Source organism: Xiphophorus hellerii, chromosome 6, assembly GCF_003331165.1.
Source record: "Xiphophorus hellerii strain 12219 chromosome 6, Xiphophorus_hellerii-4.1, whole genome shotgun sequence".
In the NCBI taxonomy this organism is placed as follows: domain Eukaryota; kingdom Metazoa; phylum Chordata; class Actinopteri; order Cyprinodontiformes; family Poeciliidae; genus Xiphophorus; species Xiphophorus hellerii.
This window is the reverse complement of record NC_045677.1, coordinates 15,026,981-15,247,782: the sequence shown is the minus strand read 5'-3', so window position 1 is coordinate 15,247,782 and position 220,802 is coordinate 15,026,981. Positions and strand designations below refer to the sequence as shown.

The 220,802-nt window shown below is 38.3% G+C and overlaps 16 protein-coding genes, 1 long non-coding RNA gene and 2 other non-coding genes across 32 annotated transcripts; 8 read left to right on the top strand and 11 right to left on the bottom strand.

The window, feature by feature from the left end:
* The first annotated feature begins 6,535 nt into the window (after positions 1 to 6,535).
* On the top strand, positions 6,536 to 58,909 carry LOC116721429 (chloride channel protein 2-like). Its single transcript, XM_032565142.1, is given in 26 exon segments — positions 6,536 to 6,786; positions 28,605 to 28,773; positions 34,310 to 34,441; positions 35,207 to 35,335; positions 35,689 to 35,822; positions 36,003 to 36,083; positions 37,624 to 37,647; positions 38,098 to 38,176; positions 41,974 to 42,099; positions 42,310 to 42,394; positions 42,727 to 42,828; positions 44,022 to 44,106; positions 45,016 to 45,063; positions 45,065 to 45,172; positions 45,420 to 45,489; positions 45,573 to 45,677; positions 46,026 to 46,239; positions 46,368 to 46,501; positions 47,509 to 47,753; positions 48,127 to 48,238; positions 48,706 to 48,752; positions 50,710 to 50,778; positions 51,963 to 52,001; positions 52,092 to 52,196; positions 52,630 to 52,716; positions 52,863 to 58,909. Coding segments are annotated over 26 exon segments (2,817 nt in total). The 5' UTR covers positions 6,536 to 6,735; the 3' UTR covers positions 53,100 to 58,909.
* Positions 24,633 to 27,347, bottom strand: LOC116721430 (zona pellucida sperm-binding protein 4-like). Its single transcript, XM_032565143.1, has 8 exons — positions 26,845 to 27,347; positions 26,567 to 26,754; positions 26,289 to 26,389; positions 25,813 to 25,970; positions 25,544 to 25,744; positions 25,330 to 25,478; positions 25,174 to 25,249; positions 24,633 to 24,781 (listed from the first exon to the last, which is right to left on the bottom strand). The coding sequence occupies exons 1-8, from the start codon at positions 27,134 to 27,136 to the stop codon at positions 24,681 to 24,683; spliced, it is 1,266 nt and encodes a 421-aa protein (XP_032421034.1). The 5' UTR covers positions 27,137 to 27,347; the 3' UTR covers positions 24,633 to 24,680.
* A 250-nt stretch (positions 58,910 to 59,159) lies between the features above and the next one.
* Positions 59,160 to 63,236, bottom strand: fam131aa (family with sequence similarity 131 member Aa). The gene is made up of 5 exons (XM_032565144.1): positions 62,215 to 63,236; positions 61,923 to 62,034; positions 61,657 to 61,839; positions 60,273 to 60,416; positions 59,160 to 60,131 (listed from the first exon to the last, which is right to left on the bottom strand). Exons 1-5 carry the CDS (start codon positions 62,287 to 62,289, stop codon positions 59,575 to 59,577), a joined length of 1,071 nt encoding a protein of 356 aa, XP_032421035.1. The 5' UTR covers positions 62,290 to 63,236; the 3' UTR covers positions 59,160 to 59,574.
* A 5,825-nt stretch (positions 63,237 to 69,061) lies between these two features.
* eif4g1a (eukaryotic translation initiation factor 4 gamma, 1a) lies at positions 69,062 to 90,574 on the bottom strand. 7 transcript variants are annotated; one of them, XM_032565234.1, is made up of 33 exons: positions 90,143 to 90,574; positions 88,312 to 88,434; positions 88,140 to 88,220; positions 87,930 to 87,962; positions 85,360 to 85,380; positions 84,866 to 85,045; positions 83,769 to 83,865; positions 82,857 to 82,967; positions 82,443 to 82,585; positions 82,141 to 82,233; positions 81,224 to 81,299; positions 80,284 to 81,126; positions 79,945 to 80,030; positions 79,648 to 79,834; positions 78,417 to 78,550; positions 77,683 to 77,796; positions 77,198 to 77,581; positions 76,844 to 76,990; positions 76,507 to 76,743; positions 75,456 to 75,560; positions 75,120 to 75,368; positions 74,879 to 74,996; positions 73,903 to 74,005; positions 73,337 to 73,728; positions 73,118 to 73,230; positions 72,866 to 73,038; positions 72,642 to 72,767; positions 72,036 to 72,117; positions 71,826 to 71,924; positions 71,423 to 71,566; positions 71,128 to 71,209; positions 70,756 to 70,896; positions 69,062 to 70,473 (listed from the first exon to the last, which is right to left on the bottom strand). In XM_032565234.1, exons 2-33 carry the CDS (start codon positions 88,384 to 88,386, stop codon positions 70,292 to 70,294), a joined length of 5,151 nt encoding a protein of 1,716 aa, XP_032421125.1. In that variant the 5' UTR covers positions 88,387 to 88,434; positions 90,143 to 90,574; the 3' UTR covers positions 69,062 to 70,291. The 7 variants fall into 7 exon arrangements, with proteins under 7 accessions (XP_032421125.1, XP_032421126.1, XP_032421127.1 ...); XM_032565235.1 differs by having other exon boundaries at positions 79,648 to 79,831; XM_032565236.1 differs by lacking the exon at positions 85,360 to 85,380.
* LOC116722366 (small nucleolar RNA SNORD66) lies at positions 76,382 to 76,456 on the bottom strand. Its single transcript, XR_004339753.1, has one exon. It is a non-coding gene; the product is annotated as a small nucleolar RNA SNORD66 (small nucleolar RNA).
* LOC116722365 (small nucleolar RNA SNORD66) lies at positions 77,091 to 77,167 on the bottom strand. Its single transcript, XR_004339752.1, has one exon. It is a non-coding gene; the product is annotated as a small nucleolar RNA SNORD66 (small nucleolar RNA).
* Positions 90,575 to 91,701: 1,127 nt separating the features above from the next.
* On the bottom strand, positions 91,702 to 101,322 carry tfa (transferrin-a). Its single transcript, XM_032566348.1, has 17 exons — positions 101,166 to 101,322; positions 100,937 to 101,085; positions 99,285 to 99,387; positions 98,996 to 99,187; positions 98,356 to 98,485; positions 98,158 to 98,213; positions 95,665 to 95,828; positions 95,375 to 95,528; positions 95,107 to 95,270; positions 94,919 to 95,015; positions 94,795 to 94,815; positions 93,701 to 93,865; positions 93,362 to 93,512; positions 93,162 to 93,229; positions 92,871 to 93,052; positions 92,128 to 92,320; positions 91,702 to 92,009 (listed from the first exon to the last, which is right to left on the bottom strand). The coding sequence occupies exons 1-17, from the start codon at positions 101,203 to 101,205 to the stop codon at positions 91,966 to 91,968; spliced, it is 2,073 nt and encodes a 690-aa protein (XP_032422239.1). The 5' UTR covers positions 101,206 to 101,322; the 3' UTR covers positions 91,702 to 91,965.
* Positions 101,323 to 109,905: 8,583 nt separating this feature from the next.
* On the bottom strand, positions 109,906 to 117,224 carry ubxn7 (UBX domain protein 7). The gene is made up of 11 exons (XM_032566399.1): positions 117,120 to 117,224; positions 115,238 to 115,391; positions 114,999 to 115,063; positions 114,844 to 114,909; positions 114,589 to 114,701; positions 114,082 to 114,228; positions 113,680 to 113,770; positions 112,935 to 113,065; positions 112,198 to 112,699; positions 111,239 to 111,318; positions 109,906 to 110,785 (listed from the first exon to the last, which is right to left on the bottom strand). The coding sequence occupies exons 1-11, from the start codon at positions 117,187 to 117,189 to the stop codon at positions 110,624 to 110,626; spliced, it is 1,581 nt and encodes a 526-aa protein (XP_032422290.1). The 5' UTR covers positions 117,190 to 117,224; the 3' UTR covers positions 109,906 to 110,623.
* Positions 117,225 to 117,657: 433 nt separating this feature from the next.
* Positions 117,658 to 123,953, bottom strand: ppp1r7 (protein phosphatase 1, regulatory (inhibitor) subunit 7). Its single transcript, XM_032566115.1, is given in 11 exon segments — positions 117,658 to 119,798; positions 121,039 to 121,068; positions 121,070 to 121,126; positions 121,259 to 121,363; positions 121,446 to 121,562; positions 121,670 to 121,832; positions 121,928 to 122,058; positions 122,248 to 122,313; positions 122,432 to 122,487; positions 122,658 to 122,753; positions 123,847 to 123,953. Coding segments are annotated over 11 exon segments (1,038 nt in total). The 5' UTR covers positions 123,887 to 123,953; the 3' UTR covers positions 117,658 to 119,621.
* A 6,671-nt stretch (positions 123,954 to 130,624) lies between these two features.
* Positions 130,625 to 134,343, top strand: LOC116721551 (uncharacterized). The gene is made up of 6 exons (XR_004339623.1): positions 130,625 to 130,871; positions 131,922 to 132,104; positions 132,189 to 132,447; positions 133,295 to 133,393; positions 133,645 to 133,662; positions 134,026 to 134,343. It is a non-coding gene; the product is annotated as an uncharacterized LOC116721551 (long non-coding RNA).
* A 1,808-nt stretch (positions 134,344 to 136,151) lies between these two features.
* cdc20 (cell division cycle 20 homolog) lies at positions 136,152 to 139,909 on the top strand. Its single transcript, XM_032565338.1, is given in 12 exon segments — positions 136,152 to 136,272; positions 136,623 to 136,843; positions 136,938 to 137,074; positions 137,155 to 137,251; positions 137,329 to 137,374; positions 137,376 to 137,455; positions 137,541 to 137,737; positions 137,816 to 137,910; positions 138,011 to 138,248; positions 138,681 to 138,806; positions 138,891 to 139,008; positions 139,399 to 139,909. Coding segments are annotated over 11 exon segments (1,503 nt in total). The 5' UTR covers positions 136,152 to 136,272; positions 136,623 to 136,653; the 3' UTR covers positions 139,578 to 139,909.
* A 2,208-nt stretch (positions 139,910 to 142,117) lies between these two features.
* On the bottom strand, positions 142,118 to 152,614 carry elovl1a (ELOVL fatty acid elongase 1a). 2 transcript variants are annotated; one of them, XM_032565340.1, is made up of 10 exons: positions 152,502 to 152,614; positions 146,842 to 146,944; positions 146,088 to 146,247; positions 145,422 to 145,514; positions 145,033 to 145,223; positions 144,831 to 144,911; positions 143,934 to 143,990; positions 143,714 to 143,819; positions 143,406 to 143,545; positions 143,003 to 143,305 (listed from the first exon to the last, which is right to left on the bottom strand). In XM_032565340.1, the coding sequence occupies exons 4-10, from the start codon at positions 145,480 to 145,482 to the stop codon at positions 143,003 to 143,005; spliced, it is 939 nt and encodes a 312-aa protein (XP_032421231.1). In that variant the 5' UTR covers positions 145,483 to 145,514; positions 146,088 to 146,247; positions 146,842 to 146,944; positions 152,502 to 152,614. The 2 variants fall into 2 exon arrangements, with proteins under 2 accessions (XP_032421232.1, XP_032421231.1); XM_032565341.1 differs by lacking the exons at positions 146,842 to 146,944; positions 152,502 to 152,614 and having other exon boundaries at positions 142,118 to 143,305; positions 146,088 to 146,798.
* A 96-nt stretch (positions 152,615 to 152,710) lies between these two features.
* bokb (BCL2 family apoptosis regulator BOK b) lies at positions 152,711 to 161,626 on the top strand. Its single transcript, XM_032565342.1, has 5 exons — positions 152,711 to 153,029; positions 153,433 to 153,780; positions 154,789 to 154,917; positions 159,515 to 159,678; positions 160,532 to 161,626. The coding sequence occupies exons 2-5, from the start codon at positions 153,558 to 153,560 to the stop codon at positions 160,655 to 160,657; spliced, it is 642 nt and encodes a 213-aa protein (XP_032421233.1). The 5' UTR covers positions 152,711 to 153,029; positions 153,433 to 153,557; the 3' UTR covers positions 160,658 to 161,626.
* A 1,047-nt stretch (positions 161,627 to 162,673) lies between these two features.
* On the bottom strand, positions 162,674 to 165,665 carry thap4 (THAP domain containing 4). Its single transcript, XM_032565344.1, is given in 6 exon segments — positions 162,674 to 162,980; positions 163,138 to 163,241; positions 163,640 to 163,749; positions 163,855 to 163,883; positions 163,885 to 164,015; positions 165,095 to 165,665. Coding segments are annotated over 6 exon segments (516 nt in total). The 5' UTR covers positions 165,120 to 165,665; the 3' UTR covers positions 162,674 to 162,863.
* A 102-nt stretch (positions 165,666 to 165,767) lies between these two features.
* Positions 165,768 to 169,706, bottom strand: agxtb (alanine--glyoxylate and serine--pyruvate aminotransferase b). The gene is made up of 11 exons (XM_032565339.1): positions 169,359 to 169,706; positions 168,781 to 168,973; positions 168,553 to 168,617; positions 168,316 to 168,416; positions 168,159 to 168,229; positions 167,992 to 168,076; positions 167,787 to 167,885; positions 167,225 to 167,294; positions 166,792 to 166,887; positions 166,492 to 166,620; positions 165,768 to 166,091 (listed from the first exon to the last, which is right to left on the bottom strand). The coding sequence occupies exons 1-11, from the start codon at positions 169,629 to 169,631 to the stop codon at positions 165,984 to 165,986; spliced, it is 1,290 nt and encodes a 429-aa protein (XP_032421230.1). The 5' UTR covers positions 169,632 to 169,706; the 3' UTR covers positions 165,768 to 165,983.
* Positions 169,707 to 173,717: 4,011 nt separating this feature from the next.
* On the top strand, positions 173,718 to 198,819 carry kif1ab (kinesin family member 1Ab). 7 transcript variants are annotated; one of them, XM_032565386.1, is made up of 49 exons: positions 173,718 to 174,109; positions 175,048 to 175,269; positions 178,077 to 178,150; positions 178,288 to 178,467; positions 178,616 to 178,684; positions 178,963 to 179,141; positions 179,251 to 179,362; positions 179,960 to 180,037; positions 180,148 to 180,213; positions 180,308 to 180,325; positions 180,425 to 180,503; positions 180,593 to 180,671; positions 180,872 to 181,014; positions 181,185 to 181,223; positions 182,646 to 182,776; positions 182,869 to 182,948; positions 183,071 to 183,146; positions 183,740 to 183,819; positions 183,907 to 184,013; positions 184,110 to 184,193; positions 184,403 to 184,583; positions 184,695 to 184,767; positions 184,875 to 184,965; positions 185,069 to 185,217; positions 185,440 to 185,618; positions 185,809 to 185,946; positions 186,515 to 186,633; positions 186,716 to 186,801; positions 186,904 to 187,039; positions 187,309 to 187,492; positions 187,624 to 187,714; positions 187,822 to 187,940; positions 188,049 to 188,104; positions 188,771 to 188,879; positions 189,017 to 189,083; positions 189,200 to 189,284; positions 189,392 to 189,497; positions 189,763 to 189,786; positions 189,912 to 190,026; positions 190,977 to 191,110; positions 191,206 to 191,267; positions 191,391 to 191,536; positions 192,080 to 192,268; positions 192,363 to 192,434; positions 193,540 to 193,649; positions 193,863 to 193,982; positions 194,129 to 194,321; positions 194,437 to 194,555; positions 195,606 to 198,819. In XM_032565386.1, the coding sequence occupies exons 2-49, from the start codon at positions 175,164 to 175,166 to the stop codon at positions 195,661 to 195,663; spliced, it is 5,091 nt and encodes a 1,696-aa protein (XP_032421277.1). In that variant the 5' UTR covers positions 173,718 to 174,109; positions 175,048 to 175,163; the 3' UTR covers positions 195,664 to 198,819. The 7 variants fall into 7 exon arrangements, with proteins under 7 accessions (XP_032421277.1, XP_032421275.1, XP_032421273.1 ...); XM_032565384.1 differs by having other exon boundaries at positions 182,577 to 182,776; positions 192,363 to 192,407; XM_032565382.1 differs by having other exon boundaries at positions 182,577 to 182,776.
* Positions 198,820 to 199,957: 1,138 nt separating this feature from the next.
* Positions 199,958 to 206,692, top strand: espnlb (espin like b). The gene is made up of 5 exons (XM_032565935.1): positions 199,958 to 201,603; positions 201,837 to 201,969; positions 202,367 to 202,485; positions 202,950 to 203,141; positions 203,835 to 206,692. The coding sequence occupies exons 1-5, from the start codon at positions 201,589 to 201,591 to the stop codon at positions 205,419 to 205,421; spliced, it is 2,046 nt and encodes a 681-aa protein (XP_032421826.1). The 5' UTR covers positions 199,958 to 201,588; the 3' UTR covers positions 205,422 to 206,692.
* rab6bb (RAB6B, member RAS oncogene family b) lies at positions 206,578 to 213,740 on the top strand. The gene is made up of 8 exons (XM_032566235.1): positions 206,578 to 206,798; positions 210,075 to 210,133; positions 210,540 to 210,593; positions 211,013 to 211,118; positions 211,240 to 211,351; positions 211,478 to 211,571; positions 212,106 to 212,172; positions 212,605 to 213,740. Exons 1-8 carry the CDS (start codon positions 206,729 to 206,731, stop codon positions 212,667 to 212,669), a joined length of 627 nt encoding a protein of 208 aa, XP_032422126.1. The 5' UTR covers positions 206,578 to 206,728; the 3' UTR covers positions 212,670 to 213,740.
* A 1,923-nt stretch (positions 213,741 to 215,663) lies between these two features.
* aire (autoimmune regulator) lies at positions 215,664 to 220,522 on the top strand. The gene is made up of 13 exons (XM_032566236.1): positions 215,664 to 216,182; positions 216,377 to 216,551; positions 216,660 to 216,800; positions 216,908 to 216,973; positions 217,054 to 217,191; positions 217,374 to 217,501; positions 217,595 to 217,716; positions 217,810 to 217,879; positions 218,086 to 218,220; positions 218,315 to 218,433; positions 219,496 to 219,574; positions 219,669 to 219,767; positions 220,059 to 220,522. Exons 1-13 carry the CDS (start codon positions 216,036 to 216,038, stop codon positions 220,140 to 220,142), a joined length of 1,503 nt encoding a protein of 500 aa, XP_032422127.1. The 5' UTR covers positions 215,664 to 216,035; the 3' UTR covers positions 220,143 to 220,522.
* Positions 220,523 to 220,802: the final 280 nt, after the last annotated feature.

Here is a 220,802-nt window from a genome sequence, read left to right as displayed (position 1 = left end):
GATCCAAAAGTCAGCCTTATTACCAGTTCATTAAAATACTCAAAGTGCACTCAATGCTTAAAAGCCATGCCCCTGCTTGGCTGCTTCCGATAAGCTCACATTAGCTTCATTAAGTGATTTATCAGGTAAAAAATTGCTGTGAGTCAACTGTGATGTCTCATAAAAAGGAGCTGTGTGTCCCTTTTGTCCTCCCACCACTTGATTTCCCACCTTCTCATTTGGTAGTGGGAAGTGCGAGTGTTGTCTGGACTAAGAGGACAACGCTCTCCAACTTCCACTGACTGAATGTTGCGGACTGTGAAATGGCATTTAGCTTTGAATATTTTCCTGTTTGATCTTCAGGAAACAGAATAGTTACTAACATTCACATAGCTGCCACAAGATCTTCTCAGAACAGCTGGGAAATAGTTAGTGGTTTGTCAAGATCCTGCCTGCCCTAAAAAAAGAAATCACTTGTTTGTGTAAAATACACCCATCTGCAACAATGAGCATGTGGTTGTGTGACATATTTTTTTATATGGCTTATTTACCTGACTACACAGTGTAAGCAATTTTGACATAAAATTTTATACAAGAAAGCTTGTAACATATTGCATTCAAACTGGACTTTTTGAACTTTGTGCGGGTGTTAGTTTTTTCTCAAACTACAAATCACCCAGAATGCTCTGTCCTGATGGTGAAACATGGTGAGGGCAGCATCGTTATGTGGGGGAGCATTTCTACAGCAGTGACACTTAACTATCTACCTGAAAGGAAAGGTAGTTAAATGTTGGTGGGAGCATCAATTTTATGGAGATGTTCTGCATCTGAATGAGTTGCAGGACAGGTGAAAAAATATTTGAGTTTCTATTTACTGAAGCCACAATTTAGAGAGGTTAATTAACCTAACAACCATGTTTTTGAACTCTGGGAGGAGGCCAGGCTACCCGGAGAGAACCCGCACAAGGGGAGGGAGAACATGAAAACTCCATGTAGAAAGCCCCCAGGCCGGGATTCGAACCAACGACCAGAAACCTGCGTGACTCATTAACTTTCCATTAAAAACACAATTAAAAGTCCTGTGTCATTTTCCAGCTATGTCTTTGCAGATCGGACAAGGTGACATCACTGTCCTCCAAAACTCGTTTAGTATCCAGCCTCGCAGCATTGATCGTCTAGAATGTGAATCTTCACCCGACCGGAAACATGCAATCATACTGTGGGTGTTAAAGCCTTAAGGTCGCAGGTGGAAGATGCAGAGACTCCAATTCAATTGCCATGTAGAGGATGGGGGGTATAAAGGCTGTCAATGACATGAATATAATAATAATTTTAAAAAAAATATGATGCACATCTATCCTAATCTCCAGACACACTTATTCATCCGCTTCCTGGACAGTAACTGAGCCCATGCTTCTTGCCCCTTTCGTTTCTTTCTTTTTTTTTTTTTTTTTGGCGTGTGCCCTTATTAAGACGCATGACGCCCAATTCGGACCATTAATAGTGCATATGCGCTGTGACACGCAGGGAAAAGCACACCATGAGCCAAATACAGATGTTCTCTTCCTCTCACTCATATTTCTGCAGACAATCCCGGCTGCTGTTAATTAAGACGAATGTGCGCCGCGCCTCCGCAGATAACGAGCGGAGCGAAAGGATCTCTGCACACACAGGGAGAAGAAGACTGCGGGCCAAAGCTCTGACTGTACCCGCATTGCATCACGGACACGACACCCGGTACCCCGCTGTCTTTCTCCCACCTCAACAGGCGCAGATGAGGAGACTGTAGCATCTTATCGCATAGTTTTGAGGACTCATGCCGCCGCGCTCTCAGTCACAGCCAGCCAACAGATGTGCGCCGCTCCGGAGGCGCAAAGCCGGTGATTTTTACGCGCCTTTCTGATAACTTTGGCGCGGCAGTATTTATGGATTGCGCACCAGTGACAGGGCAGCCTCTGGGATCTGCTAATATTTCTCCCTCAGTGGAGTTTTGTGTCACCGCCGGGGGCCACAAGCTGCCGGATCGCGTTATATTTTGTAAGTGAGCGCTGCAACCTGTAGCTGTGCGCCTCTTTTTATTCCAGTCAACATTCCGCTGAGGCGCAATGGAGGGACGCAGCTGACGCTTTTGAATCCCCAAACTCGAGGAGGAGACGGGAAAAAAAGAGCAAAAAGCAGCCCAGAGGAAACAGTGAGTACACAGCGTCCTGACTGGCTCTTGTATTTAGAAGTATAAAATCCATCCAAATGTCTCCTTAACTTTGTCCGCATCTGGCTCAAGGACAAATGATAATTAAAGGTCGGTTAATTCGTAATGTTCCGATTTTATTTAATGATTTTCCCCCCTCACAGTTTGTGCATCATGCAGACCACAGACTGACCTAAAATTGAGTAACTTGACATTAAAAATAGACAGACGGTGGTAGATGGGGTACATAGGTGATGATGCGCAAAATGGATCAAAAGGTCTTTGTAATACAGCAAAACATAGGGATAAAATAACAAATTAATACCATTCTCTTGTCTTAAATGATAAGACAAGAACATGTCATCATTTTCACAAAGCATTCCCGTTTTCCAGCGTCATTTTATACACTGACTTTGTTTTCATAATATTTGACTATGTAAGTTCTCTTAAACATTTCGGCTGTCTAGGGGCCCTGAAGATGGTTCTCTGTCTGCTTTAGTAGGAATCTAGTAAAGTTTATTAACCTCAGCTTGGAGATGTGCCTGAGTTTTTGCCCAATCTCATTCAGAAAGGGTGATGAATAATCCTTATAGTGTATGTCCTTCCACTTGTTGCCCTGCCAAGAACCAGCTGCAGCTGAGCAACTGTTTAATCTGTTAACCAACCAAATGTCTTCTTTCCTGGAGGAGTCCTTTATAAGATTATAGACTTTGAAGCTAAACAATGCCCTGTGTGACCAGATAGACTAATTAAGTACGTGAATCCATATTTCCAACTGACAGAACAGGGATAAAATGCCTTGTAAAAGTATTCGTTCATTCAAATTTTCTTTACATTTGGTCAGCTATGAACATGTTAGCACAAAAAATCTACATGAACCTATTTCTTGGTGTTTGTGCAGTCAAAATAAGTAGCTTAAATACACTGGCTAAAAAGACACATGGAACTTTTTTCTCACTGTCTGAAGTTAAATCAGACCAAACTTCTCTTGTTTTAGGTCAGTTAGAATTAGATTTATTTCTCTCTGCCTAAATGCCACAATACTGAGAGCAATGACAGGTCAGAGATTTAGTTATAAATGTCTTCAAAATCAGAAGTTTTCAACTACATGTAGTAAATCAACACAAAATGCATTCGAACAAAAACAACACATGGCTTTTGAACATTTTTACAAATAAAAGTATCTGCAGGTGGACCTTCCTTTTGTATTCTGCCTTTTATATGTGAAACTACTAAAATAAATCTGGTGCTACCAATTACTCTAAATAGTACATAGAGTCCACCTGTTAGTAAAGTCTTTGTGTAAATCCAGCTGTCTTGTGAAGGCCCCAGAGGTTTGTGAGGGAAAATTACGGAATCAACATCAGAATCAGGAAGGCAAAGGAGCACACCAGACAGGCGAGATATCAAGTTGTGGTGAAATTTAAAGTGGGATTAGTTCATAAACAATGTCCCCAAGAAGAACTGCTGACATCCACAGCTCAGAGGAAAGGGCCTGCCTGGAGGAAATCTATTAAACATGACTAAATGAGTGGCAAGAATAAGACTTTCCTTGTTGAAAGAAAGCCATAAAAAGTCAATTTTGCTGTTTACTATTATCTATGTGGGTGTAACATCAAATCTGTTTTGAAGTTAATTTAATAAAATAACTTTCTAAACTGTACACAAAATTATTCATGTACAAGAAATGCAGCTTTAATGTACATTAATTACCCTAAGCATAACATGCATTTGTAGTGAAAGTTTGCATTGACTTGAGTTTTTAGGTTTTTTGTAAGAAAATGTAAAAAAGTGATGGATAATGTTTCTTCGCTTTTACAAATAAACACAATGTTGTGTTGATTGACCACATAAACTCCTATATAAATACATTGAAGTTTTGTCTGTAACATGACAAAATGTAAAAAAAAAAAAAAAATTTAAATCAAGTGTTAGAAATACTTTAACTCTGTCTGTCTTACTACAACATAAATGAAGCTGGTAAAACTCATTATTGTCACAGAACGTGGGCCCAAAATAATCACACAAAATAGGAATGAAATAGAGTTTCTGATAGCATACTCAGGTCTAAGAGGTTTCTCAGCTCCAGCTGTCCTCTGGTCCCTGGTCTGGCTCTCCCTACTTGTTGCTTTTCTAAGAGCTAATCAACTGCAGCCCATCCTGACAAACTGTTTAATCTCTTCACCACTAATATGCCTTTGGTCTTCAAGGAATATGATCTTTCATCCATTAAGATTCAACAGTGTAGTAAGACTTCATTTGTGAGCTTCGAGGTTTCTGGAAAGGGCTTCTGCGGGAATGCATGCACCCGTTCATTCAAAATAGCTTTTTTGGCAAGTAAGCTAAGTGGTTTTAAGATTACTTTTTTGAAGTGCCTGCAAGCAGAAAGTCTCTCAATATGAGGACTGAATGTCACTTTTCTAAAGTATTGAATGCAAAGATATATATATATATATATATATATATATATATATCTTTATTTAAATTGTGTTTAATTGTTGTTAATGCTGCACAGTCTGCATATGATTCAGGAGAGCTCTATTCAACAAATATATAATATATGCATGAATTAACAAGATCCTGAACACCAATATATACCACATTTTATCTGGGCTCTGTGCCTTTATTTATAGATAGTTTTATATTTTTTTCATTGTTTATCTCTCTTCAGCTGATTTATGACACTTTTTAATCTGGAAACAACTCTACTCTGCAGTAATCATAACGTCGCTTTTTCATAACATGTTCATTGCGTTCCTCTGTCGGTAATATCTGAAATGAGCTCAAGAGTATTCAGCATCTCTAAAGCTGTTTTTTAACAGACAGAACGAGTGTGGAGGGCCTTTCTGAGAATGAAGAGAACCCCTTTCTTCCATTTTTATTAATGGAAGAAAATATTCCGATTTTTACATCACTTAAATTCAGCCAGTTTAATTTACTCCAACTTGATTGTACAAAATACTGAAACAACTTCTCCCAGTGATGATGGTGAAGTGCAGGAGGGACATTCAGACTTTTCTAGTGTCCTAAATTTAAGCAGTGTTATATGAATCAACCACACCAAAACAATTTTTGTTAATAATGATAAATTTTCAATTGGTTTTGTTAATAAAAATCTGAAAAGTGTGGTGTACATCTGAAGTCGGGCACTTTAAATCTGGTATGCCTAAATAACATCTAACGAAAACAATTTCTTTCAGTAGTCGCCAAACTGATGAATTGAGTCATCTTCAATCTCAGTATATTTAACGCTCTTTGAAGACCTCAGAAATTGTGTTAGTTATGTAAAATATTTTCAAGAAAAAGCAGTTTGAGAAGTAGAAATACCGAGGCGTAATGCTAGTTGACACATTATTAGCTGTTGACACTCTATTGCAGCTCCTTGATTAGCAAAGCAGCTAATCATCCAGGGGCTGCACTCGTTTTCCTTGGCACTTAATGGCTGTACTACCAAAAGATGACAATAGCTTGAGAGGTAATGCTAAAATGGTTTTGACTGTGAGTATTAAAGCATATTAAGGTGTATTTAGTATGTACACTACTGTAATAGGTAGGTATAAGTGGATATAGATTTGTATAGGGGATCCCATGTTGGTGGATTTTAGCTACTACAGCGATTAGTCATGCACTGCATTAATCTGGCTGTTAAGGTGGAGCAGCAAGAACAAAGGTGTTGTTAAAAGAAAGTTGTAGGTCTAGTTAGCAATTTCCCACAAGCCATTTAGAGGACTCAGCAACCATGTGGAAAAAATAGGTGCTCTGGTAAGACGGGGCCAAATAATCTCTTTGGCTTTTTCCAGTTGATTTTGTAGAAGGATATAAATAACTTTCATTCATCTTGATTCACATTTGTAATAAAATATAAATAATTTATATTAATTTATTTATATATTTTTTCAGAACTGGTTAAATTTTTATATTGTTTAACTATATTGTGAAATGTCTGTCTCATCTATACCAGAAACATACTTGGATGACAATAATTTTAGATATAAATCTGTGTATGAGTCATTTTCATCTTAAACACAGGCGTTGATATATGACTCCCAATTACAGGCTAGCCACAACCCTTATGAATTAATCATTCTCTTTGTTATCATTCATGGAGTGACTGAAGTAGGGAGCAAAATACAGCCGTGCTGCTCAGAAATACCACTCTGGGGTGTACTGTAAAGTGTTTTAGCAGTGATGTACTGTATGTCACCTGGATGCTACCTCTGCATGCCCAGGTCCAGGAAGCATTAGTGTAAAAGTCCTCTAACAGCTGTTCCAGAGAGAGAGAGAGCAGGGGAGAAAAGTGGAGGAGGGAGGCGGTGTTTCGCAGTTAAACTGCAACGCAGCTGCGAGCCAGCAGCCGGCTGTGCCTCTCATCTGGCTCACACACTCACACGTCGAGGCAGCGGTCCTCTGCACCATGCAGGCGGGCCGGTGGTAGCAAACCTGTTACACACCGCTCACGCGATGGCAGCGAGTCACACTGAGTCCTCCCTCCTCTCCTCCGCTGAAGATTAATTAGAGGAAAACGGATTTATTTATTTTTTTTGCCTCTCAATGAGGATTTTGCAGCGATGGTGAAGGGCAAAGCAGAGGAGCGGACGCTCCAGTACCAGCAAACTTTGGTGAGTTTGGGATGATGTCATGGATGATGCAGTTGCGGGTCGGACATGCTTGGCTTACATGGAGGATGGAGGCGCAGCTGCTGCCTGCTCTGCTCTGCCCTGCAGGAGCACGGGGACTGTGCTGCTGTGTGTAATCTCACCTCTAGAACATAAAACGTGGAATGCTTCTGGTGGTCTCGTAAAGCAGATGCAGGAGTCCTGTCTGCTCGCCCTCCGTTCATTCACCTTGATCCACAGGTGTTGCATCAGTCTGCGTCTGCCTGCACCAACATTATTAACTCTTATCAGTTTTCACCAAACCATGTCAGACACATTATTCAGCCTGCAGGAATGCATGTATTGCTCTCCACAATCACCTTATGTAAGCCCTAATGAGGAATTAATAAGATGTTAATATGCCTCCTCCTGTATCTTCCTCATACGTCTCCTGTAGATCTCCTACTCCCCCCCTTCATCTTGTCCCGCTGTCATCATCCTCAGTCCTTCCTGTTTGCTGGTTTGGCCCAATCCATGAACTAAAAGTGGAATGTTTCTGTCTGTTAATTGCTTCATGCACTAGTTTCCCCATCCATGTCACTACAGGACTGACAGTGATACCCTGGAGCTCTTTATCTATATTCAGATAAAGGGACAGTCTGACAGACAGGCAGTGAGGCATAAAAACCTGTGGATTTGTGTCATCCCTCATTGATTTATGTGTCTGTGACAATCTATCTGTGCCATCTTCTGTGTATCTTTGTTATTTGTTTCTGCATGCACACATTTACACAGATGAATGCACAATTTTAAGACATTAGATCTATTCGTCGCTTTCTCACAGCCATGCCGGGCCGCTGATGAATGCGAAGATGTTATTCCCTTTTTGGCGGTGTGAAGATCGATGTCATGCTGTGTTTCTCAGTAAAAAGATCAATAGCAATGTAAAAAGACAGTCTGTGAAGATTGGAACGTGCTGTCTGTACACCCCACCTCTGACTCTGACCATCTTACTCTGATCAGTTGATTTATCAGTTAACTCTTTACGGTCCTGTTGCCAAAAATAGCCTGCCATGTGTGTGTGTGTGTGTATACATGTGTTTCTGTAGCTGAATGCTGGTGCAGTAACAGTGCTATTTATCACATTTCTTTCCTCAGGTGAAGCAAAGCATCTGGGCTTTTTTTCCCTCTGCAAACCCAATGAGATTTAGAGGCTGATAATCACCCACTGCAAAAGCCACTGAAAAAAAAGGAAAACATTTATAATCTGATGAGTGATGATTTTCTTGGAGGCTTAGCTGCAGCCCAAAAATTGGATTCTGATGTTGACAAAAGGATCTTTTTGTGTTTTATTGTATGCCCCCTGAAAGACTCAGCCGATTTTCAGTCTTTGTTGTTTGCTTGGAGTTCAGAAGAATGGTGCTGCAGGCCTGATGAGCAGGTGTCACAAAACCCCTTAGTGGAAAAAAAAGAGAGATTTATCTGCTAAACCTTTCAACAAGGGAGTTACAGAAACACAATTTGTCTTTTTATAGCTTGTATGCTTTCTAATTATTTACTACATATGCAGCAATAATTCTTTTAGAGACCGAGAACCAGCAATGGTGTAAACTTTGAAAACATTTGAAACAAAAATTAATTTTATCAGCGTTTTTATGTTGCCGGAGTTTGACAACTACTGCTGTGATCAGCGCAGACTCAAGGTTTGAGGGAAGCAGAGAATACAATACTGCTGTGGTGGCTTGCACTGCATGGTGTCCTCAAAATAAGGTGTTAAAGTAACTGTGTCACCCTATGTTGTTTTTTTTGTCCCCATAATAGTCTGAATTACTTAGACAAATGTCTGTAAAGACATTGTTTAGACATTGTTGTTCCTCTGACTTACTTATCGGTCTGGAAGTCATTTAGAGTGTACAACTCTTTAAAAAGGTCTTTAAGGATTGGTCAAGTTTAACTAGTCAATGATATTTGACACAAATGACTCTAATTAGTTGTGCTTGCTAGAGAACCACAGACAGTTGTACATAAGTAGAAGACTTATCTGTTTGTATCTGTTATGGAGAGATACAAATCACAAAGGTGATATTTGTAATGGCATAAAGTTATGATTGTAACATAACCATCAAATTAAAAGAACAACCTTTTGAAAATTCAAATCTCAATTGAGCAGAAATCGAAAACTACGTTTGCTTTAACTCTCTGATCGGTGATCGTTTGTGAGGAAAAACTGAAAGATCTGCTTTATTTTTATCCTTCTCATTAAATGCATTGAAACTAAGAACTCCCACTGTTTTCAGTATGTAAATATATCAGACAACAGCGTGACCTTAGATGCATATTTTGAGTTTGTTTTGGAAAAGAAATAAGACATAGTGTATTGGGAAGTGGTTTATGAGATCCGTCTCTTTCACGAGTCTTGTAATTCTTTTGTTTTCTGTTGGATTTAAAGCAAATTCTGCTAACAAAAAATAACAACTTTATTTCTCTTAGTTCTTAGAAAAAAAGTCTGAATTTGTCAAAATCAAAATTGTAAATTTGTGCGATCCAGAAGATGCCTCATTGGTAAATTTGTGTTATCAACTGTATGATTGCAATTACTGCATAGCTGACCTTTGCAGATATCTTAATGCTTCTCAAGTTATAATTTACAAGAATTCAAAATCTTTCAGTTTTGATATTATTAAGGAACATTCAGATTAGGTTGATTTTTTTTAAAACTATAAATCTGAATCTGATATTTTGACACCCATAGTGTGTGAGAGAAGTTAATTCCTCTTGGGAGGATCCTGTTGACCTTTTGAGTCTCAAGCAGCTTTAGCTTAGCTTGCTTACATCTTGGACTGGCTCTGACTTTGAAAATAAATGGCATATCATTTGCATAAATATCTTCTCTAAATGCAACACTTCTATGAGTTCTGGATAACTGACTGGAAAGCTATTCATTGTCTCTCTTGATGTCTTTTATATATATATTTAAAAAAAAAAAAAAAAAAAAAAAAAAGAAGGCTGAACCAGAAAAAAGTAACGAAAAGACTTCTTTGAGTTAAATAAGGCTTTCTCTTTAGGCTGCATCTGCTGTGTTTAGTCAGGTCAAGGGCAGAGCATGCTGGGACATCAGTCAGTGGTTGTCTGCTTCATGTCTCCTGGGATGAAGGACTGGAAGTGGAAAATTAAAGAAGCAGCAGGTCAGATGCTGACAAGAAAGGAGACAAACGGCTTGTGTTATGGCAGTTTTGTTTCCAACTGTTTGATTTTTTTATTTTATTTATTTTTTATCGTTTAGTTTTTCGTAGAAGCTTCTCTCAAAGATGTGGGTGGTCGGGATGTGTCATAGGATTCGCCCGAGTAGCTACATGTGTTTTCTCTTTTCAGGAGAAAACCTGAACCTTGCGTGGGCAAGGTTGTCCACGGGCATTTGTGTGAGTAAACGTGCGTGCGTGTGTGTGCGTGTGTTGGAGTGGGAGGGTACGTTTTGCACCCCTACATATCCACCTGCCTACACACGCAACCTCGTACAGGATATCAGTGACATCAGGTCCATCCAGCAGCGGGAGGCGGGAGGATTTAGCTGCTGCAAGCATCAAAGTCATCATCCACCTGAGAGGGAGAAGCCACTCCCTCCTCAGCACAGGGCACTGCAGCACTGCAGAAATGTACAGCACATTCAGCACACGCTGCTGTCTTTGTAGACTCACATGTGAGAATGTTTTTCTCCGAGCAATCTGCTTCAGTTAAAAGTCATACAGGGCTTCTAAGATCAAGTTCCTCTTTTAAATCTATTTCAGTCTTATTTTGCGCATGTAGGGATGAAATTAGAAAAGATATACAACGTAAATGGACCTAAAGATTTGTATTGCTTTACGCTCAACACTTGCAGATGTATATCAGCATGCAGTGACTGTGTATACAGATATTAACACACTGCTTAAAGTGCATTATACTGAAACTAGACACAGATTGTCTCCGGAGTAGAGAGCCAGCCCTGTGTCCACAGAAAACTAGACTCAGCAGTGTGAGATCTGTTCCTTCTCTTTGGTTTGTTTGAAATGTGTCACAGACCAGTTGGGTTGGTAAATATCAGCAGGCTGTTTGCAGTTTACTTTGGTCTCTTTTAAAGAATTTGGTCTCCTAAATTAACCAGCGTTGCTTTACTTGTCAGCTCCATAATTCAGGCAGGAGACGACTATTTTCCCCGGAAGGAAAGTTAAACATTGGAATAGGGTTTAAGTTGCACATCGTGTGTATGCATTTTTAGCGTCTCTGTTGCTGTCGCACAAAAATTGCTGTCTCTTCAGGGAGGTCTAGTTTCTCCCTGTCAGCACTCTGCACACTTCTTCCACACACACACACACACACCCCCCCGCACGTAAACACACACAAAGAGTTTGGCTCGAGCCCAGTCCAGACCTTGTCACTTCCCAATTGTGCTGTTACCTGCACACGCTGCTGAATGAGCTACTGCAGAGACTGCAGAACAAAAAAATCCTGAATTGACCTAAATTGGATAATTTCCATTCAATTCAGAACCTAAATGTTTTAATGTAGTGTTTCTTAGTCCTGGTCTACAGGGTCCACTGTTCTGCATGTTTGAGATGTGGCTCTGCTTCAGAATACCTAATTGGAGTGATCACACTCCTCAGCACGCCATCAAGTGCTGCAGAAGTCTGCTACATCAGATGTGTGGCAACAAGAAAAACCTCGAAACATGTAGGGTATTGGATCCAAGAAACACTGTTTCCATCCATCTACACACCTATTTATTTTCTTTGTTTAGTTCCTGTGGAGACGCTGGGCAGGCTCTGGTGCTTATCTCTTGCAGTCAATAGGTGAAAGGTAGAGAGCACTTTGGACAGTTCACTAATACCTCATTTCCACTGAGCTGTACGGCATGGTTTGGTCCAGTTTGGTATGTTAGTTTGTGCACCATTTCTCTTCTCTTCAGTTGTAGGACAGTGGCACAGGTGAAGCTACTAGTGTCACACAACGTAATCCATTGATTGGGAGACAGAAAAACTAATGTGTCACGGTTTCATCATTTCATTGATGTTTGATACTTTGTCCAATTCCTTTCACATAATATACAAACTAATTTGGGTTGCATTTTTTTTGTACATTTGAATTAATTGGCTAGTTACTGATATCTGGTGTAAATTTCATGTCAAGTGCCCCATTAACAATATATTTACAAAGAAGAACACTGACTTTTAGAATACTTATTTTCTCTGCTTCATCACATTTTAACTCACATTGTTGCAAGAGAGATGAAAAATCCAGTCAGAAAAGGTGGACAAATATTTAAAATTGCTTAGAGGAACAGGTTAAGATTGACAAAATTTTGTAACCAGATGTGTCCAAGCAACATTTTATGTTATTTACTTACATTTACCTGACTTTAATTTATTTTTCTCCTCATATTTTAGAATTTTTTAAGCTGTCTGCACAAATGTGAGTTTCATTGTTTCTCTGAAAATAAGTTCTTAAGTCACTGTTGCAAGTCAAATAACAAGTGAAGTATCTCAAGGTGAATGTGGCTCAGATTGTGCAGTTATCATAAGGATTGGCAGTTCAATGTCAGTGTGTCCTAGAGAAATGGACTGCTGACCTGATGTGCTTTTGATGGGCGGTGATAACATCCTGTGTGTGCAGAGCATAAATGAAATGCAGCGATGTGTGAAAATATTGAACAGTGTAACAGTGCAGCACTTGCACTTCAGATTTCAGTTGTTAAAACTGCACCACTTTTAGACTGATTGCATTTTAGATCTCTGAGTCCCAAACTGGCATGTCAATTTGTTTTACCAACCTGCTACTGCTTTGGCACTTTAAGCCTGATGCAAGCATAATCCCCGGGTTGATGTGGGTTAAAAATCTAGTTCTGTACTTAAGTATTTTTCGACACGGTGTCACTATCTCTGCTTGATGGTTCTCTCTTCCTCGCATTGGATCCCTCTCTCCTCTTCAGCCTCTGTGCCTCTCTAATGTTATTACCGTGTGCTGCTGACGCTTTTCTCTTGTCTTGGTTCCACACTCATGCACATCTCTGCCTGAATACGTCGAGACTGTGCACGTTTATTTCACTGCATGTGTGAGAGAGACAGCTCTGACTCATGGGGACCCATTCTGAAAGTGGCCTCCACTACCTATATTAATTCAAATGTGGAAGGCAGGATGACTCACATTGTCACTTCCTCCTCTTAATTCAATTTTCTGTCTTGTCCCTGGAGGCTATATGGTTCAGATTAAACAGTGTTTTTAGTAGTTTTTGTAACTCTACTAGCCTCATCAATGCATTCTCAGCACGAGTTTGAGTAATCAGACAACCATAATCATATCGGATCTGGAACATCCATCAGTCTACCTGCAGAGATGAGGCAGAAAAAGGAAGATTAAAATCATCTGATGAATATTTATTATTAAAATCAACAGGGATGAAAGCGTTGGATGTTTTTCATATAGTAGATGTTTGTGTCAGTAATTGCCCTTTTTGAATACATTACTTTGTAGTGACTTGGAAATTGCTGAAAAACTGAAAACGTTCTGCTCAACCTGTATGAAGAGTCTTGCAAAATGATTTGTTATTTTGAACTTTTTCAGAATTGTATTAAGTGTTTGAAATGTGTCTTGCCTGGAGTTATGTAATATGGCAACACAAAGTAGGAATCATTGATACATGCTGTTCAGATCTTTAACAAATACAAATTTTAAATAAAATATCTAGTTTATATATACCCTCCTGGATGGTATTTATATATTAAATTTCCATTCTGCAGCTCAAAAATTTCAATATTGGTCTCACCTGACAAGAGGCAGCCTTTTCCACATGTTCTACAGGCATTCTTTCAACTGTTCAAGTGGTTGGAAAATCATTTGAGTTTCTCATCTGAGCTGCAGATCTTTGTATTGCCTCCGTAGATTGACTTATTTTGTGGCTCTCTGATTGATGCTCAATTTGTTGGATCCTGTCAATTTAAGTGGCAACGGTGCATCATAGTCTTTCTATTCTTATATGAGATATTTATATATGCTTTAAATGTCTGTGCAACTTTACATCTGATCTATTTGCTGGTTTTTGTGATGCTTTGTGTTCACTAATGTTTTCTAACAAACCTCTGAGTCCTTCATAGAACAGCTGGATTCATACTGAGATTAAACTGCTGAGCCTCTGTTTGCTAACCAGTTACTTCTAAAGGCAATTAATTGTACAGGATTTATTTTGGGGTATCAGAGGAAAAGGCCTAACTAGATATGTGTAAATTACACTTCAGATTTTTATTTGTGAAATATTTTTTAAAAAACTAAAGCTCTCCTTTTCCTAATCAACTCTACAGTCATGGCCAAATGTTTTGAGAATGATTCAAATGTTAATATTTACAAAGTCTACTGCTTCAGTTTTTATAACGGCAATTTGCATATACTCCAGCATGTTATAAAGAGTGATCAGCGTAACAGCAATTAATTGCAAAGTCAATATTTGCCTAGAAAATGAACTTTATCCCCCAAAACACATTTCAACTTCATTGCAGCCCTGCCTTAAAAGGACCAGCTAACTTTGTTTCAGTGATTGCTCCATTAACACAGGTGTGGGTGGTAATGAGGACAGGGCTAGAGATCAATCTGTCATGATTAAGTAAGAATGACACCACTGGACACTTTAAAAAGAGGCTGGTGCTTGGCATCATTGTTTCTCTTCTGTGAACCATGGTTACCTCAAAAGAAACACGTGCAGTCATCATTGCACTGCACAAAAATGGCCTAACAGGAAAGAGAATCGCAGCTAGAAAGATTGCACCTCAGTCAACAATCTATCGCATCATCAAGAACTTCAAGGAGAGAGGTTCCATTGTTGCCAAAAAGGCTCCAGGGCGCCCAAGAAAGACCAGCAAGCGCCAGGACCGTCTCTTAAAAGTGTTTCAGCTGCGGGATCGGGCTACCAGCAGTGCAGAGCTTGCTCAGGAATGGCAGCAGGCAGGTGTGAGTGCATCTGCACGCACTGTGAGGCGGAGACTCTTGGAGCAAGGCCTGGTCTCAAGGAGGGCAGCAAAGAAGCCACTTCTCTCCAGGGACAAAACATCAGGGACAGACTGATATTCTGCAAAAGGTACAGGGAGTGGACAGCTGAGGACTGGAGTAAAGTCATTTTCTCTGATGAATCCCCTTTCCGATTGTTTGGGACATCTGGAAAACAGCTTGTTCGGAGAAGACAAGGTGAGCGCTACCACCAGTCTTGTCTCATGCCAACTGTAAAGCATCCTGAAACCATTCATGTGTGGGGTTGCTTCTCAGCCAAGGGAGTCGGCTCTCTCACAGTCTTACCTAAAAACACAGCCATGAATAAAGAATGGTACCAGAATGTCCTCCGAGAGCAACTTCTCCCAACCGTCCAAGAGCAGTTTGGTGATGAACAATGCCTTTTCCAGCATGATGGAGCACCTTGCCATAAAGCAAAGGTGATATCTAACTGGCTCAGGGAACAAAACATAGAGATTTTCGGTCCATGGCCTGGAAACTCCCCTGATCTTAATCCCATTGAAAACTTGTGGTCAATCATCAAGAGACGGGTGGACAAACGAAAACCTAGGAATTCTGACAAAATGCAAGCATTGATTGTGCAAGAATGGACTGCTATCAGTCAGGATTTGGTCCAGAAATTGCTTGAGAGCATGCCAGGGAGAATTGCAGAGGTCCTGAAGAAGAGGGGTCAACACTGCAAATATTGACTTGCTGCATTAACTCATTCTAACTGTCATTAAAAGCTTTTCTTACTCATAATATGATTGCAATTGTATTTCTGTATGTGATGACATCTGACATACACACATGAAAACCAGAGGGCAGCAGATCATGTGAAAATATAATATTTGTGTCATTCTCAATACTTTTGGCCATGACTGTATATTTGTGTAGGTTTAGCAGAAACTATTCCCAATAAAACATACTGAACTATGTTATTGTAATGCGACAAAAGGAGTGTATTAGTTTTTTAAAATGTCAACTCAGGCAGAGTTCAAACAGTGTGTTCTTCACTTTATTTGTTTGGAATGGAAATAGATTTTTTGAAACAAAGAGAGCAATATATGACACTGAATACTGGAAACCTCAAAATAAAAGATAACATTGTAAAAAGCCAACAGAGCAAATGGCAAGGAGATTAAAGCAACCAGTTGAACACACTAATTAGTCCAAAAATATTACAAATCCATAGTCTCAGAAAGCAGATTGTCTGACTTAGCAAATGTGACACATTGTGAGATGTGGCACTGGAGTGTGGGGCGGGTATTGCTTTCTTGGAGCTTGGTGGACATGCAGTACAGTCTTCCTGTTAAAACCCAGCAGGCCATCCAGAACAGTGCTGCTGCACTGAGAGGCTTTTTGGAAATTTGTCCAGGAAAGATAAATCAAATAATAATGTGAAGATATTTCCTGCTCATGAAGAGGTTTTTCCAGATATTACACACAGGCCCATTAAAAGTAATAAAAACATACAAGTTTGAGGTTTAAATCCATTTAGGGCCTCTGTGGCCCATTTGATTTGTCTGAAATGTGGAATTGTATTCTTTGTTGGACAAGACGAGACTCTGAAACACCTTTTCACCTGAGCAAAGTCCATCTAAATCCTCCTTTGTTTATACAAATGAAAGTGCATTTAAAACTGACACTACTCTGTTTGAATGTACAGACTTTACATTTGAGAAATAAAGCAAGTAAAGCAACACTAATTGAACAAAATGAAATCTAGTTGCATTCCTACTGACATGCCCTTTTACTCTCATGATCGCAAAGGGCTTACAGAAACAAATACAATGGATTAAATATAAGTGAACCAAAACATTTTGCTAAACATGCCTTAAGACCTCTAAAAGCCAGCGATAATGTTTGAAACATTATTGCTATCATGGAGAAAATACAGTAAAAATGACAAATTTACAATTGAAATTTCTATATGGTATCTCGTAGAAAACTGTCAAGAGAATGTTTCTTTTTATGGATATTGGTTTAAATATGATCATTTCTGTTTTTCACATAACTTAAGTAGTTGACTTTGTTAAATTAAATTAAGTGTGCAGCACCATTGACCAAAAGGCAGCCAAATACAATCCATAAATAACCACAGTAGAGGGGCCATTTTCACAGTCATGAAAAACACTCCGCAAAACTGTCAGACTATCTCCTAAATGAAACGACCCACATCTATCAGTGTCTGCAGATCACAAGCTATGTAGTGATTTGCAGATGTATCATGCATTGATTGGTGACTAAACCTTGGAAAAAGCAAAAGGATTTTATTTTCATGTGGATTTTCTTTTCTTTTGGCTCTTGAGCAAACTATATTTCAGTGATCTACATGCTACAATACAGACACAGAAGCAAGCATCAGCAAACTTCCCCTAGAAGTACAGGGCTTGTGTCTTACATGGGCCTGTGTGAAAGAAGTCACAGGCCATCTGCAGCACGGCCCCAGCAGGTGGGACTCTGTCTGTGGGTTAAATGAGCTGTTATCTGAAAACAGTCAACCTCCCGTATGACCAACTCCTGCAGCTACAGCTGTCAGTTTGCCTGACAACACAACAAGTACTAATTTATGGAAACATTTATTTATTGGCTTAAAGAGTGAGAACACAGGCACAAAGACACACTGTAAGGAACAAAGAAACTGTCAAAACAAATTGGTAAAGGGTTTGGTCTGGAAACAGGTAAATTGCTTTAGTTTTACCAGCAAAAAGCACCAGTTGTGGCAGACAAGGCAGGTAACCAAGGAGAGCCCAGACCTTTAGCCTTTTACAACAGTATCATGTTTTTTTCTAGTCAACTTCATTTTATTTCTTATCACTTTGCTTGGAAAAAGGATAATTTCTTTTACATGTTGTCACCTCAAACTCTTTTGTGATAGACCAAAGCAAAAGAAAACTTGCATTTGAAATAGAAGAAAAAATATTAATGTTTTTATCAATCAATCAATCAATCAAATTTTATTTATATAGCACATTTCAGCAGCAAGACATTTCAAAGTGCTTTTTAAATACCGTAAAGTGTGAAATGTAATTGTATTCAGTCCCTTCTACTCTGATATGGCTAAATAAAGCTAATGGAGCTTAATGGACATTACTTAGTCAATGATCTGATCTGAAAACAGGTAGCACACCTGCAATTTAACCTGATACATGGCCATCCATCAGACAGACCGATCAGGTGAGAAAAATATTAATTAGAGAAGAAGCCAAGAGCCACATGGTAACATCAGAAGAGCTACAGAGACCCACAGCTCAGATGGGAGAAAATGTTCAGATGTCAACTATTAGTTATGCAATTTATTAATCTGGCAGATTAGCAAGAATAAAATCAATGTACTAAGAAAACTTCATTTAAAGGTCACCCAAAAGAAACTTAGCCTGAAAACAAGCACACCTTACAGGTCCCTCCCTCTTCCTCTCTGCTGCACTACAGCCCTCCCTCCAGGTCTCCTCCCCCACAGCAGAGCCTGCTGGGAACTCAAGAAATGATCAATTATCTTGTAACGGTTGTTTCTCCGCTATTAGAAGAGCTTCAGCACTACCGACGATCTTGAGGTTGAACAATGAACTGAACGGAGGACGTGTGTGAGCTGATCTTTACAGTGAAATCTCAATAAAATGCATTGAGGCATGTGGTATGTGACAAAATGTGAAAATGTATAGACATAAGTTCTTAATTTTCTAAACACCCAAATATTAAATATTTTTGGAATGCTTATGTGAGAAAAATTTGAAGGTTTGAAAAATTCTCAAAAGAAGTTTAAAAAGTACAAAAGTATTTGTGTTGTTTCCAATTTACATTGTAAGGCATCATTAAACAATCTGAAATTTATTTTGGAGAATTTAGCCAAAGGTGCAAACCTGTACTGGTAACAATAGTTGATATATTAACATGAACAAGGAAATATCCTTGAGAATACTAAATAACCCGAGTCTATTTTCTAGACTGGTTCATCACACAATTGAAATATTGACTTTTGTTCAGAGAAGTCAGTATCCAAAATGACTTTTGGCAAAGACATGATGCAACGTGCTACAGACCAAAGATGAAAAGAGACCTGACTGTTCAGCAACAGGTTTTTAGATCCACACTCTTTGATGAAAACCCGACCCTTTGGTTGATTTACACTGCTTTGAACAGCAGACGAAGGGCGGAAAAGCTACAAAGAGATATTAAGTCGATAACTTTTTCAAGGTCGCCTATGACATCAGCAGGACATGGCAAACAACTTTCTGCTGTAGATGATGAAAGTATAACAGGAAAACAAGAGCTAATCCAAAATATTGGAGATTGTGTCCTAAATTGGTGGGTTTGATGTTTTGATGATTAATTCAATATTGCTGAAAACAATCAAGAAATATATTGGACTTGTACAGTATGCAGTGAGAACAGTAAAAGTAAACGCAGTACAAGAATCAAGTGAAACTGTAAAACGCGTTTGGTTTCTGTGTTTTGAGTCAGAGCTGTGTGGTGTATCAGATGTTATTGTTGTTGCTTTGCAAAAAGAAGTTTGAATCGTCTTTCCACCTGGAGTTTGCATGTTCTCCCTGTACATCTCTGGGTTCTCTCTGCAGCTTCTACCACAGACTGACAACATGACTGTTAGGTTAAATGGTCTCTTTAGATTTCCCTTGGGAGCAATTGTGCATGTGCACAGTTGTTTGTTCTGTCTCTTAAGTGACTCTGTGATTGACTGGCAACCTGTCCGGTGTGAGCCCCAACTCTTTGATCCTGTGATATGAACTGTTTGTCTCCTATCTGACTGCTGTGTGATACAAGACCCATGAGAGTATGAAGATCTAAAAGTGGATTCTTCCTATAGCAATCTGTAAATCATTATATTTCTTCTGCTTCATTCACACAATTTGTGTGACTTTTGTACAGTGAGACTGAAAAATGTATCCCGTGTCAAAGCATGCCGTTGTAAACATACCCATCACTGTAACCTGTGTTTAATTGGTACCTAGGGCATCATTCCAGGGACCAATTACACACATTCAAGCAGAGCGTGTGGCCTATTATAATTCATTTAGATTGACGTTTCTGCCTTCTAAATGTGAATCCAATATCAACTCTCATTTAACCCTGCTTTTGTTGATGCCTCTCCTGCAGAGAGAGCTATGCAGCTCTGTAGCCGCTCAGTGTCTGAAGACACTTTGACATAAGTGAGGAGGCGAGAAGTGAGCAGCTAACCTTTCAGCTGGCAGAAGACTGGTGTTCCTCCCGAGCCAAAGGCAACTGTTGATTCTTTGATAAACCAAAAACAGCCACTCTCTCATCTGGTTATTTTAGATGTATGAAGTATGACTTTCAGAACGACTAAAGGGCACACAGGCTGACCTTTAGAGGCTGACTTGGCTCTCCATTATAAGAGAGCTAATAGAATATTGGCTCTGGATTCTGTGTTGGATGATTGATGACTGAGACTGAGGAAGTAAAACTGGAAAGTTGTTGTTTTGGCTCCACGCTCAACAAAACACTCACGGGGAGCATGACTGTTTCTTTGTTAAGAAAACCTTTAGTGTATTTTATCAAGGCAAGTGCCCGGAAACTAGGATACTGTAACTCATTGCAGATATATTACTGGCTCTCCATAATGTGTCTTGATTCAGATTTCAGATTAAAACCCTGGGTAACAATTACCAGAGTCAAAATTTCAAAGAATACATTCTTTCCTTAAACAGCACAATTTTCATGCAATCTTTTAAAGCTGTCTTGATCAACTGTTCTTAAAGTCTTTCTTGGGCTTTAGCTGCTCTTTCACACACTTTCAGAAAATCATCAGGTTTTCTTTAAAGCAGTTCTGTTTACTTGTTAAACCATTTAACCAATGAATCATTCAGCCATACAGTGCACAAAAAAATGTCACAATATATCAGCTACTACAATGGACAGAGGAACTAACAAGTTCATGTCATCATCTGGGAGGAGGTTACTGGTTTCTCAGTCACAAGCTGGTTGCAAACCTGAGGCCAGCAGGTGTCGGTCAGTTATGGTAGATCTGAAATTTGGTTTGATGACGTCAATATGAGAAGCTACAGACTGATAGGAGGAACCAAAGAGCTCTGTAAAGGTAAAGGCAAATCTTCTGAAGTTGGGATATAATTACTTTAATTTCACATAATTACCACGGTAGAAGCCATTTGTTTGCTAAAATTTTATGAAATATATTTGTTCTATTTGATGTTTGTTGTGAATGACGTAAACTCACAAACGAACGAGGTAATTAGTCCACCGTTTAGAAACTACAGCGGCTGTAATGCGTCACAGCAAAGGTAAACAAAGGTAAAATAACCCGAACAGGTGATCAACTCAAAACCGCTCTTACCTTTTTACTCTCTCTCTCTCTTTGTAGTTTGCCTGCGCCCCGCAAGACGAGCAAAGATTAGGTTAAAAACATAACATTCAGTCCGTTACGATATCAAGTTTCCAGGCTTGATATTTATTTCTCGATTATTAATCAGCGCTTCCCTGAACACAGCGATGGTTGATTGACTAGCTGTACTTGGTGCTAACGTGGCTAACACAAGTAACAGTTTAGTCCAAAGCCTTTTCTGCTCAAATAAAATCTTTAGTGTATGTCAGATACAGACACATTGCATATTGATCTGTTTAGCTAACGTAAGACTGTGTAGCAGACAGGCTTCAAGGTGTAGAAGTTGTATCAGTTCTGCCATTATGCTGTACTTAGCTAACGGGAAGCTAAGTGTGTTTGTGAGACGGCCAGGCACGTGACCACGTAGAATGGGCATCAACCAATGAAAATATCGTAAGGTCCATGAGTCGCTGGTTGCGCATTTTGGGCTTGGAAATAAGCAGACATAAACCCCCAGATGTCGTAAACGACATCCAGGTCGTTTACTACATTCTCGCCCTGTCCATCATTTCCGGGATGATCCGTCCCACTACTTGCGCTGACACCAAACACAGGGCCGTAACGCACAACCTGGACGCTGGAGGGGGGACCTGAGTGAAGTTGGCCCCCCCACCTTCTTCAAATCAGACAAAATTGGTGTCAAACGTTTGTGCTACGTTTGTGCTGGTTTGTGCAGCAAAGATTTTCGTTTGTGCTGCTTCGGTTTTGAAGATATTAAGGAAAAGGTCAACCAGCCCCCCCCACTTTTATTAAATCAGACAAAATTGGTGTCAAACGTTTGTGCTACATTTGTGCTGGTTTGTGCAGCAAAAATTTTCGTTTGTGCTGCTATCATTTTAAAGATATAAAGAAATGTTTTTAGAGGTCATCAAAGGTCAACCAGCCCCCCCACCTTCTTCAAATCAGACGAAATGGGTGTACCTAGGTTTGTGCAGCAAAGATTTTCATTTGTGCAGCTATCATTTTAAAGATATTAAGAAAAAAGTTCTAGGGTTCATCAGAGGTCAGCCAGCCCCCCGACCTTCTTCAAATGAGACGAAATGGAGTTATGTTGGTTGATAAAGGTCTTTCAACATGGATAACACCAAAAATAACATTTCATGCACCAGAAGGGCAACTTTGAGTGCATGATGACACACAAAAAATACACCAATTTTGTCTGATTTGAAGAAGGTGGGGGGGCCAACTTCACTCAGGTGGAGGGGGGTACTAAAATCCTAGAGTTTTCCAGACAATAGGGGAACACAAAAACACCACAAATTACTAAAGTTTCTTTTGTACTGTTGTAACCTTTAAACAATCTACCCTTCAGTTCAACCTTATAAGTGGAGACACATTGTTGATATTACCATTATAAAATAACTTGCAATTAAGTTTTGGCAAAGATCAATATGATTTTCACAGGTGGTGGAGCGTTGTTGGCAGCTGCTGAACGTATTAAAAAAGTTATTTTCTGCAACTTAGTTACATTCCGAATCAAGTAATTAGTAATCTAACTAAATTACTTTTTCAAGGAGTAATCAGTAATCCGATTAAAGTTACTTTTTCAAATGCTACAGTCACTGATAATAGGTCACTGTGAATAAGAAAGCAACCAGATAGGCATTGTTTCTCATCTCTTATTTTTACATCTTGATTTTCAAGATCCTTTAGTCTACTTCAAGTCATCAGAAGGGTTTTGTTTACATGACTTCTTTATTCTAGAAATCTGTCAATAAGTAATCCTGGTTGTAACATCGTTCATATTGTCCATCCAATCACAAACACTTTCTTCCCATTTTAGCAGTTTATGCCCTCTTAAAAAAACAAAACAAAAAAAAAACAGTTTGAATTATTTTGGGGTCCCTAACAGTTTCCGGAAAGCTTGAAGCACCATAAATGTTTTACTTGATGTTTCTGCCTTCTAAATGTGAAGGCAGAAACATTAAAAAGATAGTTTAAAAACTATCTTTTTGTGAATAACTGCTTTAGCGTATTTATTCCCTGTCAAACTCTGTTTCTTTGGCATTTTTGCTAATAAAATGTGAACACATTCAATATTTTAGCCAAAGGCAACTTAGTGCGTGAACATAGCAGCTTAAAGCATTCATGGCAATTATTCTCACTGTTCACATTACAAAAGGAAATTTTTATCCCCTTAAACTGTGTTCAGATTTTCATTTGAGCTTTATGTAAACTCAATAACCATAGGAATCATAACATTGGATTTTAAAGTTGAAACTAGTGGTTTAAATATTCTGGCCTTTACCTCTCTGCCTGTCTGACATTAAATCTGTGTTTGAACAGATTAACATGGAACCTTGAGGCATCCAGAAACTGAAGATGAACCAAAGTTTGGAAATGCACATGTTTGGTTGTGGAGGACTTAGTTCATTTATTAACACATAGGTTCTGCCTTAAATTACATTTAAGGCAGTTTAGCTCAGATGTTAACCTGCACAAAGCCATGACATCATCTTGGCTTTCCAAAGTTCTTCAAAAACAGAGCAACCTCAAAAGCACCAACTTCTTTTGATGTGACTAAAATATATGGTATAATTTTGATCTCAGACATTAAATAGAAACATTTAATATCAGGCAGTGAGGCAGAAATTGTTTAGCGTACCATGTGTATAAAAGTCTGATTTCAACTGTAACATGTGAACACAAGCAAGTGGAAATGTCTTAAAACCCTGTGACAGCACTACATCTCTGCCCTGGAGTGATTAATTTTAGCTTTGGTAAAGGATTAATGATTTTCATATGAATAATATAGAAAAATGCATAGATCTGACTTTAAGATAAAGCCCTAATCTATAACCAAAGTCTTTTGACTTGTCCAATAATTTAACCATAAAAGCTTCGCAATTTTACTCCATATGCTTGTTCACTCAGAATCTGTTATTCACATCTTGTGGTAGGCTCCAGAGATTGTGAACTTGAGACAAGGCGTCGTTACCTCAATACCTTCCAGCAGGACAGGAGTTGCAAGAGGAAGGCAATCAGTATCCTGATATCCTTTGCTGCTCTGCTTTCCCCTCCTGCACCTCTGTTCATGGAAGCAGGGAGAGTTAGGCTGGTGGAGTCGTGATGCCCATCTCAATGAGGCAGGGAAAACAAAGGGAGGTGGAGCACAGCAGTAAAAACAGAAGGTTACAACAAGAGTCAGAGGAGCCAGATCCTCCCCTTACTCCTGTGGGTACATGTTAAATTCAGTGGAGTCCCTAGATTAAGCTGCCTACTGAGTTCCTTGGCAGGTTAGAAAGTTTCCTCACTTGGCATTTGAAGTTCTACCTTAGAAACCTTGTGGGTTTGTGTGACATTGACAACAGGTAGCAACTAATGCAAGTTTGTATAATGAATTTTTGCTTTTGGCAGACTCGATGGGGGCTTTCTGGATTTATAGGGAGTCATCCCAGTGCTAGTGAGCAAATGTGTACATTACCATAGCAGCCCACTTTGAGTCAAAGAACAATTCAGGAATTAAAAATGCAAAAGCAATCAATGACTTTCAGCCAGCTTTATTAAAACAGTTCATATGGCACTGAATGGATCATTGCTTCTGATGAGATGTGGACTTTTCAAACAGGATCACTTTACCACTTGACACCAGGAGCCTCTGGCTGGAGGGGACCTTCTCCACTGTGGCTCTTCCTGCAAGAGCAAACGCTGAGATTTCTGCAGCATTTGACTTTTAGACAATGACTGTTGCAGCTGCCATATCAGCAACTGTATTTATAAGACTGGCGTTCAAGTTACAATTTTATTTATATATATTTTTAAAAGAGGCCACAAAGCCAATTTTTCCCCATAAAAGAAGTCCTTCTTTAAAGCAAATCAGCCTTTCCTCTGAGCTGCAATGTGGCCAAGTTAGCATCCCAACTCAAAGGGCATTTAAGTCATCCCAAAAATTAATTACTTCTGGTTTGTAAGTTACAAGGTTTTAGTTTTAAGACCTCCATTATGTGCAGAACCTGTAAATTGAACTAGGTTCCCATCACACTTCTACAACATCACCCAGCAGCTAAAGTTCAGAGGATACTCACTTTGCCGGTGGCATTGCTGTTCGCAGGAGTTTTCACTGCTTGGATAGCATACAGCTGTTGCACAGTGAATAAACACCTGGAAGTAGGGAGCACATAGTCAACCTTTGACAAGTGGGTATGGTAATGCCATTTAGCCATGAAAGCAGACATAGGTACCGTATCTTTCTGAGGAGTGTAGGCATCAGAATTCACAAAGGTGAACATCCGGCTGATGAAACGTTTGTAGTGAGTTGGATACTTGAGGCCAGAAGAGCCATCCAGAGGAATCACTGTGGTGTGATACCTGTCATCATGGTACGGGACAGCTGCATACAAGCAAAGCATACTTTGTAAGTACAATTAGCATGAGGCCAATTGCTGTCGTGAACACTTTCATACCCATCCACTAGAAGGTCCCACTGTGGTACACTTTGAGGGTTTGGGGTTGAAGTGGCCCAGCAGTGTTCCAGGTTCAGGACAATGTTTGGGTCAGATCTCCCCAAGAGACGGACCTCAACATAAACTGGTTCTCTCAGAACTTTAGAGATCGGGTAGTCAGAAGATCTGTAGAAGGAACTATATGCCGCCACATCTGCAATCATATCAGTTTGATTAGGTTTACCTTGCCAAACTTTGTGTGGTGAATTTAATGCCACATACCATTAAGACATCCTTTGGAAATACACTGGCCATTGCCCAGTCTGAGCTCCACTCTCAGGGGTCCTGCAGCAGCAACAGACAGTGGCGGAGGAACAGGGTTCACTTCCATGACAAGAGCCTCCACAGTTGTGCCTGAGTACAGACACTGGAACAGCAATCTGCAGGAAGACGAGCCTTCATGTTCTGTTAAAGTGTTTGCATCTTACAAGACAATTCAAAAGGCCAACAAATTGACATGCTCTCAGAATATAGTTAGAGGCTTCACATGTCAATTTTATCCTAAAATTTACTGTAGACCACATTTAAATGTGCTAGTAAACATGTCATGCAACTAGTGCAAGTCTAAAACAATTTTCAGTTTAGGACAAGTCCTTGGCAAAGTTCATGCAAGCAGCAATAACCAATAATTGACTTGCATACACATTACTACCAGCTGACCTCATGCTTTGGGGGTGTAATTGAAGAAAAGTACTTACTCAAAATGGCTGTCCCTGGTGATTGAGCCTTTGGGTCCAATTCCCACCTCATACGAAGACACCATATGGTTCTCATATACAACATAACCTTCATCATTCTGCTGTAAATTGCAATACATTAAAGCTTGAGTCATACCATCCAGTCTATTTAAACCTCTCTGTAGTTGGCAACAGTACTCCACAACTAAACAGCAAATACCAGTCCATGCTTTGATATTCAGTTAGACTGTTTACAAGGGATTAATGGCAGGTTTTAAATTGGGGACCACAAAAACTACCTTAAGTGTTGTTCCACATGCAGTCACAGGAAACTGAAAGATGGCAAAGGCAGAGGTGCCATCAACTGGTCCACAGAAAGCTTCATTTGGCTCAAGCAAACTGACCGAGTTGACATCCAGGGGTGGCCGAGTGGCTTCTCTGGCCACAACCACCACAAACTGGCCATCCCTGGTACACTGTACAGTTACTGGGCAAGAAAAAGTGCAATACATGGGTGTTTATATCACAAAAATTAAGATAGGAGAAAAAAAAAGTGAAGTTGTTGACATATACATACCCGCTTTCCCATAGTAGCACAGGTGCCCATCAAAACAGCAGTTAATGTCTTGACACTGATCAACAGTGATCCCTGGATTCCCACACTGGATCTTCTCAGCCTCTTCCAGGACACATTTATGAAATGGAACAGCAGGTGGGGGCACGTTTGACTGCTGCTGAGGCTTCTGGAAAGTAGGCAAGAGCAGGTGTTTCTGTGGCAGTGGTGACTGCATCCAGTACTGCTGAGCAGAAACGCCACAAACCAAAACAACCCCAAGCAGACACTTGAACAGCTCCATCATGGTGTACATTAAACAAAACTGGAGATGTAGGACACACTGTTCCGTCACAGCTTTTGTACACAGCTGATCCTGGCGCCGTCTTGCTCGGAGCTCCGCCTCTCATCGGGAGTTAATGTGTGACAGGCCTGTAGAGTTAATGAGCGAGGATGTGACAGGTAGAGCTTGTTGTCTGGGAACTCGTTTCATGACTGAGGAGCGAAAACTCTGTGGATTATCTTTTGAGATGAATGTGCCAATTAGACTTTGCGTTGAGGGAATTTGCTTCTGTGTTAAGATGGGCTAGAAATCCTGCAATGCAATAAATTTTTTTAAAAAAGTTTAAATAAAATGTATATATGTGAGCAAATAAAGAAAATGTGAATGAACGTATAAAACATTGATTTATAAATTATTTAAATATGTCATTAAGTTATTGAATACAGAGATCATTTGTTGTAAAAGTTATCAAATAAAATTTAAATTCATCATGCATCAAGTCATATATAAGTATTAAACTTTTATTAATATATTTCATATTTCCTAAGCTACAGTCCATTAAGAATTATTTAAAGACACTTTGCCTCAACATACAGCCCTGACATTAATCTGAACAGCAGCTTAACTGGTCAACATCACAATACTTTGTGTCTATAAGATTGTTGTGTCTGGCCACTGATTTTAAAGGATAAAGCTGACATATAAAATGAATTCATATCATTTTATGTAATACATAAATGCTAAATAATAAATGAAATATGAAACCTATGTATTTATATATTGTTTTGACTTGTATTGAATACAAATTCTATAGAATTTTTGTTGTTGTTGTTGTAGGTGTTTTTATAATTATTAATATACATATATAAAATTATGGGGTTTTTTTCTATTTTAATTCAATGATCCAGTCGTTCTGGGGTGGAATAGCTGCTCACAGTTTCCAGATGCTGTTCTACTTTATGCAACACAGATGTGATGCAGTTCCTTGAAACAGTGCTTCTAAAACTCAATGTTAATCTAGTAAAACACAGGAACACTGAATATTCAAAAAAACAATCCTGGTTATAGAGTGAATCTTTAAGTTTGTATAGAGAATTGCAGACACTGCCATTTTTTAATCACCCATCACTGCTTTTTCTTCACTGTCTGCAGAAAGACAAGAAACCTGATATAGTTTTCACCATATTTTGATTCAGGATAGCTAGTGTTTCCAATGTACTTGCGTATATTGAAAGAAAATCCTGACTGTCACTTTTTTTAAGCTTGCTGTTGAACAATGCAGTCTAAATATGAATTCAACAACTTTTCAATTGTATAACTTTCCTCACCCTCTCTATTATTTAGTCTCAGTTTGGGCTTAAGTTTCTCAGTGTTTATGTAAGCCTGCTGTCCCGCTGTGAGGTGTCAGTTTTTAAATACAAACCCTGCTGAGTCATATTTGCCTCCCACCTCTATTACCTGCACTAAGGTGTTCATTTTTCTCTGCATTACGTAAATACAGATGTATGGGCGCTACACCCAGGAGCTGGGGGTGTATGCCAAGGAGGAGGCGGCCCGGCTGCGAGATGGAGGTGTGCGGGACGGCAGTGGCCTGAGGAGGAACACCAGCGTTCGAAGCCGCACCGCAGACCTGCTGGAGTACGAGAAAGATCCCTGTGCAAAGTGCCAGGGTAAGTGATGGTCATTCAACAAGCCTCAGACCTGACACAGGGAAAACCCTCCTGAAGGTCAGTCCAGCACAGCGCTGGCTGTGCAGTGTGTGTGAAACAGCCTTTTATGGCAGATTGCAGAGCTCCAGTAGACATGCAAGCAGCGTGAAAACACTGGCTCCTTGAAGTTACAGCGGCGCAGCTACCTGACACCTGGGAGCAGGGGTGGATGTGAGCAAGATTAAAAGTGACTGATCTGAGCAACAACCTGCAGCTAACAAGGGCTGCCTCAATGTGTGCACCCTCTGCTGGCTGCCAGTGGCCCACAGTGTATTTGTCAGGCCCTGTTTGTGTGGGGAGATACTTGCTTTACTGTATGTGTTTTTGCTTTTGTGAGTTGAACTCTGATCTGAACTGTCAGATTATTTTTTTGTCTCGTGTTCCCAGCTGAAGGCAGATAAGGGAGTGGCACTGCCAGAGAGAGCTCCACTTCAGACTGATGGATTCAACAGTAACGGAGTGGCAGGAGACAACAGGAGGGCCTGTAACAAAGATATTGTTGTTGTTTTTTCTCCCCAAAGAAACCCCTTATAGACTTTAGTTCATAGGTAGGAGTAGTAACTCTCCTTATTTGCATTATTTTAGGCTACATATGTTGACCACCTTAAGCTTCAGTATACCGTCTGAATAAATGCATTATTTTGCAGGTAGCTTACTTAGAAGGATTCACTGTGAATCTATTGATGTTTTATGAACATAAAATAAGACAGTTTAAAATCGACAGTTTGTGGATTAATTTTGCCTACAGTGTATCTTGCTAAACGTAGACATAATTGATTGTGAACTACAAAGGATGCTTCCTATTTTATGCAGTACAGCACCGCCACAGTTCCTTGACTATAGAAAAATATTCTATATGAGAGAGGAATCTCAAATATCAAAGTCCTTGGGGACTTACCGGGTTACAGCCACTGCATACTAAAATAAAAAGTGCACAGACTTTATCTGCAGTATTTTCGTCTGTTTGGAAAAATCTTTGGATCTAGTTTCACATACACACATAGAAAGCAACGTGAAAAGATGCTTTCTGTAGCACTTTCCAATCTTTACAAATTACTATGTTGCTTTGACATTTCATTGATTTAAAAATAAATACAAGTTGCTTTTAAGATCAACCTACTAACCGGACTGGTGATATTGTTGTTAAAACTTATTGTTAATGTTTGTTTATCTAAAACTATACAACCTTTGCTTAACTCAGTTTTGACGTTTTTAACGTTTTTCCCTGTTAAACCAAAAAAGGCTGAAATTTGACAGTTTATGGTAAAGCTTGAAAGTGGCAATAGAAATATTGTTAACCTTGTGGTGTTTAAATAACACAAAGCTTTTAGTTTTAATATATTAGAGATTCCCATGATGTACTCATGGGAAATGTGCATGTTTCATGTTTGACGTCGTAAGGGATGTGGGGAACTGCAGTTTTAGGAAATACGTCCATGTCTTCCCCTTCTGTCCCTGAACTCAAGGGAAATTAGTTAGAGTTTAATTGTTTTCTGTTTGAACTTTGCGAGATTCAGTAAAACTTGTCTAAGTAGGAAAAAGGTGTTTATGACTAAACCAAGTCCACTAATCTCCAGGATCAATTTATGCTTCCATCCCCTGTGACTTTAGTGGTCTGATTAAAGTGTGATTGATTGCACCAGGGGTGCAAACTACACTACATCAGCCCAACCTCTCTTGTTCTCTGTGAAGCCGACCTCTTGAAACCTCCATTCCCGGATCAGCAGCCGCTGATTTGTGTGCGCTCTCTGTCTGCAGTGTGCGCCCATAGATCAAGTGGTGTTTGTATTTTTAGATCCATCTTCGGAGAGACTGCCCAGCCACTGTCTTCTTAGGTAATGCACACGGAGAGGCTTCCTTCTGGTTTAGAGGAAGTGGGCGTTTCAGTGTTCTCCTCTCATGCATCTGTGTGGGAGCGGCATCTCTGTGGGTGATGGACTTCAAGTGTAAGAGCCTCTTTTCAGATCAGTGGCTGCGGCTTCTGAACGAGGCGGCCTACACACACAGCTACAGGCCTGTCAGAGAGCTAAAACCACGCACCTCGTTGAATTTATTTTGACTCACAAAGGGAATTTTTTTGAGTTATTTATGGTTGATGTGACTCAAAACTCAAGTTTTTGTACTTTGTGTACAGGTGTATTATGTTTCACAGTACATTCAGTGCCTCTTACGCTGTAAGAATTCAAAATAAGTTTAATTCTTTATTATTCCAATGTTGGTGTCTGTTCATGCAGTGCAGGGCAGGGGAAGATTAACGTTTTTTTCTGGTTATGCGGACTATCTTTATTAGGGGTAGAAGACATCTGCGAATGCCATGAGTCTGCGGATATGAGAGCGAGCCAACATGAACACGGAAGCATGAGGCTTTGCAGGTGCCAGACGCTGTGTTTATGTGAACAACTATTTTTATGAGGACTGGAGGGAGGATTTTTATTTTATTTTTTAAATTAAGTGGGGAAATTCTTGCCATTTTCTTTTGTTTGTTTTTTTAAAAAACAATTTCAATCCTCTTTTATACATTCGGTTGAGGACAGATCATGTATGTTTAAGGTGGTGTAAGGTGATTTATAGTTTTGCTTGATGGTTTCCATTTACAGTGTTGTGCCAAGAACCATATGAGAGAGAAAAAAAACAGTTTTGCAGCTTTCCCAAAATGAAATTAATGTTTAACTCTGAAAACATGACAGCAGACTATGACGATAATCCTTTATCTTTTTACCCATTAGGTTAGTGTTTGGTTTGTCCATGTCTGCTGGTCTAGCTGATTAAGAGTGTTTGCATGTTTACTCTGCTTGCTTGTGCATTCTCTGCTGGCAGCTGTCCATTCAGCAGGTGGCCTGACTGCTGGGCAACTTGGCATGTCAAACACACAGTTGTGTTATTTTCCCTCAGAGATTTAGCAACCTCCATTGTGTTCTGACTGCTGCATACACCAAAAGGGGGCTGAAATGTTTGCTTCTTTTTTTTTAATGTCCTTCAGACACTTTTTGTTTTCTGAACATTTTAAAGAGATTTGCTGGTGAGGTGAGCATTTGTTACAAATTCTCTTAGGTACATTTCCAAACAATGGGGGGATTTCATTCATTTGATCACAAACTGGTGCACAACTGTGGAGTGGAAGAAAAAGGATGCATGGTGTTCCACATTTTTTCTACAACTAGATATGTTTTTCATTGCTCTTTTTAAAATAGTTCCAGCCTTGTTAAGAGTGTCTGAGGACAAACTTTTTAAATTCTTGCAACAGATTCAAAATTAGATAGAAACTATCTTGAGACCGACTGTTTGCTCATAGTTGTTAGCAGGCTGTGAATGGGCCAAGGTCAGATGCAGAGCGTCATGAACATCAACATTAACTTTTGCAGAGACTCTCATTGGATGATTTAGATACACTTGAAACCAGAAGTTTACAAACACTATATAAAAAGACATGTATGCTTTTTTTTCTCACATTGTCTGATGGGAAATCAGAATAAACTTTTACTGTTTTAGGTCAGTTTGGATTACCAGCATTTTTTCTATTTGCTAAATTCTAGCGTAATGAGAGAATGATTTTAAGGTAATTTTTTATCACTGTCTTCAAAGGCAAACATGTAAATACACACTAATTTAGTCCAATTAGCCTGTTTTATACAATAAAGTTCCTTGAGAAGACTCGTGGTGTGTACTGAGGTTATAAAATTAAGTTGAACTGAATCGTACTGAACTGAACTGAAAATTGCATGACATTGTGCAGCACAAACCTCTAAACATTCAGGGTTATACAATTTATTCAACCACCATTTTGACAAAGAACCATTTTAAAAGTGGATCTGTGAGGAGGACTTTGTTTCTATCAGATTGTCACAATTTCTTTCCCCTTCCTCTCCTAAAAAACACATTTTGACAATGAAATATTAATTTAGCAACATTAAATTGGCATATACTGGCGTATAATATTTATAGATTTTATGTGTAATAAAATCATTTCTGAGGAAGTTATAGAACTCACATTGACAACTTGATGCATATTTAATGCATCTGTTTGATAGCTACTTTATCTGTGTTATTCTGATCCACACGTGTGTTGTTCATACCTTCTTCTGTGTTTTATGTCGTCAGCTTTCTACTTAGCAAAAGTAAAACAGGGCATATTAGCTAAAGAGAAAAGTTCAAGGTAACTCGACTGAAGCGGTTTTAGGAAATATGGATCTTTCTGTGAGTTAGTGGCACATTTTTATCTCCTCTAGGGATGACAACATCGATGAATGCTCTGGATACTGAAGTGAATTCCAGGCTTTGGCTGTTTAACAGACCAGAGTGAGAAAATGAGACCAGTGATGCTTCTTTTAGTTGACCTAGCTCAGATTTATAGATTGTATTGTAGTAAAGTTTATAACTATGACCTAGCTTTTATTGCCACATTTTGAAATAGATTAAATGATGCTCTATCGTTCATTAAGCGCTTTGTCTCGTGATCTTTATTTTTAGCTGAATAATAAGCTGATCTAAGAGAGTTGGTCTTAAATTTTACTGGGTTATTTTTTTTCACAGAATGTGAATTATAGTATAAAATATTTTACACAAATTTCAAATCTGAATTTAGTTTCTTCACTTTATTTGAGAACTGTAAACATATTTAAAGATCATGTTGGACAGTTTTGTTTCATGGAGGTTTTGGTCCTGTTGATGCCTTAATTTTAGCAAATAATTTTTGTTAATGTGTACAGTAGTTAATAAAAGAGACTAAATCCATATTCACACTTTCAGCCTCTAAGCACACCAGCTTATTCACAGAAAACCGGATAGTGAGTATCCAGGATTTCACAACATGAAACTGTAAGAAAGAGAAAAAAAAGAAAAGAAAAGTGTTAGGATTTCACAGCCTTTTGGGAATTTATTAGCTTGGTTTGTTTCCTCTGTTTTTCTTTTTCTTTTTTTTTTACAACACCTATAAACAGCGGGTATAAAAAGGTACCAAATATGCCAACATTTTTCTGAGTTTAAGCACTTCTATTCACTTTAAATTCACACCAGTTGTCAAAAACAATTCACACCTACAATTAGTTTAAAAGTGACAAACTTTAAAAATGAGCAGATATTATTAAAACAGGTGACACTGATGAACAGACAGTGGCAATAAAGCTTTCTAAATACTGACAGATTTTAGCAGATTTTTTGTGTTTCTATTCCTTTTTGTACACCCTTTTTTCAATAGTTCACTACTTATTGACTATTTCTCTTTATTTGTTTTAATGTGTAGATTAATTTGGTTGTTATCAACATTTGCTGCAAATGCCGTGTGAGTAGAATTATTAGAAATAATTAAAATGAGAAAAATGATGGCTTGTCCAGTACTTTTTTACCTGTGTAAAAGAGCAGCTCTGTGTTCGCCCATTTCATTTACATACCAGGGACTCCCTGTTTTCTGAATCTTATCCCAATAGCAAACTCTGCTGAAGTAATTTGGGCAGTGATTTATTTTTACATTCCCTCTCTCTTTCTTGTTTGGTGTCATCAGTGTGTGCATCTCGCTGTCAGAAGTTCCTGATCTCACGGGTGGGAGAGGACTGGATCTTCCTCATTTTGCTGGGGCTGCTCATGGCTCTGGTCAGCTGGGTCATGGACTACGCCATCGCCTTTTGCCAAGAAGGTAGGAAAGAGACATAGAGCCAGAAGAGGAGATGAGTTTGATGTCTGAATGATGCGCTGTTCTCCTGGACGCTGTCATTATGTATTAAGCATTCAATCTGGAGATGTCAGTCCTCATAATAAAATCAGTCATGGTGACACTGGTCAGTTTCCTGTTCACAACTGTGTCCGTTCCAAAATCAGTTTTGCTGCTTGTTGACTTGTTACTATTGAGATTGTTTGTGACATTTTTCAGACATTTTTAAAACGTATTTACTTCAGATTTGCTGTTTACTTATTTACAAGCTTTTTCATTTTTGTTAAAACTCGTCTTACATAGCCACATGTCTCACACCTTTGGGTCTCCAGTAATGTATGTGTCAAGACTTCTTTCAAAAAAGAAATGGTAGTGCAGTGAGGAACAGTAAAATTATCATAAAACTGAACTTTTTAAGGCTCACTCCATAAAAAGGTAAACAATTTTATTCTTAACTTTAAACTCTTAATAACATGCACATTAGATTAACATAAATTTTTTCTAGACCTTTAATGACTTTCTGTTTTTATTTAGTTTCAGCCTAATCTGGCTTTTCCTTCCTTGTGTGTGTGGGGGTGTGTAGGCGTGTGCGTGCAGGCGTGGGCGTGTGTGTGTGTGTTTTGTGAAGAAAACATCAAAGTCATGCAGTTAATAGAGATAGAGAAAAAAGTAAAACTGAGAAACAGAGATGCCTGTTGCCTAGTTTTCTGCTGTTTCATAAGATGAAGTGACTTTTGTGTGTCTGTGCAGCACAGAAATGGATGCATGGTGGTCTGGACAGCAACATGCTTCTGCAGTACATTGCCTGGGTCTCCTACCCAGTGGTGCTCATCACTTTCTCTGCAGGATTCACTCAGATACTAGCGCCTCAGGCTGTTGGTAAGACAGATACCATTTATGCCCAAACATGTATTCATCTCTCTAATTCACAGTTGTTTTTTTATGTGTTTGACTAATGTGATTGGCTCTGAAGTGCACAGTGAGGGCTCCAAGGACATGTCCTGCGAGTCACTACAGGCAGGACAGTCATAAAATGTACCGCTGATGAGATGTGCATACACAAAACTGTATGAATATCAATCAGCTCCCCTCCCTCCCATTCCCGTGCTCTTCATTTCTTCATCTTATCCCTCCTCTCTGTAATTGCTTTCTTTCAACTCATATTTTCTCTGCACTCCATCATCCCACCTGGCATTTCTTTCTCTCTTTCTCTTTCTCTCTTCCCACCTCAGGTTCAGGCATTCCTGAGATGAAAACAATACTAAGAGGAGTTGTTCTCAAGGAGTATCTGACTTTTAAGACCTTTGTGGCTAAAGTCATCGGTCTGACCTGCGCTCTGGGAAGCGGAATGCCTCTGGGGAAAGAGGTAGAGGACCCTTTTCTTCGTCACTCCACATAGCAGCATGTCATTCTGAGTAGGGTTTGTTTGTCTAAAGGGCTTTTAATGATTTTCCCGCAGGAGGTAAATGCATCATTCCGCTCTCACAGTTGCATTGCTTTCATTAGTATCTTGTTTGGTGACATTTGTCTTCACCCTCCCTCACAGGGACCCTTCGTTCACGTGGCCAGTCTATGTGCTGCTCTCCTAAGCAAATTCATGGCGGCAGTTTTCGGAGGGATTTACATGGTGAGCACTACAGACATTTTACATTGTAAATTTAAAAAAAAAAAACTAAAACTTTATTCACTTTCTTAGTGAGGAAAATAAAGATAGCACAGTTGGAGATGCTCTCTGGATTATCAATTCTGTGGGTAATGTTTAACAAGTGTTCTGTTATGCATCAAGAAATGTTATTTCACAACATTACAGGTGCCACACGTATTGTCACCCAATGTACTTAATCCCTTTAAAACAGATGTAAATTGGTCAGTTTTTTTGCACTTTTTTTTTTAAGTGGAACTAGATGAACAGAAATTTTAGTCAAGTCAAGTTATTTATATAGCATAGTAGCATAGCTGACCAGGGTTTTACATAGTAAAAGTTCAACAATTAAACAATAAAAACTATCAAATTAGCCAATAAATGCAGCAAAACAAACATCCAGATGTCCTGCTTAGGTAGAGTTAAAACTTAATGAAAAGAAATGTGTTTTAATTTGGATTGACACTTGCTTAAAAGCTGTTTTTAAAAGGAACACTTCACCTCAGATACAAGCTTCATATAATTAATTGAATAAAAATATATGTTGACGGAAGCATCATGCTGTGGGGTTACCTTTCTTCAGGTGGAAACAGATTTTTTTGTGAAGGTGGATGAAGTCAAACAAACATGTTATTCTTGACTTTGTAATTTTTGAAAATTATTTTTCTCCTTTCAGATGTGATTTATTTTTTTCAGTTGAACCATAGAAAGCTTGATTCAATTTACAAAAGCATGCCATTTCAAGAGGTAACTGGAGACTATTTACATGTTTTTGCAGAAAATTACGTTAAATTAATGGTTATTAGATCAGGTAAAAAGCATCCCGAAGTCAAATTTGAATTGATGCGTGGTTGATATGGAAAGTCCCACAGCAGATGGCATTATTTTAGGTATGAAGCGATCCAAACTGAAAATTATAAAACAGCAAAGGAAGAGAAATGACCAATATCCAGGAAACTGATTTATTTGATCAATAAAACTTTAAATTTGGGATTTCATGTCACAGACGCAGAGCCCTTCAGTTAGCATAGAAAAACAGGATAATTCAGATTTTTCTCAGCAGATAAAGAAAAACAAACCTGCAGGTCATATTTCTTTTTAACAAAAAAATAAATGTTTTGTTTATGACAGAAGAAAAGAAACAGAAACTATTGATACTTCTATATGATACTTCTTCGACCTTCTGCCATTCCCCAGGACACACTCTCACCTCCATGCACATGAAAGCTCAACCGGGACCTCAGTCTTTTTTCTGCACTGGATCCTTGGCTGGGATTCTCCTCGCTGCACACAGCCTTGACAGTATGGAGGAAGATACACAGCTGAGATGCCCAAAGGGGAAAAAGAAAAAAAAAAAACAGACAACGCAGTTATAAAAGATTCAGATTGTTTCAGCTACAGTATTCCACATCAGTCAGGGAAATGTTGAATGAACAATAAGCCTGCTGACGTACATTCACTCCTTGTTTGATTTAGTGAATAAGAAAGTCACATCTGCACCTTTGTTTTGTTCGTACTGCTGAAGGAAGAGCCCTTTGAGGGAAGCAAGGTATGAACACACAAGTCAAACAGTTTCTCCGTTTCCGATTCCGTCAACATCGATGGTCCATGTTGTCCGTTTCAGAAACTGGGGCAAATTGATGTCTTCCCATTCGTTTTTGCTGTGTGTGATTCTGTCCAGTGATCAGTCTCAGAGAGGCGTCATCAATATGTGTCGCCTTTACTTTGGTCCAAACATTTCATAATGCCATTTTTAAAACTCAATTCTGTGTTTTCAATGGACCTCCTGTACACCTACACTTCTAGAAACAACTCAAAATGAGCAGATTTCAGAAGTTTGACACTTGATACTTTTGAGTGTTTTGTGTTTCTTGAGTTAAATTTTACTGTTTTGTGGCATTTGCATGCACGCATGCACTGACTTGGATCTGCAGGTTTGAATGTCTTGAATGCGTTGCTCTGTTTGTTTTTGTATATGTGCATATCTTTCTTTAATCAGAATGAGCTGAGGAACACGGAGATGCTGTCGGCTGCCTGTGCTGTGGGTGTTGGCTGCTGTTTTGCTGCACCTATTGGAGGTAAGACTCAGCCGCTGTGGCCTCTGACTGAACTTGATCCAGGAATGGTAGTTAATTGCAAAAGCTAATTGGATGAAGAGACTGTTTTGCCCTTTTAGTTGTAGGAGTTGTAAGCTAGGCCAGCATATTGTTGTAATTCTTTTAGTCAGTGCAGAATCCTATATCTCCACAACTATCAGCCTGACTGCCATGCAAGCTTACATGTATATTTATGTTTCCCATTGTTCCTTGTGGGACATCCCATGTCAACTCAACCAGGAGTTCCATCTGTCCATCCATTCATCCGTCCATCCATTTTCCTCCCCTCATCCGAGGTTTGGTCTTGGTGGCAACAGGCTAAGCAGGGTGTTCCCGACGTCCTTCCCTCCTGAGAGGCTTTCCAGCTCCTCCCGGCGTTCCAAGCTCCGGTGACACATGTAACCACTCCAGCGATGACTGACTACTCTGCAAGCTATCAGTCTGCCCAGAAAAGCTGCAAAGAAAATCTATTATTTACGTACTGAGCCCCCTCAGAGCTCCTCCTGGATATCTGAGTGTAGAATGCCAGGTGTTTAGTCACTCTACAAGGAAATTCAATTTAGCTATTGTGTTTTAATCTCATTTTATGGGTCGCATTGAAAAAAGCTCAATATGACAGACAGAATGGTTCTGTTTGGACCTCCAGCTCCCAGCTAACAGTGAACTACAATACCTGCAAACTTTTTAGACTCAACAACAGCCCAGAGATCCCAGGGTACCTCAACCCTCTGGCTTGCTGATGCTCTCCTCTCCACACTGAAGAGTGCACTTAGATTTTCAGGTGCTTACTCTCCTCCAGGCCACAATATAAAGCCCAGTTCAGAAGGAGACAAAAGAACTGCAAACAAATGGGAGTCAGCAAGGAATGTATGCCTATAAAAACCAGTTAGTTAGTTAGTTAGTTAGTTAGTTAGTTAGTTAGTTAGTTAGTTAGTTAGTTAGTTAGTTAGTTAGTTAGTTAGTTAGTTAGTTAGTTAGTTAGTTAGTTAGTTAGTAAGGAAAAGACTGGAGTATTTTTTACGTGATTTATTATATCATATTATATTATAGAGATACAGACAGAGATGCTTGAAGTTGAATTTGTAGATGTTACTGCAATGGTCTAGACACAGCTGTTTCAAAATTTGTTCTTTTTTTTATGTGTTTCTACTTGTGTGTGTAAGGCTGTGTGCGGGTGGGTGGGTGGGTGTGTGTGCGGGCGTGGGGGTGTGTGTGTGCGTGTGTGTGTGTGGGGGTGTGTGTGTGTGTGCGTGTGGGTGTGTGTGTGTGTGTGTTGAAAACAATATATATGTTTATTTTACACTTTGCACAAAAATATACACAAATTACACTTGAAAAAAGCATTATTTTGAAAGAAATAGAAACAAGTAATTTTAACCAATTATGATGCCTTCATAAAGCATTTTTAATGCATTTACATAATCTTACATAAATATTTTAAAGTAAAAATCGGAATGTGTTTTTTTTTTGTCATCATACTAGTCAGCAGATTAGCTTAAAAATATACTGTAAATATGTATAGAAAGTTTTCAAAGGAAAAGTGAAAAACTAAAAAAGCTAACAATGTAACCTCTGAAGTTGTTTTATTTTATTTCCGTATTACTTCAGAAAGTTTGAAATAAAATCAAACGCTATTTCCCGCTTTTTCTAGTCATTGTAAAGGCTTCTTTGAAAGAAAAATATTCAACTTCTAAAGAGTTTATCCAAAACAAAAATGGTCTGAAGTTGTATGGGTCCTTGCAGAAAGTTGTTTCACATTTCATCCATGCTCAGATTATAGGGTGTTCTGGTTTAAGTAAAGAATCAAAAGAAATATGTTTGAAGCTAAATGTCCATTATAGTTTGAGCTGCAGTGTGCGTGCGGGGGCGTGCGCGCCTGTGTGTGTGGACAATCATCTTACCAGTGTGTCCCTGTGTTTTCTGTCCTGTGTGGACACATCCACACAATAACTGCAGGGATAAACTTCAACATCCCTGCAAAGTGTGAACTGGACTGACTGGGTGCAGACAATTCACAGATGGGTTGCACATCTGGTTTTCCGTCTGTAGAATTTTGAAAGGATCAAATTTTACACAGAAGGTCCTGATTTCCTATTTCTGACTGGTTGAAAATTTTTGATTCTTAGTCGACTAAATCCACATTAAAGCCTAAATAGCTCTAAAGTGGATTTTGTTTCAAAGTGTCATGAGCTTGTTTACTTCGTTAGACATGTTGACGAAAGCTATAAAAAGGTAAATGGTGAAAGACAAAGTGGTAAGATCAACATTTCAACCAGAAAAGGACATGATGAGTAAAAACATCACAGCAACATAAAAGTCAGTTTAGAGATTTATCAGCTGGGTCATTTGTTATGTTTTTATTTGTTGATGGACCTTGAACTTTCTTCTTACTTCTAGGTCAAAATGCACACTTCGCCCACTCTTTGATTAATGTCAAGACTTTCTAAACTTGAAAAATCTGGTGGATAAAATGTTAAAGTGATGAATCATGTTTGGTTTCAGCAGCTGCTCTTCTTTCGACGGAGTGTTTTCAGAAACAGATGGACTCGCCCACTCAGGGAAATGTTTGAACTTTGATTTTTTTCTAAGCCACGACAGAAGTTCAGGAGCCGTCCTCTGACATCATTTCTAAAACTGATTTTAAATATTGGAAATTACTTTATCTGGCTACGGTCTCTTTTGATTTATTTAAATTAATATAATGCTTATTTATCTTGAGATACGTAAAACTGCACGATCAATTGAAATAACACTTTTTTTGTCAGCATGTTCCCTTACCACAAAGCTGAATTATTTTAATCAAAACCTCTTGATAGCTGTTTTGTTAGAGCTGATGGTTCCAGACAGAGAAAGACAGACGGGGCTTGTTGGGTTTTTTTGGGACATGATTGACGCGTTGTCTCAGTTCATTTACAGATCTGAAATAAATTCACAGTGACATCAGAACAGTTTGTACCGTATAACTACTGGGAGATTTACAGCATTTATCTAATAACCAGTTAGAATTTAAACAACCTGAAATTGGTTGTTTATTGTTTGGTAATTGATTAGATAGACAAATGTTTTGTTGTATTGGCTGAATGAACAGCTAAGGAATAAGAAAATGTAAATACTTGCACCACATGATTGAAACATTTTGGATTCATGAGGGTGATTTGTCAAGCTGTAGTGCCTTGCGAAAGTATTTGTAACACTTGTACCTTCTCACTTTTAATTGCTTTCTTTAATCTACTGACTTCAATTTTATTGGTGTTTTATGTATGAACAAAAATGTTTTATCAGTTACTAGAGTAATGCCCTTTTTCTGAAATTGTTGGTGTCTGCAACCCCTCTCTAGTATCATTCTCATTGTTATTTTGCACAAAAAAATTAATAATTTGAGTAAAAAATAAAATGATCAGGATGATGATTTGAGAAGTGATAGGGAAAGGACAGTTTTAAAAATTGTACACAATTATATTCAGCCTTCCCCATGTCAACACTTTGTAGAACCAAATTATGCAGCAGTTCAGTTCAAATGCACGTCATACTTTTCCTAATTTTTATTTATTTTATTTTTTTTAAAAAGAAGCCTTATTTTACTCTGACTTCCAAACTATATATTTACTATCCTTGTGTTTTTTATCACATAAAACCCCAATAGAAAAAAAATAAAGGTTTGTAGTTTTAACATGGCAAAATTTAATATCTGTAGGAGTTTGAATACTTTTGCAAGGCCCTGTAGTCATTTCTCTGTGCTAAAATGTGCGATTTTCTCAGTGTATATTTGTGCGTTGCAGGCGTGCTGTTCAGTATCGAAGTCACGTCAACGTTTTTTGCAGTCAGGAACTACTGGAGGGGCTTCTTTGCTGCCACCTTCAGTGCTTTCGTATTCAGATTGCTGACTGTCTCGAACCAGGAGGAAGGTACAAGAGACTTAAGTATTACTTTGCTTACAAATGTCTGAATATTTGTAGTGACTTCACCTGTGCCGTAGAGCAGATATGTTGCACAAACAATGGCTTTTATATGCATTTTGTCATTCAGTCATCTTAATACAAAAGTCAAGCTGACAGATTGTCATTCATGGCTGCATGCTGTCTGCAGTAGAGTGAGAACAATCTTCTTTTCCCCAGAGACCATCACTGCTCTCTTTAAGACACGCTTCCGTCTGGATTTCCCTTTCGACCTTCAGGAGCTGCCGGCGTTCGCCATCCTCGGGTGGGTGTGTTTCTCGGGAGTGACTCTGCATTAAACAGTATGCAGTTTCAGAGAATATTTTGAATTTTATCGAGCTTTGCTCTCCTACAGAGGCCATTGTGCGGCTTAGAATTTGAAGGTTGATTTTTATTCAAGGAATGTGGCATAAAAGAAACTTTGAGAATAATGGATCTGGATCAGCCTGTACCACTTTAGTTGGAAGCTAAAATGTTCCTAAAATCAGGAAATTGGAATAATGTCCTCCCGTGAGAGAGTATCCAACAATAATTGACTTAACTGAAGTCTGTGGTTGTTTCTGCTTTAGGAAACCAGTCATGTCTTTCTGTTTGCAGCATTGCTTGTGGGTTTGGGGGAGCTCTGTTTGTGTACCTGAATCGACACATTGTGGAGTGCATGAGGAAGCAAAAGACCATTAACAAGTTCCTGCTGAGGAAGTGAGTATCGGATGTATCTGGTCCTGGTTTCTTTACTTTATGAGCACCAATTAGGCACAATATGCTGCTGCTGAAGGGGCTATTAGTACTTCTCTGTCACAAATCCTTGAAGGAGAACATCAGGAGGTGGATCAAGTACAAAGACAAAGCAGACAGCAGTTACATCCTAAAACCAATGACGACACACACATTGTCTTTGAAAAACAGACAGACTGAAAAGATTACCTTTAGTCAAAATGGCAAAAATTCACAAAAGATATGTTTATATGTTTCAATGCTCATAGGTCAAACTTAAGGACCTGGAGGCCAAATATGACTCATCATAGCTTTTTATGTGTCCCTTTTAGAGGGACACACAGGAACCTTCAAAACAACAGTAATGTCCTTAAATATTATTTTATCTATCACATAAAATTAGTTTTTGTCTGTACACTGCCTAAATTACATCAGTATGAAAAGATGTTCAACATTATTTGATTTTAAGAAGTACTCATTGAATGCAGACAGCTGTTTATTAATATTTTAATGTTTTGCCAATTGAGTTTTATCAATACATTTTGCCACAACTGGCCCTTTGAGGACATTCATGACCTTGATATGGCCCAAAATGGCAATGAGTTTGACAACTCTGTTTTAATGTAAGTAATGTAATAAGATTGCTTTAATGTAATAGGATTATATGACTCAATATATATGGGTACATAAACCAGTAGAGTGTTGCTCAGGAGTCTTCCCCTCCCATGTTTTATAAAAGTAACTCAAACCAGGCTTAGACATACTTCAAAGAAATCAAACACCTAAAGAAAGAACAACAAGATATAAATAAGCAGAACTAAAATAGAGTTAGAAAACAATAAGCCTGAAACTATAAAAGAATAAATCACCCTAAGCACAATGTGTTGTGTTAATCGTTGTTTTCTGAAATGCCACATTACTGTTGTTTTTTCGTACCTTTCCACCCTCTGACCGTAAGCCCCCAGGCCCTTTTTCACTTATGTTTACCATCCTCCTCCTCCTCCTCACACTGTGTGTCACGGTGATGGCGTTGTTCTGGAGAAAAGTAGGTGTGTGAATTAGGCTAGTTCGACAAGTGTCATCGTCAAAAGTCATACACAGAGCGGTGAATCAACTGCTTACACACGGCGTGAAGAGCGCCCCCATTAATGACCCCACAGTCCGTCTCTTCCTGTCAGGCGGCTGGTGTACCCCGCCCTCGTCACCCTGCTGGTGTCCACGCTCACGTTTCCTCCTGGCTTCGGGCAGTTCATGGCTGGACAGGTGAGAAAATGCGTTTACACCATTCTGACAGGAGGAAAGCGCGTCTTGTTTGTTGTGAGATAATTGATGGACATTTTAAATGAAGTGAGAGTTGGTGTCAAGCTGAGTTCCCTCGCTTAATAAGCTGTTTAGCAGCTGATATGTTTGCCCAGATGGTAGATGTTTCAAAAATATTTTTGTTGACACGTACACTTTTCCTGAGCTCTTGATGTGCCATTGGGTCTAAAAGGTATTTTTGTTCAATAAAACCAACATGTAGAACTCTAGTTTTCTTACACTTGTAATCATATATACTGCATAAAAAGACAAGTAACTCTTTTTTTGTCCCTCACTAATGTTAACTTTTTCTGTCTTAGATCAGTTAGGATGAATAAAATATTTGTATTTAAGAATTAGATGTTTTTCAGAGGTTTACACATTTTTTCAGTGTTTGGAAACATCTGGAACTTGTACCCTAGGAATACAGTAGCTTGTTGGCATCTTAACTTATTTATTGTGTTCATCTCAGGATGTCACACAAAGAAGCTGTGTGTTCAATTTTTAAGTAATAAAACAAAACATTTTTTTTTAAATTCCTTTTTATTATCTGTCCTTTAAGCAAATAGAAATTATTTAGTTAAACTTATCAGAAAGGGACAAAGAAGGAAAGAGAGAAAGAAAAAAGAAAGGAAGCAAACAAAGAATAAAAGAAAGGATGAAAGGAAAGAAAGTTAAGTTTTGTGTTCAGAAAGTTGTCCTTGCTTATTGAAACGTTGTTCTTGTTTAAACACAAAATTGCAAAAAAAAAAAAAAAAAAAACAGCAATTGAAAAAAAGTTTTTAGAAATGTTCGCAGGCGCCACATGTATGTTGCAGTGAGGGTTTGTTTCTGTCACACTCTGACCTGACAGACAGTTTTCCTGTTTGTCAGTTGACGCAGCACGAGTCTCTGGTTGCTCTGTTCGACAACCGCACCTGGTGTCCGCCAGGGTGTAGCTGAGGAGTTTGACTACATCAGCCACCATCATGCCTGGAAACACCCCCAGGTCAACATCTTCATCACGCTCATCCTCTTCATCGTCATGAAGGTGAACACTGACTACTTTTGCCTGCTTCCATCATATAACTTTGGGCCCTCAACATGAATCCCTCTGTAGATTCATGTAATTGAATAGGCATATTTTCATGAAGTCACAAAGTTTGCATAGCACGATATTTGTCTTCCTCTGTAACTACTGACCATATCTGGTCACAAGGAATTCACAGCAAACTATAGCCTAAAACTCTGCTCTGAATAATTTTATTTTTTCACCCAAGCGTTTCTCTGTATTTCAGTTCTGGATGTCTGCTGTTGCCACCACCATGCCAGTCCCGTGTGGAGCCTTCATGCCCGTCTTTCTTATTGGTGAATGAACAGTCAGCATCCTTCCTTTTTTCCAGGGAGCTCTTTGGGATGAAAGGCATTCTGTGTGTGTTGTTGACTGACAGGTGCAGCATTTGGCAGATTAGTTGGTGAAGTCATGGCAACCATGTTTCCTGATGGCATCCACGGAGATGTGTATCCTATAGTTCCCGGTGGTTATGCTGTTGTTGGTGAGTTGCTATGAATCAGCTTTTATACTCCTCCTAGGTCCTTCTACTTTGGATTTTATACTCATTCTATGTAGCTTAGGTGACTTTATTTGCTGTGGCCTTAACCTTCAGCACATTTTAATCACTTTGCAGGGAGCAAATGCTACATAGCAAAACATCAAAACAAGATTAGTGCAATGATTACTGTTAGAATCCCCCCCAAAAAACAGTAAAATTTTGAATGACAAAAATAACACATAAAAATAGCTTTAAATGAGAATTGTTCAAAGAGTAATAAAAGCCTGTTTTTCATGTAACTGAAGATTTAAGAAGGCAAATATTTATCTGCTTTTCCTTTTCTCTGTGCAGGGGCTGCAGCGCTCTCTGGTGCGGTCACTCACACTGTTTCCACAGCGGTCATTGTGTTTGAGCTGACCGGTCAGATCTCCCATATCTTGCCTGTGATGATCGCAGTCATCCTGGCCAACGCCGTGGCACAAGCGCTCCAACCGTCCCTCTACGACTCCATCATTCGCATCAAGAAGCTCCCATATCTACCAGAGCTGGGGATGGGACATCACGAGTGAGTTTGGTCTTTTTCTTTTCTTTTTTTTTGCTCTCATCTAAAGTGATTATTTGTTTCGACTTCATTTATATTTTTGACCTCTCTCTTTCCATCACCAAACTAGTAACGTCTCTTCCATCGTTTAGGAAGTATAACATCCGTGTAGAGGATATCATGGTCCGAGATGTTCGCTTCATCACCTTGAATTCTTCATACAGAGACCTGCAGGAGATGCTGCTGACTGGGCATCTAAAAACCCTCGCCCTGGTTGAATGTAGAGGTTTGTTTTCATTGTTTATTTTTTTATTGTTGTTTTTTCTTGTTTGGAACACTGGGGGGCTCAGCCAGGGACGGGGTCTTTAGATTTTGTTAGAACATTTGTATCGTTCTCAGGTTAAGAGGGAAATTTCTATTATAAATTTGGACAGCATCAGAGGTATTTTCCTTTCTGATGATCTTTTTTATTATTAGTTGTTATAAATACACCCTAAGCATTTTGAACTCAGACTTTCTAATTTGTTTCTTTTGAACTTCTTCACTTATCCATGTCATTTCTTCTTTCCTTACCTCCTCCAGATCAATTTTTTTCTTTTTTCCGTTCTGTTCACAAATAGATTGACTATGAAATTACAATATACAGTATAACCCATTGTATGTTTTGTTTATTCTCCAAATGCTGCTGAAAATAAATTTAGAGGGTGTTTTTTTTCTCCTTTTTCCACAGCTTTTTCTAGTTCTAGTAAATGCACATTGTGTTTTTCCGTTATCCTTTTTACATTAGAGCATATTAAAAATGGTCTGATCTCTGTCAGATTTTAAATTGCTTTAAATGACTATAGACATAATTTTAAATCGCTTAATTTATTTGTAAACATATGCTTTGAAAAGCTTGTTGCAGAACTGTGTCAAGTCCAGCGAGGATGACAGTTCCTCCTGTTTGCCGAAGCTGAGCTTGTAGATAAAGCAACATGACCTTCCTGCTGCTGCAGCAGCCACAGACAGCTTTCTGTCCTCCAGCCTGACCTGAACCTGAACCCTGAACCCTTTTAACATTTGCTGCACCATTGAGCGACTGCTTGGTGCCGACAATTATTAGCTCGGTGTGTGGTCTCCTGTCTCACTCACTCCTTCTGTCCCTGCAAAAGAAATATCTGTAATGCCAGGTAATAGGAAGTAGATGCACAAAAACAGAGAAAGAATTGCATTTTATGAGCCAGTACGGAAGGATTTCACTTTTTCCTGGTGATTTAATGCATGACGGATTGAACTGGTCTTCATCTCCCTCAGACTCCATGATCCTGCTGGGCTCCATAGAGCGACTGCAGCTCCAGTCCCTCCTGTCTCTTCAGCTGAGCCGCCAGCGGAGGCTCGAGTACCTTCGTCAGCTGGCCCAGGACAACGGTGCTCACGATCCCCTGCCCAGTCTGACCTCTGACAGCACCCCCAGCTCCCCTTGCGCCCACGTTCACCTCAACTCTCCCACCAACACCAGTGCTCGCCAAGTTGTCCGCTTCCTGGTGAGCACCCAGCAGGTGTGAGGCGTCGGGGGGCGCCGGGGCAGGGTTGGGATGAACTCAGGCTTGGGGTGGGATGCAGCAGTAGACTAGAAGTAGATCAGAAACAGCATGAGTGAAGCACAGAGCAGTAGGTAAAGGCACAGCTGCAGCTTTTGGATGTTTTATTTTTATATTTTTTTTGTGGTGGTAAGTGTTTTGAAAAATATACAAATGTGAAAAATTAAAACCTTTCTATTAACATCTCTCTTTTGTGTCTCTGTTGTCTGTGCCTTTACCCGTGCTGTCCTGTTTGTTTCTGTGCATGTGCTTGGCCGATCTGTGTGCGTTTGTGAATTTGTGTGCATGTATCTGTGTCCGGTCTCTCCCTGTTAATGTGTTGTCCATGCAGATCTCCACAGAGGAGTCTTCTTCCTTCAGCCCGGTGGCTTCCAATGCTCAACTTCCTCTGAAATCTGCCTTGAAAACCGTGTCGGCCATCAGTGACGCAGAGACGCCAAACAGTAAGTGACTTAAACAAGAAACAAGAACTGGAACATGTAATTTTATGCCTGGCAAAAGTATTGACACTTTTTAGACGTTTAACAGTTTATCATATTATATGCACAAATGTTTGTTATGTTTATTGTATTTATGTGTTGACCTAACCTTAGCTGTAAATGGAGCAAAAGGTGGTTGATAAAAGTTTTGACTCGGGTAAATGCATTCATGCTTTTCAGAATTTTACTCATAAGAAAAACTTGAAATCCTTGAATCCTTTGCCTTCCTCTTCAAAGTTATGTGCCACTTTGTGTTATTCTGTCTCATATCTCAAACATACGTTTCAGTTTGTGGTTGTAATGTGACAAAATGTGAAGACGTTTAAGGGCTATGAACACTTTTCAAGGCACTGTTTAACATTTTTAAGTCTCAAAAGCAGATTTAATAAAATCTGTTCTAATTTTTTATTTATTTTTTTTTTCCCCGTCAGGCTCACAGACCCTCTCCTGTGCGGATCCAGACAACGAGCTGCTGGAGGTGAGAAAAACCGAGTTTACTTAGGTGTGAGCTTTCTGTGGAAGGACGAGTGTGACATGTGCTGTGTGGGAGGATGCGCTCTCTCTGAGTCCATGGCTTGTTGCTGTCCTGTTGCTGTCGGATAGGACTCACCCAAAGGCACCAGAGCTTTGCAGTGTGATGTCATTCAGTTCTCGTTGTGCACAGCTCCTTCCCCAGTTGGTGACTGCACAGCGCTCTCACTGCCAGTCTTCCGATATCCCACATTTCACTTCACTTTAGTTAGAGTTCAGCCAGAGGTGGAGCCATTCGTCGAGGCAACTATCGGTCTGTCTTTGACTTCTTCGCACATAAACACAGCATAATTTGACAATGAACAGCTTGGAAAAACCCAGAAGTTAATCTGACGACATTTACTCAGCAGGGTAAAAAAAAATGCTCTCTACATTGTTCTAAGAGAAACAGACCCAAAGCATCACAAGGACACGAGACGCTTTTCAATATGGGCATCCTTTGTTTGACACCACACCTTGTGAGCTTGTTGCAGAAAAATTTAATCTTAGATCATTCTGACCAAAGCATACAGGCCCAGTTGAATTCCTTGTAGCACTAAAAGCATTATTATCTCCACATGGTTTTGTGACGGTAGATATTTTTTCTTGGGCTGCCTCAGCAAACAACTGATTACCATGGAGATAAAATCTAAAACCTTTTCCGACTCCAACTTCTCTTTGCTATGACTTTCTAACAGTAAGGTTGTTTTTTTTTAACCTCACTCACCAGCCTCCTCGTTCCATGGAGACAAGATCACCTTGGGTCCTTATCCACCTGAGTGGACAATAGCTAAGAAAAATGGGCTTGTGCTTCATGCTCATAAATTTATTCCAGGGACACCGAAAGTCACGAAGTAATTACTAGAAGTTTATACAAACTCTGATCAACCTATAAAACTAAAGTAAAAATGGCAAAATTACTCCTATGACATTAATTTTAGATGAACTGTTGGAGTTGACAATAATTGTGCCACTAATAATGCTTTAAAAAAAACTTATTTCTTAAAGTGGGATTTCTTTCCCCCATCTGACTAAGATCTACTGAAATAAAGGTTGGAAACTGAAATTGAGAGGAAGCCACTGCAACTGCAGTGAGGTGTTTATTTTTGTGAAGGTAGTGCATCAGTAAAAGCATCTTTAATAATTTTAAACTTTTACTACCAAAAGAATGTTTTTATTCAATTTTTACCATCAGAAACATTTAGATTATCCTTTCATTTATCATTAATATCATTATTCGTTTGTTATAATAATAATATATAGTAGCAAGATCATGCACAATAATACTAACAATAAAACAAATCAAAATGATTATTTTCTGATTACTATTTGGTTCAAAATAAAAACACGTCATCATGTAAATGTAGAACAGCCACTACTGCTGTACCATAATATGTTGAGTTTCCTAAATTAAACACTGAAACAAAGAGACAAAATGAGACATATTTTTACATTTTATGAGCTTAATTATAAATTGCACTGAGTTTTTCCAAAGAATAGAGAAAAGGTTTGCTTCTAGTTTGACGACTCAAACGTGTGGATTTAGTCTTATTCTCCTCTTTGGCCTTCATTTGTAATGGGAGTCCATTCTTCTGAAATAAGTAAATATAGTTAACACAGTTTCTTCTATAATAGATGTTCAAATAGGATTTAAAAACAAAATGTAGAATGAGCAGTACATTTATCCTGGCTGTACATAAAACATTAAGAGCTGCAATAAAATCGTGTGTCTCGTAAAGACCACGTTCCCTCGTCTTCATCTGTGGTGCAGTAATTACAGCCTTTCAGTAAAACTGTGCTTACATCACAGAGACTTCTTCCCTGCAGAAGTCTGGCTGCCATGTTCACAGGGTTAGAAACTGTCCGCTTCATGTGAACCTTGTGTTAATCTTGTGCTGTGATGCCTTCTCTCCCCGGGCTGGAAGAGTCCGGCCGGGCCGGCGTCTCCTGACAAAACAAAGCCCAAGCCCAAAGGAGTGAGGATCTCCATGGCGGTAAGACTGTCTGCCGCCTAGAGACTGTTGCTAAGTAACTGTTGCCTTGCGACGTGCGCATAGTAAGTGCTGGAGCAAAAATATTTGTGGTGCTCAAACCGAAAGCATCAGAGTGGCTTTTTGCAGAGAGAGAGAGTGTGTGTGAGATTGGTCAAGATGCTCTTGCTTTCAGATGTTTTCACTCTAAACTTGTTCAGTGTGACTGTGCATTTTTTAACATATTTCTTCTCTTGCATTAATAAAACTGTAGAGTGGTTCTCACACCCCTGGATGTTTTCCATATCTTGTCATTTTAAAACCACAAACACAGCGTGTTTTATTTGGGATTTAAACTTATACAATGTAGTGTATGCAAATAAATGTCTGAAAGAAACATGAAGCCTCTCTTACAAAGATAAAATGCAATGCAACAGAGTGCATTTAGAAGTTGATTGAATGGTAAAAAGTGTTCCTTTGCTCACCTTGCCTTGTCGCCGCTAATGGTAGTGGCAGCTTTGTGTCGTGTGGATTTTTTTTCTTCTGTAGAGGCAGGGAACTTTACCAAAGTTGATGAGATAATGCATGGGAGTAAACCTTAAAGAACACTTGTTACAGGCTGCAAAAGCCTTGACACTGGGGCGGTAGCTCTCTTCCAGCAGGATAACAATCCTGAATTTACAGCCAGAGCTACAATTAAATAGTTTGTAAATAGAGTATTAAAGTGTTTGAGAGACCCAGTCACAGAGACTCTCCATCCAAGCAGCCTGATCTGGAGATATCATGCAAAAAAAAAAGAATGGCCAAACAATCTAGTCTCTTGACCTGGAATAATGATAGACAAACCATAAAAGATTTGGGATGCAGCTGCAGTGAAAGGTGTCTCTACAAAGTACTTACTCAGCAGGGTTGACTATTTTGAAATTATTTGATTCTTTGAGTTTGCTTCATAAAATCCCAACAAAATACTTTGAAGTTTGCTGTTGTTTTTGACAAAATATGAAAACGTTATTATGGTGTGACTATATCTGGAAAGGCACAGTAAAACACATTACATATTTTTTTCATCTGAAACTCTGAAACTTATACAAAATTGAAACTAAAACCAGCTGCTGCCTTGTAATGTGTTTTGATGTGTTTTTCCAAGTTATGCAGTTTTAAAGACATGAAAATAAAACACTGACTGTCTCACTTTTTTGTATTTTTAGGAGTCTTCTGAGGTGGAAGATTGCATGACTCCCTCAGAGGTGAGACAAGTCAGGATGACTTCTGTAATTCAGATATTTAAAACCCTTTTTCTTTTCTTTTTTTTAACTCTGGTTTCTATCCCTCTGCAGATAGCCGAGTGGGAGGATCAGCAGCTTGATCAGCTGGTGGATTTCAAGAACTGCAAGATTGATCCCGCCCCCTTCCAGCTGGTGGAGCAAACGTCTCTGCACAAGGTACAGAAATAGCCAACAACCTTTAATACCATTTGATTTAAATTTAACTGGCAGAACTGTAATTTAAATAAACAGAAGAGGGTTTGCATTTGATACGAAGCCTGTAGAAACGGGTGCCCTTATTTCACCGAATGTTCATAACTTGAGCATGTCTAGTTTAAATTTAGATATAAACAGTTAATCATCCTAAAAAATTTATTCTGTGATAAATTATTCTAAACTATCCTCTCTCTGTAAATAAAATCTGTGAAAAATCTCTTAATCAGTGGAAGTCTACGACCGCCTGATCTGACTCTGTGACCATCTTGAAAGCCAAGAATACAATGTTGTCCCGTCCCTGCATGACAGTTCACACAGACCAGATGCAAAATGCAAATGAGCCCCTTTCAAGTCTGTATTCAGGCCATGACCCACCTCTCCTCCTCGCCCACAGACTCACACTATCTTCTCTCTGCTGGGCCTGGGTCACGCCTACGTGACCAGCATGGGACGGCTAGTTGGAGTGGTTTCTCTCAAAGAGGTGAGCATATGATTTCTTAAATTTTTTCATCTTTATGTGTTTGTTTTAAAGATATTTAATTGACAATTTTCTCTCTTTTTTTTCTGTGCTCCCACTGGCTGTGCTTGCTTCCTATTTTCCTGCTGCCTGCTTCTCGGTATTTGCAGCTGCGTAAGGCCATTGAGGGCTCGGTCACAGTGACTGGAGTGAAAGTACGCCCTCCTCTGGCCAGTTTCCGTGACAGTGGGAACACCACAAGCGTATCTGAGGTAACAGAACTACACAAGCTGTGCATGCGTCACAGAGGGCTGTCCTTGCCACGGGAACCTAAGCCTCCGAACGCTGCGAAAAAGCTGGACCTTTCGTTCAAAGACGTCCCCTGTCAGCTTTTCAGACAAGACTGATTTGCAATTTGAAAACAGTGATAACCAGTTGTCAGACCTCGTCCTTCAAGAAAGCCCCTCATTCACCGAGGACCAATCAGAGTTTACTTTTGACTGTAGCCCCTCTCACACTGAGGAGTCAGAGCTGGGCTGTGACCATGACCCCGCCGACCCCGCGCCAGCGCCGGACGAGGTGGAACAAGAGCACAGGAGTCCGACTCTAAACACGGACCAATCAGAACCTGGGGGAGAGGGTAGCACTGACCACATGAAGGACCAATCAGAATGCTAATCTAAAGCTTATCTATACTGTCGCCTCATAAATGTATCTGTTTCTTAAATTTGCATCAGTCCAGCCTAGACACTTGTGTTTATAACCCAGTGAAGTGAGCGAATGTCTGTTGATAGGGGAGGGTTGGTTTTATTTATTTATTTTTTTTTAGCCATCAACAGATTATTTATGAAAGACCAAATATTTCTGTATTTTCAAAAATGTCCACATCAAGGTTTGTTTATCGTTGGAAAACCAGGATGGTCCCAGACATATGTTGCAGAAAGCCTCCTTTCCCCTCGTGTGCTGCTGATAAAGTTTGTTAATGAGAAAGTGTGAAGTCAGAAAGCTTAAAGCACAAGGCTCACAAATCACAGCTGAACAGCTAAACTGAATTTGCTGACCATGTCACATTGTAGGGGGAAAAAACCCAGCAAGTTGGCCTCAACAGGGAAGAAGACTGCTCTGACTAAAAATAGGTGTGAAGTGTCTATTTAGGAGTATTTGCATTGTTGCAGGGGAGCAATGTTGAGTTTGTCGGGAAACTCAACAACGACTAGTTAGTGCCTAGATTGGCTCTTGATATTAATCAGAGTTCTTTCTGAAGTAGCTGGTTACTCGTGAGATTAACAAACCCCTGACCACAAAAAGATCCTCTATATCACAGTTGTGGATTAAACGAATAGCTTTTTTATGATTGTACTAAAGATTTCAGGTGAAATCTTTTGCCGAAATAATTGGCTCGAGTCATGTGATTGGTTAAAGTCCTATTGATTGAGAGTTAGCAAAGGGATGTCTGCTAATGCAGTTGAGTGACTCGTTTTCAAGTGGCAATATGTAATCAATGCACAGTTCCTGGCACAAACATTACCCTCTAAACTTATTCTTACAATACTATTTGTCACATCACATCTACACACTTCAATGTATTTTATTGGGATTTTAAGAGGAAAGAGAAAAAATACTTTAAGAAATTAATTTATGAATGAAATGTTTAAATGTGACATCTGCCCATTATGGTGCTATACGCTATACAACACTAGTTTTGCATATAAACCAGAAAGATAAGTTTTGCTCTAATCTGACCAGAGGCCCTTATTGCCTCCTATGGTGGCAATTCAAAACTGCAAACAGAACATTTGTTGGATTTTTTTTTTTTTTCTACTAATAATTGCTTTTTCCCTGAGGCGTTTGCAGCATGGCTGTATACTCAGTGTTTAAAATAAATGAAACACACCTGGACTCTATTTTCTAACCAGGAGGCAATTGGTCACACATGATTTTATTTAGAGAAATGGGTTGATTAGACCACACACATTCTCATATTTTTGTGTCTTTTCCCTTTCAGTTCACAATGATGTGTTACTCTATGCTGGTGTCTTAAAATCCCTTTAAAATCTATTAATGTTTGTGGTTGTAACAAACAAAAAGTGTTAATAGTGACTGATCAGAGTGCATGCGTCCTATTTTATGAAGACATAAATAAAAAATGTGTTTGCTCCTTTTCTGGTCTAAAAATCCGGTAAATACAACATCAGGTGAGAAACGGCTCATAGCACATTACATATTGTCAGAACTCAGAACCGCTGTGTGAATAATATATCCACCATTATTCAGTGAGCACTAATTTAACAGCAGTACCTTACAGTAATTGTCTTTTCTGTGACCCTCATTATAATTTGCAGGCAGTAGTTCATGCTCAGAGCATTTTGTTCAGGTTGAGGTCTGAAATTACTGAGTACTATTTTACATTTTACACAGTGTGCTAAGATTTTGGTGCAGCTTTCTGATGTAGATTTTCAAGAATCAGTGTTCTATTAGGTGAAATATTAACTCTGTGACAGATAGTATCATATACTTTAACTTCGTGTATGGTTGCATTATGGTTCTCCGCCCAGGGTGGTATTCTCTGGGGCGTGTCATATGCCTACTGTTCTGGGCTAAACAAGCCCACTCATCCTCTAACACCGTGCCTCATAGTTGCAGTGAGATGTTTGCTGAGTTTGATTGATTTTACTAAAAATGGTTTTTGCATTATAACAAAACATTGGTGGCCTTATTAATGCATTGTTCCATAAGTCTTGTGGTTTGTTTAAATGTAGTAATCACAAGAGGTTGTCTCATTCTGTATTGTTTAAGCAACATTTATTTATTTATTTGACAAAATGTATTTGTCAATTTGTTTATGTTGATATTCAACACAAGAATACTCACAACCAGCAACTTCCCCAAACTTCTGCTTTAATCGGACGGTCGACTTTACTATTTTTCAGGTAATCTGGCACGTTTGATAAGACGCAACATGCTGTTACTCATCATTTGCATTTATATAAAGCAGCAATATTTCCCCTGGTTTCTCACACAGTGTTTCTGCATTTAAGCTTTGTAGATATTAATTTATGATACTATAAGATGTTATGAGCCGTTACATTTGAGCCGAGGCTATTCACCGAATTTTAAGACCTGTTAAAGACTAATGCTTTATTATGTCCTCCTAACACAAAAAATTTGATAATGTCCACACCATTTTTAAGAAATGTCACTTAATTGATAATATGTGGTAAATGTGCAGACAGAATTGTGCATATTTAGATCTAAGCATCCATGGCGACTATAGTTGCGACTGTTCCAGGAGCACATGAAGCCCCATTGTCTAATTTTAGAGTACTTTGTTGTTTAAGTCTTTCAAAGGGGATTTGTTGACAATAAGATATAACAACACCAGCTTTACAGTTTTATATTTGTGTGGGCGTGTGCGTGTGTGTGTTTTAGACGTCTGCATGTGTGAGCAACCAAAAACTTTCCATAATTAAATCTGGTCCAGTCTCCTACGTTTAATTAGCCAAAACAAGGTCCTGTTGAATTGAAGCCAACAAAAAGTACATGAAATTATTGGCTCCTGTGCAAATAATGTTGGCTAAAAACTGAAAAGAGCAAATAATACTGAAAGCACAGAATGATAAGGGAATTACTGACATAAGCACATGATGGTATTGATCCAAACTACCTATGTAAGAGCAATGCACAAATCTGAGAGCCTCTGTCGGTGACTAATAATAAGATGTGTTGTTGGTTTATGTGTCAAATGAAATGCAATACATTCATGTTATTAATAAAGCAAAGGGAAATTGCAGACTGTATTATTTAAGGTATATTGTCATCAGTATTGGTCTTTCTTTTGATATCAGATACTGGTCTATGGATCAGCCCCCAAAAATGTATTTCTGGGATCTGTTCAAACGATGACAAAGGCAGCTTCCAGAGATCCCTGCAGCTGGACACAGGGCTCCAACTTAGCAGTAAAGCACATTGTAATTATCATCTTACACCAGTCGCTGTTAGAGCCTTGTTCGGCTTTACAGCGGCTGACTCCGTAAGGACGACATAGAGAGTCCGTTTCATCATCCGAACATCTTCTGCTGCTGTATGTGAGTTTAAAGTGCATGACTAATGAGGGGGCCTAGCTGCAAAATTTACAGGCTGTTGTACACACACACACACACACACACCCAAACACAGACAAACGCTCCTCTGTGTGTGGTCTGTGGGTATTTACCGTCTCTTTATAACAGAGTACATTCAATCCAGCCTGAGCTCTAAAGGAGCAGTTTAACCGCTGTACAAAGCCTGAAAAGCTGTGTGAATACTGCTGATGGATTTCTTTTAGCTTCAACTCATTTTTTTTTTTAAAATCATTTGTGAATTGGCTGCAGGAGGCATGGGCCAGTATGAGATTTTCCTTCTTTTTTTTTTGCCCTGAGTAAAAAATACATTGGTTTTAACAATGTGAACAGAAACATTTTCACACAGTAACATTGTCTAAATGTGATTACGACCATTAACCCTGCTGCTGCTACCCATACAGACAGCTCACTGAGGATATAAAAGTCACTGTTGTTTAGATGTTTATGCATAAACTGAAGAATAAACCCCTGCTGAATTTAATAACAGTTTTCATGAATTATTATGGAAACCAAGTCTTGACATCTATTTTTATTTTTTTTTAACGTCAGACCAGCACTGAAAAACTAACAAACTGATTAATTATTCAGGCTGTCTGCCCAGGTAGCCATTCTGCTTTACTGCTGGCTAACAAAAATACGGCTCTTTGTTTGTCAGCTGTAGATTCAAAAGAGCATTACCTTAATGGAAGTGACAGATATTAATTAAATGACCACCTAAAGACTTTTTAAGTTTATCACAACTGAAAAAAAATTCAGCTGAATTTGTCTTTTATTAGTAATTCGACAAATTAGAATGTGCGAATGATATTTTCTTATTCTTAAATGATTTTTGACTTACTGCTAATGCAAACTTTAAATTAATTCTCAGAAAACGAGAGTATTATATAGGACAAAGAAAGAGTAACATTTTCAATTGTAGAAATGTCACAATAATAAAAAGTAAGTCCATACAGTACATGCACTCAATATTTCCGTGTTTTCTCCTTTTGCATGGAAAACTGCAGTCAATGGAGGCAATTAGCCTGTGCTACTGCTGTGGTGTTAAGACACCCAGGTTGCTTTAATAGCAGACTTCAGGTCATCTACGTCGAGTCTGGTGTCTCTCATCTTCCTTCTGACAATTCCTTAAGGGGTTTTGTTTGCTGGCCAATCAAGCACAATAACACAATGATCACTAAGGCAGCTATTGGTACTTTTGGCATTGTGGGCAGGTGCCAAGTCCTGTTGGAAAGTAAACATCAGTATCTTTATAAAGCTCATCAGCAGTGTGAAGCATGAAGTGCTTTAGGATTCCCTGATATCTGAACTGCACACAGGCAAAGATTTTCCTTACACTCTTGTTTCCATTAACATGTTTGGATACTGTAAGCGAGCAGAAATGGCATTTGGTGACTTACCTTTCTTCTTGTTACAGAGGCTGTCAGTGACTGTCTATTCACTGGATACCGTTCAGCAATCTCCCCTGTAGTTGTGGAGGCCAAAACAACATTTCAGTATAAGTCTTAACTGTAACATTTAAATCATTTCATTAGCTGTAAGTGATATCTGTTAAAATTCACACCAAGTTGTATTTCCTGGATCTAAAGGAGATATTAAGTTATACTTTTTGAATGGATTTGGGGAAATTGACTTTTTAATACCATTTTATCTTATTGCGATAAATGTTTAGTAGCCTTCTACTGAGCAGCTGAACATAAGTGTGCAGCAACAGGTGGGGTTGGAGGTGCATTACTCTATAAGCCATAGAGCTGGAGAAAAACAAGCATTCCTTCATTTTATCTGACGTCTTATTAAAAATAATTGAAATCTTGAGAATGATCAGATGGGAAATTATCACAGTTTTGTAACATTTTAAAGTCTTGATTTACCTTGATACCAGTTACTGGCCCATGCCTAACCTGCAGCAAATCAGATTTGTTTTTTTTCTGTTTGTGCAATAAATGTCTATCACTTTTTGGGTGCATATGGAACATTCAGTAATGCTTGCATTATAAGGTAATGTATAAGGAATTAATAGTAGAGAGCATCTGAGATAATTTGCAGCGTATCTAGTTAAGCAATAAGTCTGTAGTATCTCCCTTTATATGACACTGGCCTGTATATGCTTTGTACATACAGAAATACACAGATGAGGAAAATCTACATGCTGATGTACATAGGAGGATTGTGCATTTTGAACTCAACTACCATTGTTATTTTTCAGAGAACATGAAATTGTTTTTGTACATGAATGAATAAATTTAAAGAAAAAGAAATGTGCAAAACAAAACTGAGAATTTGATTCCTTTTTTTATTCCCCAATATTTTGCTTTCGCTATGACTGAAAAAGAAAGAACCACCAGTGAATCTTGTTTCAAAAATCATATTTATATACTGTATGCAGGACACTCGTGCTTTCCATATCAAACCCATGTGACACAGGATGAGCTGGAAAATACACCACACTACAAAACATCCATAGAAAAAAAACAACAAATGAACAGCACATGACTCTTCACAAAAATATACAAAACTCAGTTTGAACAACAGCTTTACATCCTGATTAAACTCTCCAACACGTGCACTGTTTACAGCAGCAATAACCTGTGGGAGGAGATCAGTAAAAGGCCTGGAAGGCTGACGGATGAAAAGCTTCCAGAGGAGGAGAGATGGCGGGAAGAGGGGAGGAGGAGATGAGAGGAGGTTCACAATGTCATCGGACTAGATCTATGTCGTATCGGAATCAACATCGACTCAGAAAGACATAAACATGGACGATACATCACATCAAATACTCCTTCTCCTCCTTCTTCTCCTCCTCCTCCTCCTCTACCTCTTCCACCTCCTCCCTCTCCTCCTCTTCGTCGAAAGACGCCACTCCAGAAGACCCCCGGTCGGAGAAGAAGCCTCTGGGGCTGCAGTGCCACACCCGCACCTCGTGAAACACGCTGCCTTCCTCCTCCTCGTCCTCCTCTCCGGGGGACTCGGAGTGAGAGGTGGAGTAGCAGGAGTCGAACCTGCTGCTCCGGTTCCGGGGCCGCCACTCCGGCTTGCTGTGGACGCAGTCCTCGCCACGCTGCTCCTGCAAGGGAGTCAGCTGCTCCACCAGCCCGTGCAGCCGCTCTTCCTCTTCCTCTTCTTCTTCCTCCAGGAATGGACACATGCAGTCGCTGCGTGAAGACGGCGAGCCGCTCTGTAGGTCATGATCAGTCGGAGGCCTGTCTTGGAAAGGGCCGCCGCTGCTGACGGAGCCTATGGGACGAACAGACTGTGGCACCTCGACGTCTTGGCTCTCAGGCTGGCATGGCACTCCGCCGATTGGTTTGGACATGGCGGCGCCTGAGAGAGGAGCAGACAGTCAGAACCTCTGGACATGGGTGAAATGAATTATGGGGGAAGAAAACCAGAAGGTGAGCGCCTTGTCAGAGGTGATGAATGAAAACAGCAAGGGTTATGGAAGAAGAGGATGAAGATGGATACCTGGATTCTCTGTGGATATGTTGCAACTCTGTCCGTTGGTGTGGGATTCTTCATCATTGAAGTCTTCCTCGTCCTCCTCATCATCATCTAGCGACGCCCAGGCACGCAGCTTGGCCTCGGCAATTGCAAACTGCTCAGCCACTCCTAGCAGGAAAACAGGTTTAGCTTAGTTAGACATTGTGAGCACTACACCACCGAGGATCATCAGGTCACGGCTCCTCTGGGTTCAAATCTAATTAAAGCTTCCTGCATTTCCAGGAGGATTATGAAATCTGTTGATGTCTGACAAAGAGTCTTTTACATCAGCTTGGAGGAATGTTAACCCACTTCTCTTTGTGAAATTGGTTAAATAGTTTAAAGTTGTGCGATTGAGTAAAGTTTAAGTTATAAGATTCATTCATTCGCAAACCAAGTGACGTTACTTTTAACTTTATAACAATCCAGATTGCTCCATAAAACAAGTAGTCTAACATGCAGGATTGTGGTTGAACGAGAAAACAGAATAACCTGAAAAATTATTTCTGCTTTTTTTTTTCCTGGTAATGTTTTGCTTCTACATGTAGGTCCTAGATCTAATAAAGAGGGTAGAAAATGTATTTTTAAAAATGCTTAAAGTCTGATATCAATAAGGAATAGCAAAGGTACCCTTTTATTTATCTTTACACATTTTTTGTTTGAATCAAAGGCAAGATCAACATTTATCACTTTTATACATTTAATCAGAGGAGTTCATGGTTATGGCTTCAAAAATATCAATACATTCTGTTTGAAATTCCCCTCAGATACCTCGGAAGTGGCTCAGACGCAATCAGCTGCCTGTAAGAGGGAAAACAATAGCTCTCCTGGCTTTCTGTTTGAAAAGCTCATGGTGAGGCAACCTTTTGGCATTTTGCTGCGTTAATTAGGCTATCAAGACGAAGAGACTTCATAATGCGCGTGATGTACGCCGGGCTTCGTCTGCTCCCTGCTTTCCTCCCCCACACATTATCTCTTCATCAAGCTGCAGCGATGTCACCAGCGCCAGGAAGGATGAGTCACGGCAAAAACAACAAGCGCTGCTGTACCGTCGGTGAGCATCGAAGTGTTCTGAGAGTGCGTCTAAAAGGGCCACCATCTGCTGTCAAGACAAACCCGTGGCCGGGGTAGCCGGCGACTGGGCGGGGCCTTTCGCGTGGAGACAGAGGAGTTTTGAAGGGATTAGTCTCATGACAGCAGGTGGACGCAGGTCACGAGATGATGCTGCAGTTAAACCATGCTAAGTAAAGTATGCACATGTTTACCCAAACAGACATGTGACTGTAACTAGCAGTAATCCTAACTGTGAAAACTGGATTTAAATTGTAAAAGTTCCTGCGGGGGCGAGAAAGGAGAAAGGGGTGAATACCTGCAGCAAACCGAGCCTCCTTCTCCCCTTCGGTCAGACGGCAGTAAGAGTTGAACTGGGAGTGAGTGCCTGGCGGAGGACCTGTAGGCTTCGGCCAGCCTTTCCACTCTATGAGGTGGGCGACCCGGCCCTGGGCCAGGGAGGTGGGCTTCGTCACATGGTCCCTCACCGCCTGAGAGATGCCTGGATCCAACGGAGGTGTAAAGGTCAGCGGCTGATCTTTAAATTTACCATTTCAGAAAAAGCTTTTGCAAGATTTAGCTTACCATTCAATGAAGATCTGGCGAGCGCTGCAAATTCATGGATGCCGACTGTTTTCCTGGAGTCTGCCGGAGATTTTCCCGACTTTGGAATCATTTCACTCTCTTCAAATTTCACCTGCAAAAAAAGAAACATGACATTTCATCAAAGTGTGCCTCGAGTTCTTCGCATTTGTGCATGAAATTCAGCAGCTGTTTCATCTTCCTACAAACAGCTTACATTCCCCAGCATACCCACTACTGCAGATTTTATGATCCAGCATATGAATAATATAAACACCTGGAAAAAAAAACTAACTTCAGTGTGAAGTTCTCCTTCCTCTTCCACACTTTGCCTCTCCATTCTTTCGCTACTCCTGATGCTTGGCGTCATTGCGGACACGCAGAGATGGTTTCAGGGCGTCATAAACCCACACAACTAAACATCACCGCTCCGCTTTGCTGGTTTAAACCACCAGTCAGACAAGCAGACAGCAATGCCCTAAATTTGCTGCACAGATGCTGCTAAAGCCACAGTAAGCCGGTGAAACCCGGTCCGAGTGGTCAGAGGGCTGGGGCAGCAGTCTCCATTTGACTGAGGAGACATATGGCGTGTGGGTAAAGCAGTTCCAGCTGAACGCGCTTACCGCAGAGCTGCTGATTGAAACCGATACTGCTACCTAATGAACTCCGTGCCCTCAAAAGGTAAACTCACATGACCAACTGGGTCAGTTGGACAAGGCGGATTCAAAACATGTCCCGTTTCTGTTTCTGGGACTTTTAACAAGCAAGAGACGCATAGCCCGAGCAAACATGCATGACTTAACAGATATTGTTAAGCAGATTGGCTCCTAAAGCAGCTAAGAAGGAAAATCTTCCCGGCGGTGGTAAAAGGCTTACACTGAAGTCAAGCATGACAGGAAATGCGAGCAAACAGGCAGGCGGGGAACTCAGGGAGGAAGTGATATGAAGGTGGAAACTGTTTCTGCAGCTCAGGTGACAGTCAACGCTCCCCAGAGGAGAGAGCTTCAGCCTGGAAAACACACCCGTGAGATGACACTCATGCTGAACGCTGACAAACACAGGGGGGCGTGGAGCTCCGAAAGGCTCCCTCCTGAGATTCAGACGCACAGATTTCAGCACAGTGGACAGAGCGACACTTCAGTGGGGATTGTTATAGGTCACATGAAATTAAGCTGCATTTGCATCGCATTTGTATGGTTCCTACATATTTCGTTACATTTACTTATTTCAGTTATTTGCCAATAATAAAACAAGAAGCAACCCCGTCAACCAAATCGGAAACATAGACTGTGGAAGTGTTAATTTCAACTTCACCCTTTTTTCTAAGCAGATACTGTCTCCTACGTCTTGACAGAACAAAGAAAATGTACTTTTCCCAGCTTAACATGTATATAGTTTCCTTTTAACACATTCAAATAATGATAAATAAACAACAGAACTAAACATTAAAAACTATGGATCAGGCTTTTCTTGGTTTTATCAAAGCATGGTTTGGTTTTCAAGAAAGTTGAATTCTTTTGGTTTGGCATAAATGGAATAGACACGTAAATAAGAAAAAAACATCCAAATTTTTTAATATTTGTTCTGACCACAATAAGAGTCGATGGTCAATCTCAGATTGACATCTGTACACAAAAACATATTCATAGAACATAGTTTAATTTTTATACCTAAATTTAAATTTGTCAAATGAATCACATAAAAAATGAACCCCTTTAGGTAGTAAATATTTCTTTTCTACATTATTGAGATGTGTGTGCTTTTATGAACGTACAATTGCCTTTCAGCTCATATTTATTGTGCCTGATTTGGATTCTGTTTCAGTCCTTTTCGTCAACAAAATAAAAACATATTCATTTTTTACCCCAGGGTAATTTGGGCCAATAAGGAAGGTTTTTGTAAAAAAAAAATAAAAAAATTTAAAGAAATTAAAGCAATTTCAGAAGGGCAGTCTGAAATGTTCAGAAAATTCTGTCATATTTTCTAGCAGTTAAGTGTTTTTATTGGTTTTATTTATACATTTTTGCCATGTTTGATTGACGATTGTTTTATTTTATTTAAAGTCTTATCAATTTAATTTGCTACATTTTCACTTGTTGAGGAAATCTTTCCAACTAGAACATGAAAGTGAGTGTTTTATTATAAAAAATGTGAAATAAAAGAACCATTAGGGTCTGCTTTATCTATCTCCTAATTCTAAAAACCTAGAACTCCCTGCTTTCTAATCATTACCTTTAAATCACAAATAACAAACAGAAGAAAGATTGGTAAACAGCTACTTGTGTACTTGAGATTTGAATACAAGGTCCTTTTGCTGTTTGGTTTTAGAGCAACCTGTATGTGTGACTTGCTTTAATCCTTTAATCCCACCGGGCCAGCAGACCAATCAGGTCTTCTGAGAAACGTTTCTGTTGGTACCCAAAGTTAAAACTAATCATGTTATTATTGTCACCTGAGAGCTGTCCAGACCTGCAACAATGCCCCTTCATGGTTTAGGATTTAACACCAAAAAACATTCAAGAATTTTGCCCACCAAACAGAACATTCAGTTTGTTGCAGTAGTATGTTTTAGGCTGAATGTTTTATTAATAAATGATTGCTGTGGTAGATCAGCTAACGCTTCTACTTTGCTGAATTCGTTAGAAATACAAACTGTAGCCCACAAAAGGCACATTTCATTAAAAAAAAAAAAAAAAACGTTATTGCCGTCTGACCTTTACTTATAAATTAAATCCATGCACCGAAAATTCTGCACAGAAATATCCGTTCATCCAAAGCCAAGTCTATCCTCGGCATGTCTTTTCTTGTATACTATTCCGTTTGAGAATCATCAAACTGTCTCGAAGGAAACCTTTCAGCTCCAGTGTTGGTCTTCCTTTAGTTATTATCTCCTGCTTCAACTGAAAGTCCACTTTAGAAAACTGTTTAAGTATAGAAATGTAGCCTTCCATGTTGACGTCGGAAGAGAGGAGAAAACAAATATATCGCTGTACTTTACATTTTTTTTTTTTTTTTAACTTGACTTATTTACTGTATTGCTAGCTTGCTGTCACTCTGCAGGTATGGAGTCACAAAACCGATGTCTGGGATCATGAGCGCCCCCTGCCATGAGGCAAGAGAACTGCCTGCCTCACCTCCAATCTGTTCTCTGTCGTTTATGATCGCTCCTCAGCACACGAAACAAACAGTTGGTGACAAATAACACAGTACTTTGTATATATAGATATATATAAGCTAAATTATGGAAAATCAGTTCATATGTTAAATGTTTTTTTTACTATTTTATTAGCGACGAACAGACAGGAGGAACATGCTCCCATAGGGTGGCAGCCAGTGCAGTTAGCGAGAGGTTGCGCAATCCCAGGTGAGGCTCAGCTCGCTGCTGCCTCACCTGCTGCGCTACCAAGCATTTGAATGGGAAATTGCAAAAATTCAGCAATTTTGAGGGAAAAAATAAGCAAAATTGGTTAAGCTAAATGAAAAATAAATACTTTATAGTACAAACCACAGGGTGAAAATAGCAATATAAATTATTTTATCATTACATATTATTTTTCCATGATGACAGGGGAGGCTCTGCCTCACTTGCCTCCCCTGACCGCACGTCACTGTGTCTGGGCATCACTCTGTTCTGTTCTGTCCTCCAGAAAGGCAGTTAGTTAGCTGATCGACTATTGCAACCATCAAATTGTACTGTGTCTGTTTGGGTCCAAGGAACCATACATGAGGGGCCCATCATCTTCTTAAATCCGGCCCTGCACTTGATGTTAATTAAACGTTATTGAATGATGACAAAAAAGTATGTGAAAATCAATGTTATTTTTTTTGGTGGGGAGAAATAAAATAAAACATTTCACACCTGCATAATATATTCATGCTGTGGAGTCTCTTTTGAATCCTCCCACTGCAGGTAGCCAGCTCTTTGCGTCTGATAAATGGAGCTAATTAAAGCCAAACAAACCAGATTTGTGGCAGTGACTGCAGCTAGGAGGCTTAGGTGTTCTGGATTATTTCTCCCTACCAAACACGCGTACAGGATCTCTAAAACAACAGCTGTCTCGCCTGGCACCTCTGGACACTGTGATCTTGACTTATATGACCAACAAGTGGAAGGGTGAAGTCGCTCTGCCCGCAGCTCTGTGTGAATGAAGCGAGGCTGCAGTGCAGAAGCCACACTTGTTGGGGTGTTTGTGTTTTTTTTTTTGTTTGGTTGGTTTTTTTTTCCTCTGGAAATGGTGCATTCAAGCAGGAGAAGCGATACACTCATGGCTGAATTACGCACCAAAACGCCATTGATGAGCGCAAGTCTGCAGCCTTCAATTATGACCGAGTGGGAATTTAAAAAAAAAAAAAAAAAGAGAGAGAGAGAGAGAGAATGGCGCCAATGGAAATAGCAGCCTATGTGTTGAAGCCTCTGAAGTCTCAATCTGCATACCAATAGCTTTGTACCTGCACCAGATAAACAACCCCTGCTTCTTAACGACGCTGCTTCTCATTCCCATCACAGTCGCTCTCCTTATGTCCTTCTCGGCCACCTACCTGGAAGTCGGACCGCGGCTCATGGCTTTTGCGCTTAATTGTCTCCCAATCCGATCAACAGATGATACCGCGGGGGTTTGTCCTCCACGCTGCGGGGCTCTGCGGCTGAGCGGCGACGCTACAGTGACGGCCGAAACATCCCCGTAACTCCAGGTTCACGAGCTGCACTACATCTCCTACTCACGCGCACCATTTGTCGGCGTGTATATGGGTTACATATAGGCTGAAGGCTGTCCAAATGTCTCCCGACGGCGAGCGTCATCAAAGCAAGGCGGCGTCGTCTCTTCACCGCCCCCCCATCTCCTCTCCTCTCTGTGCTGCCAAGAAGATCCAGCAACCTGCAGATTCAGTCCAAGAATCACTGCAACGCACTGCTGGTTAGTTGTTTCATCAGAGGGCTTCAGGCATTTGCAGTCGCACAGTAAACAACTACAAAAAATAAAAATAAAAGGCATGCAGGATGTAGCATTTCTATGGAAAATTACTGACACCAGAAAGGTCAATAAGTTATCAACATTGGCTCTTTTTGAATGAGCATTTGTGCAAAGACTTCCAAAAAGGAAAAAAAGAAATGTAACAGCTGTCACTGACAGTTTCCACAGAGCATATGGAAACATTTGATCTTTCTTGCTCACCAGAGCTTATCTAGTAATGCCTGATAAACTTAAAATAAACGATGATTCATGCTTGGAGGTGGGATCCTTGAAAGGGTCATTTGAGACACATGGGTCAATATACAAAAAAAAAAAAAAAAAAACAAGAGGTGGAAACCCGTGAACTTTTCTTTTCCAAGCTTACAAATTTCACGTAATGGTGTTATTCTACATGTTGGGTATAATGACGCAGAAGTCTTTTTCTTATTGCAATAACTTAAAAGATGTGCTGCACTCTTTTAATTTCTCCAATTGTTCAAAAATAAACTGCACATCAGTCCCTTTATCGCTTTGTTCATAGTAGAAATTATTATTTTATATATTTATATACATTTTGTCATTTCAGTTTATCTTTATAATTATATGGAATAAACCAAACAAAGTCCAAAAAAAAAAATATCTATGAGGAACCAACTCTGGAGCCATTCAGCTTTCCCTCCCCTGACTTCAAATGGCCTGTTAGATTTAATTAGATATTTTCAAAGCACTGAGCTGGTCTCTCAACGTTCATAGATGCTGTCCTGCTGTTTGGTTGGATTGTTCCAAGGTTGCAGATGCACTGATCACATTTTCAGTCATGGAGAAGCAGAGTATATGACACAGATGAATGGTTTTGGTATGCGTGTAATGTGCTTCACAAATGTGAGGATGTACATAGAGTTTGATCATATTAATAACATCTTGTGGCTTAATTGAGGTTGTTTCTGAGTATGGAACAGGTTGTGGGGATTGCAGATTTGGTGAAGATGCAGATTACATATTATGGTTGATTAAAACAACCATAAAGCAGGGGTGCTGTGGCGGCGCAGGGGTAACACACTACCCATGTATGGAGGCCTTAGTCCTCGATGCCGACGTCACAGGTTCATATCCCGGCCTGTTGACCTTTGACTCAAGTCTTCTCATTACCCACTTTCCTGTCTACCAGTCCATAGCAGGTGTTCAGAAAATCAGCATATATGGATTTAAAAAATAAATTGGCAAGAGGAAAACCCAAAAAAATAAGAACGAAATTAATTTAAATGGACCAGAGAATAGTTAAAATGGCAAAGACTTGGTAAGTGATCAGCTCCCCAGTGACAGGTCTATATTTACCAGTGATACTTCAATAAATGCCTTTGTGAAGCCAAGTTATCAGCAAGGTCTGATTTAAAAAAGAAAATGTACTGAAGAGGTTACAATTTGCCACCCAACTCATTAACTAGTTAAAATAAAAACTATAAAATATTTAATAGGCTGATGAGAGCAAGATTTTTTTTTGGAGTTTGTTGGGGTTGAGTGTGACATCACCCCAAACGTTGAATTTAATCGACAAAGCACAAACAATGAAAATGTCCCTAATATTTTTTCCCCTTTTCCCATCAAGACGCCTTCGAACCTAAACACACATGTGACATGGAGGCACTTGGGTTTAAGACCAACAAGATTAACGTCCAGATTACTGGACATTATTCGGAAAACTAGTTCCAGTGAGATCAACCCACTAGAAACCCTCCCCCCAAAAAACAGGAAGTGTAGAACAATTGTGGATTCGACCTATGGGTGGACAGCTAGTTCTGTTGGCAATAGCTGGTCAGGCTGATGCTAAACAAACGTGAAGCAGCTTTCATAAGTACTTCCAATAATGGGATTAGCTGTACCCATAAGATTATATAAGTCCTTACATTGCAACAGTAATTCAAAATATGACTGCATTATGAATATTTAGTTAAAAATATAAACTTTTAAAGATGTTATTGGAGGAGATGAAAGAAGCAGTTAACCAGACCCTGGACAAGTGGTCAAGGTTTCACAGCCACATCAGATTTAGGTGATGTGGCTGATCACCGCTTCCTACTTCTGTAGTTTAATGTCGCCTGGTAAAGAAAAAAAAACAAAAAAACACAACCCTCCCAGTCAAACGGTAAACATTCAGACACATTCAACACATTTCAAGACAAACTCTGCACAGCAACTTAATAAGTCATTTATTGTAATGTTTGTCACCTCATCTTTCCAGTTTCCGATGCAAAAAGAAGCAATCATTTCTTAAATAAAGAAAGCAAAACAAAAATATTTACAAAATTCAAATAAAACTAATAATCATTGAATTATCTAAAGCACCTCTCTGCATCTGGACAACTGTGGTTTCTGCTGGAAAAGGAGACACTGCAATTACATCAGAAATTCAAAGGTTCTGAAAAATAAAACAGGAAAAAAAGTTCATCATCATCATCATTATATATTTACAGAAAGGTCCTGAAATGAGTTTCCACTTAAAGTAGAAAAGGCTTTCGGATCACTTCTGTGTTTTTTATTTATTTATTTTTCTTATTTCCCCTCCGTCTTTGTATACATTTAATTTCATCAAGTCGTTTTTTTTTTTCTTCTTTTTTTTCTGCAGATTTCAAGTTTCTAACGGTGATTGGGTCAAAAGGTGTCAGGTTAAAGTACAGAAGAGGTAAAGATGAAGAGTCAGTCAGTGTGGTTCACTACCGGGGATGGGAAAGGATGGCTTAGAGGAAGCATTAAGACCAACCCCCTGTAGTCAAAGTCGACATCGGTTCTCTGAAAGCTCATGATAGGAAACAGGAAGAGAGAAAATAGACAACCTTTGCATTAAAAACTCCCCATCTGCCTAATTCAGTTTCAAGTCCTCAATGTCAAACATTTTGTCCACTGAATTCTTAATTGAAGCACACTTCAGTCATGCTGCACACTCCGGTAAAGGACAGAGAGAGGACCTGTGAGTTAGGTCCGTCCATGAGTCAGGGAACCCACCGCACCACACACCCTGCGGTTGCTTCCTGCAGGTCAGAGGATATTTAGGCATAATCGTCTAGGAGAATGAAAAAGCAGCCAGTTGGTTTGTGTTATTGTGACAAAAAAAGAGAAAAAAAAACAGTTTTGTAGTGATGTGTGGATTCTCACACGTCATTAACAAGCAGTCCTGCTGAGTGTGTTTTCAAGTTTATTTTATGAGGACACTTGCTGTGTAAAGCAGGAGAGGAGGGAAGGGAGAAATGATTGTTTTCTGAGTTCATCTCTCAAACAAAAAAAAGAAAAATAAAGATTTATCCTCATTGAGGATTGATTCGAGTCTGCCACTCTGGGCTAAATATATTGTCTACTACTCGCCGCAGTTTCCTGCTGAACCCTCCCTGCCGCCCCACGTCTTGATGAAAGCAGGATTTCGATTCCTCAGTCCTTGTCGGACTCCTCTTCGGCGTTGCGGAGGAAGGTGAAGAAGCCGGTGACGGATTTCAAGGCTACGCCTTTGCCCGTTTGCTCTGCCGGATCTTTGCAGGACTCCCACTTGTAGAAGACCTCCTCGTCGATCACATCCTCGTCGTAAAGACTGTTGAAGAACATCAGCAGGAGGCCTGAAGAAACGGAGCGCAGAGGTCAGCGTCAACACTCGCATGGCAAAACAGTTAGCACTTTCTCACCAGACTGCTGCAGGTGGATTGAAAAGCAAACATTACAAGTAACAGCCACTTTTTTTTTTGACTTTCATTGTTAGAGACAAAAATGGAGAAAATATGCTCGTCTTTCTGCGGAATGTCGAGTTAAAACGGTCAAAATAACCTAAATGACCATTTTTAATCGTCTGTACTCTTAAAGATGCTTCACTGCAAATTCAAAGAAATGAAATAAAAACGTACTTGCAGGCTGCTCCATGTGCACCATGAGAGCCTGGAGGGCATAAAGGGCCTGAAGGGCTTTCTCCTCGTCACAGAGGTATCTCTGCAGCAGACTGGCTCTCTCTTTGATCTGCTCCTCATCCACCTTGTACGGGTTGTCGCCTAAATTGTGATGTTTGAAAAAAATACAAAAAAACAACACAAACATGTATCTTCTCACAACTGCTGGCTCTCTAGAGTGTCTTCGCTAAGAAGGCCAATATTGGACTGACAGAAATGTGCTCAAATGCCACCTTTGGGTATATGTGCGAATCAGTCAATCACAAGGCAGCGACTCAGTGCATTTAGACGTCTAGATGTGATGAAAACTAGTTTTGCATCAGATCCACTTACATATGATGGCAGACTGGCACACCGATGTCATCAATGATCGTAGAAACTGGCTGGAAGCACACTGCTGTTCATCGAGATTGGCCTAAAGAAGAATCAAAATATATTGTTAAAAAACATAATCACAACTAGTACAGAGATGAAGCAGTGGTCGCCATTTTTACATGATGAACAACATTGTTTGCCTTTATCTTCCTTTACTATTATTCTAGCACCTATTAATGAAAAATTAAAAAGATATAACTTTTTTTTTTTCCTCCAGAGTTCCTGAACTATCGCTATATTCTAAACCACACACCTCAATCCAGTCTCTGATTCGCTGGTTGTTGGCTTTCTCTTGAAGGAGTCGGTCCAGCTCTTTGCTGATTTCATCTCCACTGAGAATCTGCTTCCTTCCAGCTTCCTCCGACTCTGTCTCTTCTCCTGTGGTAAACTCTACTTTCTGAAATACACAACATGTGTAAACAAGCCTGAAAAATGATGTTCAGCAACTTGGTGCTGGTTGTTTTCATCTTAGTTTGTTTACATTTTCTCCAAATGCAAATAGATCAACAGCTAAGTTGGTAATTGAACAAACAGAAGATATTAGCACCATCGAAGATGTAGCAGACACTTGGCTACACAGAAACTACACATATTGGAGAATCAGACAAGATATGGCTTGTCATATCATAATAAGATGTCTAAAATCTCATGCATACCTGATCTGTGACAAACTTGTTGACATCTTCATCCTTGGACAAGAACTCATTCCAATTTAGTCCGGCTTCTCTCCACAAAGACCCAACCTTTTCATGAGTCTGGCAAGAAAACCAAATTGAAAAATGTTTTAGTCGAGTTTGGAAATATTTCAAAATACAAAGCCAGACTGCTTAACTGCAAGTCTCCCCTTTTAAGACTTGTGTACGTACCATTCCTTTGCAGAGCAACTTGATAATCTGTGCCAGCAGCAAGCCAGCCTTCTCCAGAGGCACAAGAGGCTTCGAGATCTCCCTATAGACAGTTGCAATGTATCAATATTTCAGCTTTCATAAGCTTATAGACTGCAACAACATTTAATTACTCTGTGGGTTTGCTAATAATGCAACAGAAGGAAACTCAAGTGGGGGAAAAAAAAACAAAACTTAAGTTTAATATGTTATGTTTTGATTTTAGATGTGTGATGAGGCCTCGGGCTGGAAAGATGTGACCTAGATTTCCATCTGATTAATCCTCCTTTATTCCAGGTGGAAAATTATTCTTAAAATCTAATTGTCTTTTGGTTATAATTAGAAATCTACAATTTATGTTAAAATATGCTAAGCAACAACCAGACAATAGCTAGTATTTATAAATATAGTTCTACTGCACTTACATCTCAAGCCCATTAAAGCCTTTGGAAAGAAAGACTTCAATACATTCTGTATTTATGATAGCTTGGACATTTAATGTTTTAATTTTGATTAATTACAGAAAAATGTAGGTGCAGATGATGCATATGACATCCCATGGCAAGTGAATGCTACCATTATTCGTACCTAAAGAGCTGTCCCATAGGGATGCCCCGGTCATGGAGCATGGGAGTAATGAGTTCTGCCAGGTAGAGCCAGATGTGAGGTATATCTATGGCCATGTCCTCTGCCACTTCCAGGATCTCTAGTAGCCTAAAGGAGAAGAGAAACTCTTTACTTCCGGATCCCTAATTCTACTTCAATTCTAAAAGTTCCTGTTGAGACACAGGACCTCAGTGACCTCTTCTTACCCTTGATAGTACTGCTGTACGGGCAAAGTCCCTGCCTCTACAAGTCGGTGTAACAACAAACCCATGCGCTCCCTAGCAAGGGTGCTGCGTTCAAGTGTCGACTCGAGGCCACAGCTCACGAACACGTAGAGCAGAGAGGCACTATTTAACTCTGCAACACACTGCAGCGCCTCCTACAGGGCAAGAAGAAGGTGAAAATCAGAGATGGAAGTACTACTAACAAGAAGTGCGCCTGGCGGAACATTTTAGTACCTTTATGTCGTTGATGTGGAGGTATTCTTCAATAATGGCATTGGTCTTTTTCCTCACCTCCTCTTCTGTCATGGCAGGTTTGGGAAGAGAAGCAGGAACACTTTCCCGCTTAACTAGACAAAAAACAAGAGGTGAGAATAAGCCGACGTTCACTTTGTTTTGTCAAACGGACTACTAATGTTAATTTTAAATCTTGTTCTAGTTCCTTAACCCAGATACCTGGAAGGTCATTGCTCGGACCAGTGTCCCGACCACTTTGGCTCCTGCTTCCTCTGTCATGGCTTCCCCTGTCCCGACTGCCTTGGTCCCTGCTTCCTCGGTCCCGACCACCTTGATCTCGGCTTCCTCTGTCATGGCTTCCTCTGTCCCGACTGCCTCGGTCTCTGCTTCCTCTGTCCCGATTGTCAGTCATGCTGGCAACGCGGCGCACAGATTCTGCTGTGGCCCGGCTGTCTCCACCCCTTCCACCACGCTCCTGTGATTCCCTGCTGAAACTTCTCTTGGAGAACTGGTTCCCGTCCTGTCGCTCGCTGCGAGCAAATCTGTCGTAGCGATCCCTGTCATGGTCATTCCGGTCTCTGTCACCACCACGTTCCCGGCTGCCGCTCGACCTAGAAGGAATGGATTAATATACTTTAAACATTTCCAACATGTTAAAAGGATTAAATAATACTACTGTACATTTATCCTGAGGGCTAATTGCTTGAAGCAGAAAACTAGCTGAGAAGAAAACCGCAGCGAGGCAATGAGGGAAATTTATGGAGGAATGTGCTGCTTCTAATTACCTCTGAGGAACTCTGCGATCGGTGTCTGTTGATGAGGACATCGCCCCGGATTGCTGCAGTGCTGAGAATCGGTTCAGAGTGCTGGTGGCTGGACGTCCAGAGTCTGTAAGAAAAGGAAAAACATACATCAAAAGGCCAAAATCTGAAGATAAAAAAGAATGACCTCAAATCCAAGGTTCTTATAGCATGGTTCATATATTTTTCCCCACAGTAAAACTTAAGCTCTTTTTAAGCATTTTCAAGGTTAGTTTTTCAACTTTTCCAGCACAACCATTTGGACATAAAAACAATACAAATTAACTAAAGACCATTTAAATTCACCATTATATGATATAATTTATTATCATTATTAATAATGTCTTGTGTTAGTACCTTACATTGCAGGGACAAAGTAAACTAAAATAAACCAACATTTTATGTTTTGAATTTTCTCTCACACCCTATGGACTTGATTGGTCTGAGAATAAAATACAAATTTGACAAAAGTCCCCCAATTTCAGTAACATAATATAAGACCACCTTTATTTCAATTACACAAATCGAATCATTTGACTTTAATCAAAAGTCAAGTGATTATTTTAATTTTGCTAAACCATTTAATTTGAGCAGTACCTATACACAGATTTGTGTGTGTATAAATATATATATATATATATATATATATATATATATATGGAAGGAATGTTTTTTTTAATTCATTTATTTTTACATTGAACAAATCTGTGTAAAGGTATATCACATTCCTTCTCAAATTAAATGCTTAAGCAAAATTTAAATAATCATTTGACTTTCTGTACCGAGTCTATTCACCTAAATGATTATTGCAACTTTATTAGAAACTGTGTAGATAGAACATCATAGGCTTTATACAGGAATCAAGCACTTTCCGAACCTTGAAAACACCTTATTGAAATTCAACTCTTCTCCAGGATTTCAAGCCCCCTTATCAACCCTGTTACAGAGACAAGCGGCTTACCTTGATCTCCACTTGCTGGTTTAGCTCCACTTCCTCCACTGCTGCCTTTTCCCCAGCTTCCCCACATGCCTTTCCCATCCGGAGCCAGCCGCTGATTGTTGAAGTCCAGGGCCCCAGGCTGCAGGAACACAACCAAACCACAGTCATGAAAAGAAGCTTCTCAACACTTATTTATACAAAATTGCAACATTCCAATGTGTAACGCAGCAGAGAGTGACGCTCGGGGCTCTAGAGGTTTTACCTTTGTGATCTTGCTAAGGCGGGTGATGTCGATGGGTCGATTCTTGGAGATGGGCACTGTGTTCCAGCCCTCGTCTTGAGACTGGGCCGCCCGGCCCCTCGCTGGCGTGTGCGGACCCCGGCTGTCCTTCTTTGACAGCAGCTGCTGCTGGACTTTGATCTGTTCTCGGTGCTCCTCCAGCTCTGCCTCTTTGTGGATTTGGTCAATTGTTTTGGGACCCTGGTCTCCTCTACGAGGAACCCAGTTATTCTAAGAATCACAAAAGGAAAATAAATAAATAATCAGCACTAACACTTACTTATGAGCCGCTTTGCTGCAACTTCAATTATCATTTACCTTTCGTAGGTCCAAAACATCTTGCAGCATGAAGCGGATTCTGGACGAGGTTTTCCTCTCTTTGATGATCTTGTCCATCTGGTTGAAATACTGATCCATACGAGGCTGAGAAAGACAACATTTATGGCTTTTATGTATCTTTGTTATGATACAGGAAGTAAAATAATATTTTCACATACAGTGCTTTAAAGTATTCATACCCTTTGAGGGTATGAATACTCAAGGGGTATTCATACCCTCAGCATTCATCATCACAATCATAATGCTAACTAATTTAGTAATCAATTTATCCTTACCTAGAGCACACAGACTCAAAAAAGGTCAATTGCTCAAAGAACAAGAAACTCAGAGCACACATTTTGCATTTAAGATAAACGGGGGGAAAAAAAATAAAAGTGCTCTATCCAGAACTCCTCAAATGGTCTGGTTTTCTTCTTCATCTGGTTCAAATGTTGTAAAAAAACATCTCCTTTTAGCTACCTTTTGCTATTCAATTATAATTAATTGGATAGCAACGTAATCATATGCATTTCTAATATAGTATAACAAAGGCTTAAATGAAAAATCAGCAGAATGTGCCTATTTTTCTTTATCTGATTAATCATTGGAATAATTGATGGATTAATCGATAACTAAAATTGTTGTCCTTTTATAACCACAAACTTCAATGTACTTTATCAGGCTTTTATGTGATGGAACGACTAAGTAGCGCACTTCAACTCGGACTTCTGTTCAACAATTACTTCATTACCACTTTTCCATAAAAGGCCAAGTTTGGTAAGGGCACAACTAATAGTTTTCCTGCTGATACATTATCCCATCCAAGTTATTCTGAAGGCCATTAGTTTGTATTTAGTGCTCTGAGGTTAAAGGGGGGTGACTACAAATGCACATCAATATCAAGGGGTAAAGATACTTTTGAAAGTCTTCTCAGTTCCTCAACCCATCATAAATAATCAGTGGCCCAGACACGTGGCACAAAGAAACAGTCATCACAGAAGACTATTTGAGGTCACCCACTTCCTTCGGTACATGTTGATAACCAACTAACCTTGGCCTTCTCAAAGTCCAGGTCTTTGCCGATGGTGGACAGCAGTCTGCAGAGACACTCCAGAGATTCTTCATCGTGGTTCTTCAGTAGTTTGACCACACAGTCATGCATGATGGCCTCTGTCAGCATTTTCAGCTTGAAGAGTTCACCGATGAATTTTATGTTACCCAGCGAGCGCCTTCGAGCTTTGTCTCGGGCCTCTTCCAGTTCCACCCTTAAACGCTCACGCTCCTCGTCCTGCAGAGAAATAAGCAGGAGGTTCGTTTGTGCTTTCATAGCCACAAGATCAATTTTGTGCAAACAAATTAAGAAAAAAAAACAAAAAAAAAAAACATACATTCTTGGAGGCTTCCATCTCTTTCTGCTTTTTCTCAAAAATCTCATCATCGTCCTGGTCCTTTTCAAACTCTTTCTGGCAGCGGTTGAGTAGAAGTTTGCGGAAGTTCACAAAGTTTCCAGGTTTATCCGGGGCGGGCACTTTCAGCTGGGGAGGGACAACAACGACCAACAAACCAGAGGTTGACTAAATTTTAAATCAGCAGGTAATTTGGGGATAAACACAGACAGAAAATATATAATTTCTGCTCTTTCAGTTCCTCAATACCATCATGTGAATTCAGTGGCCCAGACACGTGGCACAAAACTTGAGTCATCATTAGAGCAGTGACAGTGTGTACGGCACACTACTCACCCCTATAAGGCAGCGGCACATGTTGGCGTAGGCTACAGAGAAGTTGGGCTCTGAGATGGCCTTCTCGAAGATGAGGTCAATGGTTCCCTTCAGCCTTTCTTCTGTGTCTATTTTCAGCTCCATCACCTGCTTCATCAGCTCCTGGAACTTCTGCGGGGTGAGCTTGTTCAGGATGCTGCGCAGACGCTTGAACACCTCATGAGTCTTCCCCTGTTCAGCGTCAGCCTCTTCGGGGTTGCTGTCTTCGGGCTTTATGGTCGAGGGCTTCCAGGCGTTCGCAGCTTTGTTGAGCTGTACGTTGTCCGTAAGAGACCTGCTGTTGAAGATGATGATCTTCTTGGGCTCTTTTCGCAAGCTCTGCTGGGAGCGATGTGACCCAGAGGGCTGAAAGTACAAAACAGATATTTATAAAGTAAGTTAGTTTTTTGAAATACGACGTGAAGTTGTAATAAATCTGAACAGAGAAAGCTCTGATTTTAAATAACCTGGGGTCGTCCTGCAGATTTGCCTCCAAGACCCCCCAAAAATGTAGGAGTGAAATCTGAACCCGCACTCATCAGCCGACTTGGATCAACAGGCCGCAGCGGAGTCTTGTTTACCTGGTAAAGTAAAGTAGGCTGTAACATACTGGTTGTAAACCTGCAAAGATGAGTCACCTCTCACTATTCTGACATGAAGAGAGGAGAAGCAGAGGGATCAACACATTCTATGCACTGTAGTTCTAGGTTCACAGGATTTAATAATTACCATGGTTGTAGTGTAGTTGCTTCACAATAAAATTACACTTGCTAAAATTTCTTCTGACTTTATTGTCTGCCGATTAGGGTTGAATGAATAATCAAATTAATTGTGATTACTACAAGAATGCTGTGATTGCATTTTAGGCAATAAAAATTTATTTTCTTATTTAAAAAAGAATTAATTATTCATATATTTAATTTATTTCTAACATTGCATTAAAAAAAGCCTTAAATTAAAAATCTACAGAATGTGCCAAATTTTTATCTGATTAATCATCAGGATAATCAATAGACTAACTGATGACTAAAATAATTCCTAGTTGCAGCCCTATAACTGATTGTTTATCAAACTCAACAGAGCAGTCAAAACAACAACACAATGATCTAGGCCTCCGTTTATAGAGGCCTAGAAACCTTTGCAGTAAAAGCCTTTTCCTGGAATAAAGCCATGACGTGTCTCCAGAGAAGCTGCCACATACCTCGTCTAGGACCACGTCACTGATGACAGGCAGACCCTCTGGTTTGTGCATACTGGCGCTGCTAAACTGGAAGCCCAGAAGAAACTCTCTGTCATACCGCTTCTTTGCTTCTGGGTTTATTGGCTCCCCCAGGTCTGAGTAGCACATATTCAAGATGCGTCAGTAAACTTGATTCACATGCATGCTTAAAGTTTTAAACTGGATACAACGGTAAGTAATATGAGGAAGAAAAGTGCTGCTTGAAAGAAGGGAAAGAAAATCACTACCAATTTTAATTTCTTCTAGACTTGAGTGGTTTATGTTTTACTGCAACTAAAAATTACTGAACTTGTAATTTCAGTAATTTATAATTATACTTAATAGATGTCTATTTTCAGTTATATCCATAACATGTCTGTTGGAAATGACAGAACCCCCCCCCAGAAATGCCTATTTTTGAAACACTCTGAATGTGCTGTAAGCCTGCTGTTAGCTTTGTAAATTTAGCTAGCAACAGAGTTTTCAATATTTTACAGTGTCATAACTTGTTTCTGACTAATTTCTTTGTCAAAGGCTTTTGTGCAGTGTCATACCACAAACATGAGTAGTACATATGCACTCTGACGTAAACATTACGAGCAACTCATCTAGGTTATTTAACTTAAAATGTTCACACTGTACTACAATAAACCCAAGCGACTGAGCACTGAAAAATGCTGCAAACACAAAAAATTGAAGCAAAAACCTACAAAAAACAAAACAAATGCAAATGAAAATGCTGCAGCAGGAAGGAAGTAGATATAGAAGCCGTCTGGTCCAATATGATTTGCTTGTCAGCTCCCTCTAGTGGTCTGGAGCACTTTTGTTTTGTGGAGTGTTTGTAACATTTCACAATTGCAATTGCTTTTGCTTTTTTAAGCATTTTTCCTTTGCTCCCATTTCCTGTGATGCCAATATTTATGGCTTACAGCGACTTTTTGTTGATTTTGTTTGTTTTATGTGTTTTGGATTTTGCATTATTCATGTGTTTGGAGCTTGCTTCACTGTTTGCTGCGTTTGTACAACAGTGAGCAACTGTAGTTTTACCCATTTAAAGAGCTATTTCACCATAGATCTTTTAACAATTTCTTTTTATAAAACGTTTGAATCTTTTCGGAAACATAATATAAGTCCCCATGATTATTTTAACATTATATGAATTACTGAACCAAGTAACTTTGACAAAATGTTTCCTTTAGTGATCATAACCAACCTTCTTTGTACTGGTATTTCTGCTCAGTTGGATCAAGTGTGGATTCGAGTTTGTCCGGCTCAGCATTCTGCTTGTCCTCTTTTTCCTCTGAGGTCTCATCTACTGTTTCAGCGGGAGGCTTAGCTGGCGCTGGAGGGCTGACCTGGACTGCTGAGGGTTCAGGAACAGGCGTGGCATCTGGCTCCTGCTAAAACATATTGATGTTTAAGTTATCTTACAATAGTGATTGCCACAAAGACTGACTTGTTCTTAAAGTTGTGTTACTGTCAGTAACATAGCTGCTGAAGAGAGTCTCACCTCTTTGAAGGCATCCAGAAGGCCCCCAATGGCTTTTTTGTTGAGCTCTTTCATGCTCTTCTTCTTCTTTGGCACAGACGTAGCAGCTACAGACAGAGGACAAGTTATAGAACAAAACAGAAGAAAAGAAGAACATAACAGAATAACCCGTTTGATTTATTCTGTATGTAATAAGCTTTTTCTCGCAATTTCCTCGACATTTATTGGACGTCAGCATGTATAATGGAGAGCAGTAAAAATTAGTATTTTATTATAACTCATGTCTTCATTGCCAACAGCTTGCCAATAATTCTTTTACTACCAACAAGATGAAACAAGTGAGAATCACGTCAATCTCACCTTGCATAGTAGTTTCCTCTGGGCAGCTGGCAGAGGCAAGAGGAGCATCTTCAGTTTTCTTCTGCGGCCGCTCTTCCTCCCTCGTCTCCTCCTCTTCGTCTTCTTCTTCTTCTTTCTGTGCTGGTGTCGCTGATTCCTGAGATTGAGAAGGGTCGGGTTTGTCCTGGGGCGTAGTGTCAGACACCGGGACATCTTCAGAGAGTTCTTCAGTCTCCTGAGGAAGGCCGTTGGAAAGAGGAGACTCTGCTGGATGAACCTCTACCGGTTCTGGTTCTGAGCTCTGGTCCGCATCCTCTGCCTGTGAAGCAGCAGGTTCTGGTACAGCGAGGGGCTGAGAGACGTTGCTTGATGGTTTTGCAGAAGCATCCTCTTTCACAGTCTCCACAGGGGTAACTGCAACTTCAACGGGGGGTTCTGACTTGGCGCTAGCTGTCGGTTCCTCTTTTTCCAGTTGAACTCCTTCTGGCTTCACCTCTTTCTCCACAGACGGAGCAGCCTGTGGCTCCTCTGTTTTCAACGGCGTCTCTTGTGCTACCGGTGATGCAGAAGGTCTGACCGGAGCATCCACTGTGTCACCGGCTTTTGAGCTGACCATAGTTACTGCTTCAGCAACACTACTGATACCTGCTGCTGCTGATGGGAGGGAAGGCGGAGACTGCCGCTCCTTTAGGGACGGGGAAAGTCTCTCAGCTGAGGCTGTAGTGGCCACAGATTGAGTTGCTAATTCAACAGGCGGAGTAAATGGTCTGTTTATTTCCTGTTTGGCCTCCACCACAAGATCCGTGTTTGCCGGAGCAGCAGGTGGAGGACTTTCAGGGGAGGCAGAAGGCTCCACAGGCTCATCTGTCGAGTGTAAAAATAGAAAATTTAAAAAATAAAGCGTGCCGACAGGCTGACAGATTAGCATTTGTTTGCTAATCAAACTCAAATGTTTCCTCACCTCTTCTTGCCACTACAGCAACAGTCTGTACGACTTCACCATTGGTCTGGGCAACACTTACTTCTGCTACAGATGCCTACGATCAGAGACAAACAGGTTTTTAAAGCAATGTGCAAAATAATGCAGTTAATTTACAGTGACAATTTTTATTCTTTTATTAATCTATGAATAAAAAAAATCTTTCAACTTGTGTGAATGTAAACTCTTCACACCTGCTAATGTAGTTTAAACCATTTTCTATTCCACACTTTCAGTATCATAATGCTCAAGAGCTTAATCAAAAAATAATCCCAAAACTCATTATCTGATCAAAAAGGAGCATCGTTAAGAGACACTCTTTGCATTAAGCAACATAGTTTCTCAATATGTCACAATGCAGAATGGAGACAAACTAATTAATGATGAGAATTGACCATTTATAAATTTAACTGGGTCTGATTGGTTCTTTAGGAACTGCCATGACCCACTTATCTTTAAAGCTGTAGTTTTACAAACCAGTCATAGCTACAGCAAACAAGATTTATGACTGCTGAGCTGGAAACTGGAAAAATTTGAAAATGTGACAATTTAAAAGATGAGCTAAGCGCATATTTTATGTATTTTACCAACAACTTTCCTTCTTCTAATTAGGGTGCAGGTCCCAGATAAACACTAATGGAAGTTAAACATGGTACACCAAAATAAAACTGGAAATTATTATGAAAGTGAATATGAAATGTAAAAATAACTTAAGAAAATATATGTGGTAAAAGAGAGACAGCACATGTGACCAACGTCTGTTGGTCTCTTATGAAGGAGATATGCTATAATTGATTTAAGTGAGTGTCATTAATAGTGATGTTATCACTGCCTAATAACTAAATTCTCTTTATAATGCACCTGTAATACAGAGTTGACTTTCTAAGCGAATAACTGACCAGTGGGGGGGTTGCTGTTGTGGTAGATCTTCCACCTGACATGATCTCCTTTGTAATGTCACGCCCACCTTGGTTGGGGTCTCGTATTGTTATCTGGCAGGAAGAAAATCAGCAATGTTACTTCCTAATATATGCTGGCAGTGTGTAATGATCCAGTCTCTTTAGCACAATTGTTGCCACACAACACAACACCACTGTCATTTTCAGGTAAAGAGAGAAAGTTCCACGCAGACAGTACAATACAATTTCTCTCCATTCACTTTTTTCACAGAATGTGTTGGCCTTTTGTTGGGAGACGCTACCTGTTTGCGTTCCCTCTTTGGCGGGGCTTGCGGCTGTGTGGGTGCTTGCTGGGGAGGTGGAGCTTGTTGTTGTGGGTTAATCATCACCGGCGCTGGCTGGACTGACGCAGAGTACTGCGGCTGAGCAGGATAGTACGCTCCTGCTGCTTGGAGAAACAGATACACAGTTGGTTGGCAAGGAGATTTCAAAGTGGAGCTTCTCAGTAGTTTTGCGCACAGAACTCATTTAATAAATTTTGTACGACTAAGAAATAATACACATGCATTACACCTCAATGGTCCTTCTTAACACCTGGTATTTCTAAAACAGTAGCGAGTCTAAAAGAAAACATGTAGGACGTAATTAGAGACAGGAAGTGCCACAGATTATTGCCACTGAAGCTCGCTGACCACAAGCGCGCGCACACTACTCACCGGGGTAACGCTGGGAGGTGAGAGGAGCACCGTGGAGAGAGAGACGGCCGTTCTCTCGCCCGCCCCCTCTCCCCCCACCACCCCGCCTCTCCCTCGCAGCAAGAGAGGGCTCTGAACCAACGCAGCAAGGAAAAGGGAAAGGGAAGTGAGGGGGCAGGAGGAGGAGAAGAGAGGGCAGGAAGAGACAGATGCAGTATGAGTTAATGAGAGGATCCAGAGGAAGCAGGGTGTTAAGAAGGTCCCAGGAAATGACCAACAGTTTGATCCTTCCCGCTCATAGGAAATTTCCTACTTACTTTTGGAAATGATTGACAACGTGGCAGTAGAATTTTGACACAGCGGGAAATAAAATCTATTATTTGAATAAGTAGAAAGAATACTTTAAGAACAGTTTCTGATATATTTGGATGATGGTTTGAAAATTTTGCACCTAAGAAAAGTTTAGTTAATTGTCCAACCAAATCTGAGTATTATTCAGATTTGGTCCCTTACAACATTAGATGCCAATTAACCATCTAAGTATATGCAGACTCATCTGAAACATGAGCTTTAAAGTCATTTCATGGGACCTACAAGGAAGTGTCAGGTGACTGCAGATAGAGAAAACGGACCAAAGCAGAATCAAGCTAGACCACGTGCAACTGGCACTATAACACTTACAGCAGTATTGTAAAACAGAGAAGCACCAGGAATATACTGTACATATATAAAAAATAAAAATGTATTTAAAAAAAACAACCAAGCAAAACCATAACAAAAGCAGTGACAATTTCCAGACAAAGGGTAGAGATTAGAATATATATATTGCAGATAATTTGGGGGGGATTTAGTAACTGTGATTACATCTCCTTCAATGGTAAAACTGAAGGCTGTGCTTGGTTGTTGTTGTTGGTGTCAGGGTCAAATCCATACCGTAAGCAGAGTATTCTGCAGGACTAGTCCCAGGATAGAAACCTGTGCCACTGGTCACAGGATACTGTTGGGTAGGAGGCATGTATGGAGTACGGTACTGCAGAAACAACATTAAGAACAGGTAAAAAGCCGTATCCTCAGAAACAAACTGAACACTGTATAATAACAACAAATGAAATGTTATAAATCTTTTTCAGACACTCAAAGACACTTTGTGTGTTAATAAATGACAATGTTCTCTTTTAAGAGTTTATTTGATTAAAGAGTTATATAATCAAACTATTAAATCTCATGTGAAAAATCAGTGATTTGATACAGTTACTGAATATAACAAAAATAAAGAACATGCACTAAAAGCTTGCTATTATTAAATTTGACATGTTTGGTACTGAGTTATTGACACTACCAACTAATTAATGAATTTTGCTTTAAGGACTTACTCTTCATTCAAAAACTTAGAGAGCCTGATATGTTGAATTTAAATTAAAAAATGGGAAATTATCAATTTGAGTATTTGGCCACTAGGTTTTATAGAGCTCATGTCTGTGGTTTTGTGGTTAACAGGAATTAAAAAAACAAAAAAATAGTGAAAGAGTGTACATCTTAAGAGCCTCGATCTCTTTGATAACAGCGTACTTGTGTGTTAACCAAAGAGAACCCACCAGAAGGTCCCATGGAGGAAATTATATTTAAATATGATTCTCATAGCATAAAGATTTGACAATCAAAACCATGTTTGCAAAACTTTAATTCAACAAAATCGTGTTCAAAATTTAGATACCCTTTTAAAATTTTAACTCCTATGATATTGTCACATATTGATTCGCTACTCGAATCTATATTAGTTTATTTTACAGCATGTTTAATTGTTTTCTTTAGTTTTAGATGCTAGATTATAAATATCTTAAATTTTTAGCATTGTTAAGATTAGTTTTAATATTAATTGAAGGGTGTTTTGTTAAATCTGTAGATAGAATATCTCATTTTCATACACCAGAGTGGGAGTAGATGATTAAAGATGACTTTAAAAAGACAGTCAAAGCCGGTCAAAAAAACAAAACCCAGCTGATGGCTGATAATTAACTCGATTAACCAACCTGTCCAGGTGGGATAAAATAGCTCTGAGGAGAGCCACCGAAAGAAATCTGCTGCTGGGGGATCATCATCATCTGGGAGCTGGTAGGGTACACATGCGCAGGTGCAACAGGTCGAGGGCCACTGCTTGTCTGCACCCTAGGACCGCTGGCGGCCATAGTGGCTCGACTTGGATAGTAACTCTGGAGTAAAGATGGAAATTAGAAAACATTAGAAACAAAGCAAAAGAATTGAGAAAAATGTCAAAAATCTGCTCAGTGTGCATTTAATTTCCCCAACTATGCTATGCTTCGCCCATTTATTCACATATGGTGAGGATGTTTTAGTTGGTGCATTGGTCCTATTGCAGATATAGGGAAGCAACGCACTCACAGCATCTGCTAATTTCTGCATCAATCTGAGAGTTTCAATATGGAATCTGCACTGCTTATTCAGTCTTGTTTCCCTGAGAGGTTATCGAAGTTAGGAGAGGAGGGGGGAAAAGAAAAGCGGTTACCTGCAATGCTCTGTATCCACCCTTCAGCCGCACAACACATGAGCAGAGAGCAAGAGAGGGAGTGAGATTAAGGAGAAAATGAGGACTAGAGACAATGAGGAAAGTTGATATTGCAAAAACATTTAAAAAAGCGAAGGCTGTGACAGGAAGCAGTGTGTCCCAAAATCATGGTGACAATGAACATGCAGCTCTGTGGAAAGGTCCCATATCAAGGTGGATAAATAATTTTTAAGGTGTTTGCAGAAACTGGTGTGAAATTACAGCAAGTAATTAACAATGTTTCAAAATGTGTTTTTTTTACCCACCGTTAAATCAGCTTTTGTATCTTTGTGGTTTCATTTGCAACAGTGTTCTCAATGTCAATTCCAAACTTATCTGTTTTTGTTAAATACTTCCTTGACAGCAAAACAGCTACACTCGAGCTCCTAGTAGGTATTCTACACTGTAAATGTAGAACTGAAATTTCTTTTAAGCGTATCTCAGCATCATTACAATGTAACATATTTACCTTTCTAAGGTTGTTAAAAATCTTTACAGATGCTCAGAGCCAGGTTAATCCAACTGTGAAGTGCATTGTTACAGCTCATTACATCCGGTCTCCGGTTTGTTTATGATTGTGAATGATCCATCTGCCTGTGACTCCAACTTCAGATTATGAATGCGAGGCAAGCCGTTTAGGGGCTTCTACACCGACTGAGTCACCAGCTCCGTTGCACCCTAAAACCTATTTGTTTGTTCTGCATTTCTCACGCAGAGCAAACCACAGGCAGCGTGCAGCTCCACATTTACCTCTGAATCATGGAGTCTCATTATTTTCTTTAAATGTTTGCTCCACCCCCTGGAGTCTGTCTGCACCCACGACACATTCCCTTTTGGACGATAAAGTTAATCTTATCCTTATGCGAAGTTGTAATCGATATTACGCCGTTATGCCAAGTTAACTTTTAAAATGGACCAAAGTTCCTAACAGTCTGAGGTCTTTTTTCCTGGTTTTCTGCTCATCATCTCCCGACTTTCTCGATCACACGTAACCTACACAAAAGCATGCTGTGCAAAAACAAAACCCATCACCTGTTACACAGACTGTGTGAGGAGAAATATGTGGTTGAACAATGTGAAGCTAAGTAAAATAAACAAAAAATCGAGGTTGAAGATTTTTCCTCAGGCATTTCCCCCCCCCATTCTGATCATTCCAGTTATATTTGCAGCTCTAATTCTAACGAATAATCCAACAAGTATTAAACTTGGCTACCAGGGCAGCTTTAATATGTTGGAAAGACAAGCACCTCTGTGTCATGATAGAGAGAGCATGAACTGGGATAGCAAAGCAGTAATTTTACTTAATAAAAGACGAATGATTGACATTACCAGACAGTCAGCCAATAGGGCTGGATAAGACTTCCTGGATCAAAAGCTTCTGTCGCAGTGGAGTGAATAACCAAACACCTGACACTGTTTAATTGCATGCACTGAAAGTAGGTTATTATATACATATCAAAATGTTCACAGTATGACCCCCAAGTTTTTTATTTTAAGTGATTTGGATACATTTATCTGTAAAAATGAACAGAAAGTTAATAAAATCCTCCTGCAGAGGTACTTTTCCATTACGAATGAATGATAAATATTACATTAAAAAAAAGTCTAAAACAAATCCACTCAGATCATGCATAAGCTACAGAAACGCCAGCAGTCGCTTTGAGTGATGATCTATGCTCCATGAGCCATGAATATGGCTTATTTTAGTATTCCTGGCAGCTACTTTAAATATTAAACACTCACAGTGAGATGACATTATGACTAATCATCCAGGCAAAGATGCACTGATCTTGTGGTTTGCTTGCAGCATTTTAAAGAGAGATATACTAACTCCCCTTGAGAAGACACCAGGATGACAAGTCAATAAATTAAATTGCAAGGTAAAGAAGGAAATCACAATTACTAAGATTAGGTGAACTAGATTTGAGATAATGGACAAAAATATAAGCTATTATACCGTAAGGGATTTTTCCCTCAATCTATAAGCAGTTAAAGTGGAATCCAAAACTATTTTTTATCTTGCATATTTTGGTAATGTAACAAAAACTCACATAGATATCAAACTGATGAAGACAATACAAAATCCGTGGATTCATAAATCTTATTTTATTCTTTGCTAGTTCTAGCAAAGAAAACATCATAAAAACGTAATAAAAACTGCCTTAAAAAAAATCTCTCATTTTGGCATTTAGCAAATCGAAAAAAATGTTGGTAATCTAATTTACCTAAAAGTTAAGCTAGTTTTAGGAGAATTTAATGGACAGAGGAAGTTGACAAAAAAAAAAAAGAGTTTTATGGATGGTGAATAAAATAATTGATGAGTCTGCTTCTGCTTTTTAAACATTGTGTTACCCTACTGAAAAACTATCAACTGAGGTGTGAAGAAATGCATCTCAAGAATGAAATGTCAGCCTAAGAAAAAAAGAAACTGAAGAAGTTTTTGGTGTAATTTCTGAAAATGTAGTCGTGAGAACATGCATTACACTAAAGGCAAAGAAGGGATATAAGGACAAAGTGAGGAGAGTTAGTACCTGTTGGTGTAAAGTACGAGGACCTGTAGCAAACTGGGAGGACAGCAGAAAAGAGTAAAGAGGTCACAACAGACATTGAAGGCTTTTACACAAACACTAAGCCAAAGCAATGCAGCAAAAGAAGCCATGTCAGAAGTCCAGGTGAAAGAGCGGGAAAGACTTCTGGAAAAGAACATCAAATCCGAAAACCTAAACAACATGAAGAAATACCTGTCTCGGCTGCTGTGCGGAGTTCATTTGCGGAGGGGTGGCAAAAACAAGAGAAGGTGGTTGTCCGGGGCCGTATGCAGCCTGGAGAGAAAGAAAAAAAAAAACAGAATAACTTTATTGCAGAACTTCAATTTACTCAATCAATATATTCCACCCAGAAGGTAGGTCTCACCTGGTTTAATACAGGGGATGGGGAGGGATTTGGGACAGAGGTGGGTCCCGTTATAGGTTGTGGTGGTTTGTTCATTTCACGTTCTTTTATTCGTCTGCATTAGGGTGGCTGTGTGTTGCCAGCCTTTGAGAGAAAAAAAAAAAACCAAACAGACAAGTATTTCAACATCTAAATAATGTGTTTAAAAAGGTTTCAATTAAATCACAGTTATTACAAAAATAAACTGTCTATAACTGAATAATTCAAGGCATGGATGCAACATGTTGCCCAATTATATTTGCAGCAATGATGGGTAAGAACACCACTGTATGGACACATCTCTAGTGTGGCACCACCACTAAGCAAAGAGGGTGTGGTCTGTGGGTTTTGCCCAAGATAAAACCACCACTACCACCTCCCTACACTTGCATATTGCGTATCCAAAGCATTAAGCATAAACACCAGTTAAAGTCAAAGAAACATTAATAATGTTTAGGTTTTGTCCATCCAAATCTTTACAAAAGACAAGAAGGGGCAAACGGGCAAGCTACTAATTGCTGGTGCTACCGGTTTAAAAACATATTTAGCTGACAGAGTAGCCGTCAGCCAGAATATGTCTTTAGCTGATAGCTAAAGACATATTCTAATTCCCAGTAAGTTTAAGAAAATGGATACCTCAGGTCAAAGGGCATTTACTGTGTTAACAGTGTTGTGCTAGGTCCATGTGAGCAAATAAGCTGTACAAGTACCATAAGTTTATGTTAAGATCAAAGAATTTTCAATGTAACACAAAAGAAAAGCTTATTAACATTTTAAAGATTGTACATAACAACATGAAGGAAATGCAGTGGAAAAACTGATGTTTCGAACAGACATGACATTCTCACACAGGAACCACCGTTAGCTGCTAGCTAGTGCCATGCTTTAAGGCTTTAAGCCACAACGCTGCCATATGGTTGTGAAGCGTGCAGTGTTGGATAGCCGGCGTGCGAACCCTCATTAAAGATGACAAGTGTTCAACGAAAAGATTATTATGTCTTAGCAAAGATGTGGGTTAACATGAATTTTACCGACCCTCTAGCGTGGCAGGCGCTCGTAAATCGTAGCTACCAGCCTGCGTGCTAACGTTACGTGTCCCGCTACCACAGACATTTTCTGTAGTTACGCTACGTGGCTCAGTCCGCATTTAACCCCGGAGTACATGGTGTTCAATTTGGTACGTACTAATAATGGGCGACACGTTTTGTCGGAAAACGCGAGAACGAGGAAACAAAGTGTTCCCGAGTAAAGGGGCTGACACGTTCTGGTTACTGTGGAGCTATTGTTGGTGAACGTCAGCTAGCCGTTTAGCGCTGCCAGTGATATGAGCAAATTAAACAGGCCCAAAAAGGCTCCACGATCAAATCAACCCATCCAATCTGTCATTCAATCATGTCCTTAGCAGATAATAATTTCACTGGTAACTTCGTATAAAACAAAGCTTTGCAACAAAGGCGCTGTCTGCACACATGATATAACAGGGTTAACACCAAAACGAGGTAAGAAGTAACTGATGAAAATAACCGGTGAAGATTAGCCACCAACTGTCATTTCAGCGAACCTCAAGATAACTTCAGTCAAACGCCGCAAACAGCAGCTCAAAGTATAAGCACTCAATTAATAAATGTTAAACTGAACTGACTGCAAAAGTTTTTCTCTGGGAAAAAAAAGCAGAATTCATCTGCTTGCTATCCAAGCGTATGGACTGACAGCCGGCAGGGCCTGTTCAACCTGCATGCCTTTGACAAAACTAATACCTAGCTCGAGTGAACGTAAAGCTAGCATCAACAAGGCTAACCGGCCTAATTCTTACCAGGTACCAACAGTGTCAGGGTTGTAAACTGGGAACTTGGGGTATCAGCCTCTGGTCAGTCTTCTGTTGGTGAAAGTTTGTTTGCTTGTCCTTGCTGCAAACAGACGAGTGAAGCCCTTCTTGGCTATTGACTTTAGCGAACTAGTTGGCTAACCGGCAGATGGGGTGAGTGCTACTGATGTCACTTCGGTTTAAATCCCAGGATGTTCAAAAGTGACAGTGGTTTAAAAAATATATAATAATATCGCTCTTCGGGAGTGCTATTGATAATTGCGATAACTCCCAAATAAGCCTCTGGACTGGAGGTCCATGATCAAGGCGTCGATGGTGACGGATTGCCGGTTAGATTTGTACTCTCTCGTACGCAAGGCTTAGAGAGAGGCCATAGTGCGATGTTTCTGCTGTACGGAGCCGGTGCGTCTCCAAGTCGCATGGGTGAGTTCCGGGGAAATTACAATTTGATGCCGGTTCCTTGGTCATGTGACACTGGAGAATGAATCATTTGAGGAAGCGTACAAGAAATATCTTTACTGAATAAAATGAAATAGAAGAGATACTACAGTAGATGTCTGAAAAATAAATAAATAATAGCTTACAGTAAAAATGTTTTAGTCTCAGTAATGGAGGGTTCAAAGAATATTGAGTTTGGTTCTCTTTTCTGCTATTATTTATTCTTTTTTCCTCTTTTTGAAAACCTAATTTGTTTTCAAGCAACAAATAACCACTGGAATATACAAAATGCTGCACCATTATAGATGCTAAATTATATTTAAAAACAGAATCAAAACAAAATTTACATGAGACACAAACAAATCCACACTAAAAATGTTGATAGTGAGTAAACTTGAAATTATGCTTAAGAAGTAATCAAAGCAAAATTTATTCAGTTATCATCCCAAAAGTTAGATCAACAATAATTATTTTATTACATGGCATACATAGAGAAAATAAAAAAAAAATCCCACAAGGAGTTATTAAATTACTTGTTTCACTTGTCCAACCAATTAACTGAACTGCAGAGAACTGTAACTCCAAAAGTAAGTGAACACATAAATAACAAAAAGCCCAATATGCTTCAGAATTGAACTAAACTATTTGATTTACCTTTAATATTGTACCTATTTGTGGATTCAGCTATTTGCATTTTCCCTCTGTAAATTATACAATTACAGATTTGTTTCTCAAATTATTCCCCAAAATTTTGTTTTGTATTTCATAATAATTTGCAGTTGAATAAAGCAATAATAACAGTAAAAATTTTTAAATATATATTAATTTATGTCTTATTTCAGTGTGCATCACTGTTTTATTATACATAAATAATATGTATAATTTATGTATACATATATACTGCCTTGTAACTTTTGGAGGACTGCCATGTTTTCTTCAACTTCACATAAACTCAGTAGCAAAATGGTTGAAACTTGGACAAAATGCCTGTGATCAAAGTGACGCTTGCTTTAGAAAATGTAACCAAATATTAAAAATAGAAGCTTATCTGAGTGAATAATGATATATAACTTAGAAGTGTTAAACAGAAATCACACTATCCACAAAGAAAAGGTTTGAGAAATTTTATTTGGGAAAAGTCATGCACTGAACAAAGCAAAGTTGATCCGTTAAAGTTGGAAGTTACAACGGCTAAAACGACTTGGTAACATGAAGATTGATCTGAAGTTTGTAATATTTCTGTGCTGATTGTACATAGAAAAACAGGCAGCAAGATCAGTTAGAACAAGGTGATGTGATTTGGGAGGTTGAGTGTAGGAAGTGTAGTTGAATCACTGATGCCCAACTTCGGTGGAAAACTGCCTGTGACACTTTTAAGGTTGCTGGCAGGTATGGAAAGTGCAAGATTTCTCCAGATCTGTTGAGAGGAAAGAAATCAGTATATATTCAAATGCTGAACAGAGAAGGATTCAACAAGCATTACATTTTTGTTAATAAATTGTAGTCTACTTAGTGCAACTGAGAGTAGCACAAACCTGACGCAGTATCACTGCATTGTCTGAGTGAGGACATGGCGTTCATGTACTCTGGTCCCAAAAACTGCTCATAACTTTTTCCTTGAGAAACTTCCTGGAGACATTTGGTGGAGTCCTTGAAGAGGAGGTTCTTTCCATTGGCGGACTGGAACATTCTGAACGTAGGATCACTGCCACTGGCTCCAAACTTGGTCTGTAAACACAATGCAAAATTAGGTTTTCATAATTGCTGTGTTTTGCTGTACTGCTTCATTAAGTTTGTGTTGCTACTGACTTTGAGACCTGTAAGGTTTTCTAATATATACTGTGCTTTAAACAAAGTCAAACAGCCTTCCACTGCATAGAAGTGGAAGGCTGCATTAAACGTGAAGGAAAACTGGTTAACATACCCATATGACCTCATAGTATCTAAATACATCAGAATAAAATGTTTAGTTTTTGCAAACTGACCGAAAATTCACAGTTAAGTATTTTAAAAACGAATGAAATTTTCATTGTGCTTTGAATTAATTAGTCAGTACGATTCCTGCACAAGCAAAATGCAGGATGCATTTTATTGTAAAAAATTAGAACGAAAACTACAACAAAAAGTAAGTGCTATTTTCATTTTTTGAAACAAGTGTCAACTATCCCGTGAATATTCAACTCTTTTTTGCTTATTGTGTGTGGAAAAAAATTCCAACAAAATTCAGTCCTATACATTTGAAACCTACATTTGAAAGCCTTTAATGTTAATCACTGACCTGTTGGTCTTGTAGGATGCGGACAACTTTGTCACGAACATCAGGCCGAGTTACCACAGCGTGTGCTGGGACAACAGCCAAGTGACAAGAAGCAAAGCCCCCGACTGGCACTGGATCCTTTCCAGGGCAGATCAGCTGGTAGTCGTCAGAATTCACACCACGAGCCCAATCAGGACCATTACCTTTGATGAGAGAAAAGATCAAACATAAACGGATGCAGAGGGATGCTGAAATTTTCCAGTTAGCAATTCAGCAAAGAGATGCATAATCAGGTCAGTTAATGTTTCTTACCATCACTGTTTTCTGAAACGATTGAGTGTTTAATGAAGGCAACATCACCAGCACCCTCTACCAGACATCTGCAACAATGAGCCATAAATGATTTTATACTAAATGAATTGTTTTTGAAATAGATCTCAAAACATTAGCATGATCAAAAAAATCCCAAAGGCATACAAAGCTTTACAGGATCACTGCTGAGTCTTTGGTACCTGAAAGCTCCAGCATAGCCGTAGTACTGCTCTTCAGCACTGGCTTTGCACTTGGCTTCATCTCCCACGGCTTTGCCGCTGCCTTTACACTCACGGCAGAATGGAGAGTTGGCTTCGGCTCCGGGGGCACAACCGCTGGAGAAGAAATTAGCTGTGGAGAATCAGAGGATCATACATCAATTGGACTAAAAACCTCCTTTTCAACAAGGATTCTTATTAAGTCCACAAAGAATCCTTCCACTGAGTTTTCTTTTTATTAGAACAAATTGTGTACCTTGTATTTAAATGTTGTATAATCACTTTGTATTGTACTTTTCCCCAGTTGACTTTTTCACTTACCAAAATTACAGTCCTTAGTCTGGGCATAGATATGACCCATCGGGATGTTCCAGCCAGCTGTCCTGCCAACGCCTGTGTGGCAGGATTTCTTTCCCGCCAGATTTGCCCAGGTCACCCCTGAAGACTTCTTTACCACAGCAACAGCATAATAAGAGGAGGCTGTGTCTGTGAAATCAAAGGAGATTGGTTCAAGCAAAAAAAATCGGAAAATATTGCTTCAAAAGAGAAGACAATGACTTAGTTTGTGGGAGACCAGTATGAGTAGAGAGGATTTAGATAAGTTTAGTGACCTCCTGAAATAAAATCAGCCAGTAAAAAAACTTTTAATGCTCACAGTTTTTCTAGTCTTACACAAGTTTTTACATGTTTAACATTTGCTATGTAGCAAAAAAATATATTTTGTTTGGACATTATGTGATAAATCAGTACAAATTTGAATGGTAAGAAAGTAGAAGAAAATTATTATTTAGATATTTTTTTTTACAAATGAAAATGTGCAAACTGTGATAACCATATTCAGCCTAATTCACATTAATAGCCCTGAATGTCTTTTTTGTTTTTTTACAACTAATTAGTAACTATAGTCCACAGTTGTATATTTGAATCTCAGTATAAATACATCTAAACACATAAATTAAGAAAGAAAGACTATTAAAGGCACAAGACCGGTCTACCTATTGGGGGTTTTCCTACATCAGGACAACCAAAGGTGTTCACTGATCTCTTTATTCACTTGAAAGAGCTTGAACTACTTTGCTAGTAAAGACATATTTGAAAGATTTAACTGCTGTGAAAAGTGGTTCTACAAAATTCAGACTCCAAGGTCCTGAATACATACTGTAAGAATGCGGTGCTTTTCGGATTTTCATGTAGGAAATAAATTCGAATAAATATAAATCCTTTATCTTCTACTTCGCAATTGTGTTGGCTTAACACATAATATTGAAATTAAAGACATTGAAATTTATGATTATATCTTGACAAAGTACGGAAAACTTTCATTATTTTTTTAAAACTCACTAAACTACCAGCCAGGCTTAACTACATACTGAAACAGCTGTAAAAGTAAAAAAAAAAACAAAGAGTTTTAGTACCTGGAGAAGAGCCACACAGTTCTGTGGAGAGACAGACAAAGGTGAAAACATTACCAGTTTACCATACACAACACAAAAGTTTTTACAATCTGTCAGTCTTCATGTATATCCGTAGGCATCATACCTTGCTGGTACTGCTCCACCATGGCAGGAACCAGACCACACTTTCCAGCGGTGTACACCTGTCCACCGTCCACTGCCACTGCATCTGCCTCTTTGCGCTGCGGGACATTTCAAACAAAACGCACTTAAAAACATAACGAAAACATTCTCCTTTAAAATAACGTGGAACATATTTCTTTCTGGTTGTACCATAATCTTCTTGAAGCAGTCCTCAACGGTTGGGGCGTTCTGACATTCAACAGAGGCGGTGTCATCAGTCACGCTGTTGATACTCCACGTGTCGCACTTTGCAGTCTCAGAATGGCCCACAGCGCACCATCTGATGCTAGAGGATTCAGGTCCTGTGCTCTGCTCTGGAGAAGGAAGTAAGCAAAGACCGTGTGTCAGACATGGCTGACAGAGCTGATAGAAGTGTGGATCTTATTATTTCTATCACTATGTTTTTTCCCCCTTTTACCTTTCCTGAGGGAGTGGATGATGCTCACGTAGTCAGCACCCAGATACAGGAAGGAGTCTGTGTTTGGAGGAACTGGCACCAATCTCTGTGCTGAATCCTTGAACATCAGATCCTTGGCAGGGGCGTACGCCTCAGAGGAAAATAGGTTGAAGTTCTGAAAAGCAAGCAAGTCGAATCACAATGAAAATACGGAGCAGCTTGAGTCAGCTGATTCACATACAGCAATTCCTTTGTTCCTACCTCCTACAGGAGGGATTCTCTACTCTTTCCTTAAGCTGTGTTAACTTTACCTGTACTCCGCTGAGGCTGTTCCGGATTAATTCAGCCAGTTCTGGATCCTTGCGAGTGATGACAGCGTGAGCAGGCACTCTGGCCAGATGGCAGGTTTTATAGCTATCAATGGGGGCTCTTGAGTTATCCAGGCAAAGCAGCTCATATTTGGACTTCTCAGAATCTAAACAAGGAAAATTAAAAAAAATCTTACTTGCGTTTATCTAAATACATTTTGGATTACAATTGTGATACCACATTTGCATTTTAAACGTTAGAAAACTTGTGTTGATTATTTCTTCTTGTAAAAATGTCTTTTGGTGATAAAAAGTATCCCCTTTGAAAACTTTGTATTGTATTATTTCTCTTCAAATGTTAATACATTTGTAAGGAAACTTCATTTGCGTGTTGTGTAGAAGAGTTAAGTTTGTATCCATGACAAGCTTGCTAAATCCTCTCTGCCAATGGCAAAATGTTTGTTTTGCTATTGACTTTTGTTTTGTGTCTTTAATCGGATTGGATGTTTGAACTTTGAATAGACAAGCTACATTGGCAATTTAACAATTTGTTCTTTCAAATCAGCAAGGGCCTCGCAAGCACGTATAGAAGAAACCAGAGGTGTGACCAAGTCACTGTGTTGCAAGTCTCAAGTAAGTCTCAAGTCTCTGTCCTCAAGTCCGAGTCAAGTCTCAAGTAAAGACAGGCAAAAGTCGAGTCAAGTCTCAAGTCAGGAACCTTTAATTTCAAGTCATTTCGAGTCGTTTTTATTTTTTATTTTTTTAAATAATTTGCAATTATACATAAAATTCAAATAATAGACCATTTGTTCTTTTTAAAATATGTATTTGAGGTTCATTTGTGATCCTCTTATTCATCTGGTATTCTTCAAATCTGTCAGAAGTAAACAGATGTCAGAAAATAAATTACAGCCTTTCATGAATTACATTTGACTTCAGTTTACTCCTTCTATTCATAAATAAACATCAACACTACAACAATCATAGTTTTCAAAAAATGAAATAAGTATAAATGAAGTTATCACAAGTAAACTCAGGAAGGTCTGGTGCATTTATTTTTCTGCTTTTATTTCTAAGTATGTTAGTTTCAGTCCTCCGTAAATATGGGACAGATATTCTAAACACAACATTTATTTGGGACAGTCACTGTATTTGGTCTTTTTTTTTTTTTTTTTCCCAGCAAAGCTATACTACTTGGAAATGGGTTCTGTGCGACATGTGACAGTCACGCCGGTCAGTGCATTAAGTCAAAAACAGTTGACTTAATGCACTGACTGCAGTAAATAATATATTGTCAATATAATTTCCCAACGTAGATGTCTTCAAATACACCAACCATCCTTAGATGATACTAGACCCGGCTCATCATCATGATGGGACAGAGAGACTCTGTTCCCTGTGTTCAGGTCCAGAATCTGCTTTCTGTTCCGGAGCCCCGCTCACTATCCACCGGCTTCCTGAGCTAACACGGTGCACATTATTTGTGGAGGCATTTGAAGGACCGGATTTATGGTAAATCATCACCAATTTAACCCGGAGTACACATGCTAACACGAAGTTAGCTAAAGTCAACTATCTTACAGCAAAAGAAAAGTGCCACCTACCGATCTCTGTGAAGCTTCAAATGCCGGACAAAGTTGGACGTCGTGGCATCTCCATCCGATATTCTCTTCTTGCATGTTTTACAAGTTGCAGTTCGTTTTTTAGTCGAAAGTTCATAACCTACGTAGCCAAAAGAAATTACTCGCGGAAGCATATTCGAGCGGTTATTTCGTATTTCGTTCCCTGAGCTCTGTAGCTTTGCCGCGTTTTTTTAAACGTCCAAATCCTGTTAATTTGATTGGTTGTGCTGCAGCTACGTACACATACATACATAAGGAGAGAGGAAAACCATAGTGACGGTCTGCGCATATTGATACGGAGTGAGTGAAATTAATTAATGACGCCACTTTATAAATAATGTGTTTTAAATGTTAAGACTTTGAGTAAAAAATATCAAGTCTTTTCAAGTAAACAGCTTCAAGTCGAGTCAAGTCCCAAGTCAATGGCATGAAAGTCAAAGTCAAGTCCGAGTCTTTGACCATTTTTTCAAGTCAAGTCTCAAGTCGTGATTTTAACGACTCGAGTCTGACTCGAGTCCAAGTCATGTGACTCGAGTCCCCACCTCTGGAAGAAACTACAGAATAGCCTAGCACCTCCTCATGTCGGTCACCAGTGTGGTCACACACTGGTGTGGGATGAAATACCAGAACAGCACGCACAAGCTGATCCAACTAGTGTTCAATGGGGTTGAGTTATGGACTCCAGGCATTTTTGTCCAAAATATATTATGCATGTGGTGCAGATATGCTTGGCAATTTCTGCTTTGTATTTGATTTTACAGGCAAAATATGTAAAAAAAAAACAACAACAAAAAAACAATATATAAACTGAAACAAAATTGGATCATCAGTTGATATTGAACTTATTAGAGCTAAGCAATATATAGACACTGACCAGGTACAGTGAGGTGCTTGACGAAAGCTACTTCGCCTGCATCTTCTGCCAGACACCTAAAACGATAAACAAGTGAAAAACAGAAAAGCAAGTGGGAACGACAATGTAACCACCTGATGTGAGACGAGAATTCATAGTGCATGTCAGCGATTGATAATGGGGCATTAGGAATATGTGAAGATACTATCAAATACTAACTGGAAGGCTCCGGAGTAATCGTAGTAAGGCTCCCTTTGGGACCTGGAGCAGTCACCCTTGCACAATTCGCACAGCTTGGAGCCCCTTGTAGCCCCTGGGGCACAGCTTGCTTGGAAGAAGGTGCTCACCGCTGAAGAAAAAAAACAACACATAAATTAGTTAACTAATACAAACAAAAACCATCATCTTTTCAATTCTTTCTAAACATTTTTGAAAACTGAAAAGTCACATGTAAAGCCATTACAAGGTCGAACTTTTTCAGCGGCATTCATCCTTACATAGCCTTTCATGCCTTAAAGTCCAAAGAAACTAAACTTTACATAAGTGTAACTTTTCATTAAATTTTCACATATTAACTTTCACTTAGTCATGCCCTCTCAGCCTTAAAAATTATAAGTCAATGTGTCTGTATCAACTGTCTTGGTGCTGTATTAATTCAGATTAGTTGGTCCCTTTTCGGCTATTCTCATACAACTCTTCTTTTTTTTTTCTAGCTAACACCTAAATCTTCTCAAAAATTGGTCTCAAAGTTTGTTACATTTCCTCAAATTGTAACCTAAAGCACACAAATATATTCAGAAGGTGTTTGCTAACTTTTACTTCAGGGCTAAATTTACAGAAAAAAAAATGAAGCCCTCACCCTCCTCAACGGGTTTGTCCTCAATGCCAGCCCACTGAATGACATTCATTGAAATCAGAGTTCCAATGGGAATGTTCCAGCCGGCAGATTTTCCCAAACCGGTGTGGCAGGATTTCTTCCCTCCAAGGTCCCTAATGCCAAAGTTGGTTCCCTTCTTCACCACAGCCACAGCGTAGTAGCAGGTGTCGGAAGCTGAATGTGTTAGATTAAAAACAAGGATTGATTAAAGCGGTCACTCATTAAAACTGCCCAATTATGGCTAGCAAAGACAGCCGGTAAATATACGTACTCTCGCCGTAGTCTTCGGCAAGGATAGGGTGGAGATCATAGTTGTTCAGTCCTGCTGTGTAAACATCTCCTCCATCTACTGTGATTGCATCTGCTTCACTTGCCTGTCAGAAAAGAGCAACTCAGTATCAATGTTCTAACTGGATATAGTTTGTGTATTTTATCCGACTAGCAATGAAATTCTGAATTTGACCACAAAATAGAGAATTATTATTTTAACAGTAAAAAGAATGTATTTGCAACCGTTTTGCCCTCGAAAGTTAGTGTTTCCCCACAGTGAAACGATTTTAGGAAAACAATTTCCCATTTGTTTTGTGACCGTCATTAACTTTCTTTTTATGTTTTGCTAAACTCGGATTGTATAGGTTGGGAATACCTTCTTTGTAATAAGCTCCACTTTTAACATGGTGCCACAACAGTTAGTCAACATTGGTGTTTCTTTTTTTTTTATTGAAATAATAGAACTGGTAGAAATTGAGAAAATGGGACAAGGTGATGTGTTATTTAAAAAAAAAAGTCTTTGCAGGTCTCTTCATGGAAGAATGTATGCAGCCATTTGTTTATTGTCATTCTTGTCATTCATTTCATTCAGCAATAACAGTGTACTGTTGTTATTTGTAGGGGATGGATGCCCAACTGGACCTTAGTTTAACACAGATTTGGGAGTAAAATTGAAATAGGCTACAGAGCAAACTAGATAATTGTTTCCATAAAGTATCTGTTATTGTAATAATAACTACCTTGTAATAATTGTAATAATAACAGCATGGGGCGTGCTGTGGTGGCGCAGGGGATTAGCACGCCCCACGTTTGGAGGCCTTAGTCCTCGACGCGGACGTCGCGGGTTCGACTCCCGGTCCTGACAACCTTTGCCGCATGTCTTCCCCCTCTCCTCACCCTCCTACCTGTCTGCCTACTGTAGAAAAAATACGAGCCACTAGTGCCGCAAAAACTCTTCGGAGAAAAAAATAATAATAACAGCATGTCACTGTTTACTCAGTGACGTGCTGTGATTTTAATGAGTGTTTTTATTTTTTGTAAATTATTTTATGTATTTAGCAAACTGGATATTTTACATTTTATTTGTAATGATTGTCATGTTGTATTTCGATGTTTATTCTGTGATTTGGATTTTAAGACTTTAGTTTTAATTTCAAGTGATTCCTCACAACATATTTTAATTTTCTTAGGTCCTAAATTCCTATAATTGTTTATGTATGCTTTAAAAAATAAAGATATTTTTCACTTATTTTTAATCATCTTATTCCTGATTTTAGCTCTTGGATAGTTTTGTTTGTATTATAACATTTATAGTAGGTTTTAAATGTACACATCCAAGCCTTGCATGACTGTTTGGTTACTTGTCTTCCCTTTTCTATGTCAACACTCCTCAGGAGCCTATGGATGATGCACAGCTATTGCCATTTTAATAAATATTTCTCAGTATCAAAACCACAGCAATAACTGTTCAACAAGAGTCAGATTCTTATCTAGAAGCAAGTAAAAACAATCAGGGGTTGTAGATGGGAGCACAGAAGTGATGTTTGGGTTCTAAAGAGAGTATTTCTCACTTTAATGAGCAGTCTGGATCATTTTGAACTGCTGATGGTAATTATGAATTAACATGACATAAAATGAGTGTTATATCCTCACCTTGATTGCTATAATGCACTCAAGGGTGCTTTCCTTTTTCACACAGGAGAACTCAGGAGCTGCAGCTGCAAGATCCGTGCACTTCCTTAATTCTTGGTCCGACTTTACACACCATCGCACCTTCGCAGCCGGGGCCGCGAATACGGCAGCTGTAAGTAACGAAATACTTCTGTAAGGATTAGTCAACCTCAAAATAAAACAACATTTTTTAATTGTAAAGGTCTTTTACCAAGGCATCCAAGCAGCACCACAAGGAGGAGAGTCTTCATGCTGGTGGACTGTGGGGTCTCCTGACCTATCGGACAGAGCAGACTTTCTGTAACGGGGTTGTGGCTTTTATAGCAGAGCCGACCGGAGCTGGCCAAGAGATAAAATACCACAGTTTGCTCAGGTTTCCTAATGTGAGGGCGCCTGTGTACTTTGGTGTGCTGATACACGAGAAAACAGAGGTCTGACCTAAGTTTCCACATAATGGAATTTCACATCGCTACAAACCAGTTGAGATAACAAAAGTAGCCATGTTTTCCACACATCTGGAGAAGTGGCTGTTTTTTCTTTTTTTTTTTTTTTTTCCCAAAGTTCAGTTCACAAGATTTTGATTTTTATGTTATGTTGATGCTTTAATTCTAATCCACCCTTCAGATGGCCTTTGTGGTCAAAACGGTGAATAAGCTGATTAATTGACTTGGTCATCACCTTTGCTCATCGGGCAAAAGTTTATTTGTTAGAAACAAAACAAGCAGCAAACTGTAATCAAGCAAAAAAACAACAAAAAAACCAAATAAAAAAACAACTGGACACTTTCATCACAGATTTAATATATAGAGATGGGTTTTTTTTCTGTTTTGTTATCTTGCTATTTAACAATTTTGTGATAAGTTCTAGGTTCATTTAGTCACTTTTACATTTTCCTGAAACAGTTTTACAAATACGTCAAATGTTTTTTGCAACATCAAACAAAGCTTTAGAGCACTGTTTATTTATTGCAAAAAAAAAAAAAATGTTTGCATATGCTTAACTCCCCTTTGAGCACATTTTATGTTGCAAACACATTTCTTTGGTCGAATCAAGAAAGACTTCACAAAGAAAAGCAAAAAAAGAAAAAATGTATTTAAAACCACTTTACATGTTTATTTAAAGTTGTGATTTGTACCACCCAGCATCATGTTTATAAAGTCAATATTACCTAATGAGCCACATAAAATATTGCAAAATCTCTTTTGCAATGTATTTCGTGCAATGGTGCAAATCAAGGATCTTATACTGCACATGTGGATTGATCATTTTCACCATTATTTCAGCAACTTCACATCAGATAAGAAGGATCTGTGGTATGAGACAATAATCCAATTTATCTTATTAACCAGTATAGCTAGCTGCTTTAGTGCTTTTAGTGTTTGTTGCTTTGTGCATCTTACTCTTACTCTCTTACTTTCATACCATACTTGAGTTTTTATGCTAATGGGACAATAAGTGTTATGTCTATTTGTCAGTTATAGTTTTTGCAAAATCACAAAATGAATGCAGAAAGAAGATTACGAAATAATAATTTTACCTTTGCTTATTTTAACACTTTCATTAAAATTACAAAGTCTAATTCTGAATGTGATACTTCCACAACAGTGGAGCAAAAAAACCCAAAAACCTTTCATTAGTATTGTGATAAAGTCCAGACACAAATAACGGTGGACCAGTAAAACATTTCTAATAAAAACTAGAAAAAAATTGTCAAAAAGAAAACTATCTGTGAACACAAACAGGTTTTTGTCAACTTGTACTGAGCGTGAAGGACTAATAAGTACCACAACGAGGAGAAACTACAGAACAAAAACGTAATACTGCAAATTTTTTTCATTATGCACTAACAAGATATGTGAAAACAGACATCCAGACAGTAATCTATAATCCAAACATTATATAACACTTTATTTGGATAGCTTTGTGAAGATAAGTAGTTCTTTTATTTTGCTGACTAAGCAAAGCCTAATTTTACCCTGAACTTCATCCTGTCATGACTGCATCCTCAAAAGGGACAGCATTTCATTTCACTTTAGTGGCACAAAGTGCAACAATCATATCAGAATTTTAGACATTCAGATTTTTCCTCTGAAATCAAATGATCAGTTGATGTAGCTGCTAAACTCAATAAAACTCACAATTAGGCTCTTGGAAACTAAACAGCTTTCAACAAAAAAAAGAAAAAAAGTGCCATAGATATATATATATGCCCATACATATTTCTATATTTTATTTTAAATATTAAATTGTTAAAGTAGCTTATCGATATAACATTTTGTTTATTTTTTAAATTATTTTACATTTTTTATACAGTCAGCCACTTTTCAGTTTTAAAAAGAAAAAAACAGAAAACATTATTTGTGTATTTGTGAAGGGCAAAGTGGAATGTGTGGTGTTGCAATAATATGTTTTATATTTCCAATACAACAAGGCAATACCAGTCTATACTCGTGAATTGACTCTACTGCCAACTAGTGGTTACTTGCTTCATTTAGTGAAAAATGAAATCAAATTTGAACTCAGAGTGAGAACTGAAAGGAAGTGATGGCAAAATTAAAATATATCCAAAAACTTGTGCTTGAGCCACCATCAAATGGGACCTATGCGTTCAGTGAACTTGTAATGTTTTAATGATGGTTTGATGAGAAAGGAGATGACTGAATTTAAAATCTTTAGCCTTTGGAAAATCTCCAAAGGTATTTGCATGACCACAAGCAAAACGCTGAAATTTAAAAAGTGGCCAAAGGAATCCAAACGAGCTCTAGGATGGTTTAATTACAAAGAGAAATTGAAACTAGCAAATTTTGTATCACTTCGCTAAAATATATAATATGGGGTAAGTAAATGTGTCATAGCATCTTGCAGTTTTTCTGCAAGACACTAATAAAAACCACTTCTAACTTGTGCATACAATTATATTTTTGAGCTGATTATATTCTGTCCTTTCTGTCATAGTGGCAAAAACTGGTTGGTGATCATTTCATTTGTTTAGAAAAATACAAAAATGAGGTCTTCAAACATAACCTCCTGTCTATATCGGTACATCGTTGTGAGGGAAAAGTAATTTCATTTAGAAACTAACTGACTACCTCATGTCTCAATATGCAATAAAATGCTGTGTATGTATGACATGGGTTTGAGAGTCGCGTCATAACTAAAATTAAGGCATTAAAGCCTTAATTTTAGATGTAGCAAAGGTAGTCTGAGTTTTTTTTTTTTACTTTACAAAACTGTCTGAAGACTAAAGTTGTATTAGGATGTCAAAATTCTATTTTGTTTTCCATCAGAAATTTTGTAAGTTATAGGATTAAAATACAATCAGAATTTGGACTTTTGAGGGATTGACAAGTTTTCTGAAGCTCTTTACTTAGTGAGCTAGCTTTTATCTGCAGAAGGTCAGACTTGTTTGGCCAGATACAGTCTAAAGTGCAGCAGCCAATCACTGCCAAGTGACTCTCAGTTGATCCAATCTGAAGCCACCAACCAATCAGAAAGGACTGTGATGTTAACCTTTGATACTGACAAATCAGGGGTGTCCTTAATGCTTTGTCTGGGATACTTTGTATCACCAATCTTTTCTTTTGTTGTGTCATGGCTGTGTGTCATTAAGCAAAAATGTAGCAAAAGTAAGTTGATTTTTTTTTAAATCTGTGTTGAAAGTCACATATTAAGTTGTGTCATTTTTAATATGTGTGGTTGCTTTGGCCCTTTCTAATCATATTTTCCTCTCTGTAGCTACTCAAACATCTTCAGAGGATATTGTTTCCATATTTTGTCACATAGTATATCATTTAATCGTAAAATTATTTTGTTTTCTTTGCCTGTACAAGAACACATCCCTCAGTCCTGATCTGTCTTCTGCAGATGAGTTTCTATAGCGACCTCACAGATGGCTCTTACTTGGTCAATCTGTGTTGACACTTCATTCAGCAGTGTAATGATGGCTCATGATAACACAGTCAGTAACATCAATGTGTTGTGAGAGGTGAGAGATTGACATTTACCACAAAATAACCTCCTTCACAACCTACATACCTTATAATTTTAGCTACACTAATGTTCAACAATGATTTTCTCATGAATTCATTACCACATGCTGTCACAACACATTATTTTATTACTTATAAATAAGAATGTTTTTTTTTTTTTTTGTCTCATTCACAGCAGCCAATAGGACTAAAGCTGGTTTTCTGAATTTGGGGGAGTCCAGTATATTCATATTTTTGCAGTCATGCTTCTGCTTTTAAAAGTACTTTATTAAAAGTTTTGAAATCAAATGTGTAATTTTTTAATGATGAAAATTCCTGACTAAACACTAGGTGTTCTATTCTGTCTCTATGGACCAAATGTGAGTAGATAAGATTATAAGATATGATTATTTTCTTCTGGACTCTAGGACATTGAAACACATGATTGTGCTTGAATCTAAACCATTCCTTTGTTGCCTTGGGTGTAAGGCAAATGTCCACGCTAGATTCAAGTGTTTTATAGCCACTAACAGGTTTTCTTCATAAATATTCCCAGGAAATCCCTTCAACAAGGACAAGCTTATCACTGCTTCTCATTAGAAAAAGAAAACAAAAAACATTGCACTTTTGAGAAGTAAAAAATAAGTTTTCAGTCCTTTTAGCCAGGTATTTGTTTAAACTGTCAGATGTTTTGTGTTTTAAATAGTGCAGTTTAATGAGTCAGATTGAACTGTCACAGACTGATCATCCTAAGGTCCACCCACGACAACAGCTCAGGAAAACACTCCTGTGTTTTCACTCAGAAATCACAGATCGAAGCTGCACATAAAGTTGAGAACAAGCACATACTCTCACCTCTTATTGAAAGAGTTGAAGCTGAGTGTAAATCTGTGGATTAAAAAACATAATTTTATTCAAAGACCATTCCCCCCCCCCACTTGAGGACTGTTATGTGTATCTAATTCTCTCCAGAAAGAGTTTTTGTCATGATTGATGTTATCTCATGATCCCTGTACTGATTTTCAAGTATAAAATGAGTAACAGATTACTTTGAACTCAGATCCGAGATCAACTGCTGGTCGGACATTAACTTCTATTGATTCTTTCTCAGAACCAGCTGAAAGACTGAAATATGATCAAGGGCAATGGCTTGTTACACAACCAGACAACCCCCTTACACACACCGGCTCTGCTTGCTGCTGTCCCAGTTACCTCATAAAACCTCAACCCTTCAAAGATATTTAAAACTGTATCTTTACTGTAGTGACATAGCACTAATTAAGGCCTCTGAATAATTTGTATTTCAAATATAATGAATGCATACCATAGTGCATTCTTTATATACTATAGTGCTATAGCATACTATAGCATGCTTCACTAACACTATAGTGTTAGTAAAGCACTATAGTTTTAAAAAATTCTTCATGGAATAAAAAAATGTAATCATTTTCTATTATCTAAATTATTCCTTTTGAAGGTGCCATTTTGTTCCACTTTCCACAAAGAGCAGGAGGTGAATAAAGGCATGTCTCAAACTGTAAGATCCACACAGAGAGGGCAGTGAAGCAAAGCACTCATCTGTTTGTGCAGCTGAAGGACTTTTTTTTTCTGTTAACTCTGACCTTTGCCCCAATCTGACTGATTGTTGATAATATAGGTTCTGGCTTTTATTAAATGGCCATGTGTTAACAAAACAAGTGAATAATGATGACCGAGGATGACCTGACCAGCGACAAAGAGAGACTATAAACAAACCTGACCTTGTTATTAAGCTATTATTCATGTTCTGCAGATTGCAGAGTTAAAACGGCAAGGGGAAAAGAGCAGCTTAAGAAAGAAGATGAATTAATTAGATACCTAAAGGAATAGTTTCTGCCAATTAATGGCTCTTGTAAGCAATCACCTTTATCATCACCTTAGGATAGTTTCTTTTTATCCTTTTCTGCAGAGGTACGTCTGGAACTTTTTGGTCAATCTACAACCTTTGACTTTAATGTGAAATGAAAAAAAGAGTGAAACATGCTTAATTTAAATAAACATTCTCCACAAATAAAAATATCAAAAGTGTGGCGTCCAGCTAACAGCAGCGTCCACTTAAATTACAGGTCCGAGTCTTTTGGGGTAAGTACACTATTTAGCCACTCAAACAGCTCAGTCTCATTAATATTGGATGCAGCGTCTCTGTGAATATTAGTTCTAAAGTCTGATTCCCAATCAAACGCAGATCTGGGCCATTTTAACACATGACTACGCTTTGATTGAACCCATTCTGCTTTACATCTGACTGTTTGGGGTTACCATCTTGCATGAAGGTGAACAAGCCTCTTCCAATTTTGTCCACACATAAAACCCAAATGAAATAAACTTGGTGGTGGTGTGACAAAATGTGAAAAAGGTCAAGGGATGTGGATACTATGAAACATCCAGAGAGTACAGAAAAAGAAGGATACAGTTTAAGGGCTATACATCAACAACCTAGATGATTAGGCATGCAATTTTAGGAGGATCAGTCTGAGAGATGAAGGGGACATTTCTTTACAGAAATCTTAGGCATGCAGAGCAATTAAGAAGAGCATGATTTACTTAGACAATGATACAAAAGAGGTGAGCTTAAGATGAATGATACCATGTATGTAGTTAAATTTTAGAAAGCGCAAGTTGAAAAACATCTGGTATTCGTTTGACTAACACCCCTCCTCTCCCACTCGCCCTTATCTATCTGTAGAGAAAGGAGAGTAGAAGTGAGAGTTTCTGTACGGTAAGCTCAAAGAATGCATACCGAGTTACTTTGATGTGTTCTTCCCTCTTGCAACTGGAAATAAATCACGTTGAATTGGACTGCTTCTCTCATCATTTATAAAGTCTCACAAGAAAATCCACAACAGAGAGTTAATGTTTCCCATTAAGTCAGTCTTATATAACACAGTAATGGAGGTTTATTCATACTCAAGAACAGAGCAATTTGTTCTCTCCAAGGGCTACAATAATAAAAGACATCATTCTGTTCTTGCACATGTCCTAGCACATTACCTGGGCAGAACCTCCGTATTTGATGTCTGAGACCAAACCCGTACAACTTCTGCAGTTGGAAGAACCCAAGAGTACCTCCCAGGAGTTCTTCTTAAGTATGACAAGTCCTGATCTGTTTTTGACACTCAAAAAAAAAAAAAAAGTATTGTAGAGTATGTATTCAGCTTTAACCTCAATCTTATTTTTATATCTCTGGAAGCCCCAAACAGATTGGCATTAATAGTTTCCATGGATTTAGCTCCCTTCCATCAATTGCTTCTTTAATTTGGAATTTCCCAGTTCCTGCAAATAGAAAAGAAGGAAAGAAAGCAAAGATTTAATCAGGACAATGTGTTCATCAAAATGGTTTGGTGGAAATGATCAAAGTGTTTTGGTTTACACATTTAATTTCATGGTCACACAAAAACTACTACTACTCTAATGAATACGTTACTTTAACTATTGTGTTTAAGTTCTTAAAGTGTTTTATAAAGAGATCCGTTCTGACTTTATTTTTTCTTTTAAATCACATCTCCAATTTTATCTCTGGTGAGACCAGCTTTGTAATGCAGTTCACGCTTTATAACAACTGTCCAGATTTCAGAGTGCCCTACATAAATTTGAAGTTGCCTTCACTGGAACAATTATTCCTATGTTTTAAACTTACCTCCTTACATCAGAGCAGGCACAACCCTGTATGGGGATCCTAAGAAAATATGATTTGAGGGGTCAGATCTTCCTATTATTTCCCACTACGATGCTAATGTCTTATTTATATAACCTCTACTTCAATATTTGTGCCACATATATTCACTTTTAAAGAACCTTTCAGATTCTGAGCTTCTATGAATTCAGCTTGAAACAGACTTTACAAGCAAGAACATCCTCAAACATCTCACAGCTGAAAGTGTGAGAAACATCACAGGTGATGTTGAATAGTGTTCAACATCTATAACTATCTAGTCATTTTAGATAAGACATCTAAAATAACTAGATGTCTAGTTAGCCGTGGGGAAAGCTAACTACTGTAGACATGTAGTCTAGTTAGCTAGACGTGGAGTGGAATATTCACTCCACGACCGGTGGAGTGAATATTTTTTCAACAAAGGTTCTCCAATGAAACGCTTGAAAGAGCTGAGTTTAAGCAATCTTCTTTGTGAAATGACTCAGGATTGTTATCAGAAACTGCAGGTCACACCAAGCAGTACCAGCAGGAAGTAGCCGGTCAGAAACTAAGGGAACGTTTTTTCCTTAACGTAGGCTGATCTGAAACTAAGTGCATGTGTGAGCTTATTTAATACTAAAAAACTGCCTGATTAAATGTTTCTGGCATATTTCCAAACAGATACTAAAAGTATTGGTGAAAGCTTGTGACGGATAGACATTCAAGATTGAACCCAGTACCTGCAGTGCTGCTTCAGATATTACTGCTGTAAAGTGGACAATCAGCCACATTCCAGTCTTCGGTGATCGCTAGGGAGGAGAGCTTCTGATCAGAAAAAAACTGCTACAGCTTTGAACTTAAATGTGAAGGTTGTCTGTAAATCCACTCCTACCTCTGTTTATGGATTAAATTATGCAAATCTTCTACAGACTCCCTGCACTCTCCACAAGATAAAAAACATAGCAGGATATTATTACACAATTTAAAACCTGCAGTTTTATCCTCATTAGCGGTTTCCACATTTGTTGTTGATATTTAGATTTACACATTTTTCGTAGCAAATCTTAAAAATTTAATTGTTTTGTTTAAAGTGCCAAAATATTTGATTCCTTATACAACCATCTTGGCATTGGCAAAATGATCAATACTCAATCAATCAAGCAGTGTCCAAAAGAAGAATAGATTTTTGTTAGCTGGATATTGAGTCTCCCTAAAACTTTTCTTGAAACATTAAGCATCTCTTTAGAGTTACATTTTAACCTTTTGTTTAAAATATTAAAATATTTAGGAAAAGATCAAGCAGAATGTCGTGGATTTTGGTGGTTATATTTCAATATGAGCATGTTTTGTTGGCAGCATATAAAAAAGAAACATCGGCTTCGGCTAAATGTCAGTCTCACTAAGCTGTCTCTGCTCGTCGTAGGTCCGACCACCTTCTTTTTTATTCCCTTCTGCGATAAAAAAAAGGACATCTTTATTTTACTTGCAATTTTTGGATCTATTCTTCAAACACTTCTGCTTTCCAAGTTCCAAAATTCGAAACAATGATGGAGAAAAAAAGAAGAATGAACCTTCCTTTACTCGTCCATGTACAGAAAAAAAAGAAAACAAGGAAGAGCTAGAAAATAAACTCTGACATTTAATCTACATTTTGGGAAGTAAAAGTATTTTTGTACAAGTCTCTGGTGGCCCACAGTCAATTAGTGATCTGTTATCCGAGGTTTTATGAACAGGTGAAAACAATGTGTTTTCTGCTCTAATGTGCTGCATTAGTCCAGAATAAACATTGTTTAGAAAAGAAACCGAGTGCTGATATCTGAAGCACCTTACTGGCCAAACTGTTGAGCATTACAAAGGCATTAGACTGTCAGCGGAAATGAACAGTCAAGGCGGTCCATCCTTAAACATCAGCCCTGTCAAAACAAGCAGAGTCTCCTTCAGAACTGAAGGCTGGCCCAGGTTGTTGATGTGTGAATTGGTGAAGTCTGTTAGAGATACAGAAGCAGAAAGTAGATGTTTATGGGATGGCTAGTTCCTTTCCTGAACAAAAACAGTCTCCTGTGGACAAAGCCCCGCCTCCTGTAACGTGATGTCATAGTCCAAGTGGGCGAGCTTTCTCCTGGGGAAGTTGGTGACGAGTTCAAAGCGTTCGTTAGGGTAACCCTTGGACTGGACGTGTCTTACCAGGGCCTTGAAAGAAAGAGAGGAACAATGTTAGCTAGTTACAAATTATAGTTTCACCTGTATTAAAATTTCTTGAATTTTCTTCTACAACCACAAATTTCAATGTCAATCTGAAAGACGAGAATCTTAGAACATCAATTTTTAAGACAGAATCTCAACTGAACTCAGGTCTGGATACTAAACCTACGTTGTTTCAAGTCTTTGCAGCCTCTGACAAGTTTTCTTTTCAAAACGATGTGCACTGTTAGGTTTTCACCACACAAGGTGTTTTTCATCATGACCAAAAAAATTCATCTTTAGTCTCTCGTGTTTAATGTGTCCCCTACACTTCAAACATCCTTATGCTAAAAAGCGAAATACATTGAAATCTGTGGCTTTAATATGACCAAACATTGAACAATTTTTGGGAATAGATACATTTATACGTTATTAATATAATTGATTGTGGATTGAACTCACCAAAAGTTTAGCTTTTGAAGACAAGGAGATCTGTTCTCTCTGCCCGTCTGGGTAACGAAGCATTAGCCTGGCTTTGGGGCCTTTGCAAAAACAAAAAAATAAAATGTTACATTTATTTCTGCAACACTGGAGTTGGATTTCTGCAGCTGCAAGTATAAACAACGGTTTAATCCAGGGTTAAACTAATATAATGTAAAGCTTAATCACAATATTATTAACTTGGGGGGGGAGATAAACAAGAAAATAAAAAAAGGACAGAAGGGCAGGAGACAAAAAAAAAAACAAGGACCGGACAGAGAGAATGAAAGAAAGAAACAAAGGTGATAAGCGGGTATACAAAAGTTATAAGAAAAATACATATAAGAAATGACCAAATTTAAAAGATTGACTAGACAAAGTCTGGAAGTACTATTTTCTACATGCTATACACTTTAGTTTTTAAATAATCTTCCAGATCAGAAACAAATTTGAAATTAATTCTGCTCGTTTGGTCTTGGAAGTCAAAATTGGATCTGATAATTAAACCAGAACTGAGTACAGGATCTTGATACAAATCAGAAAACCATTGTGGCTTCTTAAGTGTTGGGCTAAGTAGTTAATAATTCAAGTTGATAAGGACATATCTGAATCCACTCGAGGTAGCCTAAATATGAAGAAACATGTCTACATATAAAGAATGTCTTATTATGTTTGCTGCTAAGGAGGTACAAACTATCAGAACTACAAATAAGCTGGATTCCTCTTCCACACAAATTTCAGTATGTTTTATATGACCAGCATCCATGCTGAATCTGACCTCAAAGTTGGAAACAGACCTCCAACTTTTCAAAACAAGATTCTGACTTAATGCATTCAATTAATTTTTTGATTTCTTTACTTGGAGCTAAATTCAAACTTCTGACAGTGATATCATACACAATCATTCTGGAACAAGCCTTAAAGTTAGTATTTCTTCATACCATTGTCATCAGGACAGTCCACATCACAAGTTGTGGTGCTGATGCTGGAGGTTGCAGCAGCTTTGGCTTGAGAGGCGCAATGATTCCCTCCAGAGTCAGCTTCAGGCGGAGAATGAAGCGGACTTGGAGCTGAGGGCTCCAGGTGGTTCTTTTTGCTCTCCTCTTTTTTGTGGCTGTGATTGTTCTCTTTGTATGGAGATTTTCTGTGGGAGGAAGTGGAACTATCGGGATGTAGACGCTGGTGGGCGGTGGTGACCATAGCGCTTGGTGTGTATTTGCTTGTAGAACTTTTCTCTTCGTGTGGTGCTGGTGTTTCACTGTCTGAGCCGTCAACAGAAATGGGTCCCTCGCTGTCCGAGAAAGGCTCTGCGTCGGATTCGTCCTCTGATCGGGGGGAGTCGGGTGCTTGATGGACATTTGACGAGTCATAGTGGGTCTCCTGTAGCGACGCTCGGATCGCCGCCTCCAGCTGGCTGTCTTCGCTGGCGTCAATCAGACTCTCCTGGAGGAGAAAAGGCAGTGAGCGGCTGGAGAAGACGGATCAAAAGGCAGTAAAAATTGTTTTTGTTGTGTTTTTTATTTTGAGAAATGACTGACATTAAATCAAGTTGATTCTTTTCAAAGCAACGAGGAAGCTCCTAAAGTGGTTGCAAGCCAAAAATACGAAATATACAGAAAAGAGAAGAAGATTGAACTGAATGGGTAGCGTGGTGCTGAGGGTGAGATCACACACTCACTGAGCGTGCCCGTTTGGCAGGAGGAGCGTTGCAGGTGGGCCCGTCGAGCTGCCCGTGCTCTGCCAGGAAGCCGGTTGCCTGCTCCATGAACGACGCCACATCCAGCTGGTTCCACTCCACCATTTTTTGCCCTGAATTTGAGAAGGTTGAAATTGCACCCTAATAACAATATTTTATATTTAAAATAAAGAGAGTCCTAATTACATACGTTACGCCTTTTAAGCGACTGGATATCAGACTATGTTAAAACTGTATGTGTTAATGGCCAATTGAGATGTTTTGCTATTCAGTACTTTTTTATGTGGGGGTTCAAAGGACATCCGACTCCTGTGAGAACACTCTACAGCCCCGAAGAAGATGTGGCCTTATTTACGCCTGTATTTACAAATGGAAGTAAATTTGGATGCTGTACATGTCACCATGTGTGCATCAACTCTGAAGTTGTTTTGCATTCAGAGCGAATAAAATTATAGCTGGCTTCATTTTTGCAGTAATCTTCATAAAAACTGTTGTTTATTTTGAAAAATCTGAACTCTGGCCAAAACTGCTAGCAAGTTAATGTGAAAAGTGGGATTAAAGACAGAGCTGAAACCTGCAACTCGGAACAACGGTAAAAAGGTACAGGTGTTCAATACAGCAGCCATCACAACATCTGCCATGCTTGTTTTGCTCACTGTTACATTTCAAGAAAATCAGAATATTAAATCATTTAAACGTTCAATAAATATTCATCAAAGCTTCTCACCTGTGCGTGGATCAAGAATTGAAATGTAGGGAAACTTGTTGAGCTTATAGAACTGGATGTACCGTTGTCCCTCTTCACTATCATGATAAACCTGCCAAGATAAAAACTGTACTGTAATGTGCAAACACATTTGAAAGAAAAAAAAACAAATGAACTCAGTAAGATGTGCATGAAAAACAAGAAAGGAACAAGATTCCTCTCCTGCTGCTGAGAAGCTACAAAAAACATGTTTATATATTTCATTACAAGAATATAAGCATGATTAGTTTTCTCTTGATTTCTGTTAAAACATGTAAATCATCCCCTAATGATAACAGCATTGAAACTGACCCTTCCATGCTGAAACTGTATTAAGCTCTTACTGTGCACTGGTCAGTAATGAAGTTCCCATAACCTGCGTACCTGCCAAAATATAAAGTGTTCTCGAATGATATTCTTCACGGCATCGTTGCTCCACACATCTCTGTTGAGGCACTGGCACGCAAAGTCCTGAACATTTTGTATGTTGATCATTAGCCACTTATTTTCAAGCTGTCCACAGTCTTTAGCCTAAAAGACACAGAAAACAGTCAAATGCCATCAAATATGTTTCAACAATTTATCAAATCAATTTTTAAATATGAAATTGGCAAAAAAAAAAAGATGCACTTGAAAATTACTTGAGCCCCATAATAACTGACCCATAAAACAACTGTTGCAGTGTAAAACCGCTCAATGTTTTTGCTAGAGGGTTCATATATAACATAGATGTCCAGTTCCACTTCACTGATAATTTTATGAATAAACTAGAATAAAATGACATTCTGCCGGTTTCTACTTTCCCACCTGTGATCTGAACAGCCATTGTTAGAAATTACACAAAAAGTCCAGTTAAACTGAAGAAAGGTGAGGTGTAGAGTGACTCCTCACCGTCTCAAAGCTCCCTTTGTGCATGAGCTCAATGGGAGGACGGAAAAGGTCTGCCAGAGTGCTCAGTTTCTTGTCCACTGTTCCACCGTTACGCAGCTCCTGTTCCTGACGAACTTTTAGAGGAAAACATCCCAAATTCTTATAGCAAGTTAACACAATACAATTGAAAGCTTAAGAAACTTTATAGTCAATTCCTGCCAAGAAGAATTAAATATTACTATATATTACTATATATTAAATATATAAAGTACACACTCGTTTCTGTTTGAAAGTCTCGGAAACCGTCAAATATAGACCGAGCTGGCCGTCTTCGCTTTGGTACTGAAAACATGAAAATATACAAAAAAATATATATATTTCAATAGCTGTAAGGGACAACATTCTGGTCAAAATTAGAACCTTTCCAGTACCTCCAAACAGAGGTTCAGGCTCCACCAAAATGTCCTGCTTCTGAGGAATGGGTGCTCGTACTTCACTGAAATATTACATAGCACATAGACAAAAGCAAAACGTTATTGTTAATTGACACATTTCATTGAGAGCTTTGTTCTACCATCTCAATAAAAATCAGTTCCATTCTGATGGTAAAGATGACACCATCAGTTTTACTTCAGTCTGTGGAGCTTGTGGAGTTAAAACATAAGCTCACTCTGTAGGGGGCGCTCTGCTGCTCGATGCTGCTGAACTGGAGCTGGTGCTGGGCTCCTCTGCCATCCCACCTCCATCCAGGAACATGGTCACCGCCATCTCCAGGTTATTGTTGCAGGCTTCCAGCATGTGTTTTCCAACACTCTCTGTGGCCCCTGACACAACGACAACAGCCAATCAAATTTAACATAATGCTGTAGAGAGTGTGAAACATTTCACTGTTCAGAAAATCTATTGAGAATTAATCAACAGCTAATTTAACTTTCTTACATTATTTTAATACATTTCCAGAAGGGCAAATGTTCATTTTAAAAACATTGATAAAAGCAAGTGAACAGAAAATGTATGATAGAAAAGCCACTAAAATTGTAAATTTTTACAATTTTAATGAAACACGTTGCGGCTGCCCAAATAATTGATTCGATAATGGATGTTATGGCACTCTGAGGTTTATTACACACACACCCACACACACGCACGCACACACACACAATACTGCTTCACAATTACACATGCTTTTTTTCCCTCAATATTGTACATATCTAGTCCAAGGATATCCTATTATTACCTGTAGAATAAACTATTGGACGTTCTTTCCCCTTATTTAAGTCAATGCTAAAAACAAATAAACAAAGATAAACAATTAGATTATAAAATACTAATTGAATTACATAAGTGTTATTGAAAACACTTATGTATGGGCTTTGTTTATTCTTAATCTGTACTGCTGTCAGTCTTTACTAAACACTCTTGGAAATATAAACAACTTTTTGTTATGACATATTTTTTACATATGAAAATCTTGTTGGTATGTGGAGGATTACCTGGAGAAAAATCATTTACATATTGCCATGTAACTCTAACGTAAACCTCACGAATTGTTTTAGGCAATAGGGTTCTGTGACAATTGAAGTTGCCAAAGTCGCATTTGGGGTTATTTGTTTCTGGAAGGACAGCAGGAGCAACAACGAGTTTTTTTTTTTAAGTCTGAAGTTTAAATTTTATTGCGAATTTATAAGCCAGTTACTGCCTTAAAGTTCGTGTAAAATATGCACCCGGTTTCAAAAAATCTGAAGGAAATCATAAAACCGAAAAACTATATTTCATGCAAGTCACTCGAAAAAAACCTGAAAAGTATTTAAATCATCCATGTCGAAAAATATGTTGTAAGTGGACATATACAACACATTGATCGTTTCAATAATTGTTAAAGCGTCAAAAACCCAACAGCCAGTCGAAGTCTTCCGCCTGTACTGCGCATGACCGTTTCACTTTTCAAGTCTGATGGCCCCTGTTCTCACTCTACTCTCCTCTTCTTCAATAAATAACTTAAAACTGAAACACTGTACATCATCTCAAAGCACTTAAAAACTATTTCGTATGATTGTGCTGACTGTCTAAGGCAGAAGCGGTATCTGTCCAGGTACTTTAAGTGACGGCGACGGTTAATATGACAGTAACCCGACATGAGGCCGGAGATGAAGAAGGGGAATGTTCTACAGCCGACGTCCATTCCACACTCACGGAAAAGAAGCCATCCAAAAAGCAAAAAAAAAAAAAAAAATACTGTCGAGACTAGCAATGTGTTGAGTGATATCACTTTAACAGGGAAACAAATTGTCTGTTGAATGAATAAGAAATGCAATTTTCAAAGCAAGTAGCTGTGTAAACCTTTTACATGTAATTTTATCATAGTTTAGCTAAAACTGCCTCTGCTTCTCCACTCTGCAAAGCATTGACAACGAAGGAGCCACAGCGACACTAAAGCGTCCATTTTCCTTATCTGCGCGCTGCTCCGTATATTTTGTGGAAAGATAACTAGAGCCTTATGACCCCCCAAAGCAACCTATTATTTATAAAGCTTAATGTAAGCTTATTTTTACCTGTTATTGCTGTGAATTGTTGTATTAACCCGTTCACCCCCGGAGCTGAAGTGTCTCCGAGCGCCGCCATCTTACCGCCACAAACAACAACATACAATGCAGCGCATGCGCTTTGTGGTCTTTTTCGCCTCTACGTCTTGTGCGGCGCGAACCGGCTACAAGCTGGTGCTGCATTCTGGATCATGTAGTCATAATAATATATGTGTTTAAGGCATACAACGGACTTCAAAATGAATAACCGTCACTAAGAGTATCTTTATGTAGTTTCTTGTGGTTCTTATTGTTTCTTCTGGATTCATATAATAGTTAAACAGATTGTACTGCCCATAAAATACAAACTGAAATGTTCATGTAAACTAAATACATGAATAACCTTAAGTAAACTGGTTTACAACTGCAGTTATTTCCTGATTCTATAGCTATATGGTCTGAAGTGTAGCGTAGGGGTGGATAGCAATAGCTGAATGCAATCACATAATTTCATATCAAACTTTGAAAAGGTGCTGGGCATGACAAGCACAATGAATGAAACTACACATTTTCTTCTTAAGTAGTGTAACTTTATTCTTATTTGCATATTACATTCATTTTGCAAAGAGCATCAATTCATCAGTTCTGACAAGGAGCTGAAAGCAGTTTGTTTTAATGCTCCTACTTGACCAGTGAGGTTTTGTTTTGTTCCTTTTCAGAATCTCACACAAATCTGTTGTGCTGCCTGGCACAAACACAATAAAACATCATTTTACAAAGGGAGGGTGACGATGGCACAGGCCACCTACATTATGAGATGTCCAGTATTTACAAACAAACATTGTGGCACTTCCAATTCAGTTTGCTATTTCTTTTTATTTAGGTAAACTGAAATTAAATTAACAATCATATTAGTAATGCATAACGTTCTTGTAGACAGTTTTAATAGGCTCTCAAATTTTTAACATTAGGTTTTAAAAAGGCAATTGCTTCCTTTGACAACTTGTTGCCATTTAAATGACTTACGCTATGGTATAAACTAGTTTTATCCTGACATTTTTATGTTTACAAAAAATTGGGCCCATTTGTCAATTAAAGCCCAGTGACATAGACATTAGATGAGAAGAAAAAAAGCAAACTTAGTTTAGCACTTTATTTAATATTTGCTTTCTGATAAGTTATTCTGTGATCTTTAATCCCTGAGGTGTGACATCTTTTTATTTTAAAGATGCATCACTAGTCAGTTGGACCAGGGAGTTATTAATGAGCACCTAAGACTTATAGACAACAAACTTGCCAGATAATGTTAGATTTGACTAGTCTTGTCATTATTTGATCTAAACATTCCTAAAACAAGTTTGATTTGTTAATATTTATAAATTCTAATAGTAGACTATTCATATCTAAATGTATTTGAATGTTTTTGTACCATCGCTGAGTTTATTTTGCATTTGTAAACACTTTTTGATCGGTCCAGCCATTAGAATATACATTTAACTCTGATTCAATCTACATTTTATTGTCAGGTGTTTAAATAAAATGAATGAACCACCTGGTGAAAGTAAATGTGACCAAAGGGTGTAATCAGAGGCTGTTTCAAGCTTTAACGCCTAACAAAAAATGAGATGGTACCATGGATGCCATCTGTATGGAACGTTTTTGACATTATCATGAGTTTTACTGTACTGCAGGAGTCTTTAATCAGCTGTTAAACCTATTTCATAAAATATTTGAAGGAATAGACAAGGCTGCCAAGCAACAAAAGATTTCCCTTTGTTACAATGTCAGTTTATTTATAATAAGACAGAAGTAAAGAATGTCGTTCTTTAAAAGACTGCATGAGATACTTTTCTAGCCTGCTTTTATCAGATGTTTTAAGGCTTCAGTTTCTATGTTTTTTTATTCTCTAGGTCAAGATATTAAGCAAGCTGAAGCAGAAATAAAAAAAAACACTTGTTGATTATATTGTTTTCATCTTGTTACAATTTCCCTTTAAATGTTTGATCTTGAACTGGTCTTTTCTTCAGGTTCAGTTGTTACCAGCATCAAAGTGGCAAAACATACAAAAAAAATCCCCAAAACGGTAATATCTGTCTCCCTTTCCACTAATACAAGAACAGCGCAACTTCATTGATGTGTTTGGTAAGAACGATTCCTTATTTTCCTGATGGCCACAGCAAGTCTGGGGCGCCTAACTGTATCCCACATGCAAACAAATTTGAAACAAAAAGGGAAAGAGAAAACAAACAAACTACAAAGTGCAGAAGAAACAAGAGGAAATGAGCATAGGGTAGTTTTCCATTTTCACCAGTTCCGCCTTAATAAATAAAAGCTTGAAAACAAAAGCATTGATTGAGGTTTGCATGAGTGCATACATGCATGTTGAGTGAGTTCTGTGCTGGAATGTATATCCTTTTTGGAGTGACTTTATGATATTGTGAAGCCAATATGTTTGAGGAGGTGTTTTAGTGTGCAGGGCAGGCAGGGAGGTGAAACACTGAGAGGTTTGGCAGGTGGGTCGTACACTACAGCTTAGAAGCGAATAAAGGTAGCGTCAATCTGGCGCACAGTGGGTAGTGCCAGCATGATCTTTCTTCTGTACTGAGGATCTTTCTGTAGAGGGTTCCTCTCCAGATACACCGTCTCCAGGGACTTGGCATTCTTCAGCTCGTCAAGATCCGACCAGTTGTCTATCTGATTATCGTTCATCTGAGGAGAGATTCAAATGCAACACAAGCGTAAGTTAAGAAGTTTGACTTTTAGTTACTTTCTCAATTTGTATCATAAGTGTAGCAGTTTGGAGCCTTTATTTTAGATAATCAAGTCAGTGTGTTCACATCAAAGATGGCTTCTGTTAAAATATGTTCAGGTGGAGTTTTGGATTGACAGGATCAGGGTGGATGGAGGTGTTGGGTTGAGTAGACAAGACATGAAATGTAAGGGTAAGATGAGATTGGAGAGGAAGTGTAATCTACAAAGCAAGAACAGCAGCAGCATCAGAGTCTAAGTGAAAGAAGAGATCTTCCAGTGACTGTCTAATCTGAAAAGTGCACTGATCAGCAGAATCTGATAAGATATTGAGGACAAAGCACAAATTGCCTCGTATTTAAAGCGCTGAGTGAATTTTGACTGCTAGCCCCAGATTCAAGACCGAGTTCAACCAGATATTCCTTTGGTATAGGAGTATCTGGCCATGAGACATTCAAGCATGTGCTCCTGTCAGAGCTCTCAAGATTTACTCCACCCGCCTTCTTTACTGTCACCAGCTGTATGTTCTGAAATGGACGTCTGATAATGCTACAGAGGCCTTGCTTTCACTAGGACCATGCACACAAAGTTTTCCCTTCCATTTTCTGAGAATATTTCTGTATTTCTATATAGCCTTCCTCTTGTTTTGAAAACAGCAGTTGGTTTATTTGTTGGTAATATCCTATGATTGTTAGGTCGTCTGAGATTAAAACAATCCAAGAAACTTTGTAGAGTAAATTTACCATCACAGGCTGTTATTGTTCAAAGGTAAAACTCTTGTCCAAAAATGTTCTACAGTAATAACCGTCATTTGCAGTATTAATTAAGGGAAAATGCAAAAGAAAATACAGGTTTCAGCTGCCCAAATATGTTAATTTTATGTTTCAACAAGCAGCAGTAAGTCATAATCTATTTACAGAGGACACACAACTCGGTTAAGGCATATCATGTTGATTTTCCAACACTTGTTTCTTGAAGTCTCGGTTAACTATATATTCAGTCATATTCAGTAAATTAGAATATGAGGTACGATAAGGCCGTTTTTAGAAAAGAAACAGACGACATAATGCACCGAACCTGTCATATAAATTCCTGTCACTGAGTGCTTTACCACTCAGTGAAAACAAGAGGCTAAAGTCATATAAATGTTATCTGAAAGCTAAATTGTAAATAATATTCTTAAACTCAAAGTAATCCATACCCAGAACTCCTGCAGCTCTGTCAGATGGCCTGACGTTCTCAATTTTCTTTACTCGATTGGCAGCAACATCCAGCGTGCTGAGTTTTTTCTGTAGAAAAGAAAAAAAAAAATACATTAATGAACATTTACAAAATGCTAACCAAACTGTTAGGACATTTGTGCGCCATTAAACAGTCTGTCATGTAGCTCTTATTGGTAAACAGAAGCTTGAATAACTCACGTTGTTCTCCAGGCCCTCTATGACCTCAATGCCATTGTGGCTCAGATAGAGCTCTTTCAGGTTGATCAGGTTCTGTAGTCCCTCGATTTTAGTAATCCGGTTGCTCTGCAAAGGAATATGCAGGAAAGTAGTGATCACTCTTCTTTTAACATTGTTAAGGTGGTGAAAATACTTTGTTTGCAGGTACCTGAATGCTTAAAACAGTCAGGTTGTGTAAACTGTCCAGATTCTGAAGCTTTGTTATTTTATTGGTTCCAAGAAACAAACTTTGCAATGAGGAAAGAGCGTCTAGGTTCTCGATGACCTGCAAATACAAGTCAACAAGATAGAGACATGGTCAAATTAAGATCACATCGTGTTATTTTATGGATGGTTTAAGAATGTAACTTAAACAGACTCTCTTTGACTTACCCTAATACGATTCGAGCCCAGCTCCAACATTTCCAGACTTGTGAGGTGGTCCATGTTGGAGATGGCGGTGACTTTGTTGTGAACCAGGAAGAGTTTTTTAATTTTGGTCAACTCCTCCAAATTCTCCATTTTCCTCAGAATGTTAAAGGAAACATCAAGCAACCTGTGGGTAGATTGTAACCAAAAAAATTATTTTAGTCAACATCAGGTAGGTATTTTCAGGCTTAAATATACATATTTTCCTCTAACCACACTTACTCTAATTCTTTGAGGTTGCTCAGGTTCTCTAGTTTGCGGATCTGATTGTCATAGAGATCTAGTTCTCGTAGCAAGCTCAAGCTCTCAAGGTTTTCTATCTTTTTGATGAGGTTCTGTCTTAAGGATAGTGTCTGGACAAGCAGAGAGACAAAGAATAGAAAAAAAACCCATAAAGTCATTTTGAAGAAAAAAAAAACCCCTCCCAGAATATGATCCTATTTTTATAGATCAAAAGAGTACAAAAATAAACTCAGTTTTGCATACTGCACTCACATCTCTACTTCCAAAATCAATAAAACCTAAATATCCAGGTTGCTTACTTTAGCCTTCTGTAGAACTTCCAATCCTTCGATTTTTCCAATACGACAATGAACAAGATCAACGTCCTAGAAAGAATAGGAGAACATCAGCTGACAATGTTTACACAAGACATTAAAGGTATGAGTTTATATGACAATAATAAAACAAGAGGCAAAAAATACTTTAATGAAAACATCTTCTAACCTCTTCTTCTGGGTCCAAGGTTATGGTGTCCATGTCAACAGGGGACTCTTCTTTACCTTCATAGAGAACAAAATTACACTTAGGAAAAAATGGAAAGGCGATGTAATTTAGCAGAGAAAAATTCAACCTACAGGAGCTGCCTGGCCCGCTTTTAATCAACTATGTGATTCGGAAACATAAATAAATCAGTTCCTGGCTGTTTATGTGGGAGCAAAGAGTGACTCACTTGTGCCTGCGGGCTGATTTGGGTCCACTTCGCCGTTGATACTCCTTCTTCTGGTGTCATCATCACCAGACTCTTCAGATTCACCTCGTCGGTCCACTGACATAAAGAACAAGATTTATTTTATTACAAAGCAGCAGAGCTTTTGTATAGTCACACATAATGAACTGTAGGACAATTTTCATGTCATTCAATGCCAATCTCCATTTCAATTACTGAGCGTATAGGTGAACCTGTGACTGCTGTCATTGCTCCAGTTGGCTGCAGTAACAGCTTTTTATTTACTTTGGATTACAGTTTTGAGAATAGTCAAAGGTGATGTAACTATGCCCAAAATATCATTCGTTGTCTATTTTTAGCGACAGAGCTGAAGCAGTCAGAAAATTTAAATACTTTAAATTTAACAAGTTTCAGTGCAACCTGAGTCAGCGCAGAATTTATACTTTCAAAAGGCTGTAGCTCTCTTAATATGTAGCCCTCACAGATGAACCTAGTATCAGTTCAGGGCGCTACTGGTGATATTTAAGAAGAAATATAATGTTTTGCCTTACAACTCTGGTGAAAATGTTGTCAACATACCTACTGAGAAATCAGAGGATGGCTCGAGAGGCATCCAGAGCTGGCTTTAAGTTACTCATGACATTTATTATGAGAATACACGGTGTGCCCTTTGTAGCATGCACTGGATAAGTGTGCGAAAAAGTTAACACTTCACCCCCACAGACTTAAATTAGTGGCGTAAGGATCACTTGAGGAAATGTCTCGGCAACATTTCATTCTTACCAATTCGTTAGCGAAGATAAGCAGTTTCAAATTTGCAGACTCAACAGACTGCTAAACATGCTAGGTAGCGCGGCAATTGACTGGACTACAGCTAATGAGCGAAAATCGAAGCATATTAAAGGGAAATACGGTCCGAATAATACAGGTATTCGTGTTTCCTACAACACTGCACTAGCATATACACCAACAACCGTGCATAAACACAAACTGACCAGATGTTAAATAAATAACGTCAGCTAACGCTTTGTGTTAGCTAACAAAACCAGGATGAAGGTCTGGGTCTTACAAGAATAACGGCCCACCCAGACCGCCAAAATTAAACAACACACAACCTGTTTTAAATAGTTTATACTCTCCCCAAACCGTACAGCCAGATCACGTTGACTTCTTTGAACATTTTTATACTCACCTTCCATTTCTTGATGCTCTCCAACAGACAGAGAAGCCATGTTTTCTGTAAACACTCCTGACAACCGCTTGGCCAATCCTGTGGAAGTAGTTGCTACCCTCGAACAGAAGAGGGAAGGCAAGGCAACTTTATTTATATAGCACCTTTCAGCCGAAGGTACAAGTGCTTGTACAAAGAAGTTAAAAACAACATACAACAGAATAAAAATAAACAAAATAAACATTACAAAATTTGAATATAGTTAAAAAAATAAATAAATAAATAAAAATAAAAATAAAATAAAAATTATTCAAATAAGAAGGTTTATAACCTTGTTTTAAATAAACTCAAGGTAGGGGCAGTCTTACAGAGAGCAGGAAGCTTATTCCAGAGTGTTGGAGCATAAAAGCTAAAAGCTGCTTCACCGTGTTTAGTTCTGACTCTCGGAATGGTTAGAAGGTTTGATTCTGATGATCTTAAAGGTCTGAGTGGTATATATGGTTGAAGAAGATCAGAAATGTAGTCTGGGTTTCTATTATGAAGTGCTTTGTAAACCATTAAGGAGATTTTAAATTCTACTCTTCGAGCAACAGGCAGCCAGTGAAGAGATTTTAGAACTGGACTGATATGTTGATCTCTTTTTGTTTTAGTTAGGACTCTTGCAGCAGCATTCTGGAGAAGCTGGAGCTGTCTTATTGCTTTTTTTGATAATCCAGTAAAAATTCCATTGCAGTAATCGAGTCTACTAAAAACAAAGGCATGAACTAATTTTTCAGAGTCTTGTGGGGACATGAGTCGTGTAATTTTAGCAATATTTTTTAGATGGTAGTATGATGTTTTTATGATAGATTTGATGTGGTTATTAAAGTTCAGATCAGGATCCATGATCACCCCCAGATTCTTAGCTTCGTCAGAACATTTTAATCCAATGGACTGAAGGTGGGTGATTATATTTAATCTATGCTCTTTTGGTCCAAACACTAATATTTCAGTTTTATTTTTATTTAGTTGGAGGAAATTTTGGCCCATCCAGACATTAATCTGCTCAATACATTCAGTGAGTATTTGAACCTGACTGTAATCTCCTGGTGAAAGACTGATGCATAGCTGTGTTGTGGTAGTTTATGTTATTATTTCGTATAATTTGAATTAATGGAAGCATATAGATATTGAAAAGAAGCGGCCATAGGATGGAACCTTGGGGAACTCCATATGTAATATCATTCAGTTTGGATTTAAAATTGCCTATGGACACACAAAAGATTCTATTGGACAGGTAAGATTTAAGCCAGCTGAGTACTATACCAGAAATGCCAATCCAATTTTCTAATCGGGATAATAAAATATCATGATCGACTGTGTCGAATGCAGCACTCAAGTCAAGTAAAACTAATATTGACATTTTATTATGGTCAGTGTTTAGACGGAGGTCATTGAAAATTTTGACAAGAGCCGTTTCAGTGCTGTGATGCTGACGGAAGCCTGACTGATGGACATCAAAACAGTTGTTCAAGGCCAGAAAGCCATTTATCTGCTGAAAAACAATTTTTTCTAGTATTTTAGACAAAAAAGGTAAGTTTGATATTGGTCGATAATTGCTTAAAATTGATGAGTCTAGATTACGCTTTTTGAGAAGTGGTTTAACTACCGCAGTCTTTAGAGCCTGAGGAAAGACTCCAGAGGAGAGTGACTTGTTAATTATTTGTAAAAGATCCGGAGCCAAAACATCTGAGACCTTTAAGAATAAATTGGTGGGTATGATGTCAAGGGAACAGGTGGATGATTTCATACGATGTAAAGTGTAACTCAAATCCTTTTGAGTGATCAGGTTAAAGTGGGTCATCAAAGGTAAGTTCTGTTTAGGGGAAAACATAGTTAATTGTTTCCCAACAGCAGACACAGAGGAGTTTATTGTTTCCCTTATTTTCACAGTTTTATTTATAAAAAAAGTGGCAAATTTGTCACAGGCCTCAGAGGAGAAAAATTCACGGTTAACAGAGGAAGGTGGATTTGTCAATCTGTCAACAATCGAGAACAGAGCACGAGAGTTGTTGATAGAGGTAGAAATAATATTTGAAAAAAAACTCTCTCTTGCATTTCCTAGTTCAGAATTAAACATTTTGAGTTTGTTTTTGTAGATATCTAGATGAGTTTGTAGTTTAGTTTTACGCCACTGACGTTCTGCTCTCCGGCACACTTTTTTCCCTATTCTAACCGACTCAAAATTTCTCCAAGGTGGTTTACGTTTCCCGGAGATTACTTTTGTAGTAACAGGAGCAATGGTGTCAATAACCTTCTCAATTTTAAAAATAAAATTGTCTATTAGATCACTCAGAGAAGTGCAGGAGTGTATAGCAGTTGAAGAAAAAGCCTGAATAAATTGATCCACAGTAGTTTCCGTAATGCATCTTTTTGAAATTACTTGTGTATAGTTATCTTTTTGTGCAGGGAGAAAGCTGTCCCAAAAAATACAAAAGTGATCTGAAAATACTACATCAAGCACTACAATTTTAGATATAATGAGTCCTTTAGAAATAATAAGGTCCAAAGTGTGTCCATGATTATGCGTGGGTTCCAAGACATGTTGGATCAGTCCGTAGTTATTCAGGATCTGGCGTAGCTCTTTACTGCCGCGATCCAATGGATTGTCGATATGAAAATTAAAATCACCAACAATAAGAACAAAATCAAAATCCACCAAAATTAGGGACAATAGTTCAGTGAAATCATCAAAGAAATTTGCACTGAGTTTCAGAGGACGCTGTTGCTAAAAAAAAACAAACCACGATGAGTAAACACAACAGTAGTCCAATGCTTTTTATTCAGTATACTTTTATATTTTAATTATTACATGTAAATGTGGGAGATAATTTAAATAATAATTACATTGCAGTTTAAAGATATTTCTACACTTTGTCACATTAAAACCTCAGAATTTAATGTATATAGGAATGTTTTGATAGAAACCAGAACAAAGTACTTCAAAATTGCAAAGTGGACTGAAAATGATAAAATATTTTGTTTCTTTTTTTGTCACTTTGTCAAATGAAAAGCTTAACATATGCAGCTATTTTAGCTTGCTTGAGTCAATACTGTATTTCTTTTTGTGTATCAACCTTACACATATTTACAGATTCAAATATCTGCCCATTCATCTTTGCAAAATAGCTCAAGTTCAATCTGAGTCTCAGAGGTTTTCTTCACGCCCTGTTTGTAGCTCCAACAACTTTGGTCAGTTTTGCTGTCTCTTTTGGATAAAAAATATCCCCACAGCACAGCATGATACCACTACCACCATGTTACACAGTTGAATAGTGTTTTCTCATTGATATGCAGCAAAGCATTGGATGGATGGCCATCAAAAGATGAATGCCATATTTAGGTAAATTTCCAGTTCTTCAATAACTCTTCCTGCCACAATGACCAAAATACTACAATTTGAGTTGTTCAAAGCTTCCAATATTTTTTAAAACCCAATTTTATTACCAACCTTTCCGTAGCTTTACTGCTGACCTTTGAGGGATGTCCCTTGAACTCAATGATCCTGTTTGCAATCTTTCACAAACCTCTGATGCCTTCTCTGAACAGTTGGCCATATTATGAGATGCATTACAAACATGCATTTAGAAAGTAGGTGGTTTACTGCTTTGTCCTTGTTTTAATCAGGGTGAGGCAAATTTGCTAACCATAGCAACAACCATAGTTACATCAGTAAAGTATCAGTCCACTTGTAATCATTTTAGAAACTCTTTCATAATGATCAGGATTAAAGGATTAAAGGATCAGGATTAAAGGAATGTTAAAGTTTGTGTTGAAGGAAGGATGAAAAAGCTTCCCAGTATTAACTCTTCCTGTTATTCATTACTACCCAACATGCATGCCGTTTTGTTGCAAAACTTTTCTTTCAAAGTTCGGCCAACACATTCATAACTTTTCAGTATTCCGTAGTGCTCCCTTTTATCACATTGCCTTAACAAAATGCCAGATTTCTCCTTGACACAAAAGCTTTATCTTTATTACAGAACATGACGTTTGCTCCACAAACCTGTTGGAAAAATTTTCACCGAACCTTTTAGAAACTCTAAAAGCAAGGTTTAATTAGTAACGGGTCGTTTAGTTATTCTGTAAAACGTAAAACACTTCAGAGTAGAGTAACGGCTAAATCGTAAGTTAAGGAATATTGGTTATGTGAATATATCAGTACTAATTTTACAACAACAGCTTGAAAAGGATAAGTTTATGCAGTAGGTAACAATATAACAAACGCCCTACAGAATTACATGAAGCATAACTGGTTGCCTCCTAAAAACCATTATTCTCCCACAGCCCTTTGTTTATACAAGCACTTCCCATCTGCATACCTTCCCCTTTTAGAGCACGCCTGCACAAGATCGAGGCTCTTACAGTTGTCCAAGGCCTAATGAAGACATTAGGATGCAAACAATTCTTCCTTATCAGAACCTTGCCTAAATACCACTTTAAAGGTAATAATAATATTTTCAAAGCATAAATGGGCTTTGCATATGAAGTTAAAATTTTTTCCCCCTGTTTTTACATGTTTTTTCTGTGGGTTCTCATGTTTCCTTCAGAAATCTTGTGACAGGTATGCTGGGCATTTCTAAACAAACTTTACATCAATAAATGAGATTGTGCGTTATTAGTTTTTGATTCTTTGATGGGTTTTGATGGCTCTCACCTCTAGCCAACACCTGGTTCAGGGTTGGCACGAGCACCAGAAATGGAAACGAACAAGCGTGTCATGCACTTAATGTGGAAAACATCATGTTTTACATGTTCTGTGTATACACACAAACAGAAAAGCACTTCAATCCATAAGATAGGAATATATACAATTATTGCTGCAATGTTCTCTTACAAAAGGTATATGTGTCAGAGTGAAAAGATCTTTTCGGCGTACACATTTGTAAGTAGCTAGTTTTATTTGTCGCAGACAAAAAACCTTGAAGCAAGAAAAAAGAACAAAACGAACAGTCTCATTTATTTTTATTGATAATTCATCTCTCTCAAATAATTTTGGAGAGCAACTACACGGAACCCGGGGACGAATAACATTAAGGTTTCTTCACATGGTTTTGGGAAGCAAAAACTTTCCACTCCTCTTCTGTGTTTCTTTCAAATATTTCAGAAAAAAAACTCCTCCAAGCAATTAACCTTTAGTTCTCTCCTAGCTCCTCCTTTCTGCTCAGGGCTTTACCCATATTTCTTTGAAAAACCTGAAAGAGCTAAGAACAAGTTTGTGTTGTTATGGGAACTTACATGTTTTTGCTGTAGCATTAAGATGAGAGTTACAATCATCACATAAGCTTAGAAAGCAGAAAAATAAAAGATAAAGCCATGTATTTGCATGAGAAATAATAGTTTTGTTTATAAAGGAGAAAGCACCTCCATTCTTTTTCATCAACAAAATGTTATACATATTATTCAAATGTATAAAAAAATTAAAGGTGTCTAGGATTCATCTCAACACAGAATACATGGAGGTTGTATTAACTTTAACTTTTTCATTTCTCACAAAAATATGCACGATTAATACTTGAAGGCAATTTATTCTACTTGGCTTTCACTTTCACCCACCACTATCTACAAATATCCATGGGAGGTTAATATCGGATTCCACATTGAAGGTAGGACAAACCAGAACAGCTAAGGAATACATGACCACTTCTGAAAAACTGTAAAGTTCTAAAGACAGAACAAAAGAGATATTTAAAAAAGAAGCTCAGGATTTCATTTTTTTTGTGTTATTTTTTTTCATGAACAAATACACAAAAAAGCAAAACAGCAATTTTCATACACAATGCACAACATCCTGAGGTGGATGATGATGTTTAATAGTGGATACAATTTTTGTCAGCAGTCATATTTTTTAATTGTTATGTTAGTAAACAAAACAGAAACGTTCCCTCAATTTAGTGTAAGAAAAGCTGAAGTTTCTCACCAACCCCAATTTTAAAATGGATCCAATATGGCTGCCACTTGATATGTTTTTAATTTATTTATGACCAAAGAAGGCTAATATGTTTTTAAATTGTACTTTTGACATCTCAGTAACATTAAGTCTTTCTGACTTTCTGACTGTAAATGAAATTCAGCCACCATCAAATTAGCTCAGACGATATATTTGAAGCTGTACGTGGCATCACATGACAGCCTCATGCCTTTACAGCGGCAACACAGGTCTTTACGATGAATGCATTAGAAAGACTTAATGTCTTTCATTATAATGAATATTTTTCTGCATATTGGACTATCAGACACTGTAGGAACAAATCTTTTGAAGGAGGTTGCATAGTCGTGTATGTTTGATCTATGTAGGAGAAACAAATTGCCAGAAGTGCACATTTTAACAAATATGTGCAACCTCTGATATATGGTGGCCTGGAAATAGCTCCAGAGCCAATAAAATGTTTTGCAGGGTGCCATAAACAAAGCACAGGAGATAACCCACGACTACTAGCACTGATAAATTCACCTCTCACTGCACTTCAGGAAAGAAATATTGTGAAGGTCAGCTCACTCTGCCGGACTGCAGGACTACACAGACTTCGTATTTTCAAAGACAGAGAAAGTTAGTGGACCACTCTAAATAGATTTTATTTTGTGCAGAGTCATTGCTCACTTTTAGCTAAGCTTTCACACTTGGTCTGTGTGACCCATCTTTCGTTTCATCACCTCTTCGGTATTCAGAGGAATAAGTGAACCTGGAGAATCCTGAGAGCCAATAAGAGCCGCGCGTAGGGCTGTATTAACACAATATCTGCGTTGCTGAGAAAAGGGGCGGGGAGTGTTCTATGCTGTCAAGCAGCGTCTTTTAAATGTTGGAGTTGATGTGCTGGACTAATTCTTTGCGCTCTTCTTAAATGGCTTAAAAATAACCCTGGCAATCTTTAACCTGTTAGACGCTTCTAAGCGCCGAAACTGTTAAAACCGCAACGGACAAAAAGCAGTCGCCACAGAAATGCGTTTCTTTACCTTTGTTCTCATTTTTTTCAATCATTTATCGAGCGCCCTTCCTCTTCACGTAGGTAAGAAACTTGACATCGCTTTTCATTCGGTTAAGAGGATAAACTAGAAACCTGTGCTAAATCTTTAAACTGTTTAGAAAATATTTTTTTTTACCTTAGACATGACTGTGTGGGGCGGATCTCCAGATATTCCAACGACACTTTTTAAAAAATGACTACGGCAACAATTGTTGCGATTTTGTGCAAGATGTGCGGTGGTGTTTAATGTGTTTACATCAGACTGAGCGTTCAGTCCCAGTGTCATCCTTCATGAAACAAACAAACAAAACAGTACCAGATTAACGTCAACAAGGCGAAGTAATCTGCATTGATGGTCAAAACCTCATCTGTTCCGTTGGACTCACTGGACTAATATGATAGAGATGCAGTTCATTTTAAATGTTGCTTTCCTTAGAAAAAAAAGAAGCAACAAAGAAGTGCTGTAGGAAGAGTATTAGGAGCTATTTGTAAGATTCCTTAATCAGTGCTTTTGCTTTTGCTTTTACTTTTTGTTTTTGCTCAGACAGAGCAGCATACATACGGGAGACACTGAGTTCAGTAGGTTTTATGTTATCTATTGGAAAAGGACCTCCACCTGTGCCAAAACTGCAAAGGCACAAAATCGCAAACTCACTACCTCGCTGAGGTGATACAAGCTGCATAGATGGCCAATAGTTCATCTGATTTTCCCCCACTGTGCCATCATTCCATGTTAGACTGGAATAACATGATACAAATTCAGCTATTTTTAAATCTTGCATTCCTTAGGATAAAAAAAAAAATACAACTGTTAAAGCTACAGTAGGAGGAGCTTATAGCTTAGGAACTATTATTCAGAATGCCCTTATGGTTTTGCTTTTACTTTTTGTTTTGACTCAATGTTGAAACTAAAAATGAAATCTATTTGTTAGATCACAATAGAACACCTGAAAAACTGCACCTTTCCCATTTGCCAATACTGATCAGTAAAAATATACATTTTTAACTTGGTTATTTTTAATCAAGAGTTTGTTTTAATGCTTGTATCTGATTTCCTACTATTTTTTTTATCCCTTTCCTATGTCCTTTCAGATGCCATCATAGTTCAGATCCAGCAGTGGGGGGTGGTAGGAGCTCAGCATGTCGCAGAGCAAGTTTTGCTCAATGGAATTTCTCTCTCAAGCCCAAGCTGGGAGGTCCAGAGCATAATTAAAAGCATGTCCGCTAGTGACCTCCTACCTGATGGAATCAGCAATAACCAGACTTCAGTTCTAAGTAAGATGATCCCGATTTTGTGCAAACCAGATAATTATGACCTTATTTCATAATTATCAGTGTATGTTGATACTCTCCCTTCAGGAAATCATACTGTCCTTCGCTCTCGGGAATGCATCATAGAGGGCTCTCGGCTCCACTGGTCTGATCGGGTGTTTTGTGACGGCAAAGGTCTTCCTGACCCTGGAGCACAACAACACATGGACAGCCCATGTGCCGGAAGCGAAGGCCCTCAAAAACCTGTGGGACCAGGAGGTGGAGCATTCAAAGATTGAGAGAAGTCGTCTACAGGAAGGATGCATTCAGCTGATGAAGGAGCTGAAGCTTTCAGAGGAAGAGTCAGGTATTGTTTGTTTTTTTTGTCTTTTTCAGACATTTTTTTTTAGAGAACTTTAGCAGATCTTTTTTTATTTATCTCCTGCCTTATTATTAAGAAGCTACGTTAAGATGCAGGTCATGTAGTCAGTTTGCCTTTTTGTGCACCTGGAGCTTTACCACCTGTCTTTTTCAGGAATAGAAAGATCCCTTTAACAACCAATATCATAAAACCTACTCAAAGTCTCGTCTAAAGACATACTGTATGTAGTGGAGCATTAGCATTTGTGCTAATGGGGCATTTGTGCTAATTCTCCACTCCACCCAAAAGCCCTGATGATCGGAATGTGAATAATAGTTTCTAAACTACAGGCTCCTCTTACTATATCTTTAGCTGTAGTAACACTTTTGAAGTTGCACTTTTTATTCTAAGACATTCAACATCTAAAATGAGCTGCATTTCTATCATATTATTCCAGTCCAACAGAATAAACGAGTTATTCACTACCTATGAAACTTGCATCATCTTGGTTGCTGACATTAATCTGGTACCTTTTTGCTGGTTTCATAGAAACCAACAAAAAGGTTTAACTGTTAAGGTTAAGATAACTGCATGCAGTTAAACGATGTGGTGCTGTTGTGACTGAACTTTGAGTATGAAGCAAACAAAGGAAACAACAACACACATCTGATTTTATGTCAGAAGGTCACGGTATTTGGGTGTACATGGATACAAAAGGGTTTGTTGAAAATTTACAAAATGGAAGTAGAAAAGTAGTGACATAAGAGTTCAAACTGGCATAGTCTACCATTATGCTGTTGTTGACAGTCATAGTCATTTGAAATGTCATTTGTTTTTCTTCTTCTCTATTTAGTTCATGGAATTGATCTGCCCAGATTTCTGATCCCTATCTTGGCTGTGATGGCATTTTTAATGCTAATTATAGTGACCATTCTTATCTCAAGAGGCTCTGGTGAGTGAACAACCATTTTCTCTTTCATTTTTTAAAACTTAGCATTGCTTATCGTGATACAGAGAAGTACAATTGAGGTTCCCATATTGTCAGCCAATGTCTGCGTTCTTCCGTCTTGACTTCATTTTTGAGTCTGATGACTGCTAGGGTCACAAAATACACCGCAATTTGAGATGTCTCATCAGTATGATCTTCCATAGTTCAAGGAAATGTAATGTCATGTGCTTTGTCTTTGTTCACAATCTGTTTAGGTCTAATTCACCCTGGAGGTAAGAAAAACAAAACTCCTACTGTTTCTGGATGCTTCAGCTGACATTCTTAAAAGATTGATAAAAAATAGTTAAATATTAAATGTACTAAAAAAAAAAAAAAGAACACATAGCCTTTGGACGAGTATGTTCTACTTGATGTTTGTGGGTAGGTCATGTGGTTTTTCTTCTCCATCCTAATTATATATGTGCAATGTGACCTCAGTTGCCCATGTGTTTTGCTTGATCAGCAAGTTACATAAATCTAATTAGGTACAGTGGTGACAGCTCTTTGAACAGGTCCCCTGTTAAGTATTTACATTTCTTGCTTGCTAATGAAGAAATAAAATGGGATTGATGTTCTATTTTTTTTTTTAATTGCAGGGGTGATCGGCTCCATTATCCATTACCCCAAAGATATAACTCACACTGCTGATGAGAAGAAATCCTGTTACAGAGCACTGTGACTCAAAAGGCTCATGAATACAAAGTTGCTTGTGAATTGATGTCTTTGTCATATGTTATGTTTTTCTTATTCTCTTTATTGCTTATGCTTATTTTTTAAAAAAAAGTAAATTACTTAAAGAAAAATGAACACAAGTGTTTGATGCAGTAAGTTGTTCACATTCTTGTCCACACGAATAAACTCTCCACACAAAACTTGACATGTTCCTGAACACCCAATAAAACAGTGCAAACTAATCCGAGCTCTCTCACTGTTCATCAAGGATGTTTCAAAAACTAATGGTATATTTTTGCTTTTAAAAAAAGTGTATTTTAAATAACACGTACTGTTTTTGTATAAAACTTGACATGATTTTCCTATAACACTGTATTAAACTTTATGAAAAGATCTTATATTTAGTTAAAGCAGAATATTTATGCACAGTCAAAACAACAAAACTCTCCAATCACTCTATCAGTGAGAATATATAAAAGATTTATGAGTAAGGAAGACATTTTCAGAGTCCAAATGTAAAAGTTAATCATTTATGCAGTATTTCTTACTTATGAGTGCCTTTTAGTCGAATGTTGGTTTTCTTGGACAATGGCTGACAGTGCTAACACACACAATGGTACTCTGTGAAAATGCATGGAGGCAGTATAAAGAATTTAAAAAGCGCTTTTGTGGGGTTCCAAGATAATTCATGTTTATTAGGAAAAGTTGGATATTAGCAACACCTAAGATGTCAAATGTTAAAAGTTTCTTCATGGCAAATTGTTTTCTTTTGTTTCTGCACTGTCACTCAAAAAGCAGTCTTTTGTGATAAGTAACAATACATTAGAATATAATTTGGAAGTTAGTTTCAGCTATTCAATAGACCACATAGATTTGTTGCAGAGAGAAAAATATGAAACCTTATTTCTTCCAATGTTGATGACCATGGCTTATGGCAATTAAAACTCTAAATTTAGTTATTGAAACATAGAATACCGTTAAAATGCAGAATTTATAAAACAGAAATGTTAAACTTTTTTATAGTAGTGTGAAGCAACTCCTATTAAAATTTGTCAGGGGTTTATTAAAAGGCATAATCTTTAGCTGGAATTGATGTTTCAAGAGGGACCACACACAGATATCCAGGATCATATGGGCTTACTGTCAAATTCTTTGTCCCTCCTCACCCAGAGAAAATGTCAGAATTGTTTTAGCTAGGCTAAGAAAAAAAAAGGAATGCTGTTATTTGGTTTGGGGAGGTGGGGGTTCAGTATCTCAGAGGTCGGTATGAGGTGATTGTGGGAACCATGCCATCTGCTGGTGTTTGTCCGCTATGTTATTTTAGCACACTTGAGGCTACCCTCTGCTGTAAAGCTTTCTGGAAATACTGATTTCATTTTCAGCTAGACTTAACACCATTCACTGCCTGTACTATGACCACAGTATAACTGCGCTTGATTGTCCTAAACCAATTAATAAATATGTAAAAATAAATACATAGAATCTATGGAGTACCATTCAAAGAAATAAAAAGTCACCAGACATCAATTAGTTGAATTATAAAGAAGACATAGACATTTGTTTATGTTTTTGGAACAAACATTTTATATGTATAAATACTTTAGGTTATTCTATTCTAATACATTATTTAATTATGTGCAGTTATAATCTAATCCACATGTCAAACTCCAGTCTTGGAGGACCACTGCCCTGCAACTTTTAGATGTGCCTCTGCTGCACCACACCTGAATAGAATAATTTCGTCATTAAGCAAGGCTCTGGAGAACTTATCCACACAAGAAGGAGGCAATTAAGCCATTTCACGCCAGTGTTTTGTACCTGTGGCACATCTAAAAACTGCAGGACAGTGGCCCTTGAGGACTGGAGTTTGACACCCCTGATCTAATCAAGAGAAATAAATAAAAAGCAAACAATAGGTGGCGATAGAGTTCAAGAGATTTGGTTTGTTTTGTAGACGTCAGCGTCGCAGGAAACAGCAACTGCCAATCAGAACTCCGCATTTGTTCTCGATACCGTGGCAACGGCCACATATTAACGGCAGCGTCTTGAATGAGCCAATCACAGAAGCGCGGCGTGGGATTTAAAACGTGTGGCGTCTTCTGCACGAAATTCAAATTTCAGACGGAGACGAGGCGAAGCGACAAATCCTCATTTTTCTGCAAGCACAGTTTGTATGTTTGTTTTTAATCTATAAATCCGATAATGGATACGTTTTCTTTGTGTTTTCGATCATACGGTGATTCTGTTTGGACATGTTTGTTTTGAACAGGCTAATTACGTTAAATTCCTTTTGTATTTTTATGTGTGTCCACAAATGTATCAAAACTGGATTTAGCCTGGGAGGGGTGGGTGTGGGGAATAAATATTTGTTTCTTTGTTCAAGTGTCCTCTTGAATAAAGCTGATCCAGCCTTGAAATTGTTGGCTAGCATTAGCATGGAATCGCCAAGTATCAAATGTAAAACGAAGATCTGGTTACTAATATACATAAAATCGACACTTTTTTTTTGGTTCACGCTCAGGAATTTGGTTTCAGTCAGGAACCTGACTGAAATGGCGCAGTTTGGATTTGAGAACGACGTCCACAGCATCCTGAAGCTCGACATGCCGATTACAAACGCTCCCATGGCGAGGTGGCAGAGAAAGGCCAGGTCATCCAACACGTCCGGCCTGAACACCTTGTCGCCTGGAAAATCTGCTAATGTTTCGCAAAGTTCATCTAAAACTCCAAACAAAACACCAGGTAATTGAAGCATTATTTTTGTACAGAGTTTAAAAAAAAAAAAAAAAAAAAGTGCTAATGAGGGCGTTTGTAAACGTGTGTGTAATTTCCTCAGGTAAAAACAAGAAAACCCCGTCAAAGATAGGAGGCGATCGCTTCATACCCACAAGAAATAATAAACAGATGGACGTGGCAAATTTTCTGCTTACAAAAGAGAATGAACCAGCTGATGCAAACCCTGCTTTGTCAATAGTAAGTAGTCTGACGGACTTCCTTTTAAAACTTGATGTGGAGTCTAGGATTTAATTGTTCACGTCTTTCCGTATTTATAGGAAAGCCAGAAAGCCTGGTCGGTGACACTGAACGGATACAACATTGAAGATGCAAAGATTCTGCACCTAGGAGGGAAGCCACTGAATGCACCAGAAGGTAATTGGATGCAAGCCTGGATTTTTAAAGCAATTAAGTTTTACTTGGGTTAATTTCTATTTTTATTTTTTATTAAGGCTATCAAAACAACTTGAAAGTCCTCTACAGTCAAGTTTCAACACCCTGCCTCTCTCAAAAAGACCAGATACATATCTTCTACTCCTGACAAAATCTTAGATGCTCCAGGTCTTCGAAATGATTTCTGTAAGAATGCCTATTGCATCTTTCCACAAAACATAAATCATCCTTTTATGTCTGGCATATGTTAGTCTCCCCCTCTCTGTTCCAGATTTAAATCTGCTTGACTGGAGCAGTCGAAATGTCCTCGCTGTGGCACTTGACAATAGTGTGTACCTCTGGGATGCCTCACAAGGAGACATCACTCTACTTTTGAAGATGGAGCGTGAGGAGGACTATATCTGCTCGCTGTCCTGGACTAAAGAGGGAAGCTACCTGGCTGTTGGAACCAGTGATTGCAAAGTTCAGGTAAGGGTTGCCATGGATGTGCATTCTAGGCAACGTGCTTGTCGGTACGTGGATCAATGTATGCATTTTTCTTTTCAGCTGTGGGATGTTGAAAATCAGAAACTCCTGCGCAGCATGACTAGCCACACAGCAAGAATTAGTTCTCTGAGTTGGAATGATTATATTCTTTCCAGGTATAGTTGCTCTGACACTTAAATTAAATTGACCAATTATCTAGAAAAGTACCTGAAGTAACTCTATTTCCTTCTGTATATTTTTTCTGTCTTTTCTCAGTGGCTCCAGGTCAGGGCACATTCACCACCATGATGTGAGGGTGGCGGACCACCTCATCTCTACACTTGCTGGTCATTCACAAGAAGTGTGTGGCCTCAAGTGGTCACCTGATGGGCGATACTTGGCTAGTGGCGGCAATGACAACTTGGTGTGTTTATGGCCCCGCGTGCAGGAGGGAAGTTCCAATAGTGAGGGACAGTTAATCTGTCGCTTGAGTGAACATCAGGGAGCTGTCAAGGTGAGGCTCTTCTCTGCACATGTATACTCTAAGCATTCTTCAAACATCACTGGTATGTAACTTCCATACAAGTAACACCTTGTATGACTATTATCCCTTAGACTCTAAGATTTTGTCATGTATCAAAATTTTATGTTGACATGATATTGCATAATTGCTACATTTTTCAAGAGCTGTATAGCTCCATATTGCTCTGGAGCTGTACAATCCACATCTCCGGTGGTAGAAACTGAACTTTTAGCCATCACATGACCCAAACGGAAGAGTGGAAAGAGAGCTCTTTTAATTCACGTTCTTCCATTGCAGTCTTAAAGTTTTAGAGACGCTAAATCAAAGCAGCACTTGTCTAACAGCATCATGTTGTTGCTCTGGTTCTCATGTCTTGAGCTGTTGACTTCTTTACTAAAGTATTGTCATGCATTTCCATTAAAGGCTTTGGCCTGGTGCCCATGGCAGTCGAATATTCTTGCCTCTGGTGGCGGCACCAGTGACCGCCACATTCGCATCTGGAATGTCAACTCAGGCTCTTGTGTCAGTTCTCTTGACACTCAGTCGCAGGTAATTGAGTCTCTAAACTCTGACTTCATTGTGCTGTTTAAATTGTGCTTTTCCTAAGTGTACTATCTGTTTCCTAAAATGCAGGTCTCGTCACTTGTGTTTGCACCCAACTACAAAGAATTGGTCTCTGCACATGGCTTTGCCCATCACAATGTTGTCATTTGGAAGTATCCCTCACTCTCCAAGGTTTCAGAACTTAATGGTAAGTGAGAAATTTGACTTTACTTGTGTCTGACAACAGGTGGACAACCCTAAATACATAAACTCTAAAATTGTACTCGATCCCAGTTAGTCCATTTATAACGGGTGCTGCGGTTTTGGTATTCTCTTAATTTCTGTCCTGGCATTTAATAAAAGCAATCTGGTCTGGAGCTCTTGAAGCCTAAGCAACTTACTGCAACATGCTTCATTTGAAAAGGGACATGACTGTTTCTATACAAATTTGCTGATACTTTGAGTTGTACACTTGTGATCATATTATCCAAGGAGCATTTCTGGCACTTTCTATTGGAGCAGTATTTGAAAGAAATGTTGACTGACCATGAAGAAATTTGCTCACAATCTTCTTGCATAACTTGGTTTTTTTTTTTAGGCCATGACGGCAGAGTTCTCAGTTTGGTTTTGAGCCCAGACAACGCAACTGTAGCAACTGTTGCTGGAGATGAAACTATTCGTTTGTGGAAGTCCTTCGAAATGGATCCTGTAAAGAAGAAGGCTAAGGAGAGGCTATTCAGTTCAGCTAGCAGTGTCATTCATCAGTCCATCAGATAATATCCCTTGTTTTTTCTTTTATATCAAAGATATTTTTGATTATACAAATGTGTATGCAATTGTTTAAACTGAAATAAAGCTTTTCACCCAGTTGCTGTTATTGGGGGCTTTATAGGTGTTTACTATGTGTAGTTCAAGGAATTGATAAAGTGTGTGGGAGAAGGGAATTGTTTAGCTTTTACTTGAGTTTTATTGGCATGTGCCTTGTAATTACTGAACTAAGATTTTAATGAACCATATTTATCAAATGTGTATAATGCATATTTTTCTGGATTCACTTCTGATTGTGCTTATGATCTTGACTTGGGTTTAATAAATTGCATATTGCCATCTGTTTGTATAAATCTGAGGACCCATATTCATCTTAAGTGAGCACACGGAAAGGGAACTGAATCTTTTATTTTGTCCCCTGTGTTTAAAATGTAAGTGGAGTTTTTGCTGAAGTGAGATACTTTGAGATTAGACTAATTTCTTAAACACTCCAAATGCATCTGATGGTTTTTTGAAGTTTATGGTTGCATATTCTTTTTAAACTGAAGGGAAGAAACTGGGACCTAAAGTCCCTGGCACCATCAAGGGGCATATTAATCTATTTTCTTTCAGTTGATGTCTATGTAAATTTTGGCCTTATAAACTGCCTCTAGATGGCTCTATATATCTATGTGAGATTCTGAGGTAGACCACTGAAAGTAAGAGTTTGAAGGTTTAGACTGGGGGATATTTTAACATTTACTCATTTTAGAATAAAATTAGTTTACATTATATTGACAATGACTTAACATGTGGTACACATTGACTCAACATTGTCCATTAGGTTAATATTTAACAAATTTTGCTATAAATAAATGTGGCATTTATAGGCAACTGATACTATGATGACAATTCAAACTTGTTGGAACAGGACAATAAAATGGAAAATGGACTGGAAAATTTAGGCGTCAATTTATGATATCCATTTACCTAATCAAAACTAATTTCTTGTATTTCAGTTCCCAAAGTGACATTTCTTTCCAATTTAAAAAATGACCATCTTCAGAGATGCATTGGATTGAGCTAACTACAGTAATTGCAAAAGTAATTGGTTTAATTTCAACTTGCTGTGCAGGATAACAAATTATTTCATGGAGCACACCAGGATAGAAACTTAAACTTCAATAAAGAAATATTTTATTTAACAAAGTCTGCAGTTTTCCACAATAAAATTAAAATGGTGTATTTGCAGACAAACTTTCAATGTATCAGTTTTAATAAAATCTTTTTTAGCAGGAAGATACTGCCGATAAAGCTAGTGTAGAGAGCACATTCTCGTCTGGATAGCAACATCAGAGCCAGTGGCTTAAGAGTTCAAGCCGATCAAAAAACTAGTTGTGTTCTAGAAACACAACTAATGTTTACTACTTTTATTGAATGTCAATATCTATCAGAATAAGTTAATTCTATAAAATCCTTCCAGAACCCCCTTACTCTATTTTTTGTTTACATTTCTTCCTTTGATTGTAAGGTATTTAGAACAAAAGATAATTTCTGTACACTTAACACTCTGTCCCATTTTGGTCCCAGTGACTTCCGTTATAACCACATACAGCTTCTGCCTTCAAAAGAATTTTTTTTGGAGTCTGTTGATGCTGCATGTCTCCACTTTGAGATAAATTTATATATATAATGGAATGAGTTGATTTTATATCTGCTTTCTTCTTTTCTTGTCAGGTTGTCACTTATGTGGAAGGTTTTGACCGATCATGAACACTAACTTTTGTCAACATGAGATTCTGTGGCGTGTACTTATCTTACTGAAGTTGGTTTGACTCACTACTCAAAGCTGAAAAGTTTAAACGTCTTGGTAGAAAATGTTTGAGTTGATACAAATGAGAGAGTAAAATTAGTTATGTAATACTAAAGCCCCTTTCAGTGAGTGTTATTTCCCTTCTTTTATTAATTTCAAATCAAGTGTAGACACTCAAGACTTCCGGCTTCAAGAATTTATTCATTGATGAAATTTGCAGTGTGCTCGATATACATCTGGCCAGTTTCTCATCCAGTTTAAAAGACTTAATTTTTCCAAAAAAAGAAAATGTGTGTCATACTGTAGTTTAAAAGTTTTGTTATGAAACCACATTTAAGCAGCTATGATTAGTGAGGTTTCTAGGATTCCAAAACTGCAAGAGTTATTTCGTTTTCCCCTGGAAATTCTGCTTAAAATAGTTTTGTCTCAGAAATATACATTTGTTTTTGTTTAGAAATCTTTTCATAGTGTGTGTGTTTGTCAAACACATTACTCTAATGTGGAGCTGCAGTACAGCCTATGTAATGGTTTGAATTTTGTTTTAAATCATTTTGTCACTCACCAGTTTTCATTTAGATTTTAATTTCAAAACAAGACAGGTCTGTATGTTTTATGTTTAGCCGTATTTTGATTATAGATAGAATCTTTGCTGATTTTATGTGATTTGGAAAAAAATTCTGGAAAAGTAATTACGTCTGTGAGATATAGGTTAAGCAATAATACACTGGGTAAAGTTTGAGTCTCAAGGATAGAAACAGACTTTTTCCCACTTTTGGGATATTTTATTTCCATTTAAGTCAAAAGGTTAGATGTAGAACTTTGTATTTTTATGACAGTAACAGCTGCAATGAAAATAAAAATAAACACAAACATCAGTAGGTTTATTTTTACAGCTGCTTGGACTAATCATTAAAGCCTAAAAAGACTTAATTGATGTCATGCCCTGTGTGCCAAGAGATTGATCAATACACGGTCTCAAAAAAGTCTATGGAAGGACATATATAACAATGTATGTGTCAGTATTAAAAGGCAAAAAAAGCATCAATACTGTAATATACAGTATAATATTTTCATAGTTCTTCATAATAAAAGAGATGTGGCCTGTTGCTCACTGAGTGCACATAACCACTGCTTTCTAAATGAAATAGACCTTTATCTAAATATTGTTTTATTTCAAAAGATAAATAAAAAAAGGAGAAAAAACTAAATATATGACATTTACAATGAAACACTTTTGCATAAAGGTCATAGTAATATTTACATGTGTTTAGTGGAAACATTGCCATACTCCCAAGCAACAAAAGGCCACGTTAACCGAACAGTGCTGCAGGTCAAGCCTGAGTTAAAGAATACTATCAGTGACAAAATGAGCACCAATTTCCTATTCAGTGTTCATCACAGTAAACAGCTTCCGCAACAACTTACAAGGTGTTGCATTCAGAGATCAGTGGCAAAAACAGTCTGCCAATCATATCCCACAGGGGTAAACATTTAATAAAATTAGACTATATACAAATTACATAGTATAGAGGTAGCATATTGAACTCTTGTACTCAAATATGCTACTAAATATAGATATGTGGCATATTTGAGGTGCTAATATCTACAAACGGTCTATGCCTCCCCTCCCCCCCAGAGTCATTTAAATTTTCTTCACTTTCCCCATGACTATATTTCCATTTTCATAGGGGTGAGCATGCCCATTTGTATGGGCATTGCCATTCATCACAATGTGTCCGTTGGTGGAGCCGTTCTGGTTCGGCTTGTGGTCTGCAACTGGAAGACGGTTGCCCTTTATGTAAGCCTGCACCCAGAAGTTGGAGAAGAGGAGGAAGAAGAAGATCCCGTACATCCAGATCAGATGGATCCACAGTGGCATCTGATAGTCGCACTTCTCCATGAAGTAATACTGGCTAATGTGAATAGAGATCAGAATAAACTGGGTCTGGAAAGCAAAGAGGGAAACACGTGTCAAAAATGGGCTGAACGTACGACATGCATCGAGCTCAGTTGAATTAATTAAGCTGTGTAAAGCTAAAACATACCAGCTGGATGGCTGTCATGTGCTTCTTCCACCACAGATACTTCTGAAAGCGAGGCCCTGCAGCCGAGAGTCCGTAGTAGGTATACATGATGACATGGACCGTTGAATTCACCATAGCATGGAACGATCCCATTCCTCCAGCTTGGGAAGGGAAAAGCATCCATTTGACTTGGTTAATTTTATGAAAAACGTTTTTGTTCTTCCACAAAGAATTTCATTGTTTTTGGGAATTGACTTGTACAACAATGGAAGCCAATGTTTCCGACTGGTCAGTGTGTAAAATGTGTGTCCTGGGCCTGCAGCACTCACCAGGCGTTAGAGCAACACCCCACCACCAAGACCAGGGCATGAAGGAGTGATGGAAGACGTGGAGGAACGTAATCTGGGTTTGCTTTTTTCTCAGCACAAAAAATACCTTGGGGGAAGAAAAAGGGAGTATACTCCATCAGACACAAATTATATTGCACATATGGATTTTCTGTGCAGGCTAAAAGTGAGATAGAGGAAATGGGTGAGGGGATGTCCTTACTGTGTCGAAGAGTTCCACGAACTTTGAAAAGTAAAACAGCCAAGCGACTCGGATCATCTGCAGGAAAGAAGGTCGTTGCTGGGTCAAATATCTGTGATATGTTGCTAATCAAACATAATATTACTATGGCACATGAGTATTTTTGAACAATATAAAAACCTGATTTAGCAATTTTTTGGTTGTTAAATGAGAATGAACAAAAAATAAAAAACAGAAAATGCTTTTGTTCCTTTAGGCGTTAGTTGCTTTGAATTTGAAATCAAAATTATCCGAGTCTTAGGGTTCGTTCGTTCTGTCTGGAATAATTTGCTTCTAAACTGGGAAACCATTTTATCTTAGTGTCTCATAAATCTGACCCTCTAGACTAATTCAGGTTATACTGGCATACTAGTTAAGTGTGTTTTTAGGGAATACAGAGTATGAAATGTAGTAGAAATGCAAGCAGATCTGATTGTTTTTTTATTTTTATTTTTTTTACCAAAATCATAAAAATACAATTGCGACTTTTTTATTGATGTTCAGGGCTAATAAAGCCAAACCTTCTATTCCAAAACTTCACAGTTTAGGTCTTCTACATTTTCTAAACTCTTTATGGGGCATATTAATTTTAACACTGATTTATTTTTTCCCCCTAATTTGTTTAGATTCCTCTGTTAGACTCCAGTAAATAATAAAAACAGCTCGTTGTCCTTTAGTTCACTTTTTAACGTGTCCATATAAAAAAAAAAGAAGCAATTTCAATTAAATTCTACTGATATTAAAAATCTCTTCATATGATTGTCACATGGTACAACAGCAATTTTTTGTCACTTTTGTACTCTTCTACACTTTCATGGATAGCTAAGGCTAGCCATGATTTTACATTGTTAAGAGTACAACAGCAATGTAGTGACTTACCCTGAGAGCTTGTGGGCTGGTGGTGACATCAATAAGATCACATTTCCATGTGAAGGTGGTGGCCCATCCAGACATCATGAACTGAATTTGCAAGAAAACATCAGCAGACAGTCATTAACCAACTGATTCCTTTCATTTGAGACAGCAGATCATTATTTTCTTCTCTCTCTTTTTCAGCTGTATTTTTTATTTTTATTTTTACCTCATACACTATGTAGGCATTCAGCAAAACCATGCTGAGGTTGTAGATGATCATGGCTCGGTTGAGGCCGAACGGCTTGCGGTTGGCCATCATGCGTGGGCCGATGTACACAGAGAAAACGACATAGGCCAGGAGGATGCTGGTCATCTGCAACGGGCTCTGCATCAGAGGGTAATCCTTCACTCTGGTATCTGGAGAAAAAAAACAAACATGCCCTTGTCACTTTTTCATTTGACCACATTCAGGCAAATGTGGATAGATTTGTGGGAAATCTTTAATACTAAAAATATGTTTTAGTATTAAAGATTTTCAAGTTTTCACCTATAAGTGAAGATGCTATTTAGAGGTAGGAATCAATTAAAAACAGAATTAGGAAAGCACACACTTACCAATTCTGGATATTATGTAACCATGGAGTTTTGTCACGCTTGAAAAAGCTTCCCGGAGCATGGTGACGGCTTGCCTTTTGCTCAGTCAAATTTCTAAGAAACACATCAAAAATAGAGAAGATTCTATCCTAAGAACGGGAAATTGAGGTTGTCAGGAAACATGGATCTATACGCCTGCTTCCCTATTGACTGAACAAACAGAAGGCAGCTGCTCAGGCTCACCATCTGCCCTGGAGTGACTCTGACTACAGTGCCTTTTTAAACAAATACACAAGCAGAATGTGTAGAAAGAGGTTCTTATGCAGTTACAGCTGCTACTTCAAAATATAGGGAGGTTTTAGGAAGGATTGTGACACATCTAAACATTTGCTGTAAAGACAATGAAATAGTCATAGCTGACAGAGCAGGTAAAACAGGTGAGGTGAAGGACTTGCCCCATGTGGTTACCAACGAACTGAGGCATAAGGCGGGAGCCTGAGAGATGTTTTAATCTAGATCAGGTTCCTTTCAACAAACTGTTAAACTGTTACACACACACAAGTACAGACAGTGTGTTGAAGTAAAACTAAGATCATGTTCTGATTTATTAAAACACAAACATTTCTACCAGCAAAACAGAGATGGTGAGAATGATACACAAGTTTAGATTTTGTCTTTGTAGCTCACCTAAAAACAAGTCTTCAGCAGTTCAGAGAGGACCCGGACTAGTCCAGAGGGTCCAGCAGATCAGAGGTGAGAGGGATCGGGTGAAAACAACAGGCACACACAGAGCTGAGTTGTGAGTGGGTGTCAGTCTCCTGCCTCCTTCAGTGGTGAAGTTTTTTCTCTAAAAAAATTAAAGACAAAAAAAAAATCCAACAGTAGCTGCAAGTGCCGATCGGTGAGAACCAGAAAAGAGTGAGTGAACGTGGCTGATCTGCTGTGATGACTGTGGAGCTTGGCTCATTCAACTCAATTTAAAGCCCCATGGCTCTACTACAGACCTTGCAAGTTTCAGAACCACACCCTGTTTCAGTGCCATGCTCCACCCTCCTGTCCTGACTGAGCCTGGCTGTGATTGGGCTGCTTCATGAATGGTGATGAAGGGGATGGGGTCACAGAGGTCGGAAGCCTTGGCTTGAGAAACAAATGCCCACAGGGAGATATTCTCTTTATCAATAAATAATCAGATTAGGATTTAAAGGGCCCCTTTCTGGATGGTGAAAATATATGTGCTGAAATTTTAACAAGACACAGTTATCACCAAAGTAAATCTATTTTTCCAAATCTGTCTCTCTGAAATGAATCGGGTTAAAGGTCAAATCAAAGTGAGCCATTCAACAGACCAACGTGACTTTTTGGAGTTGCCCATCCCCTCTTGTGCTGTAGCCTCAGAGGTGGGGTTGCTACCGGACAGGTTCTCCGGTGACTCTGGTTTTACCTGTTTCCCAGGCAGGCGATATAGGCGTCAGCTCTGGATGTTGCTCGAAATATCCTGTGCAGCATGTACCCTTGACGCGGAGGTGGACTGGAATGACAGGCATCTGTAAGCGAGAGAGAAGGAGGGAGGGATGGAAGGAAGGAAGTTTGGAGAATTAGAGGAATGCTTGCCGGCTTTTGACATGTTCTGAAGCACGTGAAGTCCGTGTCACTGACAGCAGGCATGAAAGGCCTTAATTCACTTAGTGTGAGGCGACCATTTTGTATGAACATAGATGTTTACATACACCGCATGAAACGACTTTATTTTTTACCTCCTTAGGTCAGTTAGACTTTCAAAAAATATTTTTCTTTTAAAGGCCAGAATATAAAAAATACATAGATCATTTTTTAAAAGACTGGCATCTACATACATGAGTTGTAGAAACTTTGGTAAAGGCTAACAGATGATGTAATGGCTGCAAAAGCTTATGGTTAATTCACAATGTAAGGCTGCTTCCTTTTGTGATGTCATTTGAAAGTCAAAAGAAGTCAACCATAATATCAATAAGAGGACAGTGGAAAAATAGTTCTGATTCGTCCTTAGATATGATTACCAGATGCCTTAAGGTGCCGTGTTCATCTATTCAGAGAATTATACAGAGGCAGTTCAGCCTGGGAATGCCAAGCCGGTTTTAACAGGAAATGGGTTGAATTCATTTAAGCCACATGTATGTGGATTTGAAAGCAAAAGACCTTATGAAGATGCTAATGGAAGGAGGTAGCAGAGTGTCATTATCCACAATGAGAGAAGTCCTGTAACAACTCTGACTGACAGTGTTGGTACAGGGCTAAAAAAAATTTCTCTGAAAATAACTTACAAGGCCAGATTATAGTTCGATAACAGACTGGTAGGCCGATGAAACTCAAACTCAAAAGTTTACCATGATAACCATTTTTACATTTGGAGGATAAAGAGTGAAGCTTATATGGTTTAGAACAATATGCCAACTGTATGGGTGTGGCAGTATTATGCTGTGGGGATGACTTGCTACAGGAGGGACTGTACGTCACAGCATAGACAGCATCGTGAGGAAAGAACGTTACTGGTAATATTGAAAAAATATTTCAACACAAACACAAGTTCTTAAAGCTTGGGTGCAACTGGGTCTAGCAGTGATAGAAAGCATAAATGAGAACTAAGTCCATGTTTTGGGCTCAGTTCTGTAGACTTTATAAAAGGCAGAGCTAAAAATGTGTGAGAACAAGACAGCCCACAGACTCGACTCAGTTACACCAGTTCTGCCAAAATTTATAAAAAAACAAACAAAGGATCATTTCATGTTTGAGGAAGGACACTCAAAAAGAATTTGTTCCAAATCATTAACTTTATCAAGCAGGGCCACTTCACAACAATGACATGTACACCAACTGTCTATTTTGAAGAATCCAATAAAAACTCTCTCTAAAATTCCTCTCTCTCAATCCTCAGGCATTTAACAAATAGAAATAATTTATGTTATACTAGATGACTTGAAACAGAAAAATGATATCCCCTGAACCAACAGTTCTGCACATGGTTCTTCAGGCTTTCCTTAATCAGTTATACTTTCCTAACAAGAAGTCAGACTTTCTTCTCATATTTTAAATGAGTATCTTTAGACACTATGGTGTTTAACAGCCACAACTTTTTCTTGAAATTTGATCATGACATTTTAGCAGGTGTAACAGAAGTGGGGCACATACCCCAGTAAAATTGGCCTGATGTTGCTTCTGAAAGGAAGCCTTGACAAGTGCCTTCTTAATAATCGCTTTAACTCTCAATTTCATTTAAGATTTCAGTTTCACTCACTGACGTTTGAATGAACTGAAAATGAGATGTCGCTTACACGGCTGGTTAGAAGTGAAAAGAGTTTGGAAAGAGTTTTTCCAGCACTCTTCTGTTCATTCATGCCAAGAAAAATGAAATGTGATTACACAAGCTTTTTCTGACATGCATGTTAAACAACAAGTCAGGCTGGCATCGTAGACCTGGGGAAGAATTGTGCAAAAAACCCCCCCAAAAAACAAGCCAAGAACAATGGACATTTTTGTTCATTAAAATACTGAATATTTTAATGGACTGTTTCCTCATAAAGGTTTGAGAAACTAACTGAATAGAAATTTTGTGATATCATTCTGAGCTGCTTTGCCATTTTTTCTTGTTTTAAAGAAATGAAATGAAATAAAATAAAATACACAAAACAAAACTCTATTTGTTTTTCTTGTGGCTGCATAGTGTTAATTTGAGTAAAGTTTTTGTCTGACTCCAGAACCCAACTCCCCAAAACCAACACAACAGAGTTGCATTCACCTCAGCAGCCCTGAACAATGAATGGATGGCGTTCTCGAGATATGCTGGTGGCTCCCAATTAGGCCCATTGTGAGAAACTGCACTGAATAGTTGCCCCTCAAATAAACTGAAAATAAGATGAAAACACAGACGTATAGACCTGCATGCGAGCATGTGTCCAATAGCATGTTAGTTTATTAAACTTCTGTTATCTAACATCACGTTCACATGGCCACCATGCCTCATCAGGAAGCCGGTGACACTAACATCCAAGGAATGTGTTACTCTGTGGTGCTTTTTATTTTGTTGCTGTTGCATAATAATATGCAATGTTGTGAAGCCCATTGTGAGGAAATACTGCAGTTTTTGCGATGTTTCAATTATTGCAAAGTTTCATCTTTTCTGACCAAAAGGGCTTATGCATTTATGTATTTGTTTATTTAACTGACACGATACACGGGAAACCTTATCAAAAGGTTATTGGGAGAAAAGAACTTAGGAAATTTTCAAAAAATAAGCATGTTTGGTATTATTTTAAAAATGTATTTACCTTGTTATTTTTCCTCAAAAATCAGCAAAAAATCTAAAAAAATAGTTTTTGGCAACATCATATCTAAGACTTTTTTCATTCCATTTTTTTTTGACACTTGTATAATAAAGAACAGACACCAGTAAGTATCTGCATAGTATTTTTGTATTTTTTTGTTGTTTGTGTTATTCAGCACCTTTTATTTGTTATTGAACATATTCATTCATTAATGAATGATTGATGTTTTATCCTTGTTATTTCCTGACAACAAACACTATCATAATAACACGGTTTATTTTAATGTTTCACTTTAAATTTCTTACAGTAAGAAGGATGTACCAGTTCAAAAATGTGAATAATTATTCTTTTGAGAAATGTACCAGATCTATAATAATAATAATAATACAATTTATTACATTTAATTTATTATTAAAATTTAATTTATAAAATTCATTTAATAATTAATCTTCCAGATTATTATTAATCTATTAATTCATTCATTTATTACCAGAGTTTAACTCTTTGTGTTCAAATATTTTACAATTCTCACCACAAGAATTTCTTGTCCAAATATTTAAACTTTATCCTTTTTCCAGTCTTGTTGTTTCATGTCATTTCTGAACATTGAACACCTTAAACTTCCAGACAGTCCAGACTGGCAACAAATATTAACTTCCTAGTTCATGTTACTGAATTGCATTTACATTTTTATAGTTTTGACTTAAAGCATCTGGTAAATATCGTTAGACCACTTTGACTCGGGAATCAAGGAAATAAAACTATTTCATACAATAAACATCTAAAAATCATTTTTTATTATTTCAGCTTGGATTAGCATTAAGTCAGTGAGCTTAGAACAATCTTACCTAACATCTGTGCTTACAGAGCACTTGCAGTTCACTTTCAGGGCTCTGTTTACTTGCTTCTGCCCTGTTTTCATGTTATTTAAGTCTGTACAATATTGAAAATGTGAGTTTGTTTTTCTATTAAAGGCTCTGTTAAGGCCCTAATATGAACGACAATGCTGCAAAATCCCAAACCAGCACAAGATGACTGGTTTCAAGCAATAGAAAACATCATAGAGGACTCTTTATATTGACCATTATTCCCAGTTGGGCTTGACAAGTCTCAAAGGAAAGGTGTGAAGTTGAAGAAATAACTTCAGTCTGACATGGTGTAATCATTCTGATCACCAAAGCACTGTGACTTACTTGTTGAAGATCTAAACACAAATAAAAATAGGCCAGTCTGTTTCCTGCCCTTCACATTCAAGAAAAATACACAACATTACCAACGTTGTTTTTGTGGCTGTTTTTCACAGTGGAAAATTGATTAAAGAAAGAAAAAAAAACAGAGCAGAAAACTGAGTTTGTAACATGCCAAAATCTGGAAACTTTATAAAAGACCAGAAAGATTATGGGAAATTTCCACACACACTATATGTGAAAATCTGTTTCCTCATCTTTACTTATGAATGTAAACAAAAACACATGGGAGTAAAAAAATGGGGAGGGGCTTTCTTTATCATCCACTGCTGTCCTTTGAAGAGGATAATTCTGAAACTGCCCCGGTGACAGGCTAATTAGAGAAGAGGAGGCTACCATGGGTGGAAAAAAAACTAGAGAAACCTTTTAAATATCTGAGCTGTGTTAGTGAATTTTCATGCTGTTGTTTCTTTCATGTCGGAACACAGTATACAGTATGGCTTTTTGACATCAGTGGATGATATAAAGTAAAATCTATAAACAAATTGAAGTTTTATTTTAGAAATCTGTCCCTGATACGATTTAATTCATAGCATTATTTACACATTTTCAATTACCTAATGTTTTCAAAAGAAATACAAGATGTCTTTTGGTTGTAAATGTAGAAATAAACTGCTCCTGCACAAGAAATAGTCATTAATACTTCAGAGGTAAACGTGGTTGTATAGGTTAGTATCTGCAGATGTTTGTGCAAATATGAGTTGTACAAAGAAACACTTCCCTAAGGTTTGAAGTAAATAATTAATATAAATGAAATGTTAAAAATAGAATATTAAATGTCTGGAGGAAAAATTATTCAAAAACCCTTGAAATACTCCAGATTTTGTATTAAAGAATGTGACATTGTTTAATTCAAAGAGTACAATACTTACAGTAGAAATATATTGATATATATTGATATAATATATTTTTAATACAATTATTTAATACAATTTAAAGAATACATAATATACAACTTCTTTCTTTCTTCCTTTTTTTCTTTCTTAATAATTCATCCGAATTACATTTTATTGGGTATTCCTCATCCTCCTTGGGTTAAAATATACAAATCATTAGTATTTGTTTAAATTATGTTTCAGGTTTCTATTATCTGAATTAAATTTCCTCTGTAATTTCTAACTGTTGGACATTTTCCACGGATTGAACTGCACAAAAAAAAAAAAAAAAATTAGCAACAGCGACACTTAGTGGGTGAAAAGGATACAGTTAAACAAATGAAAGAAGAATAATAACTCTGGCGGGTTAGCGTTGGCGTCAAAAGCTACTCATTTTTGTAAACTTACTTTTATGGAAGATTGCATGGAAGTGGATTCAGAGATTAAGAGACGGGCGCCCGATTTGCCATGTAAAAAAAATAAATAAGAAATTCATAGTTTCCAGCTATAGAAGGTGCAGCAAGTGGGCGTGTTTTTTTTTAAAAATTATGAGTCTATATTATTGCAATGAACAACTCTATCACTATTAATAATAATGATAATAAGTAAACAAAGGTTCAAAATTACACACGCCCTTGTTTGGACCTCACCCTAACTAAATATGTATATAGTACTTAATACCTGTTTTCAATGACCAAGCAGTCTTGGAATCGGGTCGGGACTGGAGAACTAAATCCTTCGTGCGCACTCATCAGACTGCTTGTTTAATCCGCCCAGATTTGTGAATGAAAGTAGATGCGCTTGGTTAAAGTCTAAGCTCCTGCCGGGGTGATAAGACTCAAGGAGAGGCGGGCGGCAAACATTCACGACCGGGCTTCTCCATGCAGTAAAAACAGCGCACCCAGTGGGCGCCAATGGGAAGGTGGAACAACAGGTAGGCGTCTTCTAACGGCGGCTCTCAAACAGTCAGCTCTGTGCACGGAAACAACTGGACCGAACCGAAATTGAGACCAGGACCCGAACTTCGCGGGGTGGGAACCAATTATTCTGTATAACATAGAGGTTTTTTTACGCGTACAGTCGAGCTTTTTTTTACTAGTAGAGAGAACCTCAAGAAGTCCGAGCTGAAAGGCTTTTACCCCCCAGCTCCTTTGGAAATTCGGGATCAGGTCAAGTCATATCAGGAAAGAGGTGCATGAAATGCTGATGGTAAGAGTAACTCTTTCAAATGCAGGTTTTGATTTCTTTGTCTTTTCTTCCGCCTTAGTTGGGATAAATGTTTTAATTCTTAGTCAGTCTTGCTCTGTCTCTGTCCCAAACGTTATCATGCTATCACTGTTGTTGCATAATGTAAAAAGGTGTTGCAATATCTTGACTATCCCACAGTGTGACTCAACAATAACGCCTCCGTGGTATTCTTATATAAGTTTCTGGTCACTTTTAGTTCCTGTATGTCATGTGCATTATTTTTTAGTAAATAAATAAAAAAAATATACATTTATTTTTCTGAATTCAGCCCATGATAGTTATGTTTTTGCTTGTTTATTTTTTATACTCTTCTGGTAATATTTTTTTACCCTTCTGATAGCCTCATTCTTATCTATCCTCACAGAAGCTGTTTTGTCCTCATCCCTGAACTTGGCTCCCCACTGGGAGGAAAACCAGGACACTCTTGATTACACAGCTGATCGCTGAGAGGTCAGACTTTCACTGACCCAGATCCCTCAGGAGCAGGACATGGATGTTCTCCGGCGATCTTCTATGTTCGCCTCGGAGGTCCTCGATGTCTTTGACCGATCGCTGACCGAGAAGGAGCTGGTGTCTCAGTCCAAAGCACTTTGCAGAGACTATATTCTATCCAGGCTCAACCAGAACGGGTTGGGTTGGTCCAAGACTGAAATTAACTTCTCTCTCCCAAATGCAGCGCTCGCCGAGGTGTCTCTGGTGCTTCTTTGTCTTGGTGAGAGGAGTTTTGGATAACTGAGCTTTAAATCTGGCTGTTTCTGTAGAGGGCCATTTATGTATAGATGGGCCGATCCCAGAAATTGGAATTGGCCAATTTTCTCTTGATCGGCTCTGATCAATACATAGAAATTCTATTTTTTCTTTTCATTAAATACATCAGTATATGGACTGACCATTGTGCGTTTTGATGCACTATCATGAGTGTAGCAAATGATAGATAATGGTTCAGGAGGTTAGATAATGCACAAGCGAGGATGCTCTCGTAATCCTTTCATTTTATGTTGGTTTCAGAACTACTACCTCTACTAAGGAACATCCAGCAAACCTTTTGGCATGTATGTGTTTATAGTCCTTTGAAAAAAAGATTTTGCAATCGGTTAGACCTCAGAAACCCATAAGCCTGTGTCATCTGATCACTTTATTTACAAGTTCATATGCATCTTATCTGAAGATGTTTCTGAGTTTTTTTTAACACTGCTATTCTGTTTTTTAGCCACAAATGTAGACATAAACTGACCTTGAAGAAATTAATTTGAAAAAGAAACCCAGTAATTTAAAAAACATAATAACCTTTGATAGGATAAAACACCTTATCAGACTCCTATCTTTATCTGCCTGAAAAAATATAAAATACGTCCTGTATATCCTATGGGGGAAACTGTGAGAAATAACATGTACAACTACAAAACATAATGCATGTGATATGCAAGAAAATGGACCGAACAGCCTTTCAGACTTGAATATAAATAGATTTTTCTCCCACATATTTTCTATCAGCTATTTTCAGACATAGGCTTGGAGAAACGGATGAGTAAAAGACCATGTCTGAATCTTCTCGACTTCTCTTCTTTCTATTTACATTTCTGCACGCAGTTTTATGTTTAGTTCTGCCGATTTATTTAAATTTTACTGCCTGACAGTGTTTTGTCTCTTTTATGCCGCTTTAATGTTTTTTTTTCTTCTCCCTAACAATCTGGTGTCCCTCTCTGTCTCTTGTTCCTAGGCGATGAGTTGGAGTGCATACAGCCCAGTCTGTACAGGAACGTGGCACGGCAGCTTAACATTTCAGTTGCCATGGAGAACGTGGTTTCAGATGCCTTTCTCGGCGTGGCAACGGAGATCTTCGCAGCAGGTATGCCATGACCCTGGAGGAGGATGAGGAGGAGGTGGCGGTGATGATGATGATAATGATGATGATGATTGTAAACACGCTGTTTATTAAGTGTGTAGGAGCTCTGCCAGCACAGGAAGTGACTTGGAGTTGAGATTACAGATGAAGGCAGTTAGTGTGATTTAACATTGGTGACTGCAGTTTTTCTAGTTTGCAGAGGGGCTTTCAGTATGAGGGGGTGGGTGAGTGGATAAATCAGTCATAGGTGGAGGGGGACATTATCTAAAAAAAATCATATGTACATATTCTAACTTCACAGTTAAGAAACTTGTAAAGTTATACTTTGATGTTGACTGGAAGAAAAAGTTTCTAACTTGGGTATTACAACATGTTTGCCTTGACAGAAAACATGAAAGAAGTTCATAGGACTCCACAAATACTAGATAATGATCCAAGCAAAGTGGTCCCAGAGGAGAATGGTAAATTACGAACATCAGTCATAATTTTTCAAGTCGATCCCTTTGTAGATAAGCGACTAATTTAGTTACAGTTCTTATGTAATCCCTAACAAAACTATTTGCCCCGCTAATTTATAATGCAGCCTATTGAATTATTACATAACTACTCATTCAGATCTTGAGTTTTTAGAAGGAAATGGAGATCACTATCTTTTTATTATGGCGTTTCCTCAGCGCACACATTTTTCTGTCTGTTATTTCTGAATGCTTTAGTCTTGTGAGACATCATGGCCCTTTTATAGTTCTCTATCTGGGCATAGTTTGGCTTTTTTTTTTTTTACTACCAGATATTTGTTCAATTTTAAGTCTCCACATAGGACAACATCAACAACAAACATATACAGTATATTACTCTCCCACATTACCCATCTCATTCCCTTTGCCCTGGCTCAACATCAGACTTGTGACAACAAATGGCACAATATTCAGTCAGGTAGCACCCCAATATCTGAGAAGCAATTTGAAAATCCCTTCAATGTTTACCTTATTTTCTCTAATTTTAGAAGAAAAAGAAAGTGTCCTTTAAGCTACTTGATACTGAGGGAGGATTCTGTCACTTCCACTCCAGGAGAAGTTGACGTCCCCTGAGCAGAGATGTGAAGGCAACAATTTCCCTCTGGGTGGAGTTTAGTTGTATTGGTGTCCCAAAGATGGCAATGGACAATGCTCTAGACAAAGTCCCATCACAGAAGACATTGCTTTAAAATGGCCAGTCCAAAAATTAGGAAGCCCTGGACATATAAAGAAACATGTAACTTAAATGACAACCTGAGCTTAAACAACATTTACATTTTTCTTCTATTTCTATGTAAATCTTCAATAATCTGAATTTGGAATAATGAACCCTGTGTGCTTCCTTAAACTGAATAAGTGAGTCGAGCACAAGAGGAAACTTAACTAATCTTGGTGAGAACATTTTTCCACCATTCATCAAGAAAGTTAGCTTAGCTCTCGCTCCCATGTGGCATAATTTTGGAATTTGAGTTATTAAAGTCCAGGATGAGACTATAACTGTGAAATACCTCCTCTATATACTTTGGCAATTTTGACAAATTTTTGAGCCTTGTTCTAAATCTGAAATCTACATGGAGTCAAGTGGGCATTGGTTTGGGAATCAATTTTGTGGTTATGAAGATCCTGAGTAAACATGCTGTGTCAATTGTGTTTACACAAATATTTAAAAGAAAAAATGTCTTGCATGATCTCAATTCAATTCAGCTCAATTCAACAATATTTATTAATCCAAAAGTGAAATTAAATGTTGTAATTTTCTGACCGTTTGCAGGCCCATATAAAGCATTGAAATACCATCTCAGATTCAGTTGATCTTCAGATAAAAGGAAAAAAAATCACTGACTTTACAACAAAAGTAAAGTGCCTCATGCTGATGCAGCTGAACAATGTGAATTCTACCACCTTGATCCCAATAAGCACTCACTATTCAAAAAGGGAGTCCATCAGAAGCAACATCTATACTTTGGAAGTGACAGGATGTCATATACCACAAAATACTATTAAACTTGCTAATTTCTGTTGCTTGCAAAATGTTAGACAAATAGTCCACATAAGCATCTCTGTACATTGGGATGTTTTGTACATTTTTTCATGGAAAAGACTTCTTGAATGAGAAAGGCAACAAATAAAAGCTGTGTGAGGATCTGATCAAATGGTGAAAAATGACCTCCGTTGTCGTTTCCTGGACGTGTTTTGTAGGCTCTCTGGGGGAAACAAATTATGCAATCTCTATTAGGTTTTTCTTGTTGATACGAATCTTGAGTTCAGTTTACATGTTGATATGATTTCTGGGTTTCTCAAAAACAGATGTTCCTTGTTCACTACCAAAAACAGTGCTGACAGTTTGAAGTTTCCAAATAAAACAATTCCATGTTCTCTTTTATAAGCCTCGGGGATAGATTAGAAGAATCTGGCTGCCCTGTGATGAACATGCAACATTTGGCTCATTGCCTGGATGTGCCAAAAACAGACTTTCTTAATATAATTTTCATGCCTGCGCTCTGGCCGAATGTTTCCCCCACTCTGATGTCACAGGGCCGTAATTTGTGGAAATAGCGTGGGATTCCTCTGAAAGAACAACAAACTTGGGAGCTTGAGTTGCACTTTGCCTTCTGAGATCGGTTGAGAACTTTGATTAAAAAAGGAAACACAAAAAAATCAGACATACCTTCTCCTTTCCTTTTGCTTTAAAAGTTTATTTTAGCTTTTAGGTATTTGTTAGCATTCTTCAGCCCAAAAAGAAATTGAAGCAGCCTTCTGTGCTCTGTTGTCCTCCATTAAGATCAACATGGCTCGTCTCTCCTTCATCTATCTTCTTCTGCCTCCCACCCCTGTTCAATTTCTTCCCGCCCTCCTCTTTTATCCCTGACAATCTCGTGTCTATTCTCGGCCTGCTTCTCAGTAGGGACTGAGACATGATGTGCTCGGATAGCGTCCATGGACTGTTATCTCATTTAAGCTCACCCACGGCTCTATCCCCTTATAGCCACCGTCAGACTCTGCAGATCAGCCCCGTGGAACATTCATGACAAAGCAAGCAGGACCAAAAGAGGCCAATGACATTAGCCTTTAGCTGCATTCCTGATGGCTATTATGAAAGGGCCAGCTTCTCTGAATACTGTACCTAGAACCGTTCGTGTGGCTGTAATTGTCAGGTCAGGCAGCTCCTTTCAAGCAGGCTCAGTTTGCACTTTTATGTCAAAGTATTCACACCCTTTTACATTACAGTCTTCACTATAAGGATTTTATTTGATAAACCAACACAAAATGGAGCATAATTGTGAAATGGATGGAGAATGCTACATGGTTTTTTCCCAATTCTTTCTTAAATATTGCTCAAAGAATAAAAATCTGTAGTCTGCATTTTTATTCAGTTCTCTAAATCAATACTCTGTAGACCAACTTTTCACTTGCATCTGCAAAGTTTCTGGGTATGTCTACCCTGCTTGTTTTTGCAAAATAGTTCAAGCTTCATCAGATTAGGTAGCAAGCATCTGGATAGTAGTTTTAAGTCTCGTCACAGATTCTCAATTGGATTGTGATCTGGACTTTGGATAATTCTATTCCTTCTTTAAATTAGCTTAATTTAGGTCTTGCCAACTTCCCATGATGTCACTGTCAGCTTGTTTCACCTGGAGTATCATGTGTTTAGTGTGATATGCACTTAGTTTTTCATGACAGCTTTGTTCGTTCATTAGTAGAAATGAATGCTGTATGACATAAAAAAGCTCTTATAAGAACAGAAACAATACAGATAAGTAACTGCTTCTCTACCAAACCTCTTAGGCTTTCGTAAAACAACCGCTTTTATACCAAGATAAAATTACACACAGGTAGTCTCTGTTTTGTAATGAATAATTAGTTTTTTTCTGAAGTCAGCTCTTTCGCATTCTTTTTTTTAATCTAGGGGTAAGTAGAGCTAAAAGCAAATGCATTGTACAATTTACTGTGCTTCTTTGTGTCCTACTAAATCAAAAATTAATGTTTTGGTTGTAACATAACAAAATGTGGAAAAGCTTACGTTATGTTCTTTTCCAGCTTTTAAGCTATGGTTGATGGCATCATAATCCCAACCTCTTTAATTGACAATAAGGCTGGCAGTTTGTATAAGAACTCTTATCAGTCACATTAACACAAATTACTCTGGTTTGTTGACCTGAACCTGGTGTTTGATTTTTGTTTCAGTACAAGGTCCAGTGGCTGCACAATATTAAAACTCAGAGGGGAGAGGGATTATTGCCTGGGAAGGATGGCTAATGTTGTAAATAATTGATTGTTGATTCCCAGTCCAGAAATTCAGCTTCCGTGAAAAGGAGAAACTGATGTCCTTTGTTTTATTTTTGTTTCTGGCCCATTACACACACGGCACAGTGACTGTAAGAGAAAATCAATATCGTTAGCAACCAAAACCTATATTCAAAGTTAAACACCCGGAGGCACGGGATGAGATCATCAGCAGTGTTTTCTCAGATCTGTTCAGATTTGCCTGTATATACACAGTTAAAATTAAACCTACTGCACTAATGTCTTTATTGTTTTTTTAATTAATTAATTAATTAATTAATTATTTATTTTTTGTGCTGTAGGTATAACATGGGGTAAAGTGGTTGCCATGTATGCAGTAGCTGGAGCCCTGGCAGTGGACTGCGTCAGACAGGGACATCCCACCACAGTGCACATCATAGTGGACAGTCTTGGACAGTTTGTCCGCAAATTTCTCGTTCCCTGGCTGAAGAGACGGGGAGGATGGGTGAGTCTGCTTTCTTTGTAATTTCTCTGAATTAAAAATCCGATTCAGAAGCAAAGCTGCTGCTTACTAACTGGCCCTCAAACCTTAAAGGAAGCTGCTAAACTAAGAAATGTGGATTTAAATCAATTAAACTGCCTTATACTACACATTTATTTAGCCTTCTTGCTCAATTATTTACATAGGACTGAGAAAAGATGTCACACTGTTTGTGAGGGAGAGGGGTAACTGTAAAACATCACTTTATCAACCACATTCATTCATATAGCTACAGTATTGCAGTACTACAAATTGCAGTATCCAGCTATATGTTTACGCAATAAAATCAAAACTTGCCCTATTTATAGTCCCATCTCACTACTAGTTACCATACACAATACTTAAATCTGTTATTTTAGGGGTATTTTGTAAGAAATAGTAAAACAATGAGAGTGACTTTTAAAGACGTTTAATATCCAGAAAGTGATTAAATATTTGGTAGTTTTGAGAAAGATGTTCATGAATGAAGAAAAAATATATGATACAACTATACAGATTTTTTTTCCATCGTGGGACAATCAAGGATATTTCTATTCTACTTTATTCTATTCTAATTGCAGTTTCTTGGTTCATGTTAATTTTTGCCACAAAGGTTGCAAAACCCCAAAATGTTTAATAACCTCAAAAACTATCAATGAGCACTGTAAAATATTACTAGAAACTACAACAAAGGTTTGGCCCAAAGTGATTCAAAATGCCAGCAGATTTAGGTTTAAAATCTTAAATTAAAACAGCATCTAAGAAGTAAAGACCTTTATAAATCAGCAAACTTCTGGCATCACTTTTTAAAATAAACTCCGTTTTCCCTTTCCATCAGGCAGAGATTATGAAATGCGTGGTGAAGATGGACTGCACTCCTGAACGTCCATGGCTGTCATCAGTCATCGACTCCCTGAAATATTTTCTTACTACTGTGTACGTCTACATCATGAAGGAGCAGTGAGCTGCTCAGACGGAGGAGAGAACTGGTGAAAATATAGGACTGAATCTCTGTCTTGTCGATAAAAGGTGAGATGGAAATGCTCACTGTGCCTGATGAGGATTGAGCTTTCCCAGCTCTTCCCTTTGTGTTGCTGAATGGTCACTGACAAATGTTTCAGCAGTGTGTCATGTTTTGCACAAGCCTGTGAGTGATTACCCTTCTACCAAAGAGTAGTCGCTTGATGTTTTCAGTGGAGAATTGAGGATAACCTTAATATTTAACAGTATAAATGTTATTTTTCACAACGCCCTCCACCTGTTGTATGCTTTTTCTCACTGTTTATCAAATTGCAGTAAACACTCATTCTCTGATGTAATATGAGGCTATTTTTACTGCCAATGTCCTGTGGGAGATTTGCTCTTTTTAGAATATATATTTCCAGAGAGCTGAAGGTGACTTCTAGGGTGGATGCTAAGCTAGCTGAAACATTACCTGAGAGGTTTCTGGTGCCTGCAGAGGATAAGATTTCACCCTGCTGAGTCCACTTTCTCTGAGCAGCATTTGGCTGTATTGTTTACATTTCAGGAGATGAAACTATTGTGCTTTTGCCAAAGCACAAGCTGTGTCTCCCATCAAATACAGGTGAAAGTGATGATGTAAATGTATATATATTTTTTCAATTTAAACACAAAACGTTTTTTTTTCCAGCCAAGCCCATTTTTTTTATAACCTTCAGATGACTTTCACAAAGTAGATGATACATTTTTGCTGTACTGACTTCAGTTTTTAACTTGTATATTTTATTTAAGATTTTTATTTATATATTTGGTGATAACCAACAATCGATTCCACCGCAGCATAAAACCCGCCACTACAACAAGCACTTCAAGATGAATGTGTGCATTGGGTTTAAAGTTCAGTGTTATTTTTGCAACTGTGTCTGCTCTATATTTTTTAAACCCACAATAAATTTCAACAAATGCTTACCAATATGTGGCACTTGATTTCGGTTCTCCAGCTGTTTTTAAAATTAATTTTATTTTGTAAGAACTTGATGAAGCTTCAGAGTGGTGCCTAACCATATCTCAGGAATCGGAAAGTTCAAAAATTAATATAGTATGAAAATATGAAAGGATTTCACAAGGTATAAAATAGGGTAATTCCAAATACAATATTTGATTCAAATACAGTAAAGTTTACCAGCTTTTTAATATTTTTACAAATGGTCTGGTCCAATAAGGCCAATGCTGTTGTTGCAGACATCTGGTGTGAATTTAATGACAAAGTTCTCATTAGAAATATTTAAACTGAGACAAACATTGGGATGTTCAAAAATTTGTTCTCATCTGTATTAGTTGCATTCATTAAACTGTTTGGCTTTTCTTCACCAATGCTTTTCTCTGGAGGTCTTTGGAGCAATTTTATTTGTAAAGTAGACAACATGTAGCATATGGTTTGAGACTATTTCAGTCCTTTTAACGTGAAAGTTTTTCTGGCAAATTTCAGATTTCAACTGTTGAACTGACTGCTGCATGTAGATTTAGTTATCAATCCCTTCCAGTGAGTAACTCACTGGCTCTAATCTCAGAGACAGGAGATGACATCCAGTCAGAAGAATAAGCCAGAGTTCCCAGTGCAGGTGTATTACTGACCACATTAACAGCAAGCTGTTAGTTACCATATTCTTTATCACGTATGACACAAAGGACCACATGGTCTGAAGCGCTCACAATTTTTTGCAAAAAAAATTTGCAAGACTGACTCTGTTTTCTATTAAGTGTAGGAGTTGCCTGCAACTCTGTTTACAGTTTGTAAGCATATAGGTCTTATGAAAAGTTATTTTTGGTGGGATGATTTATAACATTGAAAAAGAAAGTTAGAAGCTCCAATCTCTGGTTTTAATTTAAAATACCAATTTTTCTGTCCTAATCACCTTTGGTTACAGGCTTCAAATGAGGCCATGTGCTTTGAAAAATATGCATGTGTAAGACCTCATTTCTTTTCCTAATTTAAGTTTGAGTTATCAAAACGAAAACGTTACCGTTTTAAGTTTAATCTTTATTATCCATTAGGACCATGTAGATTCAAAACAGGGACATATTTAAAACAAAAATGCATGACAAACGATAAACTTCCTGAGAAAGAAAAGGTTTCTGACCCACACTCCTAAAATGTTGCTCTGACAGGTGTGGGATGAAAAGCAATGGCGGGGCCACGGCTGGTTGGGTCAAGATGATCGGCTGTAAGTGATGTACAAGTGCTGAGTGAGCGGCTGGTTGTCTGTTGCCATGGAAACAGTCTGTTCAAGCTTCCCGTCTGGTCGAAGTTGCAAGACTCGGCCAATCTGAAAGAAAAGAGAAAAGTAATGCAATAATCAAAGCAACAGAAAGCAAGTTATGTGCTATATAGGGAAAATCTGTATTGTGAAAGCCGCCATAGGGTTTCAGAATACAGTAATATCAGCTCGTTTCTGGGTACGAATGATGACTGATCAGTTTCACCTGTTGTACATGGGGCTCTTTGGCAAAAGAGATTCTACCCAGGCTTTGAGACTGCAGCTTGAGCTGATTTCCTGTCAGCTCCCCCTCTTCAATCTCCACCAGACCTACAGTACATAAAAACACAACATCCAGCCTTGAAACAAGCCATGCGAGTACGAATATAGTGAAGGCATAAACAAGGAAAAGCAATAGGAGGATATCTCTGCAGACAGAACACATTTGTCCTGGGTGAGACAAACTAAAAACTGTAAATTCAATGACTTGAGAACAAATAAAAAAAAAAACAAATGACAAAGCAGCCATTTTTAGTGTTTGTTTACATGTCTGTAACAGGCTCTAAATCAGAGCCAGACATAACTGCTGCAGAATCTGATTCTGCATTTCAATATAATGGCATTTTGTGATTTCAAGTTTTTAAGAGATTTAAAAAAATAAAAAAAATCAGCAGAACTTAAAACAGCACTAATTATCAGAAACTTGGTCGTGTTTAGTTGATGTCTACCTGAGTTCTGTGCGATGATGAAGGCCACTTTGTTTGTCCCCGGCTGGATTCGAATAAAACCGCATTCTCTGTGAAGAGGCTTATTGGACTCCGCATGAAATGCGTTAAACCTAAACAAAACAGTCAGGAATGAGCTGGAAATATGATGGAGAACACGAAGAAGTAAGTTTAATTCTGCTGCTGAGACAAAGTCTAGCTCTGCAGGGTTAACGTACGTGAAGTTGATGACTGGTTGCCCAACATGGACTGAAATGTAGTTTCTCAGTGTATCGGAAAGGTTTTATGGTGGGGAACGTTCCTTCTCCGGGTTCGTCGCTCTCCCAGGTGCCTAGCAGCCAACTGAGAGGCTTGATGACGGGATTCAGCTGCACTGCTACTGAAAATAAACACACACAGGTCAAGAGTCCACTCTCAATAAAACCCTGGTAAACACTCCCTGTGTGATGTGATTTTTAATTAAGCGAAAGTGTGTCCATGCTCTTTATAAAGCAGAAAATTATTTTGTTTGCTTTCAGTAAACACAGCCCAAATGCTAGGGTTTAGATTCTTTACAGAAAAGGATGAGCTCTCTGTAAATATTTTCTACATATTTTCCACTGCATAAAAGCATCCAAGTTATTTTAACAGAAACTAGAAACATGCAAAGTGTGGTTACAAACATGTCCAGATGATGGCAGCGATGCAAAAGTTAAGATTGAAACTTAGGGGTCCCCAAACCAAGTACGGTTCTCAGGGCGAACAGAAAATGAGTACAAGAAACTGAACAAGTTTGATAAAATATGATACAGAGAAACTGTAGAGCACAATATTAGTGCCAGTGTGAAATATTTCATTAAAATGATTGGACGAATTATTTTACAAAAAAAACCAAGAAGTCTAATTTCAACATCATAATGAAATCTGACATAAAAAAAAAAAAAAAATCTCGTTTTGGGTCAATTAAAATCCACTTCCTGCAGAATCTGTATACTGATCTGAATCCAGAAGATGGCAGTAGAGCACCGTATGACGTTGATGAAAAACACTCGAGGAAGAAGATAAACGGCAGGAAGACGACTGAATCCAAATAAGACAAAAAAGTAAAATTAAATCTGCCAAATAAAACAAGCATCGTTAATAAAAACGATGAAAAGTCACTTGACATGCGCAGTTCACAGTATGAAGTATGAAGCGGCTGTGTCTGTTTGTTTGTTTATGTTAAACTCAAATGCATGCACAAAAGTTACCTAAACGAAGTGCACGGCAAAAGAAAATGTACCAAGAAAATAATAATTACAAATATTTTATGAAAATCAGTAATTTATTTAAGAAAAAGGCTAAGGATTTTTTTTTATCAGTCTCAAAAACCGACATGCCGTGTCACTGTGACAAATCATTTAAGCAGTAAAACAAAAATCCTTTAACATTGTTTAATTTATAGTTTAATCCTAATTTAAACATGACCTCCGGACTTACCGTTGCCATCAGTGGGAGCCGCCATGGACAAAATTTGCTTCTGGACGGAGAGTGTCAAACCTAACAAAGGACAGAAATATAAAGCGAAAGTCGCAAAGAGGTAGAACCTGTTCAGACGCAGCTAACGAGCACCGCATGGACTCCTGGGAAGTGTAGTTTGTCGGAGATGACAATGTGCATGAGATGACAAACTAAATGAGCACAATTGTTAATAATTAGTTTAATTAGAATTGATCAAACAAAGTTGAAAATGATGTAAATGTTAAATCTCCAAACTTTTCACTCAAACAAGTGACAGAACTGTTGTCTAGCAAGAAGTTTCTTGGGTTTAATCCCAACCAAGGGTCTTGTTGCAATTAATTTGCATGGTTTGTACGCAGGTGTGAGTCCTCTTAAGGTGCTCCAAAAACATGACTTTCTTTGGTTACTCTAAATTTCCCTTATGTGTGAATCTATGGGTACATAGTTGAGTGCCCCTGTAATGAACTGCTGGCCTGTCCAGGGCATACCCTTTCTCTCACCCACCAACTACTGGATATAAGCACCAGCTAACTCTGTTCCTGCAAGGATAAGCAGGTATGAAAATAAGATATTTGGAACAGTTTGCTTGAGATAGTTTAAAAAATATCAGGACATTTCAGCTTTTCTGTTTAACGACACTGGAGCATTTAAGTATTTCAGAAAACAGACTTTATTAACATCATCAGTGTACTCAGCATGGCAGCTTCTGCAACTTTAGTTTAATAATAGCAAACATATACAAGAGCTATGCTGAAAAATCCTTAGAGTAGATAGCACTAAGAGATTTCTGCACTTTATTCAATGTTCCAACCATGTTGGATATATCTTATGAATGTGTGCAGAGTCAGTGCTGTGAGAATATGAGTTCTTAAGGCTTGCTCTTTTTGCAGTTCTTCAGAGCATCTGCCAGGGCATGCAATGCCTTGTCAGCATTGGTCTTCTCGCAGTTGTATCCCATCAAGCCGATTCTCATCACCTAATTAAAACAGAGAGTGAATTAATGCCTGCAGTGACTCAGTAGGATTATAAAAAAAACCCCGACTCAAGTCTTTCAACGTTGCTTCTGATGTAAGTATTTAGATGGAATCTACGTTTTAAATATACACGTTAACATGTCCCTTATTTTGTATCTAGATAGAAACAGATCGAAATTATATTAAGAAAGTCTGTTTTTGTGTGCGTAGTCAAATGTTTAATTTAAACATGAATAGGATACTAAAACGAAAAGGCATTGCATTTTTATTATGTTTTTCATTTCTTTTTTTTTCAAAATATTATCACCTACAAGGGGGTCTAAAGGTCATATCTCTTTAATCCACTGTAGTGACCCTAATGATGAGACCTTTGCATGTTCACACTGCTAAAATGAAACCAACCATGCCAACGGATGGACCCAGTCCTCCTGTCATCTCCATGTGGTGATTCTTCATAATGTAGGTGAGCATCTCTCTCCAGTCATAGCCTTCGGGGATGGATATGGTGGTAACAGAAGGAAGCCTCAACTCCTTCATGAAACACATCATGCCAAGAAAATTGTTTTAGCATACTTTTTGACCAACTGATTTTAGTGTTTTTGTCCCATTTTCTCATTTACTTCCTTCAAATGTACGTTCTACAGTTTCTACTCAAGCAAAAAACAAAACAATATATGTTTCTGAGCTTTTCAACTGTCTTACTTTGTCAGGGATGAAAAGCTTGAGCCCTAGGTCTTCTAGTCCTTTGTAGAGGTAGGCTGCAACCTCTTTGTGTTTCCTCCAGGACTCTTCCAGCCCCTAGAGGGAGACAAAGATTGGTCATGTTGTAGTCTTACTTGCAGAAGAATAAAGGACATAGTTCATATTGTAGACTAATTTTAACTTCCATTCAGGAAAACCAGCAGATTTGAGACCAATCAGTAGGCACTCCAGGGCTATTGATGATTGTTATACTTGGCTTTATTTATTGAGATCATTATTAGCAGATGCCAAAAAGAACAAAAAACAAAAACAAATATATATAATAATGAAAAGAGAATTTGAACTAAGTACAGTTTAAAGTCTAAAGGGAAATCTTAAAGTATTAAATTCAGTTGATGTAGTAAGGTGGAAAAATAGTGAAATATCTCTTTACCCTTTCAACAAGAATTGCCAGACTCTCTCTCAGTGCAAAGAATCCAGAAACAGGACCAGTGTGGTGATATCTAAAACCCAGAGCAAACTATTATGTCTTATCTATAATTTTTGTCTTACAATTTTTAATCAAAGACTTTATATTGTTTAAACATAAGATGGCACTAAAACACTAGCTACATAAAAAAGAGTATCTTTGGTTTGGTAACTGTTTACAAAGTATAATGCAAAACAGAAAATCAATTTAGTTTCATTTGTGCACATCACCAAAATGAGGAATTTTAGCATCTCATTCATCATTTGTTTCTTTGTTCTGTAAATTTTGAATTTCCTTCATCACTAAATGAGAAGCAACAGACATTTATAACTTAGGATTATGAAGTTATAAATGTCTTTATAACTTTCAGTTGTATGTTTAACTTTCAATTGAAAGTTAAACAATACAACACAAGAAATGTGTGGTTATATTTCTGATCATAAACTTTAAAAACTTTACTGAACCTATTTATTAGAATACTGTGAATTTACTTTATTGACACAAATAATAAAAAAGAATTACTCACGCTCTTGTTGGACTGCCATCACAACCCCAGTAGTTGGACAAATGTGTCATGTCGAAGAAATAGGATACTGGCTTTGTTTTCCTGTTAAACATCTTGTTGCTGTGTTGAGGAACCAAAAAACATCACTTGGCTTTAATAATTTGCCCTATTTTTTATTTATTTTTTGGTTAGACATTCAGTGATGCACTACAGTGTTCAGTCTTACCATGCTCTATCATTAAAAGAGATGGGTGCAGTGCCAGGAGGTGCATTAAGAGCCTTCTGAGAACCAGTGTACAGGATGTCAATTTCTTTGAATACAATAAGAAAAGTAAAAATCAGATAGAGGCCAAATGCTGAGCAGAAGTATTGTGATTTTATTTATTGACCTACTTTGTTTGTCCATAAAAATTGGAGTTGCTCCAAGTGAGGCTACAGTGTCAACTAGGAAGAGACAATTGTGTCTGCAGAACATAAAATATAGAGCTGTGAGAAATATGCCTTAATGTGAACATATTTCATTTTAAAGATAAGCTGGACAGAATCCTACTTTCTACAAATGTCTCCAATGCCATCCACTGGGTGGCAGAGGCCAGCAGAGGACTCTCCGTGTGCAAGAAAAAACAAGACCGGCTTGTGTTTTTCTATGGCCTAAAACACAAAAAAGAGTTTTAACCACCCAACTCTTCTTATTCTGTTATTCTTATTCTTCAGTGAACCAAAGTCTGCTGGAAGAAAACAATTCAGATGTTCAGTAATAGCCAGAGTTGTAAGACATAGTCCAAACCTGCTCGATTTCCTTATTGGTATAATATTCTCCTGGCGCCTTTAACAGTCTGTGTACATTGGCACCTAAGGACAGAACAAACAAACAAAAAAGAATTTCATAAATAAAGCAGTAGGCTACAACAGTTATCTCAGAACACATATAAATATGATATACATTTTAATTGAGTTTCAATTTCAGTGTTGATAGGGGGGTTATTGCCATGTAAAAAAAAAAAAAACACCATACCCATTCTTTCCGCAATTTCAGCTACGCGCTCTCCCCAAATCCCGTTGACGGTAATGAGGACGCTCTCCCCTGGTTCCACAACGTTGAACACGGCGCACTCCATAGCTGCGTGTCCGGAGCCGCTCACTGATATGGTCATGTTGTTCTCTGTCTGAAAGGCGTACTGGATGCCCTTTTTGATATCGCTCATGATCTGTGACACGAATTTAAAACGTGAAACAGGCTTTTAGTTCGACTTGTTGTAATTGAAAATAGAAGGCAGTATTCATCTGCGGCGGCAGTGAGTGTGCGCTTCAGGGACTGTGCGTAATTACGCACCACTCTGTTTAGAAAAAAAGGTGATGTATCTAAGGTTTGCTCATGTAAAAAGAAAAATCTAGCAATTTAGTGGAGATAATCAAAGCTAGGACGCAACCGCCAACATCTCTCCAAATAACAAAACTGTATCAAAGAGCTCTCAAAAATAATAAAATGGAACCGCGTCTTCAAAGACCAAAAGGCTACCTAAATGAAACTCATTTTCTCGCAACAAACCAAATCTGAGATAACTGAATCCTACTGTTTTTCAGAACAGTTACCTCATACATTTCTGGATGCAGGTGACCAATGATAGGCCTGCCTCCTGCTGCTAAGACACGTGGAGGAACGTTCGAGGGCCCCGGACCGAACAGGTAACGCAGAGGCACTTCTAGCGGTCGCAGCATGCATTCGGGAGGCGGGATAGAGAGGGAGGACATGGAGCGCTCCAGACGCTGCAGCAGCGGGGCGCTCCTAGCAGCGAGTGGACCGTGGGGAGCCGCTGCCGCCAGCTGAGCGAGCGACGCGCTCCGGCCGAACAAAGCCCGCTGCATAACGGCCGGAGTCCTGAACCAGAGAAGAGTGCAGGGATGGAGGTAATGAGAGATGCAGAGACTGAGCCTGGAAGTGAGTTTGGGTGAACATTTAACAGATACAGGTCCTTGACCGGGTGGGTAAGGGCGTGCGTCATTTTACGCAACAAAGTGTACGACAGCAAACTGTTATAGTAAGAGAACATGATGCTCCATGAACCCTTCTGTTTATGTTGTAAGGGTTTTGGTAAGTCAGGTAAATAACATTATTTGAGCTTTTTTTTTTTTTTTTTTTTTTTTTTACAGAGCAAACATATTCACACCCCTTGAACTTTTACACAGTGTGTCAGTTTACAACAATACATAATCTTTTCATGAAATTCTATATGAAAGAATACAAGAAAGTAGCTTGTTCTTGTGAAATGGAAGTAGAAAACATGGTTTCCTAAATATTTTAACTAAAAAATATCTAAAAGGTGGGTTGTAATCAATACTTTAAATGTGTTTTTGGAGCATTTACAGCTTAAAGTCTCCAACAATATATATCTACTTTGCTAATCAACTGACTTATATTTTTGCACATTCTTCTTTACAAGATAGCCCAGGGTTCTCAGTTAGATGTAGTGCTTGAATGCGGAATATTTGTTGATCTATATCACTCCATTGTGTCCTGGTGGAAAGGGTGCAGAGTTAGAGTTTTGACACACATTGTGTTTTGCATCTACACCAGAGAGTTACATTTTGCTTTCATTTGACAACAGCCATGGCTTTCTTCTTGCCATTGTGTCATGAAGTTCAGGTTTATGGGTTGCACCACTGTGGGCAAATTCTCCTGCTTGTGGATCTTTGCAGCTCCTCCAGAGTTACCACGGACCTCTTAAATGCTTCTCCATTGGTGGATGACCAAGTCTTTGCAGGTTTGCTGGTGTGCCATACTCTTTCCATTTTTAGATGATAATTTGAAAAGTGCTCTAATATAGTTATAGCTTTGAATATTGTTTTCCAACCCACTCTAAAATTCTTCACAACCCGAATCCTGGTCTTTCTGGTATGAGCTTCATGGTGTTTGATCACTAAGGTTCTCTAACAAACCCTTTGAGGCTTTTAACAAAATAGCTGTATGTATACTGAGCTTACATAAATAAAATTTATTAAAAAGGTGACTCCTGACTTCAGTTTGTTGTGCTGGCTTTTATTTAGGAGTAAACAGGCTTAGTATAAAATTATGCCACCTCTCCAGATTTCTAATTTCTAAATAGTTTTCAAAAATGCATTACTGCCTTGGGTTATTGTTGTGATTAGTGTATGAATGTCTTTATGTAAGGAATGTCTGTCCATGACCCACATGCACGCACAGGACTAGTTTTAGTGATGCATTTCTGGTTTAGATCTGCAACTCTTGAAACCAGAGTACTGCACTTGGCAGCTTAGAACCGGCTGACTTTGGTTTGTTTGAGGTGATTTGTTGACTTTGTCTGTTCCGTCTGTCACAGCAGCCTTTGTGATGTTTAGAGGAGCCTCCTCTCAGAGAGCCAATCTGGTGTCTCGGTTGAGGAAGAGGGGCAGGCCCATGCATCCACCCACCAACCCATATAAAGGCATAAATACCCAGCCAAAGGCACTCAAAGTTCTTTTTCATGTTTATGTTATGTACAAAATTTTAAAAAGACTTCATGCTTTTCTCTTTAAACAAATTTCCAACAAAAGTGTTTCATTATGTTTTATTTAAGAAAGGAGAACATGCAATCATCCAGAAGCAATTTTCCTTTCAAACTTTTGTTTGTGCATGTTTAAACTGAAACGTCACTGACATTATGTTGTAAGAGTTATTAAAATTTGAACGGTTTCGACATCAGTTCCAAACTTCACACCATCGAAGTGAAATATTAAAACAAGTCTGTCAATTTAACACTATATATTAGGTTAGAAGTCTGGGTGACCGGGTAAATAATTACACAGAAGATACATAAGTGACATTTGTTTTTCTGCTTTCTCTGGATGACATACTTCAGAGGCAGCTTCTCTAATGTTGAAGAACTCAAGAGAAGAACGGCTTTCTAGAAATATATAAATCAGTTGTAATGAGATTACATTTAGTTAAGTTTCCCACAAATATTGTTCTGACTTAAACAAGGTTTGTACTTGTTAACTTTAAGTCAGTAATTGTTGTAAAATTATGATATTTACAGGTCACACCATTTTGTTTTGTTCTCATTGTGTGTTTCCTGTATTTTCACAGCATATAACAGCTTTTATTTGTTTGTTATTATGCTTGCAGCCTGCATTACAATCACTGAATAATATTGGCAGTGGTATTATTATTTTAGCAAGGGCAATTATCAATTTGGGTTATGTTTATGAAGACTGCTGTTCTGTTTGACGTATTACACGTTGTGCTAAGGGGATTAATGTACCATACTCCCCCGAATTAAAGATGACACCTTATTAATGATTTTTTTGGTTTAATATCAACACCTCTCTTAACTTAAAATAACCTGTACAACTTAATGTTTACAAACTATAATTAAACAAATGCACAGTTGAAGTCATACTGTATTTAAAACGTGTACTTCCTTATATCATAAACATACCTTGTGCCTTTATCGAGGGGTTGCTAATATCAAGATACATTTTATAAACTCCGTTACAATTTATCTTCTCTTCTGAGATTGCCGTTAATCTGCCTTTATGATAACAATTAAACAGGAAGTTGTCCCTTAAAAATAAAAGCATCAAAACTCAAAGCAGGAAGTTAACCATAGATAAAGCTAAATTAAGGCGACAGGCACAAAAAGCGACACCCTCGTACCACATGGTGCAATAAATTACCTTAACAAATACCTTAACACACCGTATTGCCTCAGTTGATTTGTGACGCTTTCACTGAAGTCAAACTAGCCCGGAGTGGTCCTGGCACATGGCCCTTTTCCTAACAGACAAAATAAGGATGAAATGTGCGCAGGCAGTTACAAGTTATTTGTAGTAGTCAACATTTTGTGCGCATACTTCGCAAATACTGCAAAAATATTCCACTTTTAGTCCAGTCATGTTTGTTCTGTATAAATATTGATAAGAAAAAAAAGAAGACAATCCTCTGTCAGATTCACACGTTATGATATTGATTTCCGCTGTTATTTATAAGTTTAAATGTGTTAAATTGAGCAAATGACAGGTAAATCCTTTATCATGACATCTTCCATTTAGAAATAGAGGCTTACGCATTTTATCGATCCGCTATGCCTCCATTAAAAGATGTCGCTCGTCAGTGTGAGTTGTGGCGCACGCAATTTTTCCATTAGCATCAGTGAATCTGTGATCAATCTCATGGTCAAATCTTTGAAAGCTCATTTAGCTGAATTACTTATACCATGACCTAGTCTCAACTCCTTGTTTGGCCTTTGTGCTGAAATGAATGTAGGATAGAAGTTTGCTCTCTACCAGAAAATTCTAAAAGAGAATGGATCGCTCTTGCGTTACGCAGCCAGTCCATATATGTTTGACTGAAATAAAATGAAACAAAAGGAAACAAACAAAAAAACAACAACAAAGCAATTGAACGTGATTTTGTCTTGTCAAAGTCTAGACTTTGACACAATTGAGACACTGATGCATGAACTTAAAGAAAGTGTTCATGCTCAACAATCGTCCTGAAATTTAAACAATTCTGCAAAGACAAGAATTTCTCATCGTCAGTTATCGAAAATTATTGATAGCAGCTGATATGTTACGGCTTGAACGCACCTTAATTACCTCATAGCGCTATAGGTTGGTCTGGATTTGGTCATAATTTTAAAACAGACTTTGTTTTGTATTTAATCAGGCTAAATTAGTCTGATATTTAAATTTGTTTGATGATCTGAAACATGTAAAAGCGTTAAAAAAAAGAATATGTTGGGGTATAAATGGTTTTTCTCAGCACTGTAGTTCCGGTGAATTCTTTTTGACAACAAAAGACAAAACCTCCACATGTAGAATAAAATTACCTACAGATACATAGTGAGATGGAGCAGCTTTGTATGCGAAGGGAATGAAATCTGTGGTGGTTCATTCCCCCTCCTCTCTCTTTGCTCGCTGATGATGCTGATGCTGATCTCATCAGCCCCTCCCAGCATCCCTGGCACAGCTGCTCCGCCATTTTCAGCACCATCAGAGCAACGGAGTGACGGCGCACTCCATCCTCCTGTTTATGCATTTGGATCCGCTTTTTCCTCCTCCTCCCCACCCTTGTCTCCCACTCCTGTCTCTCTGTCTGACGCACCGCTGTGTTCAGCCCACCCGGGACCGCTACTGCTGCTGAGGCTGAGGCAGACTCCCCTCTCCCCGTTTCCTCGGCGGATTCTCCATGTATGGATGCGCTGAGGGAAGTGATGCTGTAGGTTACCGAAGACTGAGAGAAAACACGGACCACAGACGAAATTCAAGAAAGAGCCACCGGAGGAACTCGACGCCTTTTTGGATGGATTCATCCTGTGTGTTTTTGTCGAGACGGAGTTGCTGAGGTAAACCACTGTCCTCATTATAGCTTTATATTTGTTATTAGAGCTCATCGTGATGTTTTTTTTTCTCCCCCACTTCTGTGTTTGTGAATATTGACGATTTCGCGAGCTTTTTATATACGAGACGCTGCGTCAGGATGGTAGGCCTTTTAAACGACTAACGCCAATATAAATATGACATCAACCCATATTAGATTAACAATAAAAAAATAATATACATGTAACGCCTCTATAATGATGTGACCTCCTTTCTGACGCAGTGCCGGATAATTTGGTGTCTGAGCTGTTTCCATGTTTACGCGGCCTGTCTCTGAGGTGCGGCAAAGCAAGATGGAGGAGACGATATTTACATGGACAGATTTTCTCATTTTTCTAATAAACAATGCTCTCAAAAGATCAGATATGTAACATTATAGCGTCCTATAGTTTTTTTTTTTTTGTCACCTTTTTTGTTTTAATTTTTGATCGGCTGACGATAGCTTAAAATATATTGTTCAACATTTGCTGTAAAGGGGAGGGGGGAGGCCACAAAAATGTGTAAATAATGATAATAGTCAAAGATAAGGAAATGTTAAGGATGTATTTTGGGATGTGAAACCACTTTTAATGGTACAGTTCCATAACAAGGGCCTGAGTCTTGGTGGGGATGTAGCCCAAAGAAGCAGCCATTTTATTGTACTACAGCAGAGATGATGCTGTTGAGCCAAATAATGACCCGGCCATTTAGGCAGAGTGTTTTAGAATCTGTGCATTTCTGTTCCAGTGGGGATTATCTGGCTGCCTAACAGTGGAGAATCATGTGTCAGTTAGCAATTTGTGGCTAACAGAGCTTTCTTCTCACTTATGCAATTCAATCCCAGCCACCTGTTAATATTTTTTAACAGCTTGATATTTATATTTTCCAGAAATAACACTGTTCCTGTTATTTTGTACCTGTACAGGTGCCTGGTGTGTGTCTATAGCCAAACAGATCTCCAGCTCTTCTGTTGACACACACACACACACACACACACACCACACACACACACACACACACACACACAAGCCCACCAGAGAGATGGCGGGGGCTTCAGTGAAGGTGGCGGTGAGGGTCCGACCCTTTAACTCCAGGGAGATTGGAAAGGACAGCAAATGCATCATTCAGATGTCAGGGAACACCACGAGTAAGTGTAACGTCATTTGATATGAAGACTTTTCAATAAAAAGTACATTTCTGCGTGTTTCAGTTTAACTTAGCTCCATATTTACTGATCTGTATAATTTATTTTAACGTCAATGAAACATGGAGGATAATCATTATTCCCAATAACTTGTATACTATAATAATTGTTGAACTGAAAAGAAAACCCAGCAACTAAACATAGTTTATTTTGCAAATCTAATGTTCGTTCAAAAGTTGACTGAACCTGGATTAATTGATCAAAACAGATGAGCTAACGGTTTGACTAAGCATGCAATACCTGAGTTAAAGTTAACTGGTTATCAGGTAGCAGACTAAAGTTTTTAAGAGAAATATCTTATTCTGATCTTAGTCCATCTCATTATTTCTTATTTTGTTCCTGTGGAAGAGGATTAGTGAATTCTGATTCAAAATGGCAGAATGGCAGCTTGTGAGGAATTATGAAGCTCCTTCAAGTTTTTTCTCTAACCCAATGAACTGGATCGCAGTCTTTGACCTGGTCTTCAGTTACCACTTTGTCCATACCATAATGATTTTTACCTTAGACAAATTGGTGTTTATGCAAAAACATCAAGAAATGAGACATAATTAATTAAATGTACAGTCGGGATAAAAACAATAGGCATTCTCCCTTTAAGTTTGTATGTCTTAAGGACGGTTTTAGACATACAAGTTGTACTATTTTTCCAAACTGTTTTGTTTTCATATTTGGTAATCAAAGATGAAGCCCAATAGTGGAAATGTCTGGTGTGTTTATTAATATGATATTTAAAAATTCTTACAGTCTGAAGTTGGATAAATATTTGTACTTAAACCAACATATATATTATTAATTAAAACATAATTTGATTGAACTCAGTATCATTCAGTCATAAACATACACTTCATCTCCCATTAGTAAATGTTAATGTAATGTTAAAATGTCCCAAGGGTTACAGTTGCAGTTTTATGTTACAAATGTCCATAAATAGATTATGTCAAAGTGTTTTAGTACATATAACTTGCAGACTAACTATTGAAACGAGCAGTATTAATGTATTTTTTTTTTCAATCTGCTAACCCTAGTCCTGGTCATGTCTATATAAAGAAAGTGCTGTGAGAAAAAGTGTTGGCTACGTAAAGATTTTTTCTGTTTTTGCTTTTCTGTCAAATTTTTCTGATCATGTAACAAATTTTAACATCAGACCAAATTTTAACATAATAGAAAAATGTAAACCAAGGCCTTCTGTCAGAAAGTAACAACCTCCCTTTACCAAATCATTAACTCTAACAAACAAAAGTTCAGTTTATTTTCACTAGTCACACCCAAGCCTGATTAATGTCAGATATGAACACTCTAGAAGTCACCTACAAAGAAAATGTCTGAAAACATGAAGTAGGCTGAAAAATCTCAAAAATCAACATATCACACTCTGATCTAAATCTTTATTTGATATTTGAATTTGTTGGATGATATAAATCATTTAATTGTAACCAGAACATAAAATCAGAACAAAATTAAACACTCCTATCTAGTACTGTGAATACTTACAGATTGCGTGATTCAGAAATGTAACAAGAAGTACATTTATTGATTGATTAGTCTGATATCACTAATGACTTCAGTTCACAAAATCCGAGACAATTGGTGATGCTCTCTTGCTGACTTGATGATATTCCTCTGACCTACATTGAGTTCAGTCAAACATTTCACCTCAGCTGTTTGTCTTGTAGGCAGCTCTGCGCTGCAGCTACAGACATATCACAGGGCAGCGAGGTTGGGACCATCTTGGCAGCTGCAGAAACAAACAAAAGCTTCAGTCAGTCCTGAGGCGCGACACTGTGTGTGTAGGATGCAGTGGTAGCAACATTTCTCTGCTCTCATCACGCATGCTGCCAGGATTGGGGGGAAAAAAAGGGCCTTGTTGTTCTGGTCAGGTCAACAATCAGCTTATCTAAAATGTGTGTGTGAAAGAAGGAGAGCCTCAGCCTTTTGTGGCTTTTTGGAGGCTTTGATTTGCCTCATTAAAGCCAGACGATTCTGATGCTCACTACAGCTAGCTCCGAAATTTGCCCTTTTTATAATACAAGTGCTTACAGCCATGTCCTCCCTAACGTTTATCATCAGCATTGTGCCTCTTTCAGCTGAGTGCACAGTTTTTGGGGGCAGTGTTTGTGCTATATTAAGCTTCCCCATAGAGTGTGTTACAGTGGATTCAGTTCACTGACAAAAGAGCACCTCAGTTCATGATTCACCCTCTCTCTTCTAACAAAATGAAGTGAACATACTGTGCCTGCTTGAGATTTTATGCAAAAATAAATAGAGAACCAACAACTTAAATTTATATTTTAATTACAAGGCAGATAAAACTCATACAAAATCTTTGCTTTTGCAGTTTTGTGATAGAAATAGACTTGTTTTTTCTTCTGGTGAATTTTATATTTTTCTTGTATTTATTAACCTTTCACTGGTGAACTATGGATAAAATAGACCTGGGTTGGATATTTGTATTTTTGGGGCCACGTGAGTGATGTAAAGATTATGTTTGAGTATTAAAACCCAAAATAATAACATCATGTCATGTGAGCAAGGAATTTTTAGAAGTGTATATTAGAGGTAAGAGCACAACGATTGTGAAAGAGAACTGATTTGTTTTATTAGAAGTAGATTTATAATCAGTTTTACTTGAATTTATTTAACTTTTTCATTATACTGCTTATGTAAAGTAAAATTTTTGATAAATGAAAGAAATTTAAACCTATCTGCCTGCTTCTTACTAAGTTGCATTGCTGTTTTTTTTTTTTTTTTAGCTATCCTGAACCCAAAACAGCCAAAAGAAAACAAGAGCTTCAACTTTGACTTCTCATACTGGTCACACACTACGGTGAGTTATTTCACTGCTTCCACCGTATAAATCCATCTGCAGCAGTGAAATGAAAACATATCAGTTAAAAAAAATATATCAACAGCTTTTTGACTTGTCTGCTTTCTTGATTTCCTCTGTCTCCATTTTGTCGGCAGCCTGAGGACATCAACTATGCGTCTCAGATGCAGGTGTACAAGGACATCGGAGAGGAGATGCTGCTCCACGCCTTTGAAGGCTACAATGTGTGCATATTTGCATATGGACAGACAGGAGCTGGCAAAAGCTACACCATGATGGGACGACAGGAACAAGACCAGCAGGGGATTATACCTCTGGTGATTAGGAGTACATTTATAGCTGATTATACAACCCAAGTTCATGGGTGGTAAACCACAATAATTAGGATTCAGCTCTGTCATTTGATTGGGCCTTGGAAACGTAAAGGAGCTTTGTATTGACACACTTTGCTTCTCTGTCTTCTAGCTTTGTGAGGACCTTTTCACTAAGATCAATGACAGCAACAATGACAACAGCATGTCTTACTCTGTGGAGGTGAGTGATGCCAAACCCTTAATAAATTCCTTTTATTTATTAATTACCAGACCTAAAACTTTTGCCAGTTTGTAAACCATTACACTTTAGTTTTAATGAAGCAAAACTGGAAATGAAATCAAACTATTGTGCCAATGCCCTTATACACAGGGTGTGTCTAGAAGTATTTTCTTTTAGATTCATTCAAGGGGAGAAAAGTGAAATACATTGCTAAATTACTGGCATGATTTGTCAAGAACAAATTGCATTTCATAGTTTCTCCTTTCCTCTGCTCTTAGGTAAGCTACATGGAGATTTACTGTGAGCGTGTGCGTGACCTGCTGAACCCCAAGAACAAAGGAAACCTGCGTGTGCGAGAGCACCCACTGTTAGGACCGTACGTCGAAGATCTGTCTAAGTTAGCAGTGACTTCGTACAATGACATTCAGGACCTGATGGATTCTGGAAACAAGGCCAGGTAACGACATGGAGGCTGAGTCATTGCCAGTTGTTACCACATTTAGTGCTAAACAGCTGATGGATCCATAAAAGTGACAGAAATACCATCAACAATCTCCCTTTTTCAGGACTGTGGCTGCCACCAACATGAATGAGACCAGCAGTCGCTCTCATGCTGTATTTAACATCATCTTCACACAGAAGAAACATGACATGGAGACAGACAACACTTCAGAAAAGGTTTAGACCCAGAATCTTGCCATGTTCTGCAACTCATCAAAGTGTAAATGCATTAATGTCAGCCAGAAACCTCTGCAAAAACAGTAAATCAGTCAACACATGTACAAATGTGTGTATTTCATAGTCCTATAGTAGTTCTCGGAACTTTATTTTGTGCACATTTTATTTTTGTACAATATTTCCAGATTGTTTTGCAATAATTACACCAACAAATATGTATATCAATGAATGGTATCTCTTCAGCTCTAAATTCCTTTTATTTTGCCTGCACAACATAATTTCAATTTGACTTAAAATCAAGGATAGGTCATTTCTTTCAAATCAAGTTTAAATTGTTGTGCATTTCTAAAGTTGTATCCAGTCAATCTATTGAATTCCCCCTAACAAACGACAACAAAAAAAGATGTTTGTCATTTGCAAATAGTGTAATCTTTAATATGTAATATGTCACATTGCAAACATTATTTTTGTATTTAACGAATAACTTTGCATGTAGTACTAACGCCTTGGGGATACCACAAGGATCATCCATGTACGATGAGCAGTTTTCTTCCAACATTTTTAATTGTCTTTTGATTGTATTTGATTATTTGATAGGTCAGCAAGATAAGTCTGGTAGACTTGGCCGGCAGTGAGAGAGCTGATTCAACTGGAGCTAAAGGGACACGACTGAAGGTGGGAGGATGTTGTTTTTAATAACGATTTTTTATGCAGGACTTAGAAGAAACTACAGAAAGTACTTCAAGTGTCTAAAATGCTCATTCCTGCTTGTGTGTTTTTTGTAGGAAGGTGCAAACATAAATAAATCTCTTACCACACTTGGAAAAGTCATTTCTGCTTTAGCTGAACTGGTGAGATTCCTACATGATCCTAACATTTTGTTGCTGGTTTATTGTTTTCTTTTGTTCAAATAAAACTTACTTATGTCTCCTTTTAAATTCATAGGACTCTGCTCCAAATAAGGTTTGTTGTTTCACTAAGTAAATATGTGTTTCATAATAAAGTAAAAAAAAAAGTTATTCCTTATAGTAAACCACAACAAATATTTTGTTTTCTAAACAGAACAAGAAAAAGAAGAAAGTGGAGAGTTTTATTCCTTACAGAGATTCAGTTCTGACTTGGCTCCTGAGGGAGAACTTAGGTATGCAAACAAAAATATTCCTTAATTTATTTTTGTCAGAGTACATTCATTTTCTGTGTTAATACAACTTCATCATATTTTTGTTTCAGGAGGAAACTCTCGCACAGCCATGGTGGCAGCTCTCAGTCCTGCAGATATTAATTATGATGAAACTCTAAGTACTCTTCGGTGAGGAAAACTTGATAGAACCTCATTTTGACTGATAACAAAGTTGCAACCCAAACCTAAACCTGATTTGCTGAAATTAAAATTGTAGCTTTACCTGTCATCTGCTCAGGATTTTGGCTAACTGTTATTGTATATGTGATCCATAGCTAAGGTCTAAGTTGAACAAAGTTCAGTGGTGTTGATGGCCTCTGTTCTGTCAGGTATGCTGATCGTGCCAAACAGATCCGCTGCAACGCCGTGATCAACGAGGATCCCAACAACCGCCTGGTCCGCGAGCTGAAAGAGGAGGTTGCTCGCCTCAAAGACCTGCTGTATGCACAGGGCCTGGGAGACATCATTGAGAGTGAGTCTCACACACGGAAACACTAAAATACGATTATAGAAAATGCACATACTTTGAGCTGGGCGCCTCTGTGCGGGGCTTTTGTCTCCCTCTATTCACTGAACACCGGGGATTAAGTTGGAACGTGGCTGTTTTTGACACGCAGTCTCTCTTCTCCTCTGTCCTGTCAGCGTATCGAGGCACCCTTCCTGCCATCACTGGTTTGAAATGTGTGTTTAACTTTAGCAAGCCTGCGCTTTGCATCTAAATGACATTTTTAAAAAAAGTCTCCTATTCTGCCACTCCAGAGACAAAACTTACAATCCCAAGAAAGTATTTGCGACGTCACACAAGACACCAAACAAATAAAGTTCATTCAGAGCAACTGTAAAATTTACATCTTGTTGTTGTAATGTTTGTTCTCAGAAATTTTGCAAAATGGCCTCCATTTTTTTCCAAATTTTTTTTTTCCCAATAGGAGACGTCATAACATTGAGCAACATGACCCCTGACCAGCTATTTATGCATGTCTTTACTAAGGCATGCGATGCTTTGGGACCTCTTGGTTAAACTTGTCTGTTACTTTGAATACAGGCACAGGAAAGAAGATGCCCTGAAAGCATGACATTGAAGTTTTAATTCTAAAAAATAATTAGACCATTAGCAGGACTGTAAAAAAATCAAATGCTCACTATTTTTTTCCTGATATTTAATCAATTTCTTTGCACTTCAGAATTATGCACAACCTGGTGTTGGTCTATTTCATAAAAATCTCCAATAATACATCACAGTTAATAATTTTAACTTGAGAAAGTAATCTAAGTACAGTAATCAAATCTATTAGTATGGTCAATCATTTCCGTGATGCTTTCCTCTGTCAGTCTAAATTCCAACAAAAGCGAAATGACAAACTAATTACATTTTTTTTATGTTAAAAGATTAACATTTGGAGATCAGCTCATCCTCAGATTTTGAGATTTCAGTGTGTCCTGGTAGGTGTTTGCAGTAACAGATACTAACCAAGAGTGCTAGAGCTTAAAAAGGCCTTCTAAGGCTTTTTCCACCATTTTTCACCGAATGGAAAGATGATGTGTTGGTTGACTAGATCTGCATCCTGTGAAGATCTTAGAAGTGAAGAGACTTGCAAATTCAGGAGCCATGCTTTAGAAAAGCTTCAATGAAAAGCTTGAACGAACAATTTTTGGTTTATATATCATATGCATTTGATCTGTATGCATTGAAAACATATGACTGTATGGTTTTTGTTTATGTTTGTCAGTGCTTGTCAGCTTGTTGACTGTGTATATTCAATTTATTTCACATTCAGTTTCTTTGACATTTTGACATTGAGTTGAACTTTTCTCAATATCTGGAACGGCTTTGATAAGCAAAACAGCTTTGCTTCTTGGGTCAGTTATTTGAGCTCTTCTCTCTCTTTTTTTGTACTCCTTCCTATTGGTCCCTTATTTTGTCTCTGCGTGTCCCTCTCATTCCTCAAACATCTGGCACTCGCTCCCACCTTCTGTCCCGTTCTTGTTTGTTTTTCCTCGTGCTCTTCCATGCACCGCCTCTCTCTCTGACAGATCTGTGCGATTACAAGAACTTTGTGAACAATCGCCAGGCTGTCAATCAAAGGGGTGATCTCTCCACAGTGACCAACGCCATGACAGGAATGAGTCCCTCCCCCTCGCTCTCTGTCCTGTCCAGCCGGGCCGGCTCCATCAGTAACCTTCACGACCGCATCTTCAGCCCGGCCAGCGAGGAGGCCATCGAAAGGCTCAAGGTATATGGGTTGAAAACAAAACTAAAATAGAGAGTTGGAATTATGTCTGTTTAGACTATTTTCATAGTAAATCGTTTTTCTTTTACATTCAGGAAACAGAGAAAATCATTGCAGAGCTTAATGAGACTTGGGAAGAGAAGCTGCGTCGTACTGAGGCAATTCGCATGGAGAGGTTTGTCTGAAATATTAGCTGTAAGCTTATCCTCCCAACATCCAACAAGCCTCTGTAATAAATGTATTGTAATACCATTTGAAACTCATTTTAATAGTTTAAAATTTGTTTGCTTGCTGCAGAGAGGCTCTGCTGGCTGAGATGGGTGTTGCTATGAGAGAAGATGGGGGAACTGTTGGTGTCTTTTCTCCCAAGAAGGTAAGATATTTGTCAAAGGTAACTAATAAAATCTCAATGCAGCATATAAATAGTGCCCTTTATACTTAATGGCAACTGTGTAAAACTGTTTAAAAGCTTTTAATTTCATTTTGCAGCAGAATAATCTCACACTAAGAAAAACAATTTCATTTCATTTGAGTATGATTATTTAGCAGGCAAGAAAATTATATTAATTGTATATGTAGTTAATATCTTAAAAATTTATCTTATGAAAGGAAAACATTAACTGTTAAAGTGGTAAATATCACAGAAATACTTGTACGCTTAAAAATAATGGTTTTGATGTAATAGGGTTAGCTTTTTAAATCCTAATCTAAAAATAATTGTCAGAAAATTTTGATTTTTAGAAATTAAAATGTTGATTGGATACTTTAACCAAAACCACAGACATGTCCCATTTACAATTCCGTATTTTGTGACCTTGTAATAAACCTCTGGAAGAGATTTTTTTTTTCTTGAAAACTAAGAATAAGCCATTATTGGGTCTTTCTCTGAAGACAGAGAAAGGAGGATTGAAAACATCTTGCAAAACGTATAAAATCTGTTGACGCTCAAACGTGGCTCTGTTGCAGACCCCTCATCTGGTGAACCTCAACGAGGATCCGCTAATGTCTGAGTGTCTGCTCTACTACATCAAAGATGGCATTACCAAGTAAAACTTCATGCATACCCATTCTTACATTGAATTAGCTCTGTTTGTAGCAGTTTTCACATTTTTAATGACTTTACCCTCCTTCAGGGTTGGTCGCGAAAACGCCAAAACTCGACAAGACATCGTTCTTAGCGGCCACTTCATTAAAGATGAGCACTGTACCTTCAGCAGTACAACAGGCCCGCAGGGAGAAGGTAAAAACCTAATATCCCTGTACGAAAATGCTTAATCAAATTATATATTTCAGCTGTTTTATTAAAGTGGATGATATTAATTCTTTTCTGGACCAGGATGTGTCATCCTTGAGCCATGTGAGGGGTCAGAGACATATGTCAATGGGAAGAGAGTGACCTCGCCCACTGTTTTGCGATCTGGTGAGAATCCAATCTTATTATTGTGAATAAAATAATGACCAAAACAATTAAAAATGACCAGTTAGTAAGTCATTTCTGTTACCTTACTTGAAAATTGCTGGTGGGATTAAAAATTTGGAGTGATGAAATCCTACAGTTCCTGTGAAGACAGTAATAAATTTGTTTTAGATGTTGGAAATTTCACGCATTAATGTGAATTTCTTTTCAAGGGAACCGCATCATCATGGGTAAAAGCCACGTGTTTCGCTTCAACGACCCGGAGCAGGCCCGCCTGGAGCGGGAGAGAACACCATGTGCGGAGACACCGGTGGAGCCCGTGGACTGGGCCTTCGCTCAGAGGGAGCTGCTTGAGAAGCAAGGCATAGACATGAAGCAGGAGATGGAGCAGAGGTGAGTTTGAATGATCATCTGTTGCTGCAACATTGTTTGTTTTGTGCAGTACTTTGTAGCAAATCCTTACATTTCATTTCATAAGTCTCTCTCTGGAATTGAATCCTCAAGGCTTCAGGAGCTTGAAGACCAATACCGCAAAGAAAGAGAAGAAGCCAGTAACCTGCTTGAGCAGCAGAGGCTGGTGGGTAAAAACTCTGATCAACAAAAACTTCCTCTTGATTCCAGATTCTGCCTTGTTCAGTGTTCTAACAAGGTAAATGATCAAACACATTTCATGGTGCCTTCTAGGACTATGAGAGTAAACTGGAGGCCCTTCAGAAACAAGTAGACTCTCGGTACCTGGAGTCACCTGAGGAAGAGGAGGAGCCTGAGGAGGAAGGTGATGATGTTTTCAGATACAGCTAGACTCACAACATAGTCACCCCAGTGTCAGGCGTTTTTTGATCAAAGTTGATCCTTGTTTTTTTTGTATTTGTCTACAGTGCCGTGGACGTTGCGTGAAACTGAACTGGCACTCTGGGCTTTCAGAAAGTGGCGGTTCTACCAGTTCACCTCCCTCAGGGATCTGCTCTGGGGAAATGCCATCTTCCTCAAAGAGGCAAATGCTATTAGTGTGGAACTAAAGAAAAAGGTTTGTTATTCATCATTTTGTGTAACTGTGCCATATTTTTTTCACACTTCTTAGTGTCTTAAGTAAAATTTGCCTGCACATCATCCATGGCCAGAGTTTGAGTTCAGGGGCTAATTTATGGCCATCGTCAGTGAGAAGGGAGAGGTCAAAGGTTTCCTCAGGGCTTCTGAAACTATATGACAATATGTGAATTGTGAGTTCACTTTCGTTGTATGTTTACAGGTGCAGTTCCAATTCGTCCTGCTGACAGACACTCTTTACTCTCCGCTCCCACCTGACCTGCTGCCTCCCAGTGTGGCTAAGGAACGAGAGAGGCGACCTTTCCCTCGAACAATAGTAGCCGTTGAAGTGCAGGATCAGAAGAATGGAGCCACGCATTACTGGACTTTGGAAAAGCTCAGGTAGTAAAACATAGTAATTAGAACAGTTTGATAAGTATTTCTATGCCAGGAACCTCCCCATTTATTCTTCTTTAACAGTAACTGCTCCTGAAGTTAAAGCCGTTCTTTTTTCATCTAACAAAAATGTTTGCCAAAAGTGACATCACTGAGCAAAAAGCTGATTTCTTATGATTTATGCTGCCCCCTGCAGGCAGAGGCTGGACCTGATGAGAGAGATGTATGACAGAGCTGCAGAGCTGCCCAGCAGCACTGTGGACGACTGCGACCACGCCTTGACCGGAGGGGACCCCTTCTACGACCGCTTCCCCTGGTTCCGTCTGGTTGGCAGGTAAGTTATCTTACAAATAATGATTCTACTCTATTAGGGCTGAAATTATTAATCCAATTAATCATGATAAATTGATTATTGAAATAATCATCAAAATCACCAAGACTGTACAAACAAATATATACATTTTGCATTTAAGATAAAACACTCTTCCTTGCCTCTAAATATGTTCTACCACAAGCAACATAGTTAGAGCTTCACCTGAATCCAATTTTTTATGTATATAAAATAAAAAACCTCCTGTTAAGCACCTTTTGCTATCCAATTGCTAATTGGTTAATCAAAACAATTGTCAATAGATTAAACCTACACTGTGCTGATGTTAAGTCGAGCAGAAAGGGCTGAGTATTTTAGGTAATAAAATATTTAAAAAGGGAATTGAATGATGTGTTATCTGTATCTTTTAATGTATTTCTAATATTATATATGAAAGGTTTAAGTGTTTAAATAAAAACTATGAAGAATTTGCCCATTTCTTTATCCGATGAATCGATTGAAGTAGAAATTAAAACAGCTGTTCTGACAAAGACTTGTGGAACCAAAAATCTGTCATCACTCCTCTCTTCAGGGCTTTCGTGTACCTGAGTAATCTGCTGTATCCGGTGCCTCTGGTGCACCGCGTGGCCATCGTCAGTGAGAAGGGAGAGGTCAAAGGTTTCCTCAGGGTGGCGGTCCAGGCCATATCAGGTACACAGAAAATTTGTAGTAAGCAAAATTAGCGACATATTTCTGAAATGATTTTCAACTTGTGGTGCGTTTGGTCTTGAAGCTGATGAGGAGGCCCCTGATTATGGATCTGGAGTGAGGCAGTCAGGCACTGCCAAGATCTCCTTTGAAGACAACCAATTTGAGAAGGTATTTGTGATGATTTCCCATGTTGACATGCTGCACGCTTTTGACTGTGAGTGTTCAAAATATAAAAAAGGGAAAACCTACATCAGTTTTACCTTGGTTTAGTTTCAGAGTGAGTCGTGTCCTGGAGGTTTGCCACATTCCAACACCTCCCAAGAGGAGCTCAGAATCGTGGAGGGAGAAGGACAAAACGTCGAGATAGGAATCTCAGCGGATGAGGTTAACAACAACACCTGTGCAGGTGAGCTGTCCGCAGATTTTGTCTGTCCAAAATTCTTTCACTGTCAGCAGATTAGCAATACATTTGCATGTCATTTTTAAACTTTGTTCAAATGTTAACATTTTTCCCAGACTCCCAATGTGACAAAGTCAGATATTAATGGTATTTTATTAAGGTTAACGATAAAATGACTAATAGTGTGAAAGCATTTTGGTGTTTCTACCTTTGTAAGAGTCAAACTCAAGATTGGCCTCTTGAACTTTAATTATATGCATCTGTGCACCATGCAGCCACTCAGGAGCCTCCTTACAGCCCTGTGAAGAGTTTAGGTCTGGGTCTGGACCTTCCACTGGAGCTGTCTCCAGAAAAAGCTCTGTCACACCTGAAGATCGGCAGCACCTTCACCTTCAGAGTCACCGTCCTTCAGGCCTCCAGCATCTCAGCAGAATACGCCGACATTTTCTGCCAGTTTAAGTGAGTTTAACGGTGACTTCAATGGATGTTTTTCTAAAATAGCTATGAATTCCTGTTTTCAATGACTGATAATACATATAACTGTGTGTGTATTTGATTTTATAAAAATATCTGTGGTTTCACTTTTTCAGCTTCATCCATCGTCACGATGAAGCTTTTTCAACTGAGCCACTGAAAAACACGGGCAGAGGGCCTCCGCTCGGATTCTATCATGTACAAAATGTAAGCAGCCAACATTGGTGGGACCCATAAACTAAACTGATTAGTGCTTCTGAAAATGAGCCACTGTATTGCGAGTCTACTTGAATTTTACTTCCTCTCTTTGTTAGATCAAGGTGGAAGTGACCAAGTCATTCTTGGAGTACATTAAGACTCAGCCCATCGTCTTTGAGGTGTTCGGACACTATCAGAAACAGCCTTTCCCTCCATTATGCAAAGATTTGATCAGGTCTGGAGGGTATTTGACATCTACTTCTACAGTTACAAATCATGATGTGATATCGCTGCGAGAATACAGTTCATTTGATAGGTCGCTTCCTCTTTTTGTTACTTTCAGTCCTCTGAGACCCTCCAGGAGGCAGTTTCCGCGGGTGATGCCATTATCCAAACCAGGTCAGTAGAAATTATCTTTAGAGAATATAATATAACATTAATTTGTCTGGAGTAACATATTTTTTTAATTATGAGCTATTTTACACGCAGCATAAAATCTCTTGGAGTCTCAGATCTTGTACAACTTGAGGAAAAATATCAAACACCTATATTTTAGGCCTGGGATTATGAATTGACATCCAACCCAACAACATTTGACACCAGTTTAAACATGCAAAAAAGCTAATATTGAATTGTATCAAGTAACAGAATATATGACCCAATTTACTTCCTGTATTTTTAAAGATCTTTTTCTTGGTATTGATGGAGACGAGTTTTATTTTTTTGTATAATTTGATGAAATTTTAGTGAATTCATTTAGGAAAAAATTCAGCCTTTTTACAATGTACCCTTTCATATTTTATATGTTTCAAAAAAATACAATTGGTCATCTGTCAACAAAAGAATAATGTACTTAAAGCATCCCTCATTTATTTTAAAAGTAAGTGAATTACTCAAGATAACTGTAGTAATATTGTAGTAACCGCAAGTTATAAATGATTGGGTACTGGTCATTTTACAGCTTTGCCCATTTGTGCCCTGTTGGTTTTGTTGCAGTCTGCCATTGGTTTCAAACCAGCTATTAGTTCATTTGTATCAACAAGAGGTTGTTTTTATCTCTCTTAGTGCCAGCCACAAAGCTCAGCACGCTGACTCGCTCCACTGCTGGACCTTGTCATGCCAAATATGACCTCATGGTCTTCTTTGAGATCTGTGAGCTGGAGGCTAATGGAGAGTGAGTCCTGTTTATTTATGCTGCCTCTTGAACACTGAAATTTAAGTCAAATAAAGAATTAGCTAGAAAATGCATCGTTCACTGGTAAATGCAACTGTTCAGATGTATTTTGTTGATTTTGTTCTATCTGTTTCCAGCTACATCCCAGCTGTTGTTGACCACAGAGGCGGCATGCCGTGCCATGGGACTTTCCTTTTACATCAGGTTTGATCAATTTCTATATATTTCTTTATATTTTCACCTTCAAAAATACATGGTTTTGTAGTTATAAGTTGACTTTCATAACTGAGACAACCATCTATCTTTCTTTGACTCCACAGGGCATACAGAGAAGGATCAGAGTTACCATTGCTCATGAAACAGGAAACGATATCGAGTGGAAGGAGGTGAAGGAGCTTGTTATCGGTGAGTAGTGTCTCTGCTCAAATTAGTTTATTTAAAAAGGCTTCGGTAAACAAATCAGAATAAAGAAGTTTAAAAGCAAAGAGTCTCATCCTGATTCGTCATTACAGGTCGCATTCGAAACACACCAGAGGCTGATGAGACCATCATTGACCCCAACATCCTTTCCCTCAACATTCTCTCCTCTGGATATTTCTGGCCAAAACGTGATGACAAGTATGACTTTGAGGCTTTTTTCCTCCCCTCATAACAATTGTTTTTTTTTTAAATTCATATTTGGTATTTTAATGTTCAACCACACATTTCTTCAACACAGATGGGCTGCTTTTTATTCTTTTCTTTGACAACATAACACTGTGCATTGTTATAAACATGTGGCTTTTGCTGATATGCCAAATTTGCTGAGTTTTATCTCTTAACAGCTGCAACGAAACAGTTTTTAATTTATGCCCTATTTTCTCTTTTTTTTCTTTAATGGCAGCGTTTCATTGGGCGTTGATCATAGGTATAATTATATATTTTTAAAGTTTTTTAGAAATATTCCTTTTGATAACAAAATAGGCTGACAATGGATTGCATTGTTGTTTAAAGCAGCATTAAGTTACATGTTGAATCGTTTTCTTACTTCAGGACCTTCTATCGATTTGAGGCGGCATGGGACAGCTCCATGCACAACTCTCTGCTTCTGAACAGAGTCACTCCATACGGAGAGAAGATCTACATCACTCTCTCAGCTTACCTGGAGGTACAGTAGTAGCATTATAGTAACATTTTCTGAACTACTCAGAAAATGTTGCAGACTTAGTTAGCTGGTTTTTGTGAGGCATAGACTGATTATTTCTGTATTATCATCTTTTGTTAAAATATTGAAGTATCACTCAAATATTTTAAACTAAAATGCATAATATAATCAAATATTTTTATGAAAACAAAATGAACAATTCTCACTGTTGATAAAATAATGTATAAATTATTACATTTATAACAATGAAACCAGTGCAATTTGTAGTTATTTTGACTTTTGTTCACAAAAGATATAGAATCAACACCCACAAAGTTTGGTAGTAGTTTGTTATAAGCATCAGGTTTTGGGCAGAATATTAATTATACATTCTCTTCATAAAGAACACAAAATATAGTGTATGCCTAACTAACTTTTACCAGGATGTACTAAATTTTTCCAAAAAGCATTATGATATAGCATTGTTTTTCTTACTACAGCTATTGGAGCTATCACCAATAACTTCACAGAAACTCCCTTCAAATAATCTGAACTAGCCCTTCAATAAGTGGAATGGCTTGGGCTCCATTAATTGCTACACAATGAATGCACATGTTTTTGAGACTTTAAAACATTTAAAGTTACATTAGCTAGCTAGAGCAAGAGGTTGTCGTAGCCTTCTTTTAGCCAGCTGTCCAGCAATGTGCAGCAAAAGCAGGGGATATAGGTTGTGTTGTGTTATTCTTAGCATTACTCTATATCAGTGTCTGTTTTTAAAGTTGGGGCATATTTTCCATGCCTACTTGTTACAAGAGATGGCGAGCTGGCAGTGAATTCTTTTGTCACATATACATAGCAATTTATTTTAAGGTGAAAGCAGGTTTTGGTTTTCTAGGCTAGCAGCATTTGTTTATTAGTAGTTACTTTTTTTTTTGTTCCCATTAATTTTTTTGTTAATTATCCTACTCCTCCAGATGGAGAACTGCACTCAGCCGACAGTTATCACCAAAGATTTCTGCGTGGTGTTTTACTCCCGTGACACAAAGCTTCCAGCCTCCCGATCCATCAGGAACTTCTTCAGCACCGGCTGCCTCAGGCCCTCAGAGAGGTACATATTCACAGATAAACAGTCCAGGTTACCCGATGGTCTCATAAACGGCATCTGGGAATCACGTCTTAAATGCTGACTTTTTTCCTTCTCAGTAATCGTGTCACCGGAGTTTATGAGGTCACTCTCTGCCACGTTGCAGACAACGGAAGTCCAGGTGCTGAAGGATTAAATTTAGAAAGTTATCCGTGCAAAAGAAAAAAAAACAACATATTTCTCAGATGTTTTTTTGAACATTTTTAGTACTAAAATTCTCTTCTTTATCAATTCCCTTTGTCAGGAATGCAGCGTCGTCGCAGGCGTGTTCTTGACACCTCTGTGGCATACGTGCGAGGAGAGGAGAACCTGGCGGGTTGGAGACCCCGCAGCGACAGCCTCATCCTTGACCACCAGTGGGAGCTGGAGAAGCTCAGCTTACTGCAAGAGGTCCGTTATAACACACAATAAGAAAATTTAAAAAAGCAAAGTGGGAAATTTCTAACATTTCTTTAATCCTATTACATTTAGTATTTTCTAACACTCTATGACTGTTTAACTGGTACATACCTTGTACTGAAAAGCTTAATTAGAAGTAGAAAATTATACAAATTGAGCACATTTTATTTTAAAGAGGGAGTATTTTGCTACATATACAAATTTAATAACTAATATTTTTGGTGGCAATATCCTCCGTAGAACAACCCACTCATCTTATTATATTTTGTAGATTTTAACATGATTATAACATTTCATTAACTGTTCCCTTTCCTTATTTATCTTTCTTAATATATTGTGCAACTAAATATATTCATAAAGAACCAATTCAAAGAAAATAAAAAACACAAACTGAATCCATGAATCCAGTAACTATGTTTAAATATCGAAAGAATGCTTCTTTATATGTTAATAGCAGTTGATTACAAGTCAGCTTTTTAAATACTGTTTAAATTCACCTGCAATTAGCTTTTTTTGTGTGTGTTTTGGTTGTAGGTGGAGAAAACCAGGCATTACCTCCTGCTGAGGGAAAAGCTCGAGGCAACTCTCCAGGCAGGGCAGGACGCACTTTACAAGAGCAGCGACATTTGTGACTTTGCAAAGAGCCCCGTCCTCAGCAGCAGTCCGAGCAGCAGCCCCGCTCCTGACAGCCCCAACCAGAGGCAGAGGGAGCTAGCTGCTAAGGTGACTGCTATAGCTTATATTTGCCCCTTGTTTTGCTTTGGTTTTTATGCATCCTATTACTTAACAAATGGTGTTTCAACTGTCTTTTACCCAGTGTCTGCGCCTGCTGATGCACACATTCAACAGAGAGTACAGCCAGGTGAGCAGCAGTGCCAGTGAAAGCAAGGTGAGCCCCAGCCTAGGCCCTCTAACCTGACCCGTTAGATTTTTATCTTTACTAAATATTTAAGCTTTAAAAACTGTCAGTGTCCAATCACTATCAGCTAATGTATTTGCATCCATGCATCCATCCTTGCCTTTATAGCGATATTTAGCGATTCTTTATTTTAACACTTCACTTAGCTACAGTTAATATACTTACCTCTCTTAAAGGAACATTTTATAATGCGAAGTAAAATAACGTGGAGTACATTTTGCGTCTAGTGGAGATAGGAGCCATATTAAGTATAGTAACTCATGTTTTACAACATAAATTATAATGTGAGACGTCCCGGTTAAATTACTGGACTTCTGCTGTGACCAGTTTTATCAAGCCAATGTAGTTTGTTTAATAGTGAATTATATTTATTTATTTTTTGGTCAGGGTTCTTACCACACCCATGTGCTTTGCTTTGCTCTCAACATCATCAGAAAACAAAAATAAGGCAACCCATTCCCAGCAGAGATTCAAGCAAAAACTTTATCATGAACTTTTACACCATGGCGCTTTGCATGTGGTTGTGATTAACTTTGTCATTAGCCAAACCACATCCGTGAGTCACCTGGATAAACGAGGCAGTCCACTGGAACAGTGCCATTACTGTCTTGGGATGTTAAAGATGCTTGAATGTGCAGATCAGAAATCTCCTTACAGGAGATGAGTCAGATTTGAAGATTAAATCTGGTTTCATAAAACCATGTCTTCGTGACTTTTTTTCTAATTCATCCCCATATCTGTTCTCCTAACTTAATCCATAAATAACGTTCCTCTTTACACACTCTGTGGTCTCCACTAACATACTAATATGACAAAGCTGCATACTTAAAAGTCGGGGCTCTTAGATATACAGATTCACATTCCAGTGGTGGTTCTTATGTACATTTTTAAAAGCGACAAAAAAAAACAACTGATCTAGATGTTCTCTGAATGCATGTCTCTGTTGTCCTTGTTTAAATGTTTGCTGATATGTTTTGTCTCTATCTGTATTTGTCCCTCCTTTGTTGCGATTCCTTGTTTTCCCTCGTGTGTGTGTGTGTCTGTTTGCGTGTGTGTGTGGGTGGGCGATTTTTAGCTTTCAGAAATGACTGCGTCACTCATGAGGGACTCGTCCTCCTCTGGCCTGAGCACACTTACTCCCTCCTCTACTTGCCCCTCATTGGTCGATGGCCATTTTGACATCCGGTAAGTAAAATCCATCCTGATCGTCTTTTTCAACAATTTGGAATGTAACAGTTTTGCTTCAGTGTTGGTTTATTTAATAAAATGATATATTTTTGTAAACGTCTTTTTTCATATGATTTATTTTAGATGTTATTCTAGACTAAAATATGCTATGACAGCTCTTAAAACAATCTAGAGGTGGTAGGCTAGGTTTTCAATTTGCTGTTTATGTAGGCTCACTGAACCGAGCTCAGGAGCATCGACACCGGACCTGGACCCGTTCAGCCCAGTGGACAGAAAGAAAGCTCTGAGAGGATACACCTTTGTTCCTGACATACAAGAGATTCGCGTCAGGTGGGCAAACAATCAGGCTTCGATTCTGTGTCACTGGGAAAAATATTCAAATTGTGTTTATTAAAACAATAAGCATATTTAGTTGCTATTGTGAGTCATGATAACCCTAAATAGACACATATTGATTTTCTTCTTTGTACATTCAGCCCCATCGTGTCAAAGAAGGGCTACCTGCATTTCTTGGAGCCCCACAGCAGTGGCTGGGTGAGGCGTTATGTGGTCGTGCGCAGACCCTACGTCTACCTGTACCGCAGCGAGAGGGACAATGTGGAGAGGGCTGTCATCAACCTGTCCTCAGCTAAAGTGGAATACAGTGAAGATAAACAGACATTACTGCGGGTATGTGTCAACGTTTGTTCAAGTATGAAATAAACATACTTACTTCTGCAACAGAGTTTAGCTGTTACAGAAAATGAACTTAAGTAGCCATTGACAACATATGTTACATCTGCAGACTCCTAACACATTTGCGGTGTGCACTGAGCATCGTGGGATACTGCTGCAGGCCGCCAACGACAAAGAGATGCATGACTGGCTGTACGCCTTTAACCCTCTGTTAGCTGGTACCATCAGGTAGGTGTTGGTGCTAGAGTAAAGTTACCATTAAAGCATCTGGAAAGTTTTATCAATTTCTTTGAAAGGATTCCTGTATATCACTCCAAAAACGGTTAATTCTAGAAATGCACCAATAAGATCATTTTGGTTTGATTTGACCTGATTATTCTCAATTGGTGATTATTATTTAATTATTTAATTACTGTGCAGTAGACTTTTACTATTATATTAAAACTAGGACAAATTTATAAGTAAATTACCACGACAAGCTAACTTTTAGTGGTGATTAGTGAGCTAAGTACATTTAAAATAGCTAGCATTTTAAAAACAGAAATTTATGTTTGCATATTCTTGAAAGAATGTAGATCCTTACCTTAATCTTAACCTGAGATTTCTAAGTGGCTACCAGCATTTTCAAAACCAGCATAGTTTTGAGAAGGACCATGCAATCGGAGAAACTTTGCTGTACTCTGATTAACACTCTTGTTATCTGCTGAAAGTCTAGCTTTCTCTCACTTTTTCACAGCCTGCCATCCAATTTCCTTTTAAATAACTTTGTACTTCTCTTTGTTTCTTCCAAATGTATTTTAAACAACAGATTGATGCCATAAATTAGCGAAATAGCTTCTGGAACAACATCCACTGTATGGTGCTGATGTTAGCGCAACCTGAATCTACTAGGACAAAATAACAAAAAACGATTGGCAGCCTGGGGCATGTCTGAATGTGACTCTTGGTCCTCTTGTAATCCCTCAAAGTGAGCTAGAAAGAGAATCTGTTTGGGTTTTCTTTCTGGGCCCATTAGCTCCGTGAACTAAACTCAAAGCTAAAGACAATGGACTTATAGAAAAAAATGAATGTATGTAGCATATTTTGCCTTATTAACCTTAATAAATGGAAAGTTACCGTAAGTCCATTTTAGTCAGTACTAACATTTTTTTAATTTTTTATTAAAACATATAAACATTTCTTTGGACTCATTGGATGTTAACCAGTAGAAATATTCCTTAACATAATTTGCCAACGTGATACACATAATGTACCACTCTGCTTTCTTTCTTCATTTAGGTCCAAGCTCTCCAGGAGAAAGTCAGTCCAGTCGCTCCCGGCTGCTCAGCGGATCTAACAGGTGAACCAGCCTTGAGGAACAACAGCAAAAGAACAAACAATCTCAAAAGCTCATGTCAGCATCCTCCTCTAATAAACACAAACCTTACAGCAAATGTTTCCATAGATACCATATGGTGACCAGCCCTGTCTCAAGAATAACTCGATTACTCTGTTGAGAACCCAACCTTGGTCTGTTTTTGCAGTCGCCTCCTCCAACCTTGCATGATATGCTCCCTTTTGACCTCTAGAAGAGTTTACAAGGAAAACTAACAACGCAAACCTGATTATTAACTTTTTTCTGATGGACGTTTGGGGCTTGTTCTGAGTAGTTTTAATGTACTTGTAGGAATAGGTTATCTGTAAGACTACCCGTTTCCTGTAAAAAGATATGTGGCCAGTTCCTCTTTTATGATTACTAAAAATAGGTCCTTGTAGTAAACCAGACATTTACCACTTACTGCATCAGAAAGGCAAAAGGAAAGCATCAGCCTGAATTCTTCTCTACGTAGACCTGTGTACAGTGCGGGGATGATAGCTTCATATACGTCATACATTTACTGTAAAATACCTCAGTTTGGATCTGCTTGACGCAGCATGAAATTCTTCACTGCAAAAACATCAGATGGCAAAGAGGAAAACTACTGTTCCTCATCATTTTAGCTCAAAAGTAGCATGAGAAGGTATCTGAAAGGACGAGGGGATGTTCTTCCTGTGTGGTCTCATTAAATAGTTTTGTGAAAACTGGATTCATTGGCTCAACTAAGGCAAAAATAATTCACTATAAGGAGAGATAACTTTTGTCCTTGCCTGGCATTTTGGTATGTCTTTGTTTATTTCAAGCTATTGTATACTGTATTTTCTGCACTGTTATTTAATTGTGACAAGACCACTGTTTGGTTGCATGGCACTTTATAGTCTTTATTGAACTAATGCATTTTTTACTGTTTTTTTTTTTTAACCAAAGCACCGTTCTGTGTCATATTCTATTGCTTGTATGTGTCAGCCGGTACATTACTTTACAATGCACTTTCTGTGTTGAAAATTTCACTTTTATTTACTAATGCAAAGAAAATTGATTTAAAGATAAATATCACCCTGAGGCTTACAAAGAAAATAATAAACCAAATCAGGATTGTCATTTCCCTGAACAAAGATTATCACAGTCTAAACTTCATAAAATGTGGTTTTGGCACTTGTGAAGATAAGTAAGCAACAAAGATTTTCTTATGTTTTAAGGTTTTTTTTTATTTATTTCCAAGCTCGTTATCTTTTTATTAAAACTTCATATGTAATAAGAGAAAAAAATAACTCAGTTTGCCCTTTTACATGGGTAAGTTCACATGCTGATGCTCACAGAGGTTCCCTCTTTAGGGAACACTGACCTCATGATTTCCAGTTTCTATTTTACCTACAAATAAGTATCCATAAACTGAGTAAAGCACTTATTTTCTCAATTAGAGCTGCAACACAGACTAAAATGACATACTTTGGTGTAAAAACTTGGACCTTTGATTGGTTTAGAGTGCGTTGCACCGTGTAGTGCCTCCTTTTCTTCACCCCATTCTCTCTACTTCTTCCCTCTCAACTTTAAATAGCGATGCTGAAGTTAATTACAAGTGATAAAAAAAATCTTTCTTTTTTCATGATTTATGTCAATGTTTTGGGGGTAAATATTATCAAAGAATCCCTAAGCACTGTAAAAGTTTTGCTTTTATAGGTAGACTTGTTAGCTTTTGAACAACATTATAGATTCCATACTTTTAATCTATTGTATATGGAGACTTGTGGCAGAATGTGGGGCAGTATGATTAGCTGTGTATAGCTATGAACTTCAGGTCCAGTGATTCTTTACTGCTGACGATACCTTCCTGTATTTTACCAAGATGGCCCAAAATATTACTTTGACTGTGTCAGTGAAGGACAGATTTATATGTAAGGGAAAGCATAATAAAGCATCTTTCTGAATAAAGCTCTGGTCAGCCAGCCAGTCATCCATTTCATTGTAGTTCTTGGTTTCCTTTTGTCCTGCCAGGACCAGATTGTGGGTAAACTTGACTTATAGTCAGCAAACAAGTGAGTCTGTGTGCCACAGGTCAACCAACCTGTTGAGCAATGCAGCCTAACACTGTGAAAGCTGTCTGCCTGTTTTATAATATCACATGGTGGCACTGGACAAACATACTGTGTGGCATTTAATATTTGGGACATCTTGGTATAATCATTCTGTATGTTTTTCTACATGTTATCTGGTGATAGATGGAACTGATGCGAAGTTTTATTTAATAAAATTGTATGGACAGAATGTTTGTTAGACCTGTTTTGCACTTGTGCACAATGCATCTTTATTAATTTTATTGTTATTAATATATTTTTAATTGAAAACCACGATTTGATTTCAATTCTGTTGTGGTCATAATATAAAAAAAAAAGATTAAAACTCTCCTTGCTTCCACAGACAAAGCACGGCCACAGTTCAAACAACCATTTATATTTCAAGCAGGCAGTTTGCTTTGCTTCAAGTCCAAAAAGTGCAAGACTTTCATGTAAAAAGTTCTGAGATTGAAGCAGTAATTGTTTAAATGACATATGAGTTGATTGTTTATTATCTAGCTTGCTTTATCTGTCACAGTTGAGGATCAAAGCATGCTGGTCCTCTTTTCTTCATTGGATCTTGTCCTTCTCTCCTGCCTTACAGCTTGCTAATGACAACAGCTTTCCACTCCCGAAGTGCTGCTTGTAAAGTATTGTCATTCATGATCCCTGTAACAATTAACTGGAAACCTTCCTCTTGGCTCTGTCTTGTATATAAATTGAGATTTCCGTGTTGGGTCTTATCACACAGATGGTATTAACTCCTTTTTTCCTCTGTGTCTCATCAAATTGTCTCCTGCTTTGTCAAGTGTCCCGGCAGAGTGAGGAATAGTGATGAGGGGTTTGTTTTGTACCTGTTTGCTCAGTGTGGATGAGGTCTTCGTGTTAAAAGTGGGGGATGGTTCAGGATTTTTACTCTTGCTCGGAGTCACTTGACAGAAGCAGGTCTCAGCCTAAACACAGTGCTCACGTTTATCTTTTGAGTGTTCTGGGGTTCTTTCTCATGTCTGTGAACACATAATGGCAATTGTCAAAGAAATAAAATAAGGCAAACAAATAAATAAATGAGTGTTGAAACTTATGCACAATTTGCGTGTCGTGTGTTTATCAGTTTTGTGAGTTTATATTGCTCAAGCTTGTTGAAGGTACAGAATCAGGAAACTAAAATATCTCATCTTTATAGTTGCTCACAGATTAGGATTAGATCCCTTTTACTTAAAGTTGATTCTCCAACAAAAAGAATACTGAAAGATTATTAAAATAACAAAAAAAATTATTTAGATGTCATTTATGTGTCCCCAGTCAAAAAATGGCTTACATTTTTATTATATAAAATTCCCTAATTTGTATTAAAAGTGCTGAAGCTCTTTTTAGCAGATTATGGTACATCAAGCTCATTGGTCTGGTGTATAATATTTTTAATATGGCTGTGTTTTTATTAGAAAATCATTATAATTAACAGAACTAAAGTCTTGAAAAGATCAGTCAGAGTGTAATTAATCAATATAATGTATTTCACTTAGTCCCAAACAATGTGACTTTTATATAATACAAACATATAAAATTTTCTTTGTTTTCAGGTTGTCAAACAAAATGTCGTAAACATTGAACGTCTCTAAATGATTGTGTTTGGGTGGACAGAACCCTGTTAATGGATAATGGCTCTTCTCATGTCTGTTGCATAACGGTATGTGCTGTTCTTCCAGGTGGACACATGGGCTAAGCCTTTGTGAGGCTTTCTCTGTGCAGGACTTCTATTATTGATTACATTATCACCATGTTCTCTGCTGCAACACAGTAACACTAAAGTCCCATTAACAGAGGTAAGAAAACCGGGCTTGATACAAAGAGGCCTCAGACAGAGGCAGAGGCCCTTGCCTCTCATATTTCTCTTCCTGTGTTTGTCTCTACGTCCTATATACACACTGTGCTGTTTGACAGTGGCAGCACATTTTTGGATAAGTTTAATTATAGCAGCTGGCAAGTCGGATCTATTAAAAGAAAAAATGTTTAAAGTGATAGAAAAAAAAAGAATTATGATGGCAGTGAAAGAGAGAAAAAAGGATAAGAGTAACTAAACTCTGTAACTGAGTCATTGTTTAATGAGTACTGTGCAAAATTCTCCATCCATCTGTTAATTTTTAAACCTTTGCTTTCCAAGTTCAAAGTATTTCTTGTAACCCTTCAAAATGTTATCTAGCAGTGAATGTTACACTAGAGGCTCTTTTTAAATTGTACAATGGGACATTTTACTGCTTAAACAGTCACTTTTGATGATTCTTGCAGCTGATTTCTTTGAAATCTGACCATTTTGAGATCTATTATTTTTAAGATGATTTGGTGACCTATGAATCATTCAGGCATAAGATAAGTATTGTTTTATAATTGAAAATGTAAGAAAGAACAATTTTACTTTACACATATAATATTAGGTATATCAGTTTGTCTCACCTGCAGTGGTGTATTAGCAAGTGCTAATGATATGATTCTATGTGCTGGAAAGTATAAGGCTAGACAGCATGGTTACAAAATACCCTCCAAAGGCCTAAGAAGAACTGTGGTAGTTTTGGGTACCTGAGGTGATTTTGTAATACACATCTATTTTGTTTAGTCAAAGTCTGACTCAACATTACTTAGAAAATGTGCCAGATAGGAATATTAACAAAACAAATATTTGTATCCAATGCATAATTTCTTGTGATGCACTGTTGTCCTTCAGTTCATCACTATTGTGACCCACAAAATGGTGCCCATAGCTTTGTGATTCTCAGACAAGTGCCAGTAGGGGTCGCCAAATCGACACAAACCAACTGCAAGTATTGGGAAAGACACACTACCACCTTTAAGGGGCGTGCTGCACTAATCATGTACCCTCTACACATGAACACTTACACCTGATGGTGTGTGTTCAGTACTCTACAGCATTTTATCCCCCACATACATTCACAGAGCTATTGTTTCTATACCTCCAGGTCCCAGTCACCCTATCCCACTGCTTTAATTATGCACACTCAGAAGGCCCCCCTGTCTGAGGTTTGGATCCAGTTGATGCTGCTCACTGGCTTTATTGGTTATTGGCTTCTACAAGGTAACGAGCGAGACATGTGTGTTTTCTTCTCTTGTGTTTTTAGTTGAATTTTTCTTTTGTTAGTTTAAGTTTTGCGTGCTGTTGGCATCCTCATTATGCTGCAACGGAGCAAAATGTAAGTGTGAGTAGAGTTTTGCTTATAATTATCAGTGGAATGTTTATAACATTGTTTATCTTTTTGAATTTTGGATCAATTAAAAGTGAGCCATTTCTAAAATTAGTTACCTACGTTGCCATTTAAAGAGGTTTCTTTAAAATAAATATACTCAATGTAAAGTAGTTTTTCTACTTATTCTGCTTTATTAATCTATGTGAAACAGGAAACCTGCACTAAGAAATTAAATTAAATTACATGAAGCACTAACACTATAATACATACAGCTGCCAGAATAATGCAGTTCAATATGTGGATAAATCAAAACATTTCTTGAAAAAGATAATATGTTTGGATTCAGTATTCAAAGCAGTGTCTCAATTGCTCCAACAGGCTTTCTCCTGCACTCTGCTGGGGGCTACTGCATCCACTGTCCAGGCTCCAGTTTCACCACTTCCTGTCTCAGTTTCAAGCACTACAGTCTATGTCTTTACATTAACTCAGAGTGTGTTTGCTATTAGACAATATTTATCTCCTGGCTGATTGTTGTGAAGCTGTGTCACATTTCTGCAGCATTTCCTTATTTGCCTGTTATATTGATCTCTTTTGTCTTTTCAACAGAGGGGCTGCTCCTTCTTGGATCTGACAAAGTGTGAGATAGGAGAAGAATGGAGAACAATAAGGTGACCATTGATCTGAGATAAAATTCACCTCATAGGAAGGAAAATAAAATGCTTTAAGAACAGGATAAATTGTTGCATTTGATGTAGGCACTAACTGCTTTGTTGCGTTGAAGATTAAAATTCAAGTAATATCAAGAATATTTTGGAGCCAGAACATGTTGAAACAAAAACTGCATATTGGTTCAGCTGTCCTTTAGAGCATTGTTCATGCCTGCTGTGTGTCTCCCCAGCAGCCAGTGAAGGAGGTTCTCCCCCTGCCTCGCCACCCCACCCCACTTCCTGTGACCTCCACATCTCCGACCCCTGCTGCCTCCTCGAAAAAACACACTACAGGGTCCATCCAGCAGGTTCAACTGGCCTCCTCAGGTAATGAGGCCAGACATATGTCTAAGCTTCTGCCAGATTACAACTACAAGTTTCACCTGCTCAAAAAATAGGAAGAGTATAGTATGTGTCCAAACATACCAATAAATGGTTACCCACTCAAGGCTGGGAAAGGTAAGCATTAATCAAAGACACAGAAGGGGTCTACAGTAACTCTGGAGAAGTTACAGAAATCCACAGCTCAGCTGGGAGCATCAACAGGACAACTATTACCATGTACTCAGCAAATCAGATTTTGATACAACAGTGAAAAGAAGTTTGAAATTATATCTTTTTTAAATATGTTATTCACATATTTAAAAACAGATTGTCACACATTGCTCTAAGTCAGTCTTTAAGGCTTATTTTGACCGTTCACCTTTGTTGCATTTGCTTACAGTGGTGACATCCTTCAATCACCTGAGGCCTCCAGAGAGAGACCTCACGCCGATGTCTCGGATGAAGCCTATTAAATCGCTGAAGCATGCCGGCTTAACTGCAGTCTTCACCGGGCAAACTGTGAGTCATGTGGTGCAGTCTTCCAAGTGAACATTACACCCTCCTAAAAGTTCAAACCATCCTGAATAAAAATATCCTCTTGCCAGAAGAATCGCAATTACATAATTACAAAGATAAAAACGGTGTTCAGCAATTTAAGCTTTTAATAACAATGGTCATCTCTTAAATTTTTAAACGATTAAAAGGCGCCTGCAAATTAAATTAAATCAAATGGATAAACTGCAGTTTGTCAAAAGTATAAATGTTGCTGTGCAAATAATAAAAAAGGGTGGCTGGTGCCTATCTCCAGCGTCAACAGGCGAGAGACGGGGTAGACCCTGGACAGGTTGCCAGTCCATTGCAGTACCATAAAAATATTAGTCAAAAATATGTACTTGTTTTTTGTCTGCTTATAGTATCTTAACATGCATGGCTAAATATTCAGACATCAGCAGCATCACTATTGTGTCATTGAAAACCCATAGTGGCTTGACAGTGAGGTGGTACAGGAGGAGGTGCAGGAGGAGGTACCAAGTGTCAACATGATCTTGGCTGACATTGACTCCCTGGTGCCAACCCACGATGAAACTGGACGCCCCATAGCAGAATGGAAACGGCAGGTGATGGTTCGGCAGCTCCAGGTCAGGATGCAAGATGAAGAGGTAGAGGAGGCACAGGTACTCCTTCATTGTTTTGTGTGGGGAAAAAAAAGACAGAGCACAGTGTTTTAGAAAGAAAACAATCAATAATCTGAAAGTCCAAAATGGTAAATGCTTTTTAATTTGACAATTCTCGAAAGATAAGACATTTTTTAATGCAAACAGCCCCAGAGAAAGTGATGTTTATATACATTTTGAGCGAAACATATTAATGGTTTTCTGTCAAGTTTTGATAACGTTGAGAGAAACAACAGAAAAATTACTATTTGGAAGACCACATGTACTTTGGAGATCTGAAACTATTGAGCTTGCAAAAAATTGCAAAACTCTATAAACTCTGAACATAAAGTGCTTTATCAACCTTCTCTGTGATTGTTTGAGTTTTTGGATGAGTTGCTGTTAATGCTGTTGCTTCTGATCCCTTTAAAGGAAATTTTACATATGGACTTATTGCACTTGTGGCTTCCTATCACAGTCTTTCAATGCTGAAATTCACAGATCTCCCATTCTTTAACAAAACAGTGTGCATAACACCTGTATTTAATGATTTGGATGTTTGATCCAATACTTTTGTCAAAATAGTGTATGCCATCAGATGTTAACCCCTATTATTATCTTCTGTACTTTTGTGCAAAATGCTAAACTTTTATGTTTTAAAAAGATTATGCATCAGAATTGTGAATTATCTTTTTTTTTTTTTTTTTTTTACAGAATATGTTGAATGGCTACATGCCACTGGATTCCTGGAAATACTCCCAGACTCACAACGCCATCTTAGGGCCCTTTGGTGAACTCCTAAAAGAGGAAGATCTGGTTTACTTGCAGCAGCAAATTGAGTCTGTTTCTCTGCAGAAACGTTGCCAGGCTTATGAATTAGAGTTGACCAGGCTAACCGAGGAGTTAAAGGCAATCTTACCTGATCCTATCGTTAATATTTCCCTCAACAAGGATATTCTACAAAGAATGGACTCTGGGGGAAAAATGCCCTTGGCTCTACCCATCTGGTGTGATCGTGTCTCAGAGATTGTCAAGAATATGTCTCTGCTGGTGGCCAATCTGACTAAAACTCAGAGAAAAGAAACTGAGTGGGGGTCTGTGGGAGGAATGGTTGAAGGGATGAAGAGTTTGCAGGAAAATATAATTGCCTCTGAAATTGATTTGGACTCAAGATTGATGCAAAATAGCCAAGAAAAGGAGTCTGCACCTGTGGGGACATCCAGTGGATGTAGGATACCCCATATTGGGATGGCATCTGCTTTCAGCCATCGCTTGGAGAGCAGCAGCTGCAATAGAGAAAAGAGAGAGAAGGTGGAGAGGGAGATCCAGCAGTCTGGTGTGTCTGTAAAAAACCTTAGGTCCAACTTTGAGGGTCAGATTGGAAGTATTTACCCCTTTGCTGGGGTTGTACATGGAGCACAGAGGCTGAAGGGGAAGAATTGGATTGGGCCATCAGCAGGAAGCAGTGATGATGTGAACACACACCTTAGTCATGGCGCCATTAAAACTTGTGGAGCTGTGATGGAGACCACCAGCTTAAGGAAAGAGCGGATAGTTGTGTTATTCCTGAGTCACTGGAAAAAGTCTGCATATGCCATTTCAATGAGAGCAGCAAGACAGAGACAAGAAAAACTTGCAGCATCAGGGAAAGTGGCTACAACTCAGCTGAAACAGAACCCCCACTCTCTGTTCCGGTTCTGCCAACAACGAGGTGCCGTGGACAAAATCGTAAACTCCTGGAGGAATAAGCTGGAGTACACTTCAAAATCCCATTTGGTTTCACAAAATTCATGTAACTCCCATGTTACCTACTCCCCAGAGCAGTTCCTGCCAGATATGGATGGAGTCGCAATGAGTCACGACAGCTTGACCCTCGACCTCTTCATGCTGGGTTATTTCCACATCTTAGAACAAGACCTGTCTGCTGAGGAGAGGAAGATGAGACATCTCCTCTGCTTTGAGGTTTTTGACCATGTCAGCTTCTTCCCCTGGGAGAAGGTGCGGGATTTCCACAAGGCTGTTCTCCAAGAAATTCAGTCTAGGAGGCGGCAGTGGAGTGATGGCTTTGAAGACCTCAAAACTCAATTCTTTGGTGAATCGGCAACGTGTCGCTGCCCATCGTCATTGGTGCCAGACTTTAAACCTGTACCCAAGGTTATAGTCCAAAATGCAACTCCAGATGAGAGCGGCAGTGACACAGAATTTTCCTGTTTCAATAATGAAGATATATGTAAATATATTGATCGCAGTTTTGCTTTCTGGAAAGAGAAAGAGGCAGAACTGTTTGACTTTGAACACTGAGCTAAAATTTGATGGGGTTTTTTTGGGACAAAATGATATTGAAGAGCTTGTTTTAAAAAAGAGATGGATCCTAAATAAAACACTGAGAAAGCTTTGTTGATGAACAGTTATTGCAAACAAAAGTTACTGTCAAAAAGCTTCAGTATTTTGAAGAACCTTCACCAATTCTGCAAATAGAGAAAATGCATTTGAATTTTAGATTTTTATACACCCAATGTCTACAGATGTCCAAGGTTTCCAACTGCAGTTTTGCTGAACACAATTAACCCTTTCATGCATATAGCGGCCACTGCAGTGGACAGTTATCTTAAAGCCATTTTCTTGTGTTTCATGTCAATTTTTATGCACACAGACCACAAAAATGGACACCAGTGAATCATACAATGCAGTATCAACTACTGTCCATCCACTGTAAGTGCAAAAAATATTTGTTAATATATATTTCTTAATAAATATTTCTTAAATCCAAATCCAACAAAAAAGCTACTCAGGAATATCCACTTCCTACTTCTACTTTAGAGGACTCTTGCAGGTAAAGGAAATATTGTGACATTATGTAACCCCTAAAGATTAATACTAGTGATGTATTTTCCAAATAACAACTTTGTATTTGGAGAAACATACAACTGATCACCTAGAATTTATCTATTTATTTTATACAAAATTTGTTTTCCCACCTTTTTTATGCCTTAAGAAAATAAAAAAAAATTAAAATTGGAAAAGAATCCTTACATAAAGAATCATAATTCATGCAAGGTTAACTGTAAGATTATATCCCTAATTATATTATCATAACAAATAAAAACACGGCATTTGAGATATAAGACCAATAAAGAACGATATTTTTAGCACAGAAAGGTTGTCTTAATCAAAAACGTGTTTACTGTCTACTTAAAGGTTCTTATTTTCAAGGCCCTAATTTTAACTTGATAAATGAATTCAGAGCCAATTAGCTCACATATATACAGTATATGTGGGGATACGATTACGTCAGCTGGTTTTTAATTTCTATCGATGATGTTTTACTTTCATCGTGCCTGTTCGTTACCTTTCCATCTCGAGGAAGGAAAATCATATCTGAATACCAACGGAAAGGTGAGGGATTTGAAAGAGGTGAGGTCGCGCAGGCGCACACGCTACCTAAACTGACAGGACGACGCCGAGCTGCATTCCCACCATTCTGTGAGGAGAGGAGGATCCTGCTGCGCACCCATAGCCCAGAGAGAGACGCAGGCCGATAAAGAAGAACAATATACATAAAATACATATTTTAAAAAAAATCTAAGTTAGGCTTTTTATCTGCCACCATGTCAGCCGGAGGAGATTTGGGGAATCCCCTGAGGAAATTTAAACTCGTGTTTTTGGGAGAGCAAAGCGGTGAGTCAGTGATCGGTGAGAGGTTTGGACGTCGAACATGTGTGTGCATGACGAAGAATACGTATATAATCATATTTTTTGACATGCTAAAGAGGCTAAATTGAATTCAGAAGATGTTGGCCTGGGTGATGCCGATGTTGGTGCTGGCAGCATCAGTGGGACCAGGATAATTTGATTAGAGGAAGACAAAAAGAAGAAGAAGAAAAGCCGCATACGAGTAAATTCAACTTATACATCAGGAAATATGATTGTGAATGAGCGGATGTGTATTGTCGCAAATGCTCCTAACTCGTATCATAGCAGGCGAAATGAATGGGGATGTTTTGATGTGCTGCAGTGACCGTGAAATATCTGAAATATCTTCCTTATCTTTTCCCTTTTTATCTCCATTCCCTTTTCCTGACATCCCACATGATTCTTACGCATGAAAACATTTCAAATATCTCCCCCTTTTCAGTTTTCTGTATTTTTAGATAGGATAACAAACAGTCTCCCATGTGTCAGTTCGGGACACACCCTAGACTGCCGATGTCTGTAGCATCTCCAAAGCACGCAGTCTCTTGCTCTATCCCATAAATTATCCCAGAAAAACAAGAAAGGCTTGACATCGCTGAAAGATTATACTGTGTTATCAATAATCCTTTCATTTAGGGTAAGAAGTTTCATGCGATGGGATAAATTCACAAGAAGAAAATCAATAAAGGTTTAGTGCATGAAGACGTGGTCAGATATTAGACACCAAAAGTGGCAGCAAAAAAAAAAAGTCGATATCCTATAAAAAAAAACAATGATAAAGAAAGGATAACCAGCTCTGATGTGACAGTAGGTCTGTGATTTTCAACGTGATGTCTGTGTGTATGTGCGTGTACGTGTGTGTGTCTTTTTTATTTCTGTGGGAGAGTGTGTCCACTAAAAGCATCTGTGTGAGTGTGTGTTTATGTGGCCTGTACTGCAATGTTTGCTGTCCATGGTGCTGAAGACAGGCCTGGTGTGGTCTATCGCTTCAATAAGGCTTCAAGGCTGGAGTGTTAAGGAGGCCTGCTGGACATATATGCTTTCCATCCACACTCACGTGCAGATGTGACATAAAATCTTCCTGTGGATTGATGTAAATGAGCATGGAGAACACAAGGCCCACTTTGGTCCATTTATTTATGTTTCTTAATTTCTTAATTGAGATTAGATCATTTCAGTTCACTTGTCTGATTTATATAATGCCACTTCACAACGAATGTAATCTCAGGACATGTTACAAAAAAAAGAGATCTATTTCACATCCAGAAATCATACTCCTAGAATTTAGTTATATAGACAGGTTCAATACAAAGCGTTCCTTTATTCGATCTCCATAATAAAACACTGCAGTCCAACAAAAATCCAGTAAGCCAATTGGTAAAATGTTACAGAAACCCTGATTACAACAACACTTGACTTGACTACAATCTTTCATCTGTTTGGCAACATAGAGTTTCATGTGACAGATTCTGGTAGAGCAGCACCATACCAAATAGCAATATCATCATTGCAATATCAGTTAAAAAAAGAAGAAGTAAGATGCCAAGCACAATTTGGATGCAATATTTGCTATTTGTTGTGCATCAAAACTTTGCTTTCCTATGTGTTTGGCCACTCAGATAGACTTTCAACGCCCAGAGAGCAGTAAGAAAATGCAGGTTACTTCCGATCAATATTGTTGTTATAATTGTCAGCAATAACATTTCAGTCACATTTTCCTGATATCATGCAGGCCTAATTTTGTTTCCTCCCCTGACTCTTTTATAAAATGCTGTCTCAGAAACAATTAGATGATAGGAGTGTTAAGTCACTATAAGTATGATTTGTTCAAATGCCAAAGAAGAGGTCAATTTTAAATGTAATTTCCATTAGCCTTGAGACAGTGTTTTGGCCCGGTGGTGCAAGGATGCAGTAAGTAAGGCTGAATGCCCACATCAACTTTTGTTTATAGAGTGCTAAGCCTTGAAATTAGCAATCACTTTGCTGTCAGATTTATGCAAAGTAAAATTTTCAATGTAGCATGTAATTGTGTTTATTCTACGTCTCCGTTAAAGGATTTTTAATAGGTAGTTCTTCCCTTGTTTATTTGTACACCGTTTATATATTTTTTCTAATTTTCAAGTAGATTTTTTTTGTTAGTTTTATTCATTTACTTAAAGCAGAGATGCCCAAGTTCAGTCCTTGAGTTCTACCATGCTCGTAACCCGTAGGTGCCTCCCTTCTCCAACACACCTGAATCAAATGAATGGCTTCTTATCAGGCCTCTGCAGCACTAAAATGCTGATGAGCCATTTAATTCAGGTGTGTTGGAGAAAATTGCAGAAGTCAAACAGCTTGCCTCACTTAATGTTTTTCTTCATTGTTAGAATATTGACCATTTGCATTTGTCATTTTATCGCTTTGTAGGTTGGGTTGCTGTGTACATGATTTTTTTTCAGGAAGAAGACAAAAGATCTCAGGCAATTGGGTACTTCCAGAAAGTTCCTAAAACGCTGACCAGATGGGGGCTACTTAAAATATTCATATGGCAAAATAAAACAAGAAACGAATGCAGAATTTCAGGAGTTTTGTTAGTCTGTGGCCATATTTAGAGAAGTATAGAATACAAAACCTGCAGTGAATAATGAACTAAAATATCAGCATGCTATGAGGGGCAAATAAAGTGCATTTGTTGAAGTAAAGAGGGGTAGGAGGTAGCCGACCACCAGGAGGGCTGTCTGCCATAGGATAATTTGTGTGGCCCATATTCTAACTCCTACCAATCTGGCTGATGTTATATACTTGCTTTGGCAGCCAATTATTTAAGGCAATTTACTCTGATCTACTCATAGTCTCCTCCAGAGCTGCACAATGTCTTCAATATCTTCAATTTCACATTTGTAAATGTCAACTTTGATGGAATATCATGCAGGCCATTATAGTGCCATGCATACTCTGTGTCCATGGCGCAGGGTATGCGTAACATGGTCTAGTTGGATGGACTTAATCATTCTTTTTGCCCACATATGATATAGATCTCATTAAATGAGCGGATAAAGTTCAAGGAAAGGGGTGGATGAGAAAGGAAGAAAAGGACGACAAAGTGTGTTAATCGCAGACCCGCTTATTTGAAATTTTTTCCTGAGAAACCATTTTAAATGTTAGATGTACTGCTTCTGACACACCTTTCACAGAACAACTCCATTTGAAGAAATGGTTTGATTAAACATTTTACTGAGTGTTTTAGCTAACAAAACCAACTTCTGTGTGTTTTGGTTTCAGTGGGGAAAACATCTCTCATCACCAGATTCATGTATGACAGTTTTGACAACACATATCAGGTGAGGCTCAGAGCTCAAACACACAAGTGTTAGGACGTGTTAGGAAGTATTGATTCAGTATAGATCTGGTCAGTAAGTGCACTTCACTATTGATGATTGGAAATTTGTTTACGCAGGAATAACACTAATAAGGGTCATTGAATTAAAATGTAAACTCTGAACTAATGAATCATATTAAACAACGGCATTGTGACTCAATAGATTTGTCATAATACATTCAAGGTTTTTTTTTTAATAATAACCAAACTAAATGTACTAAATTGTATCATAGCACTATGAGTTTATTTTGGCAAAATCTATTTTTTTGTTTGCTTGGTTGATTATTTCTGTAGATACATAAAAATGACTTTGCTTAGAGCAGTAAATTGTGTAAAAACTCAGTTTTTCATCCTGTCTTTTCTCATAGGCAACCATTGGAATTGACTTCCTCTCTAAGACCATGTACCTGGAAGACCGGACAGTAGGAAATTCTGATATTCATTTTGGAACTTGCATGTAGAAATATTACACTTTTAGGGCTTTAGTATGCCAATGTCATTGAATGTCCTAGCTTCCGCTGTGTTTTGACTAATCTTTGATTTGATTTGCTTAATCGCTGCTCTCTTTATGCTCTAACATGATTATCTGAAGGTTATTTCTCCTAGTAAGAGCTTTGGAACATTTTTTCCCTTTGCAATAAGCCATAGTCATGGATCATCTTCTTTAACTTGTGCAAATGTTATTTCTGTCGCGGGATATTATCCCCTGCCAGCCTGCACGAGCTGATATGGGCTTATCCCCCAGAAAAAAAGCCTTTACTTGTGTTTAGCTTGTGTGAAATTTAACAGTTTATGTCCAAACAGCTGCTGAGAGTGCGTGTGTTTGTGTGTTCGCATTCAGGTAAGGCTGCAGCTGTGGGACACAGCTGGACAGGAGCGTTTCAGGAGCCTCATTCCCAGCTACATTCGGGACTCTACAGTGGCAGTGGTTGTCTATGACATTACAAGTGAGCCCACGTTGATCCCTTTTTTAAATAACTAAGTGTTTTGCACACTGGTATTTAACGTCACAGCAAGACACTAACTCTAAATTGAGTTAACTCTAAATTGACGCTTTAATCTCCACAGACATAAATTCGTTCCAGCAGACCTGCAAATGGATCGACGACGTCAGGACGGAGAGAGGAAGTGATGTGATCATCATGCTCGTGGGCAACAAGACAGATCTGGAGGAGAAGAGGTAAACACTCTGTTTTGTAATCAACTCCAACATTTAACTGCCGCTTAAAAAAAGGCTGTTGAAAGCAACGCGTCAGAACTGAATGAGTCAGCCTCAGATGTCGAGTCTGGCTGGATTTTCCCGCAGGCAAATCACGATCGAGGAAGGAGAGCAGAGAGCCAAGGAGTTGAACGTCATGTTCATCGAGACCAGTGCCAAGACAGGCTCCAATGTCAAACAGGTGATCCTTGCTGTTTCACCATATTTTACCGCATTTAAGGTTCAACTTTAAAGCAAATTAACAGGCAAAGACAATTATAGCACTTTAAATAGATGTAATTGATGGTAAATAGCAACAATATCTGATAGCTCAAAATCTATTAAGATGTACATACAAATGTAGGACAAAACTAAATAAGGGACAAGATATATCAGAAAATAAAAGTCTATTTATCTTTGTAACAATGACTAGTCAATATTTGTTTTAGTTGTGTTTGTATTTGTTCACTTACACCCCTTTGTTGTTAATGAAAATTGAAGCAAAGAAAGAGGAAAAAGTGCAGTTTATAATGGATGCCCTACAAAAAAATCTTGCTGAAATGGATGGTAAACAATATTATTTCTAATGCTAAAATTTACATTTTTACTCTATGCAGAAAGATCCTAGGCTGGAATTTGAACCATGGGGCCTTTTATCTAATAGTGCAAATAAGCAAACAAACAAAAATTAACCCCTACCATATTTTTTCTTTCACATTTTTATTTCTCTTTCCAGCTGTTTCGTCGAGTCGCTGCCGCCCTACCTGGGATGGAGAGTCTGGATGACGCAAACCCCGAAGGCAGTATCCTTTACAGCTTTTCTGATCTGCCTTTTCGAGAGCCAAGCGTCTGAGAAGCCGGCAAGCTTATTTTTAATCTTTTAGTGGCTGCTGGCAAAAACACAAACAGTCAGACAAGCCTTCTGTCTATACAGAAGCATCCACCATTAAACGATTTATGCCTGAGAGGCAAGGATTGCACAAAGCCAGGAAGAGGTTTTAAATGCAGGGGTTTGGCACCACATAGTGGCTGTCAGAAAAGTGACAGCAGGAGAGGAGGAGGCACTTATAGAATAATGTCAATTAATTGACGAAATAGAGTTTAAAATAGATACTCTGTTTGATTTATGTTTATTCACCATTTCATTCTATTGTACAAGAACATGCACTAAGAATTATAGATCTGACACTGATGTAAGAAGTCCCAATGTGCTTTTCTTAACTGAACCTTCCCAGTGATTGACATCAAGCTGGACAAACCAGCAGAGCCCACCGTCCCGGAGGGCGGCTGTTCGTGTTAATGCAGAGCTGTTTCTGGATGGCTCCCCTCACACCATAGGCTTGTTGTGTTACTTTATACTGGCTAGCTTCCAGTTGACTTCTCTAATTGGATATAGGAGCCAGACCTTGTATCTGATTGGACAAATCAAATGTTATCTTTCAGTCTTGTTCAGTTGTAAGATATTGTATACTTTGTCAATATGTAAGACTGGAGGAGGAGAAAAAAAAAACAAGAAAAAAAAAACATGTTGCGTTGAAGAGGAACAACTAAAGAAGAAACAGTGTGGGAAGAAAAAGAAAACGAAAAAAAATAGAGAAAAATGGGCGACCAACAGAGTTCTTTTCGCTGTTATGTTTTGTATTTTTTATAAATAAAAAGGGAAAGCACCAAAAATGATGCCTAAACACGGAAGGGGAAAACGTCGGAGGGCCGGCTGTTTCTTTTGATGGCCGAACACGTCTGAATGTCTGCAGCACGCATGCACGCTGATCTGTTCTTTGACCTTTGACCTGCCCTCCCAGGTCTCTGTGCTCTGGAAGGAGCCAGAACATCTTAGAATGTTTTATAGCATCTCTCTATAGCATCTCATGACAAAACATCTCTCATTTGATATTCCCCACAAGGGTCAAACAACCAGTAGGTTCACCTAACAGTAGCTGTGAAAATGTGGCACTCTTTCTCTCTCTCTCTTTCTCTCTCTCTATCTATCTCACTCTTTCACACTCTCTTTTGCTCTCTCTTTCTCTTTTATAGAACAAACTGTACTGCGGTAAGAAAAAAATAATAAAAAAGAGCTAATAATACAGACAAGCTTACTGTTACAACCCCCTGTCCCACCAAATTACCCTTCGCCGTTCCTCTTTTCCTCCCTCTGCCTCTCTCCTTTCAGTCTCCCCGTCCTCCCATCCCGGTAATACACATATAACAATCCACTGTAATGCACTGCACTGTATATAATAATGTAATATGTATGTTGTGAACGTCCCTCTGTAGAAGTGGTCCTTGTTCACCAGTATGAATAATGTAATAATGTTTAATGATTAATAAATTACAGATTAAAGGGCTTCACTCTCCTAACCATCTACATTCACCTGGTTACAAAATGGTGTATTTCCTTTTTATTATTTATATTTTTAGAATATATTTTGTTAAATGGAATAGAATAGAATATACTTTATTGTCCCCTAGGAGAAATTTGTCACGGACTATATAAAGAAATAAGCTAAAACCGAACAGAACACCAAAGATATTGCACACCTTCCAGGCCTCAGCATGCTGTCTATTTAAAATGTTGATTCAACATTTTGACGGTGACGGTAAAAAAAAAAAAAAAAGTACTTAAAACAGTTCTATTTAGTTTTTGAGTTTCTATTCCTTCTACTGGAAGGCAAGAGCTGGTATTATTGAAAGAACAAGAAATCCTCAAATGTTGTGCTTTGGTGAGAGATTATACTTAAATATACTTTTCACTACTCTTTAATTTACAATTCAGTTACTTTCAAGTTTAATTGAAATAATTTCAACTTACTTTAATACAGTTCAACTCAATTCAATGCAATTCAGTTCTATTCACCTCAGTTCATTGGAATTTTAATAAATCCTCTTATGTTAAACTCAGTTCAGTTTAGTTCAACTTGTATATTAGTTCAGTTCAGTACATCCATTGTCTATACCTGCTTATTCTTGCAGAGACGCAGGTAATGTCATGAGGTCAAACCACAGAACAAACTAATCCATCATAGGGTCATACAGAACACAAAACTATGCAACCCCACACTCAGAGCTAAAGGAAATTAAAAATAACCAATTAATTTAGTCTTGTTTTCATGTTTCAACTCAGTTCTGGTAAGTTCAGTTCAACAAAGAACAGCTATTAAATGCAACTGGATTCATGTCAGTTTCATGCATTCCAATGAAATTCAGTTTAGTTTGGTTTATTTTTTTCAATGCACCTCAGCTCAACTAATTTTGGTACAAATTCTTGCATTTCGACTTCATTTTATTCAGTTGAAATCTAGAACAATGCATCTTGACACAGTTCATTTCAGTTATACTCATTCAACTCAATTTATATTCCTTCAAGTAAACTGTAATTTGATTTAGTCCAATGCAGTTAAATTGAATTGAATTCAACCAAATTCTGGTCAATTTGTTGTAATTCCACATTACAAAAAAAACCCCAAAACATTTCAATGGGTTTTTAAAAAATCCTTTCTAGCTTTATCCTTCTAAAACAGTCCAATACTCCAGTACAATGACACTGTATCCAACACAATCAGAGAATGTCCAACTTTTGCAATTGTAATCTTGCTGAAAAGTAGTGACACATAGGAATTCATTTAAGGTCCATCCATCCATCCATTTTCTGTTCACCCTTTGTCCCTAATGGGGTCGGGAGGGTTGCTGGTGCCTATCTCCAGCTACGTTACGGGCGAGAGGCGGGGTACACCCTGGACATTTAAGATATTTTTAAATATTTTTTTCCACTTCAAAAAGAAAAATCCACAGGCAGCTTCACTTTTACTTTTGGATGGATAGGATTCAAAATAACTTATCTCAGACCATAAAGGAAACATATTACAACCCTTTAAAAAATCACCGAGGTGAACATTAGAAAGTTATATTAAATAAACAAATTACTGATACACATAGATTAGGCTTTACTCTATCACCTACTGAACTTAGTGTTCCTCACTCCAGATATTAACATAAACAAATCTACAACAGGCATTTTTTGTCATGTTTGAGAAAAAATAAAGTACTCTCCAGCTTCTAAATGATGAGCAACAGCTGGACCATGAGCATAGCAGCCAACCGGTCATGTAATCCATCAGCTAATTGTTTACAGTTTTGATTTGCTGTTTCCAGTTCACTGGAAAGTGATAATTATGACGCTAATGCTGAGCTCTCTGAGGTGACTCAGAGTCTGCAAACCTGATAGTGGAGGGGAAGTTGAGATGGAAAGAACCTTTTAGGAGGAAAACTGTCATTGTAAAACAGCGTGCTGCCTCACCGTGCTCTCCTGGTGTAAGAGGACAGGTATTCCCCTGTATGAAGGTTGTTGGTGTCGTTGGTGGACAAATAAAACTTCTCAGCGGTCTGAGGACTGGTCTTCTTCTGGTACACCAGGTCTGTAGTCTCATAAGGATGTCAATTTTATTTCAACGGTGACAAATAAATGTGTATCTAAAACAGAAATGAAACATACTTTTACAGGAAAATGGAAAATAGTCTATGATGCATAATATTTCCTGGTGTTCTTGAATGGCGCACCTGTCAAAATTTCACCCCTTGAATAGGACACGCCTCTTCCAGAGGGGTGAATGTACAATCTCCGGCCTGGTCGGCTCCTCATTGAAGTTCTCGTTTTCACTTGAAGCAGATCATGTCCAGAGTGGAGGTGTTTAGGGACGCCAACCTTCGCTCTCTGCTGCGCGAGTTGCGCACTGACATAGCGATGGCGGTGGATGACCCTTTTCCTATTGTGTATGGCTTGGCAGACAAAAACATAATCACAGAACAACAGCTGCAGGTAAGCAACAGGAATGTATGTCCAAACTTTTATTTAGAGGTGAAATTCTTTAAAAACCTATCTATGTTTGTGGATAACTACATTCAGTTGTTTGATTTAGATTTTCACGGGACAGCTCTGTCCATCACATTAATCTGTACATCTGTCATGCAGTGTTTTGAAACCCACACACTAGAGCATTTTGTTTTCTCTAGGATACTCTTAAGAAGGAAGGGAGCGAGGGGATTCACAAAGCCATGTACTCCCTCCTTTCGTGGCTGTTGGAGCAGAGCAGATCAACTCTCCAGGCTTTCTGGAGCAACCTATCCAAGGACTACAACATGGACAGCTACCCCAAGCTAAAGGCACTTCTCGCTAACCTGAATACCAGTCTGTGAAGTCCAATTTCCTTGAAAGCATTTCCTTCTTATAAAAGTCTTGTCTTGACCTCATTTGACTTTGACCGATTCATTCATTCTGCTGATTCTGTCCGTTTAGGACCGAATGCTCCGCGGTCCAAAGCTGAAAACAGATCTTATGGAGGAGTAAAAGCTTCTCACAGCAAGAAGAGGAGCCATGAGGACAAGGGAGCAAATGTTCAGCATTCAGAGTATCATGCTAAGACAAGCGATGGAACAGGTCATCTTACTTTCTTCCAAATCAGTTTTTAATCCAACAGCATTTTTCCAGTAAGTTTATTGACAAATTTAGCTTACCGTAACTTAGATTTTCTATTCTTGTACCAGTGAGTAAAGTCAAGTTGTACAGAGTGAAGAGTGAAGCGCGAGCACTGCAACTACCATCTGGAAACAGTAATACAATATATTATTGACTAAAATGAACCTGCATTGCTTTTATTTCATGTTAGAAATATATCAGAATTCTGCTACAGGTCTGCAGGTGGTATCTTCCTCTGTTCAGAGAGGCATAGCCCTTTCCTCTTCTTCATCTTCCTACTCTTCAGATCTTCCTTTCAGCCAGGACAAAAAAGAAAACACACAAATCAAACAGGAGCGCACTGCACTGGATGGTAAGACTTTGAAAAACTGACATTGTTACTTTTTAAACTTTGATTAAACTGCTTAATAGCATTGGGGGACCTTACCATTTGGCAACATGTTTTTTTTATGTGAGAAATTGGTAGCAAGATGTACTGTTTTTTTCTGTCTACATGAGAAGATATTTGAGGCAAACAGTATTGTCTTGAAACAGGCTCCGTCAGAAAGTGCATCAAAGGTGCTGAAGGTTTTCACTCGTACAGTTTAGCAGAGAAGTCCCACGACAAGTCCAAATCTGCGAGTGCCAGGTTTACCCACCAGGGGGAGGCAAACCCAATAATAGTAAGCCATCAATGTCGTCAGTGGTGCTTAAATGAACGGTGCTGTTTTGTTTCTCATCTGATCCCAGCTGTGTGTGTTTGTTGGTGTGTATAGATACACTCTAATGATGATGAGTGCGCGCTGTGTAAGGATGGAGGGGAGTTGATTTGCTGTGACGGCTGTCCTCGAGCCTTTCATCTGACCTGCCTCAACCCCCCACTCGCTTCCATACCGAGGTAAACAGTTACAGAGGTAAATGTGAGAAGCTTTTAGATAATAGACATTTGATTAAAGTCTTTTAAAAGTAAAATGCATTTTGTGATTAACAGTGGCTCTTGGCAGTGTGAGTGGTGTTATGGGCTTAGAGTGAAACAAGAAAATGCTCTACAGCTTGTCCAGGTGTGTATATAAAGCCTTTCATTGTAATATAACATTTAACACTGTCTGAAAAGAATATGGGTAGACTTTATATAAGTAAGGGACTATTTCTCATTATCGCCGATGATTATATTTATAATATTCCAAAATCACGATTCTGTCAGTGTGTAAGTATCCACTTTAATCTAGTGCTTTACTTAAAGGCGATGCTCTGTTCTTCAATTCAGGTTCTCCCCACTCAGCCTCAGCAAACCAGCATAAATAACACTAACTCCATCTTAGACAACTCTTTCTACCCCACTTTATCATCCTCCCTCACGAGTGTCACAGCCTCTATCAAAGCATCGAATGGCAAAAACCAGGTGAGGCGCTTTACTTTATCTTTCCTCCACCTTTGGATCTTCTTTACCCTTATTGCTGCTTCTTGCTTGTTATAAATGTGAACTGTGTGTCCAGTGCTCAGGTGGAGAGATGGTCGCCCTGAGGGAGGTGTGTGGTGTTTGTCACCTTGGAGGAGATCTGACTCACTGCCTTCAGTGTTTAAAGCATTTTCATGCACATTGCCACTTTTCCAAGTAAGACAACCACTTTTTTATCAGTGACATGAGAAATATGTTGAATTAAAAAATACAAAAGTTATTATGATGTGCAGAGCCTTGAACTTCTTCTTATTTTGCCATGTTGCAAAACTTTACTTTAATACCATTAAGTTAAATCCAGTGTAACCAGTTGCTTTAAATATGGAACAACAAAAACATAGGTCTGTATCATATGTTATTGAATTATAAAGGAAAACAGGACATCTTAGATAATTAATTGAAGGTTTTTAGACATGTTTGTGCACTGAAAGTAAATATGTTTCAAAAATGCTTCTTTTAGAAACGATTGTAGGGGCCAATCAGTGTGGCACCCAAGATTTTATTTAAAACAATGTAATAACACAAGTGCCTTCTGTATAAATGTCTCCCAATAAATGTTTGGATTCATTTATATTTTCAGTATGAGATAATACCATAGGGTGCTGTATAGCAACCATAGTTTGTTTCTTCTTATAACTCAAGCCAAAATACACTGATAGCAATAATATCTAAATGTTCTTTTGATTCCTGATCACATGTTCAGATCCCTTATTTGGTGTTTCGTGCCCCATAATGGGATCGTGTCCCTAATTTTTCAGAACCATTAATCGGTACTGTGCAGAGCAAATTTTTTTTAGCTCCCTCTCTGTCAGGCTAGTATTGATCAGCTATACCAGCATTGCATTAAGAGTGTGTTTGTAGAGTCAATTCCCAAGTGCTGGCTAATGGATTACGAATGGCTTTTTGCAGAAGTAACTCAGGGTCAGTACTTTCAGAAAATGATGTTAATTATAAATGAAAGATAGATGTCCTATACTTTTGTTGCACTACCTTTTTGATATTGGCCTTGGTTTTAAAATTAACATCAATCAAATCATATGAACCAGTTTTACATAGACCTTGATGTACTAAAATGTGTAATAATTTTGGAACTGTGTTTAGCTTGGTGATTTAGAACAGTTTGAAGCTGCCTGTCTGCAATACTCAAATTACACATTGATCGAAGGAAACCTGATACACTTCAGTCTGAGTCACTTGCGATGTGTTTGTGCTTCAAAGGGGAAGATCTGTCTGCTTGTCCTGTTCTAGACCATGGGGCAGCTCTGCAGAGAAAGAAACCGAGCCCAGAGCCATGCAGGTGTGTCTACAGACCTTTACAACAGAAACAAAGGAGAAGAAACGCCTGCACATGCTGCATTGCAATCATTGTACTCTTTCTGGTTTGTGTTTAGCTTGCACCTTCAGTCCAGAACTCATTCAGTCAAGATCAGAGCACTTCCTTCTCTGAACCAGTCGTCAATAAGGACGAACTGGACTCCATCTTGGGAGATGTAAGGGTGGTACATACCAAATGATGCAAAAATGAAGTCATTATCTTCTCTGATTGATGCTTTATTTCTGCTGTACTTTAAGTATATTCTGATTTGACTTGAACTTTAGTAATGATTTATTATTTACATAACAGCTGAATTGACTGGGGATGAATGTTAGACTCGGGTATTAACTGGCTACATTTGCCGTTCAGTTCAGTTAATCTTGAAGAACACATCATTTTGAAATGACAACTGGATATGTGCTCGCAAGATCTCATCTTTCTTTTTCTTCTGCTCTTTCTATGGCAGCAGAACTCAATTGACGGCCTGTTGCAGTGGGCCTTCCACAACATCTCCAGGCCTCTTCCAGACTCTCAGGGATGCTACAAGTGAAAAACAATTATGCACTCCAGGTTATAGACAGGAATGACAAATTGACCCCCGGGTAATTGAATTCAAACACCATAATCACTCATAAGTTACAGCCTCTCTCCCACTTTAATTTGGAAATAAATGTTTTATGATGGCAGTTTAATTTTAAATTGCTTTATCATTTTTTCCCTCCCATTTTTATCTGTGTGTTTTCTGTACTTGTGCCAATAATCTTTGATTATATGACCTTTGAAAAAACTTTGAACTTTAACAAATTTTTGTCATCTGACCACAAGCCTGATTGCATTTTAGAAGGATTTGGTATGATTGAGTATTGCAGAATTGTATAGTGGAAGTAAAATATTTGCAAAGTGTCTCAGATCAGACACTCCAACTGGATGGAGAATACCTTTGAAAATAAGTTTTAAAAGTTTTCCAGAGTCCCAGTTTGATTTATTTTTGGGTTTTGACTATGCCATTTAAACACATTAAAGTGCTTTGATCTAAAACACTGTATTTCTGTCTATATTTTTAAGGTTCTTGTGCTGCTGAAAGTTTTTTATAACCTCTAACCCCCAATCTCTAGGATAGACCTGTATGTAGCACCATCTATGTTCCCATCCAAACAGGGCCAGCTTTCCCCATCCCTGCTGAAGAAAATAATTCTCATGGTATTATATT

Bases quoted from the DNA above. Each gene is read 5' to 3' on its own strand.
- espnlb (XM_032565935.1), top strand. The intron at 202,486-202,949 runs GTGAGTCATGTG...GAAAACCCATAG, and splicing joins CAGTCTTCACCGGGCAAACT to TGGCTTGACAGTGAGGTGGT. The intron at 203,142-203,834 runs GTACTCCTTCAT...TTTTTTTTACAG, and splicing joins AAGAGGTAGAGGAGGCACAG to AATATGTTGAATGGCTACAT.
- fam131aa (XM_032565144.1), bottom strand. From the start codon at position 62,289: ATGACGCCAAGCATCAGGAGTAGCGAAAGAATGGAGAGGCAAAGTGTG. The intron at 62,035-62,214 runs GTTAGTTTTTTT...CTTTTTTTGCAG, and splicing joins AAGGAGAACTTCACACTGAA to GTGAAATTTGAAGAGAGTGA. The intron at 60,417-61,656 runs GTATTCACCCCT...TTTTCCTGCTAG, and splicing joins GGAGGCTCGGTTTGCTGCAG to GAGTGGCTGAGCAGTTTGCA.
- ubxn7 (XM_032566399.1), bottom strand. From the start codon at position 117,189: ATGGCGGCGCTCGGAGACACTTCAGCTCCGGGGGTGAACGGGTTAATA. The intron at 115,064-115,237 runs GTGAGCTTATGT...GTAATATTTCAG, and splicing joins AGCAGAGCGCCCCCTACAGA to TGAAGTACGAGCACCCATTC. The intron at 114,229-114,588 runs GTGAGGAGTCAC...TGTGTCTTTTAG, and splicing joins ACAAAGGGAGCTTTGAGACG to GCTAAAGACTGTGGACAGCT.
- elovl1a (XM_032565340.1), bottom strand. From the start codon at position 145,482: ATGCTCCGGGAAGCTTTTTCAAGCGTGACAAAACTCCATGGTTACATA. The intron at 143,991-144,830 runs GTAAGTCACTAC...TCTTTCCTGCAG, and splicing joins CCAGCCCACAAGCTCTCAGG to ATGATCCGAGTCGCTTGGCT. The intron at 143,546-143,713 runs GTGAGTGCTGCA...TCCCTTCCCAAG, and splicing joins GGGTGTTGCTCTAACGCCTG to CTGGAGGAATGGGATCGTTC.
- rab6bb (XM_032566235.1), top strand. From the start codon at position 206,729: ATGTCAGCCGGAGGAGATTTGGGGAATCCCCTGAGGAAATTTAAACTC. The intron at 210,134-210,539 runs GTGAGGCTCAGA...CTTTTCTCATAG, and splicing joins GTTTTGACAACACATATCAG to GCAACCATTGGAATTGACTT. The intron at 211,572-212,105 runs GTGATCCTTGCT...TTCTCTTTCCAG, and splicing joins CAGGCTCCAATGTCAAACAG to CTGTTTCGTCGAGTCGCTGC.
- aire (XM_032566236.1), top strand. From the start codon at position 216,036: ATGTCCAGAGTGGAGGTGTTTAGGGACGCCAACCTTCGCTCTCTGCTG. The intron at 216,552-216,659 runs GTCTGTGAAGTC...CTGTCCGTTTAG, and splicing joins TCTCGCTAACCTGAATACCA to GACCGAATGCTCCGCGGTCC. The intron at 217,880-218,085 runs GTGTGTATATAA...TCTTCAATTCAG, and splicing joins ATGCTCTACAGCTTGTCCAG to GTTCTCCCCACTCAGCCTCA.
- kif1ab (XM_032565382.1), top strand. From the start codon at position 175,164: ATGGCGGGGGCTTCAGTGAAGGTGGCGGTGAGGGTCCGACCCTTTAAC. The intron at 184,014-184,109 runs GTAAAAACCTAA...TTTCTGGACCAG, and splicing joins AACAGGCCCGCAGGGAGAAG to GATGTGTCATCCTTGAGCCA. The intron at 189,084-189,199 runs GTTTGATCAATT...TTGACTCCACAG, and splicing joins GGACTTTCCTTTTACATCAG to GGCATACAGAGAAGGATCAG.
- tfa (XM_032566348.1), bottom strand. From the start codon at position 101,205: ATGAAGACTCTCCTCCTTGTGGTGCTGCTTGGATGCCTTG. The intron at 101,086-101,165 runs GTAAAAGACCTT...CGTTACTTACAG, and splicing joins GGTGCTGCTTGGATGCCTTG to CTGCCGTATTCGCGGCCCCG. The intron at 95,016-95,106 runs GTACAACCAGAA...AATGTCCCGCAG, and splicing joins ACTGCTTCAAGAAGATTATG to CGCAAAGAGGCAGATGCAGT.
- agxtb (XM_032565339.1), bottom strand. From the start codon at position 169,631: ATGCAGCGGGCTTTGTTCGGCCGGAGCGCGTCGCTCGCTCAGCTGGCG. The intron at 168,417-168,552 runs GTTTGGACTATG...TTTGTGTTTTAG, and splicing joins CCAATAAGGAAATCGAGCAG to GCCATAGAAAAACACAAGCC. The intron at 166,888-167,224 runs GTAAAGAGATAT...GTCTCCCTCTAG, and splicing joins TGGCAATTCTTGTTGAAAGG to GGGCTGGAAGAGTCCTGGAG.
- LOC116721430 (XM_032565143.1), bottom strand. From the start codon at position 27,136: ATGTACACCATGATGGAGCTGTTCAAGTGTCTGCTTGGGGTTGTTTTG. The intron at 25,745-25,812 runs GTATGTGGCATT...ATATGATTGCAG, and splicing joins TTCCAAAGGATGTCTTAATG to ATGTGGCGGCATATAGTTCC. The intron at 25,479-25,543 runs GTGTTCACGACA...GCTTGTATGCAG, and splicing joins TCTAGTGGATGGGTATGAAA to CTGTCCCGTACCATGATGAC.
- eif4g1a (XM_032565234.1), bottom strand. From the start codon at position 88,386: ATGAACAAACCACCACAACCTATAACGGGACCCACCTCTGTCCCAAAT. The intron at 73,729-73,902 runs GTAATTAGAAGC...CATTCCTTCTAG, and splicing joins GATCGCAGAGTTCCTCAGAG to GTCGAGCGGCAGCCGGGAAC. The intron at 73,231-73,336 runs GTATCTGGGTTA...TTTTTTGTCTAG, and splicing joins TCCGAGCAATGACCTTCCAG to TTAAGCGGGAAAGTGTTCCT.
- bokb (XM_032565342.1), top strand. From the start codon at position 153,558: ATGGATGTTCTCCGGCGATCTTCTATGTTCGCCTCGGAGGTCCTCGAT. The intron at 154,918-159,514 runs GTATGCCATGAC...TTTGTGCTGTAG, and splicing joins AACGGAGATCTTCGCAGCAG to GTATAACATGGGGTAAAGTG. The intron at 159,679-160,531 runs GTGAGTCTGCTT...CCTTTCCATCAG, and splicing joins TGAAGAGACGGGGAGGATGG to GCAGAGATTATGAAATGCGT.